This window comes from Melanotaenia boesemani, chromosome 3 (genome assembly GCF_017639745.1).
Source record: "Melanotaenia boesemani isolate fMelBoe1 chromosome 3, fMelBoe1.pri, whole genome shotgun sequence".
NCBI lineage: Eukaryota > Metazoa > Chordata > Actinopteri > Atheriniformes > Melanotaeniidae > Melanotaenia > Melanotaenia boesemani.
This window is the reverse complement of record NC_055684.1, coordinates 5,754,760-6,014,201: the sequence shown is the minus strand read 5'-3', so window position 1 is coordinate 6,014,201 and position 259,442 is coordinate 5,754,760. Positions and strand designations below refer to the sequence as shown.

Below are 259,442 nucleotides of genomic sequence, written 5' to 3'. Positions count from 1 at the left end.
TTGTCACGGATGGTGTGCGGATCCAAGGAAACGGGAACTCTTAGGAAGAGGTAACAAAGGTTTATTAAACAACACAGGAACACTGGAAGGGCGGGCTGGAGCGGGCAGACAGGAGTCCTCAGAGACACAGGTGAAGTCCGGGTCAGGTTCTTGTGGAGAGAGAGCACACATTAGTTTCAGTCAGGCTAGAGACAAAGACAAGACTTGGATCACGACTGGTTACCACAGATTGTAGTATAATCCAGCGATGACTGGAGGTTCGTCAGGGGTTTATATGTGGGATGAATGATGAGCTTGATGTCCATCAGCTGCGCTGTCCTAATAGCGGTGTCACATAGCGTTCCCAAATAAGGGCATCCGGAAGCAGGAGATGTGAGGAGACGTGGGCCATGACAGTGCCCCCCCCTCAAGGGGAGCCCCCAGGCGACCCACCAGCCTGGCGATGACAAAAATCCCGGAGGAGGAGGTCGTCCAGGATGAAGGAGCGGGGAACCCAGGAACGTTCCTCCGGGCCATACCCCTCCCAGTCCACCAGGTACTGCAGCCCGCGACCCCGGCGGCGAACATCCAGGAGACGGCGGACCGAAAAAGCCGGACCACCGTCAACGACCCGGGCGGGCGGAGGGGGCCTGGACGGAGGGACCAACGGACTGGACAAAACTGGCTTGAGTTGAGAGACGTGGAAGACAGGGTGTATGCGCATGGCCCGGGGCAGCCGCAGCTTAACCACAGCAGGATTCCGCACCTCCAGGACCTCAAAGGGGCCCAGGAATCTGGGGGACAGCTTGCGGGACTCCGTCCATAGGGGGATGTGCCACGAGGACAGCCAGACCTGCTACCCCGGGCGATACGGAGGTGCGGGAATGCGGTGCCGATCAGCGCCCCGGCGGTTCCGCTCAGCAGTCCGAACCAATGCCGCCTTTGCAGCCCTCCACAGCCGGCGGCACCGGCCCAGGTGCCGCTGCACAGAGGTGACAGCGAGTTCGGCCTCCTGCTCGGGGAAGAGAGGCGGTTGGTAACCCAGGGATGCCTCAAAGGGGGAGAGTCCCGTGGCCGAGGAGACGTGGGAGTTGTGCGCATATTCCACCCAACACAGGTGGCTGCTCCAGGCGGACGGATTGTTGGCAGCCACGCAGCGCAGGGTGGACTCCAGCTCCTGATTCAGGCGTTCCGCCTGGCCATTGGTCTGAGGATGGTAACCAGAACTGAGACTGACGGTGACCCCCAGCTAAGCGCAGAACGCCCTCCAGACACGGGACACGAACTGAGGACCACGGTCAGAAACTATGTCGGCCGGAATGCCGTGAAGGCGGAAGACCTGAGAGGACATGATGTCAGCGGTTTCCAAAGCTGAGGGCAGTTTGGGCAACGCTACCAGATGGGCGGCCTTGGAGAACTTGTCCATGATAGTTAGGATTGTGGTGTTACCTCGTGATGGAGGAAGTCCCGTGACAAAGTCCAAGGCGATGTGCGACCAGGGCCTCCCAGGGATAGGGAGCGAGCGCAGGAGCCCCGCCGGAGCCTGAGAGGAGGTCTTCCCACGCGCACAGACCGGACAAGCAGCCACGTACTCCCGGACGTCCTTGTCTAAGGTGGGCCACCAAAAGCGCCGCCTGATGAGGGTGGAGGTGCGTGCACGGCCTGAGTGGCAGGCCACCTGGGATGAATGTCCCCACTGAATCACCTGTGAATGGACATTATCAGGGACAAACAGTCTATTGGGCGGACCCGTACCTGGGTCCGGCTGGGTCTGCTGGGCATCCCTGACGTTCTGCTCGACTTCCCACGTGACAGCTGCTATCACACACGAGGCGGGCAGAATTGTGTCAGGCTCTGAGGAAGGACCCTCAGGGCTGAATTCACGAGAGAGGGCGTCAGGCTTGATGTTCTTGGTGCCGGGTCTGTAAGTCAAAGAGAAGTTGAAGCGACCAAAGAATAGAGCCCACCTGGCCTGCGGGGAACTCAGTCGTTTGGCCGACTGGATGTATTCCAGGTTTCAATGGTCGGTCCAAACGATGAAGGGCTGCGATGCTCCCTCCAGCCAGTGTTGCCACTCTTCCAAGGCCAGCTTCACCGCCAACAGCTCGCGTTCTCCGACGTCACAATTCCGTTCCGCCGGGGTGAGACGTCGGGAGAAAAAGGCACACGGATGTAGTTCACCTGATTGCGCAGACCGCTGGGACAGGACAGCTCCCACCCCTGTATTGGAGGCGTCAACCTCCACTACGAACTGTCGGGACGGATCAGGCTGAGTGAGCACTGGAGCTGAGGCGAAGCGCTCCTTCAGCCCCCGAGAAGCGGCGTCTGCCTCTTCAGACCAGAGAAAGGGCGTCTTGGGGGACGTTAACCGGGTGAGCGGGGCAGCCGTCAGGCTAAAATTCTTGATAAAGCGACGGTAGAGGTTAGCGAAGCCCAGGAAACGTTGCAGTTGTTTAACGGTTTCGGGCGTAGGCCAGTCTAATACCGCTTTTACCTTGGCTGGATCGGTCTTCATCTGCCCGCTCATAAAGACGTAGCCCAAAAAGTCCACTGTGTCCGAATGGAAATGGCATTCCTCCGCTTTGACGTACAGTTTATTTTCCAAAAGCCGCTGTAGCACCTGACGGACGTGTTTTCTATGTTCAGACAGGGACTTGGAGTAAATGAGTATGTCATCCAGATAAACAAAAACAAACTGGTTGAGGAAATCACGGAGAACGTCGTTCACTAGGGCTTGGAATACAGCTGGGGCGTTAGTGAGACCGAAGGGCATGACCAGATATTCAAAGTGACCGAGCGGAGTCTTGAAAGCTGTTTTCCATTCATCCCCCGCCCTCACTCGGATCAGGTAATAGGCATTACGGAGGTCTAGTTTGGTAAACACCGTGGAATTGAGCAGGGAGTCAAAAGCTGAGTCGATCAGGGGTAACGGGTATTTATTGCGAACGGTGATCTTGTTCAAACTCCGATAATCAATGCAGGGCCGCAAGGTTTTATCTTTTTTGGTGATGAAGAAGAAACCCGCGGCCATGGGGGAGGATGAATGTCTGATAATGCCCGTGTCCAAGGACTCCTGAATGTATTTCTCCAGCGTCTCTCTTTCTGGTCTGGAGATGTTATACAGCCTGCTGTTAGGCAAGGAGGACCCGGGCAGTAGATCGATGGCACAGTTGTAGGGTCGGTGCGGTGGCAGAGAGGAGGCTTTATGCTTACTAAAGACCGCGGCTAGGTCATGATATTCGTGGGGGACCGCGGATAAATCCGGAGCCGTTGTCCCGCTGCTGTCCGCCTTCGTGGGGGGTATGGCGGCCCGGAGGCAGGACTGATGACAGTCCTCGCTCCAACCCGAGATGGTCCTGGTTGTCCAGTTTATTTGAGGGTTATGGAGCGACAGCCAGGGATGGCCAAGGACCAGAGGGGATTCCGGAGCTGAAATAAGCTTGAGTTCGATTAGTTCTGAGTGGTTGCCAGACAGTTTCAACTTTATCGGTGCTGTGGTATGGGTTACCTGAGCGAGGGTCCGGCCGGGAGTTGGGTCTTTGCCTGGGTTGGGCCCGTCAGAACCCCGACCTTGACTGACGGGCCAGATCTTTTGGTCGAACCGGACAGGTGGCGCGGAAATGCCCCTTCTCTCCGCAGTACAGGCATTCTCCAGCCCTCAGCCGCCTCTGTCGTTCTGTCGGGGACAGATGCGCTCGGGCCCACCTGCATCGGCTCGACATCGGACACCGTGGCGAAGACAGGGGGTGGTCGGTGTGGAGGAGTCTGGACCTCCAGCGGGGGCGGAGCCAGGTTCAGATGTCCACGTTCCCGATATCTCTCCCAGAGGCGATTGTCCAGCCGAATGGTCATGTCGATCAGTTCGTCCAGAGTTGCCGGGAGCTCTCGGGTTGCCAGTTCATCCTTGAGGGGATCTGTCAAACAATTCAGGAAGTGATCGGTTAGTGCTGCGGAGTTCCATCCAGGTCATTCTCATTCAGAAGGTTGAAGCAAAGCATCTGGACTTGATGACTGAGGATCACTATCACTGCTGCTGAATGATCAGAAAAAAATTAAGCGCTTGTCAAGTTCATTGTGGAACAAAAGGGTGCAGAAGATACACTGCAGGTACGCCTTTTTCTTTTTGTTCATCACATAACGCTTAATCATTATGTGATCACTATGACCATGCCACCTCCAGCAAGCAAACAGTACGGTTAAGTTTGAGTACATTTATTTTTCAGGCCGTCGTGTCTGGTGAGAAGCAGCCCCACTTTGAATTTACACAAAAGTGGGTTCCAATATTGTTTGATGACCAACAGTTGGACAGGATAGTTAAGTACCTGACAGGCTTCCTTCATAACTGTGAAAAATTCTCAGAAGAAGTCTCCACCACGCTGTCCTATGACAAGCTTAAATACATCCTTGTTGTGATGTTGCCAGAGGTAAGTCAACAGGTGTCTTTTTAAATGTAGAGGTATGAGCATAATAACACTGACAATAATATGGATGCATAATCGGGATATGATACCTGTAACAAAGGTGACAGTAAAGGCCTTGGAAGAAATAAGGAACATGACAACAAAAGACGCAATGGCAGAGGTTGATCATGGACCACTGGATGAGAGGTTAGTGAAACATTTAAATGTCCTTTAAAAAATAGCCCAAAATCTCTGTGAACAAATATGATTTCTTTTTCTAGTGAAATGGAGGCCATGGAGATGGCAATAAGGAATGACATGGAGAGGCGTGGGATTGTGTAAAAACGATCCAATAAAGGTTTCTTAACTCAGATTCACCTGTGTTTTTCAGATTCAGTAGGCTCTGTAGAATAATCTAGGACAAGTTTGACCTGACTCAGTGTTATATTATAACATCTAGACCAGGTCTTATTAGTAAAAATGGCAAAAAAATGAGTGAAATCTGCCTTTATTGCATTTTTACAAATCTGAGAAAGGTTTCACAAATCAGAAACTATGTTTTTCAGATTCAGTAGGCTCTGTAGAATAATGTAAGACAGGTCTGACCTGACTCAGTGTGATATTATAACATCTGGACCAGGTCTTATGGGTAAAAACGGCAGAAAAATTAGTGAAATCTGACTTTACTGCATTTTCACAAATCAGAAAAAGGTTTCACAAATCAGAAACTATGTTTTTCAGATTCAGTAGGCTCTGTAGAATAATGTAAGACAGGTTTGACCTGACTCAGTGTGATATTATAACATCTGGACCAGGTCTTATGGGTAAAAACGGCAGAAAAATTAGTGAAATCTGCCTTTACTGCATTTTCACAAATCAGAGAAAGGTTTCACACATCACAAACTATGTTTTTCAGATTCAGTAGGCTCTGTAGAATAATCTAAGACAGGTTTGACCTGACTCAGTGTAATATTATAACATCTGGACCAGCTATTATGGGTAAAAACAGCAGAAAAATGAGTGAAATCTGCCTTTATTTCATTTTCACAAATCAGAAACTATGTTTTTCAGATTCAGTAGACTCTGTAGAATAATCTAAGACAGGTTTGACCTGACTCAGTGTGATATTATAACATCTGGACCAGGTATAGTGAGTAAAAACGGCAGAAAAATGAGTGAAATCTGCCTTTATTGCATTTTCACAAATCAGAGAAAGGTTTCACAAATCACAAATTATATTTTTCAGATTCTGGAGACTCTGTAGAATAATCTAAGACAGGTTTGACGGCATTGAGTATCAGTAAAACGCAGGGTTAATAGAGAAATACAGTCACTTGCGTTCTGACTTAAGGGTCCCTTAAAATTTCCCTTAACTATCGAATCGGAGGCTGCGCGAATCGGAAGCTAAGTTCAGCTTCGTCATGTCCCACTGGTGAACCTGAGGAAAGTCAGCATCTACATCCTCTCCACTCCCTGCAGCAATGCACATACAGAACACGTCTTTTCAATGATGACCTCAGCAGGGACAAATGACAGAAATCGTCTCCACGTGGAAAGTGGCAAGGCAGAGCTACAAACTTGTCAGCTTCGCGTTGGAGTGCACAGACATGTACAGGAAACAACAAACCACTGGAGGCAGCCAGGAAAGGCCAAAAATATCAAAAGTAGACCTTCACATCTTTGGAGAGTACAACAGAGTCATACTATCTCATGGGTTTCATTTTTTTGTTTTGTTTTTATCCTAGCTTTGTTGAGTCTTGAAAAAAATCCTCCTTTTTGGTGTTATGGAAATGGCTAGCTAACAGCGAATAACGCTAGCAAGCTAGCTAACAGTGGCTGTGCAGTTAGCATTACCTTAAACTCATATATAACTTTAGTTTTCCTTAAACTCATGATTTCTCAACCCGGACATAATATCATTGTACTAAAAATAATGAAGACTTCTTACTGAAGGATCGTGGAGCAGTCGATGAGTCCTCCATCTCTGCTTGCAGGAGTTTGTCCTTGTGTCGCCCCGCGAACATGGCGCCACCTACTGGCTTGAAGTAAAATCAGCATGCAGCCTATCCTGGCTGCTATCAGACCACAGAAGAGATGGAGAGAGAGATCTGGATTTTAACTCTTGCCTTTTATTTAATTTGATTAATATTGAGAATCAGCAGATATATTTCATCAGTGTCTGAAAGTAGAATTCAGGAAAAATATGCTTTTCTTGGCCTTGATTAAATAACAACATATGTGATAAAGTGTATGGTGAAGGGAATACTAAGAAAAATTCCACCATTAATGAAGTATTTTTCATTTCATTTTCATTTCATGCTTGGCATCTAATTATTCCTTTTTTTTTGTTGTTGTTCAAGAAGAATAAACATTAAATTTAATCAGGTAAAAAGTCCTGATTTCATTTAGCCCAACACCTGTGTTAAAATGTCCTGCACATCAAGTGTGTCAAACTTTTTTAACACTTTCACACATTTTCATCCTTACATGTAAAAATGCAGAGATATTCATTTCTACACTTAAGAAATTCTTAAAACTACATCAAGTAAATATTTGACAAAGAACATGACAAATTATACAAATTGACTGGATTTATTGGCTAAAGCAAAACAAGTATCTCCAACTTTTATACCGAGAGAATATCATGGAAAGAGTTTCAGTCCCGTTACAGAAGCAGAAAAAAGGATGACATTCGGGTGTTTCAAGATAAAACCGTGACAGACTGTGTCTTTATTCATTTCACGGTGTTACACTTAAACTGACGTTACGACGTGTAAGACTCGGAGCTCAGAACAGAAGGAAGCCAGTATGTTTTAAAACATATCGTGTAAAAAGTCCTTTAATGTTTGCAAACATGGCACTTGAAAATAAGGAAGTGTAAATTGGTTTATAACATAACTTGGAAGAACATAACTCACCGTTTTACACCGTGACGGTAATAAATCACAAGCATTAAAAAGCCTGTGCATCTAGCCCCCGCACCCCCCCGCAAAAAAACGGCTTTCGTTTTCGGCTCTATCCAACTTTTATATACAACCGTGGTTGTTACCCACAAAGTCTGTGTTACATTATGTAAAACTTGCGGAGAATAGAGAGTTTGAGGTAAGGCAAAAAAAAGGCTCAACTGCATTCTTAGCTTAACACAGCTTATGTCAGTGTTATCTACCGGGTATACTATCATTACCACTAGGGTATAAGGGCTCGGTACCGACTCATTTTTTCTATATCTCACACAACAAATGTTTGTTAGCGCGCACTGACGGCAGCTGGTGGCTCCCGCAGAAATAGCTTCTGCAATGCAAGTTGAGCTCTACCCAAATGTAAAACACGAGTGCAACACGAGCGCTACACGAGCGCTATTTATAGGCCACTACGGCCCTAGCGACTGCGAAACGGTGCCGAATCAAAAAATTTTACTTTCGACATATTAGACCATCTTACGCGAGTCTAACCCGGAGAAAATGTGAAAAAACAACAGGATTAATCAGAAAAATATTTTCAACACTTAACCCGCTCAGAAAAAGCCCACTTTTGTAGTACTTTAAATTCCCCATGAGGCCTTGCGGCACTTACCCGGAAGTAAGAATTGAACATGTAGGGACAAAATATCATTTTTTATTTTTATTTTGAAAAGTAGGTATTGACAAATAATTTCCATGGAGAGGTTTTGTCGGACAAGGCTTCCGTTTCCTCTGCTTTTTGTGTGTGTGTGTGTAAATTACTACTTAAATGATTAGCAAGCTAACAAAGTAACACTCGATAGTAGCTAGCAGCAATAGGTGAGTGGCACAATTTCATTGTGTAATGCAAAATACTGCTTAACATTTCACAAGCATAAGTGACTCATTTGCTTTGCTTTCAATATTATTATTTTTCCAAACAAAACATCCACGATAAATATATTAATAGTCCTATGAACGGTTGGGGACGCCAGTGGCTTAGAGGGTTGAGCAGGGAGTTAGCATTAGATTAGATCAACAAGAACGGGTTCGAAACCAGCTCCCGCCGTCGGTAGTAGCAGGCGAACAACCAGTCACTAGGGTAGGGCACATAATTGGGATATATCTCCCCGCTCCCCCAGTCAGCTGTCGTTGTGTCCTTGGGCAAGACACTTCACCCCACTTGCCTCAAGCTGGGCACCACTAGTGGATGAAAGTGGATCAAGGCTCGCTGGTTTTTTTTGGATTTCTTTTTTCCTACATAATCCCCCAAAACTCATTTCAATTACAGCTTAAAACGCCTGATTATCTTATCGAGTGTTACTTTGTTAGCTGATCAGCTAATCATTTTGCTAGCTAACAAAGTAACTTCATACGTCGTGCTGGGAGTGCATGACCTCAAGACACACTGGCAGCCAGACAGACAGCCAGACAGACAGCAACACTGTTCATACGTTTGCTAGATTTAGCTTCATTTATCATTTATGCTGACACTTTAAAGAAGGAAAGAAAATGTGACAAAACAAGTGAAGTAACCCACCAGTCATTAGCTTCCTGCGGTGGAAGTGTAAACAGATGCTGCTCCCAGCCATTCCTGAAACGTTCATCAGAACACGAGCGCTATTTATAGCCCTCTACGCCCCTAGGGACTGCGAAACGGTGCCGAATCAAAAAAATTTTACTTTCGACATATTAGACCATCTTACGCGAGTCTAACCCGGAGAAAATGTGAAAAAACAACAGGATTAATCAGAAAAATATTTTCAACACTTAACCCGCTCAGAAAAAGCCCACTTTTGTAGTACTTTAAATTCCCCATGAGGCCTTGCGGCACTTACCCGGAAGTAAGAATTGAACATGTAGGGACAAAATATCATTTTTTATTTTTATTTTGAAAAGTAGGTATTGACAAATAATTTCCATGGAGAGGTTTTGTCGGACAAGGCTTCCGTTTCCTCTGCTTTTTGTGTGTGTGTGTGTGTAAATTACTACTTAAATGATTAGCAAGCTAACAAAGTAACACTCGATAGTAGCTAGCAGCAATAGCTGAGTGGCACAATTTCATTGTGTAACGCAAAATACTGCTTAACATTTCACAAGCATAAGTGACTCATTTTCTTTACTTTCAATATTATTATTTTCCCAAACAAAACATCCACGATAAATATATTAATACTCCTATGAACGGTTGGGGGGCGCCAGTGGCTTAGAGGGTTGAGCAGGGAGTTAGCATTAGATTAGATCAACAAGACCGGGTTCGAGACCAGCTCCCGCCGTCGGTAGTAGCAGGCGAACAACCAGTCACTAGGGTAGGGCACATAATTGGGATATATCTCCCCGCTCCCCCAGTCAGCTGTCGCTGTGTCCCTGGGCAAGACACTTCACCCCACTTGCCTCCAGTTGGGCACCACTAGTGGATCAAAGTGGATCAAGGCCCGCTGGTTTTTTTTTTTTTTTTTGGATTTCTTTTTTCCTACATAATCCCCCAAAACTCATTTCAATTACAGCTTATCTTATCGAGTGTTACTTTGTTAGCTGATCAGCTAATCATTTTGCTAGCTAACAAAGTAACTTCATACGTCGTGCTGGGAGTGCATGACCTCAAGACACACTGGCAGCCAGACAGACAGCCAGACAGACAGCAACACTGTTCATACGTTTGCTAGATTTTAGCTTCATTTATCATTTATGCTGACACTTTAAAGAAGGAAAGAAAATGTGACAAAACAAGTAAAGTAACCCCCCAGTCATTAGCTTCCTGCGGTGGAAGTGCGAACAGATGCTGCTCCCAGCCATTCCTGAAATCTTCGTCAGAACACGAGCGCTATTTATAGCCCTCTACGCCCCTAGTGACTGCAAAACGGTGCCGAATCAAAAAATTTTCATTTCATAATATCAGACCATCTTACGCCAGTCTAACCCGGAGGAAACGTGAAAAAAACAGCAGGATTAATCAGAAAAATATTTTCAACCTAACCCGCTCAGAAAAAGCCCACTTTTGTAGTAATTTCAATTCCCCATGAGGCCTTGCGGCACTTACCCGGAAGTAAGAATTGAACATGTAGGGACAAAATATCATTTTTTATTTTTATTTTGAAAAGTAGGTATTGACAAATAATTTCCATGGAGAGGTTTTGTCGGACAAGGCTTCCGTTTCCTCTGCTTTTTGTGTGTGTGTGTGTGTGTGTGTAAATTACTTCCAGTTAATTTCGATCAAACTGATCAAGCGAATTAGCCGGCTGGCTAACAAGAAGACAAACTTCTCTTAATTGACAGTTAAAGGCTTATATTTTGCAGGCCAGTCGCGACAATACACCTTCAAGAGTATGAAGTCGAAAAAAAAATGATATTTGGCACAAACATGACAGCGAACATTTACGTTGCCGAGCTTTTTACAGTGGCCTTCAGCTTCATGCGTGCAAAACAAAGCTCGCTGCTGTTCTTCTGGCATATTACTAACACAAAGCAGCTTAAAACGCTTCTGTCTGCCTGCTGTCCTCAATCCTCGCTAGTAACCTCACCGTAGCACAACCACTTACTATCTTTCATCTTAGTGCTCACAAACATGCTGATGGAAACAGTTGTAGTAAAGTCCATCTGGACTTCATACTGCTGGAACTTGACAGCAGTATGCAATTGTCTTTCAAGTAAATATCAGCTTTCAAGCCACTGTAGCTCGTTTATTTTTCACTTACTATACCTGGTTAATTGCTAGCATCGGTGTGGCTATTTTACTGCAAATTTCAAATCTTAAATGGTTGTAAAAGCCTAGTGAGCAATGATCAGCTGATTTTTATTCTTTTGCTATTTGCCGACTCGCCACAGGATGGAGGCAGGGAGTCGGACTGATATGAGATTTGAGGAGGTCGATCAGAGGAGATTCCCAAACACTCTCCCATGCTTCGGATTTACTGTTGGTGAGACGGTAAAAAGACATTTCTCATACTTTCTTCAGTTTCTGCTCTTTCTCTTCACATTAATGCAGATACAGTGATGCAATACAAAGAAGAAAAGGACCATCTACATCTTCTGGAGTGTTTTAAATAGTAAAATCATTTAACTAAAGAGAAGTTCTGATGTCAAACTTTGAGTGCTGCAAAGTAGTTTTAATAGTGAGGAATGCAGAAAGAGGAAAAAGGTGGGTATGCTGCAAATCAGAGGCAGCTGGTTGTCATCCATGTTTATATTTGCTTCAGCTATTAACAAGTCTGAATAAGTGTTTGTTCTTCACAAGAAAATAACTTAATGGTTTATTTTATTCTCTTAAATGTAAATCAGTTGATGTTATTTGTCTTTAAAATAATCCTAAAATGGTGCACTTGACATTATTTATGATTACTGTGTACATTATAGACTTGCAGTTTTCTGTTGAAAAATAAGCCATCAGGTTTTCAGCAGTGTCCTTTTGGATTTGTTTTCTGTTGTTGCCACAACTACCAATCTTTCAGATCTCATGATCATGATAACAGCGCTGAGTCTTGCAAGCAGTCAGTCTTGCCATCTAGCTGGCTACCTATCATGGCCTATACTGCTTAAAACATGGCACACATCAAGCACCAAAAGGCTTGGAATCAATAGCGCATAGTCTACAGTCTACACATACTATCTCAACTCCTGAGCCTGTGGATTGTTGAATGAAACTACAGGGAAAAGATGTTTTGTGAAAATGATGTGTTCTTCCTTCTCAGATACTTGTGTGCTGTCCTGGTGTACAGACACCTTGTGACTATCATCATGCTCAGACAATGATGCTTCTCTGATGTCAGCAAAAAGACAGCGCATTGATGACATCTTTCTGATGTCCTGAAAAGTGGGCATATTGGTGACAGTTCTTCGCAGGCCAAAGAGGCGATGTTTTCTTCTATAACATTTCTCCTTATGTTGTAAGTGTTGTATATTTTTAGTATAAATCTTTTGTTTGGAGGTCTTACTGTTTAATTTTCCTGTTACCAAGCTGGTCAAAAGAGTTGTGGAACAAAAGCCTGGGGGGAGAAGATGCTTAAAGCATATGCAGTGGGAGGAGAGATGAAGGAGCGAACACGGCGTGGACTTGTCGACATTGTTGTAGCTGATCTGGTGGAAAAGTCTGGGTAAGGGAAATGCTTCATGGCACTTTTAGTGACGAGTACTTTTACATGTTCAATGAGCTGTGGCTTTGAATGATCTGGCAGCAATTACCTACTATTAGTAGTGCCCTAAAGGTTATCATACTGCAACCTCTTCATCTGGTGCCTACACTCTGACACCCCAAAGTGTGTCACTTTTGATGGCACTAAGATCTGGTCCTGCCGTAGACTATTACAGAGGGCGGGTATCGTGATTGGAGGGAGAAAGGTTCTTCATAACAGAAGGAAAGGATTGCCCCCAAGATATCAAGAAAGCAATAACACAGATGGATGCCAAACTAACTGTTGGTAATGCTACTAATGCAGTGTATGAAGCACATCTTTTTAGGATTGTAGGATTTTCTTTACCTTGGATTTTATACATGGTGTCATTAACCCCCAAAGGCGTGCTCCACCTATGGACAAAAGAACAGTGTGCATGGGGATAGTGACATTGTTCCCTTCTCTAAAAGATCCCTACTCCAAAAAAGGCTATGTGAGTATATATTTGAAAGTCAAGATATTGTTTCCCAGCACTTCAGATTACGGTAATCACAGCTTTTGTTGTTTCTTAAGAGTCACGTAGACAGGCTTGTTTTTATCAACATTGCAGGTGTGCAGGCAGCCAGCGAGTAATTAAGAGTTTTCATACTTAAAGTTAATGTCATGTTTATGCCCTGGCTGTGTGTGTTGAGTGTTGCAGGTGTTTCAGGATGGGGTGAGCATGTTTCCTGAACGATTGAGGGCAGAGTCTGGAGCAACAATTGGATCCACCTGCTGTCATCAGGCTGCTATTTAAGATCCAGCAGGAGCTCCAGTCTTTGCCGGATTATCTCTCATGACTGCGTGGTAATCAGGTCTTCTTGTGTAAGTCTACTCGTGGATCCATACAGCCCTCACCTGGCTATTTGTGTTTTCCTCAGGTTTTCAGGTGGCTTCAACAAGCTGCTGGAGAGCCTCTGAAAAGAACGGTGCATCAGGACTTCCAGCCTCGTTCACGCCTTGCCAACCTGCCTGCTCGCCCTGCCTGCCGCCAAACACAACCCCCACAGACAAAGCTGTTTTCCAGACGCACCCCTTAAGAATTTCCATCCAGCCTCCTCTAATCCTCTGTCCTCGTAATCATCACCAATCAATCAAGGAGACGTAATCATCACCCGGACCAAGTCACCAACAGATGAACCCAAGCATAAAATAAAATGTATGTAAATGTAAATGTAAAATGTAAAAACTCTCCTCTTTCTTCTTTTGGGTCCACCTTCTAGCTACAGTCTCTGATCGTGACAGTTAAAGCAAGATTGCCATCAGTTAGCAAAGTTTTCTTTGTAAATTAATAATAATAAATTTTATTTCTTGGCGCCTTTCTACACCCAAGGTACACAAAAGGAAAAATAAATAAATAAATAAAAATAAATAAGAGTTAAAAAGTTTGTCCACGTGTGTATAAATTAAGAAGGCAGTGTATAAGCAGTCTCATAAGAAAGATATTTTTCATTCATAGGCGTGGTCGTCTTTCCATCAATACCTGGTGGGCCAGTCTCGGTTCTCGGAATACAGCTTCTCCATGTCTGGTTGTGACTCTGGGGACTGATAAGAAACTGGATCCAGATGACCTGAGGGTTCTGGTAGGTTCATACTGGGTCAAGAGGTCACTGATGTATTTTGGTCCTAAACCATTCAGAGCTTTCTAGACCAGCAGCAGAACTTTAAAGTCTATTCTCTGGCCAACAGGCAGCCAGTGTAAAGACCTCAGAGCTGGACTGATGTGGTCCACTTTCTTGGTCTTAGTGAGGACTCGAGCAGCAGAGTTCTGAAGAAGCTGCAGGTGTCTAATTGATTTTTTAGGTAGACCTGTGAAGACACTGTTACAATCATCAAGCCGACTAAAGATGAATGCATGGACTAGTTTTTCCCGGTCCTGCTGAGACATCAGATCTTTTACCCTTGACATGTTCTTAAGGTGATAGTGAGCTGATTTTGTAATTTCCTTAATGTGTTTCTCAAAGTTAAGGTCTGAGTCCATCACTACACCCAGATTTCTGGCCTGGTTGGTGGTTTTTAGTTGTATAAAATTTATAGATTTGTATAAATTAGCTCCTCAGATCACAGCTTGCAAAAGAAAGTCAGGTTTGCATGTGCAGTCAGACTGCTAACATGGTCAAAATGAAATATCTGCTTTCATTTATGTTTCTGAGCAAAAATGTCCCAGTTTCCCCTCCCCATCATACAAAAAGAGACATTTGCAGGATTCTATCATTTCTTTATTTACATCACATGAACACTTTTCAACCTCAAAGACAAGGATACAGTTGCCAAAGAGGTTTAAAATTCAGGTAAAGACGTGCAAAAAGCAGAAGGGATTGTTATTCATTACTGAAGAATATTATGGACAACTTTGAACATGGCATTTTAGTGAGAAATAAAAAAACATAAACAAAAGCAAAACAAACAAATACTTCAACTTATGTTTAGTTCATTTATGTTAAATCCCCAAACAAAATGGACATTTGTAGTGAATATATGATCACTTAGCACAATTATGTTGCTACTGTGTCCATCCATGACTTTTTCAACATGGATCAGAACATGAATATTTATTTTCCAGAGAGGAGGATTCAATAAAAACTGAGTTTAGAACAAATATTACTGACATTCCTTATTCTCCTTCATGTGCAGCCAGTGCAATGGCTGCCTTTCACAGGTATAGAGAGCGGTAACCTGAACCTATTCAAAAGTGGACTCTGAGCACACTTTGTGAACTCTGGCTCTTTGTTACTCTATGCGACTCTAAACACGTCTTCTTAAAGTTTCAATTGTGGATCAAAACTAGAGTCATCCTCAAAGTAAAACATCCTGGTAACTAAACTCAGGTGTAGGGTTAACTGTGCCAAACAGATGTGGAGTTATATTCATTTTAATACAATTTGGTAAACAACAGTGTCACCGTCACCTAAAGCTGACATAAATAAAACAACAATAAACAAATTCTCACTCATTTTTTTCAGTTAGTCGATTTTTTTCAGTTCAGACGATTCATGCGTGTGTCTTTTAGCAAAACATCCAGATACAAAGAAACATGAAAAAGGCAAAAACAAAAGCTTTCTTTAAGAACTCTGGTGGCTGATACATACAGAGCAGTTATAGTAAGGCACATTATAAAGGCAGAAGGATCTTGGTCATCAGGCTGGCACAGGGCTGGAAAGTGAAACAGCTTGGCTGAAGTCACGGAGGTTGACGGTGGAAGATCTGAATGCTGCAAGGTGGGCTGGTCTGAGGACATGCGAGGCTGGTCTTGGCTCTGTGTTTGTCCCAATCTTTCCCATCAATCCCAGTGTAGATGTTCATCAGTGGTGTAGTTGGGGATTTTAAATGGAGCACAGCAATCCCTAAATGCAAGACACAACGATGAGAAATAACTCAGTCTAATTTGCCATTATATCATCTTTCATGTAATTTGCCAAACACCAAGTCACTAATTACAGACAAAAATAATCAAGTAAACACAATGTACTATTTTGGGAGTTAAAACGTTAGAATTCAGGGATTTTGTGGAGTTACAAACAGCAATAATAATGTATGAAGCCTGAAATAATTTACTACCTGACCACATACAAAAAGTGTTTTTAGTCATGAAGGGGGATATAATCTGCAAGGAAATTTAATCTAACATTGTTGAGTGAGAGCAACTATGAAACTTGTGCCTCGTGGTGTAAAATGATGGAATAATCTTCAGGAGGATTCAATGTGCAAACATGATGCAGTCGCCAATATGGAGAAAAAGAAGAATGATGAAAGGATACCGTACAGAGACAAACTTATCTGGGACGCCCGGGATGGGTATTTGGCCAAATTGTCAACAATCAATGACATAGAGCCTTACGAGCCCACAGCTAAGGAATGGAGCTACGATGCAACATTACTAGCTCCAAGTTCATCGCTGGACATAAGCTACCTCGTTTATGGTATCAGTGCTTACACGTATGAACAGCTGAAAAAGTACAAATCTCTGGAAGCTGACGAACATTTCAGGAATGGCTGGGAGCAGGATCTGTTCACACTTCCACCGCAGGACTGCAGGACACAGTGTCAGTGCAAAGGGAAGCTAAGCTGCTGTTAAGTGACCTAATGACTGGTGGGTTACTTTACTTGTTTTGTCAGATTTTCTTTCCTTCTTTAAACTGTCAGCATAAATGATAAATGAAGCAAAATCTAGCAAACGTATGAACAGTGTTGGAAAGTGTTGCTGTCTGTCTGCCAGTGTGTCTTCAGGTCCTGCACTCCCAGCACGTTCAGTGTAACTCAGTAAAACAGTTAAACATACCAGTGCGGGTGTGGACTAAACCATTTTAAGAGGGGTGATAGGGCCATAGAACATTCATCATTATTGTTAATACAAAATTAATTATCTCTGCACCTTAACTCAGACAAACTGACTTTGATTATCATATTAATTAATTAGACATTTTAAAATGGAACATAAAAAAAATCATTCCAGGATTTTCAAGGGCCCCCACCCTGCAGCGGGCCCTGGCTAAATGGTACCGTTTACCCCCCCCAGTCCGACGCCACTGTTCAGGGGTATGACTTCCCAGCGACAGGTTAGCTGGTTAGTTACAGGTTTCTCAAGTTCAGTCTTTCATTTTCACTTCTAACTTAAAACAAGTGAAATAAACTATGAACATGAGAAGCATGAACTTGCATAGCACTGCTTGACACTAGACACTAATCCACCTCTCTGACCTCTAGGCCACCACTCCTCATTAATCCCACAGGGTGAAATAACTGAACCTGGATCACTTACCCAACCAACACATTTGGCCTGTCAGCATTTTTCTACCATACCACCTCCCTGGTTCTGTTAATAGCTGCAACTTTGGCTGTTTTAGGTGGAAATATGTTTGTGTTCTTAATGCAGCTCAGTCAGCAAAGTTTGATCCTCTGATTTTGCCTTTTGTGTCGTTCATTTTATAAGGTGTTATTTAATCCATGTTGGATATCCTGGGCGTGTCCACTAGTAAGACTAGACAAGACAAGACAAGACGAGTCTGTCTTGAATCAGTCTGGATAAAACAAAGGTGTGCTGCATTCATTGGATGACTTCAGGCTTAATTAAAAGATGGCGCTAGTTTAAGTCTGAGTATTCCAGGAGAGTCTTGCTTTTTTGAGCAACTTTCATTAAATACCTTCCTGTCTTCGCCTGTTTATCCCAGTTAGTTTTGCTTCCTGCTACATCGGGTTTCTGTATCTAACTGCAGCACCTCCATGTAGTCATTGTCTCCCTCAGTTTAAAGCAACACTACATGAGTTTCGATCTTTACAACTCTGCCTCTGACTTGTTTTGGTGGCACTGTAACATTCATAACGCACATTTGTGGGGCTGTCATTGCCCTATAGCATCCTGGAGCTGAGAAACCCCACTTCCAGCCCAGGGCATCGAGTGACAGCTGTGTTTTACTTTATGGTACTGTACCATACACCAGCAACTGGATATAAACACACTGACCATTTTGGATGTGCACCATGGCTGATTTTACAAAGAAACACAAGAGGACATTATTGAAGGAAGCTTGGAAAGTGTGAAAGTGGCAAAACGAGAGAAAAGACAAAAGTCAACATCAGAGTGGCTCCTACTGATGGAGAGAGCTCAGAGAAGAGACAGGATGCAGACAGAATTAGCTGAATAAACCTTCGTTAGGGGGGCGCCAAAGTGAGAAAATCCTCCAAAGTTCTGTAGTGTTGCTTTAATTTCTCCTTGTTTTTTTTTCTCCTGGCCAGATCCTCTTCACAAATAGCCTTTAGCTGCTCCATTAGTCAGATTTTTTCTTTTATTTTTTGTTAAGTACTGTGAGGATCCCTTCTTTGCAGCATATTTTGCTGTATGTAAACGTAGTCAGATGTTAAATCATTCATACCATTTCCCACTTAGGTCCTGCATCCTTATGGCAGCGCTGCATTCATTAATCCTCATTCTGCTAACATTCCAACAGATGCTTCTTGGACTTTCTTCTATTGACGTTCGTACATGGTTGGAAGTACATGGGTGGAGGTACATGGTTGGAAGTACATGGGTGGAGGTACATGGTTGGAAGTACATGGGTGGAGGTACATGGGTGATTGTGTTGTGAAACTGTTTGCTAGATGTAATAGCACAAGTATGTGATGTGTTGGCTAGAGGCTGCCATTTCTCCTCGCGTATAGCAAGAAACTATGTGATGTCTAGTGTCCAATATGAAGTGTAATAAACTGCTGTGAAATGTCTAAACAATGCACACAATATTTCCAAGTGCTTATTGTGCATTCCAGTCGTCCTCTGAACTCATTTTCTGAAGGAAATTTTGCCAGAAAATGACTAAATGCTCTAGTTTATTCGAATGGTAAACGCCTAAGAAGCAGACATTCTAACTGACATGATATTTATAAATTTAGTTTCCCAAATGGCTCATAATTAAATACAAAAACAAAGAAACTCAGCTAAATGACAGAAAACATTTTCTCAGAACAAATATAAAAAATAACCGGAACTGAATTATCCAACAAAGGTGGATTTTTACTATCAGAGATAAAGATTTCCTACAGGTATACTCTTAATACAAACTTTTTTTAAAATAAGAACTATAATATTGAGACAACCAAAGGCAAATTTATTTGTATAGCACATTTCATTTACAAGACATTTCAAAGTGCTTTACATAAAACATTACAGCAGGGTGCAGAAAGCAATACAAGTGCATTAAAAAACAAAAAACTACTAGACTGTTTTCTTCTGCAGGTGTGAAGTAACATCTCCTGCTTTACAAACTTGTTTCCACCCAAATATAAAAACAATTCATCACTTTCAGATTTCACACCACAGAGAAAACTTTAATCATATTTAAAAACATTAAAATCCCACAAACTGATGAAAATCTAAGTTATTCAGGTTTCTCTTTCATGGTAATACTTGTGGAATGAGCACAAAATCTTTAAGAATTCAAAGTCAGGAAGTTTTATTTTATCAGAAGAGAGTTTGTTTGAGCTTCAAGTCCAGTGAAAAGGCCCATGTGAAGCAGCATTCCCAGTCGGAGCAAGGAGGACATGGTGTCGGTGCTGAGTGTGGAGGTGGAGGAACGGAGGCAGAAATAATGGGATGCACAGTTGTGGAGGAATGGCTCTTGGTCCACTGCTGCCTGATCTGGATGTCTGTGAAGTCCAGCTGGGTCTGGAGGAAAATCACAGTAAAGAATGACATGCATTCAGACACCAAAGGCTTTATTTGGGTTGAGAATGGTGGATCAGTCTATTTTCTTTACCTTTTAAAAACATCTGACTCAGCACCTTCATCATGATGGTCTCTGAGGAAGTGCTCTTCATTTGACTCTGCGTAGACTGACCATCGTTTGTCTGATCACTGATGAACTTCCTGATGTCGGCCTGAAAGGAAACAAAGATATAATCAATCAAAGAAGGACAGCAGTGTGTCGGTGGTTGAACAGATCAGTCAGTGAAAAGGTCAAAGCGTGAGAAATAATCTGTTCAAAGCAAGGCTCATTAACAGGAACATTTCCCTTACCATGAAGCTTCCTTTCATCAACACCTCCCTCATCAGCTGGAAGATGGAGGAAAGAGACTGCAGGAGGAACGTGAGGCTGGAATTTTCAGGAGGGTAGATGGTAAAAGCAGCAGGTGGAGGTTAAAGTTGGATTTTTTTCTTCTGAAGGTGAAGCTTCATGTACAAAGATCGATGGAAGATGATGGAGGCTGGAGCTGAAAAGAGGACGTTACCATGGAGACTATTCAGGAAGAGGATCAATCTGTAGATTTGTAAATAGTGTAAGTTGGAAAGTACATGAATAGATGGAGGTGTTTTATCTCAGGGTGGTGATAGAGTCTGCAGGTGGAGGATGAAGGCGAGCTTTACCTTGAGGGTGATGCCAGAAGGTGGAGGCTGAAGGTGGTTGTAGTTTCTTAATGCCAGAGGTTACCAGTACAGAAGGAAAGTAGATTTTTCTTCCTGGAGGTGGATGCTTTGCAGGTGGGTGTCAGAGACTGCAGGTGGAGCTGTGTCATTTTAGTCTGAAAGACATTTAAAATTCTGAGTGTCAAAGCAGAAGGTGGAGGACTCCATCAGCCAGGCTGCAGGTACAGAGGAACATAAAAATACCTCAAGTTAATGGAGCTAGATGGAAGATGAGATGGAGCTGAAGAGAGGGTGTTACCATGGAGACAATTCAGGTGGAGGTTTAATGTGTAGTTCTGTTTGTAACAGTGTAAGTTGGAAGATGGGCTGGATGGAGGTGTGGGGGTTAGCACTGTGGCCTCCCAGCAAGAAGGTTCCTGGATTGAAGCTCGGCTGGTGCCTTTCTGTGTGGAGTCTGCATGTTCTCCTTGTTCATGTGTGGCTTCTCTACAGGTACTCTGGCTTCTGAATGAGCGTGGGTGCTTGTTTGTCTCTGTGTTGGTCCTGCGATGGACTGGTGACTTGTCCAAGGTGGACCTTGTCTCTTGTCTGGTAGCTGCTGGGATAAGCTCCAACCCCTCCCACCATGACCCTGCAGTGGAATAAGTAAATATGGGCAATGGATCAATCAAATTTTCTGAAGGTGGATGGTAGAGGCTGCAGGTGGAGGATGAAGGTGAGTTTTACCTGGATGTTGATGCCAGAAGGTGGAGGCCGAAGGTGTTTCTGGAGATGGATCGCAGAGGTTACAGATGGAGACTCTAACGGTCCAGGTGGAGAAGGGAGGCTGGTGTTTAAGAAGCCGATGGTGGTGGCTGCAGGTGGAGAGCGAAGGCTGGTGTTTAGGAAGCCGATGGTGGTGGCTGCAGGTGGAGAGCGGAGGCTGGTGTTTAGCAAGCCGATGGTGGTGGCTGGCAGGTGGAGAGCGGAGGCTGGTGTTTAGTAAGCCGATGGTGGTAGGCTGCAGGTGGAGAATGGGAGGTGGATGGTGGACACTGCAGAGGGATAACATAAATAGAACAGAAAAAAACTCACTTATGGTGTTTCAGAACTAGTTACGTATAAGAAGAAAACAAGAAAACATTAAAGAAAAATGGTGAATTACATAAAAGTTTAACCAAATGTAAAAACTTTGTGAAATGGCTCCGATGGTGATCTCAGTCGCTGTTCCAAAGGATGGAGACTCTAACGGTCCAAGCTGGAAACTGGATGGACTCACTGAAGAGAAAAAACAACCTAAATAAATAAATGAAAGAAACTAAAGACCTTCTATCCTCTAAACTTAAGTGACACTTCTTCTGTTTACCTTCAGCCATTGGCAATGTTCTTCTCAGTCAGGACGTCTTGGGCACCGGGACACCCCCCCGGCACCCGGAAAAGAAAGAGTATTACACAGTTTACTCATGTGGCACAGAAATGAGTTGTTAAATATACAAAAGTTATCGTGAAGAACATTTGATGGTGTGTGTCCATCACAGGGATGGAAGGTGGATTCTTACCTTGGGGGACAGTACTGTGCAAAAGTCTGGAGCCACTCCAGGAAAAAAAAAGGAGAAAAAAAGCAGATTTACAGAAACACATTGGCTGCGTTTTGTTCTGTTCTCTGTCAACATGATTTCCACATTTCTTCATGATTTTCAGGTCTGGGCTCTGAGGAGGATTCATCCCTCCATCAGACGTGTTACCACTGATTTTCAGTCCAGTTCTGCCGTCACCTGGCACACCTCAGATCCACTATCAGCCCTGTGCTGGATTCACATGCTGTCAATAGCTTTCAGCCCAGCCACCAGTTGAAATATGTGAACTTCTTTATCAACTTGTCCAGTTAATTTGAGGACACCACTGTCCAACATGCTGAGACATGGTTTTGTTGCTCTAGATTCTTCGTCATCACGGACGCCACTCAGCTGGTGTTTGGCTGCTTTGTCCTTGGGGTGAAGCAGCCTCTGTCAGAGACTGATGTTTGGTCACTCCTGTCAGATATGGAACAACAATATTCTTCCTCCTGTTCTTTCTGTCTTCTACGTTTGTGCTGTTTCCAGAAATGTAGCTGATTTGATGAAATTCTGTTTTAGATAAAAACAGGTTGAAATGGATTCCTTGGTGTGGTTTTGTTACGTTTTCCCTCCGTCCTCAACATACAGATTGTGATCCAGTGGGGGTGTGAGTTAAAACTAGGACCTTCATTAAATCAGCTGAAATGTCTGGAAAAAGCATCACAAACAGAGAAGAATGTTGTCATTCCATATGTGGCAAGTGTCTGAGAAACTCAGGATCTTCTCAAACACTACATCCTGGTTCATCTCAAACCAAAACATCACTCTCATACAGAAGCAGCTTCACCCAAATGACAAAACAACTGAGTGACGTCGTGATGCAGAGCAGCAAGGAGTGTTCAGACCTTCATACAGGAGAGACCAAACAACCACTTCAGACACAGATGAACACAACACCTCCACATTCAGACGTCCGTCTGCATCTCAAGCCTTAAGAAGTTTACATATCTGAACCAGTGGCTTGGTGGATACCATGCTTGAGATATGCCAAGATTTCTGCTGATAACTCTGGGAATCACCTTGCTGGGTCAAAATACAATTTTTTATGCCTGTCAAACTACTTTATATTTGTTATTTTTCATAATTAAGAAAGAAAATCAGAATGAATAATAATATCTTTCTGGTGGACTGGTGCGGGGCGTGCCAATTATCAACATGTATACAGGTGCACGTGCTGACTGGCTTCACAGGGTTGATGCCAGAGCATGCCAATTCAGAATTCAGTCTAAAAAGAATTTGGTTGTTTTATAATGATTTGTTCGGTCTTAATAACAGGAACAAGCATGTGATGTGAAGGCAATATGGTCGACACGTTCCTGTTGGTGATGATAATATACTTTAAAATGTTTGCTTTTCCACAACTTTCTTCATCATTTTATCTTTAATGAAGCTGGTTGCTTTGTGGTCTTGGGCATGAGGCATGTGTGCATTCCCTGCAAGATAAACAATGTGGAGTTTGGGTGAACAACATGTTACGCTCATGTTAGCGATTTCTTCATGTTGATTACTGATCAACCCTCTTTGATGTCTTCTTATTTTATTTGTAATTTTTTATGTATTATTATTATTTTACTTGTTTATTATTTCTTTTTCTCATTCATTTTTTCTTCATTTCTTTTTTTGTCTTTCTGCCAAATGTCCAAGCTTGTGGCGTTGACTTGAACAGGCCATCTCTCTACAGATGCAGATGTCACTTTTCACATTGATTCCACTTATACATGGAAAATTGTTCATGAGTTTGGAGAAGTGTGATGAAGTCATTCTTTTCCTGGATTCTGATGGTTTTCCATCCTTCATGCTGATAACATTAATGATCACTTAAGATGCCTCATTTGTCCCAAGTACAGCAGTTGACTTCAGCTCTGATGTGGGGGTGTGTTAGGTGGTTCCCTTTTCTTTTCCAACTTCCAGACCTAATACTCGGAGGTAATCTAACCCTAACATGCAAAACTGATTCACAGATGAAAGTGCACTTCTCCAGCTACTGCCTGGCTGGCACTTTGAGTGCCATTCACACAGTAGTTCAGGTTGCTGAGAGCCACCAGGTGCCCCTGACCGCTAGGACACTGCGGCAAAGGTCGCGGATTCCACCTGGATCTCATCTTGCTCTCCTGGTGGCTGCTGGTGCCCTCTTTTACACTGATGCTGAATCAAAGATGTGTTGGATCATCACAATGAACATGTCAATCTTTTGAGGCAATCACTGCAATCAAAACGATTCCTGTAACTGTCAATGAGACTTCTGCACCTCTCAGCAGCTATTTTGACCCACTCCTCATAAGCAAACTGCTCCAGTTGTCTCAGGTTTGAAGGGAGCCTTTTCCAGACGGCATGTTTCAGCTCCTTCCAAAGATGCTTAATAGGATTTAGGTCAGGCCTCATAGAAGGCCACTTTAGAATAGTCCAGTGTTTTTCCTCTTAGCCATTCTTTGGTGTTTTTAGCTGTGTTTTGGGTCATTGTCCTGTTGCAAGACCCATAACCTGTGACTGAGACCAAGCTTTCTGACACTGGCCAGCACATTTCACTCTAGAATCTCTTGATAGTCTTGAGATTTCATTGTACCGGCACAGATTCAAGACACCCTGTGCCAGATGCAGCAAAGCAGCCCCAGAACATAACAGAGTCTCCTCCATGTTTCACAGTAGAGACAGTGTTCTTTTCTTCATATGCTTCATTTTTCCGTCTGTAAACATAGAGCTGATTTGCCTTGGCCAAAAGTTCCATTTTTGTCACATCTGTCCATAGGACATTCTCCCAGAAGCTTGGTGGCTTGTCAACATGTAGTTTGGCAAAGCCCAATCTGGCTTTGTTATGATTTGTTTGCAGCAATGGAGTCCCATGGATCTTAAATTTCTGAATAATATGTGCAACTGTAGTCACAGGAACATCAAACTGCTTGGAGATGGTCTTATAGCCTTTACCTTTAACACGCTTGTCTATAATTTTCTTTCTAATCTCATGAGACAACTCCTTCCCTTTGCTTCCTCTAGTCCATGTTGAGTGTGATACACACCATGTCACCAAACAGCACAGTGACTACCTGTAGCCCTATATCTAGGCCCACTAACTGATTACAAGATTGTAGACACCTGTGAGGCTAATTAGTGGCCATACCTTGGATTAACATGTCCCTTTGGTCACATTATTTTAGGTCTTTTCTAGGGGTACCAATCATTTTTCTCCAGGCCTGTTTCATGAGTTTATTTTCTTAAATAATTCTGTTGAGGCATGGTTGAAAAGCAACATCTGACTTTCATAGGTTAAATCTAATAGAATTTTTATTTAGAATTACTTTTGTCAAATTCAATTTATTTCTCTGGCCATTGTGAGTTTTTCTTTCATTAACCGAAGGGTACCAACAAATTTGTCCACGTGTGTATGTCCTGGCTACTCAGTCAGGTCCAGTTTTAAGAAAACCTTTTTACAAAAGGCCTAAGAGACACATCCAAAATTAGAAATGAAGTCTTCCTGTAGAGGAACCAACCCATGAAGACAGAGAGCAGTCAAATGAAACAGTTTATCAAACAAATCTCATTTTGAAAACATGAATCTGCTATGTTTGGAAAAACTAAAAACCTCATACACGGTTTAATATTTACATAATTATTACAAATAAAGAAAGAAAGAACCAGTTTAAAACACACACACACACACACACACACACACACACACACACACACACACACACACAAAGAATTCATATGCATCTATATGGCCCTGTAAAGACTTGGTTACACTTTCAGGTGGTTCAATACCTAAAAGATATCTCCAAAGATAGAAATAATGTCCTCCTGTTGTGCGCATGCGCAGAAAGAAGACCAAGTTCGGCCGTTATTCAAGCTTCTTCGACAAGTTTTTGACAGAGCGAGATTTGAATACACCGACAGAGATTTTCAACAACTTCTACACCGAAGGAAAGTAATCTGTGACTCAAGATATTGCAATTTTTTCATCTTCACTGAAAGGTAAGACGTGATAATGGATAAATACATTAACTTGACAAGTTTACTATTAACAGATTAATTACTGTTCGAAAACAACCAGCTTGAAAATTGCGAGTAAGTCGTGGTAAAATCATATTCCAAATGAATTTATAGCCTCGAAGTATAACAGCCTTTGTTTTATTTTAACGTTTTATAGGTAATAATGCCAGATCAGCAATATTAGGAGAGTACAGACAGACAGACAGACAGACAGACAGACAGACAGGCAAAATATGACTTGGGAAATTATGCTACGAGGCTTACGATGTATGATGTATAAATGGAGAGATTCAGAATTTATTCAGTATTCACCTGTAGGTTGTTGCCAGTGTGTAATCCCTGTTTGATCTGAATTTGGTGCTTTTGAGTCGTCTTCTAGCTCGTTGATTATGTGTCTAAACAGGATATAACTACATTAAATAATTGTCTGTGTTTTTTAAAATAATGTATTATCATTTAATCTAGAAGCTGTATCATAAAATACAACATTACACACACACACACACACACACACACCCAATGCTTTGCCCTTAAATTCACCCCTCCTCCACCTCAAGCTTTGCTCACATATTCACACCTTTACCCCTCCTCCACCTCCTGCTTTAGTACTCACACCTTAAAGTTTTTAATGGTACAGATATTCTTGATTGATGTGACAAATTTATTTTTAAATGTGCATATTTTACTTTTACTTTTCCTAAAATAAAAGCTAAAACCTCCCCTTCCCATTCCTTACTGTCTTCTTTTTATTATTATTCTTTATTTTTTTTTTAAATCACTAACACAGATAAAGATGAAGAAGAAGGTGTCTTTCTTCCCTGGAAGACGACAAGTTGTTTTCCGCAAGGGGCCTCTTGGCTTTCTCCTCCAGTCGCCATCACCTGAGGCAAAACATCTAAAAGATGAACCAATCCTCCAAGACAAGTCAGCACCCATGAAGGTATTTTTATTTGTTTTGTGGTCCGGCAGAGAGGTGGAGACGCTTCAGATGCGACCGAGGTGTTGGGAGACTACATCCTCCAGCTTGGAAAATACAAGGGAAAGTCTTTCAGGTGGCTTCTGGAGAACGATGTTGGGTACACGAACAGATCCTGCTCCCAGCCATTCCTGAAATGTTCGTCAGCTTCCAGAGATTTGTACTTTTTCAGCTGTTCATACGTGTAAGCACTGATACCATAAACGAGGTAGCTTATGTCCAGCGATGAACTTGGAGCTAGTAATGTAGCATCGTAGCTCCATTCCTTAGCTGTGGGGTCGTAAGGCTCTATGTCATTGATTGTTGACAATTTGGCCAAATACCCATCCCGGGCGTCCCAGATAAGTTTGTCTCTGTACGGTATCCTTTCATCATTCTTCTTTTTCTCCATATTGGCGACTGCATCATGTTTGCACATTGAATCCTCCTGAAGATTATTCCATCATTTTACACCACGAGGCACAAGTTTCATAGTTGCTCTCACTCAACAATGTTAGATTAAATTTCCTTGCAGATTATATCCCCCTTCATGACTAAAAACACTTTTTGTATGTGGTCAGGTAGTAAATTATTTCAGGCTTCATACATTATTATTGCTGTTTGTAACTCCACAAAAATCCCTGAATTCTAACGTTTTAACTCCCAAAATAGTACATTGTGTTTACTTGATTATTTTTGTCTGTAATTAGTGACTTGGTGTTTGGCAAATTACATGAAAGATGATATAATGGCAAATTAGACTGAGTTATTTCTCATCGTTGTGTCTTGCATTTAGGGATTGCTGTGCTCCATTTAAAATCCCCAACTACACCACTGATGAACATCTACACTGGGATTGATGGGAAAGATTGGGACAAACACAGAGCCAAGACCAGCCTCGCATGTCCTCAGACCAGCCCACCTTGCAGCATTCAGATCTTCCACCGTCAACCTCCGTGACTTCAGCCAAGCTGTTTCACTTTCCAGCCCTGTGCCAGCCTGATGACCAAGATCCTTCTGCCTTTATAATGTGCCTTACTATAACTGCTCTGTATGTATCAGCCACCAGAGTTCTTAAAGAAAGCTTTTGTTTTTGCCTTTTTCATGTTTCTTTGTATCTGGATGTTTTGCTAAAAGACACACGCATGAATCGTCTGAACTGAAAAAAATCGACTAACTGAAAAAAATGAGTGAGAATTTGTTTATTGTTGTTTTATTTATGTCAGCTTTAGGTGACGGTGACACTGTTGTTTACCAAATTGTATTAAAATGAATATAACTCCACATCTGTTTGGCACAGTTAACCCTACACCTGAGTTTAGTTACCAGGATGTTTTACTTTGAGGATGACTCTAGTTTTGATCCACAATTGAAACTTTAAGAAGACGTGTTTAGAGTCGCATAGAGTAACAAAGAGCCAGAGTTCACAAAGTGTGCTCAGAGTCCACTTTTGAATAGGTTCAGGTACGCTCTCTATACCTGTGAAAGGCAGCCATTGCACTGGCTGCACATGAAGGAGAATAAGGAATGTCAGTAATATTTGTTCTAAACTCAGTTTTTATTGAATCCTCCTCTCTGGAAATAAATATTCATGTTCTGATCCATGTTGAAAAAGTCATGGACTGGACACAGTAGCAACATAATTGTGCTAAGTGATATATATTCACTACAAATGTCCATTTTGTTTGGGGATTTAACATAAATGAACTAAACATAAGCTTGAAGTATTGTTTGTTTTGCTTTTGTTTATGTTTTTTTATTTCTCACTAAAATGCCATGTTCAAAGTTGTCCATAATATTCTTCAGTAAGAATAACAATCCCTTCTGCTTTTTGCCACGTCTTTACCTGAATTTTTAAACCTCTTTGGCAACTGTATCCTTGTCTTTGAGGTTGAAAAGTGTTCATGTGATGTAAATAAAGAAATGATAGAATCCTGCAAATGTCTCTTTTTGTATGATGGGGAGGGGAAACTGGGACATTTTTGCTCAGAAACATAAATGAAAGCAGATATTTCATTTTGACCATGTTAGCAGTCTGACTGCACATGCAAACCTGACTTTCTTTTGCAAGCTGTGATCTGAGGAGCTAAATTTATACAAATCTATAAATTTTATACAACTAAAAACCACCAACCAGGCCAGAAATCTGGGTGTAGTGATGGACTCAGACCTTAACTTTGAGAAACACATTAAGGAAATTACAAAATCAGCTCACTATCACCTTAAGAACATGTCAAGGGTAAAAGATCTGATGTCTCAGCAGGACCGGGAAAAACTAGTCCATGCATTCATCTTTAGTCGGCTTGATGATTGTAACAGTGTCTTCACAGGTCTACCTAAAAAATCAATTAGACACCTGCAGCTTCTTCAGAACTCTGGCTGCTCGAGTCCTCACTAAGACCAAGGAAAGGGGACCACATCAGTCAGCTCTGAGGTCTTTACACTGGCTGCCTGTTGGCCAGGAGAATAGACTTAAGTTCTGCTGCTGGTCTAGAAAAGCTCTGCATGGTTTTAGGAACCAAAATACATCAGTGACCTCTTGACCCAGTATGAACCTACCAGAAACCCTCAGGTCATCTGGATCCCCCAGTTTCTTATCAGTCCCCAGAGTCACAACCAGACATGGAGAAGCTGTATTCCGAGAACCGAGACTTGGCCCACCAGGTATTGATGAAAGACGACCACGCCTATGAATGAAAAATATCTTTCTTATGAGACTGCTTATACACTGCCTTCTTAATTTATACACACGTGGACAAACTTTTTAACTCTTATTTATTTTTATTTATTTATTTATTTTTTCCTTTTGTGTACCTTGGGTGTAGAAAGGCGCCAAGAAATAAAATTTATTATTATTAATTTACAAAGAAAACTTTGCTAACTGATGGCAATCTTGCTTTAACTGTCACGATCAGAGACTGTAGCTAGAAGGTGGACCCAAAAGAAGAAAGAGGAGAGTTTTTACATTTTACATTTACATTTACATACATTTTATTTTATGCTTGGGTTCATCTGTTGGTGACTTGGTCCGGGTGATGATTACGTCTCCTTGATTGATTGGTGATGATTACGAGGACAGAGGATTAGAGGAGGCTGGATGGAAATTCTTAAGGGGTGCGTCTGGAAAACAGCTTTGTCTGTGGGGGTTGTGTTTGGCGGCAGGCAGGGCGAGCAGGCAGGTTGGCAAGGCGTGAACGAGGCTGGAAGTCCTGATGCACCGTTCTTTTCAGAGGCTCTCCAGCAGCTTGTTGAAGCCACCTGAAAACCTGAGGAAAACACAAATAGCCAGGTGAGGGCTGTATGGATCCACGAGTAGACTTACACAAGAAGACCTGATTACCACGCAGTCATGAGAGATAATCCGGCAAAGACTGGAGCTCCTGCTGGATCTTAAATAGCAGCCTGATGACAGCAGGTGGATCCAATTGTTGCTCCAGACTCTGCCCTCAATCGTTCAGGAAACATGCTCACCCCATCCTGAAACACCTGCAACACTCAACACACACAGCCAGGGCATAAACATGACATTAACTTTAAGTATGAAAACTCTTAATTACTCGCTGGCTGCCTGCACACCTGCAATGTTGATAAAAACAAGCCTGTCTACGTGACTCTTAAGTAAACACAAAAGCTGTGATTACCGTAATCTCAAGTGCTGGGAAACAATATCTTGACTTTCAAATATATACTCACATAGCCTTTTTTGAGTGAGTATGGATCTTTTAGAGAAGGGAACAATGTCACTATACCTCATGCACACTGTTCTTTTTGTCCATAGGTTGAGCACGCCTTGGGGGTTAATGACACCATGTATAACAATCCAAGGTAAAGAAATTATCCTAGAATCCTAAAAAGATGTGCTTCATACACTGCAATTAGTAGTATTACCAAGATTTAGTTTGGCATCCATCTGTGTTATTGCTTGCTTGATATCTTGGGGGGCAACCTTTCCTTCTGTTACTGAAGAACCTTTCTCCATCCAATCACGATACCCGCCCTCTGTAATAGTCTAACGGCAGGACCAGATCTTAGTGCCATCAAAAGTGACAACCTTTGGGGTGTCAGAGTGTAGGCACCAGATGAAGATGGTTGCAGTATGATACCTTATAGGGCACTACTAATAGTAGGTAATTGCTGCCAAGATGATTCAAAGCCACAGCCCATTGGAACATGTAAAAGGTACTCGTCACTAAAGTGGCCATGAAGATTTCCCTTACCCAGACTTTTCCACCAGATCAGCTACAACAATGTTGACAAGTCCCATGCCGTGTTCGCTCCTTCATCTCTCCTCCTCACTGCATATGCTTTAAGCATCTTCTCCCCCCAGGCTTTTGTTTCCACAACTCTTTTGACCAGCTTGGTAACAGGAAAATTAAACAGTAAGACCTCCAAACAAAAGATTTATTCTAAAAAATATACCACCTTACAACATAAGGAGAAATGTTATAGGAAAGAAAACATCGACCTCTTTGGCCTCCGTTGAAGAAGGTCATTGTCACCAATATGCCCACTTTTCAGGAACATCAGAAAGATGTCATCAATGAGCTGTCTTTTTGCTGAACATCAGAGAAGCATCACTGTCTGAGCATGATGATAGTGAACAAGGTGTCTGTACACCAGGGGACAGCACACAACGTATCTGAGAAGGAAGAACACATCATTTTCACAAAACATCTTTTCCCCTGATAGTTTCATTTCAAACAATCCACAGGCCTCAGGAAGTGAGGATAGTATGTGTAGACTGTAGACTATTGCGCTATTGATTCCCCAAAATGCCTTTTGGTGTGCTTGATGTGTGCCATGTTTTTTTGTAAGCAGTATAGGCCATCGATAGGGTAAGCCAGCTAGATGGCAAGACTGACTGCTTGCCAAGATCTCAGCGCTGTTATCGCCATGATCACTTATGAGATCTGAAAGATGGTAGTTGTGGCAACAACAGAAAACAAAATCCAAAAGGACACTGCGAAAACCTGATGGGTTATTTTTCAACAGAAACTGCAAGTCTATAATGTACACAGTAATCATAAATAATGTCAGTGCACCATTTAGGATATATTTAAAGACCAAATAACATCAAAACCTGATTTACATTTAAGAGAATAAAATAAACCATTAAGTTATTTTCTTGTGAAGAACAAACACTATTCAGACTTGTTAATAGCTGAAGCAAATATAAACATGGATGACAACCAGCTGCCTCTGATTTGCAGCATACCACCTTTTCCTCTTTCTGCATTCCTCACTATTAAAACTACTTTGCAGCACTCAAAGTTTGACATCAGAACTTCTCTTTAGTTAAATGATTTTACTATTTAAAAACACTCCAGAAGATGTAGATGGTCCTTTTCTTCTTTGTATTGCATCACTGTATCTGCATTAATGTGAAGAGAAAGAGCAGAAACTGAAGAAAGTATGAGAAATGTCTTTTTACCGTCTCACCAACAGTAAATCCGAAGCATGGGAGAGTGTTTGGGAATCTCCTCTGATCGACCTCCTCAAATCTCATATCAGTCCGACTCCCTGCCTCCATCCTGTGGCGAGTCGGCAAATAGCAAAAGAATAAAAATCAGCTGATCATTGCTCACTAGGCTTTTACAACCATTTAAGATTTGAAATTTGCAGTAAAATAGCCACACCGATGCTAGCAATTAACCAGGTATAGTAAGTGAAAAATAAACGAGCTACAGCAGTGGCTTGAAAGCTGATATTTACTTGAAAGACAATTGCATACTGCTGTCAAGTTCCAGCAGTATGAAGTCCAGATGGACTTTACTACAACTGTTTCCATCAGCATGTTTGTGAGCACTAAGATGAAAGATAGTAAGTGGTTGTGCTACGGTGAGGTTACTAGCGAGGATTGAGGACAGCAGGCAGACAGAAGCGTTTTAAGCTGCTTTGTGTTAGTAAATGCCAGAAGAACAGCAGCGAGCTTTGTTTTGCACGCATGAAGCTGAAGGCCACTGTAAAAAGCTCGGCAACGTAAATGTTCGCTGTCATGTTTGTGCCAAATATCATTTTTTTTCGACTTCATACTCTTGAAGGTGTATTGTCGCGACTGGCCTGCAAAATATAAGCCTTTAACTGTCAATTAAGAGAAGTTTGTCTTCTTGTTAGCCAGCCGGCTAATTCGCTTGATCAGTTCGATCGAAATTAACTGGAAGTAATTTACACACACACACACACACACACACAAAAAGCAGAGGAAACGGAAGCCTTGTCCGACAAAACCTCTCCATGGAAATTATTTGTCAATACCTACTTTTCAAAATAAAAATAAAAAATGATATTTTGTCCCTACATGTTCAATTCTTACTTCCGGGTAAGTGCCGCAAGGCCTCATGGGGAATTGAAATTACTACAAAAGTGGGCTTTTTCTGAGCGGGTTAGGTTGAAAATATTTTTCTGATTAATCCTGCTGTTTTTTTTCACGTTTTCTCCGGGTTAGACTGGCGTAAGATGGTCTGATATTTTGAAATGAAAATTTTTTGATTCGGCACCGTTTCGCAGTCGCTAGGGGCGTAGAGGGCTATAAATAGCGCTCGTGTTCTGATGAACACTTCAGGAATGGCTGGGAGCAGCATCTGTTCGCACTTCCACCGCAGGAAGCTAATGACTGGGGGGTTACTTTACTTGTTTTGTCACATTTTCTTTCCTTCTTTAAAGTGTCAGCATAAATGATAAATGAAGCAAAATCTAGCAAACGTATTAACAGTGTTGCTGTCTGTCTGTCTGGCTGCCAGTGTGTCTTGAGGTCATGCACTCCCAGCACGACGTATGAAGTTACTTTGTTAGCTAGCAAAATGATTAGCAAGCTAACAAAGTAACACTCGATAAGATTTTTTTTTTATTTCTTTTTTCCTACATAGTTTTTTAATCCCCCAAAACTTCAATTACAGCTTAAAACACTTCTTTCTGCCTGCCTGCCTAAAAGTGTTTCCATCAGCATGTTTGTGAGCACTAAGATGAAAGATAGTAAGTGGCTGTGCTAGCGTGAGGTTGCTAGCGAGGACAGCAGGCAGGCAGGCAGACAGAAGCGTTTTAAGCTGTAATTGAAATGAGTTTTGGGGGATTAAAAAACTATGTAGGAAAAAAGAAATCCAAAAAAAAAAAAAAAAAACCAGCGGGCCTTGATCCACTTTGATCCACTAGTGGTGCCCAACTGGAGGCAAGTGGGGTGAAGTGTCTTGCCCAGGGACACAACGGCAGCTGACTGGGGGAGCAGAGCAGGGAGATGACTGGTTCGCCTGCTAATCTAATGCTAACTCCCTGCTCAACCCTCTAAGCCACTGGCGCCCCCAACCGTTCATAGGAGTATTAATATATTTATCGTGGATGTTTTGTTTGGAAAAATAATAATATTGAAAGTAAAGAAAATGAGTCACTTATGCTTGTGAAATGTTAAGCAGTATTTTGCGTTACACAATGAAATTGTGCCACTCAGCTATTGCTGCTAGCTACTATCGAGTGTTACTTTGTTAGCTTGCTAATCATTTAAGTAGTAATTTACACACACACACACAAAAAGCAGAGGAAACGGAAGCCTTGCCTGGCCAAACTTTACCTCACCATGGAAATTATTTGTCAATACCTACTTTTCAAAATAAAAATAAAAAATGATATTTTGTCCCTAATGTTCAATTCCTACTTCCGGGTAAGTGCCGCAAGGCCTCATGGGGAATTTAAAGTACTACAAAAGTGGGCTTTTTCTGAGCGGGTTAAGTGTTGAAAATATTTTTCTGATTAATCCTGCTGTTTTTACACATTTTCTCCGGGTTAGACTCGCGTAAGATGGTGTAATATGTCGAAATTAATTTTTTTTTGATTCTGCACCGTTTCGCAGTCGCTAGGGGCGTAGAGGCCTATAAAAACCGCGTTTTCGATTTCGTTGGAACTCAACTTGCTACATGCACAGGCTTTCTAATCCTTGTGTTTTATTACCGTCACGGTGTAAAACGGTGAGTTATGTTCTTCCAAATTATGTTATAAACCAATTTACACTTCCTTATTTTCAAGTGCCATGTTTGCAAACATTAAAGGACTTTTATTGAATTTGAATTTGAATTTCATTGAATTTCCCTTTGGGATTAATAAAGTATTTTTCATTTCATTCATTTCATTTTTACACGATATGAATCCGAGTTTTATTGCTGTTTTAAAACATACTGGCCTCCTTCTGTTCTGAGCTCCGAGTCTTACACGTCGTAAAGTCAGTTTAAGTCTAACACCGTGAAATGAATAAAGACACAGTCTGTCACGGCTTTGTCTTGAAACACCCGAATGTCATCCTTTTTTCTGCTTCTGTAACGGGACTGAAACTATTTCCATGATATTCTCTCGGTATAAAAGTTAGAGATACTTGTTTTGTTTTAGTCAATAAATCCTGACAATTTGTATAATTTGTCATGTTCTTTGTCAAATATTTACTTGATGTAGTTTTAAGAATTTAAGAAGTGTAGAAATGAATATCTCTGCATTTTTACATGTAAGGATGAAAATGTGTGAAAGTGTTCAAAAAGTTTGACACACTTGATGTGCAGGACATTTTAACACAGTTGTTGGGCTGAATGAAATCAGGACTTTTTACCTGATTAAATTTAATGTTTATTCTTCTTGAACAACAACAAAAAAAGGAATAATTAGACGGCAAGTATGAAATGAAAATGAAATGAAAAATACTTCATTAATGGTGGAATTTTTCTTAGTATTCCCTTCACCATACATTTTGTCACATATGTTGTTATTTAATCAAGGCCAAGAAAAGCATATTTTTCCTGAATTCTACTTTCAGACACTGATGAAATAAATCTGCTGATTCTCAATATTAATCAAATAAAATAAAAGGCAAGAGTTAAAATCCAGATCTCTCTCTCCATCTCTTCTGTGGTCTGATAGCAGCCAGGATAGGCTGCATGCTGATTTTACTTCAAGCCAGTAGGTGGCGCCATGTTCGCGGCGCGACACAAGGACAAACTGCGGCAAGCAGAGATGGAGGACTCATCGACTGCTCCACGATCCTTCAGTAAGAAGTCTTCATTATTTTTAGTACAGTGATATTATGTCCGGGTTGAGAAATCATGAGTTTAAGGAAAACTAAAGTTATATATGAGTTTCTGGGTTTAAGGTAATGCTAACTGTACAGCCACTGTTAGCTAGCTTGCTAGCGTTATTCGCTGTTAGCTAGCCATTTCCATAACACCAAAAAGGAGGATTATTTTCAAGACTCAACAAAGCTAGGATAAAAACAAAACAAAAAAATGAAACCCATGAGATAGTATGACTCTGTTGTACTGTCCAAAGATGTGAAGGTCTACTTTTGATATTTTTGGCCTTTCCTGGCTGCCTCCAGTGGTTTGTTGTTTGAGAGAAATTTCCTGTACATGTCTGTGCACTCCAACGCGAAGCTGACAAGTTTGCTGCTCTGCCTTGCCACTTTCCACGTGGAGACGATTTCTGTCATTTGTCCCTGCTGAGGTCATCATTGAAAAGACGTGTTCTGTATGTGCATTGCTGCAGGGAGTGGAGAGGATGTAGATGCTGACTTTCCTCAGGTTCACCAGTGGGACATGTGGTTTTGGAAGACAGCTTCAGAGAGCACTCCTCACTGTGGCAAGCTTCCATTTCTGGGCAGCTGAGAATAGCTTCCACCATGCCATATTCCTCATAGAGTCCATCCATATCAATGTTTTTTAGTTTGCAGGCCTGGACTGCATCACTGTACTCTTCATAAGACACAGCAGCTGTGAGGCAGAGCTTTGATATTTTGCTGTGAAAGCTGTTCTCGGAGAAGTCCGAACTTTGACTAGGGCTGCACGAATCCGAAAAAATGTGAGTCACGATTTTTTTTTTGCTCAGAATTGAGATCACCATTCTCTGGCACGATTATTTTCACAAAATATTTTTTTGCACTGAACTTTATAAAAAAAATACTGTAACAAGTTGAGGTCCGGACTGATTCAATGTTTATTAAAAACCTTTTTATAATAACATTGTACCTGGAACTAACAGAGCCTATTAATTCTTGCCTATAAAACAACATTAATCATTAAATAAAAAATCAACAAAGTCTGTTCTGTTCTGTTGCATTTATTTCTTATGGCTCGATATTCACTTTTTTCCAGAGTAATTTCAATTGAAAACATTTTCTACAGGCTTTCCTCATTTGAAAAATCAAATGCCCTGTTATAGCAGGAGAAATGCAAAAACTTAAAATGTACTTAATGTCACTTTTCTACAGGTATATATTACATATATAAATATAATACACACTCTCTCTCTCTCTCTCTCTCTCTCTCTCCATAAGTGTGTATATATATATATATATATATATATATATATATATATATAATGCATTGTATAAGGTTCAGTACGGTTATTGACATCGTCAGTGTTTCTTGCTTTGTATGTGATTAATGCGACTGTAGAGATTTGTGGTGTTGCCTTGCGGTTCTGCAACCAGGGCAAAACACGCTTTACTATGCAACTCACACTGTTTGTCATCATCTGGCTTAAATCCAAAATACTTCCACACCGCTGCCGAATGCAAATCTCTTTTGGGTACGAGTTCGGTTCGGGTGAGGGGGTGACTCGCCACTAGTGCTTGGGTTTTCGTTGCTAATTATTTAAACCTCCTTCCTGCAGACTTTGCTCCGCTTTAACTCACGCTCACTCTTTCCAAACACTGGCTTGCAGGTGGGCATCCTCCACTGAATCACGTGTTGTAATGGCGCTTTACCACTGGTTGAGGGAGGAGGCAACGGCAGCGCTGCGTTTGGGGACGTTTGAAAATATCCGGGAGGAAATTAGGAGCGTTTGTTTGTGATACAGCTCATGATATAAAATGCTTTAGAATCGCTGTGTGTATAAATGAGATCACATGTATGTGTGAATCGAGATCGCAATATTTTTTTGTAGGATTTATTGTGCAGCCCTACTTTTCACTCTCATATTTTTTTGCTCTTTCATAGAACTGAATGAAATCAGCCTTACATTTCTTTGCCAAATCAGAAGTTATCTGTTTAATTGTGCTGTTCACAGAAAAATGGTCCTTTAGCCTCCTCTCAAGTTTCCCTTTAAGTTCAGTCATCACTATAAACACAGAGGTTGTGCTGAATGATTTGGCCTCAAGTGCTTGAATGCAGTCTGCGAACACCTTGAGAATGTGACTGAGGAAGAGGAAGTACATCTCAGACACTTCAGTGCTGTCCTCTGCAAAGCACTTCCACAAACTCTTTGTCCATTCTTGGTCACTCAGGCTGTGAAAATTACTGGTCAGGGGCTTCCAACACTTTGGCATTGGGTGGATAGACGGCAGCAGAGACAGCCATCTTGTTATGAGGTGACGCAGCAGGTTGCACTCATCCACCTCTACAAACTCCCAAAACTCCCTCAGCTGTGCTGTTCTACTGGCTGAGATGCTAAAATGGCTATACACCTTTAACACAACAGTTTCAATGTCCGGATCCAGTCCAAGTGCACTCTCCTCAGGACATACTTGACTGAGCACACAAGACGCTGCCAGAAGCCATAACCCCAGGCAGCGCTCTCTGCTATGAATCGCCAAGAGATGGCCTTTTCTGAGAAGAACTCCTGCAGCTGAGGGGACTTAATGCTCTGCTACAGGTTCTTTAAATCTTGATCCGCTCTCTTAAATGTTTTGGCACTGTTGGAGTAGATCGCCTTGCACAATCCTCTTCTTGAGACAAATAATTTTAGTGCCAGCAGAAAGTTGTCGGTGGACTGACCAGAGACGAGTTCTAAGTGTACAGCTCTTGTTACTGCACAGGTAAACAAAGCTACATAAGATTTCCTCATGGAGCGCTGTTCCTTCACATATAGTGGTCCAGCAAAATCCACACCTGTGATTTCAGATGGTGGTGACTCGGTTATCCTGTCTCTTGGGAGAGGAGCAGTGACCTGCTGTCCAGCCCTTGCCTTGAATCTTTTGCAAAATGTGCACCGTGATATAACTTGACGTACCAGCTGTCTTGACCTAATAATCCAGTATCTCTCTCTGTGTTGCACCAAAGTGTCTCTCACACCTGCATGCATTATTTTCTCATGTTGATACAGAACCAACACTTCTGCGTACTTGTTTTTGTTAGGCAGAATCCATGGATGCTTCTCTCTGTAGGTGAAATCAGAATTCTGAAGCCTACCTCTTACACCGAGCAGCTCATCTTCATCCAGAAAAGGTTTTAGCTCTGGCATTTTAGAATCAGTGTTGAGAATCAGCCTTCAGAAGTTTGATTTCCTGGCTGAAGCTCTGACTCTGAGTCATCTTGATCTAATAGTATTCTGCTCCTTGCAACTCTTCTGCTTTCAGTTCATCACACATTTTTGTACTGCTACGTGTGTTCTGGATCTTCTTATCCAGACTGTCACCTGGAACACTGTTTTTAAGCTACTACAGTGTGTGCAGAATTATTAGGCAAATGAGTATTTTGACCTCATCATCCTCTTTATGCATGTGGTTCTACTCCAACCGGTACAGGCTTGAAAGCCTACTACCAATTAAGCATATCAGGTGATGTGCATCTCTGTAATGAGAAGGGGTGTGGTCTAATGACATCAACACCCTATATCAGGTGTGCATAATTATTAGGCAATTCCATTCCTTTGGCAAAATGGGTCAGAAGAGAGATTTGACGGACTCTGAAAAGTCAAAAATAGTGAGATGTCTTGCAGAGGGATGCGGCACTCTTAAAATTGCCAAGCTTTTGAGGCGTGATCATCGAACAATCAAGCGTTTCATTCAAAATAGTCAACAGGGTCGCAAGAAGCGTGTTGAAAAAACAAGGCGCAAAATAACTGCCCATGAACTGAGGAAAATCAAGCGTGAAGCTGCCAAGATGCCCCAGCTTTGCCATATTTCAGAGCTGCAACATTACTGGAGTGCCAAGAAGCACAAGGTGTGCAATACTCAGGGACATGGCCAAGGTAAGGAAGGCTGAAAAACGACCACCTCTGAACAAGACCCACAAGATAAAACGTCAAGACTGGGCCAAGAAATATCATAAGACTGATTTTTCTAAGGTTTTATGGACTGATGAAATGAGAGTGAGTCTTGATGGGCCAGATGGATGGGCCCGTGGCTGGATCAGTACAGGGCAAAGAGCTCCACTCCGACTCAGACGCCAGCAAGGTGGAGGTGGGATACTGGTATGGGCTGGTATCATCAAAGATGAGCTTGTGGGACCTTTTCGGGTTGAGGATGGAGTCAAGCTCAACTCCCAGTCCTACTGCCAGTTTCTGGAAGACACCTTCTTCAAGCAGTGGTACAGGAAGAAGTCAGCATCGTTCAAGAAAAACATGATTTTCATGCAGGACAATGCTCCATCACACGCATCCAAGTACTCCACTGCGTGGCTGGCCAGAAAAGGTCTAGAACAGGGCTATTCAATTCGGTCCTACGAGGGCAGCAATCCAGCAGGTTTTCCATGTATCCCTGCTTTAACACACATGACTCAAATTAAATGGATCTAACAGCCAATCAAGTTCTGAACAATGACTAATTAATTTGAGTCAGGTGTGTTGAAGCAGGGATACATGGAAAACCTGCTGGATTGCTGCCCTCGTAGGACCGAATTGAATAGCCCTGGTTTAAAAGAAGAAAAATAATGACATTGCCTCCTTGTTCACCTGATCTTAACCCCATAGAGAACCTGTGGTCCCTCATCAAATGTGAGATCTACAGGGAGGGAAAACAGTACACCTCTCTGAACAGTGTCTGGGAGGCTGTGGTTGCTGCTGCACGCAATGTTGATCGTGAACAGATCAAGACACTGACAGAATCTATGGATGGCAGGCTTTTGAGTGTCCTCGCAAAGAAAGGTGGTTATATTGGTCACTGATTTGTTTTTGTTTTGTTTTTGAATGCCAGAAATGTATATTTGTAAATTTTGAGTTGTTATATTGGTTTCCCTGGTGAAAATAAATAAGTGAAATGGGTATATATTTGGTTTTTGTTAGGTTGCCTAATAATTATGCACAGTAATTGTCACCAGCACACACAGATATCCTCCTAAGATACTAAAACTAAAAAGAGCCACACTCCAACTTCCAAAAATATCCAGCTTTGATATTTATGAGTCTTTTGTATTCATTGCGAACATAGTTGTTGTTCTATAATAAAATTAATCCTCAAAAATAAAACTTGCCTAATAATTCTGCACACCCTGTATACCTCTCCAGGCATAACACTGGTACTTGGATGCAGCTTGGCTCGTTGTCATTGCTCCATCCTTGGTTTCTCCCTGCAGATAAGCAACTGCACTGTAAGCCCTTTCACTTGAGCTACTTGTGTTTTTTGACTGTTCTGGGGCTGCACATCAGTCTTGTACCACCTTGAGATGGACAGCTGGTGTAGCTGAGGAAGCTCTGAGCACTACTGTTGCCATTTCTTTGTGAGATCAGGTGGCAGCTCTTCGTCCCATCTCAGCACTCTCTCCAACATTTCCTGGAACAGATACTTTATTCTGACAGTGAAAGGGGTCAAGAATCCAAGAGGGTCAAATATTCGAGCAGCTGATTGTAGGACTCTTCTCTTCATATTCTCCCTTTGCTTCAAGATCATGTGCAAACCTTTGGGGTCAAACACAAAGTCGTCAGTTGCTGGTCTCCACACTAAACCAATAACTTTCAGTATTGATCCATGAGCCTCATGATCAACAGTACAGTCCATCTGGCTCCCTGCCATTTCTCCTTTAGTTCTGGTGAGTTTGATCCATACCAGCAGCTCTCATAATACTCTTTGCTGTCAGTGTCAAAACCAAAACTTCCACAAACATTACCATTACAAATGCTTCACGTGCTGCTTCAACACAATCTTCATCACTCCGTTTGGAGCTTCTTGCTATATTTATATACACAGGACTGCTGTGATTGAAATAAAGAATTTTCTTGTTGATTCTGTATGAAGACTGACAGCTGTGCATGTGAGAGGTGCAGGTAAAAAAGAAGTTTTGTGAGCACACCCGAAGTGTGTGTTCCTGTGTATATAAATATAGCAAGAAGCTCCAAACGGAGTGTCGAAGATTGTGTTGAAGCAGCACGTGAAGCATTTGTAATGGTAATGTTTGTGGAAGTTTTGGTTTTGTCATTGTGAAATATGAAGCTGTTTGGAGTGATGCTGCAGCAGCGCCCTCTGCAGTTTGTAGAGAGGGGTGCAAAGGCTTACAGCACCTGGTATTCCCAGGCGGTCTCCCATCCAAGTACTGACCAGGCCCGACCCTGCTAGGTTTCCGAGATCAGACGAGATCGGGCACATTCAGGGTGGTATGGCCGTAAGCGACAACAAACACGAGAAAATATCCTTTTCTACGTCATCCAGCAGCAGCATTTACACACTCACCTTTGTCTTTGCTTATTACAGCAAAACTAGGTTTCTGCTGCTATTTAACATGATCACACGCTACAAATCTGCATGTATCTTACTGCATGTCCAGCTTCACTACAAATATACAAGCAAGGAACAAACGTCTGCTTCTTTGTTTGCAGCCACCCAGTCTGAGAGTCACACTTTCACGAGTGGAGTGAAAGCTGACGGATCAACATGGGCTGCTCAATCCCACTTGGCAAGCAACACACCTGGCTCACAACAACAGCATCTCAATCAGGTGTGTTGCCCAACTCAACTCAACTCAACTCTCAACTCAACTTTATTTATATAGCCCTTTAAAACAACCACAGCTGAAACAAAGTGCTGTACATAAATGGACAAAGCAACACAAAGTACAAAAATCAACCAGGAAATAAATAATATCATAAAATATAATAAAATAATTGTTCATTGTTTTAAAAACGGTTTTAAAACAATGAGCAATTTTAAAAGAACAAATATAAACAAATAAAACCAATAAGTAAAACAAACCACTGTACACTAAAACAGGAACAGTCTCACACTGGGCTGAAAGCCAAAGAATAAAAATGGGTTTTAAGATGAGTTTTAAAAATAGACAATGAAGAAGCTTGTCTAATGTGGAGAGGGAGCTCATTCCACAGTTTTGGACCAGTGACTGAAAAAGCTCTATCCCCCCTGAGCTTCCGTTTGGACCTCGGTACATCCAGGAGCAGCAGGTCAGCTGACCTGAGGCACCGAGCAGGAGCATAGGGGTGGAGTAGCTCAGAGAGGTAAGGAGGCGCCAGACCATTTAAGGATTTAAAAACAAATAAAAGAATCTTAAAATGAACTCTGTAGTGCACTGGCAGCCAGTGAAGTGAGGCCAGGATGGGGGTTATGTGCTCCCTCTTACGTACTCCAGCTAGGAGGCGTGCAGCTGCATTTTGCACCAACTGGAGACGTGCGAGGGAGGACTGGCTAACCCCGAAATAAAGAGCATTACAATAATCCAGCCGAGATGTAATGAAGGCATGGATTACTGTTTCAAAGTGTTGTTTATTAAGAAAAGATTTGACCTTAGCAAGCTGCCTGATGTGGAAAAAGCTGGACTTCACTACAGAGCTGATTTGACTATCCAGTTTAAAATCACTGTCCATCTTAAAACCCAAGTTTGAGACTGTTGGCTTTAAAAAACCTGCCAAAGGACCCAAAATGAATGGTGCAGGGTTCACAAAAGCTACTGGGACCGAACACCATCACTTCAGTTTTTTCCTCATTAAGGAATAAAAAGTTTAGGGCCAACCAGGCTTTTATGTCTTTGAGACATGCCAGAAGAGGGGCAAGGGAGAAAGACTGTTTCTTTTTAAGGGGCATATATATCTGACTGTCGTCAGCATAAAAGTGATAGGAGATGCCATGCCTTCTCAGGATTGAGCCTAGGGGCAGTAAATACAAAGAGAAGAGCAGAGGCCCTAAAATCGACCCCTGGGGAATCCCATAAGGAAGTGGAGCAGAGCTGGATTCAAAGTTTCCAGAGGTCACACTAATGCTTCTGTCGGAGAGATAAGACTTGAACCACTCCAATGCAGTACCACCGATGCCCACTAGGTGGCATAACCGAGTCACTAAAGTGTTGTGGTCCACAGTGTCAAAAGCTGCTGTTAAATCTAATAAAATAAGAATAATATGTTCACCAGAGTCATTTGCTAAGAGGATGTCATTGAACACTCTTAACAAAACTGACTCGGTGCTGTGCAGAGTTTTAAAACCAGACTGGAACACCTCCAGGACATCACGATCATCTAAAAACAGCTTGAGTTGAGTGTGGACAACTTTTTCTAAGATTTTAGAAATAAAAGGCAGCCTCGAAATAGGTCTAAAATTGGCCAGCACGCTGCCATCAAGGCCAGGTTTTTTAAGTAAGGGCTGGACCACAGCATGTTTAAAACTCAACGGAACAACTCCAGATGACAAACTACTGTTAATAATGGCCAGAACTGCCTGCCCTAGACTAGGAAAACATTTTTTCAAGAAACCAGGAGGGACAACATCATGGGGAGAGCCTGACGGCTTCATATGGCCAATCAGATCTTCTAGGACTGAAAGAGATACCAGCTCAAACTCCTCAAGAGCTGCAGAACATCGAACAGAGACAGAGGGGTCAGATTCAGGAGTAGAGATGAGAGTCCTTGCAGTAGCAACCTTATCAATGAAAAAGTGGAGGAAGCTACTGCAAGTCTCAGAAGATGCCTCCAGGCTAACAGGCTGTGGGGCATTAAGAACAATGTCTATGGTTTTAAACAACACATGTGGGTTATGGCGATTAGACTCAATAAGGTTTGCTAGATATTTCCTTTTAGCCTCCTTAACAGTGTGCTGGTAACAGTGCCAACAGTCCTTAAGGATGAGGAAGAAAACCTGCAGCTTCTCCTTTTTCCACCTTCGCTCAGCTTTGCGGCACTCCCGTCTAGCTGCCCGAGTCTCATCATTAAGCCAGGGCTTAGATTTAACCCTGGGCTTCACATTTTTTATTGGAGCCACAGAGTCCAGTATAGTTCGGCAGGAGGAGTCAAACCAGGAGCTGAGCTGCTCTGTGTCGGCAGAGGAAGGGAGATCACAGAGCTGGTTAAAAGCCCAAGGGAAACCTTTATAAAAAATGTTAAAAATCTGCAGGACCCTGGCCCTGGAAGACCAGGAAGGAGGACCTCTACTTTACTGCTGTTTCCAAACAGTAGAAAAAGATGGTGAGTGCACATAGAGTATAAAAACGCCGTCTAGGCCTGGCTCTCTCGCTTATGGCCATACCACCCTGAACACGCCCGATCTCGTCTGATCTCGGAAGCTAAGTATGGTCGGGCCTGGTCAGTACTTGGATGGGAGACCGCCTGGGAATACCAGGTGCTGTAAGCTTTTGCACCCGTCTCTACAAACTGCAGAGGGCGCAGCTGCTACAACAAACAATTAAACACCACACTTACCTTTAAATTGATTCACTCATCATTCATAATACACAAACAGTCAGCCTTCCTTTCATGTCAACCAACTAGGAAATCTACTTGGACTAATAGGGAGGAAAATTCCTGAGCTCAGTTAAAATGCTTACAGTTCACAATAGATCAAACAGTGACATCACACAGTAGCTGGTGCAAAGAACATACACAGATCAAAAGGTGACATCACACAGATGAATATGACATAAAGGTAGAACAAAGATCAATGAGCACACACACACAAAAAAAATTTTTAAAAAAAAATCGCAGACTAATGTGGTACCTTAGAGATGGCACAAAGATCATACGCTGATCAAACAATGACATCACAAAGATACTTTCACATCAAAAAAGGTGCCACAAAGATCATACACAGATGAGTATGACATCATAAAGGCGAAACAAAGATGCAAGTGTGAAATCACATAGATGACAATAACATCAAAAGAGTAGTAAAATGGTCATGCACAGGTCAATCACTGACATCGCACAGGCAAATGTGACATCATAAAGGTCGTAGCACAGATGGTGCTACAAAAGCATTTTGCAACCCTGTGATAATATGCAATGTTACAAAGGATATTTATTTATTTATTTATTATTTATTTCTTTTCTCTTGGTTTGAAGCAACAGTAACAGAGAAAAACGTAAAAATAAGTGGTTTTAAAGAGTGCATTAGCATTGAGCTCAGCAGTGAAACTGATTTACATCTTCTACACAAAGAGGTTGTTACGTGGCAGGTGACTGCTGTGATTGAAATAAAGAATTTTCTTGTTGATTCTGTATGAAGACTGACAGCTGTGCATGTGAGAGGTGCAGGTAAAAAAGAAGTTTTGTGAACACACCCGAAGTGTTTGTTCCTGTGTATATAAATAGAGCAAGAAGCTCCAAACGGAGTGATGAAGATTGTGTTGAAGCAGCACGTGAAGCATTTGTAATGGTAATGTTTGTGGAAGTTTTGGTTTTGTCATTGTGAAATATGAAGCTGTTTGGAGTGATGCTGCAGCAGCGCCCTCTGCAGTTTGTAGAGAGGTGTGCAAAAGCTTACAGCACCTGGTATTCCCAGGCGGTCTCCCATCCAAGTACTGACCAGGCCCGACCCTGCTAGGCTTCCGAGATCAGACGAGATCGGGCACATTCAGGGTGGTATGGCCGTAAGCGACAACAAACACGAGAAAATATCCTTTTCTACGTCATCCAGCAGCAGCATTTACACACTCACCTTTGTCTTTGCTTATTACAGCAAAACTAGGTTTCTGCTGCTATTTAACATGCTCACACGCTACAAATCTGCATGTATCTTACTGCGTGTCCAGCTTCACTACAAATATACAAGCAAGGAACAAACGTCTGCTTCTTTGTTTGCAGCCACCCAGTCTGAGAGACGCACTTTCACGAGTGGAGAGAAAGCTGACGGATCAACATGGGCTGCTCAATCCCACTTGGCAAGCAACACACCTGGCTCACAACAACAGCATCTCAATCAGGTGTGTTGCCCAAGGGAAACCTTTCTAAAAAATGTTAAAAATCTGCAGGACCCTGGCCCTGGAAGAGCAGGACGGAGGACCTCTACTTTACTGCTGTTTCCAAACAGTAGAAAAAGATGGTGAGTGCACATAGAGTATAAAAACGCAGTCTAGGCCTGCCTCTCTCGCTTATGGCCATACCACCCTGAACACGCCCGATCTCGTCTGATCTCGGAAGCTAAGCATGGTCGGGCCTGGTCAGTACTTGGATGGGAGACTGCCTGGGAATACCAGGTGCTGTAAGCTTTTGCACCCGTCTCTACAAACTGCGGAGGGCGCAGCTGCTACAACAAACAATTAAACACTACACTTACCTTTAAATTGATTCACTCATCATTCATAATACAACAATACAACAGTCAGCCTTCCTTTCATGTCAACCAACTAGGAAATCTACTTGGACTAATAGGGAGGGAAATTCCTGAGCTCAGTTAAAATGCTTACAGTTCACAATAGATCAAACAGTGACATCACACAGTAGCTGGTGCAAAGAACATACACAGATCAAAAGGTGACATCACACAGATGAATATGACATAAAGGTGGAACAAAGATCAATGAGCACACACAAAAAAATAAAAATGAAAAAAAAAAATCGCAGACTAATGTGGTACCGTAGAGATGGCACAAAGATCATACGCTGATCAAACAATGACATCACAAAGATACTTTCACATCAAAAAAGGTGCCACAAAGATCATACACAGATGAGTATGACATCATAAAGGCGAAACAAAGATGCAAGTGTGAAATCACATAGATGACAATAACATCAAAAGAGTAGTAAAATGGTCATGCACAGGTCAATCACTGACATCGCACAGGCAAATGTGACATCATAAAGGTCGTAGCACAGATGGTGCTACAAAAGCATTTTGCAACCCTGTGATAATATGCAATGTTACAAAGGATATTTATTTATTTATTTATTATTTATTTCTTTTCTCTTGGTTTGAAGCAACAGTAACAGAGAAAAACGTAAAAATAAGTGGTTTTAAAGAGTGCATTAGCATTGAGCTCAGCAGTGAAACTGATTTACATCTTCTACACAAAAAGGTTGTTACGTGGCAGGTGACTGCTGTGATTGAAATAAAGAATTTTCTTGTTGATTCTGTATGAAGACTGACAGCTGTGCATGTGAGAGGTGCAGGTAAAAAAGAAGTTTTGTGAACACACCCGAAGTGTTTGTTCCTGTGTATATAAATAGAGCAAGAAGCTCCAAACGGAGTGATGAAGATTGTGTTGAAGCAGCACGTGAAGCATTTGTAATGGTAATGTTTGTGGAAGTTTTGGTTTTGTCATTGTGAAATATGAAGCTGTTTGGAGTGATGCTGCAGCAGCGCCCTCTGCAGTTTGTAGAGAGGTGTGCAAAAGCTTACAGCACCTGGTATTCCCAGGCGGTCTCCCATCCAAGTACTGACCAGGCCCGACCCTGCTAGACTTCTGAGATCAGACGAGATCGGGCACATTCAGGGTGGTATGACCGTAAGCGACAACAAACACGAGAAAATATCCTTTTCTACGTCATCCAGCAGCAGCATTTACACACTCACCTTTGTCTTTGCTTATTACAGCAAAACTAGGTTTCTGCTGCTATTTAACATGCTCACACGCTACAAATCTGCATGTATCTTACTGCGTGTCCAGCTTCACTACAAATATACAAGCAAGGAACAAACGTCTGCTTCTTTGTTTGCAGCAACCCAGTCTGAGAGACGCGCTTTCACGAGTGGAGTGAAAGCTGACGGATCAACATGGGCTGCTCAATCCCACTTGGCAAGCAACACACCTGGCTCACAACAACAGCATCTCAATCAGGTGTGTTGCCCAAGGGAAACCTTTATAAAAAATGTTAAAAATCTGCAGGACCCTGGCCCTGGAAGACCAGGAAGGAGGACCTCTACTTTACTGCTGTTTCCAAACAGTAGAAAAAGATGGTGAGTGCACATAGAGTATAAAAACGCCGTCTAGGCTTGGCTCTCTCGCTTATGGCCATACCACCCTGAACACGCCCGATCTCATCTGATTTCGGAAGCTAAGCATGGTCGGGCCTGGTCAGTACTTGGATATGAGACCGCCTGGGAATGCCAGGTGCTGTAAGCTTTTGCATCCGCCTCTAGGCAAGGCAAAGCAAGGCAGTTTATTTGTATAGCACATTTCATGTATAGGATAATTCAAAGTGCTTTACATAAAACAAAGGCATTACAGATATTTAAAAATAGTAAAAGGCATCAACACATTATCACAATAAAATATTAAATCACATTAAAATGATTAAATGCAAGATAAATTAAAAAGTTTCCGTGTAGATTTCATGCATAGGCGCATGAGAAAAGAAATGTTTTTAACCTGGATTTAAAAATGTCTACATTTGGTGAAAGTTTAATCTCCACTGGCAGTTTGTTCCACTTGTTAGCAGCATAACAGCTAAATGCTGCTTCTCCATGTTTAGTCTGGACTCTGGTCTGGACTAGTTGACCAGAGTCTTTGGATCTAAGAGCTCTGCTAGGTTTATATTCTCTGAACATATCACAGATGTATTCTGGGCCTAAACCATTCTGGGATTTGTAAACAATCAAATGGGTTTTAAAATCTATTCTGTGACTGACAAGAAGCCAGTGTAAAGATTTCAAAACTGGTGTGATGTGTTCAGATCTCTTAGTCCTGGTTAAATCTCTAGCAGCAGCGTTTTGAATGAGCTGCAGATGTTTAATGGTCTTTTTAGGAAGTCCTGTTAAATGACCATTATAGTAATAGTTTTTCTTGGTCTTTCTGGGAGACTAAACTTTTAATTCTGTTGATGTTTCTGAGCTGGTAAAAAGCTTCTTAGTGACAGCTTTGATGTGGCTGCTGAAAGTCAGATCTGAGTCTATCAACCTACGAACTTGGTCAGTGATTTTAAGAGCCCTAGTCTCCAGGTGTTTGCCAATACTGACCCTCTTCTCTTTGCTACCAAACAGAATAATCTCAGTTTTGTCTTCATTTAATTTTAGAAAATTCTCCTTCATCCAGGTGTTTATTTGCTCCAGACACTGACACAATAAGTCTATTGGACTGCAGTCATCTGGTGACAGAGACACATAAAGTTGTATATCATCAGCATAACTTTGATAATAAATGCTATAGTTCTATAATATTTGACCCAAAGGGAGCATATCCAAGTTGAACAGAAGAGGACCAAGGACTGACCCCTGGGGGACTCCACAAGTCATGGCCACTCGCTCAGATTCATAGCTGCCGATCGTAACAAAATAACTCCGGCCTTCTAAATAGGACCTGAATCAGTTAAGGACCGCTCCAGAAAGTCCAACCCAGTTTTCCAGCCTGTGCAACAGGATTCTGTGATCTACAGTGTCAAACGCAGCACTGAGATCCAACAGAACCAGGACTGATACTTGACCAGAATCAGTATTCAACCTAATGTCATCTAACACTTTGACCAGAGCTGTTTCAGTGCTGTGATTAGGTCGGAAGCCGGACTGAAATTTATCAAGATTTCCACTTTCATTTAAAAAGTCATGAAGCTGGTGAAATACAACTTTTTCAATAATCTAGGAAATAAAAGAGAGGTTAGAGACAGGTCTATCGTTGTCCATTATAGAGGCATCTAGAGTCCTTTTCTTGAGGAGTGGCTTAATAGCAGCTATCTTTAGTGACTTGGGAAAAATGCCTGATGCCAGTGAGCTGTTAACTATCAGTAGGAGATCACTTTCTACTGAGGTAAAAACTGTTTTTAAAAAGTCGGATGGTATCATGTCCAGAGTGCATGTTGTTGATTTCAAATGCCAAACTGTTTCTTGTAGGATTTTTAAATCAATCGTTTTAAATTGCAACAAAACATCAGAATTATTTCTGGGTTTTAGACACAGACTACTTTTCTTGTGTGACTGTGTGGAATTAATATTTTGCCTAATTGTTTTAATTTTTTGGCTAAAAAAGTTGGCAAATTGGTTGCATTTCTCAGTGGAAAGGAGCTCTGGGCTTATCTGTACAGGAGGATTAGTAAGTTTTTCAATCATAGCAAACAGAGTGTGAGAATTGTTGACATCCCTGTTAATCATTTCAGATAAATGCAGCTCTCTGGCCTTGCACAGCTCATTGTTATAGTTACGCAGGCTTTGTTTGTACAGCTCATAGTAAATTTGAAGTTTATTTTTCTGCCATTTCCGCTCAGTTTTTCTGCATTCTCTTTTTAGGCTGGTGACCACAGTGGTGTTTCTCCATGGCGTTTTCTGTTTGCTCAAAATGCTCTTGATTCTTATCGGTGCAACAGCATCCATTACATTCAAGACTTTCAGATTGAAATGATCCAGGAGTCCATCAACGGACTCTGCACTGGTTGTTGGTAACATAGCTATAGCCTCCACAAACTTAGCACTTGTTCTTTCATTAATGTACCTCTTCCTAACGGAGAAGCAGGTTGGTTGGACATTCTGAGTAATCAGTAAATCAAACAAAATACAAAAATGGTCAGACAAGGCCAAGTCAGTGACCGCAACAGAAGAAATATCAACACCCTTTGAAATAACCAGGTCCAGAATGTGACCTCGAATGTGGGTCGGTTCTTTTACATGTTGACACAAACCAAACATGTCCAATATGGAAGAAAATTCCTTGACATTACCATCCGTCATGCTATCTATGTGAATGTTAAAATCTCCAGTTAAGATGAAATGGTTAAAATCAGCAGACATAACCGAGAATAATTCAGAAAATTCATCAATAAAATTTACACAGTGTCCTGGACGTCTGTAGATGATTAGAAATAGGATTTTAGGAATGCCCTTTAAAATAAAACTAAGATATTCAAAAGAAGTAAAATCAGCAAATGAAATCTCTTTACACTGGAATGAATTTTTAAATAAGGCAGCTTCTCCTCCCTCTTTCCTCCCGTTTCGACATTTATTCATAAAATTAAAATGAGAGGGTGCTGTTTCATTAAGAACTGTAGCACTTGTGTCTTCTGTTAACCATGTTTCTGTCAGAAAAAGAAAATCTAAACTGTGAGAAATGATGAACCCGACCCTGCTAGGCTTCCGAGATCAATATTCAGTAATAAAGCAAAGAGAGCACACAAAAACAAACAGGAGTGCAACAGCAAATTAAAACCAGTATTGAAGGAGAAATGGGAAGGGAGGGACACATCTGGAGAACTAACTACTGGGCAACAAGTGGTAGTGGTAAAAAACACACACACACACACACACAAACACACACACATGCAGAGTTTACATCATATTCATGATTACACACAAAGGCATGCATCAAGACACACAGTCACTGTGTGTATGAAGAGAATCCAGATGTTTGTGTCTATCCAAAAAGTCTACTGTTGAAATGTGTGTGTGCGTGTGTGTCAAGTTTCACTCTTCTGAAATTATATTTTAGAAATAGAACTCAAGTTAGAAAGAATTAAAAGTGGACATGAATAAAATTCTCTTTTCTGTGTGGAAAGCAAAGTGTTTAGTGGTGAAGTTATTGTTAACTTTGTTTTGGCCTCTTGTGTCTGAAAATACATCATTAACTGATTTTATGATTTTATTATTTAAATCTACAGGGAGAAGTAGCTCAGAGTTGTTATCCAGCTTCCTTGTCTTTATCTCCAACCAACCTTCAAGCACAAGCGTGCTGCATGTCCTGTACCTCAGAACAGGGAAACTCTCATTTCTTCTGTTTTTTGATGTTAATAGCAACTTCTCATCAGCATTCATCTAGTTGATTATTGGACGAAATCAGAAGTTGAAAATTCTTATTAGCAATAAGCGATACCAAAATGGTTCCTGTCGATGCGATACCATTAGATGATGGTGTTCCCTTTGAGGAAAATCACAAGATTGCACCATGTGCATTAATATCTTTATTGTAGGGCAATATGAAATATGAATAAAACTCAATAACATAAATTCTTGAAATAAATGTTTATAAAATTATAATAAAAATGTACTGATGAGCAAAATAAATAAAAATATTGAAATATTTTTTAAATGATTAAGTAATTAAGCTACAATTTATTATAAGCTCATGTAAAATTTCTTGAAGACTAATCAGATGTATTTTTGTATAATTTATATTTGTATAGTTGCTAGGAGGTGTAGGCTGATCCCCAGTGAGGTAACATGCACACATGCATATTTTAATAACCACCAAGATTGTGAATGTTGTCCCATTCTGGTCTGATGCAGGATTCTAGTTGCTCAGCAGTTCTGGACCTTCGTTGCTGGATTTTTGGTTTCATGATGCTCCAAGTGTTTTCTGTTGGTGAAAGGTCTGGACTGCAGGCAGGCCAGTTCAGCAGCCAGACTCTTCTCCTGTGAAGCCATGCTGCTGTGATGTTGTCTGGATGGCAGCAGATGTTGCTGGAGCTTTTGCAGATATGAAAGTACATTTTCTCATCTCAGCTGCACATTTTCATCCATCTGACCCCAGAACAGGTTTCCACTTTGCTTCAGACCATTTTAAATGAGCTTTGGTCCAGAGAAGACGGCGGTCGTGTTCAGATGTGGCTTCTTCTTTGCATGATCAAGCTGTAACACGCATTTGTGAATTTTAGAGTGAACTGTGTTCACAGACAGTGATTTCTGGAAGTCTTTCTGAATCCATGCAGTGATTTCCAGTAGAGAGTCATGTCTGTTTTTAATGCAGTGTTGCCTGCAGGCCTATATATCACCAGCATCTAGTTTAGACCTTCATCCTTGTCCCATATGCACAGATTCCTCCTGATTTTCTGAATCTTTTGTTCACATTATACACTGTTGAAGGTGGGATCGTCATAATATTGAGGAACATTTTTTAATTGTTCCACAATTGTTAGAAGTTTGTCTCAGATTGATGAAGCTCTGTCTATCTTTACATGCAAGCAGCTCTTCCTCTCTAAAATGCTCCTTTTATACCCAGTCTTGTTACTAACCTGATGCCAGTTAACCTAATTAGTTGTCAAATCCTCCTTCAGTTGTTTTTGATTTGTACTTTTTCAGCTTTTTGTTGCCCCTGTTCCAACCTATTTTAGAACTTTTGCTGCCATCAGATTCAAAATTAACTAATAGTTTCCATAAAATGGTGAAATATCTCAGTTTCAACCTCTGCTATGTTGTTTATGTTCTATTGGGAATAAAATATGGATAGATGAGATTAGCAAATTGTTGCATTCTGTTTTATTTATGTTGTAAGCAGTGTCCCAAATCTTTTGTGATTAAGGTTCGAAAATTGAGGGACAAAATGACTACTCTGGGATTGTCACTCGTGGAACTTGAACCTACCACCAATCAGTAGTGAAGATGAATTTTGGATGGTAGGTAAACATCTTAATGAATCAAACAAAGAGTTCCAGCTGCCCTTAGTTTAAGCACTTTGGGTCATCATTATCTAGATGTCTGAGAATCTGCATAGACTGACAGCCTTAATGGAAATTTACTGTAGTTTTTATATATTAAACACAGAAGGACCCAGAGTAAAAGGATAGAATTATAATATATTATGTGTACTGGTAGTTCACAAAATAGAAAAATGACCTTTATTACTCAGCACCATATTCATCAAGTTGATATGATTGGAATGACTTTAAATAAGCGGGAACTACTTCATCAGAATAATCTAAACTATGTTTGTCTGAAACCAAGAGCAAAAAATGTATTATTAATACTGCTGAAATAAGAAAGGGTTTCCTCAGAATAATTTACTAAACTTTTAAAGTTATTGCATAATTATGCAGTCACTAAACCAAACCATGCTATCAGGTAAAGTGTTGTTGAGTCATAAAAGTGACTGAGCATGTGCTCATTTTTCCAATAATGATTGACTGTAATGCTGAAACAGACAGATGCTGCCCTCTGCTGTTCAGTAAGAAAAAGTGCATTTTGATTCATAAAGCTTACGCTGCTTTTATTCAGTAAAGCCCGATGTTGAGACATTTACACTTGATGGATTTATTTAATGCAAATTATAGAAGGTATTCTTAGCAAACTGACACAACCGATGCTGTAGTTCCTAAAGGCAGTTGTAGCAATTCCAGTTACCTGCTTCACCTCAAAATGTCCCTCTAAGTCAGTTCTACAACCACAATTAGAATCCAGGCAAATTTCTAAAGGAGTGGAGACCCTACACTGACTCTGACAGCCAATAAACCAAACAGAAGGAGTGGATGCCCTGAATTAAATTGTGTTAAAACAAGAAAAGCAGTCTACAACCTCAAAACTGCAGAATTAATTAGACTGAAGTTAAATATGTCCAGCAGATGGCAGCGTTGTCTAAATATTGTCTTTTGTTAGCTTTTATTTTTCACCACCATTCAGCATCCAACTCTGCTCACCATTTACTGAGTTTAATTGGTTTGAAGCGCTCACGTTCACATTGGTTACACCACAAACGGATGTGTCACACTCGTGAGTAAGACCCGTGGAGCTTGTGGTGACTAATCCTTGTTAACATTAATTGTGATTCCCCCACATGGTGCAGTCAGTGACACCATCAAGAACACACAACTGGTAGCTGTTTCTGTCTATCTACCTGTATTGTCTGCACACAGAAAGTTTAGTTTAAACCTCGTGGCAGGTAGACTCAGTATACCTCCCGGTAGTTTCTCTGGGAATTGAAGAGTCAAGTTTAATGAATTGCAGCCTTGTTTGATTAGAAAAGTGAAAGCAAAGTTTCCTCTTCCTCTTTAACAAGTTGGAATCTTCCAGTCAATGAAATTAAAGTATGTCTGTGCCCGATGAAATAACATGACAAGCATGCACAGATGTCCCTCAGTTTCTCATTTCCATGTTTTTGAAAAGTTTGGTGTGCAGTAATGACCTTTTAGTCTGTATCTCACACCAAGGATGCGCTCAGCTGGTAAATCAGCAGAGCTTATTCCTAAAATGTTTATTTACTTCCCTACTCCAAAATCTTGTTTCTCTTCACCTCTCTAGATTAAATCTAGATAGAAAAAACAAGACAGTCGGCAGACTTTTAGTTTTATCACCTAAAAACAAACAAACAAACAAAAAATCTGTATTTAGTGGGGAGGGCTGAACCGGGCATCTGAAGTATCACATATAACATCAACTATTTAGAACATTATTTCAGGTCCATGGCCTTAATTAGTTTGGACCTGTTCGCTCCAGGCCCACACCCAGGAGGACCAGACCAGCCCATCCAGCCACCCACCATGGGTCTGCATGCTGTTCTGATGTCGGAAGAAACAAGCTTGATGTAATCATTTAGCAGCAGGAGCACTGCAGTGCACAGATTTACTGTGCGTAAGAGTTCAGATAGTTGCGGTCTCTGCAGAGCTTCCATCATTGCACTGATTCAACAGAAAGAAACTCAGCATGAAATTTCTGAGGCATTTTAACTCCACAGGATTGTTAGGTTTTACATTTGTACATATAATACAGTTTAAAGCACTATAAAAAATCTGCAAGAGTAGCTGTTATTGTGGCTGGTCTACAAAGTATCAAGAGTGAGATCAAAATTAGGGTAAATATTCTGGTAAATGATTTTTTAAAGTGATGAGTCAGTAGCATGCCAGTCAGCAGGGCGAATGAAGATTTTTTCCATTTCATTACTCATCAGGGTAAAAAATATGCATTTTAAATGACTTATTAATAAGAATAGAAAGCTTTGTCTCGTAAAACTCAGCCCCCTTGTGGTGATAATTTTCAAAGAACAAAGTCACAATGTCCACCTTTAAACTTCACTTTTGTTTGTGTTAGGTTGCCTTCAAGCGCTTAAGCCAGCTTGAAAGGTTCTGGTAATTAACTATTTAACTCTTTCAGTTTAGATGTTAAAAATTATTTTTTTTAACAGTTGGGGTTTTACTGATGGGATGCCGAGATCAACACTTTTTTTTTTATTTAAAATGCATTTTATTTAAATTATCTTTTTTAAAAGTTCCTACTGTAGTGCATGCTTGTGTGGCACTTTTCAACTTTCTGCCATGAACTGAGTCATAACAGCAGGTTTGACAGTCTAATCTGACCCCATTTGCAATAAGTGTTTGAGTTAGTGATGTTTCACACTTTTCTGTCAGGTCCCATAATCTGTAACTGGCCTTTTTCCCTGCTGTGGCAGGTTAATGCCGTATCTTTCCCTTTACAAATGTTCTTCAGTGTGCATGCTTCTTTAAAAAGAACTTATCAGATGGTAATCATTTGTTCCTGCATTCAGAGGCTTTTCTCAGGCTGGCTGCAACACTGATGTGTTTGGATACAGTGCTGCATAGGGGATTCAGTAATACAATATTTAATATGGTACACAATTCAACTTTGATTTTTCTTCACAAAATGTTGGATTAGTTTATTTGTGAGTGCTGGAGCTTGGCCTGTGACCAGCCTCCTGAGCAAACACACGATTGCAGGTGCACCATATGTTAATGGTTTGAATAGTTGCAGTGTAAACCTATCTGACTCGACTGCTTCAAACACACTAAGAGCTTAAACACATGCCCCCTGTTCTGTGATGGCCTAACTGCCTTCTTTGTCTTTTCTTTTTCTTTATCTCATTCTGTCTTTATCCAGTTTTCAAAAACAATTAATCAAAATCTACCATTTTATTTTTCTCTTTTTTCTGACTGATTCATCAGTATCAGCCCTTCTTTCTTAAAAGTTTATGTAAATGTAGGGTAGTGACGGGAATGCGCCAGTAGATGGCACCCTTGTACTGTATATTGCCCCAGAAAGAGTTAGCTTTTGTGCTGTTTGTCCTTTCAGGGACACCGTAGCTAAAAACTCTTGACGGGTAGGGTGCCATGTTTTAGGTACATTGTGTGTTACTACCCTAGAGGCAAGCAGCACTTTTAGGGGTCTGCACCATTTCATATAAATATTGTTGGAATAAGTCCACCCAAGCATGTAATCTGTTCACTGAATGTTTGTTAACAGAATAATTGTTTGTTCGGCTGATTTTAAATGGTGTGTGAATAGCAAGAAATTAACTTTAAGTTTGTGAACGGCTGTGTTAAGTTTTACTGTGTGGAAATAGCGCTGGGGGTAACAATGTTGTTTGATGCTTTAGTTTGTAATGCAAAGCTACACAGTAAAATGGAAGTTAATGGTGATGTAACATAGGCTAATGATATTTTCTTTTGTTTTAAAGGGCGTCTTTGTTTAGTTATTTTATGTTACATTATTTTATGCTTGGAATGGGATGTTTTTCCTAATGACATCATGTGTTACTACCCTAAAGCGTTGGAAAATAAACCGCCGCCAAGGTTTCAGCCACAAGCCCGAACCCTGTGTCCAGTGTCCTCCCTTTCCGCACAACACTCCTGCTACCATCCAACAAAACACAACGCAGAGTCCAAGGGGTCGCAGAGAGCCGTGCTGAGGATACATAGAGGGAGTGGGTTACATAAACATTACTTAAGCACACAAACTTTTTTTTTTTCTTATTTAAAATGACAGACTTTTTACTGTAAAATTTAGTGTCCCGTTTTGATGAAAGGTATTTTTTTCTAATTTGAAGACAATCAGATGTAACGATAGATGTTAAAAATGTCTTAAGTAAGAACTTGATGAAAGTTATGTTGACATGATATAACGTGTAGGTACTTAAAGGTAGACTGAGTAAAGTACATATTTATTTGTTGCCCATCCACTGGACATCTGTTGCCTAATGTCCAAAGGGTGCATATGCACAAACATGTGCATAATGGCTCATCAGCTGCTTTAGGTTCCCAAGGGCAATCCTTCTGGAACACAAGATCACAACAGTCTTCACAGTATCATTGCTGTTTATTTTGCTAGTTAAACTAGACCTTAAGTTCTTTCTAACAAATCCCTGATTGTCTTTATGTGCAAAGTGCTCTTGTTAATGACCCCGTGCATAAAGTGAAAATGTCTTCAGCAGCCTGACCTTGTCCCTGGTGCACTCATTCTCTTGTAATTTTCTGATCATGCAGAGAGAGGAATCTCAGGTGTGGGCTCATTTGAATATGATTTGTGTATTTATTTTTTATTTTTTTATCTTTTATTATAAAAATACAAAAGAATACAACAACACATGAATAACACACAAGAAGGCACATTACAAAATCAAACAGGACATGGCTGGAAATGGAGGTCAAGGCGTAGGCCGGACACAGACAGGAAGGTGTTGTCCCTGAGGAAAGCTGCCTGGAACTGGCCACGGTCCGCATGAAACAACGTCCGGAGGTACAAGACCACAAAGCGACGAAAGAAGCACCACGGCTCTGCTTGCCGCCCCTCAAACAGCACCAGATTACGGGAGAGGTAGCACACGTGCCGCGCCGCCGCCAGGACGAAATTAACCAGGCACGTATTACACCCAGGAAGGGCATCAGACATAAAGACAAACAGGAGGGGAGCGTCGTACGACCACTGCCACAGGCACCCCACACCGCACGACCAACAGCTGGCGGAGACGGCAGTGGAACGAAGCCAGTAGCGGACATGTCAGGAACAGATGCTCGAGAGTCTCAGGACCCAACGTACACCGAAGGCAGTCTCGCGACCACCGTGCGCCATCAATCTGATATAAAACCAACGCAGTAAACACGAGGCGATGCCGGATCTTGAAGTCCGTGTCCAGACACGCCGGGGGAACGAACGGGCTCATCACGGACCCCCACACCTCCCTAACCGAAATGGGGCCAAACCAAGTCGACCAGCTGCGAAGACACGGTAGATGCAACGTGTCGGGAGCTCCAGCAAAGACTTCGTCGCCCGACCCACCACCAACTGGAAAGAAGGTACAGGGTCCACTGCCGGCAATGGCCCTGCCCCAGCACACGCCCAGAACAACCATCCCGGTGGCAGAGCCAGTCACACAGTGACCTCACCGCACCAGGGCGGAAGCGAATCCCCCGCCGCCGCAACCGACCATCCAACAGGTCTGCCAACATGCACACACCACCCCAGAGCAGGGACACACACCAAAAAACTCGGCCGTCGTGGCGAACGTCTGGGTTCCCCAACAGGGGCTGTCGCATCACTGCAGCCCTGGAACCCACCCACGCTCGCAGGTGAGGCGAAAACCGCTGCCAGGCCACCAGGACCTCCCCCCAGAAAGCGTCAAGACCCAGGCGGCAGACGGCCGCCCGCGGGAGCTGCCCGCACAGATTAAACAGCCCATGACTGCCGCACGCGCCCACCGCCTGCTCAAGGGCCCCATGTCAGAAAAACGCTCCAGGGTCCCGGAGGAAACGGGGCAGGCGCACCCGCAGCGCATGTTTCTTCGCCTCGATGTCAACCAGACGGAGCCCACCCAAATGGTAGTCAGCCACGACCGTGGTACGTGCCACCATGATACACCGTGACCGCCAGACAAACGTCGCCAGAATCCAATGCAGGGTGGCCAGTACTGCTGCCGGCATGGCATGGACATGCAAAGCATGGATCACCTGTGAGACAACCAGCGCTTTGGCCACAACCGCATGCCCCCGAATGCCCAACGCTCGCATCCGCCACAGGCCTACAACAGCCCTGACCTTGGCGATGACTCTGGCCCACGTACGACCCGCGGCCACATGCTCCGAGCCCCCCAGCTGCACCCCCAGATAGGAAAAGGGGCCAGTCTGTACACGCATCAACGGGACCGCCGGTGCGGCTGACGCCAGACCAAAATACGACACGCTATCCTTAGACAGGTTCACCTTGGCTCCGGATGAGGCACAGAACTCCTCCACACGTCCCAGAGCCCGCCGGAGATCGGCAGCATCCGATACAAGAAGGGACGTATCGTACGCATATTGAAGGAGCCGACACGGAAACAGGCTCCCGAATGTCCACGTCGGCGCCGATCAGAGCCGCCAGCGGCTCCATGGCCAATGTGAAAAGCAGGGACGATAGCGGACAGCCCTGCCAGACAGAGCGCCGCATGGGAAAAGCCTCCGTAAGCCACCCGTTGACCTTTACGTGGCTCGTCGCTGCGCCATACAGCGACTGCACCCACCCGACGAACCACGGCCTGAGCCCCGGCTGCTACACGACCTGCCACAGGAAGCCGTGCTCCACCCGGTCAAACGCCTTTTCGAAATCCAGGCACGCAAACACTCTTCCCGACCGGGCCAAGCACACCAGGGCCTCTTTGGCCACCAGGATGGCGTCGTAAATAGGCCGACCCGGCACCCCGTACGATTGGCCGGGCAAGACAATCAAGGCAACAACCGCCTTCAGATGGTTGGCCAACACCTTGGCCAGAATCTTGTAATCCATATTTAGCAGACTAATAGGCCTGTAGCTGCCCAGAGACCGACGATCGTCTTTATCTTTGTATAGTAACTTGATGACCCCGGCACAAAAGGAGGGCGGGATGTCCACACCACCAGTGACCCCGCGGAACACCACAAGCAGCAATGGGAGGAGTCGGTCCAGAAACACCTGATAAAACTCCGCTGTCAACCCGTCCGCGCCGGGACTCTTGTTCCACTGCCGCCCCGATTTCCGATGCTGTGATCTCACCGTCCATGGCAGCACGGTCCGCTGGTGACAGCGACCGTGACAAGTGCCCCAGCACCACCTCGGTATCGCCACGGTCCTCCCGCGCCCCTGCAAACTGCCCCGCAAAGTGGTCATAAACTGCCGCCACAATGCCCCTCAGCTCCGAGACCACCCTTCCGCCCAAGTCCAAAACCGCATCAATCGCCTGCCTGGCCTGGCAGTGCCACTCGAGGCCGAGAAAATAGGCCACAGAGCGCTCGCCGGCCACCATCGCACCCGCCCTGGCCCTGATGAACGCACCCTTGCACTGCCGGCGATCAAGGAGACGCAACTGCTCAGACACCGGATGCAAACAGCCGCAGTCATGAGCCGGGTCCACTGCCAATCTGCCCTGTTCCTCCTACAGCCGGGCACACAACCGCTGCTCAACCGCGCCATCCCACCACTCCAATGGGGAGTCCGCGAACTCCACCTCCCCGGCCACGCGCTCCAGGAAGACATCATGGAGACAAACCGGGCTTCCCGCACCAGACTGCCATTAAAACACCAAAGGCGGACCGCGGCGCGCATCGCAGCTCCACAACGACGCGCACCATATTGTGGTCACTAAAACACGTGCATGTTAGGACCCAAATCTGGGGTGTGACTGGGTGCAACAAAGTTACGTCGGGACGAAGATGTAAAAGGTGGATACAGCACATTTTATTTACACAAACATGGAACATAGAATAAAACCTGGAACAAAGGAAAAACATGTGTTGGGGTTAGTGAAACTGCTGAAATAAATAAATACACAAAGGAATTAACAAAACCCTATATAAAACCCACCAAGTGAAACCAAATGAAAATACAGAACTCGGTGTGAAAACCAAACCAAACAAAAGAGCAGCAGTTCCATAAACTAATGTGACGCCTGTCACAAACAAAACACTAAACTAGCCCAACACCAAACTAAACAAAAGATAACCAAAATGGCAGTACACAAACCGAAGTGTAGCAAAGCTTGAACTAAACTGAGTGTATAACAAAGGTGCGTCCAAACTAAACGGACTGCTCTACCGTCCCCCACGGGGAACACACACTCGAACAGTCCAACACACACAAGACCACCAAATAGCACAGCAGACATCCAGTAAGCTATGCCACCAAAACATCTGCCAAACTCGGAGCTGAGGCCACCTGCGCTGACCAGCCTCACTCCTACAACACAAACACACAGTAACTAAGGTGAGGGGAAGCGGCCTGTGCCATTCTAGCTTCCCCTCCCGACTGAACTCTGCAGCAGCCTTTTCAATGTTTGCTTCTACTAAGCTGCAGCCTGATTGACTGCTCGTTCAGCCAATCAGAGGGGAGGAGACTGGGGTGTGGTGGAATCCATCCAATCCAGACTGAGCTCTGACTCAGGCTATCAGCGGCAGAATGAGCTGCAGCTGCCAGCAATCGGCAGTGGCATATATATGCAACCTGGCGCACCAGCGGCACTGCACCCCGCCCAGCCAAACAGAGGTCGAGCCTTGCCTACTTCAGGGCACCCAGCACAATGGCCCGCATGGAATACGCCGCCCGAAAGGGGTTCAACACTCTCCACACATCGACGACGTCTGCAGTGGTCATGACGTCGAAAAGCACCGTCCGGCTGACATCATTGCGCCACACATTGGCCGCCACGACGTCCCGCCGCATTAACGCCACATTGAAGTCACCCACCAGTATCGAGTCCCTGTCCAGCCACTGCCGTAAGCCAATAAAGAACGCCCGACGGGCCACCTCATCGTTAGGCGCGTAGCAGTTGAAGAGGCGCAAACAACGCTGGTCCACCAGCAAGTCTAGAATCAACAGACGGCCCCCCGGGTCTGCATGAACCACTCGCGCACCCCCTGTCATTTCAGTGGAAAGGAGAATTGCCACCCCGCAGGAGCGTGCAGAGCCATGCGCCACAAACAGACCCTGCGTCCACTGCTGCCGCACCCTCCCCTCCATCCCCACATCCCAAGTGGGATTGCCAAGTGGGATTGAGCAGCCCATGTTGATCCGTCAGCTTTCTCTCCACTCGTGAAAGTGAGTCTCTCAGACTGGGTGGCTGCAAACAAAGAAGCAGACGTTTGTTCCTTGCTTGTATATTTGTAGTGAAGCTGGACACGCAGTAAGATACATGCAGATTTGTAGAGTGTGAGCATGTTAAATAGCAGCAGAAACCTAGTTTTGCTGTAATAAGCAAAGACAAAGGTGAGTGTGTAAAAGCTGCTGCTGGATGACGTAGAATAGGATACTTTCTCGTGTTTGTTGTCACTGACGGCCATACCACCTTGAATGTGCCCGATCTCGTCTGATCTCGGAAGCCTAGCAGGGTCTGGCCTGGTCAGTACTTGGATGGGAGACCGCCTGGCAATACCAGGTGCTGTAAGCTTTTGCACCTGTCTCTACAAACTGCAGAGGGCGCTGCTGCAGCATCACTTCCAAACAGCTTCATATTTCCTAATGACAAAACCAAAACTTCCACAAACATTACCATTACAAATGCTTCACGTGCTGCTTCAACACAATCTTCGACACTCCGTTTGGAGCTTCTTGCTATATTTATGTACACAGGAACACACACTTCGGGTGTGTTCACAAAACTTCTTTTTTACCTGCACCTCTCACACGCACAGCTGTCAGTGTTCATACAGAATCAACAAGAAAATTCTTTATTTCAATCACAGCAGTCACCTGCCACGTAACAACCTCTTTGTGTAGAAGATGTAAATCAGTTTCACTGCTGAGCTCAATGCTAATGCACTCTTTAACACCACTTATTATTACGTTTTTCTCTGTTACTGTTGCTTCAAACCGAGAGAAAAGAAATAAATAATAAATAAATATCCTTTGTAACATTGCATATTATCACAGGGTTGCAAAATGCTTTTGTAGCACCATCTGTGCTACAACCTTTATGATGTCACATTTGCCTGTGCGATGTCTTCCTGGTGCTCCCACAGGATTTTCAACTTACTTTCAGGTCAAACTGTCGTGTTTGTAAATGTTTTCGTACCTTTAGGGCAATAAAGTTGCACCAAGTTATTAAAAAAAAATAATAAAAATGAATACAGCCCGTGCTGTCACCGAATTGGAACTGAAAATTCTGGCCAATCAGATTAATCAGAAGGTTACCGCCCCCGACTGACAAATAAGCCCGCTTAACAGAGAGAGCGAGCAGAGTTTTCCATATATTAACAACCGAGCACTTGGCTCTCAGACTACAGGTCTACTTGTGGTTCAATAGTCTTTAAGAGTCCAATGGGAGGCAGCGCCTTCGGCTATCAGGACCCTCTCTAATGGAACCAGCTCCCAGTTGGGTTCGGGAGGCAGACACCCTATCTACTTTTAAGATCAGGCTTAAAACCTTCATTTCTGATAGATCTGATTGCTAAGGGTGGTTAGCCATCCCTTAGTTATGCTGCTGTAGGCTTAGGCTGTGTCTGAATGTGCACCCTACTCCCTACATTGTGCCCTATATAGGTGTCATGCCATTTTGTCAGTGTCCGAATGTCCAGAAAGAAAAACAGTAGGGTACTCAAAATTACAATGCATCTTGAAAAGTAGTGAGCATCGATGGTCACTAGACGGGTTAATATAGACCACAATGCATTGCGGGCAGAAACTCAACATGGCACAAGGAGGTGAAAAAATTGAGCTGAGTGAAATTACCTATAAGCAAACAAACAAAGAATAAACTACAACATAAGGAATAAAAATAAAAATATTTACACACAACTTTGGATTGGATTTGGAATGACATCTTGAGAAGGGTTGTGGTTGCTGTGGTGATGGTGGTAGTCACGTGGTTTGCGGCGAGGAAAAAATAGGCAGCTTCGTGTCTGAATCGCCATGATGTGTCACTATGTAGTGTGCTATGTACTGCAGCCCTATGTAGTAAATGGGGGGTTAGGGAGTAGGGTGGACATTCAGACACAGCCTTAGACTGCTGAGGGACGTCCCATGATGCACTGGGTTCTTCCTCGTCATCTCTTGGCTCCTCATCTTCCATAAACGTGACAGTATCGGCATCATTAACGTATTTCTCTTCTCAGCAGGTCTTCCTGGATAAAAGCTGCAGGGTCTGTTGGTCTCTTTCCTGTCCAGGCAGACAGCCGCCCTCCCTGAGCCGGGTTCTGGTTCTGGTCGAGGTTTTTCCCTCCTATAAAAGGGAAGCTTTTCCTTTCCACTGTCGTCCCATGCAGCTCAGGATGGAGGAGTGGATTACTATCTGCTGGTTTTCCTTGTTATTGGTTGTGGAGAGGTGTGTTATTGATTGTGGATACGGGTCTTATTGATTGTGGATTGGCTATGAATACTAATTGGAAGACATGAATTGCCTCAGATTGATTTACTGTAAAGTTCCCTGAGATAACCTCATGAATTTATTTATACAAATAAAGCTGATTTAGTTTATTAAGAAAGTTTGTTTAAAAGGACCTTTGTGCTGCTTTTAATATGCCTGTACAGAATAATGTCATCCTTACAAAATTACACAAACACACACCAAACAGATCTACGTGAACGTGCAACAAGAGCCAGGAATAAATTCCAGTTCAACAGGACGTTGGATCAAAATGTAACTTGTACTGATTTTACCACAAGATGGCGCTGTTTCACAAGCTACAGCATGACAGGCAGTTACCATGGATACTACCATCTCACCATCTCTTTTATTTATGGTGGTTTATTGGAAAGTGAAAACCAGTACAACAGACAGCAGGAATGATCCACTTCTAGAATAAAAAAGAGACACATCAGGGAAAAAAACAAAAAGAAAATGAAAAAACACCCACCAAAAACTAACAAAGCAGAAATTACATATACTTTGTTGTTTTAATTAAATTAACATTCTTAACACAGGTTTATAATTTTCTTCATCAATTTAAACAACTAAAAGTAAAAACAGCTGTTTGTGAAAAATGTTCAAATGTGGTTTGGTCCTCACATTTTTATTTTTATGAATGAAAAACTTCCTGAGCATCAGTTAAACACTACAGATCTTTCCAGCTGTCATCCACATCGGCACCAAATAAGACATTCATGAGATGCAGATGTAGATGAGGACCAGAAACAAAAGTGTTCCCTGAAAATATCTTTAAATAAACATTAAAAAGCTCTTTTTAAAAACTCCTCATCCCAGGTTTAGGGATGAGGGTGATGTCGCTGTGCTTCATGGATGGAAGAGTGAAGGTATCAGAGGTTTCATTCAGTACAAGGATCAGATTTCTTTTGGAAATCTGTGCACTTTGTCATTTATTAGCTATGTATTTACAGCAGTTCACTCTCACCTTCTTTTTCCAAAGTACAGAAGTATAAACAGAACTCTTCTCCTTCCTCTATGTCTTATATTCACACCGTGGGCCTCAGTGATGTAAATCTTGTCCAGAGAAGATAGCAGGAGGATGAGTTTTAGTTTATCACTTTCACTTAGTTCAGGTTTGTGACAGATTGAGTTAATCTCTTTCCTTTTGTTTGCCATTCCTGCTCAATTGTTTATCAGTTAAACTCCCTCAAGTTAAAAAAATTCTCATTTTCTCTGAGTGGGTAATACATATCATTACTAACTTTATTGATTGCAGTAACAATTTCTTGACCACATCTTTCATTATTTAGAAGGCTAGAGTTAAACTTCCAGTGACCTTTATTCCTGGGACAAGTGATACGAGGCGGAATAGTAAGATTAGAGGTTATGTTAGTGATGCAGCAGAAATGTTAGCTTTGGAAATTAAATCTAGATTTAGCAGCATTTAAACCAAGGCTTATAAATCGGGATTATCTTGTACCGGTTTTAATTAAACTGGATTGTAGTGGTGATTTTGAGATGCTGATGGAGATCTGTCAAGCCGCTACATTAAAATCATCACCTGTTATCAGGTTCTGGGCAGGATATCTCTTAGTTCTTTAACAGTATTAGTTAATTCAGATAAGAGTCGTACCAGCATACATTCCCCAGGACAACCACCAAAATGGTCATCGATACGAAAAGACACAAAATATCCGATGACCAGATTCATCTCTCCCTGTACATCTTCTATAGCAACACCTGCTAATCTAGTGCTGCCATGACTAAAAACTGGCCTACTACTCCCTCCATACCTCTGCTTTCATCTTATCTTTTACAACTCAACGCACAATCTGGGATCCCAGGTCTGTCTTTCTGCCCAGAACTTACACCGGGTTTGGTATGAGGGCATGCATGTGCTCTGCTCCCTTGGAACAGAATTTAAACATCAATTAAGCTTCGACCCTTTTAGCCGCCCTCACTTTAAAAGTCTTGTCACAGACATGTTGATGGAAGATGTGGGGCCATGCTGCAACAGGTTGAATTCAGCTTTGTTAGAGAAGGGATACATTTAAAAGTTGCAGGATAGAAGCTCTCGAGGACCGGGCCTGGGCCACCCCTTCATTAATGATCAATCAGGTGTATTGCAGCAGGTAAACATGTAAAACCTGCAGGACAGTGGCTCAAAAGGTCCACAGTTGGTGATCCCTGCACTAGGCATCACAATCTATTTTTAAAGGCTTTAAATAACTGTGTGAGAAGAGAATAGAACATATTTATTTTAAACTTTTTAAAGTTGAATAAAATTTTTAAAAGTCAATATTTTACTAAAGGCTGAATAATTAGAATTTTTTCTGTAAAAATAATTTAAAATGTTCTCATTTGTTGCGAGGGATAAAAGGAAGCTTCCTTATAAACAATCTGTCTCCTACAACAACAATGTCTTTGTCAAGTTTTTCTCCTTTCAAAGTAAGAGTTACGTGACGGAATAACTTTGGTGTACTGTGTAGCTCTTTCCTACTTCCTGGTTCCCTAACCAATTATATGCGACTTCCCATGGTTGCCAAAAAACAACGTAGCGTTTGATATTTTATGTCGGCAAAAGAGCAGCAGCGTGCAGTAGTGATGCGCGGGCCGCCTCCTAACCCGTTCGGGTTGGGGCGGGTCAAAGAATTTACGCTTCACTGCGGGGCGGGTTGGTGTGGTTTACTATTCTGAAATATCTAGTTCTATCTATTAATTTTATTTTTTGTCAAACTGAAAATAAAGACCTTAATCAGTGTCTACATTTTGTTACTATAATATGTAAGACAAAATATTTATCAGTTATTTAAACACAGGTCACGTTTTGTAACGTAATGTCCACGTAGGTGCGTAGTAGGCTACGCAGGCTACGTGCAGAAAGCGCCAAGCAGACAAGCAACAAAAGATGGAAGAAGAAGTATTGAATAGCATTCATTCGGGAGTTTACGTCCTTGAAAAGAAGAAAGAGGGTCAAATGGCTAAATCACAGGTTTGGGACAGGTTCAACGAGGTAATCAGTGCAGACAACAGCAGCAGCATTGGCTATGTGCTTTATAACACTTAAACGCTTTAAAACACTTTATTTGCCTATTTATGTTTATAGGCTTAACGTTCAAATGAAAATACATTTTGTGTTGCCAGTTTCCAGTGCCAATTTAGGAGACCATATGCACCTTTCTCAGACTAAATAAAAGCATTCGTTAATATCATAACATGTGTTTTAATGGGGCGGGGCGGGTCGGGTCGGGTCGGGTTAAAAAAATAGAAGCGGAGGTGCGGGGCGGTTTGGTGCGGTCCAATTTTTTTAAAAGAGCGGGACCCGCGGGTAGGAAAAAAACCCTACCCGCGCATCACTAGCGTGCAGGTATGGAAGCTAGTAAAAGAAGGTAAGCACCAGAATTTTGCTTAAATTAACCGGAAAGCTTATCTTGATTTACAAAGATTTTAGTCTAATGTACTCCAGGTTTTTCTCTTTCTCTTTTGACTGCAGTTCTGAGAAACACTAGGTGTCAAGGCTACTTTTTTCACCTTTAATTTCCTTATACTACTTACTTTCCTCAACCAGCAACAGCTGAACTTTTCTACCAGACCCAGCAACACCGTATTGTTTTCAGTGGGTCTGATCCTAGTTTGGTCCCAGTTTAATGTCATCAAGGTAAACCAGCAGTTTACGCAAACTGTGTCTAGTTAACGTCTCATTCTTCCTCTGAACACATCCAGTGGAGCCAATCTAATATTACTTTAGTACAAAGTTAACGTCAAGCTAACGCCACTGTGGCGCTAAGCTCAGTACTAACATACAATACTGGACAAAAGTTTTGGGCAGGTTTTTCCCAGTAGAAAAATTAAATTCAGTAAACTAAGAATGCTTTCATAAATGGAATTGTTAAAAGGTTATTTTCATCAATCAACAACATGCAGTGAAAGAACAGAAGAGAAATCTAAATCAAATCAATATCTGGTGTGACCACCCTTTGCCTTCAAGACAGCATCAGTTCTTCTAGGTACACTTGGACACAGTTTTTGAAGGAACTCGGCTGGTAGGTTGTTCCAAACATCTTGGAGAACTAACTGTGTCGGGGGGGCAGGTAAGTAACTGACGCTGATGTTGTAGGTGACAAAGTTCCAGTGAGACGGCAGATTCAAACCAGGTAGCTCAAACATTTCATTTAATTGTGTTTTCACCAGTCTAATCAAAATAATCTTCAAAGTAGGAAAATAGCGTCTCTTTAGGTACCTTCTGGAGTAGGGCTGCAACCAATGACTATTCTGATAGTCGACTAGTCATCGACTATTAAAACAACTAGTCGGCTAATTATTAAATGGCTCTTATTTCACTTTCAGCTTTTAAATCTTCCATTAGGTTGTTTAAATGATGTACTAATTAAAAAGACGAGATGGATACTTTAGTTAAAAAATACATTTTTTATTGAACTTAATAACCTAGTACTGATAACTTTGCTGCTGTAGTTTCCCCACTGTGGGACAAATAAAATTATTATCTTAACAGAAGAAGTAAATACAAACCAAAAAATCCATTAACAAAAAGAATACGCAAATTAGCAGCAGAAAACAGCAAATAAGCTTGAATTTTTAATTTTCTTTAAAAAAGTGCATTTTGTGCAGAATATTGAGTGGTATATATGTTGTCTGTTGAAAGTAACTACAAGACAATATGTCAATCAGACAGACACTAAGGAATGTCAACATCTCCACGTGGTCTTGGGTCAGGCTAGCTCTCTTCTTAGAGCATATTTTCCCAGCTGCAGACAAATTGGCTTGTGGAAAAGCTAAACAGGACCATACAAAGGTAATTGTAGTTTTCTTAATTACTATATGTTTGTTTGGTATGAAAATATGTTTAATACTTGGCATATGCTGTGTCACGGTTTGCTGTGTGTGTGTGTGTCTGAGTTTGCAGGTAGGGCTGAGCCAGTTGCCATGGGGATGCAGGGCGGAGTCTGGAGCTTCAGTTGACACCACCTGCAGCTCATCATCCTGCTCGTTATCCTGTTCACCACCTTTATATAGGGACAAGCAGGAGCTCCAATCTTTGCCAAATTGTCTCACATTACTGCGTGGTAATCCGGCCTTCTTACGAATGTTCTTGTGGCTCTTTGCAATTATCACCTGGATGTTTTTGTTTCCCCTCAGCTCTTTCGGATTGCTTCAGAAACTTTTGAACATCCTCTAAGAACTCGGGATCTGGACTCCATACATCTACCAGCCCTGTTTCAGCTATCTTTCTCCCACATTGCTTTAACATATATTGTAGATCATTCTGGTGAATGATATGTTTATGCCATGTGTGGACTATAACAGATACCGTACTTGCTAGAAGTGCGCATGCTCAGTGTGTTACGTTTTATGCTCACGACTCATGTCTATACGCCACGTTAACCAGTTGCTGGCGGTTGTAATTAAAACGATTAAACTACAACACAGTCTCCTCGCTCATTTCGACATGGTGTCAGAAGATGTCTCGGATCTCTCGCCTGTAATTTTTTTCTACGGTGTGTTTTTCCTCGTTTTGCAAGGAGAAGATAGACGTTGCAACTAGCCAACAACCCAGCGAACATGGCGGAGGGATTTCGCAGACCCGACCCACTCGTCTTCGATGGGGACCTCGCCGAGAATTGGCGAATTTTTGAAAGAGAATACGATATCTTTATCAAGGCAGCCCACTCAAACAAACCTGCCAAAACAAAGGCATACATCCTCCTCAATCTCGCAGGAGCAGAGGCTATTGAACGGGAACGTTCATTTGTTTACGCCGCGGAGGTTAGGGCGCCAGGTGAGGACGGAGCCGTGATCCATGCAGCCGAGTCCAGAGAAGACCCCGAGTGTCTGAAGAAGAAATTTCGGGAAATGTGCAACCCACAACACAACAAAATAATGGAGAGACACAAGTTTCACTCTCGCAATCAAAAACAAGGTGAGACTATTGAATCCTTCATCAGTGACTTGAAAATCAAAGCTAAAAGTTGTCACTTTGGAGATCTGACGGATGAGCTAATCTGTGACAGGATTGTGTGTGGCATAAATAAGGACAGTATAAGAAAGGCCCTGCTACGCGATAGCGACTTAACTCTTACCAAAGCTATTTCTATCTGTCTGTTTATGAGATGACTGAGGAGAACACTAAAGCCCTCGCAAAACAGCCAGTCACCACAGTGGATGCACTGCAGCCAGGCTCCACTGGAGGGCACCACAGGACAAAATATAAACAAGCAACCAGACACAATGCAAAGCTGATCACAAACTGCAACAATTGCGGAGGCAACCACGTTGCACAAAGGGATAAATGTCCCGCATTTGGCCAGCAATGCCACAAGTGTAAAAAATGGAACCATTACAAGATATGCTGTAAATCCAAACCTTACAACCAAAGCCCGGAAAAGAAAAGCTTTGTTAAGAGGCACTACAACAGAAAACCTGTACATCAGCTAGAGTTGGAGCAGCCAGACAACAGTACGACTGATGACACCTTCTACGTGGATGGTGTCGAGCCCAATATATCGGTGGACACTATCAATACCCAAGCAGAGGACAGGGACGAAGGATTTGTCACTCTGCATGTACGGGACAAGCCCATTGAAATGAAAATCGACACAGGAGCAAAATGTAACGTCATGGCAAAAGACACCTTTCAACAGCTTTCAGTGGGACCAATTATGAAATGCAATAAAGCTACCAACCTAGTGGCTTATGGAGGAGGTAAAATTGAAACAGTCGGTTTTGCCACACTGCCTCTCTGCCTAGATGGACAAGAACAAACTCTACCTTTTTACCTGGTGGATCGCAATGTAGTACCACTACTGGGATTCCGTGCATGTGTGCGCCTAGGACTTGTCACCTTGAGCCCCCATGTCCACCAGATCGGTACAGAGACGTACGCAGACTTTATCAAAAATGTCCGCAAAGAGTACAACGATGTTTTCAGTGATGAGCTTGGGGACCTCCCCATAACATACTCCATGACTTTGGATTCAGCAATACAACCAGTTGTCCGTCCAGCACACCGCATCCCATTGGCCATGCGAGCACAAATTAAGGCAGAACTCGATAACATGACAGACAAAGGTGTCATTACCACAGTCCCTGAGCCCACGGACTGGGTTTCATCAATGGTCGTGGCACATAAAAAGGACAAGGAGGAGTTAAGGCTGTGCATTAACCCCAAGGACCTGAACACTGCTTTAAAGAGACCCCATTACCCAATGCGCAGTGTCGAAGAAGTTGCCACCCAAATGTCAGGTGCAACACTGTTCTCAGTGCTCGATGCAAAAAGTTCATTCTGGCAAATAAAACTTGATCACAAGTCGTCGATGCTGACCACATTTAGCACACCTTTCGGGCGCTAAGGTTCTTGCGCATGCCATTCGGCATCAACTCAGCAAGTGAAGTCTTCCAGCGCTCAATGGAACAGCTATTTGCCGGTTACCCGTGTGCTATCATAGTCGATGACATCATCGTGGGAGGTTGCGATGCTGCGGAACATGACGGCAATCTCAAGAAAGTGCTTGACCGCGCAAGAGAAATCAAACTCAGACTAAACCCCCACAAATGTAAGTTTCGCCTAGACCAAGTTTGCTATGTGGGACACATGTTCACAAAAGAAGGTCTCAGAGCTGACCCTACAAAGACTGAAGCTATCATAAACATGCCAATCCCTCAAGACCCCCTTGCTATACAACGGTTCCTTGGCATGGTGAACTATCTCGGGAAGTTCATTCCAAATCTTAGCAACATTGCAGCACCACTCCGACAGCTTACTCACAAGGACACCGCCTGGCACTGGTTACCACAACACCAACAAGCATTTGACCATCTCAAGTCATGTTTATCCAGCTCACCAGTCCTATCATACTTCGATGTAAAAAAGCCAGTGACATTAACCTGTGATGCATCTCGTTATGGACTGGGTGCCGCATGCTTACAAGATGAAAAGCCAGTGGCATACGCATCTCGCACGCTCACGGACACAGAGACGCGTTATGCACAGATCGAAAAGGAGCTGTTGGCAGTAGTTTTCGCGTGCACCAAGTTTAGAGACTACATCTATGGGAAGCCCACAATCGTCGAAACAGACCATCAGCCCCTTGTTACTATCCTGAAAAAGCCCATTCACACTGCCCCGGCTCGCTTACAGACGATGTTACTGCGGTTACAAGCTTACGACATCACTCTAGTCTATAAAAAGGGCAAATACATGTACCTAGCTGATACCCTATCACGAGCCCCGAGCAGCAGTGTCTCTCAAACAAAAAGTGCAAATGATGACTTTGAAGTAATGTCCGTCAGCTACATCTCCACTGCCAGGCTGGAGGAGCTTCGAGCCCACACAGCAAAGGACCAAGTTCTACAAACTCTCAGCACTGCCATTCACAACGGTTGGCCTAACAAAGAACGTCAAGTTCCCCTCTCTGTCCGTCCATTTTTCCCTTACAGAGATGAGTTAGTAGTGGAGGATGGCATCGTTATCAAAGGTCTCAGAACCGTAATCCCAGACTCCCTACGAAAAGAGTACATCAACATAATGCACAGAGGCCACCCAGGCTTAGAATCCACAAAGCGCAGAGCCAGAAGCACAGTATTTTGGCCGACAATGAACAAAGACATCACAAAAGAACTGCTCTCCTGCTCAGTATGCAACAGCACCCGACCACACCAGCAGAAGGAACCCCTACAACTACATCCAGTTCCTGCCCTGCCCTGGTCTACAGTCGCCACAGACATGTTCGAGTGGCATGGACAACAATACATGGTGCTAGTCGACTCATACTCAGGGTGGTTCGAAATCGACCTTCTCCGGGACACGTCTTCAGCCGCCGTAATCACAAAGCTCAAAAGACATTTTTCTGTCCATGGAGCACCTCACACCCTGATTTCCGACAATGCAAGGCAATACACCAGTCAGCGTTTCAAAGAGTTTGCTGAACAGTGGGACTTTGTTAGTATAACCAGCAGTCCTGAATACCCACAGTCAAATGGACTAGCTGAACGGGCAGTCCGCAGCGCGAAGCAGCTAATGGAAAAGTCTCATAGAGATGGGACAGATGTTTTCCTCAACCTACTAAACATCAGGAATGTCCCTCGTGACAAAACATTAGGCTCACCTGCTCAACGCCTTATGTCCAGACAGACACGTTCAACTTTTCCGGTCAACACCACACTGCTAGCGCCAGCCCCAAAGAACGCAAAGCAAATCTCTACACAACTCAAAAAGAAAAGACTCACTCAAAAGCAATACTATGATGCAACAAGTCGCCCACTAAAGCCACTTGCAGAAGGACAAGTCGTCAGGTTGCAGACGACCAAGGGACACGACCGCCTTGGCACAGTGAAGCAGGTATGCAGCGAGCCACGCTCCTACATTGTTGAATCCAACGGAGGCGTCTACAGGAGAAATCGTCGCCACATCCTGCCGGTTGCCGAGCCACCACCCCAACAGGTTGACCCTGCGGATCTCAGTTCCCAATCAACTGACCCTGCCACGCCGGGCACTCTTCCCCATACACCACAACCCCGGCAAATACCTCAACCACCACCAATGCCCACTCAGCATTCCAGTGAGCTGCAGATTCCTGCAGCTTGCTTTTCCAACAAGGTGTCACCCAGTAATGCCCCCTATGTAACACTTTCAGGCCGCATTTGTAAACCTAATCCAAAGTACAGCGTGTGAACTATGAACTTGAAAAAAAAAAAAAGAAAGAGGTTAGGTATTGATACAGTCGACCCTAGTCTTACAAGTCCAGTATTTTTCAGTTTGAATATTTGACAACTTTTGTGTTTATTACAAGTACATTTTGATGGTTCTTTACAGATTAATGTCGAGACAACCGCTAATTTCTATTGCTTGAAGTAATGTTGCAATATTAAGACACTGGTATTGTTATTTTCATCCATATAGCATATTTTGATTTCTTACTGGAGCACTAGCTAAAAGGAGAGGATGTAGATCATTCTGGTGAATGATATGTTTATGCCATGTGTGGACTATAACAGATACCGTACTTGCTAGAAGTGCGCATGCTCAGTGTGTTACGTTTTATGCTCACGACTCATGTCTATACGCCACGTTAACCAGTTGCTGGCGGTTGTAATTAAAACGATTAAACTACAACACAGTCTCCTCGCTCATTTCGACATATATGGTTGAGTGTGGTTTACAATTCACATTTATACAGTAAAGAAATAATTCTCTTAGATGTATTACAGTCATACGCTTTTTTAAACAGTTCTACCAGGCCTGTATTCACCACCGGCACTCTGTCAATTTTTGTATCCACATAATGTCGTAGTTGTAGATATCGATAAAAGTCTTGTTTTTCTAAATGATATTCTTTTTAAGTGTTTGAAAACTTAATAATGTATTTTGTTTAAAAAATTTGCATAAGGCTGTCAGTCCTATAGAAGCCCAGACCTTGAATTGTGAATCTAACTTGTTAGGTAGAAAGTCAGAGTCATAGGCGTACCACTTGAAAATGGCTATGTCCTTATCTAACTTGTATTCTTTGAGAACACCTTTCCAGACATTAAGGCAGGGCTACTCAATTCGGTCCTACGAGGGCCGCAATCCAGCAGGTTTTCCATGCACCAACACACCTGAGTCAAATTAATGAGTCATTGTGTAGAACCTGATTGGCTGTTAGAGCCACCTAATTTGACTCAGGTGTGTTGGTGCAGGGATACATGGAAAATCTGCTGGATTGCGGCCCTCGTAGGACCGAATTGAGTAGCCCTGCATTAAGGGTACGTTCCACCCAGGGGTTGTCAGCCATGTCTAAGTGCCTTTGAATGTTTGAGTCTGCTAAGGTGGCTTGAATTGGACAGAAAAACGTTTCCTCTTCAATATTTTTCCATTGGGCATCATATGATGTGTCACACCAGTTCATCATCACTTTTGTCTGTCCTGCATGATAGCAATCTCTGAAGGATGGCAAACCCCATCCTCCCTTCTCTTTAGTTAATTGTAGTGTTTTATAACCCACCCTGGGTCTTTTTCCCTGCCATATGTATCTCGATATCATTTTATCCCATTCATTAAATTGATTTTGATTTATCTGTATGGGCAAGTTCTGAAATAGATACAGTAGTCTAGGTAAGACATTCATTTTGATTGACTCAATTCTTGAACTTAGTGTAAAAATGGTATCAAGTTCCATCTTGTTATATATTCAACAATTTTCTTATTGATGGGTATGTAGTTATATTCAAATAGTCTGGTTTGGTTGATTGGTATATTGATACCCAGATATTTTAAATATTTAGCTTGCCACATCGCAGGGTATTTGGATGTTATGTCATTTGGCGGGTTATAATTGTATGAGAGTATTTGGGTTTTGTTCATATTGATCTTATATCCAGATAGTTGACCACATTGTTCCAATAACAGCATCAATTTAGTCAGGGAGTATGTTGGTTGCTCTAAATAAATCAAAATATCATCTGCATAGCAGGCTAGCTTATGCTTTCTTCCTTTAATAGTGATCCCCTTGATGTCACCGTTTTGTCTAATGGATTGTGCAAGCGGTTCAAGATACAATGCAAACAATAATGGGGACCATGCACATCCCTGTCTTGTGCCTCTTTCCAAGATAAAACTGTTTGAAAGATAACGGTTAACTTTTATTCTTGCAGAAGGGGTACTGTATATAGCCTTTACGGTTTTAATGAGTGTGTCATGCAGACCAAATCTGTTTAGTACTCTATAGAGGAAATCCCAATTAACTGAATCAAATGTTTTTTCAGCATCAACACTTATAAGTATTGCTTTAGTTTTGTTCTTTTGTATTTGATTTATCATGTGAAGAGTTCTATGTATAGTATCCTGTGTTTGCCGCCGTTTTATAAAACCTGTTTGGTCATTATGTATAAGTGTGGGTAAAAAATCTTCAAGACGTCTAGCCATAATGGAAGTGTATAATCTATATTGAGAACTGATATTGGTCTGAATGAACTACATTCTGTATTATCTTTGCCTTCTTTCGGAATAGCACTGATTATTGCCTCTTTCCAGCTAGGGGGTGTTTGTGATTTTTTTAAAATCCAGTTAAGTGTGGGCAGTATTACAGGGGTCAACTCTAAATTCCTTATACCATTCGGCTGTGTAGCCATCTGACCCTGGTGATTTGTTCGTTTTAAGTCTATTAATTGCCTTTTTAAGTTCTACCTCTGTTATTTCCGCAATCAATTTCCCAGATATTTCCAAGATTATTGAGAAAGTTGTATTTCACCAGCTTAATGACTTTTTAAATGAAAGTGGAAATCTTGATAAATTTCAGTCCGGCTTCCGACCCAATCACAGCACTGAAACAGCTCTGGTCATAGTGTTAAATGACATAAGGTTGAATACTGATTCTGGTCAAGTATCAGTCCTGGTTCTGTTGGATCTCAGTACTGCGTTTGATACTGTAGATCACAGAATCCTGTTGCACAGGCTGGAAAACTGGGTTGGACTTTCTGGAGCGGTCCTTAGCTGGTTCAGGTCCTATTTAGAAGGCCGGAGTTATTTTGTTACGATTGGCAGCTTTGAATCTGAGCGAGTGGCCATGACTTGTGGAGTCCCCCAGGGGTCAGTCCTTGGACCTCTTCTGTTCAACTTGTATATGCTCCCTTTGGGTAAAATATTACAGAACTATAGCATTAATTATCAAAGTTATGCTGATGATACACAACTTTATGTGTCTCTGTCACCAGATGACTGCAGTCCAATAGACTTAATGTGTCAGTGTTTGGAGCAAATAAACACCTGGATGAAGGAGAATTTTCTACAATTAAATTAAGATAAAACTGAGATTATTCTGTTTGGTAGCAAAGAGAAGAGGGTTAGCATTGGCAAACACCTGGAGACTCGGGCTCTTAAAATCACCGACCAAGTTCGTAACCTTGGAGTGTTGATAGATAGATAGATAGACTCAGACCTGACTTTCAGCAGCCACATCAAAGCTTCACTAAGAAGCTTTTTACCAGCTCAGAAACATCAACAGAATTAAAAGTTTAGTCTCCCAGAAAGACCAAGAGAAACTCATCCATGCATTCATCTCCAGTAGGCTGGATTACTGTAATGGTCTTTTAACAGGACTTCCTAAAAAGAGCATTAAAAATCTGCAGCTCATCCAAAACGCTGCTGCTAGAGTTTTAACCAGGACTAAGAGATCTGAACACATCACACCAGTTTTGAAATCTTTACACTGGCTTCCAGTCAGTCACAGAATAGATTTTAAAACCCTTCTGATTGTTTACAAATCCCAGAATGGTTTAGGCCCAGAATACATCTGTGATATGTTCAGAGAATATAAACCTAGCAGAGCTCTTAGATCCAAAGACTCTGGTCAACTAGTCCAGACCTGAGTCCAGACCAGAGTCCAGACTAAACATGGAGAAGCAGCATTTAGCTGTTATGCTGCAAACAAGTGGAACAAACTGCCAGTGGAGATTAAACTTTCACCAAATGCAGACATTTTTAAATCCAGGTTAAAACCATTTCTTTTCTCATGCGCCTATGCATGAAATTTGTATGTTAACTTTGTAACTTATCTTGCTTTTAATCATTTTAATGTAATTTATTATTTTATTGTGATTATGTGTTGATACCTTTTACTATTTCTAAATATCTGTAATGCCTTTGTTTTATGTAAAGCACTTTGAATTGTCCTTTACATGAAATGTGCTATACAAATAAACTGCCTTGCCTTTCCTTTCCTTGCCTTCCCATTCTGTTCCTCATTTAGCACTGGTAAATCTAGAGAATTAAGAAAGTTGTTGAATTTCTGTTTCATTTCCCCCCTGGACTCTGGAGTATAATGTTTTATAAAATGTTTGAAAAGCTTCATGGATTTCATGTAGTTTATTCTTGATCAGTTTATTTTTTGGATGTCTAATTTTAGTGATTGTATTTTCAGCCATTTTCTTTTTTAATTTCCATGCCAATATTTTGACAGATTTTGATCCACTTTCGTAGTATTTTTGTTTCAAGAGCATAAATTTTTTCTTAACCTCTTGTGTGGTCAAATCCTTTATCTCATTTCTGATGTTTTTCAGTTCTGTAAAATAATTTTTTGATGGGTTTGATTTATGTTTTCTTTTGCCAGTTCCTTTAAACTCTGTTGTAGATCATCTATTTTTTTATACCGAGTCTTTTTCTTGTAAGATGCTATTGCTATAATTTTCCCTCTTATAACAGCTTTCAAAGTGTCCCAGAGCATAGGAGGTGAGACCTCTCCATTATCATTAATATTGAGAAAATCATGTATTTCTTTTTTGATCTGTTCTCTGAATTTGGCATCTTTAAGCAGACTTGAATTTAGTTTCCATTTAATTGTCTTGGGGCATAATTTTAGGTTAGCTAGCAGATATAGGGGTGCATGGTCACTCACGTCCATTGTCCCAATTCCACACATCAGAATTTTATCTTTATCTTTTGCAAATGTCATAAAATAGTCTATCCTTGTGTAAAGAGAGTGGGGGGCTGAATATGGATATAATCTCTTCTATTAGGGAAGAGATCTCTCCATATATCAATCAGACCAACCTCTTCTAAAAGTGCACCAACTTTCCTATACAAAGAACTTGATTTAGGAGTTTTCCTATTGGAAAGTCAAGTTCTGGTTGTAAACGTAAATTTAGATCACTGCCACATATCAAAAAACCCTGCGTTTCAGTCGTTATTATATTAATCACTTTCTGAAAAAAAGCTAAAGTCATAAGCGTATATGTTCATGAGGGTGACTAAGTTCCCCTCTATACTTCCCCTTACCAATATGAAGCTTCCCTCTTTATCTCCCATCTCAAATGTCTTTTCAAAGTTTGGTTTATTTGAGATGAGGATGGCAACTCCTTGTCTACGACCAGCTTTGTATGATGAAAAAAATAAGTCTGTAAAACCTTTTCTTTTCAGCTTTTCATGTTCCCTGTCATTTAAATGGGTCTCTTGTAAATATACTATATGGGCTTGGTCTTGCTTTGTCTTAGTCGAGATTCTACAACGTTTACTAGGATTTGTTAGCCCATTGACATTAAATGATATAAATTTTACCTTATCACTGGCCATATCGGGTCATTTTTACAAGCAGTACTGAAAGCATCATGCAGTAAACTCAACTGGTCAACTCCCTGAACAAACAAAACACACCACAACTAAAAAAAGTAACAAAGTCAACATACATAGAAAACATACCAAAAGATGATTCCAAGGTTGGGGTCTCTTGAAAGTGACCCTGGGATGTGTTATTAACAGGGCCTAAAAGTAGGGGTGAGCCTCTCCCCAAACCAGGAAGAGGGCCCCAATGGCAATTCCCTATGCACGTCACACTACTCTAGTGTCTCCTGTTAGTTCTCTCATATACATATATAGTCTCTTTTTTTAAAAAAGGAAAGGGAAAATTGTCTATTTTACCTCTATTTGAATAACATCCTTGCTGGGGTTCTTCGCAGACCTTACAGCTCCTCTGCAGTGGGAGAAGTATGCCTTCTTGTCTCTTATGTCTTTTCCACGATTCCCTCCCGTCCTCCGCTGCCGCTGTTCTCCTACCACAGTCCACGCCGACCTGGTCAGCTGCTCCACTAGGCTCTCCCTCGGTGTTACCGACAGTCCCCTGGCATTCATATCCGTAGTCATCTCTGTCGCCGTTTGGTACAGCTGGGGTCTGTCCTCATAAAATACCCTTAATTTGGCAGGAAACGGTGTTTGAAATCTAATATTTTGATGTTTAAGTACCCGTTTCACTTCAGCAAACTCCCGGCACTTCTGTAAAATAGGCGAGGGGTAATCCTGGTCCAAGTATATTCTTCTCCCTTCCAAATATATCCCTTTCTTCATCCAGGCTTTGCGCAAAATCTCTTCTTTTGTTGTAAATCGGGAGAATCTTATTATTATTGACCTTGGTTTCTCTTCTCCATTTCCCGGAAGTTTTGGGGCAGGAGTCCGGTGAGCTCTCTCGATGCTGAGGTTCATGGTCGGGGGGATATCCAAGCTGTCTCGCAGTAGTTTTTCCACGAAGTTCAACACTGAGGATCCCTCCGTACCTTCAGGAACACTATAGAGCCTCAAATTCTCCCGTCGTGACCTGCTTTCCTGGTCCAATACTTTATTTTCTTGCTGAACTTTTATCATTTTACTCAGCACTTGCTCCATGTTCTGTACCCGGTCTTCAACCTTGTCAATTCGAGTTTCTGCTTCGGTAATTTTCTTATTTGCCGTAGTCAGTTCGATCCTGATATCATTTAGTTGTTCTTTCATCTCTTTGCGAAAGTCCCGTATTTCTTCAAGCACAGTTGCTAATCCTGCGGCGTAGTCTTGATTAGCATTAGCGTTCATGTTAGCATCAGCGCCCTGCTCCAGAGCCAAAATGTTGTCGTGAGTTGTTCGTTCTTCGGCTGAGCCCTTCTGTCTTGTATCCCTTTTCCTCAATGTGTCCCCCTTGTACTTTATTATGTTTTTACAAAATTAACAATTTGATGGTTTTAAGGGGCTAAATATTTATTTTATCGAGAGAGCGTATCGACTAAGCTGCCATCCGGAGCGGTGAAGTAACCGGAACCCTCCCAAGCCACAGTTTTAATATATTAATATTATGATAACATGGATTCAAACTGTAATTTAAAGAAGTTGGCTCAGTTATTGATGTAATTTAACCCTTTAGAGCACTGTGCAAACTTGTCAAAGAAGACCTGAACTATGGGATGAGTATCAGGACTCGGTGACTCGGTTACCCGCGGTTCGGGTTTGGGCGGGTCAAAGAATTTTCGCTTCACCGCGGGGCGGGTTGGTGTTGTTTACTATTCTGAAATATCTAGTTCTATATATTAATTTTATTTTTTGTCAAACTGAAAATAAAGACCTTAATCAGTGTCTACATTTTGTTACTATAATATGTAAGACAAAATATTTATCAGTTATTTAAACACAGGTCACGTTTTATAACGTAATGTCCACGTAGGCGCGTAATAGGCTACGCAGGCTACGTGCAGAAAGCGCCAAGCAGACAAGCAACAAAAGATGGAAGAAGTGTTGAATGAATAATCTTCGTTCGGGAGTTTACGTCCTTAAAAAGAAGGAGGAGGGTCAAATGGCTAAATCACAGATTTGGGACAGGTTCAACGAGGTAATCAGTGCAGACAACAACAGCAGCATTGGCTATGTGCTTTATAACACTTAACGCTTAAACGCTTTAAAACACTTTATTAATTTGCCTATTTATGTTTATAGGCTTAATGTTCAAATGAAAATACATTTTGTGTTGCCAGTTTCCAGTGCCAATTTAGGAGACCATATGCATCTTTCTCAGACTAAATAAAAGCATTCGTCAATGTCGTAAGATGTGTTTTAATGGGGCGGGGCGGGGCGGGGCGGGTCGGGTCGGTTGAAAAAATAGAAGCGGAGGTGCGGGGTGGGTTGGTGCGGTCCAATTTTTTTAATAGAGCGGGACCCGCGGGTCGGAAAAAACCCCGACCCGCGCATCACTACTGTATACATACACTGATCAGGCATAGCATTATGACCACCTGCCTAACACTGCGGACACGAGTCAATGCAGCAGTTTGATGGCTCTCTGCAGCTCACAGACCAGTTTGTGTTGATCTCTTTGCTTCCATATTTATACCATCTGAAAGGGCACAAATGTGTTTAGTGATAAAAATATGTAAAAGGAGTGAAAGTTGTGGTTGTGAGAAGATAGAGTTTTTTAGGCATATTCAGCAACCTCCCCACTCTAGGTGTCATATCACCACTATAGCCACTGAGTGTTTCTCTTCATAGAGACCCATGGACAGTATTTCTCATTTTCAACCATTTTAACAAATATTAAAAATAAAATAAAATGGTCATGAGTTGTGGGTAGTAATCGAAAGAACAAGATCGGGAATACAAGCGGCTAAAATGAGTTTTCTCTGCAGGGTGGCCGGGCTCTCCCTTAGAGATAGGGTGAAAAGCTCGGTCCGGGAGGGGCACAGAGTCGCTGCTCCTCCACATCAAGAGAAGCCATGAGGTGACTCGGGCATCTGGTTAGGATGCCTCCTGGCCGCCTCCCTGGTGAGGTGTTCTGGGCATGTTCCACTGGAAAGAGGCCCCGGCGAAGACACAGAACATGCTGGACGGACTACATCTCTCGGCTGGTTTGGGAATGCCTCAGGATCCCCCCGGATGAGCTGGTGAATGTGGCCGGGGAGAGGGCAGTCTGGGTTTCCCTGCTTAGGCAGCTGCCCCCGGGACCCGACTCTAATGGATAGATGGATGGATTCAAATTAACTTTGTTCTTTTCAGAAGTACAAATAGAATTTAAACATTTAATAAACAGTAGATCAGCCTCATCATCAGTGAGCCTTAGGTGTCCATGCCCCTGACCTTGTCCCTGGTTCAATGTTTTCCCGTCCTTAAACCACTGATGGTAGGTATTGACCACTGCAGACCAGGAACACCCAACCTGCAGTCTGGGAGATGCTCTGACTGTCGAGAAACAGCCATCACAATCTGGCCCTTGTCAAAGTGACTCAACCCTTACGCTTGCCTATTTTTCCTTCTTCCAACACATCAACTTTGAGGACTGATCATTCGTTTGCTGTCTAATACCTAATACACCGCCCCCCCCCCCCCCCCCCCCCCCCCCCCCCACACACACACACACACACACCCACACACACTGACAGGGTCCACTGCAACGAGATAATCAATATTATTAACTTCACTGTCAGTGGTCATGATGTTGGGCCTGATCGGTGTTAATAACACATTGAAATCCCTTAAGCATGATGAATGAGCCTGTTGATGTTTTTAAAAAGACCTTCTTTTTTAGTCTAGCTTATAGCTGAATTTTATTATGTTTTGATTTTTACTTATTTAATATATATTCTTTTAATTAGATTAGATTAATTTAAATGGCTTTCTGTTTTATTGTTTTACTGTTGTTTTATTGCTGCATTTTTACCCAATAACAGTTATTTTATTTTATTTATATTTTTCCTGAACTCTTTTATCTGTATTTTTATTCGTGTCACTCTTATCAGTTCTTATTGTTTATAAGTGTATTATATCTTGTTTTTACTGTTTAACTCCAGTGTTTTTCTCCTGGGGATACTTCACACCGGTAGCTCTGCCTGCTCTGTCTGTGGGGTTGTTGCTGCCACGCACCACAGCCACCACATCCAATTCCCTGGTCATCCACACCTGTTCCTTCCATCTCACCGTGCCACATTCACTCCAGTCCTGCCCTTTAGCCAATTAAGCCCCGGATCCCTGATCAGTCACACCTGTCTCCCATCTGCTCACCAGCCCTTTTATACCCCAGCACCACATTCAGTTCCTGTCGGACCTTGACGTTCATCCCTGCATGGATCCACCTCATCTCCTGTTCTCACCCCATGGATCTCCTCCCGCTGCCTGCCTCCATAAGATGACACTCTTTCTCCCTTGTAAATAAAGTTATGTTAACCCACCTTTGTCTCCGAGGGGTCCATCTGTAACAGTTGCCATGGTGACATGGGGGTCCTGCACTGCGGCCGTGTGGCTGTGGTCTGGGCCCCGGCCTGTCCTCACCTGGGTGGCTCCCCAAGATTTTGTTTCCTTACAGCAGAGTCAAGCCAGATGTTTTCATTTTCTTATTTTTTTTAGAGACAGTTATTATAGATGGGAGTTCATGCTTGTACAGATTGGGGTCTGGAGGGGGTGCATGCTACTTGGTTTGTATGAATGTGAGTTTGTGTATGATTGTGCCTTTTTATTCTTTGTTGACTACCGCAGTGGTATTATTTGTTTTTAATATGCCTGATTTGTTTTTATTATGTACAACACTTTGTGTCACTTTCTGTATGAAAGTGCTATATAAATAAAATTCGATTGAATAGTGTGTCTTGCCATGGCAACTCTAGAGGGGTATTGCACGAAACCAAGATAAGGGATTAAGCCGGGATATGTTGGTTATCCTGGCTGAATTTAGCCTTAAATTGGTTGCATGAAAGCAGCTCAAACTAAACCCGGCCAAGTTACTGTGGCGATTTATCCGCTGCAGCTAGCCTGCTCCAGACCAGGCTAACTGCAGGAAGATTAATCCTAGCGAGTCACCTGCATGTCCAACGTCAATTCTGTGAGGAATTAATGTGTTTTACAGCATGTCAATGATGCAAGACGATGTTCTCTGAGTTCCACATCAGAGTTCCGCATTCAGATCTGGTAGAATCCAGCTTTTACTTTAGCAGCATTTAGCAAGAAAATCAACATATGAGGAAAAATGTCAATTTTTTTTAAAACAAGGAAAATAAATAAACCATTTCTGCTGTTAAGTTATGTAAAATCACAAGGTTTCTCATGCATCATTTTTATACATCTTTTTAAGCATGTGGTTGGATAAAAGACTAATGCTGGGCTCACACCGAGCGATTTTTACAGTCGCAGACTAAAAACGGAAGTCTTTAGGAAATCTTGGGAGTTTTACTGGAGTCACAGCGCTCATCTCGGTTGTTAGGGTTCAGCTGGGAATCTGCGCTGTTTTATGTCTTTCTCTAGTCTTGGGTCTGCGACAGTATCAAACGTGTTTGATATTATCAGTTGCAGTGACAAAACACAATCAAACAGGTAAAAGATGAGCTCTGACAAAAGCACAAACAGGAATCCTGACAGAACACTGACAAAAACGGACGAAAAAAAATAATAAAATAAAAGGCGAACAACAACTGGTGATGAAACGTTGTAGGTGGATAGTCCAGAAGAGAAACAGATGGTTATTAAGAAGTAAGTGTCTGCTGTGGATCATTTATGTGTTACAGTATAATGATCCAACAAATGAGATGCTGATGGGTCGGTGTAACACCTGGTGGAGCCACACTTAATAATGATGTGTAATTCCCTGGAGGGAAACTTTCCCCTTCTTTGCTTTGGTGTGGGCAGATCAGATTCCATATCAACTGTCCAACATATCACAAAAATACTAAAAGAATCTAGTTCTAGTCTTGTAAATAGTGATTAACAATCTTTGTAAAGCTCAGTCTGAGACTAGGTCATTAGATGTGAAAAGATGTGAGCTGATAGTTTTCTAGAGTCTTTTCTAAATCTTTTTAAAGTCTTCTGATGTAAGCCCAGCATTCATTAGACATGTTTTCCAGTGCATGTAACAAAGCTCAGATCATCTACACCAGCTTTCTAGAACATGACGATGAGTTCACTGGACTCCAACGGCCCCACTGTCACCAGATCTCAGTCCAGTAGAGCAGCTTTGGGATGTGGGGGAACAGGAGATTCTCATCATGGATTTGCAAAAGGGACAGAACTGACTCTACTTCAGTAAGAGGTTATAATCCTTCAATGTCTGAACCAGGATGTTTCATGGGAGTTCTATCGGCTTTGGAGCATTTGCTGTGGCCTAACCAGAACCAGAGACTACGAGACTGAACAAACTGATTGAGACGCATACGCATCGCCAGATGTCATTTACCAGACCACGTACCCCGGTAAAAGAGGTCTGTGCCCCAGTGTGATCTCAGTGATTAACCATCCATCAGTGAAGAAAAAGATGATATAACAGTAACAAGGACAGAAGACAGTTATGTTAGACTAATATGAAAATTCAAATAATGCAGATTCATGGAAAGAAAAGCTCCAGTTTGTTCTGAATTTTTCAATAATTATGGATGAATTATGGATGGGGATACCTCTGGTTCTGTACTGGGGATAACTCTAGTTCTGGGTCTCTGGTTCTGGGTCGGTGCTAGGGATAACTGGGTCTGTGTTGGGGATAACTGGTTCTGTGCTTGGGATTACTCTGGTTCTGAGTCTCTGGTTCTGGGTCTGTGTTGGGGATTACTCTGGTTCTGGGTCTGTGCTGGGGATAACTGGTTCTGTGTAGGGCAGAACTCTGGTTCTGGGTCTGTGCTGGGGATAACTGGGTCTGTGTTGGGGATTACTCTGGTTCAGGGTCTCTGGTTCTGGGTCTGTGCTGGGGATAACTGGTTCTGTGTAGGGCAGAACTCTGGTTCTGGGTCTGTGCTGGGGATAACTGGGTATGTGTAGGGCAGAACTCTGGTTCTGGGTCTGTGCTGGGGATAACTGGGTATGTGTTGGGCATAACTCTGGTTCTGGGTCTGTGCAGGGGATACTGTAACTCTGGAGCTGATTGTGCAGGAAAGATGCTGTACCAGCTGCTGAACATCATGGCTGACTCTGACAACACAGTGAATGAAGTGTGTTCAGTGTGAGGCTTCGTTAAGTTCAGTGTAAGACAGAAAGATATCGGAGATCATTCCTGCCAGCAGCCATCGCCCTCCAGAACAAAACAATATCTTATTCTAATTAATTATTATTGTGTCTATTAAACACACACACAAAAATAAACAAGTCTGCTAAAATGTTGTAATTCCTCTGGGATTAATAAGGTTTTTTTCTTTTTCATTTTATTGTCTATATGGAAAAGAGCTTGCTTTGATGGTTAGGGTGCTCGTGGCTTTTAAAGCTGCCTCTGAACAACACATGGTAGTCAGAATTTATCGTGCAGCAGCCAATCAGCGCGCTTCTTTTAGGGCGAGCCTCCGCTGCTCTCGACCAATCACAGACGCGAAATAGGACCCGTGCCTCCGAGTTGTGCGGCGTTGTGGTCACGTGACGTTGGGAACTGGAATGCCAACATGGACCCGTGGCAAGGACGGGATGTGAGCGTGCCACGACAATAACAGGAAAAATAAGGCGAAAACACGGAGAACCGTCGACGGCTCCGCTTCCCTCCTCCTACAGACACACGGTAGGTCGAGCCGCGTGCGCGGGATCGTCACCCGCACACGCACGAGAGTATAAATAGAACATTTCTGTTTTTTTTTTTTTTGCTTTTTTTTTGACCGAGGCGAACTTGAAACTCGTGGATTCCGATGCAGCCGTGGTTGTTTCCACACCGTCCGCCTGCGCCTGCGCTCATTCCCAGATTACGGTTTTGTGGCTGTTTGTTTGTTTGTTTTTATGTTGCTTTCTCGCGGTGGTTGTTGGTGCAAGAGGAGTTGTTCGCCATATGCTCGTTGTGGGCGCGTCGTTGCGGGCCGTGTTCCCCCAGCACCGTGCTCAGGCCCTGCTGCAACATGTGCCCCACAGCAGCGCAAACATCGTCCATAAACAGCCGGGATTATCCTCCCCGCGCATGCGGGTCTGTTTGGACTTTAATACCGGGGTGTGCGGACGTGTGACGGGTCGTAGCTGAGGGGAGGAGAGAAGACACCCCCCACCCCCCACTAATTAAAGCTTAAACCAAGGATTTCAGTCGTGAAGTCTCCATTTTGAATAAACTGATTTATCTTGTCAGTTTTAGCACTTAACCTTTACTCCAACACATTTTACTAGTTTTGGTCGCCTTTTTTCATATTTATTTATTTAAATGTAAAACAGAAGCTGAACCCTTTTAACCCCAGTCAGCATCAAACAAGATGTTTCTCAGCTGTCAGATTGGGAGGTAAAATGATGTAAAATGAATGTATGAATAGATTTAGCAGCATAAAGACCGACCAGAAGAAGAAAGCAGAATTTATTACTAACAGAACTTTGTAGAAATAACACACAGATCAACAGTGACCAAGCCTTTTCTCATCTCATCGTTCTTTCAAGTCTTGGCTTTCAGGAGAAAAAATATTGGCATTGAAACAAACACACAACAAACTATTTCCATATTTCCACTTATTCCTCTTTTCCAGTTATTCCTGCTACTATTTACCTGCTATCCTCACTAAACCAACTCTCTCTCTCTCTCTCTCTCTCTCTCTCTAACTCTCTCCATGTTTATAGATATATATATATATATATATATGTGTGTGTGTGTGTGTGTAAAATTCATGTAGTTTAACTAATGCTAGGCCATTGTATGATAGTAATAACAATATCGTACATAAATACCTTTTTAAATGATAAATGTAATAGATAAAATAACTCACGTATGGGATTGGTACTACAGACAGAAAAAAATTACATGGGAACAGTTTTAATACCAACATTGGAGTTGTATTTGTTATTTTTGTTTTGTTTATTTTTGTTTTATTTTGTTTGTGCTGTTTTTGTTAGTTTGCTTTTAATTTTATTATTTGTTTTATCTTATTTCAGTTCTGTTCTATTTTATCTATAAAAAAACATCATGCTGAATCTAAGGATATAGATTAATGAGAAATTAACTTCATAATTGAGTGTGTGTGTGTGTGGTGTGTTTGCAGGGTTTTGGTCCAGCCCCCTGCCCTGCGATGGTGTCCCTCAGCAGCCGGACACTGAGCGCGGAGACGGAGCTGTTCAGGGACAGCCTGTTCTCCCTCTGCCTCGGGGATGGGGCTGACAGCCCTGAGGCCGGGCAGCAGCCCCACAGCCCCGGAGAGAACGAAGAGGAGGAGGAGGACGACGAAGATGAAGGCAACCCTCTGCATATTTTTCTAGGTGCGGTGGAGGAAGAGGGACCGGCCTGTCAGGACCCCAAACTGCCTGAATTCCCTTTCCATCCCTCTTCCCCATTTTCGCCCACTCTGGAGGATATCGAGGAGTTCCTGAAGGAGAAGATGGAGGTTGTGAAGGAGGAGCTGCTAACTCCCAAAGAGGAACCCTCCCCTCTGCCGTGCACCTTTACTGACTCTTCATCATCCTCTGCAGCACCCATGGCGGGCATTGCAGGAACCAGCACTTCCGTTTGCACTTCCAGTCCTAAAAACGAGCCTGACCCTTCCCCTTCTGCCCCCCTGAACCCCTCCCTGCCCTCCCTGACCTCGTCGATGCTCCTCAGAGCTCCGGTGGTCCTCCAGCTCCAGCCCTTACCTCTAGCCCAGCCTCAGCCCCCAACAGGTTCTCCTCCTGCAGCCCAAAGCGGTATCTGGCTCACACATCTGGTCATGGGGCTCCAGGGGGAAGGGGCACAAAATCTCACCCTGCTGGCCCCCCAGGTGTCCCCCACAACCACCACCACCTTGATATCCTTAAACAGTGGGGACAACAAGTCCGCTGAGCAGAAGTATGTGAAGATCGCCCCTCTGCCCATCACCACCAGGACTCTAGAGATCACGAGTGTGATGGGGGTCGGGGGGCAGGCCGGCGGCCTCTTAAAGGCCGTTCCCCCACGGTTGACCAGGGTGCCGCCTACAGAGAGGGTCCACAAGTGCTCCCACCCTGGCTGTGGGAAGATGTACACCAAAAGCAGCCATTTGAAAGCTCACTTCCGCCGGCACACAGGAGAGAAACCGTACACATGTAGCTGGCCCGAGTGTGGGTGGAGGTAGGTGACCATCCACTCCACATGTGGACGATGAAAAACACTCCACTGTGTGAAATGATTTAATTTTTTTAATGACGGACTGAACGGCACAAATCAGATTATTTTTTTTTCATATGTGGTCCTACATCAGATATGGATCTATCTGATGTAGGACCACACCGAGTCAGACAAATGTCACAATTCTGCACCAGTGGATCATCATTCAGGCTTAATTAGGAAGTACATCCCCATTGACACAGCCTCCAGTAAACGCTGCGCACTGTGTGACGTCGTGCTTTCCTCTGCACATGCGTGTCACTTCACCGCCGTGTTCACACGTCCGCATGATGAAGGTCGCATTGAAATGATGTAAAGGGCCACACTAAAAAAGAGAGGCTGGCATCTTAGTAAACCTGGATGTGTCTGGCTGTTTGAGCGACAAAAACATGGTGCTGAAGCTTCAGTTCAGGTATGTGCTGAATATAGCACAGACAGAATATATAATATATAGATAAATGTCATGAAAAAGATTAAACATGAATCCAGAGGAGGGGGAAACCCTCCTAACCCTAACCCAGAAGCAGCTCAGCCTCATGAGATATTTCAAAGTTTGAAATGTTGGTTTCATTTAGTTCAGCGAAGCTAAAACTTTAAGTTTATTTTTAAAATTATATTTTTTCCACTTAACGTTTTCTAAACCTCATTATTCACAATAACCTAAATATTATACAAAATACAATCGGTGTGTGTGTAATGATGAAAAGACGTCCTAACACGAGCTGCTGAGAGCAACGCTGTAAAAATCAGGCTGCACTCAAATTAAGAAGTAGCACCGTTAGCACTGTTAGCACGGGTACTGCTAACAGTGCTAACAGTGCTACCAGTGCTAACAGTTAGTCTGGAGCCCAGATAAAAGTGAGGTTGTGTTGGGAAAAAGATGCCAAACATGACTGTGATAAATATTTCTTATGTGTATAAAAGGCAAAAGTATTCAAACCAGTAAAATAGTTGATCAGTTATCAGGACTTGACTGAGTTCTGGTGGTAAACCTGCCTCCATATAATAAAATAAATAACATTTTCATCTAGAACTAACTCATGGGAAAGTCTTTTCTTCTATAATCATGTCAGTCATGAAGGTGGTCCTTGGCGAGACTGATAGTGTCTGAGGTTGTCCGTGACTTGGTTTTTCTGCATCCTTTGGGTTTCTGATCCGGCCGTTGTGCTCTTGTGTCGCCAGGTTCTCCCGATCCGATGAGCTGTCTCGCCACCGCCGCTCCCACTCTGGCATCAAGCCATACGAGTGCTCGCTGTGTGAGAAGAAGTTTGCTCGCAGCGACCATTTATCCAAACACACCAAGGTCCACCGCAGCTCCAGGCCCAGCAGGATCCTCAGAGCCACCGTGTGACGCTCCGGGCTGGCCGGAACCGAGCCCGTCCAGGCGGCTGGGCCGGCCCAGAGTCCCGGTGTTTCTCAGGACTTTTGGTGCTTTACAAGCAGAACTTTTCAGAAGATTCTGGAGATCTGGTTGTTGTTTCTCCCTTTCTCTTCTTCCCTGCTGTTCTCTGAGTGATCCGTCGCCTTATTCAGAGCCAACAGCCACCGCGGAGGAAAAAAACACGAACTTCCGGCCTTCACAAGCACATACCAGGAGACGGTCTTCTGGAACCACCGCTTGCACTACTGCTCCTGTAACCAAGCTACCTGGTGCTGTGTGGATTCAGGAACATCTGGAATAAATTCTTCTACTGATGCTGTCATCTCTCTTCCTTAAAGCCATCAGGGTTCACGTGCATGAGGCTTCCAAACGTCCCATCTGCGTCATGTGTTTGGATCACAAGGCTCGGACGGACTCGAACCACCTGACGGTAAAATTCTGAGTAAGCCTCCTCAGAACAATGGAGTTTTCAGAGCTGTTTTGCATTTTAACGACAATCTAATCATCACTGAGCTGGAGGCTTTGCTCCAGTCTGAGACGATGCTTTCTGCTTCCAGTGCTGGCCTTTACTGCAGTCATCCAATCACCATCCACCCCGTCTGGACCCTTCTGCCTTTTCTCAGCCCCCCTCCATGTCCTAATCTCTTTATCGATGCCTTTGTCCAAATCACAAAACCTCTCTTGATCCTATTGTTGTGCTCTTATCATATGATTGTTCTTATTTAACTGTGACTGGTTGCCAAACCAGAAATCCCCGTTCTGGCCCTGTGAGGGAGTGAAAGTGACGGTTTATAAGCTCATAGTTCTCTGAAAATCGTGGCGCAGCCGACTTCTGTGGCCTAGACTCGGCCTGAACGTTGTGACGTGAAACACTGCTTTTTTTATTATTTACAGTAGCACTTACTGTAAAGTTAGTAGTTTAAACAGCTGGAACGGCAGCTAACTCAGTCTGGTTTAGCAGTTACTCAGATATTAATGTGTACTGAGAACAAAGATAACATGTACAGCTTGTTGCCTTTATGTAGATGTGTTTGTTTTTATTTGAATCAAAGAGGATTTTCAAACAGTGCATTAAGCTATTCGGTGGTGTTTCTGGAGAAGTTGTAGGTCCGTTCTGTGAGCTTGATTGTAGCGTGATCAATGTGTGGAATGTCAGGTTCTAGTCTGGGTTTGGACTTCCAGTCTGCCCATGGACAAACCATTAAGCTCAGTCTGCTGGTTGCAAGTGCACTTCTGTTTGCGGAACGTGAGAAACTGTCGCTGAGTTTTAACGGCAGTTCCAAGGTGGAGGAGAAATGTATGTAATAGGCAGGTTTCAGTCATGTGACCTTTTGCAGGCTGATGTAGTTCTGGCGAACGAAGTGGTGGTCAAACAATCCAAGCTGTAGATAACAGCTTCCATCTTATCCAAGAAAGATTCAAACTGGGAACTGCTGCTTCAGACCAGCTTCTACTCGGCCAAGCAGACAGAAACATGGAAAATCTTGGAAGTCTGGAACTTCCTGGTGTGTGGACGGTGAAGTTGAGATTAAGCCCTTGATGAGTAATGCTGCAAAGTTTCTGATGCATCATAAGAAAAAGATCAATTTAGAATGAAATCTGTCACTTTTTAGCGCTTTCAAAAAATATTATAGGTCATTAATCCATATCGGTCCGACCTGGAGAAACGTGCGCAGGTAGGATGTCTCCACGCGTGAATCCATTTATTTATTTTAAAATAATGAAAAACTCAAAATATTTCAAATTTATTATATGATTTGATCAAAATACATAAAATGATATAAAATGAAACTTTTTTTGCAACACCCAGATACAGCTGTTAGAGCAGAGGTCCCCAACCCTGGTCCTCAAGACCCACTATCCTGCAGGTCTTAGATGTCTCCCTGCTGCAACACACCTGATTCAAATTAATGGCTCGTTAGCAGACTTGTGCAGAGCTTCTCAGAGATTCGTTTAATTTGACTCAGATGTGTTGCTGCAGGGAGACATCTAAGACCCGCAGGACAGTGGGCCTTGAGGACCAGGGTTGGGGACCTCTGTGTTAGAGGACGTATTCCCAGCAGGGCAGTCCGGGGGAAACATGTACCACCTCCCATTGGGTTGGTTTGTTTTCACACTGAGCTTGACTGAAGCTGACCAAACCTCCGGGGCAACATCATGTAGTTACAACAACTGCCCCCCAAACCAGCAATATTCGGCAGATGCCACTGCTAACCAGAAAGAAAGAAGAAGAAAATCCAGCTCATTGATTGGCCAGAACCGAAAACTTCTCGTTCACCACAAGTAAACAATGGATCAACGATAAATTCCTGCAGTCTGGTTTCTGGTTTTACTTTGGTGTTTAAACCTGATCCGGTTTACACCAGAATGGGTCCAGTATGAGCAGCAGTAGAGGCAGCCATGTTGATCTACATCACTTCCTGTCTCTTCTTCACTGGATGCTCCCTTTGCTTTCACACTGGAAGAGAACCAGACCACGCTGCTCCAGATGAGCCGCACTGTCCACAGACGTGGACCAGGGATCATTTAAACCGGACCTAATGGCGCCTGGAGTTTTATGCTACGTTAAGGATGGATTTGGAGCATTTTCTCCATCTTCTGCGATGTTTATGTGTGTGATCCGGTCTGTGTTTGGGGAGGCTGTGGATCCTTACCCTGACAGTGCAGTACCACCAGAAACCATGGGGGCAGTGTTGAGCAGTAGCAGTAGTGCCATCAGAGAAAGGAACAAAGAAAAAGAAGCTGGGCTGAATTTGATGTAGGGTTGGGCTGATTCACTATTTAATCGACTCATTGCAATGCAACACATGAAATGACAAGAACACAACTGCAAAAGTGTGGCCGGAACACAAAAGTCGCTCATGCCGCCCGGACATATCAAGGGGACTGACCGGTCTGTCCCCTTAAGTCTTCAGAACACAAACGGTAAACAACAGAGATACCAGAAGCCGGCAGCTAGCCTTTCAGCCACTGTTACAGGGCGTGAGATTTACTCATCGGCTTTGAAGGCTGGCAACTCTAAACATTTTGGTTTTTAACGGACAAGGCCTGGACAAGACTTACTCCATATTTAAGTTGTTTAAAGCCAATATAAAATATATTAATTCTACAAACATGCAGCAGCATCTCATGTGTGCCCAGCCCAGGTTAGAGGAGGAAATGAAGCTGCCAGTGTTCTGTCGGTTTAGCATACGTTGTCATATTAGCATACCATTGCCTTGTCTGTCGGTTTAGACTACTTTATCAAAACGGTATAGCTATATAACCTCCACCATGAGGAACCTGAAGGAACCTCCACCAGTTTAATGACTGGAACAAGCTAAACTTTCCAGTGATGGATCATTAATTTACTGCTCTAGAATAAGCTAGTTTGACCACCACTTAAGGTTTCAGCCAGTTTACTGTTTGAAACCCAGAGATTATCGCGTGTTCTTCAAACTCAACGCTTTGGTGCTCGCTAACCTACCAGTGCTTCTCAAGAAGAGCCGCATGTCTCACATAACCGGACTGTTTGTGTTGGACCAGCAGATTCTTTCTACCACAAAGTGTGGGACATCTTGACGTAAAGCCGGAGCAGCTGTGGTGCTTTCAGGACAGCTGGAACGTAGAGCACTTCTACAAGTAGCAACTTACACATCTTCTTCCCTCTGTAGGTTTATCCTGGTTTTTTATTTAAAAGCCTCCGGCTGTGTGAGCGAAGAGAGTGTCTGACAGCAGACAGACGGGCAGACATGTTTATCCGTCTGAACCAGAGCTGTCTTTGTGTCTGAGCCTCCCCAGGCTGCTTCTACTGACCTACATCCAGACCTGGACTCCCTAATCATCCTCCATGACGGGATCTGGTGGAACAGACAAGCCGTGTGTCTATACATGTTTAGCATATGTGTTCACACACTCACAAGCTCTTTTGTTTTTGAATACCAGAAATGCTATTTTCCTATCTGCAAAAATAAAAAGCAAATAAAAAATGGAGAATAATTTTGTTTCTGTTATTATTATATGAAGACAGAAGCCGACATGAGCAGCTGTAATGACATGTAACGGTTACAGCTGACACCTGATACACCAACATTAGAACGCTTCACACCAGTAGTTCAGAGTAAATCTACTCCAGGCTGCATGTAGGAGACCAGAATGAACTGGGATTATGTTTACTTGCTTATCTGCACATAGTCACTGGATTAAAAAAAAAAGACTTCCAGCTCTGGGGCTTTACAAACTCTACTCAGGAAGTTGAGGATATTTGCTGTTTTGTTTGATTTCAACATGATGTTAGTGAACTCAGCGGCTGCTTGGGGCCCCACATGTGATTGAAATGTCGACATATCTTCAATGAAAATAAGAAAACAAAAATATCAATTTATGTAAAAAATTGTAATGTACACAAAAACCTAGATTTATACTATTAATCATGGTTGCACCTGCAAACAATCCAGTGCAGCAGAGTTCGGCTGCAGTTTCAAGCTGTTTCCTGGTGGTAGATCAAACTTTTTCCACACTTTACCTGTTTTGGTTCCTACTTTTTTAAAAAAATGGTTAACGTGTTTACTAAATGTCTGCTGGTTCTCCGTTACTTTCAAATACTAACAAACCTTTTTCCTCATTAAGGTTAAAAACCAGAACCAGTATGATGTAAGATACTTTCAGTGGATGAAATGATCAACTTGTGTTGTTGAGGTGGTCTAGAGGGGCCACAAACCAGATTCTGCTCGGGCCTGGACAAGGCTCGGGCCGGCCCTGATGAGCTGATGAACATGTGAACTTTCTCTTCCAGTGTTTACCTGTTTATTCTACAATGTGCTGTTCTTTAACAAGCTGATGAACCAGCGTATAACCAAACTACGTGTCAGGACCGGGACCGGACTCTACAGGTTCTGGTTCTGCCAGCTGGTGTTTAGTCCTTGTTGTTAATTATGCTCTGTTGTGCCCTTTCAAGTCATTTTCCCCCATTTTTTGAAGCGTATTTTACGTCATACGGGAAGATTTTTATTTTATTTTTTTTCTCTTGAAGAACTTTAAAATTTCAGTTATTCTTCAGGGTCAACGGAACACCGAGGACCGAGGACAGATTTACTCATGTTTCAGGTCATTAGAAGACACAAAAGCCCCCCCCCCAAATAAAATCACTATAAAACATTAGAGATTTATTTATTTTTTCTTTTTTCCCCCCTCAAATCGCTGAACCACCTTCAGTTCTAATAAAAAATACCAAAGTGGCTGGACTTTTCTATTAAATGGAAAATGACCCATAGTTTGTGTTTTTTCTTTCATATGCAGTCATATTCATCAAACTGGCATGTAAAGAGTTAAAATGATTGGAATTATTACATATTTGGTCATTTTGATCAGAACTGAAGTTTATTTAGAGATTTAAGCAAAAACGAACAACAAAAACCCCTTCAACCCTTTCAGGACCTTCCTAATCTTTCTAATTGTCCCTTCGGCCTTCGAACTGAGACGGGAGAAGGTTTTCATGTCTTCTGCACCAAGTCTTGAAACTTCATGACCAGGTCTCGTCGTACAAAAATCCCAGCTGATGTGGGGGGAGATGCATCTGTTTGCAGGCGGTCTGCACGGTTTAAATACAAATAAAATGATAACTTGTGTTTAGCTTAATTTAAGCCATCACAGCACAAAGTAAAATCTCGCTGTCATTCATCAGAATGTTTTAACTTTTAAAAACCGACCGAGAACCAGATGATCTTTATTATATCCTGTTGCATTAAAGCTAAAAAGTGAAAAGGATTTGCTTTCTTTCTCAGGTGGCTGCAAACATTCATCTGAAAATCAGGAAGACTGCCTGCTAACAGATCCTGCTCCCAGGCTCGTGTGGACATATTCAGAAATAACACACGACGCTAGCCAGAACATAGCGAATGGATCTCAGCTGCTCTGTAAAACCAGAGGTTGTCACATAGAAATGACTGATCCTGCAGGGCTGCATGACAGCAGGGATTACAGCTCAGAGTGGGAGGCAGGAGAACCGCATCAAGGCCTCCGCGGTGGGTCTCCGGATTACAATAAAAACCTTTCAGCGGGCAGGTTAGAATCCTGTAATTACTTTGTGATCTACGAGCTGCAGCTTGGAGCAGTTATGCATCAGCTCAGAGAGGAAGCTGCAGCTCGGTCTGCATGCAGATCATTCTGCTGCTTTCCACTCACGCTTGGCTGGGGAGGCAGCAGAGAGAGGAAACCAGGACCAGCTTCAAAGCTAAACCTCCTTTTCCTGCACATTGTGAAGCTGCTTCTTATCAGATCCTTGATGAGCAGTTTCACTTCGAAACCGTCGGCCTGAAAGAGAAAACAGGCCTGAACAGCAGGACGGGGGAGGAGAAGGAGACTCCTTTCAGGAATGAAATGAGGCCACAGGCAGTAACGTGACGAGCAGTTGACAGCAGAGGTTACTGCAGGACACAGACTTGTTAAAGAGCTACGCCTTTAAAAAGCTGCAGATTTAATATGTGTGACAAGAACATCTCCCCCCTAAAGATAAAAAGCTGAGAGCAAACTGTTTCATTTCGTAGACAGCTTAAAGCTTTTGCTCTGCTTTGAGCGAGAAGCGATGGTTTCTTCTCCCTCGTTTATCTCCGTCTGATGAAACGGTTCATGCAGGAATAAAACGAAGCAGCCTGACACTTGAAGCTGTTTCATTTTTCACAAATGAATAAATCATGTTTGATTTGAGAAGAATCCCACAACCCCTAAATATGTTAAATAAAAATAAAAACGTTATTTCAGATGAAAGGAAGAGCGCCCTCTCCTGGTCATTGTGACAGGTCACCTGGCAGAAACTTCACCTGTGTCAGGGATCTAGAGCAGGTTTGAGATGTTTTCCTGCTCCAATTATATTATATTATATTATATTATATTATATTATATTATATTATATTATATTATATTATAAAAGATTTTATTATAAAAGATTTTATTATAAAAGATTTTATTATATAATATTTTATTATATTATGTTATAAGCAGATATAACCCGTCCGCCAACAAGCTACCTGCGTCCAAGTGAAAAGAAACTATAAAAACATTCTTCAGACCGGTAAGAAACTTCATTATCACTATCTTTTTTCTATTTTTTAAATTTAACCTATTTTATTTTCCCCTTTTTTGTCTGTCTGTATGTGCATCCAGCTGTGTGAGCAGGTATCCTTTACCTGTACTTCCTTCTGGCCGACCATGTCTGACACTCCTGCTTCAACAGACGCAGAAGATGTGAGACATTTCAGCCTGAAGGAGCTCAGCTTCCTCCAGATGTAGAATCTGTTTCTTGTTGTTGACCAGTGACATCCAAAGTTGGTCCTCAAGGGTCCTGCATGTTTTCAATGTGTCCTTGCTTCAACACACTCAAATTAAATGGATTCAACAGCCTATGAAGTTCTGCAGAATGACTCATTAATCAGAGTCAGGTGTGGGAGCTGAGAATCATTGAAAACCTGCTGGATTGTTGCCCTGGAGACTGGAGCTGGACACCCCTGTTGTAGACGGTCACTGTTTTGCGTGTCCAGTCCAGCCTGGAGCACCTCTACATCTTCTCCCAGGATGGAAAGAGAGTTTAAGTCATTTGTAACAGAGTTTAACTGGACTGCACTTCGGTCTGGTTGTAGTGACTTTTTTTTACAGATTAACAAAACTTTATCAGACTCTTCTTAAAGCAGCAGCGAGGTGTGTTGGAGGATTTTTCTCATCAGATGTTATTTCTGCAAATGTAGCTGTAACATTCTTCAGTGAGCATAGTGAAGTTGTGCACATCAGTGTTTAGCATTTTAGACTGCATGAATTTACCAGATAAATACCAAAAGTTTCCAGATATGAATGTCAGGACAAGCTTTGCAGGCAGCGTGAAAATATTTTTGCCTGCTGTTTGACGGCTGCTGTGCTGCCACTCGGTGGTTACTCTGCGAACATACAGCTGCCTCCGGATTTTATTTCATTTTCATGCGCAACTTCCTTTTGGTAGCACAGAAAAGGAGGTCATGATAATTGTACCAGATGTTGCTAAATGTGCTCTGTCTGGATTAAATTAAGAATTAACCCCTGAAACCCTTTCTGACTTTTTAAAAATAATTCAATTAATACATTTATTTATTTTTGTTTATTTTCTATTACTAATGTATTTAATTTCAACATATTTAGTTCTATTTATTTATTGTTATTTAATTAACTTATTATTTAATTGTAATTGAGTTATTCCATGACTTTCATTTGTTTTGTTTTTTTTTTTGTTTGTTTTGTTTTTTTAACTATTTGATTTTGTTTTTATATCATTTTCTAGATAAATTCAGGCTTTAAGGTGTTGAGAATGCTGGGAAAAGAAGCTGTTTTAAGGCTGTAATTTTTACTCTGATTGCAGGCTGCAGCAGACCAGACCAGAGGGGTATTGCACGAAACCAGAATAAAGAAATCCAGGATAATTAAGCAAGCCCAGCTTGACCTAGCTTGCGTGGCCTATCCTGGCTTAATTGGTTGCACGTTTGCTGAGCCAGGATGAGAAGGTGCGGCTAGGTTAAGCCAGGTGAAGATAGTTGGGATATGTGCGTGTGCACGGCGTACTGAAGCAGACCTCGCGATCGCTCACAGAATCACTGATCGGAAAATGGATAAAAGTCGCGTGTCCTACGTCACGGCCGCTGAACAACAGCTCCTGACGGAGTTCTCTGACGAAGTTAAGGATATTATAAGGAAAAAAGGCTGGTAAGTGACTCCAAAGTAGAAAACCGTGAACAAATGAGGTGAATAGATGAGCTGACATGTTCAATGTCTGTATGATTGTAGCAGTTAAAAAAAAGGCCTATAGAACTGGCACAGGGGGCGGCCCACCAAGCCAGGATGTGACTCCAGCAGAGGAACTGGCCTCCATTTAAATAAAGGGAGGCCAGTGATGGAGGGGATCCAGGGAGGGACAATAACTGACTCTGTCCCAGCCACAGAAACTGTCCGCTTCATACAAGGTACATCACGTACTGCAATTCTGCACATGGAACACAATCAAATATAATATAGTGTCTGACTTTGGATAACCTTGCAGTGTCTGGGAACACAATTACGCTTTTGGAGCCACCAGAAGATGATCCAGTTAGTACAGTGTCTCGAAATCACAGGCTTGGTATGTTCTGTGAAATCTTAGTCCCAGTTCTCTCGCTACATGTATACGGCAGGGGGAAGGCACATCTGCAGCTGCAGAATGCACGTCTGCAGATGAGGAGACTGTGTCAGTGGAGTCCAGAAGGCTTGAGGCATGTCAGTTTTATGGGATTGGCCTGCTTATTTATTCCATGAAGGATATGAAGTCAGTGATGTGGTACTAATAGAAAATGTATAACAGGACCCGGATGCTGCACAGTCTCCTAAGCGGCCTGGTAACATTGTGAGTATTGGCTAAAGTACATCTACGTTATGCACAAATCCTGCTGTGCTAACATTTCTTTTACAGACTTCACAAACTGTCAGAACGCTTTATTCAGGGCACCTGGAGAGAGAGATAGAACTGGCAGATGTTAAAATCAGACTCAAAAAGAGAAAGCTCCAAGAAATAGAGCTGGATCTAGAGATTAAACGCCGGACACTCAGAAAACTGGACCTGGAAATCCAGAAACTAGAAAGAGAAGTGAGTGTTTCAATGCACACAGTAACCATATCTGCAATACAGTGTTTTAATCCTTGTTACTTTTGCTGTCGTAGGATCCAAGCAACCAAGACAAATGACTGCTTAATAAAAAATAAAAAAAAAAAAATAAAAAAAAATGAACTAGAACATTGGTGTCCGTCCTCTTTTCATGAATGTAAAAGAATTTCAAAGAACCACCAGTGCTAAACAAAATGCTCACACAGGAAAAGCTCTTTTATTAAATAAAGGGGCTAAATCCCAAAATTAAGTGAAGAAACTTGACAAGTCTGCCATTAATGTTGTCCGGGAAGATGGGAGCGGGGGAGAGGGGGGGGGGGTCTCTCCTTTCTTAGGCCTGCAATGTTATGCAGTACTATGCATGCAGCAATAACATCACAGGCTCTGTCCAGGGAAATCCTCAGGTGGTGCAGGCACTGAAACCTAGATTTCAGAAGGCCGAAGGTCATCTCTTGTCTTGGTGTGTGCATGGTTGTAGGCCTGCTGTGGTGGGGTTTGGGGATCTGCAAGGGGAGTCAAGAGGAATGACTCACAGCCGTATCCTTTATCTCCCAGCAGCACACCAGAGAATTCACCTGATAATACAAAATATAATTTAGAAAACAGAGTTACACACACAATGTCCAAGGTGCTTACAGTACAAATGTGTGGGCTACCTTGTGAAAGTCTCTCATAAATTGGACTAGCCCGAAAGACTCTAGAGTCATGCACTGAGCCAGGCCACTTTGCCTCTAAATTGCTCACAAGGCAGTCAGCATCACAGATCATCTGAAATATTTAGTTGTAGCCTATTAAGGTCTTTAAATGCACAGAACAGATTCATGTAGGTCATAACCACAAATCACTCTTACCTGAACATTGATGCTGTGGAAGGATTTCCTTTTAATGTAATCTCCCTCATGTTCACCTGAGGGGCGTCTGATTTTTATGTGTGTGCAATCCACTGCCCCAATGATGTTAGGGAAAGCTGCAACAAAAAATAGTGAGTATCCAACTGTGACAGATATACTTAGAAACTAATGGGTGCACATTAAAATTGAGGTTACCTGCAATCTTGTAAAACTTCTTCTGTGGCCAGGGAAGGTGATGAATATATTGCTGAATGATTTCAGCGCCAGACAAACGCATCTGATTGTCCGGCAAATGGTTCCTTTATTGAGGTTCTCTGCATCCCCAACAGAATAAAGGAAGCTCCCACTCGCAAGCCATCTCAATGTGACACAGATCATCTGTGGTACAGTGAGGGCATGGCTTCGCGCTGTCTGGTGCTGTATTTTTGGACTCAGCAGCCTACATAAATATCTTAGTCCATCACCTGAAAATCTGTATCTCTCAATGACATAGTCATCTCCAAAGGCCAGGGGATCTGACCTGTCCCTGAAGACTCGTTCACGTCTGAATGCTCTTCTGAGGATGCGGGCTTCCTCGTCCAGCACATCCTCATCCAAAAAGGGCAAGCCATTATGAAGAGGGAACAGGTGAAGAGGAGTTGGACCTGAATTTTCTACATTGCCCTCGTCACGGATTTCTTTGAATACACCTTTGTAACCTCATCCGCTGTGTTTTGTAATCTCAATTAATGCAATAAAACACATATTTATAAAACCTCTGACAGCAATTTGACGAGCAGTCTTCATTAGCATAGCAATATAACACTTGGCCTGATGAAATCATGCACTTATGACCAAGTTGATATTGTGTGATGAAATCGTGATCCTGTATTTAAATAAAATGACTAAAAAAAAAAAAAAAAAAAAAAAATTATATGCACTGCACTAGCACTACATGACAGCACCTGGGTCTAACTGGACTCAAAAGCGGTCTGACTAACACTTAATTATGACGTCCCATCTTGTTTGAATTCATGCTTGTGTTGTTCTTACTCTCAAATGTAAGTCGCTTTGGATAAAAGCGTCTGCTAAATGACTGTAGAATAGAATAGAATAATAATACTACAACTTGAATCCATATAAAAAAGGCTGTTGCGATTACGAACAGATTTCGATTAAATGTACAGTGACTGTATATGTAATATTTTAATACTGGATGATTAAAATGACGCGCCATACTTAGGAAGACCATGGACATGCTGTAAAACACATTAATTCCTCATAGAATTGACGTTGGACATGCAGGTGACTCGCTAGGATTAATCTTAGCCTGAGCAGTTAGCCTGGTCTGGAGCAGGCTAGCTGCAGCGGATAAATCACCACAGTAACTTGGCCGGGATTAGTTTGAGCTGCTTTCATGCAACCGACTTAGGGCTAAATTCAGCCAGGATAACCAACATATCCCGGCTTAATCGCTTATCTTGGTTTCGTGCAATACCCCTCAGCGGTCCCCGACATAAAAACATAAATAGAGCAAAAAGTAAGGAACAAAAGGAAGACAAGAATAAGATAGCTAGACAGACAGACAGACAGACAGACAGACAGACAGACAGACAGATAGATAGATAGATAGATAGATAGATAGATAGATAGATAGATAGATAGATAGATAGATAGATAGATAAAAAATTTATTAATCCCCAAAGGAGAAATTCAGGTGTCTGACAGCAAACACAATCACAAGACCAAGCACACACATAAATAAATATAAAAAGTAAAATGCACAGATAAAATGTAGTTCAGTTCAGACACATCTGTTAAACAGCCTAATAGCTGAAGGGATGAACGACTTTTTAAACCGTTCTGTTCTGCAGCACAGCCAGAGGAGCCTGTTGCTACGGTTACTCCGCTGGTTTCTCATTGTGACATGCAGTGGATGTTTGGGATTGCTTAGGATGCCCTGCATTAGAGCCATCATCCTCCTCTCCAACACAGCTCCCACAGAGTCCACTTTCCACCCCATCACAGACACACGTTTATCAATCAGCTTGTCCAGCCGGTTACTGTCCCTTGTGGTCATACTGCTGCCCCAACAGACAACCCCAAAGAAAACAGTACTCACCACAACAGACTGATAGAAAATGTATAACATTTCACTGCTCACGTCAAAAGCCTTTAGCCTCCTCAGGAAAATCAGCCTGCTCTGTCCCTTCTTATACACGGCACGTGCATGTGCTGACCAAGGTGTACACCCAGATACTTATAGGTGCTGACCACCTCAATGTCCTCCCCGTTCTTGATGCATTAAGAATAAGATCATTGTCTCTGTTCCAGTTGGTGAATCCATCAATGAGTTCCCTGTACTCGTCCCCACTCTTCACACATGCCACATTAGCGGTTCGTCAGAGTACTTCTGAACGTGGCACGCTGCGGATCTTTATGCAAAGTCAGCAGTGTAGAGTGTAGACAAATGGCAAGAGAACAGTCCCCAGTGGAGCCCCAGGGTTACTCACCAAGGTTTGTGAAACACACTTTCCCAGCCAAACATACTGTGACCTCTGAGTGAGATAATTATGGATCCAGGTGACAAAAAGAGGATCCACCCCCAACCTCACAAGCTTTCTCCTGAGTAACTGAGGCTGGATGGTAGCAAAGGCGCTCGTAAAGTCAAAGAACATCAGCCTCACATAACCTCCTGCCCTGTCCAAGAAGGAAAGAGACGGGTGGAGCAAATAGAGGACTGCATCATCTATTGCCATGTTCTCCTGATAGGCAAAGTGAAGAGGGTCTAACGCCCACTCTACATGAGGTTTGAGCCGTCGGAGTAGTAGTCTCTCCAAAGTCTTCATTATAACGTATGTCTGTAGTCCTTTAGCCCTGCAGGCCTTGCCACCTTGGGCACCAGGACAAGGCACAAGTTTTTCCACCAGGCAGGGACACATCCAGTCTGTAGACTACGGTTAAAGATGGTGTGTAAAGGCACTGCCAACTGCAGAGCAGGAGTAGGTCACAGCAGCGGAGCTGGGACAGCCGCCGGGTGGAGCAGAGCAGGAGGAGGTGGGATAGCCGCCGGATGGGCGTGTGTGTGCCGATGCAGTCGAACCTCTTAGAGAAGCGGTTGAACTCATCCGCCATATCCACATTAGCAGATGCTACACATCCCTTCTCCTTGTAGCCAGTAATGGCTCTCATACCCCTCCATACTTCCTGGGTGTTACTGTTCTGCAATTTCCTCTCGAGACTTAATTTATAATCCCTCCTGGTCCGCCTCAAAGTCCTCTTATGTTGTATAATCCTAAATTAATAACAACAAATATATAAATAATGTACAAATAAATACATAGGTTAAAGGAGATAGAAACACAAGAATAGATTAAATTAATTATTTAATTAATAAGTAATTATTTTAGATAAAAGAAGGAATAAAATCAGAAATGACCCGAAGTGGTTTGTTGCAAGTTTGCGATAGGCATCAAGTTGAGCCCTTAAACTCTTAATGCTTGAATTAATTTAACAATCATATAAAAACAAAAAGAAATACAGTGAAAAAATAACAAAAAGAAAGTGACTGGAATAAAATAAAGAACAATTACATAATGAATAAATTAATAACAAATCAAATAAGATAAATAATAAATAAATAGTACAAAATATACAGAAATAATAAATAAAAAAGAATGAAAGCCAAAAAAAGTTGTTTCATTAAAAATAAATAAAATAAACTGAGGTCAGAAGCAACTGTTTGATGCATCTCTTCTCCAACACACCTGAATTACATGGCTGAATCCTCTCATTCACACGTTTTTCAGCTCTGCAGAGGCTGGTAACGAGTCATTCAGTTTATTCAAATGAATCAACATACTTCTTTTTTATATTTAAGTGGTAAATATGCAACAACAACAACAATAATATTAATAAATAACGCGAGACGAAGCGATCTCAACGTGAGTTTAATGACACATTTAATGAATTCCAAAATCGTAGGAATTTTGAAATACATAAACAGTAAACAAAAATGTTCTATTCAAAATGTTGAGATGCTTTCATAGACACTGCATAACCCTAAAGTAGCTTTAAATATTGCGAAAACTGAGGCCAAAAATATCTGTCTTAGATCAAATTTGACTTTATTTTACTTAAGTTTATCTATGTTTTTTTTCCCCACAGTAAGTATATACGATTAAAATATATTTTACCCTACAACACAAACGCACTCGCATGAAAATGAATTGTACACACAACTTTGAACGCAGCACTAGTTCCTGGTCAAAGGAGAGATCGTCAGTGGAAAACAAATGTAGTTTAATATTTTTCGTGTGCTGGTATTTGCTTGACGCTCTGCTCCAAACTCGTTTCTGAAGCCATGGCACCAAAGTAAACTTTCCGGAAATGATTTGGGAATATTTCGAAGCCGCTCGACGACTCGGAAATTCAGCGGGCTCTACGAGCGAGGTAATGTTAGCAGGCAGGCTAACTTGAAGCTAGCTAAATAGCTAACTTACAGTTAGCAAAAAAGCGCCTGTGCTTTGATTTTGTTTTGCAATTTCGATTATAAACATGCACACGCTGTACACGACCATAACACCTGAGCTTTACGTTGAGACTTTAACCACCTGGAAAACAACCAGTAAGCAGTGTTGACTGTATCAAAACTATCTTAATCTTTCCCATCAACAAGTGGTCTTTTATATTTTGCAGTGTGGGTGCTCGGCTGTCTGACAGCAGGAGCCTGTCTGCCTGTCTGAGCACAAATACTGCACGAGTAAGTCATTATTTCTTTATAGATCTCTGGTTTGATCTAGCTGACATTATCTTACATTTCCATTGATAAGGTTTTATGATAATGTCAGATGTTACATAATGCTCAGCGGTAATCTTTTCCTCTGGCAGCAGTTTTACGCTGTCTTATTTATTTATTTATTTGTTTATTTATTTATTTATCTCTGATGTAGCCGGTTTTAATGTGACAGTGTGGGACAGATTGTGTGTGTATGTGTGTGTCGGTGTGTCTCCATCCCAGCATGTCGAGATGAGTCAGGGCAGATTTATTCATTGCCATAAGAAGCTTACACACACACACGCACGCTCACATACACACTGACATATAATTGACAGAGAGCATAAATCATATCCAGACTGAAACCTTTCACATACCAGTACTGGTGATGAATAACACGCTGCAGCTCGTGTCGACTAAGTAATAATAATAACTTTTTATAGACTCTTTTGCAGAAAAATTAAACATTTTTGTGTATGTGCTGTTTAATTTCAATGTTTCTCTGCTTGTGGGGTTATGACATGGGCTAGGCTCAGTGATGAACCAGCAATAAGATTTTTTTTAATGTAATAGTGACACAGAAAGTTTGTCATTTATAAGTAATTCAACCGTTGAAGCTCCAAACCATTTTTTGTCTAACTTTTTAAAATAAATTTATGTTTATGTAAAAATGCATGAAGAAGCTGAACCAATTTATTCTGTCAACATCTGGACATTCAGGTCAGCCTCAGCTGAATTAATAAAGATCATGACTGCAGTATTAACACTCCTGCAGATGTCCTTGGGAAATTAATTAAAACTGATCAAAATACTGTGATTATTGTAAAATTTAACCCGTAATATTCTAAGCTATTGGCTATTTATATTCCAGTTTGAAAAATATTGGAATTGAAACAAGCACACAACAGAAACAATTTCCATGTTTCTACTTTTTCCTCATTTCCAGTTATTCCTGCTACTATTTACCTGCTATCCTCACCAAACCAACTCCAGCTCAGCTGCTTTGTGGCGCCACCGTGCATCAGAAACATCTTCTTGGCTTTATTCCAGCCATAGAAGAGCATTATTTTTCGTCTTTTCAGACAGCTGAACTTTTAATACCAGTATGAAACAGTCTGAAAATGATGAAATGTGATAAATAATGCTGTTATCACGGATCATTGTAGATTTACCAGATAGTCTCTGAATAAAACTACATTTAGTGGCTGGATTGTAAACCTCCTGGACGGGATAGAAATGCCTGGAAAACGTCCGTAGATCATTTAAAGAGTAAAATATCCATCACAGTTTACCCCACAGAGCTACACACTACTGCTCCTGACACACTGGTGGTGGTAGAAATGATGGATCTGCTGGGGTTTTAAGGATTAGTTTAGTTTTTCTTCTTCTTTGTGATAATAAGTGCAGAATTAGTTTTTTGTTTTCAGTTTTATTCTTTTTTCCTTTCATTGTCTTTATTTCCATGTTTTTTTCTATTGTGATAAAGTTTGCAGAGTGTGTGTTTTGATCGTCCTGCAGCAGGGCCGCTCTACACAAGACATAATCACAGTGATGTGTACTTTCATCAGTTTGAACTAGTTAGCTGTAGGACCTCTGCAGCAGTTCTAGTACTGCAGTCACAGTATTTATAAAAGCAAATGAATAGCTTTGGCAAGGCAATTTTCAGAGCCGTTGAGTTTTACAAGCTTTTAAAAACCAAATGTGAACAAGATGTTTGGTTTTGAGGAGTTCCTAGATGGAGGTGTTGCATCACATTTACTCACATAAAATCAGCTTATTATGAGAGACCATTTCTGAAAAGTGGATGTAAATGTGCACTGCATCTGAGTCATGTCTTCTGGTATTCTGGTGTCATGGTTGTAACAAGCCACCTGAACCTTCTCTGAAAGCTGTCAGATTTCATGGAGAAGACCCCCTCTTCATTAATAAAACACCTTCAGCTTACTGTGAGGAAGAATGTGAAAACGGATCTCCATGAGGAGGTTTGACTTTCATCTTGTTGTGGTCTTCCTGAAATGTGGGAGCCATATGAGGGAACAGCGCTTGTAGCCAATGGGGCAGATGGTTCTATAAAAGCACAGATTATTTCCTGGCTGTTAAAAATGATTAAACACAGAAACTGCAGCAGCGTTCTGTCCATGCCTGCATGTGTCCAGCAGAATGGAGGCTTTTCTTTCTGAAAACAAACAAGTTGAATTTAATTGTTTTTACGATGCATCGTGATGCGAACGTGGACGATTCTGCACGGATGCAGCAACAAAACAACCGATTATAAGTAATGTGTATATTCTGCCATCACTTGCGTGTGTGGCTGATCTAGCCTGAAGCAAACATACAGAAAATACATCAGTATCTCACTGGAAATACTTTCATTGTGTAAGGGAAGTCATGTAAGATTACACATGAAAATGTATAAAAACCATTAAGTTAAATGAAGGCTAACGTCTATGGAATATACCATTGGCAAGCTAGAGGTTAGCATATGTGAACGCACTAAAAGTATTTAAATAACTTTGTCCTTCAAGGACAAACCTCAACAATAGTCTCTGTGTTCAATTACAGATTGACTAGAATACTTACTGGGAAATGTTTTCTGGCCATAAAGGAGAACATGAAAAATATCCTAACTGCCCTATTCTGGCTGAACAGACTACGGAAACACTGAAGGGACAAACGCACTGCTTCACTCCAAGAAAGAAGGCTGCTTAACCATTTTGATAACAGAATGCCACAGTATAGTAAGGATGTTCATTGATTTTCTGAGAATTGAACAGTAAAGTTCAATAATGAAATTGAAAATAACATCATTGTTTACATGTGTATGATATTTGTTCATATCAGGACATTCAGATTGATTTCTGAAATACTTATAAACAGAGAGCTCAGAATGATCTGACTGCTTTTATTCATTGATGAGGTAAGTAGCAAAAAATAACACATCCTGATGAATCGTGGAATGAAATCAAATCCTTGACAAAATAATTGTAATTGAATCGTGAGACCAGTGAATATGCACAGCCCCAGTGGAGTCTTGTTGGCTGACCAGGACAGAAATCAGATTAAATCAGACGACTTTATTAACTTCTTCAGCCACGTGGCCCCCAGTTAACGTCCAGTTTCACACAGCGTAGCATCAGATCTGATATGTAATATAGATGTATGGTTTCCACTGAAAGTCCAGAATCTCAGCTAAAACTGCATGAAAACCATTTTTATGATCACCAAACAGTTCAGACAACAAACAATTAAAAGATCAGGTTCTCAGTCCCCAAAAAGATGTAAACACATCAGTGTTGTTCTCGTCAACGATGACGATGACTAACCTTTTTTTTTCACGATGATACCGAGACAGTGACGAGCTAAAAATGGCTCTCTGATGAATAAAACGAGATGCGACGAAAATGTTCACAGCTGATTGTCCAGCATTAAAAACAGGACATTTCTGCCTGAGCGCAATCTGTCAGTCATGCTGCACCTTGGCCACGCCCACCACCAGACGTGCAGCGCACACAGACAAGCAGTTTATTCATTCATAGTTGAATCATGGCGGCAGCGTCGACGAACGGGTTTGGTGGAAATGACGAAAAGATATATGGACATATTTTAACTATAATCCATCATAATTTCACTGTCAGACCAGGTCAAGTTGAGCATGTGTTCCTCATCCTTTGCACATATTTTGGGCATGTGTATGTTCAGGGTGGAGTATTACACTTCAGAAAATGCTTCAGCATAACCCAAAGTAGATCAGAAAGTATCTGCTGTTGGTTGGAAACCTTCTAAGTCTAAAAACATTCCTTTTAATTTGTAATTATTGATGAAAATAAGCAAACAACAAGCTCACAATGTGTTGCTATATGTTGAACTTATAGATCTGCTATTTTCTTGTGTGACATTTTTGTATGATGAAGTAGGGCATCAATTCATGAAAAAAGCTGAAATATAAAAATAAAAGGTTTCTGCCCTACAGCAGTTAAGTAAAACACGGCAGCATTGCTTCCTTGTTGATGGGAAAGTCTCGGCTAAAGCTATAAGTCTGGTAAAAGATCTGGTTATTATGCAGAAGCATTAAGGTTAACTTTTTTATGAATTACTTGTTATAAACTGTCAACCTTGATTCCACTTTTTAATACGTATTGTTGACCTAAATTAATTTGTTAAAAGCTAATACTTTTAGGATGCTGGACAGGACAGGGTTAAGAAGAAGAAGAAGAAAAAAAAAAAGCTAATACTTTTTATTTGACTAAAACTAGACTAAAACCTTTTTGAGTTTTTGTAGACTAAAACTGGACTAAAACTATCAAATTTAGACATGACTAAAATGTGACTAAAACTAATAACTAATAAGCATTTTCATCCTGAGGACTAAAACAAAGACTAAAACTAACATGCCTGCTAAAAAAACAACACTGCTACACATTATGGCTCCACCCGTTCACCCCACGGCATGAAGACGAGCCAACGACTTCTCTACTGAAGCAGAAAACTAAGTTTTATCATCTCCAACCAACATTCGCTGAACCAGAAGCAGCAGAAACAAAAATCTGCTTCATCATCATGAATCCTGTCAGAATTTTGTTGTCTGGCCTCAAAAACGTTTATCCCCCAGGATGAAACCACATTCACTGGAAAACTCCATTTTGATTGGATAGAGACAGATGTCACTCATTCTGCGTCTCAGATATTTCCCTCCTTACCTTCCTCCTGCTATGATCGGTGAGATGATGTAACAATGGTAACATCAGTGTAATTCTCCTGGATCACATGATTAAAATGAAGAACAATCATGGAAATCGGCTGATGGAAGCTGTATTTGGGAGAGTTACCCTCCTAGTTCAGATTAACAGGAAGTATTTACTGTGTTTCCATGTTTCTGCAGGGATCCTCCTGTTTGCAGAGTTTTCTTCTGCTTTTTATTTCATTCCGGATAAAATAACGTCCCGAAACAAACGCTCGTTTAAAGACAGTAAAACAGATCTGTGTCCCAGATGAAAACCACCTAGCTTTCTCTGTACCAAAACCGCTCTGTTTCACTTCAGGTTCATGAATCTCTGACCGGATAACGTCCACATGTTGCTTCATGCTTTATGGAGATTTTTGAAAAATGTTCCATCCTCATTTACTTTAACACTAGTGACATCTGGGATGATGCGTCCACGTTTACACAGTGCTTGGATTTACAGAGAAGAGATCAGTTCTTTTTTGGTTATGTCAGGATCCATTCTGTGGCTTATCAGCCTGATTATTTTCCTCCTCTGTCTTGTACTCAGTGAGCGACATGGACAACTCTGTCACCTTGTGGCAGTTCCTTCTCCAGCTCCTGTTGGATTCCAGTAATGAGCAGCTTATCTGCTGGACCAACGAGGAAGGGGAGTTCAAGCTGCTGAAAGCCGAGGAGGTGGCCCGGCTGTGGGGAGCCCGCAAGAACAAGCCCAACATGAACTACGACAAACTCAGCAGAGCACTCAGATACTATTACGACAAGGTGAGGTCATGTGATGTTATCTCCTGTAGGACCATGTTATTTATGTCCTGCTGTCGTCTTTTATACACTTTTGCCTGCACCACAGAGGATGCTGCTGTCACAGCTGAAGGACATCCAACCAGATTTTAGTGTCTGACTTTGTTTTAGGATGGACACACTGGTATAGAATTATGAAATCTAATAAAAATATTTATTTTCCTTTTGTTCAATGATCAAAAAGTTTTAGTATGATGTTATGTTGGTCTTAAAAACCTTAACTGTGGTTGTAGATGTCTGCTGTTGGATGATCAGAAAGTTGTGAGAGAATGAATGAGGAGAAAAAAAATGAGATTTTTTTTATAATCAAATGGGAAACAGTTTTGAGTGAAGGACTTTGGGCGTTGGTGGGTTTTAGAGGCGCTGCCTGATCCTGTGGGCGTTTGGGCCAAGCTGCTCTGGTATGTTTGGCGGCAGTGCTGGTGGCAACCAGTTTGGTTCAGACAGGAAGGACACGTCGTCCCCCACACACAAGCCTCCTCTAACATCTTCTATTTATTTTTACTAATCTTGTTTCTGCCCTCAGTGTGTTTTCGGTCTCAGTCTGGTAGCTTGTCTTTGTCTTGCAGAACATCATAAAGAAGGTGAATGGTCAGAAGTTTGTGTATCGCTTTGTGTCCTATCCCGACATCCTGAAAGGAGACGTTGGCAGCCGAACAGACGGCGGGGACGTGGGCATTGGGGGCCTCGTGCCTGCATCAAAAAGAGGAGATGGCTCCTTACAGGAGGGTGAGTCCGCTGACAGGAACAAGGTGGGAGGAAGCACAGCAGCACTGGGCGCCAGCACCAAGCAGTCCAACCGGAACGACTACATCCACTCTGGCCTGTACTCCTCCTTCCATCTCAACTCTCTGCAAAATGGACGCCAGCTCTTCAAGTCCATCAAAATAGAGAATCCAGCAGAGAAGATGGTCGACAAGCGGGGCCCTGCTGCCGCCTCGCAGAGCCAAGAGGCGCCATCTCAGCCAGCTCAGGCAACCGCTCTGCCATCAGTCATCAAGTTTGGCAACAGCCCTCCAAAGCCAGCTCCGCCTCCTCAGGTTGCCATAGAGATACCAGTGATGTCCACCCACATTGATCCTCACCAGGCTACGGTTCAGAGGGCCGAAGACATCAGCACGCACTCGGCCCTGCAGTCGCAGGTCGTCTACACATTCGAACACGCCCGCCCGCCAGAGCCGGCCTTCAGCCTACCAGACCTGAGCTCAGCCAGCCCGTCCCCCAGCCTGGAGCCCGAGTCGTCTCAGGAGCTTGTGATTGACAGCGACATGGACCTGACGTCCTCTCAGCCTGCGGACCCCGAGGCACTGGAGTCCACAGACGCTCAAATGCACGACAAGGTCAGTACGCATCCAGAAACATGTTTTCTTTTGTATCACAACAAACAAACAAACATCCTGTGTTTGCGTCCGTCAGGGGGACAGCAGCATCGTTCTGTCTGCAGATGAGACCAGTTTGGTGAGCACCGACACCAGTTCATCATCAGTGTGCAGCAGCATCACGGTCAGCACCCAGAGCTCAGGGAAGACACGCAAACCACCAAAAATCCTGCAGATCAGCCCGCCCACTCTGCTCGTCACCGCCTCCGACTTCTCCCCCATGAACATCTGCAGCCCCTCGCTGCCCACCGCCTCCCTCACGCCGGCGGTGCTGCAGGTGAGCGCACGCTCCACCTTCCGGCCATTCACTTCCGACCTGCACGTTCACAGCAAATCACTGTTCATCCGCAGAGGAGCCAAAAACTAGACTAGAAAGAGTAGCGTTACTTCACAATAACAATAACATGCTCATCCAAAAAGCAACTCAGGTTAGAGTAGTTAACTCGAATAACTTTTTCTGTAATGACTCATTTACTTTTTTACAAATGATGTTAACAGTCAGACAGAATTATAAAATAATGTCTCCAAATAATAAATTAAAAGTATAAAAGAAATAACATCTTTTAAAAAAACAAAACAAAGTGAGGCAAAAAAAAAAAAAAAATTCAAAATCTCACGTTTTCCAATCAAACATATTTTCCTAGCACATTTAAAACAAAGTTTTAAACACAGAGGTTGATTTGAACTGCTGAACTTATAGTTTTTACGTCTTTAATTTTTACCTTTTTGAGTATTTAAAATATATTTTCATCAGTTGTGTTTCTTATTGCCCATATGCAATATTAGACAATGTCTATGTGTCTTCTGAGTTGATGAATCAGAGACAATTTTCCAATTCAGTGGACAATAAATTTATTCAAAAACACGTAAAGAAGGTTTTAAAAAGAAATGCGTTCTTTTAAAATATATGGAAGCTAACATAAAGCTTTTCAAAGTGTCCTGTGACATCTGCCAAGAGCCAGGGAGGGGATCTGTGAGTTCAGAGGAGGACTTCTTCACGTTGCTGGGGTAAACCCTCTAATGACAGGAAAATATCACTCTGTGAGGCTACAGAGGATTAATCCAATAAAATACACGATCATTAAAGTCTGATTTGTGGTGACGCTAACATCATGCTAACAATGCTACATTAAATCAAACAGCTAAACATTGATATGATTTTCTAATCAGCATTTAATTTTACGTACCTGGAGTCGATTGTTTGGTAGGTGCCAAAATCACCTTTGTCCCTTATATCGGTGATAGTTGGTAGCTAACGCTAATTCATTTCTCAGCAGAAAATGTGTAATTGTCTGATTTAACCTCTTTTTGAAGAGGCCTATTTTTCTGGCTCCTATTTGAAATGACATACCCAAAATAACTAAAATACATACATACTTGAATAAAGTAAAAAATATATATCTTCACAACTACAAGGGCTGTCCTAGGAATGAGTAAATTAATCTTAGGAATGACTAAAATAGTCCTAGGAATGAGTAAAGTAGTCCTAGGAATGAGTAATGTAATCCTAGGAATGAGTAAATTAATCCTAGGAATGAGTAAAGTAATCCTAGGAATGAGTAATGTAATCCTAGGAATGAGTAAAGTATAATCCTAGGAATGAGTAAATAGTCCTAGGAATGAGTAATGTAATCCTAGGAATGAGTAATGTAATCCTAGGAATGAGTAAAGTAATCCTAGGAATGAGTAAAGTAATCCTAGGAATGAGTAAAGTAGTCCTAGGAACGAGTAAAGTAATCCTAGGAATGAGTAAAGTAGTCCTACGAACGAGTAAAGTAGTCCTAGGAATGAGTAAAGTAGTCCTAGGAACGAGTAAAGTAATCCTAGGAATGAGTTAAATATCTGGTGAGGAACTGTGCTACAGTAGAAGGTAAAAAGTGAACCTGAGCAGGTTTCCAGGTGTTTAATTGAGGTGTTATGCAGGTAAATATCTCAGGAAGCCATCGGCCGATGATGATGATGATGATGATGGACGCCTCTATCAATGGTCAGAATCAGGAGGATCCAGGGATAGCCCCACTTTCACCTTAGAACCACCATGAGGATCCAGAAAGAAGTGAAGCCCAACATAGTCTGTGATAGGAAGAGTGAACCCTTCACTATAAACCTCCTTCATCTCCATGGAAACCAGCAGGACCTTCATAGGTCATGTCATAGGAGAAACATTAGCAGAGTCTTTAGAGCTAGAATCAAACTTTTCACCACAAACGGCAAAAGTAAGACATGAGCTATGTCCCAATTCAGGGTCTGCACACTTCGAAGTGCGCAGACTACGTAGGCTACAGAGTGTCCTCTGTAGTCTACACACTTCGAAGTCTGCTTAATGTTCGTGAAATGGGACAGCCTACCTAGTCAATAAGAATTTCCCATAGCAACAACACAGGACGTTGAATCACTTAAACCTCTGAAATTACTCATAGGACACTTCAGTGGACGCTGAACACTGAGCGGCAACACCAACAGTAAAAAAAACAATAAAAAAACGGTTTGAGGCTCTGTTGTTTGCCAGCCAGTACACACTTCATTAACCCCTTAAAAGTCCTTGAATATCAAATATTACCGAATTTTAATGTCACCATTTAACAAACATGATTTAAATGTACCTGGTTTTGTGACGTATATACTGAAGTGTAGTTAAAAAAGCGTACTTTTTTTTTTTTAAATAAAACTTTATTTAAACTTAATATGACTCTTCTAAAGTTGCTGATTCGCCACCGTCTTGTGCGTAATGAATTCTGGGAGAAAAGAGGCCGCGAAGCAGCCTTGGTTTGAGGCTAAAAGTGCGGATTTGAAGGGTGGATTCGAAGGGTCCTTCAAATTCTGTGAATTGGGACAGGACTTCCCGCACCGCAATGACATATGTGGCCGACGAATCCGCACTTTGAAGTGTGCAGACCCTGAATTGGGACACACCTATTGTTTCTGGTTCTGGCTGCTAGCTCCAGAATTTTCTGTCCCACAGTGATCAGACAGACGTCTTTGTAACCAGCAGAGTCTCTGCTGTCATGTGACTCTGTGTTTGTGTGGTTTGCTTGAGGTGGAGAAATTAGCAGAAGCTCTAAAGTGGACAGAGATGTTCTCCTGGTTTTCTACTTTCCCATAGAACTGCTTGAGGTTTGAACTGTGTTTGGTTTGGATGCCGATGTTTGGTAGGGTCTTTTAGCTGAGTTTCTCCCGGTCATGTTGCTATGCTACATTAGAATTGCTGCTACTGGTGTTTGCAGACATTTTCTGTACTAAAGTATCTCATGCTGGCCATTGTATGGGGGGAGTAGCCATGAAAAAGATAACAAAATGACTCCAAACATTAAAATGGTCGATATGAAAGGGTTCTGTAGCATAACCAGACTAGCATCCATCTTACCACAGCCAAAAAGTAATTTACCTCTTTCCGCAGGTTAGTAGTGGACTTTTTGTAGCTGAAACTTTGGTTTGTCTAGGAAGTTAAACATGCTTTATATACCAGGCCAGTTTGTTCTCCTCAGATATTTTCCATCTGTTTTCATTCCACATCTGATAACTATGACGAGTTTGTGCCTGCATGTCTTCATCTGATTGGTCGGTCATGCGGGAGATCCACTAGCTACATCTCCAGCAAAAATACAGCTGATCTAATTTAATTAAAATAAAAAAGAAGAGAAACTTTGTCTAGTGTAACAAAGCACTCTTTCTTCTTCACAAAGTTTACTCAGGTGAAAGTAAAAAGTATCAAAGTTACTCAAGCAAATGAAAGGGAGTAAATGCTATTTTTTTTAGAGAAAACATGAACGCAGAGTTTTCTGGGAAGCAAAGTCATGATAGTTGCACAGTTCAGTAGCTTTAGTCGAGATAAACGTCTGAAATTATCAGAACAGAGCGAAGCGGCGTCTAACGCAGACACTGCCCATGTCATCCCAACATTGCTGCTTCCTGGTCATGTTCTGTCTGAGCTCGTCCCTCACCACGTGGGACGGACATGCTCGGAGATGGACGTCTTTCTTCCAGAAGCAGTCTTTAAACTGATGGACATGTACAGGAATAGACATAAAAAATTCATACTGAGTTTATCATGGGATGTAATTCAACCAGAAGAAGTACCTTACCAGCAGTGTGGAACTTTTTGGTTTATTCTCATGTTCATGTCAGGACCACCTTCCCAGTACTGGGTCAGACTCCCTTTATAACTCGTGGTGTGATAGGTGGAAGCAGGTGGTGCAAACCTTCCTCAGAGGTTGTCTCCATATTGACATGACAGCATCACACAGTTGCTGCAGGTTTGTTGGCTGCACATGTTCACTTGTGCAGCCCCATTTCCACCAACAGGTCTGGGCTGGTATGCATTTTTCTGTTTCCACAGGCAAAAAAAGGTACTAGAATATCAGATCCAAGCTGTCCTACTTTTTTGGGACTTCAATTTTAGATGGTCACAAAATATCTCAAGTAGGACAGGGGAGCATTTGGTGCACTAATATAATGATAAATATATCAGGAGAAATCAAAGGCGCTAATAAAACATGACATACAAACAGTACAACCACAGAAGGGACATTAACATGGAGGAATTGTTTCCCTTTTAAAACACACCTGGACTTTAGTACTTAAATCTCATTGGGCATAATCACATTGCCTCAATGTAACCTGAAGTAATCAGATCACATTTAAGTAGCAGTAATATAATTAGGCCTCAAAGCGGCTCATGCACGGTAGGGTCAAAACTCAACATTAAAACGGAAGATCAGCTGGTTTTATGGTACGATAATCAGTGTATGAAGTAAGTGCCTCAACATCTAACAGTTCACTACGTCATATCTACTGACAACAAGGCAAGTTTATGTGTAGCACAATTCTACGAGATTTCAGAGAAGAGACGGGACGAAGATGATGTTGGATTAGCCGTCTTTAGGGGAGATCTAAGAGAAGAGACGGGCCGAAGATGATGCTAGATTAGCCGACGTTAGGGGAGATCTAAGAGAAGAGACGGGACGAAGATGATGCTGGATTAGCCGTCGTTAGGGGACATCTAAGAGAAGAGACGGGCCGAAGAGGATGCTGAATTAGCCGTCGTTAGGGGAGATCTACGAGAAGAGACGAGACGAAGACGATGCTGGATTAGCCGTCGTTAGGGGAGATCTAAGAGAAGAGACGGGACGAAGATGATGCTAGATTAGCCGACGTTAGGGCAGATCTAAGAGAAGAGACGGGACGAAGATGATGCTGGATTAGCCGTCGTTAGGGCAGATCTAAGAGAAGAGATGGGACGAAGACGATGCTAGATTAGCCGTCGTTTGGGCAGATCTAAGAGAAGAGTCGGGACGAAGATGATGCTGAATTAGCCGTCGTTAGGGCAGATCTAAGAGAAGAGACGGGACAAAGACGATGCTAGATTAGCTGTCGTTAGGGCAGATCTAAGAGAAGAGACGGGACGAAGATGATGCTGGATTAGCCGTCGTTAGGACAGATCTAAGAGAAGAGACAGGACGAAGACGATGCTGGATTAACCGTTGTTGGCAGGGATGACTCACTGAGAAAATCTGACAGTAGTGAGTAGTAGTGAGTAAGTTCAGTAGTGTCCCGCTTAGTTCTCAGTACTGAGTCACACAGGAAGTGATTGCAGTGGGTTGAGCTCCATCTGGATATTCTGGCACCATTCCCAGTTTTTGCCTCTGGACACAGAAAGATGTGTACGGACCTGTCCCGTACCGACCCTAACCCATTGGTGGAAACGGGGGCCCAAAGTGTGTATTGTGTGTAAATTCCAGTAAATACGTATTCAAAAGCCACATATTCAGCACTCAGAATGAACCCGTTTGCACAAAAAAGCAGATTTAAATGGATTCCCAAAACAAATAAAATAAAATATCTTACTGAAATGTTTGGAGTGCACATAGATGCACTTAAAATTATTTGGGAAAATAAATATGACAAACAGCCACACGACAATTATAAAAGCTTAGATTTAATAGGCCTATAAATCATTAATCACTACCGTTAGAACTTAATGATAAATACAAACAGAGATCTGTGTTTGCAAACAAACTCATACCTATATTCATTCTCGGAGCATCTCATCACCCTGCTGGCAAACCCTGCCACAGAACAGCAGGTTCAACATGCACACACACGTGCACGGTGGAGGCTGCTGTGGGTTGCTGAAGGGCAGGTGGATGTGCCGGACCAGAAGGGGGATGCTGCTGTACTCTCTGTAGAAAGTCTGTTCTGTTCAGTCCTGCACACCATGCTCTCGCTAATGGAGGCTACTGATGCCCTGGCGCAGCCAGAGAAGGATGCCGGGGAACTGAGACCAGCGAGGCCTCCACTGGGGGCTCTATAGAGGAGACAGAAGCTGATCTGTCTTTTCTAACAAGTAAAATATTCTGTACTTTAAAGTTGTATAACTATTTAATCGATAATGTTTCCCATGCTGAGCACTAAAATGTGCAGTTCTTTACTGGACAGGTGGAAATGCTAGAGGCTACTAATTTTCTGTTGTGGAAACTATAGAAGTGGTTTCATATACAACCTTGAACTCAACAATGCTAAGCTAATGCAGGTAAACACAGACAATTAGCAGTTTGAAGAAGTTTTATTCACTGTTTTTAATGTTTTCATTGATCTCTTAGAGTGTGCAAAGTAAAGAATTGTGACTTTCAGTTTCCAGGCATGGGCTGTTACCTAAATTAAATGAAACATTAATCATGGGCATATATAGGCTGCTTATGGAGAATTTTATTCATACTTCAGCTGGAGTCAGATCAACAATGGCGAGGCTATTAACCACCTCGTGATCCTCGTCCATGTAGCATTTTTATTCATGCCTTTGACTCTGGTTTTTAGTCTGCCATTCTTTTCCACCTCACAAGTGAGGCTTTCCATCTCCACCTCCAAAAAGCAGAAGGTCTTCTCTCCATGGTTTGACCTCTCTGGGCGTGGCTTCTGGACCACAGATAATTAAGGGCTTAATATGCAAATGACAATCAGCCACTGCATTTATCAAGACCCGATCATTCCTACGCTGGATTGGTCTGATACGAACGGTTCATAAATCACACGTGGATCTAATTGTAAGCTCATTCCTCCAATCAGAGGTGCGCTCATTTCCACGTTGGAGTGCCAATGTGTCTAAACTCTGAAACTGCTTCATGCAAATGTCAAAAAAAAAAACCTATTTAAAAAATCTGAAAACTTCTCCAGCAGTCTCTGATGTGACCAGCAGGTGGCAGCGCAGGACACGTTCCTCCAGCCCTGTCTTGAAGTTTAAGATGTCTGGGCTGCATATACACACACACACACACACACATATATATATGTGTGTGTGTGTGTGTGTGTGTGTGTGTGCGTGCGCATGGAGAAGCTGGAGCTTTTAATCCCAGCCGTTATGCAGACATGTTTCCAGACTCAGTTGTCAGATTCTGAGGTAAAATGATGTAAAATGAATGTATGAATAGATATAGCAGCATAAAGGCCGACCAGAAGAAGAAAGCAGAATTTATTACTAACGTTGAAACAAACACACAACAGAAACTATTTCCATGTTTCCACTTTTTCCTCATTTCCAGTTATTCCTGCTACTATTTACCTGCTATCCTCACTAAACCAACTCCAGCTCAGCTGCTTTGTGGCGCCACCGTGCATCAGAAACGTCTTCTTGGCTTTATTCCAGCCACAGAGGAGCATTCTTTTTCTTCTTTTCACACACACATAGAACTTTCTGCTCACTGGTTGATCTTTGGCTGCTCCTGATTGGACGTTACCGCCAATCTAAGCTCTCTGATTGGTGGAAAGTCTGACAGGAAGTGGCTTCATCATCATGTCCAGGTCTAAATAGAGGTCTCTTAGCAACATAGTGGTGATGGTGATGTTTTTATGATGAAAATATGATAATAGAGTTTTTGAATAAAACTACATTTAGTGGCTGGATTGTAAACCTCCTGGACGGGATAGAAATGCCTGGAAAACGTCCATAGATCATATAAAGAGTAAAATATCCATCACAGTTTACCCCACAGAGCTACACACTACCGCTCCTGACACACTGGTGGTGGTAGAAATGATGGTGCTCTGGGATCTAGAGGAGGTTTAAGGGTTAAATGACAGCAGAATCTCCAGCTTCATTTTTAGATTTTTTTTAACAAAACGGTGTAATCAGTCAAATCAAAAGATTGGCATTTGCTCAGGTGTTCAGTAGTTTAATGTGACGTGTGATCAGTGTTGTTGTCGGAGTAAACGGCGCTTCAGTCCAGCCCGGAGTCAGAGAGCTGGTTCAGGTTGTGTTTTCTGGTCTATCCGTGTCGGAGTCTCAGGAAGTTGTTCAGCCTCTCCAGAGCAGGAACAAAGACCCCGTTGTCACATAATCAGTTTATTAGTCTGTGCCAAACGGATCACATGGTGTTTGTATCTTCCATCTTTTTTCTTTTTTCCCCGCTTCAGATTCTTTGCAAATAGTCCACACTTCTTTTTTAAAGAGTGTGTCAGGCCCTAAAGACCTCAGTCAGGACTAATCTAGAAATCAAACTTATCAACCACTGCAGGAAAACCTCAAACATCCTGTTTTTCTAAAACCTTTAAGAAGAAAGTGTCTGTTTTGATGCTTTCTAGTCAGATTTTGACTCCACTGCAGCTCAGAGACGACTCTCTTTTCTTTTGGAGTGATATTCATATTACTGATAGAATAATAAGTCTCAGCGCGACCAGAGAGACTGGTTACTTGGGTGGGACAGATCCACAGGACTAGACTCTGAGGGAATTTTTAAGCCACAAACAAACACAGAAACAATAAGTTTCTGTGTTTGTATGAGAGAGGGAGTCATACTTTACTAATTCCTAGGACTACTTTACTCATTTGGTGTAACAACGTTTAGTTCAGCTCAACATGAAAACAAAGTTCATGTTTTTTAGAACAACAAAAGAATTAAAGTTCAGCTCTCAGCTTCAGTCGCCACAAAGCAGCTGAGCTGGAGTTGGTTTAGTGAGGATAGCAGGTAAATAGTAGCAGGAATAACTGGAAATGAGGAAAAAGTGGAAACATGGAAATAGTTTCTGTTGTGTGTTTGTTTCAATGCCAATATTTTTTCTACTGAAAGCCAAGACTTGAGAGAACGATGAGATGAGAAAAGGCTTGGTCACTGTTGATCTGTGTGTTATTTCTACAAAGTTCTGTTAGTAATAAATTCTGCTTTCTTCTTCTAGTCGGCCTTTATGCTGCTATATCTATTCATACATTCATTTTACATCATTTTACCTCCCAATCTGACAGCTGAGAAACATCATGTCTGATGCTGACTGGGGTTAAAAGCTCCAGCTCCTACAGACTGGTTTAGATTTAAAAAAACAGAGCAAAACCAGATAAACTGGCTTGGAGATTTAAGGGTCAAGGTGAGAAAATAAGGGTTGCATGCGGGAACTCATTTCAGTGGTTGGTCTTGGTCAGACTAAAACAAACTGAATGTTTTCCTCAGTTTAAGACAAGAACTGAGTCTTTAGCACGACTCAGAGCTGCACCGATGCCTTTCATTAGAATTTAGACCGACGTCTCATAACGGAATTCTTTATTTTGTCATTAAGTTATTTCATAATGAAGTTGTTTGTTTTCTCCTCAGACTCCAACCCTCCTGCTGACTCCCAGTCCTCTGCTGTCCAACATCCACTTCTGGAGCACGCTCAGTCCGGTTGCTCCGCTCAGCCCAGCCACACGACGGCAGGGAGGCCACCTGTTCCAGGTAAGTCCACCAGTTCACCTTTAGTTTCTCATCTTCGTTGATCTGAAACTTCTAACATCCTCCTTCTGTTTCAGTTCCCCTCCGTCCTCACACCCCAGTTCCAGATCCCAGTACACAGCCTCGATGGAACCAACACACCTGGTCCCATCTCACCTGACCCCCAGAAGACATAGGGTGTCTCCGCCCCCCAGCCACCCCATCCTCCTCCCACTGCTCCATCTCCTGCTCCCACATCCAGGATAATAGGACAGGATCAGAGACCCCGTCGCCCCCACGGAGTTCACACTACATTCAGGAAGGCAGATGAATGCTGGGCGGCCATGTTGAATGGATGGGGGTCACACGATCGATTTGTCTCATGGCATTGTTGCACCCCTCATACACACCAGCGCCACTTTTCCCGCCACCCTGATGCACCTGTCTGCAGTTCAAAGGAGGGAGGGGTTTCCATGGTAACCGTGTGCATGGACATGATCAGCAGCAGGATTTCTTATGGATCTTTTGTCGTGATCAGCAGCTTTCTTGCCAAACCTGATAGATTTCCAACACTGATATTTTCCCTTCACTGTTGTTCAGGGGGAATGCTTTAATCCCATCACCTGCATGTTTATTTGCATCTTTATCCAAGCCGAACTCAAACGTCTCGCCTTGCCTCCGTGGCTCTGAAACGCTCACCATGTCCAGCTGGACTTCAAGTTTTCTGTGTCATGACTGAGCTGTGGCCATAATATAAGCTGAACCTTTCCTCACGAATCCCAGCTGAACCGGTCCTCACAAATTCCGAGCTGAGCCTTTCCTCACGAATCCCAGCCGAGCCTTTCCTCACGCCTCCATGTGTTCGCTGTAATGAAACGTATATTTATACGGTAGAAAAGCCATCAGGCGCCGCTCTGTCTCCAGTTGTGAAGCTTTCACGTGGGAATGAAAGACAGCAAAGCCATAAATCCCAACTGTTCATGACTCCTGCAAACAGCAGGAGAAACGCTGAGATGCCGGACTTCAGGTCTCGTGACGTTTATTAGATGGATTCCTGATTTTTTTTTGGTTTGCTTTCCTACCATAAGATGAGAGGATTGATGCCATTTTTATTGGATGAAATGAATGAATAAGCTCAGTTTCAAGGCCTGGAAACAGAAGGAAAAAATTGTCCCATAGTTTTGGTAAAATGGAATTAATGACCTTAGTCTAAATTTATTTACAATTACACAAAAACTAAATTAATACAGGAAAAAAACAGAAAGGAAAAGACTGGAATAAACTAAAATACAGTTAATTATTTAATTATTCAATAACAAGTAAAAATACATAATACAAAAATAAGTGCAGGAATAAAATCTGGGTTATTTAGGAGGTTAAATTACTGTAAAATAAAACCCTTAAAACTAAACATTGAGAACGTCTTAAGGACAAAGTTGTTGCTAACCATAATAATTTATTAGCACAATAAGCTAGCTTTAGTTCAGCTAATGTGCTTACCGTTCAGACCTCCTCAGGATTATTTGTCCATTTTTCTACATCTTTTTATTTAATCATCATTTCTAGTTGCACCACATTTTGCAAAAGTTCTTCTTTACAGTGATATTTTTATTTTTATACCAAAGGCCAAAAATGTCCATGAACGAAGAAAACTGCTGTAAAATCCGCTGTAAAATGTGTGTGAATATACACACACATTTATTGTCATAAATCACTTGAACAATTTCAGACCTACTAAAACCAACAAAACATTCTCATTTTAAGATTTTTAGTTCGGTTATTTGAATTATTGCATTATTTATGCACCAAAACCGGGGACGGGGGGGACGGGACGGGTCTTTGATCTTTGGTCTTTGTTATGTCAAAGATTAGCAACAAAATTGATTTGATGTCATGTTTTTTTTATGTAATTTTGACAAATAAATAATGCAATAATTCAGATACTCAAACTGGCATTTAAAGGGTTAACATCTTAAAACTGAATTTTTAGTGGATTGAGAAAGTTTTTTTTAAGTTTCATGAAAAAAAAAAAATATTTGACGCTTTTATTTTTTTTTCTTCATGGACATTTTTTGCCATGAAGGTGGAGGACATGAGGGTTAAAATGCTAGCGTTAGCTAAAAGGCTACGCCTGCGCTGACTGGTATTCCATGTGACTGCTTGCAGTGGCGCCGGCACATCGCTGCTTCCTTCTGTTTCCAGACTATGAATTGTGAGACTAGATGCGTGAAAGGTCTCGAGCCATCAGAGCAGCTGACTGTCGGAGCCGTGCGCTCGGTTTCTCCTCATCAGATCTCTGGAGATGCTGCAGCTTTTAACGTCAAAGGCTGTAAAACCGTCTGGAACAGTTAAGCCCATTTACAGCTGCTCAGGCGTGTGAACGTATGAAGCCATAAGTCTGAGACCGCCTGAGGCTTGATGCATCACACTTGTTTACATGATACTTGGAGAGAAAACAGAAATGTGTTCATTTGACCAAAGTGTCGCCTTCTAACCCAGGGATGCATGAGCAGAGCGTCTCGTACCGACGTCGGCCCCGTCAGCCTGCAACACGAACAAACGGTGCCTTACGACAGCCGAGCCCAAGTCTCCGTCCCAGACTGGACAAAGATCTCCCACCTCTCCGCTTTCTTTCGGACACATCCCCACGTAGACCAAACCCCAGAGGTTCTGAGGAAAACTTTTTTAATTTTGTTTTTGTTTTGATGCATTACTGTACATACAAACAGCGACATGGAGAGCTAAACCATGTTTCTATCCAGCCTGCCTCTAAATGTTTGCTGAAACTCAGAAAATATCTAAATATATCTGTAGAAAACCTCTTCACCTTTTCTGTGTAATCGTCTTTTATTTTCCTCGTAATGGCAATAGAATAAGATTAATTTCTATTTTTTTAACGGGCAGATAGTTAGCTGTCTGCTTTTTAATGTTCTTTGTGGATGTTTTAGTGGATTTCTGGGAGCCGACCCCCCAGCTGCTGTCAGCTGGGTTTATGTGGGAATCAAAAGCCTTACTGGGAAAAATGGAGATCCCTGTTTTGTATGTTTAAGTGTTTTGATATGATGTGGATGTTGTAAATGATCTCCGGGGTTCCTGATGTTAGATTCTGTCACTTTTTCTATGACTCGGATGACATGGTTGCTTACTGAGAAAAGTCTATTTTCCCAAAGGGAGGACACGATTATGCACTTGTATTTTATAAAGAAACAGAGAAATCTAATCTTTTATCAAATGATTTTCATGAACTTGTAATCAGGCACTACCACACAATATTTATTTATTAGTTTCTACTTCCTGTTCGAGAAGGGGCCCTCCGGAGCCTTTTCAGTCAGTATAACAGGAAAAACTAGAAAGAGCCCAAAATCCATTAAAAGTTATCTCCATGAGGTCCTCTAGGACTCGTCCTTTATGTTTCTTCTTGTTTATTCTCCGAGATGGAAGCCCATTCCCACCTCATGGAAATTAAAAATCCTTACGAAGTTCATGGTAATTATGAGAGAAAAGTAAACTGGGAGATAAAAGGTTAGTGACCTCCAGACCAACATTTGTCTCATCCCTCTGGAAGAAATGCACAAAGTCTGAATTTTATCATGTTAATCTGATTGAAATCTTTGTGGAGTTTAATTTCCTGGTGGCGGGATGGGCTTCCATATTTTCTGCTCCACTTCTCTTAAAATGTAAAGATGTTTTAAAAAACTATTCTGTTTGTGTCCAGTTCGTCGATGCTTCTTCAAATGTTTACAAGCTGCTTCGTCTTAAGTGGCATTTTCATGTGTGAGAACAGGAAGGTTAAACGAGACCAAGAATAATAAAAAGCTTATAAATAAACGTGAACGTGTCTCAGTTTGTGTGCCTCTAAAGTTTATCAAGAAATGACAGCAGGAGACCAAAGACGATTCAAGTCAGATTTCTGGGGAGAGGACGACGGGCGGTGGGAACATGACGACTGAGACGTGGCCGAGCTGCTGGAGAGGAGGCCAAACGTTCGATCCCAGCTGGAGCTTGAAGACTGAAGCTTGTCCTCCACTGACGTCCCCTCTGGCGTCTGAAGATCAGGAGACTCCCGTCTTTGACTTCTCCGTCATGTCCACACATTCAGAAGAATCTGAAAGATAAAAAATCTTCCGTAAACAGAATCGCACCCTCAACAACGTTCTGTTCCACAAACTCTCCTAACAAGAAGTAGCTTTGCTAATATGTTAGCATGAAGAAAATGAGGACCACCTTCTAGTACCGGGTCGGACCTTTTTAACCTTGGTGTGATAGATGAAGCACGTGGTGGAAACCTTCCTCAGATTTTCTTCATATTGACATGACAGCATCACACAATTGCTGCAGATTTGTCGACTGCATCCATGATGAGAATCTCCCGTTCCACCACATTCTATTCTATTCTATTCTACAGTCATGTAGCAGACAGTTTTCTCCAAAGCGACTTAGATTTGAGAGTATGAACACCACAAGCAAGAATTCACCCAGGAAGGGACGTCATAATTAAGTGATAATCAGACTGCTGGGAGTCCAGTTGGACCCACGTGCTGTCATAGTGCTAGAGGCAGAGCTTATAATTTTTTTGTTTGTTTTTTATAAGTCCTTTGTTTAAATACAAGATCACACTATATCGTCTTGGGCGTAAGTGCACGCAGCTTCTTCAATGCTGAGTTGAGCCAAATCTTTATAACTTATTCTGTTGAGTAGAAAAGTTAAGTGTGGAAATGCTCTTTAAACAACTGAGTCTTTAGTTTGCTTTTAAAAGTGGATAAGGACTCTGGATCGGACGGAGTTTGGTAGATCGTTCCACCACCAGGGAACAACAGAGAAGAAGAGTCTAGCTACTGGTTTTGCTCCACGTTGTGGTGGGAGCACTAGGCGTTTTTCGCTGGCAGACCGTAACTGTGGAGAGGGAGTGTAGCTCTGGATTAAGGAGTGAAGGTAGACCGGAGCCGTTTGGGTTATTGTTTTGTAAGCCAGAAGCAGAGCTTTGAATTCTGCTGCAACTGGAAGCCAGTGGAGAGCGATTAGCAGCAGAGTGACATGAGCTTTTTTTGGGCTGGTTGAAGACCAGACGTGCTGCTGCGTTCTGGATCATCTGCAGAGGTTTAACTGAGCATGCAGGCAGGCCAGCCAGTAAGGAGTTGCAGTAGTTAATGAGTGAAATGACCAGAGCCTGGACCAGGAGCTGGGCCGTGTGTTCAATCAGCAATTGTCCAAAATTGACTTTTTGACTCACTGGCCAAGTTGGCCGGTAGATGAAAAAAATCCACCGGCCAAACATAATTTTTACTGGTCAAATTATTAAATTATTGTACACACACATACCTCTACACACGTTATTTTCTATAATACTATGTTGTGTTGTATCCAAACTGAAAGTGGAAGTCACAGCAACATAAACGGCAAAAAAAAAAAAAAAAAAAGGTTTTATTTGATAAAGTGTTAATGTCTGAATTCATTACCTAAAACCTAATCAGACTCCTCCCTCTCTACTCTTTCACACAGTCCATGAAGTCTGGCCTCCGGCTCCTAACAGTCCTTGTGCCACAGCATTACAGCCTTGGGGGGATCATACTCCCTCATATTTGCTTTTTATTTTATCGTTTAAGAAAATAAACTTAGCAAAAATTTATAATAAATAAATTTAAAGCTTATTGATCTGATTCATGAAATCAGTAATATTAAATATAAATAGCTTACAATAATCATAAAAGCTTAGTTATAATAATAATTAACTTAACTGATCAATACAATAATAATAAGTATATTTATTATTAAACTGATAAGTTAAATCGGTAGACAGCTGTTCGTATTCTCGCGGAGTCACGTCATACCCGTTATGCAGCTGTCGTCACCCTTCAGGTTGAAAACAGCTAAGCTAAGCTAACAGGCTAACATCACGTCCAACAAAGTTCTGCTGTGCTGTGTGTTAGCGCCTACAGTCGGCACGCGCAGGTGTGTTACCGCCTACAGTCGGCACTCGCAGGTGTGTTACTGCCTACAGTCGGCACGAGCAGGTGTGTTACCGCCTACAGTCGGCACGCGCAGGTGTGTTACCGCCTACAGTCGGCACGCGCAGGTGTGTGTTACCTAGCGGAACCGAGCCGTGAAGCAGACAGAAGGCGCCGCTATATCCAAACCATCACTTTTCACTGAACTTTCTGGTTGGTGCTGTAAGCTGCTGATTTATCCTCCAGTTCACTCTGCTTTCTTTTGGAAAGCTGGTCGGCTCCTGCTAAAAATCTCCACATATTTACCCTACCGATTTAGCCTGAGCTAAACGGTAAACAGAACTGAAACAGTGCAGCACATTCTCATGTCACGTGCGAGTGTTTGTGTCAGTGCATGTTTGTGTACACGCGTGTCATTCATACATGCAGACAGCAGAGCAACATAAAGAAGAAATCCATCAAAAGGAAGATTGAATAACATGACTGACTTGGTACAAACATTTACTCGCCATTTGGCGGATAGCCCTCTCAGATTTACTCGCCAAATGAAAAATTTACTCGCATTTGGCGCCTGGCGAGTGTTAATTTCGGACCCTGTAGGGTCTGATCCTCCTGATGTTGTAGAACGCAAATCGGCAAGATCGAGCAACCGAGGCAACATGGTCCTTAAAGGTCCGCTGGTTGTCTACTATCACACCACGGTTCCTGGTAGACGACGCTGCTCTGCTGGACTGAGATCTGGTGGTTATGGAGGCCGTTGGAGTTCAGTGAACTCATCGTCATGTTCTAGAAAGCAGGTGGAGATGATCTGAGCTTTGTGACATGGTGCATTATCCTGCTGGAAGTAGCATCAGAAGATGCTCCACTGTGGTCATAAAGGGATGGACATGGTCAGCAACAATACTCAGGTAGGCTGTGCTGGTTAAACCAGGCCACGTTGGTACTAAGGGGCCCAAAGTGGGCCAAGAAAATATCCCCCACACAATTACACCAGCAGCAGCAGCCTGAAGCGTTGATCCAAGGCAGGATGGATCCATGTTTTCATGATGTTTCCAGCAGATTCTGAGCCTAGCATCTGAATGTGGAGCTGAAATGGAGACTCATCAGACCAGCAACATTTCTCCATCTTCTATTGTCCAGGTTTGTTTGTTTCCTGGTTTCCGCTGGGTAAAGATACTGATGGAAGCAACTGAAAGCAGCTGATCTGGAACCAGTTTGTTGGACCGGACCCCTGGTGGACCTGGTAATGTGGCTGGTGGGTGTTTACCTGTGTGGACATGGTGGATGTAGAGCAGCAGCAGGAAGAGGGCGAAGCTGATGAAGGATGTTATTGTGGAACACAACAGGAAGGAGTAACTGCCCTGACTGTGGATCACCTGCAGGAAGAAACACGTCACATCAGTGATCAGCTGTTCTACATCCTCCAAGTCAGGGACCACGGACTCCGGTCCTCGAGGGCCGGTGTCCTGCAGGCATCGGATGTTTCGTTACTGCAACACCCGATTCAAATAAAATGGATCTCCAACAGCTTTTTGTTGTTTCTACACAAATCTGTTAATGACCCAATCCTTTGAAGCAGGTGTTGCTGCAGGGACACATCCAATACCTGCAGGATACCGGCCCCCGAGGACCGGAGCTGGTGGTCCCTGCTCGAAGACTTTGAGCTGTTAGACGTGTCTGAACTGATGAACTTACACATTTCTGTTCAGAAAATACTCAAGTTTAAGAGCAGAATATACTGAAACAGACTGGTGAGGAGTTCTTACTGATCCAACAAGCAGCTGCAGCATCATCTCTCCTGTGCTGGCACTCGTCACCAGGACTGTTGTAGCACAACCTTTAAAACACATCAATCACAAATCACTGCTCCTCAAATTTACCACCTGGTCACCAAAAAAAAAAAAAAAACGCTTAAAAAAAAAAAAAAAAATCTTGAATCAATTTTTTTCTGCTTTTTTTCCCATAATAACTTTAACAACTTCAGAATATCTCAGTAAAAATGCCATCAAGATGCAGGTTTGATAACAGCTTCTGGAGACGTAGAAACTTCCAGATAAATGTTCGTAATTCCAGCTTACGTGACACTGTTCCACGTTAAAACCATCGAACCCCAGAGTGGTTCAGTAGGGCAGTGTCTTCTTCTCCCTCAGTAACACAGAATACAGAGGAGATGAGTACCTCTTCCTGACTATACCGACACCTTTCATGACATCTGACAGTTCGGGACTGGAGTCTGACTTCCGGTGTAGCATGCAGAACCTCCACATCACTGCTGTCAACCCTTTACGTACGCCATTAAGCCCTGTTTCCACCAAGAGGTGTGGGTCGGGTATGGCTTGTCCTACGTTTTTGGGACCCTTCATTGGGGTACCAATCTAACAGATCTGAAAGGGTGGAGCTTAACACAGCAATCCGTTGACTGGTTGGAAAAAAAAATGTTGCTTCCCGTGCGACCTGCATAAAACAAAGCAGGAACGGCTCCTTGTTTAGAGCATCCGATTTTCTTTTTCTTGGTTAGATGTCTGTTTAAAATTACATCACGAAGCACCGCCAAGAAGAAAGAACATAAAATGCTGGATGACAACATCCTCCTTTGTTTCTGAGTCGTGTTTTGGTTCTTTATTAAGGAAGGTGCTGTGCTGCGACGGCATTACGTAGATGAGGCATGTATACCAGTCTGGCAGATACTCCGCCTCTCAGGTAGAGTTACGGTTGGCTGTGGAAATGCAACGGGTTTACACTTTACAGACCATATCCACACCCCAACAGTCCCGCACAAGGTGGAAACGAGGTTTTAGTCCACTTTTTAAACCAGACACTTGGTGCTAAACATGCGGTACACATTGGTAACTCTAAATGCAGTTTAGATAATTCTTGACTTTATTCCAGCCATAGAGGAACATTATTTTTCTTCTTTTCAGACACACATAGAACTTTCTGCTCACTGGTTGATCTTTGGCTGCTCCTGACTGGACGTTACCGTCAATCTAAGCTCTCTGATTGGTGGAAAGTCTGACAGGAAGTGGCTTCATCATCATGTCCAGGTCTAAGTAGAGGTCTCTTAGCAACATAATAGTGATAGTTGTCTTTTATAATCATCTGCTCTGTTTTAATTGCCAGACATTTTTCTGTTATTAACGAACTTGATCATGAGAGATCTGCGTGGAGTCTCAGTTGCGTGGCGTACTGAATTACCTCTGTAGTTGAACATGTCCTCGGTGAAGGCCAACATGAAGGGAAACACGCTGCTGATGGAAAGTCCCAACAAACAGGTGCCGATGAAGAGAAAGACACAGCTGGTGTAGAAGAACAGCAACAGGCACTGGACCAGAATGACCCCCACCTGACAGAAAAACACCACCACATCAAGCTCTGACGTCTCCACCAAACTCATCCATCTAAAGAGATCAGATATCATCTTCTACAGCCACATGTTTCTGTTGTATGGACCAAACTGGTTCTGTTTGTTCTCCCAGTAACACAGAACCAACACAGAACAGGAAAACATGAAAAAGTGGTTCAACAACATGACCAACAGCGGTAGTTCGAAAACTTTGTTCCCTTTAGATAGTTGGATTTTAGATGCATCGCAATGTGGGCGATTCGGAGTCGATGTACAGATGTTAAAAATTTGTTTTTGTAACCGTTAAATGAATTTATCGATTATTAATTATTAATTGACACAATATTGAGGAAGGCAGAAGGCGGAGCTGTAAATGTGGAAGACATTCCCAAGCGGAAAATCTTGTACTGATTAGGCCTGTCGCAATAAGCAATAAGTCAATTAATTGCGCGGTAAGAAAAAATGAGCGCGATAATTTTTATTCCCCCCTCCCCACACACACGGTTTACCATAGACTATGTATGACAACAGGTTTCACTATGGAGTATTTCGACTGCACGCTCAGCATGTTGCAGCATCAGACCGTGGTAAAGCACCTGTGCAGGGCTGCCAACACGCGTCGGCAGTGAGACTCGCGCATTTAAGTGGCTTCTCACGCTCTCGCGCTAAACCTCTGATTCTCATGCCGAAATATGTAAATAAGTCGAATGAAGAAATAATAGCTGCGAGCACTTTCTCATTAATTGTTTTGCAGCTCCCCACATGTAAGCAGAACACACACATGTAGCCTACGACGTCAGTACAAAGCCCCCAATTCCTGGTCTACCGTAAAAACCCCTGTAATGCGCAGGCACATTACACAAATAGGGTCAGCCTATATGACAAAATAAACATCAAGAGCAATGCTGGCTAATCGAGAGGTTTGGGAGGATTCCCATTGAGCTGCTTTACTCTTGGGCCGTTGTCCCGGTGAAACAAATAAATAAGTGGGAACGGGCCTATGATGTCATCTATCTGACAAGAATAAATACTGGTGATGTGTGGCTCAACAGTGAAATATCTATATAATATATTATAATTAAGCTAATTAAACTCTACAGGGGCCCAGGCCCCCCATTACTCATATATGTTCCATCTGCTTCCCTTTGCTAATCTGACTAATACTGTTGCTTCCAAACCACTGCTGCTGAAGCTGAAATAATAATAATAATAATAATAATAATAATAATAATAATAATAATAATAATAATAATATGGTTGAAGTAGACTTTCTGAAAAAATCTTCCTTTTGTGACTTGTCAATTAAAAGTGAAACATACAAATAGAGAATTTATAATCTAATCAGTTAGAAAGAAGTTAGAAAAAACTTCCAACTGAATATCAGACTATTGTGATAAATGCAGTCAGCTGACGTTATTTTGAGCTCTTAGAGGTTTGCTTTAAAAAAATCCAGCATAATAAAAGTCATATAGTCAGACTTTACTCATATTTATTCATATGTACAGAAAGACATTATTATAAGTGATTGTTGGAAATGTGCTCCAAGAAATATGTTTAAAAAATTATGTTGAAATTTATTCTCCAGTAAATGTTGCTGAGTCGTGTTTTTTTTTATTTTTTTAAGTGTGTTATGTTTTGTTCAGTACATGCCGAGTCATGTTTTGTATTAAAGCTGCTGTCTGATTGGGCACTGCCTAACTGGGAACTGTGACTGGGAACTGCTGGACTGGGAACTGTCTTACTGGGAACTGCTGGACTGGGAACTGTCTGACTTGGACAGGGATAAAATATTAACACAAAGCTGAACTGTTTTCAGTGTCAAATGATTAGCCGTAACAGCTTTGATGACTTTCTGATTGTAATTAATCAGTGTTGTGCCTAAATGCAGTGGTGTTGGACTGGGGGGGTAAACTATACCTTTTACCAAAAATTTTGGATTGAAAAGTTATTTTGTGTTCCATTTTAAAATGTCTAATTATGATTATGAAAGTCAGTTTGCCTGAATTACGGTGCAGACAGACTGAATTTTGCATAATAATAATGATGGATGTTCTTAGAGGCCCTATCACCTCTCTAAAAGGAGATACAATACAAAACATGACTTATGTTTGTTGGTGTATTCTAGCAAATGGCTTATGGCATAACAATCATATATATTGAACCTTTAACATTGAAACATCAGTATTGGCAAAGATGAACACCATGAACCACATGGTCCTCAGTCTCAGACCCAGCAGCAGCAGGTCCATCAATTTCCACATGCTGTAATAATTTTCATACTGTCTCACCACCTCGATCATCTGTTAATAAAAAAAAGGCCTCAAAAAAGGATGGTGGCGGTAATGCACCAAATCGCTGCAAGCCCATCACCAAGGAAACAAGATGACGTCATCTATGTAATAACTGATTGTGACCCGAGCGGGAAGGAAGAATCTGAAAAAATCTGTTGGTCCTTCAGATGGGAAGTTTGAGAATAAAAAAGACAAAGATGGAACCTTCAATAAAAACACTTATTTGGAGACTGAGTACCAAAGCACCTCTATCTCAACGTCAAATACACATTTGTTGAGGCTGCAGTTTCAGCTTTAACACCTAGCTTTCAGCAAACCGCAAGCTAGCTGTTTTTTTCAAATGTGATTAATCGCAATTAATCCACAACTATTTTGTGATTAATCAGATGAAATATTTAAATCATTTGACAGCCCTAGTAAAGACCATTTATCATTTTTCCCCTTTTAATGAATTATTTTATGCTGCAGTTCATCGTGAATTAAATCTATCTGTCAGCCTCATGACCAAACCTGGTGGCCGGGGTTTATGCTGCGAGTGTTAACCACAGATATCTACAACAAGACTAGATGCTTTATGGCGGAGGTTCGAACACAGGCTTGCTCTCTCGTGGGATCTGTGGTATCTGAGGGAAGGTTAGTGACCTGCAGAAACATAAATACTCTTATTTCGCTGAAATCTTGACAGACGGTTTGGTTTCTTACAAAAGTTATCAACGTGGCTATAATTCTGGATACTTGAACATGTTGAAATTGCAGCTTTTGTTCTCCATCAGAAGGCACAGTAAGGCTCATCAGAGCAGCTCATTCGCCAGACATCAGCAAGTTCCAGCCAATCACAGCCCATCAGACAGCTGGAGGTCCTGTACATGGTATGGAAGAGGATCGGGTCGGAGTATGTGTTTTTGCTCGAAGAGCACATCGGCTGCACACAGTATGACGTAGACAGCAACCACCATATGCTGCTGACATTAGTTGTGTCCCCGTTTTTAAGCTAAGGCTGCACCACGTTGTCAAGATGACTCTACTTAGCTTCCAGAGAAACAACACAGTCTTGTTCACAGGGTTTTAGACTGGTTTTTATTATTATTTATTTTCTTTTCAATTCTATTTTACAAGAGCTTGTACTTTGATTACTGAGGTGTCGTGTGTGTTGGTTTGAACTTCTCTCTCACTGCTAGGCTCTGTGTATCTGTCTAGTGAAATCTTGGGTAATGTAATTGCAGATCAGTGTGACTCGGAGCCTTTTCAGAGTTAAATTCAATTCCACTGTTTCACTCACACATCTCTGTTTTTATGTCTGACCTCCATGTGTAAATCTCCTCTACAGTCTAGCTCTCTGTACAGAGTGGGGATTTCAACGAGCTGCATTCCTTCATGTAAACGTGTTAATCTTGTTTTGCAAATAAATGTCACTTTTATGTCCAAGATGTTACATTGAATGAGAATAATTTATAAATGTATTACAATGTTTTATGATAATATATAAAATCATGCCATCATTCTGTACACTGAGTTTTAGTAGTCTAAATATTGATTTGCCAGAAATACCTTGTACATGTGTGTATTCATTGCACTTGTTTATTTTCATATGAGTCCACGATTAAAGCTCCGCTCTTATTGGCTATAATTATTATCATTATTCATAAATATTATTCATATGCATTGTCAGAGTTACATCTCTGTTTATAACAAACCAAACTTTAAAAATCGCTATTAAAATTGAGCAAGTTATGGTTATTTATAAAAATAAAATAAGAAAAAAAAAGATATTTGCAGACACAGGTCCATAAAACACACATACAGGATAAAATAATAAACCAAACATGATTAGTGCACATTAAAACCCATACAATGCTGTCTTAACGTAGAAGTGAATGGACAGCAGCTTTTCAGAGGGCTAGTTAGGGCTTCTCTAATATGGTTTTCTGACTTATCCAGTCGACACATAAAACTAAACATGAGCTGCCTCAATAGATGGCACCCTTCTGGCCACAAACAAGTGACTGGCACTATGCCACCTAGAGACACCAAGCAGCAACCTCAGTGCACAGGCGGCCCCGAGCATCTGCAAAACATGATGCACCATTAAAACAGTGTTATAAGTGAGTAGGGTCAGGAATCGTTTGAATTTGAACAATTCCGGTTCCTAACGATTCTCGATTTCGATTCTTTTAAGAGTCAGGATAAAAAAAAGTTTACATGTCTAACTACAGCCAGAAGTTAAGGTTACTGCCATTTTTCTTATCATGGTAACTAAATAGTAACACCAAACGTATATAAAAATAAAATTATATCTTTTTGCCACCTAGTATTTCTACAGGTTCTACAAGGATAACTTATTTTTTACAATTTACTTATTTTTTTATTTTAGTTTTTACCTTATTTTTTGTCTGGATAGATGGATGATTTTTTCCCCCATTTTTTTCTTTATTTACTTAATCTCAATTAAAACAAATTATTATTAAATTATGGATTAATTTCCGATGGATTTATTATGGATTTATTTCCAATAAAAACAAATTTAGTAGTTATTGATAAATCCATTCATTGTTTAATGTGTTCATTTCAATCAAATATTAATAAATGATTTATTCACTGCTGTTATGCTATTTATGTATTTCATTGTGGCAATTTTCTTCCTCCATAGAAACCCAGACATTTCTTAGATTAATAGATAAACTCAGAAATAGGGAAAACTTGTGAACTGAAGTGTGAGTACTTATAAAATGCAGACTAAAGGTGTGACCTGGACACATGTGGTTCCTCTATCCTGACACATTTAATGAGTCAATCAGCTTTTAAGTCATGTGACCAGGAAACAGCTGTTTCTTTCCGTCTTTCAAACAGGTTGGAGCCCACTATTAGAAGAGTACTGCAGATATTAAAATGTTCCAGTTGAAGCCGGCTGCATGGAGATACAACCCAGTACGAGCCAGCTTTCTACGTGTGAATAATCTTTCTCTCTGTGGAAAGTTGGACTCCAGATGGTTTGAAAAGGACCTCCTAACCTTTCCCAGATGGATGGACACCAGTGAACTAACTTTTCATGTGACTGTTTTTAGAACTTATCTACCTCTTTGCCACCTAATCCCAACATTTGCATTCCCACCAAGTACAAATATTTGTTCAGTCGTATTGTGTTGCAGCTTGCAGCACCTTCCAGTGCGTCTGATTGCCCGTTAAATGTGCCATCATACCAGACTAAGGGTGAGTAGCAGTGGTACTGTGTATCTGTAGGAGAAGCCGATGAAAACCACTCTTCCTGCTGTGATCGAAGCCCAAAATACGCTGTCCAGACAGCCGGCTGCCTTATGGCTCATCAGCAGGGGAGGGGACACAGCGTAGGTGTAGATGAAGCCAGCGTAGGAGCCCTGCAGGACGAGAAACCCAGCATGAGATGGACCACAGCAACTAAACATTAATCAGTCAGAATGTACACAACGTTGCCATGACGTCATCAGGAAGCCATACTGTGTCAACAGCATGGGTCTTGGTTTTTTCTTAGTAATCCAGGATGTGTTGCCAACACACCCTGGATTACTCAATGAATTTTCCAGTTACCACATGTAAGGTTGTGTATGTGAAACTAGGAACAGTGCACCTAATTTTAGAACACACGTGCTCCTGAGCAAATATGTCTCCATATACGTCCACGTCTCCGTCCACATCTCTGTCCACGTCTCCATTCACGTCCCCGTCCATGTCTCCACACGAGGAAACAAGCTGACGTACTGTGATCATTTCAGGAACAAATATGAAAAGGTTCAATTTTTTTATTTGACTATATTAAGTTTGAAAAATATGCGCAGAGGCAACGTGATCACATTGCTGCTGATCCGATGTCACTCTGCTTTTATGTCCTTACAGGAATTTTAAGAAAAAATATTCAGTTGTATTTTAACTGAATATTTTCAGACGTTGTGTAAATACTCAGTTCATCCACAAATGGACATTTTTTCCCGCCCTATCAGAAGAGGATAAAGTGACATCTGATCAGTAGCAAGGCGATGACGTGTTTAGCCTATGAACGTTATTTAAAGGGACATTGTGCATCATTTTCTGTTTTCTGGCCAAACTCGATGTCAGCATGCGTGGATGCGTTATCATTGGTGTATTATGACCTCCGCTAATGATCCGACACGTTCTCGTAAGCGAAGCAGTTTAGATTTGTTCATACATATGTCGGGTAAGCCAGTGTTGTGCCTGAACGATGGTTCATGAACTGGTTCATATTTTGGGTGAAGGTGAACTGAACGTTCTGCTTTTCTGCCTGATGGACGTTATTGGGAGCCAGAGGTGAGCCGTACTATCAGAACCAGGCATTTGCAGGCAAACTATTACAAAATCAATGAAAAATGGCAAGACGGTGAACAGATCTTGGTTAGTTTACAGCCAGGATCCTCAAAGTCCGGAAGTTGCTTTAGATCCGGACCATGAGGCAAGCCAGTCCGGACCCAGCCCAACTTATGTTTTAAATTAAAAACGGTATTTTTTTTTAAAAATTAATCTTCCATAAATAAATAGTTTATAATGTGAAATAAAGTGTCCCTGGATATTATTCATGGCGATCTAGTGATAGAAGCTTTATGTTCACCAGGTTTTGCCGTCTCCACCGTCTGTGGCTAGACTGTATGGTGGCCGCCAACCTGCCTATGAGCACATGAGCAGAGCTGCTAGAAATGACGGGAACCAGTAGCCTATCACCACACAGAGACACACAAAGCCAGTCAGAAGCAGAGTAGGGCGGGCATTTCGAACAACTCCGCTAGGAAACCAGGTCCATGTCTCCCACCAGACTGGATGCGTTTGAACTGCTCTGTTTTTGACTTCAAGTCACTAGAAGTTAAGAAGTTAAATAAAAAAATAAAATAGTCAGGTTCATGTTCATGTTGACTGTTTTTCCTTTCTTACTTGTCACTCTGAATTTTCTCCAGAATGTGGTGAATTTAATTTATATTAAACAGAAAAAATGCTGCTAGCTGGCAGCAGCTCTCACATCACCAGAGACAAAAACAACAGATCATCAGTATCAGGACGTAACTGAAAACGCTGGAACGGGATTTTGTCCAGGTTAGGGGTTAGTCATCAGCTTCCTGCCAGAGAGAAACCCTCCTCTACGCGGCCACTCTGATAAACTTTATGAACCAGGCAATGGAAATTTCTTGGGTCAGGTTCAGTTAGCGGCTCAGCTTGACCCTGCGATGCTTGAACATCTCAGATGAATCCAAGCTAAGGAAGCCTCGGACGCGTTCCCAAGTAGCATCCAAAATGAAGTCATCTTACTTGTGGCCAAGTGCACAACAGATGCCAATGTTAACAGAGTCAAAAAGCCAGATGTTATTGGGTAATAATGGACTGAGGCTGATGATGGTACAGCTGGATAACATTCACTGTGACGAGTCATCATAAAACTGATCTAATGGTTTTCTATGCTATTCTCACTTTGGTGAGCACTCACAAGGTGACACAAGATTGACCACAACACCTGTTCCCTAATGCTGTTTTTCAGCATGTTTTCCATTTTTTTTTTTTTTTATGAATCTTTATTTGACCCTGGAATAATAAATGTCCAGTTTTTACTAATATTATATAACCAAGGTCATATGATTCTTCGTTGAAGAGTCAAGACGATCTTGTCAGTGAGAACATACATTAGTCAGGGGTTGAAGAAGATCCGGAAAACTAAAGTTGAAACTAATTCTCATCAATTTGCACTAGGGCTGTCAAAAATAACGCGTTAATAGTGGTAACTCATTTTTGTAAGTTCGCCACTGTTCTGAGCGTGCTCATTCTGGCGTTTGTGAGCGGCGTTCTCTCACAGTTAAACTTTGTTCAAGAGAGTCAGGTTTCCATGGAGCCTTCCGGACAAAATCCCAGCTAAAACACATGTAAACAGGCCATAATAACATATAAAAACACAAATCTGGCAACACCAGTGACCACAGAGCAGCAACGCACATGTGTTATCAAACTGTGAAACATGGAGGCCAAATCAAATGAAGGCAGCAGCAACACCTCTGCCTCCATGATCACTACAGCATCTTCGTATGATGACTTAAATAATTTTCTGAAAAGGTCAGTGATGATCCAGGAGGGAGAAATTTGGCCTTTTTGTGTAAACTTTGCTCACCGGGTGTCAAGAAGCAACTCCGGACATCAACAACGTGAGCAGCAAACCTGAAACGGCAAGTTGAAATAAACATATGGTCTACACGTCTTTCTTTGTTTTGTTCTTTACTTCTACATTTGGGCTGAATGTTTTCTTTTCTTTGGACAAACAAAAATTTGTTCAACAATAAATTGAAAAGTGACTTAATGAAAAGATAAATAATGTTTAAATGTTTTGCACTTTGAGGTCCATTCTTTGTTTCTTACCACAGTCTGGTTCCTACCTCAGATAGTTTAATAATTCCTCATTTAAAAAAACCATTTAAGCCAGTTTATCCTCATGTTTTTATCCTGTAGGAGTGAAAGCTGCAGCGTGGACTGAACGGGTGGAATAACAGGAAAATGCCGTATTCTGAGGGTAATAACTCGCAGCAACTTACTGGAGAAAAAGAACTATGAACTAGTTCATTTTTAGAACTGGGAACTGAACTAAAAGCCTGCGGAAAGATTTCATAAGTTGGTTTTACTGGGAGTAAAAGCCGGCGGGAAGGCTTTATAAGTTGGTTTTACTGGGACTAAAAGCCTGTGGAAAGGCTTCATAAGCTGGTTTTACTGGGAGTAAAAGCCGGCAGGAAGGCTTCATAAGTTGGTTTTACTGGGACTAAAAGCCTGTGGAAAGGCTTCATAAGCTGGTTTTACTGGGAGTAAAAGCCGGCAGGAAGGCTTCATAAGTTGGTTTTACTGGGACTAAAAGCCGGTGGGAAGGCTTTATAAGCTGGTTTTACTGGGACTAAAAGCCGGTGGGAAGGCTTTATAAGTTGGTTTTACTGGGACTAAAAGCCGGTGGGAAGGCTTTATAAGCTGGTTTTACTGGGAGTAAAGGCCAGTGCTATGTGGAGGCCAGTTTCCCTGTCCAGATCCTTTCCCCCTGTGAGAACCATTCTTTCTTCTAAACACAGAAGAACATATCTGACAGTGAATTTCCATCCACCAGATGTTTTCCCCCTGACCAGTTATGATCCAGAGGAAACATCTTCACCTGAGTGAACACTATTAACTATCGGATGACATGCTTTCATCAGTGTTGTTAAAGCTTTCTGAGATACGACAGCTTCCACTAAGTTAGGCGCTAAAATGCGCTATGGAATACAATACACGATTCCATCGCTGGATGGAAGTAACTCTTACACAATGTGCCTTTAAAGACGTTTAAAACATAAGAACACGTGCAGTTAGTTGGGAACGAGTTTCATCGAGTGCGGCTTGTTTCCTCGTGTGGAGACGTTGACTGGACAGACACTTGTTCAGGTGATGCTGCAGCACATCTACAGATGGTCTCAATGACGCCTAATCAGTAAATACTCACCAAATATAGTGACAGAGTCATCGCAAATAACCGGCTTTTTCCGTACTTGCACAGGTGCACGTACACTGCTCCAATTTTATGTGCACAACCATGCACGTGGTATTTCAAGCCCACAGTCATACGGCAGCTCAGTGCATTTAGTCATGTAGACGTGGTGAAGATGACAAAACCCATCTCTACACGTTCCAGCCCGTAGTCAGACTTCTTTCAGAGTACTACGTAGTCACGTAACTTCCTGTTATTGCCAAAAACATTAGCTGCTAATGTGGGAGCTAATATCTTTATTTTTAAGTTTCTGCAGCTTTGGGACGTGGTGGAACGGGAGATTCTCAACATGGATGCAGCTGACAAATTCAATTAAGTGTTTAAAAGAAATCTGACAAATTAACAAGACAATTTAACATCTAACGGACACACTGAGATGAAATTATTAATTTACATATGTAAGCAAATGAAAAATATTCTAAATAAAAACTTTGTACAATTATTAATCCAGGAATTGGCTCTCACTACCATAATTAAGGGGAGAAAATGGTGCATAGTTCACATTGATGATGAAGAAATATGACAACTGTGGTATTCACTAGACTTCTTTTTGGGCAAATTGCTTAAACACTGCAAAATAAATAAATTATTTTCTAAGAAATACAGGTCTATTTATTTATTATATTATGGGATTTACTTATTATATTTTCAAAGTGTTTTTTATGAATGCTAGGCCAGTAGCATAATAACCAGACAATAATGGAATAAGTTATTAAATGACATAGAAGTCAGACAGGAATTGGGTGTTTGCGAGAGCGGAATAAGCAGAAAAGGCTCACTATGATTCCATCAGTCATGAAGACGATGGCTCCGCCCAGCACATGGAGGATGAAGAAAGTAGCCGAGTGACCTTGGAGTTTGGAGGGATTACAGCAACTGAAGACATTTCCATGTCCTGCAGAGACAGAGAAACACAGAGTTTTGTCATCTTCTGTAAACCGAACGTCAGCACACACATGTATTACCTTGTCCACCGTCTCCTGCAGGGTTTGAACTGGACTGGGACTCTTTGTCGAGCAGGCGGGGGCTGCTGCTGGAGCAAGGCAGGAGTCTCTGGTGGTACATTAATGCTAGCACTGCTGCCGGCACAGGAAGCTGCCACAACACAAGCACAATAAAATATTTCCTTTCAGCTGGTTCAACTTATCAAAAGTAAAACTAGAATCCATCCTGTCTTATTTACCCTAAAGCAAAAATAAGCAAATCCATTGCCTAAGCCTTTTTCTTTTAACAAAGCCAACACCAGAATGATGGGATACATGCCAACATCAGAATGATGGGATAGACTGGGGTAAGTTCTGTTTTCTTACTGGCCGCTAAGTCTAGGAAAGAAATTGTCGGGCTATATTTATATTGTCAAATTAAATTATACAATTTGCCTTTCCGTGCTGCAATAAGAAGTGCTGACTGTGTGAGAGTCATCGAGCTGCTTTATCAACCAGCTAACAGTAACAGGTACAGAAACAGTAATGTAGAGAAGTTAGTTAGCTTTTTCAATCGAGACAACACCAGAATGATGGGATACACTGGGGTTAAGTGGTGTCTTGCTGGCCATCAAACCACTGTTGCCAACTCCTCAGCAAGAAAAGTAGCTATTGGCTGTTCTGGAAGTAGCTAGAAATCGTTGAAAAACATCATCTAATTTGCATAATACTACAGGCCTATTTATGATCAACGCAGGCGGAAGGACACGCAAGCGGATGGACATGCAGACGGGTGGACACGCTTGTGAATGAGCAGACGGATGGACAGGCAGGCGAATTTGCAGTTGGATGGAAAAGCAGGCGTACAGACACGCAGAGGAACACACAGATGGATGGACAAACAGACAGACACGCAGAGGAACACGCAGGCGGATGGACACGCAGGCGGACACTCAGATGGACGGACACGTAGGAACACATAGGCGGACGAACACGCAGGCGGACGGGCACGCAGGCGGACACTCAGATGGACGGACACTCAGATGGACGGACACTCAGATGGACGGACACGCAGGCGGACAGACACGCAAGCGGACACTCAGATGGACGGACACGCAGGCGGACACTCAGATGGGTGGACACGCAGGCAGACACTCAGATGGATGGACACGCAGGCGGACGGACATGCAGGTGAACTCGCAGATGGATGGACACGCAGGCAGAATGGACACGAAGGCCGACACACAGGCGAACGGACATGCAGTGATAAGCAGACGGACGGACACTCAGATGGACGGACATGCAGGTAGACACTCAGATGGATGGACACGCAGGCAGACAGACATGCAGGCGGACAAGCAGGCGGACGGACACGCAGGCGGACACTCAGATGGACGGACACGCAGGCGGACGGACACGCAGGCGGACTCGCAGATGGATGGACACGCAGGCAGAATGGACACGAAGGCAGACACACAGGCGAACGGAAATGCAGTGATACGCAGACGGACGGACACTCAGATGGACGGACACACAGAAGAAACACGCAGGCAGATGGACATTTTTTTGTCGTCTCCTGTGTCGTTTACGCAAGTAATTGGTGTTTTTTTTTTTTTTTTTTTTTTTTAAGGGGCCTCGTGGATCCATCACTTGGTGCAGCTAATGGCGCAATACCACCGGAAACCACAGGGGCAGTGTTAGCTGACATGACAGATGAAAGGAGCTGTAGAGCTTGGCGGGATCTTTTGAAGACAGGCTGGGAATAATACTAGGACTGACAGAATATGTCAAGAAATATTGATGTTCTTCAAATCCCACAAAGCTGCTACAGGAGCTGCTGTCAATGTCCTGTCCTGAACCAGCAGGTCCACCACAAGATAAGAACACGCTGAATAAGTGAGTCAACATAAAAACTCACATTGATAAGAGCCATGATCCAGAAGGCGTACGCCACCCTAGTGATGACCACACCCTCAGTGAACAGTGGATATTGGGAGGTATTCTGCAGTACGGCTCCATGCCCGGCCAGGCTTTCACGGAGGTGCTGTAGATCCAAGGAAAAGGATGAGTTGGCGGTCCAGTTGGCTCCCAGGACACAGCTGTCGTCTGCCAGGAATGGATCAGCCACCAGTGGACTGACCAGTGCTCCCAGACCTATAAAGAAATGCAAAGCCTGAGGGGAGACATAAATAGGGGTTATCATGAGACCATGTTTTAGAATGTAGATGGAAAATCTTTAAATCAATAAAACAATAAATAGACGGATCTTGATGAATGATACATTTCAGGTGAAAACATTTATTATTACATAGAATGTATTGAGAATAACATAACACTGATCCATGGAAATAAAATGTTGATGCACAGAGGTCTGGAGACAGAATCGTGCTCAGAATGAAACAAGGATCAGATCACAGCCTGACTCAGAGTCGGTGGAAATCCAGAACCCAGAACGAGGTTCGGTACATGATCAGCGGCTCATTCATAGCTGAGCTCCTCCTCTTCCTGCACAAAGGAGCAGATAGCAGTCCTGCTGCTGGTTGCTGTCCTACGGCCCCCTCCACGTCTCCTAGTATACTGGTCTACTTCCTGGTGTACTGGTCTGCCTCCTGGTGCACTGATTTCTGCTTCCATGGTGCTCCAGATGTTGTGTACTGGTGAAAGGTCTGCAGGCATGCCAGTTCAGCAGCTGGACTCTTCTCCTGTGAAGCCATGCTGCTGTGATGGATGCCGGATGTGGTTCAGCATCGTCTTGCTTAAATCTGCAAGGCCTTCCCTGAAAGAGACGTTGTCTGGATGGAAGCAGATGTTGCTCTAAAACCTCCATGTACTTTTCAGCATTGATGGAGCTTCACGGATATGGAAGCTGCTCACACCAATGGCGCTAATGCAGCCCCATCCCATCAGAGACGCAGCTTTTCACCTGTCCACTGATAACAAGCTGGATGCTCCCTCTCCTCTTTTGTCTGCAGGACATGCCGTCAATGCTTTCCAGAAACTAGTTCACATTTTTATCCATCATAAATGAGCTTTCCAGGTCCAGAGATGATGGCGCTGTTTGTGCATCCTGTTCACATTTGGCTTCTTTGTTCCATGATGGAGCTTGCATCTAGCCTTGTCCCATGCGCACAGAGATTCCTCCTGATTCTCAAAATCTTTTAAACACTGTAGATGGAGGATCTTCAAACTCTTCTCATTTTTCTGAAATTGTTCCACACTTTTAGATCCAGTTTGTCTCAGATTGGTGAACCTCTGTCTATCTTTCCATCTGAGAGACTCTGCCTCTCTGAAATGCTCCTTTTATACCCAGTCATGTTACTGACCTGTTGCCAGTTAACCTGATTAGTTGCCAAATGATCCTCCAGGTGTTTATGGTTTGTACCAGTTACCTTTCCAGCCTTTTGTTGCTCCTGTTCCAATGTTTTCCAGGATCACTATCAGCTCATATTTTCCATCACATGGTAAAATGTCTCAGTTTCATCACCTGACATGTTGGTGATTCTCTACTGGGAATAATTTGTGACTTAATAAGATTTGGAATTCATTGCATTCTGTTTGTATCGTCATTTTACAAATATTCATAACCGTCTGACCTGCAAGATGATGGCCGAGTCCTTCTGGTACAGTGTCACCAGCTGTCGGTTAGCGATGGTGTCTATGATCCCCATGGCTTGCCCAGCCAGCGCCATGGCGACGGACAGCAGCACCACATGGTGACATAATGGTATGATGGCAAACACGAGTGAGATGATGAGGGTGGATGAGAAGAGTGCAGAGAGGGAGCACATGGGCCTGGAGAGGACAGAACAAGAGGAAAGAAGCTAAAACTGCTAGATTCATGGCGCCTCTTAGTTCTACTGCTGGAAAAACAAACATGGTGGTGAGGCTGGCTACAAGAAATGAAAGGAGGATGGAGAGAAAGTTGACAGTGAAAGAGGAGATCATTTAAATATTTAGGTAATGTAAAAAATCTTGGATGTTTAAAGTTTAAATCTAATCATTAAAAATGATTCACAGAAGAAGTAATTTTGTTCATGGTCGGAAAAGACAGTTGTCAATCAAAACAAAAGAAAAATACATGAATTCAGTGGCTTTTATAATCTGGATTATTTTCCCTAAACAAAGGCTGGATTGGTGGGTGGATGGTTCCCATCCATCCATCCATCCATCCATCCATCCATCCATCCATAATAAAGACGCTGGTGACTCTTCGTGGTTACCTCTGTAGTGTTACAGGCCAAAGTTAGATTTGGTTTGTACATCTCCATTAATCTGAGCTTTGGAAAGCTAAATAATGCGATGAGTTCAGAAACTGAGGATCGAACAGACACAAGAAGCGTTTGCATGGAGCACTTCTGATCCGATCCAATGTCCAACTGGAATAAAAAAAATTTGAATGAATTTTCTATCTGATCGATGGGGATGGATTAAATCGATGGGGGCATGGGATTGGAAAAAATGTAGCAGACAAACTAATGTTTTGACAACTTGGACTCTTGGAAACATTCTGGTCCACACTCCAGACCAATACCCCAACTGCCAAAAAATATAAAGAAGAAAAAGTAGAAAAAAGAACAGAGATCAGTATATATATATATATACACACACACACACACACACAAATATTTATATAAGGTCCCTACGCTCTGTGTATATATAAGGACTGGGGGACCTGGGAATGTTTCTTTCTTCAAACGGGGGGCACGGTGGCGAACCAGTAATGTAAACTAGGAATGCACGATATATCGGCATTAATATCGGTATCGGCCGATGTTAGTCATTTTTTAACATATCGGTCCGATAAGCAAAACTGGGCCGATATTAACAGCCAATATTTATTTTCATATAATTGTTGATTGTGTTCGTGTGTCAGAATGTTTGGCCATGCAGCCATGTTTGGACATGTGACAGCGATGCAGCACTACATTGTGGGATGTAACTGAAACAAGAAGCAATTTCAGCTGTGTGGTCATTTTTACAGTGTAGAAAGAAGGTACTCGAAAAGCAGTATGCAATATCTGCAAAGTCGAAGTAATGCGAGGAGGATGCCGTGCCAACTCGTTCAGCACCACAGATTTGATATGTCATCTGAAAAACTGCCATCCAGAACTTCACAAACAATGGTGGGAAGCTAACACCCCTAATGTTTGCCTTATTTTCACTTTGTACAGAATTTGATAATCTTAAACCTTTTAAAACAAAATGTATATATCGACATCGGTAAATATCGGTTATCGGCCATAACAACAATATTAATATCGGATATCGGTATCGGCCAAAATTTTCATATCGGTGCATCCCTAATGTAAACCAATGCCACATCTCCACGGTGTTGCGTTCGCTGTATGAAGGTCATACGGTGACACCAGTATGTTACTGGGAGTGTCTGACTGTGGTGCATTGTAGCATCAAACCCTAAACTTTAACCTTCTAACAGGGAGGATGTTCTTCTCTCTAGTTCTCATTTTTATAAGCGTTTACTACCAAATAAAATGACTTCTTTTATCTGTTAATCGTCTACAAGCAGTCAGTACGTGAACGAATGAACACTTCACTTTGAACACGTTAAGACAAAAATAAACTAGAAGCACTCAGTGCTCAGACAACTGCCAAGCCACTGTAATTTTTGCAGATAATTGTGGATGTTAGCTTTGAGTTAGAAGGTAGGCAGAAACCTACATCACAACCCAGTGGTCACGTGACCATGAACAGCTGGCTGGTGAAGCCAAGCCCTGCATCACCAGCATCTGTGTTGAAGTTTGCAACGTGTTCTCATAGTTTTAAGCCTTCTCCTTAAGTGTTTGATACACAATGATCCATAACATCATCCAGGTATATGGATCTCTCAGTGTCCAGGCTAGAAAAAGCCAGCGGCCGCACACGCTGCAGGAGCTGCTAACAGGAACCATGAAGAACGTCACAAAAAACCACCACCAGACGTTTGTTGTTGCTACTGTAAGCAGACATTTGATGCTGTTTTTGGCATCTATACAAAAGCAAGAAGTTTAAACAGTAATATCATAATAAATGTCACTATTGCTCAATTTGGAGCTTTTCCTCAGGGGTGTACTCACTTTCGTTGCCAGAAGTTCACACATTATTATTCTGAGGGGTCAGTAGATTTACTGAATACTTCATTTTATCAAAGGGTTGCATCTTCAGTGTGGTCCAATGAAAAATATAATTAAATATTTGCAGAAATGTGAGGTGTGTACTCACTTTTGTGAGATGCTATATACACACACATCCATAGATATACACTACTCGTATTTGACGTTTTTTAAGATGTCAGAATGAAGCTAAAATCCATTCAAACTTTGTAGGTGAACCTAATTTGACTCAACTTTTAAATGCACATGTACAACTTTTCAATGTTAAAGTCCTTATTTCATAACAAGGTGATTAACCACAAAGAGAGAGACGTGTCTGAATCCCGAGTCAACCAATAAATGTTCTGGTTCAACGACAAACAGTCCTCTTCTTCATCCTCTTCAGATTTAGACATCAGACCAAGATGAGTCCCAAAACATGACAAGTTAATGAAGCACGGACATTTAATGCTGAGCTGGACCCACCTTAGGTTTCACTAACTTACCATCGCATGATTCTAATGAAATGTCCTACATTCCTGATAATTTCAATGTAGCGTCAACGTTTTACATTTTCTGTAAATTCTGTGTATACACACACACACACACACACACACACACACACACACACACACACACACGCTTGGACGTTGCTTCTGATGTGGACTCTGTTCCACAGCTTCACGCCACAAACTGAGACACAAGCCTTTCAAGGTCATCGGGACACAGAGAATAAATAAAAACCTACTCAGGTGCTGTCTGATGTCTGCAGTGGAGTTTAAACCAGATCCTAAAATTTAATATTTTTCTTTTACGAAAAGATCGTATTTGTACGATCTTTTGTAAATGTATTTTATTTAAAGACCACTTCACAACAATCCACTAGTGAACCAAAGTGCTTGACAAAAGATTAAAACAATTTAAAAAACACACCATAAAACAAGCACATGAGTAAGAATAAGATGAATAATAAAAGCACAAAAAATAGAATAATAAAAGAGAAAAGAGGTGTGTGATGAGCAGTGGATCCAGCCCAGACTCACTGAAATGAGGTGAAAGTAGAAAACTAAAGTCTGGATGATGATTAAAGGGTTCCGCTTCTACACGCAGCTTTTTATTTAAGAAAAATCCAGGTGGACCAACAGTTTTAAAACCGGATAGCTGATAATCATACCAGCCTGAACGGGACTGAAGTCACCTGGATGATGGATTTTTCCACTCTGTGTATCGCAGCCTGTGTTATCTTCACCATGTGAACTCAGCCATTCCTGAAACGTTCCCGATAAACTCAGGGACACGGTGGAAACTGTCACTGTGTCTAAAACTTCCATTTAGACACAGACATTCAGCTTGTAAGTTAGTGGTTTCCTGTCAGTCGCCACCAGCAGCTGAAGAATCAGCAACAGCAATCTGGATGACCCCCCCCCCCCTGATTTCTGTTTCCGCTGAGTCACATAAAATCAAACTGCAGAGGAAGGAGGCTACGAGGAGGTTGTAAAATATGTTCAAGCTTTTGGAAAACTCACTTATTCTGCTTCAGCAGTGAAACCAGCACCCAGGACGTTTAAAGAAGCTGTGAACTTTCCCAGGTATGAAAGAAGGAGCAACACAACATGATGACCCTCACCGGCCATTTTATCAGGTCCATCTGTTCCACTTCCTGTTCACACAAATATCTGATCAGCCAATGTATTGCAGCATGTAGTCATGGTGACAACGACTTGCTGAAGTTCAAACTGAGCATCAAAGTGAGGAAGAAAGGAGATTTAAGATACTGTGAACATGGCATGGTTGTTGGTCTGAGTATTTACTGAAATCTTCAACAAACAACCATCTCTAGTGTTTCCAGAGAATGGTCTGAAGAAGAGAAAATATCCAGCGAGCAGCAGTTGTCTGGACCAGGATGTCTGGTTGATGTCAGTGGTCAGAGGAGAATGAGCAGACTGGTTGGATATTTTCTTGGCCCACTTTGGGCCTCTTACTACCAACGTGGCCTGGTTTAACCAGCACAGCCTACCTGAGTATTGTTACTGACCATGTCCATCCCTTTATGACCACAGTGGAGCATCTTCTGATGCTACTTCCAGCAGGATAATGCACCATGTCACAAAGCTCAGATCATCTCCACCTGCTTTCTAGAACATGACGATGAGTTCACTGGACTCCAACGGCCTCTACAGTTACCAGATCTCAGTCCAGTAGAGCAGCTTTGGGATGTGGTGGAACGGGAGATTCTCATCATGGATGCAGCCGACAAACCTGCAGCAACTGTGTGATGCTGTCATGTCAATATGGAGAAAACCTCTGAGGAAGGTTTCCACGACCTTCTTCCATCTATCTCACCAGGATTAAAAAGAAGGTGGAAGGTGGTTTTGGTAAAATGGTTGGGGAGTGTTTGTTAGGAAATCATAAGCTATCATTTTAGTCTGTTTCAAAGATTAATCCTTAAAACTCCAGCAGATCCTCCGAGCGCCATCACGTGTATCACCAGTGTCTCGGGAGCGGTAGTGTGTAGCTCTGGGGGGTGAATTGTGATGGAAAGCTACCCTTTATGTCAGGAGTGTCCAAAAGTCAGTCCTCCAGGGTCGCTGTACCTGTAGATTTTAACTGTGTCCTTGCCAACAGGCACACCTAACTCAAATTAAACGGATCCAGCAGCCTGTGAAGTTCTGTTCTATGACTCATTGATATGACTCAGGTGTGTTGGAGCAGGAAAACATTGAAAATCTGCAGGATTATGGCCCTCATTGATCGGAGCTGGATACCCCTGCTTTAGGTGATCTACGGAAGTTCTCCGGACATTTATAATCCTCCTGTTTTACAATCCAGCGGCACACCTCTATTTTGATAATGAAGCCACTTCCTGTCAGACTTTCCACCAATCAGAGAGCTTAGAATGACGGTACTGTCCAATCAGGAGCAGCCAAAGATCAACCAGTGAGCAGAAAGTTCTATGTGTGTCTGAAAAGAGAAAAATAATGCTCCTCTATGGCTGGAATAAAGCCAAGAAGTTGTTTCTGACGCACGGTGGTGCCACAAAGCAGCTGAGCTGGAGTTGGTTTAGTGAAGATAGTAAGTAGGTAAATAACTTTAAATAAAAAAAAATAAAAAAAAAAACAGCTGGAGAAAAATATCTAATGATACATTCATTTTACATAATTTTAGCCTCATATTCTGACAACTGAGGCTGGAAACATCATGTCTGATGCTGACTGGGATTAAAAGCTCCAGCTGCTACAGACTGGTTTAAAAACAGGTAGAGCAAAACAAGCAAAAACTGGCTAATGAGATGGATCAGCTGCATGTAGCATGTAAAAAATGTAAAAAAGAAGATCCAAACAGTCCAGCTCTGTCCCGCTGCGGCTCAGGTTTTCTGCTTTTGGAAATCAGAAATGTGGCAGGCCAGCCTGGACAGTCTAAACTGTTTCCTAATGCAATGTTGGTTAAAAGACAGTTCATCCTGATCCTCATTTCACCTTCAGACAAATTGACCAACTTGTACTAAATGCACCGGCCCCCACGCATGAATTTCCATTTACACACACATTTCTATCACACACACAGTTTTATGATTTGAATGCTGCAGATTTGCCAGTCAAATTCACAGTTCAAACGGTGAGAGGTTCAAGTCCCACTGGGAATTAGTTTTAAATTATTTAAAGCTACATTTGAATTCTTCAGGACTTTCTACCCCATCCTCAGACATTTTTCAGCTAAAAGATTCCCATTTCTTTCAATTTAATTAACCACCTGTTATCACTTTCTATCATTTTTGGCTTAAATTATAATCCAAGTGTTGTTAAGGTCACTCCTAATAGAATGTCCACACGGTATTTATTGTTTGTTAACAAAAAGCCTTCAAAATATTCCAGATGCATTGATGAAAATTCCACAATATTAAGCATTGTTTATGGAAACAATCAATTCCAAACCATTCCCAAAAGAAAAACTAAGTCCTAACTTTATTTAAGTCACATGATCAGTTGGTTCCTTGTGCAAATATTTCACTAAATGTGACTGCTGACATAATAAAGTTCAGAAACAGGCATGCTCTGCTGTCTTCAGAAATTCCACTTACGTGCTCTTAAAAAAGTCCTCCCACGCTGCTGCCACACCAGCAGGAAAAACTGCTGGAGAAGAAGACCCAGGTGATCTGCTGCAGGGTGGACTGGGTCTGACACCTCAGGTCCAGGATGGTGGGTCCCAGGAAGGCGATGCACAAGCCGAAGCTGAAGAACACGCTCCAGTAGGTGAGAGTTTGCTGCAAGTGGCGCATGAACAGCGACCAGATGCTCTCGTCTAGCAGCGTCATGTTGCCCCTTCAGACACGCGCTGCTCATTCCCACCCGCGGCGACGGGACTCCACGCCAGCACAGAAAGTAAATACCAGTCAGGAAGAACTGACTTCAGATCAGCGCCAGATGTCTAATTGGCTCATATGACGCTAATTGGCTGACGTCAGCACGCACCGCCCTCTGTGTTGTGAATGAAGAGCCTATCCTCGAGTTATCCTATAGTTTGAAACATTTATTAAATTAACTGGTCTGAGAGATTATGTCGGTCCACATTTAATATATATACAAATGAATAGTAGAAAATAACTAAATAATAGAAGGGGGATAGTTATATTTGGAGATAAGGGCATAAAGTGTCTGATTTTTACATTTAATTTTAAGCTTCTGTAAAACAATTTCAGTTCCCTTTTCAAAGCATTTCATGCTGTATGTGTGTGTGCGTGTGTGTGTGTGTGTTTACTCAGTAAAAAAAAATATAATTCTATATAATTCTATTAACGAAAAATTCTACTGGTTCTTCTTCTGTTCTAATGTTATTGAATTGAATGAGAGAACCTGTAACTATGGATGGTCTTTAAAGCCAGTCCTGGACCGATTGCCCTGGTCTATTGATCCTCTCACATCCGTGTTCAGTTGACTCATTATCATCACATAAATAACAGTAATCCACTTCTAATCTAAATCCAGGGACATATTTCGTTTCTAGTTCTGAGCGGAGGACCTGCAGATTCGGACCTGCAGTTCTGGACCCGCCTAATGGTGGTTTTGCGACAGTGCCACCTACTGGCTGATTGTAAAACTGCAACTGCAGTTTCTAGACAAAACTGCAACTACTAAATCAGAACCCAGTCTAAATACCGCTTTTTTTCTTTAAAGATATGCTTTTAAAGCTTTATTAGAAGTTAAAATCTTAAACGTAAAAGTTACATTTCACCAAAATAGAAAAAAATAAAAAATAGGCTATTTAATTGCTCATGAAACTTCAAAGTTAAGAATTTTCATGTGGAGATGAATACTTCTGATTCTAAAGAAGCTAAAAGTCTCTTCTTTAAACAGCTTGGAAGGTTCGTTACAGCATCAGTTCAAGTAGTTTAAAGGTTTAGTTTCACCCCAAAACCAAACAGGTTGCCCTGTTTCACCAAACTATCAAACACCAACAGCTGATTGTTTGTTTAATCTGAAAATGTTTCCCTTAAACGTTATCACACATAAACATGTATTATTGTAATAATATTTATACAGTCAGAAAGGACAGGTCCTACATTTGTCCAGGTTGGACAGGTTTGTCCTCACTGGACTTTTATTTATTTAGTTTGTATTTGTTAGGACCCTAAGGCAGGTCCAGGGGAAGGAGGGAGTAACACAACTCCAGAAGATGCCAATGAGACGACAGTCTTACGTTTTAAATTCATTTAATGCTGGTGTGGCAGCTAAAATGCTGAAAGGCCTGCAGCGTCAGGGAAAGCCGAGGCCAACATGACAAACAAAACCCCTCTACCTGGAAATGGAAAGAACAACTTACCTCCCCACAGAAACTAATGCTAACCTCATACCTTCAGACTGTGGTGGAAAATCATTTTAAACTTATCACAATAAAACTTCATTTCTTTTTTAATTTCAAGTCGACAAAATGGTTTAATCATTAAACAGTGAGATTCCCGTTCAACCTTTTCTCCCTGATCTTCATCCATACCGGTCTGCAATGACACAGAGTCTGGTGCAGGTCTGATATCCTGGTCTGCAGATACGCTTCTCCATCAGTTAACACACTTATGCTAACTGTGGGTTAGCATAACGTATGCTAGCTGCATGTTAGCTTGAACTGAGTAAGAAAAGTTAAATAAATTGAGCAATGTTGAGTAAGAAAGGTTTTAGTGAAAAACTCTAGTAATATAAACCTTTACTCCATGTTTGTTTAAATCTTTATTAATTTCCTGATGTGTAAGACGACCTTCATCACAGTTATGTTCATTTTTTAAAATGTCAAAAATAGCTTACTGTAGCATGAAACAACAAAGAAGCCATAAAAGCAACGTACAGATGGAATATTTAAACTTTTTGTGAGTGTCATTGATGCTTTATTTATTTACTTTTTAAGTCATTATTTACTTTTATAGTGCTAGCAGTTAAGTGAATGGTTTGAAAATGGCCCGAACAAATTTCAATAGTGATGCAAACGTGTGATACTTTTCCTCTAACCACACAAAAAGGCGTTTATGTTGTTTCTGATGTCTAAGAGAATTTAAACCTAGTCAATCACCAATAGCAAAACTGGTAACTGGTTGGTATGGTGTAGCATATAATCTAAAACTGGTCACATAGTTACTCGAACATGCTGTTAGAGGTTAACTGGTGTAACTTTTTCTCTTGTTTTTCTTAATAAAAATTCAATCAAGCAACCCATAACAATATAACACGTGACAAATGTAATCTGGAGTGTTTGGAGTTATTGATTTTAGATAAATATTATTATTGCACTGTATCAGGTATTACTTGGACCCTTGGATATAAACTGAATGCACATTTGAACAATTTTAAATTATTTTTATTTGTATGACACCAGTTCATGATAAAGTCCTTTCAAGGATACAGAAGGAAGGTACAGATACAGGCAGTGTAACATATAATGGGATTATAATTGGATTATATTTGACTGCATTTATTAAACTTAGCATTTCTTCATATAAATTATATTGTGAATTGGTTGTATAAAAATAAAGTGAATCAAATTTTACTTGGAAAGCCTGTTTCTGTTCAGTCTTGAGTCTTCCTTATGTGGAATAAGACGGCTATTAGAATGATTTCCTGGTACTTGATGGCTGAAACAAGAGGCCAAATGCTTTTCATGAACAGGCATTTCCTCTGCTTTGGGTTTTCAGGTTTAATCATTTTCTGACAGGTTAGCTCTTTTTTTGTCTGAAAAATGTAATCTGTCAGGTGGGATTAGATTACAAACCTATGCATTCAGTTACAGTGTATAAGGTCTTGTACTGACTTTTTGTTCTCCAATAGCTCTCTCTTCTGTTCAGCTGTGTTACTGCACTTCTTTTTTTGCCTCATTCTACAAAAACGGCATCAAACCAGCTCACACGGTACGCTTTAATATGTAACTGCAATAATAAAAATAAAAACTCTAAAAAGGATTTCTAGATTCTTTTTTAGTTTATTGAATCATTAGTTTATTAATTTTCAATCAGTTTTTATGCCTTCAGGCAGTCACAGTACATTCAATTTCTCATTGTATAACATTGTAGACAAATCACACAAAATATCACATCTCATACAAAATCTAAACTCATCTTTTATAAAACATTTAAACATCATTGGCAGTTTCTTCTTTATTTTATCTTAAATACAGTGCTCTATTGTTTCTTTTCTCTATTTTCGACAGCATAAAACCCACTGAGACAGATGAAAACATCTGTTAAAATACATTTATATATTATTTCTTTTTCAGGACAGTATTGAAAATAGCTTAATTCAACACAACTAAACACACAATAACACTTCTGCCATTGAGGGAACTGGATGGGAAGGGTGGAAGTGTAATGCCTCATGTCAAACTGAAGTCCCTCTGCCTTGAATTTATCTCAACAGGAAACCTTCCAGCATCTGTCTAATAAAGAACCTCTTCATCTTCCCTGCAGAGCCACACGGGCTCGCTGCTTTGCTTAAAGGCTCTTAAACACACCAAGCTCTCTTCTTACGTTTTCTCTCTGTCTACCCTGAAGGATCTTGCTATTTTTAATTCTCACTTGGACCTCATTATTTATAAATCTGTGGGTGAACCCATATATGGAATTTTATATGTATACTCTTATAGGCAAGCTTGCAAAAACTAACATGGCTCACTGGAGATTAGCTGAACACCAGACTCAGCAAAGACTTTCAGATTTCAGAATGTGCTGTCGTCTTTGCAGTTTACTGATCGCAATTATTCAATGACACAATTAACTTAGAGACATTATAGAAAGCACAACCTCTTTTAGTAACAAGGTCTTACTTATCTGGACAAAATAAAATAATCGTGTCCTAAAAGGGACTTAAAATGAGATAAATACAACCTCTCATGTGCTGAACAACATCACATTTTACATGTTAGTGTCCTTATTTATGTACAGGGCTCATGGCATGGTTTTCCATATTTTCTATCTTAAATATAGCTTTAAAACATTATCTTATATTAAACATTTTAAATTCTAATTATAACCAAATTAAAACAAATCCATTAGGCTGTGTGATCCACATTAGACTAGTTTATAATAACTGTGTTCATATAAACACATTCATGGAAATAATGACCCATCCTGAGCTGGAGACAGTGGGAATGTGAAACTCCTAACAGGATGGAAAACTTCCAACAGAACTAAGAAGGAAAACCTCCATTAGAACCAGAACCAGGAAGGAAAACCTCCAACAGAAGCAGAACCAGGAAGGAAAACCTCCACCAGAACCAGGAAGAAAAACTCCAGCAGAACCAGAACCAGGAAGGAAAGCCTCCACCAGAACCAGAACTAGGAAGAAAAACTCCAACCAGGAAGGAAAACCTCCACCAGAACCAGGAAGAAAAGCCTCCACCAGAACCAGGAACAAAAACTCCAGCAGAACCAGAACCAGGAAACAAAGCCTACAGCAGAACCAGGAAGGAAAAACTCCAGCAGAACCAGAAAAACTCCAACCAGGAAGGAAAACCTCCACCAGAACCAGAACCAGGAAGGAAAGCCTCCACCAGGACCAGAACTAGGAAGAAAAACTCCAACCAGGAAGGAAAACCTCCACCAGAACCAGAACCAGGAAGGGCATTTGTATATAAGTACGCTGCAAACCTCAATGAAACTCAAAATCTCCCCATAATGATGTGAGAGACTGATAATGATTTCTTCCAGGTTTCTTCCAGTTGTTCTTCTTAGGTTGTGCTTCCCGAATTTTAAAACCTGATACCGACCAGAGGAGTTTTAATTACATCTGTGTCCTGATTATTTTCATATGACCAAAATATTATGCTTTGGTTGGAATGGCCTAAAAATAAAGGCTGAAATGAAAAAAATCAGATCCTGCTTGACTTATTGATGCTGTCATTAGCTTAAATTATGCTAACTGTAGGTTAGCTTTAATTGCATGAGTGAGCAAAAGTTTAATCATTTGAGCAATGTCAAGCAGGAAAAGTTTTAGTAAAAGAGGCTAGTATTGTAAAACCTTTATAATTAAAATGTCTCTGGACACCTAGTGGTGGAAATGTGAACTGCAGCAACATGATCTTCCTCAGCTTCTGTGTAGCGCAGTCACAGTTAGGAGGCCGTTTAGCATGTGCTGGGCGACCGTGCATTTATGGATAACTTATTAGTAAGATTAGCGACAGATTGAGTTTTCTTTATTTTATCATTATTAATTGTAGATACAATTTAAATGTGATTCAGTGCATTTTATGGTAGTTTGTAAGCAGCTAATTACGTCCTTGTCAGTGGGCTATTAGCATGTAGCTTTATGCTTATTTGAGAGCATAATGTAGAAGTTATTTGTTACTTGAGTGAATGGGATTTCATTGCTTCTAACCAATATTGAATAATCATATTATTAATTTTAGGTTTAGAGAAATTAGTTCATTTTCATGCCTATTTATATTTGATATTGATATCGTAAATTACTATCTTTAGTTTAATCCTCCAAGGAACTGTGTGAAGCCTTATTTACTTTGGTTTAAATATGTATTCTGTTTGCAGACCACACACACTCATGTTCTCATGTTCTGTTTCATCTGTGTTGATGAATAAAGTTAAAGGACATTTCTTCTCTGCAGCCCAATTCTCACAGTGAAATCACAGTATATATATATATATATATATATATGATTGCTTAACTCCAATAGTGGCATAAAACTGTGATATTTTTCCTCCAATCACATCTGAACATATTTGTGTTCAATTTAATTTAATTAGCTGTTTCTTTTTCTAAGAACATTTTTTTCACTAATGACAAAACTGGCAACTTTTTTGTATACCAGATAATCTAAATCTGGTCACATTAAATTACTTCAAATTACTTCTGTAATGTTTCTCTTTCTCAAACTATTCCTCTGAGGTTGCATTTAAAAACTTCGTTAGGATCAGAGTTTTAATTACATGTATGTCCCGATTATGTCCTTAGAATTAAAAGAGGTTTCCCTTTCTTCTCTACGTGACTGAATCCACTTCCTGCGACTCACCGCTGCAGCCTTCCACCTTCCCAGACTGCTGTTTGCAGTACTACATACAGCAAAGGGTCTATCAAGCAGCAGCATGGAGGTTTTCTTCTCTGGGAGGTTCTCTTTGGCCTTCTTTAGGTTACTTTTAGATGTGTAGCAACAATCACGATCAGCACAAAGACTTTCCATAGGAGGCTGCCTGAAAATGTGCACCATCATCTCCATATTTACAGTGTGGCTACACTTATTTGGCTTGATTTGGGAAGATAGTCTCCAACGAGTGGTCCTCCTGAGCTAAAGACTTGGGAAGCATCTTTAACAGTTACAGCAACTTAGATTAGAGGGTCTCTTCAGACATTCTGTAGATCCGTCCCATAGTTCATACTCTCAACATATGTCCAGCTCAAGAGCAAACAGATGAGTAGTTCCTGGCACGCCTTTGCTGGTCTCAGAGCCATTATTGTTTACCATCCAGAAGTTTAGTATCTCTTTTGTATTGCATCAAAATGTCAAAGTACTAACCTGCCTTCTGGGAAAGCTGTAATAAAATATTCACTACTATGTTTTCATTTGTTTCTGGTCACACACATTTCTAGAAACCTGAGACAAATCAAACCCTGACTCTAAATAAAGGTCTTTTGCTTTTATTCATGCTTGAATGGTCAGTTGGTTGCAGTTTGCCACTTTGCCACTAGATGCCCCCAAATCCCAATAAGACTGTCCTGGTCTTACCTCATGTCCTCATGTCTTTATCTGTCCCTCCAGGAATCTGCAATGTTGTCATTTAAACTATTAACGGCCTTGATGAGTTCTGCACATCCGGAACACTTCGTCCAGTCACTGTAACTTTAATACAATTTTGAGGAATTTCTCCTTCACATTACCCGATGGTGTCCTAATGTGGAGCTAACCACACCAGGATCCAGTCTACCAGCATCACCAGACAGTAGACCATAACTCATACCCTCTACTTCCACATCAAGCTCCACATACTGCGCCCAAAACAACCAGCTTACCTTCTATGAATGTTTTTGAAGTTGTTTCAGATTATTAATGTAAAGATGTTTTATTTCTCACATCTCTCTAATGTGACAGTTATCACAGACATGTTAGAGGAACACAGTCAGTTCCTTTAGTAACATATGACCCTCTGATAAAGTCTGGTCCCCCCCATGTGTAAAAGTCTGGCTCCGCCACTGCCATGTACGACGCTTTCCCAGAGTTCCACATTACAGTGAAGATAAACCATTTTGTAACACGTGCAGTGGAAGACAAACAGAAGTCATGACTTGACATTTTTCTACAGCAGATCACCGCCAGTAGTCTACAACACGCAGATCTGCTGCAAACACTGACAGAATGAGAATAACTACACTTATTTTTATTTTTCTGCTTGCTGTTTGAACAGTTAGCTGCAGCGTCACTCTGCTGAACGGTGAGATAATCTACCAGTGTGCACATTTTTCAAACAATAATGTCATATCAGAATTTACAATTTATTTAATTAATGACACTATCATAAATATAATAAATAATATCTTAAATAAATGTCAGATGATTTTGCAAGAAAGAAAAACATTAAAATAGAGTGCAATATTTTTTAAAACCTTTCAAAATCCTGGAGGGCCTGATAAGGTCTCAGCACATTTTCCTGCTTCACTGGATGCCTCAGCCATCCTTTTCTGGATGAGGAAGATTAATGTCAGGTCAAATTAAAGAAAAGGAGAATGTTTTTTTTTTCTCTCTGACTTTTATGGACCTACAGACAAAAGCTTCTCCCTGTTAGGCTGCGAAATATGTATGGGGTAACACAAATTACAGCTAAAAAACTAACTTTATTACTCTCTCCCAGTTTACAGGTGTAGGGATAAAGGCTTTCAGTAAGACACTTGGCCTTAGCTGGGAACAGTATGAGGAAAGACACAAAGGGACGGGAGCAGGCTTCAGAGGACACTTTTGGTTTGTGCAAATAGGAGACTAAGAAATACATAAACATTTAGTTATATACAGAAAAAACTAAGCAAAAGCCCCCTAACACATTGGCCACACTAGATCAAATATAGATTCTTCACAAGCCAAAATATCATGCACAGTTTACTAAGGCAACTTCAAATTACTGGATTTAAAGTCAGCTGTTAACACTGGATGAAAAAAATAAATAAACCCATTCTGACTTGCATCAGGGGGTTCAGTAGCAAGGCCATCTGTCCACAGAGCTCATTTACTACAGCTTTAGATTAGATGTGGAGTCAGCTTTCATGTTGGTTTTCTGTCAGTGGTTACTGGGAATGAACAGTGTGATGCTACCATTGTAATGTCAGCGCTCTGGGATATTCAGATTCAGGACTGTCCAGAGGCACGGCACACTCATAGCTACCACATATGGCACATGAAACACTGGATAAATAGTATTAAATTTTATTTACGTCATCTTCTAAAGATTCTAAATCATAATGTGTTGTAACACAGGCATCTTTTTAAAGAGCAAGCGAAACTCAATGAAATCCTTCGCTCTGCTCTTCTTTGTGAGAAATCCATAAATTCTTTTTTTTTGATTTCGGTTAAATATCAGTGTGTAAAGTCAGAAAAAAATGACACATCCAAAGAAAGAAAAGCACTGTGTCATTTTAGTTAAGTGAATCATTATTCATAAAGGTTTTCAGCCTCCTCTACAAGATGCTTTTTAAAGCTTCGAAGGTTTACTCCAAAATATTTTCCTGTGTTTTGCAAAGCTTAATATGCAAGCACATTACATTCACTTTAAAAAAAAAAAAAAAAATCTTGTTTAACAAGACAATTTTACGTTAAAAACAGAGCCCGGACATGTTACCGTGTTATTATTGTGTTAATTAAAGCAGATAATTATTTTATCACAAGTTAATGCAGCTTTTCAGTCCGCTGCTCAGTGACTAAAATTTTAATAGTTGCCTAGTGCCAATTAAAACATTTTCTCTTCCATTTGTCTGAATTAATTTGATCTGATTTTTAAATAAAAGGCTTTTTTCTGTGTTTTGCAGGGCAGGTTAGCATTTTTGCACAGTATAAAACATTATTTCCATCACTAATTCGTACTCCTATGAGTTAAGATTTTTAAAAATGAGAACAAGCAGCAGCTTTGGTACTGCAGAGCCTCAACTCATTACGGTGGAAATAATCATCTTGTTAGTTCAGAAAACCACTTTTTTTTTAACTGAAAAAAGTTTTTCATTTAGAAGGTATTGCAATGTAAAATATTTGTGCCTGTCCACCAATATGAAAAATATTTGTTAAAGTGTTAACAGGCCTCTGTTTTAATGGAAGCATGATGTTAGCCGTTTTAATTAAAGTCTACTGTGTTCCCTATCCACACAGCTTTCTCTGAAATATCCAGACATTTCCAGTCTTAACCTTTATTTATAAACATGAATATAAATGTCTTCAGGATTTAGAGGATTTTATCTCAGAAGTTCTGTTTGTGTCGGCTAGCAAAGGTAATCTCTGTTAGGCAGCTAGCACATGTGGGTAGCTAGCCATCATCAGCTAAATATAATTAGCTCAACATGGCGTTGGCTAACATGTAAGATGAAAATAAAGCTTTGCTTTTGAGATAACATCTTGGTTTATTTTTCTGTTTCTGAACTCATTGTTAGCACAGACAAGATGAAACGGCGCTTTGTGAAAATACACAAAGCGCTGGTTTCTAGTTTGAATTCTTCTGAACCATAATTTGCAAAACAGACTTGAGAAACGGCTACTCCTTGTTTAGTCCTTCCAGTAATCAAGCCAAACTTCACAAAACTGATGGTTCAGGATGTGATAGCAGCTTCCTTAGAGAGCCAGAACTCTGTTGTTAATTTAATTAAATTGCAGTTCATTATATTATAAATTCTAAGTTTATTTGGGTACAGGTTCTTTAGGGATGGAGATGCTTTTTGACAGGAAAAGGAATCACTAGCAAATATGCAGTGGCAGCATGTGCAGCATCACTGATGGTGCAAATGAGTGTAAAATGTAAGTGAATGCAAATATAGTGTATTTTAGACCTTTTATGTTTGTTTTTAGAAAGATAATAAGCCTTTATGGTCAGTTTTAGCAGACCTAGTGTGTTTATGTTCCTGTATGTGGGATGAGCTGTGTTGGCCTTAGAGCTGAGGAATGAGCTCCTCTTCTTCTTGTCCATGAACTCTAGAAGATGCTTTGTCTTCGATTCTTTCCTCGACCTGATGAAAGACAAACAGAAGCAGACGCTTGTTAGCATTCATTCATGTAACCAGACGCTACATCATGGTATTAAGAGGCAATGACTCACACTTCTCACAGTCTTCTCACCATCTCTAAATAACATATTTTAGTTGATGTTAGAAATGGTTTTATATGAAGGACAAGTGAAGACATATCAGAGTCTGCCCAGGAAGAAACAAACAAGTAAGACAAACTTTACTGTATAATTAGTGCTTATTGGATTGAATAGGTTTGACAGTGATGTCTGAGTTTTCTTTTCTTCCTCTCAGACTCTGTGGTAGTGTGTGGATTGTCCATAACGAACACCTTGTTCAGGCTTAAGAGTGTCCACATGTGCACATGGCACCAGGACACTCTAGGCTGCAGTTTGATGATCAAACGGGTGAAGAGAGGGGCGGAGCTGTCAACTGATCACCACCTGGTGGTGAGTTGGCTCAGATGGTGGGGGAGGATGCCAGTCAGGCATGGCAGACCCAAGCATGTTGTGAGGGTCTGCTGGGAACGTCTGGCAGAGTCCCCTGTCAGAAAGAGTTTCAACTCCCATCACCGGCAGAGCTTCAGCTGTGTCCTGGGTGAGGCAGGGGACATTGAGTCCAAGTGGGCTGTGTTCCGTGCCTCTATTGTTGAGGCGGCTAGCCGCAGCTGTGGCCACAAGGTCATCGGTGCCTGTCATGGTGGTAACCCCCAAACTCGTTGGTGGACACCAGCAGTGAAAGATGCCGTCAAGCTGAAGGAGGAGTCCTAACGGGCCTTTTTGGCTTGTAGGACTCCAGAGGCAGCTGATGGGTATCGGCGACCCAACTCTAGATAAAGAGTGAGTGAGTGAGTGAGTGATGATTGGATGGATGGATGGATAAGATAGATAAGATAGATAGATATAGATTTATATATATATATATATATATAGATTTATATATATATATATATATATATATAAATATATATATATCACTTTTCTGGTGACAACAGTGACCCTACGTGACTTACCAATGCTCGTGGAGATCTTAGCATATACATACATAATTGAAAGGTTTTCTGTGTCACTTCCATCCAAAATCAGCTTCCCTCTATGAGATGATGCCACATTCGGACTTTTTTCCATTCACCATTAGATTACATTCACCTGTAAACTATTTTACAGCTTATTAGTGCTGACATTATCACTAAGACCGTGATATCTCACATTGGCAGCTAAAGCTAAGATCGTAGGCTCTTACATTAGCTGCTAACGCTAAGACTGTGGGCTCATACATTAGCTAACGCTAAAATAGTGGGCTCATACATTAGCTAACGCTAAGATTGTGGGCTCATACATTAGCTAACGCTAAGATTGTGGGCTCATACATTAGCTGCTAACGCTAAGACTGTAGATGATGACGTTACGAATGTGGGCTCCACCATGTTCAACAAATACTGAAAGTTTTATTTATATTTAAATATGATTTGCATGTGCATTCTGCTGGGAATGGGGTTCGAGTTTAACTTACATAAAGTGGCTAGCAAAAGTATTCATACCGCTTGAACTCTGATATTTTGTCAAATTTTGAGCACAATGGTGAACATAGTTAATTGGAATTTTACAGAAAGACCACCCCAAAGTGGCACACAATTGTGAAGTACAAGAAAACTTTACATAAAAAGTTGAAAAGTGCAGTGAGCAAAAGTATTCAGTCCCCCTTCCTCTGAATACAACCATTTGGAGTCTGCAAAAGAGTTTAGACTGGAGCGGATGTTCACCTTCCAGCAGGACAACAACCCTAAACATAAAGCCAGGGCTACAATGGAGATTTAAAACAAAACATGTTCACGTTTTAGAATGGCCCAAAGTCCAGACCTAAATCCAAATTAGATTTGGAATCTGGAGATAACCCAAGAGCTCAAAACTGCCATTTTCCATCGGAGGTGATTGAGCTTGAGATGTTTCGCAAAGAAGAATGGGCAAACATTTCAATCTCTAGATGTGCAAAGCTGGTAGAAACACCCCCAAAAAGACTTGCTGCTGTAATTGCAGCAAAAGATGATTCCACAAAGTATTGACTCAGGGGGGCTAAATATACCTGTACTCCACACCTTTCAGTTTTTATTTGTGAAAAAAAAAAAAAATTTAAATCATGTATAATCATCTTTATATTTCACAATTGTGTGCCACTTTGTGTTCGTCTTTCACACAAAATTCCAATAAAATACATGTTTGTGGTCATAACATGACAAAATGTGTAAAAGGTCAAGAGGTATGAATATTTTTGCAAGCCATGACAGCCAGCCAGCCAGCCAGCCAGCCAGCCAGCCAGCCAGCCAGACAGACAGACACCCTGTTTCCTTACCTAAAGGCTGGAACACTGAGCTGCGATGGCCTGGGTCCTTCTGGAGCTGCACCTCCCTGAGAGAAAACACTGAAGCAGCTGAAATGAGGAGACAGAGGATGATGAAAGATGGCACAACCATGTGACTAACTTTAATATGGAAACACTTTGACTTGTTTCAGCCTGTGCATAACGATTCCTGCACAGCACCATGTGATACTCAGTGGGTCGCAACTCTGGAAATCTGAGGATTTTAGACAAAATATATTGCAAAAACAGGTATAATATTGTAAATAGTGTTGGAAAGTATTTTGGGTTCATGTTGAACCATCAGGGCCACACCTGCAGACTGTGGAGGAGAGTGGATAATATAATCACCTTCTTAATACAGCTGAGAAGATGAGATTTGTTGATGTAGCGCTGATATGCAGCGATTAGATTATGTTCAATGACCTCAGTAATCCCCAGTCTGCCAATATCTGCTCAACTAATTTAAAGAAATGGCAGCTCAGCTGCACATTAAACCACAAAGAACAGGCAGTGTGGGAATTTTCAGGTGTATAAAGAAATAAATAAATAAAAACACTGCAATGAAACACTGATTTCTTCCGTCTTTAATGAGTTTACAAACTATACCAAATATCAAACCCTCACCGGCCATTTTATCAGGTCCATCTGTTCAACTTCCTATTAACACAAATATCTGATCAGCCAATCATGCGGCAGCATGTAGTCATGTAGACGTGATGAAGACTTGCTGAATTCAAACTGAACATCAAAATGAGGAAGAAAGGGGGTTTAAGAGACTTTGAATGTGGCATGATTGTTGGTCTGAGTATTTACTGAAATCTTCAACAAACAACCATCTCTAGGGTTTCCAGAGAATGGTCTGAAGAAGAGAAAATATCCAGTGGGCAGCAGTTGTCTGGACCAGGATGTCTGGTGGATGCCAGAGGTCAGAGGAGAATGGGCAGACTGGTTGGAGATGATAGAAAGACAACAGGAAGTCAAATAAGCACTGGCTCCAACCAAGGTCTGTAGAACAGCATCTCTGAACACACAACACATCCAACCTTGAAGCAAATGGGCTCCAGCAGCAGAAGACGACCACAGGTGCCTCCTGTCAGCTAAGAACAGAAAACTGAGGCTACAATTCTTTTTCCCCCACATTCGGATCTGGTGGATCTGGTGGATCTGGTGGAAACATCATGAAAACATGGATCCACCCTGCCTTGGATCAACACTTCAGGCTGCTGCTGGTGTAATGGAGGGAGAACTTAGAGTGGTCAATTAACCTAAACATGCATGTCTTTGGATTGTGGGAGGAAGCAAGAGAACCTACGCATACACAGGGAGAAAATGTAAATTCCACACAGAAAGGCCACTGCCCAGGTGCAAACCTCCCCCCAGCCAAGGCTCAAACCAGTGACCACCTTGCTGTGAGGCTGTGGTCCTACCCACCACACCACCGTGCCAACCTGGGTGGTGAGTAAATACAGTAAGTACAAAACACTACAAAACAGTATTAAGCTTCCTCAGTGTCATTTGTATAGCTATGCTCTTTTGACCCAGCAGATATTTTCCACTGACAGAACGCAGCTACAGACATCTTTAATAACAGATACCACAACATAAAATGCCATTAACTAGATGTAGTTAATACAGTAGATAAGGTCTTAAACACACCAGGCCATTATTAGTTAATAGAACCATTTACATGGATTTTCACTGGAGTCAACAGTCAAAAAGTCCACCAGCTCTCTAAAGTTTTTAAGGACTGAAACAATTTTTCACAAACTTTTTGTAGGTAGAAAAATTATTAGCAGGATAAAAATATGTCTGTTGCCACAGTAGGTGTATGTTTGCACATTTCCAGTTATTTATTCTGCTTTCCACAAAGATGGGAAGAACTGTGGACCTTAAATGGACCTACATTGATCTTACAGCATTTGTATAAACTGTGTGTTGTTATAGATCTTACTGTCTGCCAAATTATGTATGTTATCCCCCAGACTCTGGAAGTACGGGTGTCGTAGAGCTGCTTCAGAGGAGATTCTGCTGCGAGTGTCGTACTGCAATAACAACAAAAAACAGCTGATTAAAACATGTCTGAAATCAGAGTTCAGTCTCAGATCTGTGGATCATCTCTGCTTCATACCAGCAGCAAAGCAGTTTGGAGATCAATCCCCTCGGTGTCCAACCGGGGAACGTGGTTGATGAGAGCTTGAGGTTTGTATTGAGGAAAGAGGTAGGACCTAAACTCCTCATTACTGCTGACACCAGGCCAAGTTTCCTCTGTTGGAGTGCCTGCAAGTCAAAGAACTGGATCATAATAACACACTGACGTTTACAGAGGAAAAAGTAAAGTAGGTGGACCTTTATCCTGGGTTTGTCCAGGTGATCGGATCTTTATTAAAGCTGTAACTATAGAGAAGCCCTGGGAATGGATGATAATTTAAAAACACAGTCATCATGTATTCATAAAGCTGGTGAAGAAACATTTGAACCTTTGAATTTAACAACTGGTGGAAACTTCTACAGTAGTTTCAGCTTCTCTAAATCAGATCCAAACAAGACACTTAAAGGAGATGTGGACCATTCCTCTCCTACCCTTAAATGTTTATGGTCTTGGCTGGCTGTGTCACTATGCCATCCCACCCAAAAGGTCTTGAAAAATTTAGAAATTTATTCTTCCCATTAAGAAGGTGAGCTGATCACAATCAAAAGCAGTAAATTTGTCCCCAATCATGATGCTGCCGCTGCTGTGCTTTAGCTCTGATGTAGACCACAATGGTTCCTTAAAAATAACATGTTAGAACCCCTTTGTTTTAACAAGTTGATGCAGTTTCCTGAGGTTTTAATGAGCTTAGTCAAATACTGTATGAACAAAGTATTACAGCACCCTTCTTAATCCTGTTTATAGAGCCCTGTTCAGAGCTGCTGGTTTCAGGGGCACCAGGCACATCCTACTCTAACAAGGCATTGTCATCTCTATAAACTAGATGTACATCTTTGAGTTACCATGCTAGAGTAAATTTGGATTACAGTAAATTAGATAAGAGTAAATTTGGATTTACAATTACATTATTCATTCCATGCTATACTGCATGAAAGCATGCTAGCTAGCCTTAGTGCTCACATTAAGCACATACAGCAACTGAGATCAAACTAAAACACACCACCATTTATAGACAAATATTTGGCAAATATTTTATAGATTTGTGGATAAAAGTATACTTTAAGCCTGGTACACACATGGATTTTTTAATCTTATGAAATGTTTTGTCGGTTCGAGACCTCACACGTGAGGATAAAAAATCAGGATTAAACAGTTTTGATCGTACTGTGTGTGGTGTGCTCCGATAATCTAATCACAGAACAACTCACATAACGATGCTGTCCTGCAACTTATCTACAATCTAGTCCTCCGAGCCGGACATCTCACGTGACCAAATGTGATCTAACACAAATGTAGAAGAAGAACCATAGCAACAATCGGCAAAAGAAGAAGGAAAAACAAAGAACAATCAGAAAAGACAACACCCAGCATGGAAGAGGAGATATAAGACGGGGGAATGGATGGTGGGTCTTGGAACTATTGTTAACAGAAAAAGCCAGAACTGAAAAAATAACAGACGGGAGTTGGCGGTGAACTAGAGTGCCTCTAGAGAGAGAGGGGCGCCACCGGAAGCTCAAAACGCTTGCCGATCACGTTGGTCCATGTAGCCTCCAAAAGTTCCAGGAAGTGCTTGGCGGCCAATACAAAATAATCAGAAAACTTACGATAATCGGTAAATAATGATCAATGAAAGTTTTGCTTTGCAATATTTTTATAGTTGTGTTCATTGATATGAATTATGTTAAGTTTACTAAACCTGTATGACATCAACAGCAATGTAAATCGTAATATTTTCTGTTACCAACAGGTGACGACAATGATTTACCAAGTGACTACACAATAAATCTAGGCTCACAGCATAATGATAACTGTTCTTACAGGAAATCTATATCCAATAAATAAAATTTAGATCCCAATTCATTTCAAATAAATGGGTTATCTATTCTTACTTATTAGTATCTACTTGTGTGAATTGCTTTTAAGTCTTAAGACTTATTTTGACTGAGGCAGACTGATAACTACACAAGTCTGGATTCACAATATAATGTGTTCTTACAGAAAAATCCATGGCAAATAAATAAAATTTTGATTTCAATTCATGGAAAATACATGGCTTTCTATCACTATTTGTTAACTATCCCAAGACTTACTCCCTACATTTACATAATAAATCAGACAAACACCCTTTGTTTTCCAAATGCATTTAATACCTAAAAGAATTCCTTTACAATAGCATAAAACTCGACTAGATCAGCATGTCTAGCCATTTCTTTCTCTGCTGTCCTTGAATACAGTCTTAACCATGGTATGCTGTGCTGCATGGGGATGCTCCAATCGCTCAGAGAAAGGCGGTGCGTATGTATGGCTTCCCCAAAGACAGGGACAGAAGGAAAATATGGATGGCCAAAGTCAGCAGGATACATTTGACCACCATCAGGGACTGTGAAACAAAAAAATATGTGAGGTAATCATATTAAAACAATGCATTTACACATTTTCAAAGACCACATCATTGGGAAGTTTAATATTTTTAAATTAAACACAGAGAACACATCACAGGGAGATTTTATATGGTTGAGGTTGCAGAATGTAGAAATAAAAGACAGGAAACAACACTTAAAAGTGGCCAAACCAGGAAGGTGAAGAAGAACAGTATCCCAGTTAACGTCAGGCAACCCCAGAACTGCCTGAAAGTTATTCAGGACAATGCTGCACGAGGAAGAGTGATATACTTCCCTTAAGCATCTCTCTGCTCTCATCCTGCACACTGGGAGAGTGCCGAGTGCTGTCTAGTGCAGGCAAATGCACTCAAGTACAAACCAGCCACTTATTTTGTATTTGTATTTTGTTAAGTTCTTAAGGTTAACATGTTTGTTACATTTAAACAGGTTAGGTTTATAGTTGCAAAGATTGTAAACATATATACTAAGAGTATTGTGCTATCTAATACTGTGTATTCATTTTCATATCTTTGTCCACAATTCCACAGCCTTATAAATACATTAAAATTAAATAAAAATGTAACTACAATCGCTCTCCCTACACATTGACCTCGCTATAAACGGCGTTGGATCAATTTATATTGACGAACAGAATTTACATTCATCAGCCTGTGGCATCTGTTGCTATCAGTGTGCTAGCATAAACTTTTATCGGTTTATAATCTCTAAATATATTAATCTAGACGGTGACAATCCATCAACATATTTAATTACTCCTGTCAAGTTGATTTTGATGCACAACTGATATGGAAATATGACTATTAAAACATCTTACCTTGAAGAAGTGTAGCTCCGACAATCTGCTCCATTGAAATACATTGACCGTCGCTTAGCTTTTGCTAACTTCCGGGAACTTTTGAGGGGCTCCATACGCCGCCATTGCTGTGAAAAAACTGAACCATTGCAGTGAATGGAGATGGCGCCACTCTCTGTCTAGAGGCACTCTAGCGTGAACACAGACTTTATATCCTCCCTTGTTCCCAAGCCAGCTCACTCTCTGATTGGCTATACATTCTGGCTCATGTCATCATCCAGACAGTCACAATTCAGGAGTCGTCAGCTTTCTCTCACACATATGAAGGTATCGGGTCATAAATATTGAACATGTTTAATATTTAATATATTATTGGGACAAATCTGCTCATAACCTCAGACCAAATGATAAGTGTACAGTAAGATTTTAAAAGATTCATGATATTCGGGCGTTTGCCGTCTTTGGTTGGGAAGAGGCAAAATGGGGACAAGAACAACCAGGTTTTAGTAGCAAAGTATAAGTTCTACCAGTGATGGACAAACAGGCTGCATGTTATAAGTTAGCATGCTAACATGCTAATTTTGCTAATGGCCAAGTGGCTAATGCTAAGAGTCTCAAACTTAAGTGTTAAATTTAAATTGTTTTTTTATGGACAAAAACAATCTTGAGTTGTTTTGACCTGGCATTGATAAATAAAACTGTCAGATGAAAAGTGGTTGACACACTGACAAATGTTAGCTAACCATAGCTGAAAAATTGCTCGAAAACAAAGTCTATCCACTGGGTTATTATATCCTCTGAGGCTGGGAGTCAGTGATGGATGCTGCTCAGTCCAGCTGAAAACAGAGCAGTTTGCATGCAAAGCTCACCTTCAGGTTCTAGTTAAAAATGACATTTTCAGACCTAGGGGTTCCAAAAATACTCTCAGGGTTGTGGTATTTTAACATTTTTAAATAGTCAAATACATGCACTCGATCACAAAATAATAATAAAAAAACTTTTTTACATGTCCCCTTTAAATCTTTGTGAGTTTGAATGGGATGCAGATCCTTCCAAAGGTTTATTTGTCATTGCACGTTTTAGTGTCACTTTTACCCATGAGCCTAAAAATTAGATGTAGCTCCTCCTTCACGGTGGCACCGGGAAACATCGGACGACCTGTTGCCATCTCATACAAGATACAGCCACCACCCCTAGAAGAAAAGAAAGGAAGACAGGAGGAGGAGTAAACAAACAGCCATAAAACATAATTTGGGGTGAATTCAGCAATGATAAATATTACAGAGGCTTCTGACTTTAAGTCCAGACCAGGATAGTGTGGGTGGAGGAGAATCGTCTTTTTGAGAGGAACCCTGTGGTCTGATGTTGGATATGAAGCCAGAGGAGCTCATAAAAGGCTGTTATGTTGCTAGAGAGCTACGTTTGATCCTCTGTGGTTTACCCAAGTCTGTGGGGTGTTCTCAGTTCAACTGCTAATGTGCAAAAATACATAAAGGAAGGTAACCACCCATGAATTATTCCTCTCTGTGTGCTCTGTGACTCATCTGTCTCCAAACAACCTGGAAGGTTTACATAGATAACAGTGATTCATGGAGATCTAGGAACTCCTTAAACTGCTGGAAAGGATTCACCAAGTCCCTGATCTGTAAGGGATGTTAGAGATCTTCTGTGTTTGAGGGCACCAGGCAAATTTCTGACATGAACCATTAAAACTTCAAGCTACTGTTTAATACTTTTGCTCCACCTGTTTTTTTTTTTTTTTTATTAAATGTAGAAATACTGTAGAACCTGAACCCATTTAAACCCAGTCAGCATCAGATATGATGTTTCCAGCCTCAGCTGTCAGATTGTGAGACTAAAATCTGAAAATGAAATGTATGAATAGATATAGCAGCATAAAGGCCGACCAGAAGTAGAAAGCAGAATTTATTACTAACAGAACTTTGTAGAAATAACACACAGATCAACAGTGACCAGTTACTCTGTAAGTTGAAAGGCTGTGTCAGCTCGACATAATTTGCAGGTAAACACCTGAAAATGTCCACAAACAAGAAAAAATGCTATCTGTATTCTATCTAGAAGTTAGCAAAGGTGGCAGGAAAGGGGAGGATTTTCCCCCCGTTCTGTTGAAGGCTGCTCAAACTAGGTGCATGGTTGGTAATTTGTTGGTAAACCATATTATGTATGCAGATAATGTTGTGGAGTGAGGTGGTCTGAGAGTGATCCAACGATCTGTAATCAGGTTAAATATCTTGGATTTTTTATTACTTAATGACTGATGAGAACATTTATAGCCAATGTCGCACAATGTATCTGGAAGTGAAGTTTAGTGCATGCACAGAGGAAGATGCTTTGCTCAGGTAATGTTGTCCACCTCTCTTTGCTGCACACTAGTGGTCAAATTACACAAAGGCTGGTCTACAGAGACTTCATTTAGTTTACAATGATGCCACGTGGTCATAGTTCAGGAAACTGAGATAGGGCCGTAGGTTGCTGGGGTCGGTACTTTTCAGATCATTTTAAGAAATATGAGTTTAAATGTATTTATTCCCTCTAATTCTCTGATAGTTGGATTATTATGGGGGCTAAATAACAAATGTTTATGAGTCATTGTTGCAAATCCAAGTCAAGTCACTTATAGCTGTAATGAGTAATCTGTTCTGCTAAGATCACCACATTGTTATTTCCAATTATTTTAAAAGCCATCCTTCCCCTGCATCTAATACTTTACTTCACTTTATAAGATCACTGATCAGCTTAAACTGGTCTTTTTCCACTGTAAAAATTTATTTCCCTTACTGAATTTAGAAAACCTGTGGTTGAAAATGTATTCAGATTCATAAATATGCTCCTAAAATTTGAAATTAAATTAAAATTCTTTATCCTGAACCCAAATAAATCTGGACCTTTTAATGTAGTTTACATACTGTAGTCTTTACATTTTTACTGAATGTAGAGCATGCTCATAAACTTATATTATAATAATTAATGCTTATGTTTTTGTAATTATAATCATATAACTCATAGACTGAAATGACTTAATGTGAGATGAAGACAGACAATATTCAGGTAAAATGTTTCAAAATTAAAACAAACTTCACAATATTTTATTGTATTTAGATCCCAAACTTCTAACAATACTAAAGCAGCAGCAGCTGGAACCAAACCCAGTAAAACCAGTTGTTTCCAGTGGGTCTGGAGTTAACAGTATTTTAGAACAAAACAAGCTAACGTTTACAGCACTGTGGTGCTAAGCTCATTGTTAACGATGCTAACATAGATGCTAACATTAGCTTCATATCACAGCGACTACCCGCTCCAGGTGTGTTTAAAGTGGATCAGGGTGGATGTGGTGGATCTTGAGTCCTGGGGTTTTTTTTCACAGATGTTGCAGTTTTCTGATAATTTTCTTTTTCCTTTTAATGAAGTTCTTATACCTAAAAGTTGAATAAAAAGTGGAGCAGCAGCAGGTGTGCTCACCGGGTTGACGTTTTACTGATGTCGCTGTTTGATGTCGCCAGTGTTGCGTCCGAGGAAATTAAATCCAGGCAACGGGGTTAGAAAGAAGACATTAAAAATAAAAGATGGTTCTCTAATCTCAAACTGGGAGTCCAGGTCGAGTCTGAAGTCACTGTTTATGTAAGTGTGACTAGAGTCCCCATCTCTGCTAATTAGCTCATAATTTAATACCTTATTGTATTGATACAGCCAGTTTATAAATAATGCCGTTTGCAAATGCTGTGGAAGTGTTACATTATCATGGACATGACAAATAAAAAGGCTCAACCATGAGTCTTCTGATGAATTAATTTATCCTCCAGAAGAACTCAAGCTGTCAGGAAATGTCCACAAGAACTGGAAGATCTTCAGGTTGTGATTTGAGCTTTATTTGTTAGCAAGTGATGTGAACTACTTGAAGCAGGTGATGGTGTGACGTGAATTAGTTGGAGGTAAAAAGATCTCTGGTCGCCAGCTTGATGTTTAGTAGAAAAAGGTTTATTACAAAAAGTGACATCTTAAACAGATCTAGGTCTCTGGCCAATTTTAGAGAAATCCCACCGACCATGCGTACCAGTGGCCTTCTATATGTTTAAAACAAAGAACATTGCTGAGTTCACCTGTGAAACCTCCCCTGAGGCTAACCTTAACTTATGAAGTGTTTCCTGTGGTTAATCATTAATTATCTTTACAGAGCTCATGTGATACTGTCTATTCTAACGGTTGTTGTGTTTGCTGGATCCACGTGATGCTTACAGAAACAGAACACTATGCCTAAATTCGCTTAGTAAATCCAAATGTGATTAATTATAAGCATTATGCAGGTATTATTGACATTACACAATCAGACTGGATGCGGGTTGAGAAGCACTAGACATATACAATACGCTACATGAAAAAAGACAAATTTCCTGCCGTGTTGAGCAAGTTTGAGGACTACTGCACACCGAGGAAAAACATACAAACAGTATGTTTTTAAGAACAGAATACAAAAAGCAAGTGAGCCAATAGAGCAGTATGTAGCAGATCTGCAGCACACTGTGTGAATCCATGATCAGAGTCCAGATAGTCGTGGGGGTGCATGACAAGAGAGTGAGGCTACTTTTTTTAAAAGAAGCTGATCTGACTCTGGAAAGGGCCATCAGCATCTGAGAGGACAAATCTGTAGTGGAAACCCTTTGATGAGCAGCTGTTGATGCAGTACAAAAACATACAAAGAGGATACTTCATGAAATTTCATCCAAAGCCCAAAGTCAGACCTAAGAAATTAAACCCAAGGGTGTTCAACAATCAGCCAATACCAACTACGGGTGTCTTTAAAGCCGTTTTATCAGAAGGATAGTCCTGTAGTGTACTTTTTGTCCTAGTGGAGGATAGACAGCCTGTACTGGGCCTGACACCAAGCGAGAAGCTGGGGTTTATAAAAAACAATACATATTTGATAGTGCACTAGTGACACCTAGTGGTGAAGCTGGTAAGCTTGTAGACAAAAATGTGGGATCCACATCTGAGATTTTAAGAGTACAAAGATGTATTCCAGGGTAGTGGACGCCTACCATCCCAGTACAGGATCCAGTTGAAAGACAACGCAGTCCTAGTGATACCATCCAGTAAGAAAAGTGCCAGTAGCACTAAAAGAAGGACTGGGGAAAGAGCTGAATTCCCACATCAGAGGGAATTAAAACCAGACTCAATAACTTACATGCTAGCACCCTGAGACACAGGCATGAGCAGCAGAGAGAATGATTTACAGATTTAAGTGGACTGTGTACAACAAGACTTGCTTGTGTCTCAGGAAACGTGTAGGCAGATTGCTGACACATCAGAAAATGACCATGAGCTGCAAGTTGTGATGGAGAGAATCCACTTGCCTGGTGACCAGAGACTGACCAAACCACATCAGAGCTTTAAATATGAACTGTCAGTCATATGAACCTGTCTCTTGACAGGTAAACATTGTTATACCCACCTCTATGCACCCAGAAATAGCTAATATGGTACATGAAGGACATTTAAGCACAGAGAAATGCAAATGACCTGCTGGAGCATTAATGTACTGGCCACACATGAACAGACTTTGAGCTGCTGGTGCAACATTTTTAAACTTGTTAACATCACAGGTATCAGCAGCCAAAAGAGCCCTTGTTGGCTCACAGCAAGCCTGGGGAACCGTGGAGGAAAGTAGGAGTGGATTTATTCCACTTAGCTGGGAAAGACTATCCAGAGGTTGCCCTGCTGTCTGACAACAATAAAAAAGAGGGCATAAACAACCCAAAGCTATCTTTGCCAGACATGGAGTACCTGGTACTGTAGTGATGTGCCAACATCCCACAGTTCATAGACTTTGCAGAGACGTAGGGACTCCAGCCTACTGCTCCCACAGTCTAATTGCTTGGCTGAAAACGCTGTGCAGATTGTGAAAAGAAAGAAAGAAAGCAGCAGAAGTGGGATGGGACCCCAGTCTGACCCTGCTACATTACAGAGCATCACCTCTGGAGTGTGAACAGAACTTATGAACAGAAAACTGAGAACACAACTGCCTGCGGCTAAACATCTGCTTCAAAAGAGAGATGCACACCCAGCAAAACACCAAAGCCAGAGCAGAAACTACCACAGGAGAGCCAACCGCTAGAAGCAGCACCAAGGTCCTATAACGTACTGAATGAGTATGGAAACACACTTCAAAGAAATCCTCGCCACCTCATGAAGTTGCCACACACTGGCCTGGAGGGACTGGGAATGGATGGGACTGGGAATGGATGGGACTGGAAGGTGTAAATGACTCATGTTTCTTTTGTTTAAGAGCAACAACTTACAATATGGTGCCTTTGTTTTTTACATTGTTTATGAATGTGGAGTCATTATTTTAAATGCTTTTATTTTGAAGACGAGGATGCAGTCCCACGGCACCTCGCAACTTCCGCTTGATCGTAAGATATACGCTAGCGGTGAAAGAATAGAAGGGGAAGTCAAAACGGGAATGCTATGATGCAGTTTGTTCATGTTAAGGAAATTTAAGGAACTTGTTCGGTTTGTTTTATAGCACCCGGCTGGAAGGTGCAGAGGTATGTTTGTTACAAATCAGAATTTTGGAGTTTATTGTATTTCATTGTATTGTGTGTGTGATTTAGCGTGTTGAGCTAGCCAAATAGCTAACGCTAGCTAATAATGTACGGGTTATTGCCAGTAAAAGTGTGGTTATATGGAATGTATGTGAGCTGTAACTGTATTTTTATTTGCTTTCAGCTCTTATGGTGTGCCTGTGACTTTGCCTTGTATGAATAATAAATGTGTAAACCGTCATCATGGGCCATCAGTCATTTCTGGAGAGTGACATTCTGGTTGGGATGCTACAGTAAGAGCTAGCCCTCTTCTTCAATCCTGCGGCCACGCTGCTTCAAAAAGGTGTCTATGATGACGGATCACAGCGTCAAGTTGCTGCCACGGACCCTTCATCCAGCAACACGGTGCCATCCTTCGTGTCATCTAGACGAGAAATACGGTTTGCAGGCAGCTTGCTGAAGGAATGGATAATGAAGGTCAGCAGACACGCTGAACAATTGCAAAGGGAACAGTGAGCATCATTCAAAGGTACAAAATAACTGATTATCATATAAAGAACAAGCCACTATCATCAAGAACTTTATTGCTTATCGTTAAACCGAAAAAAAAAAAAAGGGATAGAAAGAAGAAATAGACATCAGCAACTACATCACGGACACTTTGTAAACTGAATTTCTGGATTTGGTGTTGAATTCTTACCATGTGGCTCTGTTTCCACTGTTAATATTTTTGATCATTTATTGAATTTTGGTAACAGTCATCCTTTTTCTACATATATACATATACAAAAAAACGACACTGGTTTAATAGGAAATTTTGTTGCTGCTGTACTGATCGTTCCATATGTACAAGTCAATAGGAACAAACTATTTATTTCATCTGAGTTGTTAAACCAGAATTAAAAATGTCAGATAAGGGTAACCTTCTTTCACAAGCAAAGATAGAAAATCAGATAACTACTTTACAACATGAGATACAAAAGCTTAAGGATGCCCTTACAGAAACAAAAGAGACTTGTGAAACTGAAAAAATAGAGAAAGAAATTGAAACCAAAGAAGAAATTTTGAATAGTCTCCAAAGTCAACTACAAGAAATTCAAGACAGCTTCCAAAAACAACCTCTAGAGAACAGAGAAGAGGTTCTCCGGCGCTCAACACGGCCAAAAAACCCAACTCCCAAAATGCTTGAACTGTTAAAAGAAGATGCACAGAAACGGACCTCAGTGAAGGTGAGCTGTTATTTCTTGTTGAAACTCTGGAAAAGGAGAAAGAGACAGTAATGAACATCTACCTTGAAATGAGAGATCACATTCCAATGTCAACTGAATTAAGACGGCGTGTCGACGCATGTCAGGCAGTCACGACAGATATCAAGAAGATTGCCTATGAGCGGCTAACAGGCATAGACGGGGACTTCGACGCAGAGTATGCACAACATACTCTCAAGGAGCTACTTAAAAGGAGCTATGCTCGCTCTATTTATGGATCCACTGTTTCAAGGATAAGTCATAGATCGATCTCTAGTCGACACAACAGCACCCTGATGAACAAACGTGTAGATGCTGCAGCAGACTTGGCAGCAAAAGAGGCTGAGTACGAAGTGTTGAAAGAAAAGAAACAAAAAGAGAAAATACAGCATTTAGAAGAACAACAAAGAAAGCAGCTTGAAGCAGAGAAGCTGGAACTTGAACGCTTACAAGCAGAGAAAGATGTTAAAGCAGCTAGAGCTAGGCTGCAAGTTTACAGCTTAGAGGCAGCACATGAAGTAAGTTCCTCGTCTTCTAACAGTACAGAAGAAGGCCACCAGGCCTCCCCAGCTACAAGGAGGCAATTCCCCAATGTTTTAGTACTATCACCTGAGTCTAATGTGTCAGCCTTAGCCCAAGCTTTCCAAGATAGTATGGCTCTTAATAGACTTCCAGTGCCAGAGCTGTCGGTATTTAATGGCAATCCTATGCTGTTCCTTGAGTGGAAAGCCTCATTTAAGTCATTCATTGAAACAAGAGCCATATCCTCAGCTGATAAGCTTTATTACTTGAGAAAGTATGTAGGGGGCCCTGCTTGTAAGACGCTGGAAGGCACTTTCTATAGAAATGATGATGAGGCCTACAAAGATGCGTGGAACAAACTGGATCACAGATATGGCCAGGCCTTCGTCATACAGAGAGCATTTAGAGAGAGGCTCGCGGATTGGCCAAAAATCCAACCAAAGGATGCCATGGGACTTAGAGACTTTTCAGACTTTTTGAATGCTTGTCAAGATGCAATGTTGCATGTGAAGGGTCTCGAGATACTTATCGACTGTGAGGAAAATAGAAAGCTGGTCCAAAAGCTGCCAGATTGGGTAGCATCACATTGGAACTGAAAGGCTACGGAAGCACTGAACAAAGGTCAAGAGTTCCCCAGCTTTAAGGATTTTGCCACATTCATGGCAATGGAGGCAGAGATTGCATGCAATCCGATTACCTCATTTTATGCTCTTCATACCTCTGAACCCAGCTCATCAAAAGAAAGTAATAGGAACCCCAAAAGGAACAAGGCAAGCACATTCAGTACTCAAAGTGAAGTCAACAGTGACAAACAAAGGCCAATTAAAGGAAAAGTGAATCCCCTCTGTGCATTCTGCCAAGACAGTCTACATAAGCTGCATAACTGTCCCAAGTTTATGGCTAACACACTGGAGGAGCGACGAGATTATGTAAGAAAAAACAAGCTTTGCTATGGCTGCACTAAACCTGGTCATAGTGCAAAGGACTGCCGCCACAGACATTCCTGCGACACATGCAAAGGTAGACATCCCACGTGTCTGCATGATGACAACTATATGAATAAGGAAAGGGCCAAAGCTCAGGAATGTCCCTCGCTAGACAGAGCAAATGGAACAGATGCTGCCGCAACTGCAATGTCAGTTTCTGCTGCTGGAGATGGACCTTCTAACACTTCCATGATTGTGCGGGTGTGGGTGTCATCAAAGAGCAACCCAGGAACAGAAAAACTTGTCTACGCCCTGCTGGACACACAGAGTGACACCATGTTCATCGACCATGAAGTGAGCCACTTCCTAAAGGCAGACTCTTGTCCAGTTAAACTGAGGTTAACTACAATGGTTGGAAGTGACATGGTCATAAAAAGTGAAAGAGTCTCTGGGCTTCGCGTACGAGGTTACAGCTCCTCCCTCCACATTGATCTTCCTCCTGTCTATACTAAGGATTATATACCGGTGAACCGCACCCACATACAGACTAACGAAACAGCTAAAAAATGGGATCATCTCTCCACAGTTGTTGAGGAGATTCCACCACCGAAAGAATGCGAAGTTGGTCTTTTGATAGGGTATAACTGTTCAAGAGCAATGGCCCCAAGACAAGTAATAACAGGTGATTATGATGAACCTTATGCTGTTCGAACTGACTTGGGATGGAGCATTGTGGGATGCTCTTCAACATGCCTTAATACCTCAAGAGTGGCAAAACAGTGTTTCCGAGTCGCTGTTAGGGAGCTACCTCCAGTCACCCCAGCAGATGCCATTCGCGTTCTTGAATCCGATTTCAAGGATGCCAAGGAAGATGCAAAAACAGTGTCACAAGAGGACCTCCTGTTCCTGGACAAACTAAAAAAGGGCATCAAGAAAAACAGCCAAGGTCACTACGAAATGCCCTTACCCTTTAAGGTGAGACCCAACCTACCTGACAACAAACAGCTCGCAATTGTACGTCTCAGCCATCTCAAGAAAAAGCTGTTAAAAGATGAAAAGTACAAGGAAAGGTATGTCATGTTTATGGAAGAACTTATACAAAAGGGTGAAGCAGAAGAAGTTCATGATGATGGGAAAGATGGAGAAAAATGGGACATACCGCATCATGGCATCTACCATCCAAAGAAGCCTGACAAATTGAGTGTGGTTTTTGACTGTGCCGCCAAATACGGAGGAACCAGTCTGAACGACCATCTTCTTACGGGACCTGACTTAATGAACAATCTAAATGGTGTCCTCCTTCGTTTTCAGCTGCACTCAATTGCGCTAATGTGCGATATAGAAAGGATGTTTCATCAATTTCATGTGAGTGAGATGGACCAAGACTATCTGCGCTTTCTATGGTGGAAAAAGGGAGATCTCAGTGCGCAGCCTCAAGAGTACCACATGAGAGTACATATCTTCGGCGCCGCTTCATCGCCGGGGTGTGCCAACTACGGCTTGAAGCATCTGGCCATGGAGAACAGAGACTTATACCCGCTTGGCTCACAGTTCGTAATGGGAGACTTCTATGGCGATGACGGAGTTGCAAGCACAGACAGCACGGAACAGGCTATCCAGCTTGCTCAAAAAGCCAGAGAACTTTGTGCAAAAGGTGGCCTTCGGCTGCACAAATTTGTGTCCAATGACAGAGTTGTTTTGCAAAGCATACCATCATCTGAGCATGCAGCAGAAATTAAGGATCTCAACCTTACTCTTGATGACCTACCTTCAGAAAGAGCATTGGGTATTCAATGGCACATTAAGTCAGACTGCTTGAAGTTCAACATCAATCTTAAGGACCAACCTGCAACGCGCCGTGGCATCTTGTCGACGGTAGCATCATTATACGACCTGTTAGGGCTGATAGCCCCATTCTTGCTCATTGGAAAGGGAGTGCTGCAGGAAATGTGCAAATGTGGAGCTGGTTGGGACGAGCCCCTGACTAAGGAACTTTATCCACGGTGGGAGAGTTGGAAAAGGGATCTTGCCAACTTGGAAAGGATAAACATCCAAAGGGGGAGTTACGCACCTGCAAACTTTGGAAGAGTAACAAAACGAGAACTACATCACTTCTTGGATGCTAGCACTAGTGGCTATGGACAGTGCTCATATATGAGAATGAGGAATGAAGAGGGACAAATTCACTGCGCCCTAGTTATGGCGAAATCGCGTGTTGCTCCAACAAAGGTCACCACAATCCCAAGGTTAGAGCTAACGGCCGCAGTTGTCTCTGTGAAAACCAGCAACGTGCTAAAAGAGGAACTTGGATATGCTGACATCGAAGAGCACTTCTGGACTGACTCTAAGGTTGTTTTAGGGTACATCAGCAATGAAGCTAGGCGATTCCACACATTTGTGGCTAACCGGATCCAGAAGATACACCTCAGTACAATCAACCAGCAATGGAGATATGTTCCCACTGATCAAAACCCGGCGGATTATGCATCCAGAGGCTTGACTATTGGTGAGCTGATGTCTTCGGATTGGTTCAATGGGCCAAAATTTTTTATGGGACAGGGAACTTCTCCTTCCACAAGAGGTGTCGCCAGAGCTACCAGTGGGAGATCCTGAAATAAAGGGGTCTCAAACGTTTAACACAGAAGCAGCAGAGCAAGACTCTCTGGTAGATCGACTGTCGTTGTTCTCATCCTGCTCTCGAGCAGTTCGAGCAGTGGCACGGATCCTTCGACAGATTAACAAGGACAAATCAGATTGCCTCTCCACAGTAATGGAGCGAGAGAATGCAGAATGTGTCATCATCAAAGACTTACAGAGACAGCAATATCCAGAAGAGCTGAAGTTACTGAAAAAAGGCTCTTGTCTGCCACCTCATAACAAGCTGCACCCCCTCAATGCTTTTCTGGACAAAGATGGTGTAATTAAGGTGGGAGGAAGGCTACGAGAGTCAGATCTTCCTTATTCTGTTAAACATCCTGCAGTCGTACCAAAGAAACACCATATCACAAAGATAATTGCACACTGTCATGAAAAGGTGAAACATCAAGGCAAAGGAATGACCACAAATGAAATCAGATCAAAGGGCTACTGGATCTTAGGGATTGGTCGGGCTGTAGCATCTCATCTTCGCCAATGTGTTATTTGTAGAAAACTTAGAGGACACAAAGAAGAGCAAAAAATGGCCAATCTCCCTTCAGAGCGTGTGGATCCTTCTCCACCCTTTACATTCTGTGGTATGGACTGCTTCGGGCCCTTTATCACTAAACAGTGTGCGCAAAAGATACGGCCTTCTGTTCACATGCTTTTCATCTAGAGCCATTCATATCGAGATGCTAGAGGACATGTCCACGGATTCCTCCGTAAATGGACTGCGCTGCTTCATTGCTATACGTGGTGCAGTGCGTCAGCTCAGGTCAGATCAAGGAAGTAACTTCTTGGGAGCAAAAAATGAACTGAAGGAAGCTCTGAAGGAGATTGACAGCGACAGACTAGCTACCTTCCTCTCTGAGCATCAGTGTGACTTCATCTTTAATGCTCCTGCTTCAAGCCATGTTGGTGGAGTCTGGGAACGTCAGATCAGGACTGTTAGGAGCATACTTAGCTCCACTCTCTCACTTGTCTCTGGGAGTCTAGACAATGCTTTTCTCTGAGCTTTCTTCTATGAAGCAATGAAAATAATTAATAGTCGCCCGCTCACTATTGACAACCTGAACGATCCCAATAGTCTTGAGCCACTTACTCCTAACCACCTGCTCACTATGAAATCCACTCCAGCTCTACCTCCCCCCGGCAAGTTTGTCAGAGAAGATATGTACGCTAAGAAAAGGTGGAGATATGTACAATACTTGGCTGAGCAGTTCTGGAGAAAAGAGTATGTAACTAACATTGCCACCAGATACTGCTGGCTCAACCCAAAGAGGAACCTCCAGATAGGGGATATAGTGTTGATGAAAGATGATGATCTGCCTAGAAATGAATGGAGGTTGGGTAGAGTCTTAGAAACCACTGTGGACAGAGATGGTTTGGTTAGGAGAATTAAGATACGTCTTGGTGACAAAAAACTGGGCAAGAAAGGTGAACGTCTCACCAAACAGTCAGTGCTTGAACGACCAGTTTAGAAACTGGTCTTGTTGCTTAATAGCGACTAGAAAGTTACTGTTATGCACCCTTACATCCTTTGAGATGTGTTATTTGTTTGAGATGTTTGAACACTCCATTAAGACCATGTTTAAGGTCATTTAGGTTGAGAAATCATTTGTGTTTATGTATGCCTACCTTATTATTTTGTTGAAGCACTAATGATTTGGTGGGAGTGTAAATGACCCATGTTTCTTTTGTTTAAGAACAACAACTTACAATATGGTGCCTTTGTTTTTTACATTGTTTATGAATGTGGAGTCATTGTTTTAAATGCTTTTATTTTGGAGACGAGGATGCAGTCCCACGGCACCTCGCAACTTCCGCTTGATCGTAAGATATACGCTAGCGGTGAAAGAATAGAAGGGGAAGTCAAAACGGGAATGCTATGATGCAGTTTGTTCGTGTTAAGGAAATTTAAGGAACTTGTTCGGTTTGTTTTATAGCACTCGGCTGGAAGGTGCAGAGGTATGTTTGTTACAAATCAGAATTTTGGAGTTTATTGTATTTCATTGTATTGAAATACAATGATTTAGCGTGTTGCGCTAGCCAAATAGCTAACGCTAGCTAATAATGTACGGGTTATTGCCAGTAAAAGTGTGGTTATATGGAATGTATGTGAGCTGTAACTGTATTTTTATTTGCTTTCAGCTCTTATGGTGTGCCTGTGACTTTGCCTTGTATGAATAATAAATGTGTAAACCGTCATCATGGGCCATCAGTCATTTCTGGAGAGTGACATTCTGGTTGGGATGCTACAGACGGCACTGGGAATAGACAGGACTAGGAATGGATGTGCCTGGGAATAGACGGGATTGACAATGGATGGATAGGCCTGAGAATGGACGGGACTGGGAATGGACGGGACTGAGAATGGACAGGACTGAGAATGGAGGGACTGGGAACAGATGGGACTGGGAATGGACGGGACTGGGAATGGATGAATGGGACTGGGAATGAATGGATGGGACAGGGAATGGATGGATGGGACTGGGAATGGACGGGACTGGGAATGGATGGGACTGGGAATGGATGGATGGGACTGGGAACGAATAGATGGGACTGGGAATGAATGGATGGGACTGGTAAGGCATAATTTCTACTCTCTTGGTTTTAATTCCACTGCAGGAGTTTTACGATAGAAAACGGATTTCTCGTCATTAGGCCTGGATAATAAAACCAGTGTGTTACTCACCACATGTCGATGGGTGTGGAGTATTCTGTGGAGCCCAGCAGCACATCGGGAGGTCGATACCAAAGAGTCACCACCTCGTTGGAGTAGGTTTTGGTGGGGACGGACTTGGCCCTGGCCAGACCTGAACAGTACAGAGTTTAATTTTCTGTTATAATAAGCTTTCACCTTGTTATGTCAGTATTAACATCTCCAAACTGTCTCCTCATCAGATCCTGACAGATAACACTGTGTTTCCTTTACATATTAAAAAAATGTGACATTGTTGGATTTATAAACTTAATTCCAGCAGAGAACTGAGACATCTCAGAAGAAAGGAGCCTGGTTGCTAGGATACAGGAAGTAAGTGATCAGAGTAGAAGTCTTCAGTGCAGCAGTAAAATAAAATGAAGCTTATCAGCATGTTTTATAGCCAAGTAGCACATTTCTTATCGGGTGCGTCCTTCCTACCAAAATCAGCGAGTTTGAGCTCGCCCTTGTCGTTGATGAGCAGGTTCTGAGGCTTCAGGTCTCTATGGAGGATCTTTCTTTTGTGGCAGTAGGACAAACCACGTAGCAGCTGGAACATGAAGATCTGCAAACATTTAACGTGTTTATCAAATTTTTGTATCATGAACAGCTCAACTGAACTGGGAATAGATGCATTCACCACTTTACCAGCTCCACCTGTTTTACTGCTTAATACAAATAAATCACACAGCAGCATGTAGTCATGCAGATGTGATGAAGACGACTTACTGAAGTTCAAACTGAGCATTAGAATGAGGAAGGAGATTTAAGAGACTTTGAACGTGGCATGGCTGCTGGTCTGAGGATTTACTGGGATTTTCACACACAACCATCTCTAGGGTTTACAGAGAATGGTCTAAAGACGAGAAAATATCCAGTGAGCAGCAGTTGTTTGGACCAGGATATCTTGTTGATGTCAGAGGTCAGAGGAGAATGGGCAGACTGGTTGGAGAGGGTAGAAAGATAACAGGAAGTCAAATAAGCACTGGTTCCAACCAAGGTCTGCAGAACAGCATCTCTGAACACACAACACGTCCAGCCTTGAAGCAGATGGGCTACAGCAGCAGAAGACCACACTGGGTGCCTCCTGCCAGCTAAGAACAGGAAACTGAGGCTACAATTCACACACACTCATCATCAGTATCTTTACCCAGCGGAAACCAGGAAACAAACAAACCTGGACAATAGAAGATGGAGAAATGTTGCTGGTCTGATAAGTCTCCAATTTAGCTCCACATTCAGATGCTAGGTTCAGAATCTGCTGGAAACATCATAAAAACATGGATCCATCCTGCCTTGGATCAACGCTTCAGCTGCTGCTGGTGTAATGGTGGTGGGATATTTTCTTGGCCCACTTTGGGCCCCTTAGTACCAACGTGGCCTGGTTTAACCACCACAGCCTACCTGAGTATTGTTGCTGACCATGTCCATCCCTTTATGACCACAGTGGAGCATCTTCTGATTCTACTTCCAGCAGGATAATGCACCATGTCACAAAGCTCAGATCATCTCCAACCTCAAACCCTTCAGACTGAGAAAGTTTAGCTATTAGTTTCTAAAAGATTCTTCCTGGTGGTGCCCTGTGATTAATGTTTTACATTAATAACTTCTTATTCTTCACTTTTGTCTGCACTCCTAAGAGAAGAAGCAAAAGGACGATCTAGAAAAGTTAGAAAGACGACAGCAAGTAGAAAAGAGAACAAATTACAATAAAGTTGTTAAAAATGGTCTCGTTCCTTTGTTTAATTCTTGAACAGATTCTGGTTCATCCAACCAGAAACACAGAAACGTTGTTCATGTGTAACCGGGAGGACGGTCAGTTAATTTATATGCAAGTCATGTTTTATGTGAAGCAGCAAATGAACCAAACATTTTCCAATTTCTCCCAGTGGAAATGTCACCGCAGTGAAACTGGTTGGATGTTCCACTAATCCAGCCTCCACCGCGGATCACCACTGTGACGGGTGGATGTTCCACTAATCCAGCCTCCACCGCGGATCACCACTGTGACGGGTGGATGTTCCACTAATCCAGCCTCCACCATGGATCACCACGGTGACGGCAGTTTTCAGTGTCAATGAAAAGCTGGACATGTATTTTCCTTTGTGGTCTCCATAAACCAAACAGTCTTTAAATCATTGAATATTATTAACTGTCCTTGGACACTTATTAACAGGAGCTAATAGATAAACTAACTCCGACCATTCCCCAACAACGTAATGTCATTACAGACTGATGAAGCCATTAATGTCACAAATCTGTTGTCTGAAGAGGTTTTATTTCCAGGTTAGTCCAAAATAATTATGGCACTGGAAGCTGTTTTCTCACAGGAATGGTGAGAAATAATATATGTATTATAAAATAATGTATTTGGTTGGTTCATGGTTGAATTAAACTAATCATGTTTTCTCCCAAACGCTACTATAATAACGTTACAGATTAATATTCTGACCAAACAGATGAGGGACTCTTTAAAATCAGTCTTAAATGTAGTAAAAGTTAGTAAAAACATTTATTTTCATCAATAAAATAAATCCCCATCCCCCTTATTTGAATAATTAGAAAATTAACGCATTTTACTTGCATTTTCTTCATGTGCATAAAATGGCATTTAAAGGGTTGAAATAACTTGAATAATTTAGATTTGGTATTTTTTTATCATGACTAAAGTTGATTGAATCATTTCAGAAAAAACAGTGGAAAAGAATATTAATCTGTAATGTTCTTACAGCAGGTTTTTAGGGCAGTAAATTAGTTCTGTTGACCCTTTTAATGAAAATTGAAACAGGAATTTCAAAGTTCTTCAAGAGAAACACTTTCTTACATAAAAAATAAATAAAAAAATAAATAATAAATAAAAAAATCATCCCAAATGGGGAAACACAAACAAAATGACCAAAGACTGAAGTAGTTGAAAGGAAATAAAGAGTCCTTAATGATTTACAGGGGTTAATAATGATGAAAGTCCCAGTAAGGAGAAAAGTTAATTTCCTATAAATCTAACTCAACTCATCCAGGTTTATCATGCTAAAGATGGATTATTACTTTAGCCTTTAAAAATCTTCAGATAAACTTTGGGAAAGTGACCTTAAATTTATTGAAACGAGCCATCCGTCCTTCCCCAACCTTCATACACGAAGCTCACCTTGACGTTATGCATGCTCATGAGATTTCCACAGTTATCCAAGTAATGTTTGAGGTCACTGTCCTGTAGAAAAGAAGAGGCACAGTGATCCCAATCAAACCAATCATCTCACTTTTAGGTAATCGACCTTTAAAAAGCATTGAGTACCAATGTACTCACCAGATACTCAAAGACCAGAGTGAGGCATCGGTCCGTGTGGATGATGTCGTGCAGGGTAACAATGTTGGCGTGTTTGAGGTTCTTTAACAGAGAAACTGGTTAGAGGGAGGAAGGAGACAAGAAGTACACTGTTGATCTAAGGTTCAAGACTAGTTTAAACTGCGTTCTGGAGTAAAGGCAACTAAACTGCAACAGAGGACAAGATGACTAATAATTAATGCTTTGTAGAAAGAGGAGAGAAAAAGAATCTTAAGGTTCACAAAGGAAGCATTTGTTAGAAGTGATGAAAACAATGCATTGCAGCACGAGAACCTGTTTGTGAAACATAGTGGTGATAGCATCGTGGTTTGGGTCAGTTTGGTAGAATCTTAGCTTATCTGATATACAGTATATGTAGTCAAAAATAAAATGTAAGGACACATATGTTTACTGTGTCAGGTACAAAGAAAGACAAAACTCTTATTTTTTAAAGAGCGGTTCATTAAAACAAACCTGTTTCATCCCATTATAATATCTGAGAAATGAGCATAAGACAATAGTTAATGTGAGGAAACAACATGGAGCAGCAGCAGGTCAGGCAGCTGTATGGCTTGTTCTAATCATGACCTCTATCTGCAGCGGTGTAATGATGAACAAGGCAACAAACAGCTTATCAAAAACAAAGCAAATATGTACAACAGAGTTCAGCTTCTACTGATATCAGCTGAGTTCTACTGACTTCAGCCGAGTTCTGCTGACTCTACTAACTTCAGCCGAGTTCTGCTGACATCAGCCGAGTTCTACTGACTCTACTGACTTCAGCCGAGTTCTGCTGACTCTACTAACTTCAGCCGAGTTCTGCTGACATCAGCCAAGTTCTACTGACTCTACTGACTTTAGCGGAGTTGCACTGACTCTACTGACATCAGCCGAGTTCTACTGACTCCAGCCGAATTCTACTGACTCTACTGACTTCAGCCAAGTTCTGCTGACATCAGCCGAGTTCTACTGACTCTGACATCAGCCGAGTTCTACTGACTCCAGACGATTTCTACTGATTCTACTGACTTCACCCAAGATTTACTGACACTCAAAATTCTAATGACTCCAGACGAGTTCTACTGACTGACTTCAGCAAAGATCTGCTGACATCATTCGAGTTCTGCTGACTCTACTGAGTCAGCGAGCATTACTGTGCACTGTAGGGAGTTTGCTTTCTTACAGTGGGCAAGCCATTTTCTCTTACAACCATCTTTGGTTTGATACTCATCTGTGATGGTTGAGGCATGGATGACGGAGAGGTAGGAGCCAGACGGGTGCAGGAATAAAGGTTTTAATTACAAACTACTTACAAGGACGAGACACAGCAGGAAACACGACGGATGAACTGAAAGCAAGGAGCATAAATACACAGAGGAAGGAACAGGGAACAGGTGAAGTGCATTTGCAATTAAACAAGGTGAGCTAACGAACAGGAAACAAAACACAAAATACAAGGAGAATGAACTGCAGATGTGGGCTTGGGTCTGGAGAACCTGGGTTCAAGTCCCCGGGCTGGTAACTAAGGTAAAACCATTGTGGGTACCTGATCAAAGCCCTCAACACCCGGCTGCTCCCTGGGCGCTGGAATCTGGCAGCCCACTGCTCCTAGCAACCAGGATGAGTTAAATGCAGAGAAAGAATTTCCCTACTGTGGTACTAATAAAGGATGATTAAAGACAATGAACCCAGATGGAGGCAACCTAAACCAAAAACACACAGACCATGACACTAATCCCTTTTCCTGAAGAGGATGGTAAGAGAAAAACTGATCTAAGTCTTTAGAGGCTGGACATCCATAAAAAACAAAACTCATCTTCAATTGGCCTCATCCTGGCTCAGTTTCCTGAGCTGGACCTTCCTTTTCCTGTCATCCTGTACTGGTTTATCTGCATTAATAATAACCAAGATGAGCAATAATCATTAACATTGGAAAGGAAACAGGTTTCTAATTCAGAAACTCACTGACAGAACTGCAGGAATGGACTAGCTGCGGTTGGAACATATGACATCTTAATGTAATTTTATGCAGAAGCTTATTACCAACCCAGTCCTGCACCTGTACCTGGAACTATTTTTCTTGTGGTTCCTGTCCCTTTCGTCCATTTCCACCTTCTGCTCATCCTTTTAGATCTCCTTCTCCTGTCTCTCCTCATATATCACTTCCTCCTCCCACTCTATAACTGTCAGCTAACACTTGCTGTTGTTAACAGATATGTAATTGAGGCTAATTGTGTCGTCCCCTAGGTAAAAGACAAGCCATTGTCCCCAGCCTATGTCCCGTCCATCTTCCTGTTTGTCTGCCCTCATGAGAAAAGAAGGCAACAGGATGATCTGGAAGAGTAAGAGAGATGATAACAAGCAGAAAAGACAACAAATAACATTAAAGTTGTTAAAAATGGCCATTCACTCATTTAATTCTTGAACAGATATTATGATCCAGATGTGGGCTATGGTTAGATTGGGTGAAAGTGTTCCTTTTATTTATGCTTTGTTTCTACCTTGTCCTGTCCAGCATGGTGGCAGCAGAATGATGATCTGGGTGCTGTGTTGTGCAGAACACACTTGCTTTGCCAAGGGGAGCTTTACAGGTGTAAGGCTTCTCTTGATAATCTGATTTTTATTTTTTTTAATCATTCATTCATTTTCTGTATCGCTGTGTCCGATTTAGGGTCATGGGGAAGCTGGAGCCTATCCCAGCATTTAGCAGGTGGGAGGCAGGTACACCTGGACAGGTTGCCAGTCCATCACAGGGCCAACACACAGAGAGAAAGATCCACCCACACTCACTCCTGGGAGAATTTAGAGAGACCAATTAACATAAGTGGTTTTTGGATGGTGGGAGGACGCTGGAGTACTGGGAGAGAACCCTTGCATACACAGGGAGAAACATGCAAACTCCACACAGAAAGGCCACAGTTTGAACTTCTCGAGGCTCGAATCAGTGACCTTCTTGCTGTGAGGCCGTGGTGCTAACCACCACACCACCATATATTCAAGAAAAAAAAAAAAAAAAAATGGCGGTGCTCACTACAGCTGCTGCAAACTTCTCTCCTAGCCAGTGCCTTGATTATAGAAATAAGTTCCTCTACAGAAGTGGTCTTCAACTCCGGTACTCGTGAGGTACTCACCTGCAGGTTTTAGATGTCTCCTACTACAACACACCTCTGAACAAGCCTGTTAATGACCCAGTGATTTGAGTCAGGTGTGTTGCATCAGGGTAGAATCCAAAACCTGCAGGACAGTAGCTCACAGGGACCGGAGTTGGAGATCCCTGCTCTACAGTCAACATGAACTTCTTCGGATAGGACACGATGTCGAGTAGAAGGAAACAGCTGAGAATATTGACACACAAAACATCCCAGCGGACATGACGAGAACCCCAGGTCTTCGTGGATCACCATGCCCACGGAGAGGAGGTGAAGGCGGTGTCGAGAGAAAAAGCAGAAGCGGGGCTGCAGAGCCGGAGTGTTAACCCGACTCCGGAGAAAGCCACACAAACCACCGCTTCCTAACAGGTTCCTCAAGTCTGGAAGGGGTGTGTGTTGGGACTCTGCGGGGCTACGTAGTGCCTACGGCGGTGATGCAAACATCGCACAAGTATGAAACTGCCTTTAGCCCTAACCCACCCCAGCACCTCTAACCAATACGATTATTAACAATAAGTCCTGTTTCTTCAGACTCCAATCACCCAACACAAAAATTGAAACCAAACGTTTTTAGTTTGTTTTGCTTGCGGATGCATTCACATATGTGTGCACATGAAGTCACTGATAACAGAATATGATATTTGTTGTATCACAAATGTGCGCGTATGTGTGTGTGAAATAGTTTGTGTGTGTGTACCCTCTCTAATGGCCGTGCAAGGCGCTCCTTCCTCGTGCTCCAGCCGAATCTCCTTCAGCGCCACCAGGTTCTCCGTTAGTTTACTTCGCCCTTTGAACACTGTGGCATACGTCCCCTGAAATCAGAACAAACATACTGATTTTATCATAATATAATAATAAATGAAGAGATAATTAACTGAAGTACTGGGGAGAGGAAAGACTACAGAATCAAGAGAGAATCTTCCATCTTTGCAGATGATGTTCTTTTTCAGATAGGCAACAGTTCTCTTTCCAAAACCTTGAACTGCTCCTTCAGAGTTGAGACGGAGCTGCTGTCCCCAGTATGACTGTTAAGAGTATGTTTTGTTCAGAGTTAAGCTGAGGGAGCAGAGTGGTGAATGGGTTGGTGTGACATCAACAGTTATAGCAGAGCTGAAGGCTAATCTGTTTTTACATTTTCAACTTTGCACTGTGATTGAAAGAATATCGTAACGAGTCTTAGAAACATGATAAAAACTCTGGATATATCAAGAGGGAAGTCACATTCATTATAAACAGGCCGTCCAGAACACAGACGGGGCCTCCGTGATGTCACATGGGAGTCTATGGGGATTTGCTCTGTTTTGGAGCCAGCCCCTAGTGGATGAACTTCCTCATAGGCTTCACATTTTACTGCTGGAGGTTGCCGCTTGGTCTAGAAACAGTCTCCCGGATTTAACTAAGCTAACAAGTAAGAGCCTCCCATTGGATAATTCCTGTATAGGCAAGGCAAAGGCAAATTTATTTGTATAGCACATTTTATGTACAAAACAATTCAAAGTGCTTAACATAAAACATTAAAAGCATTACAGCTGGGTGCAGGAAGCAATAACAAGTGCATAAAAAAAAGCATTAAAAGAAATAAAATAAATTGAATAAAAAAAAAAAGAAAAAAGCTAAAATAAAATAGATGAAATGCAAGAAATATAGTTCCAGTGTGGGGGAAAACATTATTAAAACATGATCAAATGATCAAAAATTCAAGCTTAAAAGAAACAGATGCAGATCTGGACTTTAAAATAAAAACTACTGAAATGCAGCAGAGAACAGGTGGATCTTTAACCTGGATTTAAACTAACTGAGTGTTTCAGCTGATCTGAGGCTTTCTGGGAGTTTGTTCCAGACATAGATGGTGATATTTTATCTGTAACAAGTTATTTTACCCTAAATGGACCATCACCTTCTATGATAAAATGTGGTCAGAAAAACATTCTGAATACCATTTACCATACCAGCTAACCAAAGCGCTGTACAAGAAATCAAAAAGAAAAAAAAACAAAACAAAACATAAAACAGCACTAATAAAGAACATTGAGTGTTTTTATTCTTGTGTTTTTAATCATGTAAAGAACTCTGTGTTGCCTATGACATGAAAAGCGCTTTATAAATTAAATTTGATTTGATGAAGGCAGTGTCAAATTTGTATAGAAAATGAATGGCTCACAGCTGTGAATCGGTTCCCATTGTTCATTTAAAAGAGTCGTTCAAAAGAATCGATTCATTCACGAACATCACATCTCTAATGTGATGGCAAATATGGTTGAACAGCTCAGACAGACAAAAAGGGGCAAGACCATTAAGAAAATTAAAGTAATCTTCAAGTGGATTCGTAGATGAACGGGAAGCCAATTAAGAGATGCTAAAACCAGAGTTATGTGCTCTGGTTTGCTTGTACCAGTTAAAAACCCTGCAGCAGTGTTTTGTACCAGCTACAGGCGTGAGATGAAGTCTGGCTAATTCCAATAAAAACAGAGTTACAGAGATCCAGACATGAGGTGATGAAAGGTGATGAAAGGTGATGAAAGGCGAGAATGTCATGGTCTACTGTGCTGAAAGCAGCTGTTAGATCTAAAAGCCGAAGTAAAACACAGTCCCCAGAAGCTATTGCTAAAACATGTCTTTAAAAACCCTTAAAAGAGCTGATGGTACGTTTTATGCTGGGCTCACACCAAACGATTTTCACGGTCGCATACTAAAAACGGAAGTCTTTAGGAAATCTTAGGAGTCTCACTGGAGTCACAGCGCTCTCCCGTCATCTCCATCGTTAGGTTTAAGGTGGGAATCTGCGCTGTTTCATGTCAGTCTTTCTCTAGTCTTGGATCTGCGACAATATCAAACGTGTTTGATATTATCACAAGTCGCAGTGACGAAACACAATCAACAACCAATAGATGAGCTCTGACAAAAGCAGAAACAGGAATCCTGACAATACCAGCAAAAACGGACGAAAAAAAAATAAAAAAAATTAAAAATAAAATAAAAAGACAAACAAGAAGCGGTGATGAAACGTCGTCGGTGGACTGTCCAGAAAGAGGAGAGGGTGGTTATAAAGAAGTAAATGTCTGCTGTGGATCATTTATGTGTTACAGTATAATGATCTAACAAATGAGAGACTAGAAACTCATTCATCCCTCCAGATGTTGATGAGTCGGTGTAACACCTCGTGGAGATGCAAAGGCACACTTCATAAAATAATGTGTAATTCCTTATTGATCCTGGAGGGAAACTCTACCCTTGTTTGCTTTGCTGTGGGCAGATCAGCCCTGTTCAATATCAACTGTCCAACATATCACAAAAAATGAATCTAGTTGTAGTCTTGGGGTCACTTTGCCAAGGGATTCAATAGGGAAGTGACCCCAAACTTTTGAACGGTAGTGTAGTGATTCACAGTCTTGTAAAATCTCAGTCTGAGACTTGGCTAATACTGTACAAGCCTGTGGGGGCAGTCTATGATCTGGGGTTGCTGCAGTAGGTCAGGTCTAGGTTCAGGTCTAGGTTTGGCACAACACAGCAGCCAGACCATCATTCTGCTTCCACCGTGCTGGACAGAACAAGGTAAAAAAATAAATAAATAAAAAAGCTCCTTTATCTATACTTACATACTTGTTGCTCTTCATTGCTCTTATTACTTAATTGATTTTCTGTTTTTAATTTCAATGTTTTTCTCATGGGGATCTGACATGCTGGAGCTTTGCCCACTTGGTCTGCAGAGGATAGACTTTAAAGTTCTGCTGCTGGTCTATAAAGCTCTGATTGCTTTAGCACCAAAATACATCAGACATCTCTTGACCCAGTATGAACTTACCAGACCCCTCAGGTCATCTGGATCCAGTTTCTTATCAGTTCCCAGAGTCAGAACCAGACATGGAGAAGCTGCATTCAGCTTCTATGCTCCACATGTCTGAAACAAACTCCCAGAAAACCTCAAATCAGCTGAAACACTCAGTTTATTTAAATCCAGGTTAAAGACCCACCTGTTCTCTCCTGCATGGAAATAGTTTTTATTTTAAAAAGTCCAGATCTGCAGCTGGTTCTTTTAAGCTGAAATTTTCAAACTTGATCATGTTTTTATATAATGTTCTTTTTCCTTTGTTTTGTTTCCATTTTAAATTATTCTTCTTATTTTCTCTGTAAAGCACTTTGAATCATCCTCTCGTTGAATTTAGCTGTACAAATAAACTTACCTTGCAGGGTTGTTGCTATGGGGATGACGTTTGGGTGGCTGGGGGGGTCCTGCAGTGTGGACCCCAGCCTGCCCGGATCGGGGCTATTCCTGAGGTGGTGGCTCCTGTTGTTAGACAGATCCCCAACATATCGTTTCCTCACAGCAGCATCAAGCCAGATTATATTCTTATAATTACATCAAGTGAAGAGACCAGGTGGGGGGCGCTTCAGGTGTGTGTGTGTGTGTGTGATTTAATTGTTTTACATTGTTTTCAATATGCAAACGTGCTTTATAAATAAAATATGATTTGGACAATTAATGTAATTTTTAAGACACATATGACTGACTGGAGGCCTGATGGGAAAATGCAAAATAGCTAAACATTATATCCCTGTTAATCAGGAAAGAGCTCCACCATGACACAAGTCCAGATAAGCAGCAAAAACTGATCTCCTGCAGTTACTCATAAACCAGCAGGAATGTTTTTTTTTAATTTAATAATAGGAACAAAACGATGGAATCTGTTAACTTTTATTATTTACTTTACATTCCATGAAGCTCATAAATAAATCTCCATTAGTGAACAAAGTTTGAAGTTTAAACCAGTAGATCCTCATATTTCACATTAATGCATGATGGGCAAACGGGCTTTGCTTTAATCCGTTAATGAATGTGTTTGTCAGAGTTTTAATCCTCATCTATAAAAGCTTTAAACCCGCGAGTCTTCAGGTGTTTTTAGAACTGTAGAAAATGCACTGCAAGTTGAAAAGACAGCAAATCTTTTGGATATTTCGTGAAGAGCCCAAGTAGAGCGACATCTGGCAGCCATGTTGGTTATATAACTCTAGTCCGCCCTGTAAGCTGGCACATAAAAATCTAAGTGTGTAATATGGTAGATATTATTAGTGAGGCACTTTGTCCTTTATTTAGCTTCATGTTGCTGTTCATTCCTCTCTGGACTGTTTGCTGCCTTCAAAGACCATCGGTAGATTGCATACCTCACCAAGTTTGCCGAGCTTCACGTACGTCTCCAGTTTCCCAAAACCTATGTCAGACTAGAAGACAAAACAGAGAGACATTATTCTTAAAGTGATTTCATTCTGACAACACATTGCATTTAAAGTCATGTTTTTACCCTCTTTCAGTTGTAAGTGTTAACATATCAGGACATTAAAAAAAACCTCATCTGGTTCTGATAATTAGAGAAACACAATTATAGATGATGGCCCATAAGTGTCATTATTTACCAAAAACTGAGACAAAATGCAAAAATAAAATTGAAATACTCCGTTACTGCCTCCATGTAGCAGCCAAGAGCTGCCGATCAATGTGCATCATCAACCGACCATCATCAGTGTGAGTTCCTCTATAAGCAGGGAGGAAAGCCAAGGAGGAAAGACACCAGCAAAGATCTTAGACAAGCACTTTTTAATGATAGGTCTAGGAAGAGCTGTAAGGCCATTATAAGTGGAAACGCCAGAGCTACACGGAGTTGAAAGCCCTGACCAGCTGGTCCTAATTTACAGGTTAATGCCTGAAAATGAAAAGATCACAAGACTGAAGGACCGTGTGCAAACAGACACAGAGAACAGAGAAAGTAAACATGTCAAAAGACTGAATAAAACAAATAAAAATTAGAAAAGATGGTCACTGAACCCGTTTTTCTTCATTTTAAAGTGATAACCTGGTTATAAATAATTATGACATTCAGGTCATATAAAAGTAGGATGTCAGCGGTGTTGGTAACCAGCATAACCTTGATTTCTTAATTAAACTAATCATGGTAAAAAGACAGTTGTTGTAGTGAATCTTAGTTCTTAAACGCCACATCCAGCAGGTGATCCGAGAGTCTCAGGTGAGCTGGACATTTATGCACCAATGTCCGGGTGGAACGAAGGATCTGGTGGGTGTTGGATCTACTACTTTCATGGTTTTAGGAAGACCAGAAATAAAATGAAACGTCTTGACTGTAAATTCTTCTTGAATTAATGAAAATCAATATCCGGTTTTATATTGGAAAAAAAGTTTTGTTAACATGACTTTAATATTATTGTATTTTAATGAACTGAAGAGCAGAAAACAGGTGAGGCTCAGATGTTCATGAAAGTTTTCCTGGGTGTTCGTAGGATTTATTTTGACCCAAGATCAAATCCAAGGTGCTGCAATCTTTGTGAAAGGTTTGTGAGCAGGACCTAAAACCAGATTCATTGGCATGAACGGTTTGTGACTGATCTCAAACACAGATATGCAACACAATGATGGCGCAGCAACAGATGTCCCCAAATCCAACTGTCACACCTAGACCAGAAAAGTACCTCCACAACCCTGTGGGAGACTACGCGCCATCCAGAAAACACCAACTCCAGGCTGAACTGGTGAATCTGGAAGATCCTGATTTAAACTGTGTAATCAGTAATTAACAAATGACTGGTGAGGCCCAGATGGGTTCTTTAAGTCCCGATACGTTAAATCTTAGCTTTAAAACATGCTATACTTTTATATACATTAAATTCAACAAGCAGCAATCCCAGTTTCACCGTTCCAACTCAGACCAGATAACCAGTTACTGACCAGTGAAGCGCGCCGAGACATGCGGCTCAGAGGTTTGCAGATGGGCGAGTTTTCGCTTTCCAGCTGCAGCTTCTTCAGAAACTCAGGAGGCAGACGGATGTCCATGGGCAGAGACATGCGCTTGCTCACGTCCTGAAAGAGGTCACCAGACACGAAATCATCGTTACAACAAGCTTTCACTTCCCTTTATATGAGGGCTGACTCCTGAACCTGGTTGTAGTAGAATGGGGACATGCTAGCAGTGAGCGCCACACAAGCACACACGTCTTTAAAATACTGTTTTTAATTGTCCTGGGATCAAAATGAAGATCTAAACAGATTAACAGCATGAACATAAAACTGAAAGCATCACATACTGTAAATATAGAACAACCAAAGCTAAGACTACAGTATTCTACTGGGAGGATGATTAATGGTTTTTAGTCAGTGATTCGGTGTTGTGTGGCATCGGAGGCGAGGACCCAAGGACAGGCAGAACCAGGCAGGAGGCAGGATTGGTGCAGATAAAAGGGTTTATGTCCCAAAAACTCAGGAACAGGGAACCACACATTACAGGGATGAAACCACCAGGATCTGACAAGGAGTAACTGAAAACCCAGGACTTAAATACACAGACTGACAGAGTAAACACAGGTGAACCCCCCCCCCCTCTACATTTCCCTTAAATGGTTCAGTCCACCTGCTCCTTCAGCTGCAGAGGGCAGCGCATCAGAAGACGGCAGGATGCCTCAAAAATCGGGAAGTTTAAAAAGACAGGAGAGAGAACAGAGGGGTCGACAGTACATCACCCAGTTATTTCATAGGCGAGGTGGTCAGTTAGGTCGTCTGATGGAAAGTTGTGGAACATCAGCTTGTTGTCTAAACTTTGTTCATATAAGCTAGCTCACTTTGCTCCCATGATAGCTCATATTTCTGAAGAAAACTCTGAATTTTATTCATTTCACTGCTGTTTTAGTCAAATAAACCATGTGAGGTCCTAATTTTTGTTTCTGAGCCTACCTAGTTTATTTTACCATTTGTATCTGATTTAATGATGATAATGCAAAAATAATGCATTTTGTTTTTGATGGTCTTTTAGCTGAGATTTGATTTGTTTCTCCACAGATTTTAAATGCATTTCATTTTCATGGAAAAGGTTATTTTGTATTCAAGTTTTATATTTGTAATTTTTTTTTGTAATTATCATGAGATAATTAATTGTTTAAGTATTTAAAAAAAGATAGATGGGTTTTTAAATATAAAGTATCCGTCTTGCAGCAAATAATTGAATCTAAATGAACCTCAATGTATTTTTAGTGCTTTCTCTGCCAACTAGCCTCTCATGTTTTTCTTTTAATTTCTTTTAATTTAATTTCTTTTAATGCTATTTTGACCATCAAAATAGCATTAAAATTGCTAATTGGATATATTACACAATCAAAATTTTCAGGGAGGGCCTCACTTTAGTTTCTTTTCATGGGGCCCAAAATCTCTAGCAGCACCCCTGCAAAAACCAGAACTATAAACCAAAATTATCACTAAAAAAATGACATACATTAAAAACACAAACGCAGCCCATAATCATGATGTTCTGGGAGCTGCGGATCTCAAGCCCACCAGCATCCCTGAACGCTGAAAGCTTTCTTAAGCTTTCTGAGCACATTTTCCCCAAATACTGATACCCTTTTCATTTTTATTACATTTATCGGGGATTAATGTCTACACAGGTTTAAACCTGGAAGCTTGTTTTTGTTATGTACTATTTAAGGAGAAGAGGTGGGAGTTTACAAGTTATACAAGTTTACAAGTTATATAAGCGTCTCACCTTCTCCACTATGTATGTCAGGTCTTACCTGTTTTTAGACATCATCGCCCAGCTGTAACATTTAGTGCTGTGCATCCATCTATTTACTAGGGCTGGATATTGTCACTAATTTTCCAGCAACAGCGTATCTAAATCGTAATCGATTTTGATTAAATCCGATTCAATACAGATTTATTTACAGTTAATCATGCATCAGAAAACTATTTTTTTATATAAAACACTGAGTGCAGTTCTTTGACAATCAAAAGCAATTATATGGCAGTAATCAGATTACTCTAATAATCTGATCTGACATCTTCATTCATTTCTGAAGTACCAGAACCATCCAGTGTTTCCCAGATTCACAGCCTGAAACGCTGTGATGAAAAAACACTCAGGACTTTTTAAATGTCCTGATGACGCTTTTCATTCAGTGGATTTGCTTTAAATACTCTCAAAGTTCAGATCTCAGATAACGTATTGATGGTAATAAAACTTACAAAGAATACTGGATCCATTTATAACAATTTAGAAATTCCTATACACACAAAAATATACATACATATACACACACACACAAATAAAAAAGTACATATACACACACACACATACACATACACATACATACACACATACACATACATATACACATACATACACACACACACACACACATATATATATATATATATATATATATATATACATATATATATACACATATATATATACATATACATATATTTACATATACATATATATATACATATACATATATTTACATATACATATATATACATATACATATATATACATATATATATATACATATACATATATATACACATATATATATATACATATACATATATATATATATATATATATATATATATATATATATATATATATATATATATATACATACATATATACACATATATATACACATATATACACACATATATATATATACACATATATACACATATATATATACACACACATATATATACACACACACACATACATATATATATATATATATATATATATATATATATATATATATAGACATACATATATATATAGAAAACACATTTCCCATGCTCATTGAGGATAATTTAGCTCAGGAGATCTAAAGTAGCTCCCTGCTTTCCTCCGTCCACTTTAACAGCTTCAGTTGACTCTAGTACAGGCTTGGTGGAGATGGAAGAAGTCTGAGTGAATCATACTTGTTCCCTGGGGACTCTTTCTGATGAGGTGAGGCCGACAAGACTCTCACGTCACCATAATCAAAAAAGCAAAAGCAAGTCTGGAGCTGTGGGAGGGTTAAAGTTTCAGAGGTGACTCATCTCATAGTGGGCTGAGCTGGAAATGGTGGAAGTACCGCTGGAGGGGAGTTTAACCTCGGTAACACTGGATATCTCTGCACTTGTTCAAATTACATCCAACACCATTATTTAAAAAAATAAACCAGTAGATCATCTAAACTTAGGGTAAAATATACATCACAGTTTACACCACAGAGTTACACACTACAGCTCCTGACAGACTTGTGTTGGTAGAGGTGATGGTGCTCGGCGATCTAGAGGAGTTTTAAGGATTCAGGTATCTGTGAAACTGCTCAGGTTCACTTTTTTAGCTTCTGCTTTTGCAAAGTTCCTCATCAGAAATGACTTCATGAATTTGTATTACTATTTTACTCATTCCTAGATGAACTGGCCTGCCATCTTCTGGTTTTACTGAAGGTAATGTGGATTTGTTTTAGGAAGAGATAACATCTACATGTTTTACTGTGGTCCAGGTGAATTTACTCTGACACAGTAACATGTATCTTGATTCTGACACGTCTGTAGTAATCTCATGTCTCAGCTTTCTGCAAAGACTAAGATTATATTACAGCCCTTGTAGTTGTGAAGATAAACATAACTTAAGGTATGTCACTTCAGACAGGAGGGAAGAATACATTGATTTTTTGTCCTTAGAAGTGTGGAGCTGTTACTGATCAAACCTGAGGAAGTTTTTCTGGTACAAAGTAGCATAAAGAACGTAGAAGTTTAGGATGTTACCAGTACATCAAAGCGCTTGTAGATGTCTGGCTAACTTTAAATCTGCTTCTTACCTCCATGGAGAAACGTCTGTGCTGGGCCTTGCTGTAGAGGAGGTGAGATGGAGACTGAGCTCCTGGTGTTGTTGCTTCTGGGCTAACTGGGCTGGCATCATGGGACGGAGGACCAAGCCTGTCTGGAGTCAACCCTGTCAGAGAAAACGTGATCATCAGCTCCAGGTGGGCTGTGCTTTTTCTGAGCGGAACTAGCGTCATTATGCTGTGCGGTAATCCAACTTCTTCATACTCAGACCATTCAGTGACATGACCCTCCTCCCAGTGTGTCCTCCATTTGTGATTTCTGTGATTTCTTTATCTGAATTTCCCCCAGTTAGTGGCTGTACAGATGGTTCTTTAATCAGAAGTAGAACTGATGGTAGCGAGTATGAACATCTTTATTTGGTCTTTGTACATGATTAAATGCAGATTCAAAGCTACATGTCTGACCTTGACATCCATGTGGCTGCAAAATGTATAATTAGTCATGTTGATTACATAATCACCTCGTTACGCTGTGTATGGACCTCTATCATTTACACTGACCTTGATTTTACCTGCTGTGTTTCTGCTGGCACAGAACTGTCACAAGCATCTCTGGAAACATGATGTCACAGTAAACAACATGGTTTTTATTACAGGCTGAAGACATCAGTGCTCGATGAAAGCCGCTCACAGCTCCACACCGAGCCAGATTTCACCAGGTGAAATGATAATGTGTTACTTCAGGCTGACTGGTGCTTTGCAGAGAAGACAGGGAGGTAAAACAAAGCTCTGCAGTGCCGAGTGTGCAAACAGACACTGTAGTTATGTAATTAGTGCTTTAGCATGTGTGATTTTAATGACATTTTAAAGAAAAATGGATTTATACAAAGTCCCTATTTGCTCCTCTTTTAGTAAGCTGAGCTTAACTATGTATATATATATATATATATATATATATACACACACACATATATATACACACATATATATATATATATACACACACACATATATGTATACACATACATATATATATATATATATATATGTAAGATGTAAATGTATAAATCCTAAATGTGCTGGACTGTCTTGATGAAGACTGGAGATGGAACAGTTAGCTAGCTTGGTTCTGATCTGTGCTAAGAACATTGTTCAAAAAATCTGTCCTTGATTTAACAGGAAGCCGATGAGGAGAAGATAAAACTGGGGAAACAAGATTTCTGAAGACAGTTTTCATCAGAACCCTCGCTGCTGCATTTTCAGGAAACGATAGGTTTAATAGCTTCAGCAAAACCATGACAGTCTTCTTTGTTCATTGATTGGCTCACTGTTATGAAAGACAAAATGTCGTATAATTACACCATGAACACAGCAGCCTCAGTAATGCAACCAGAGTGGTGTGAAGAATGGACTTTGATCCTCCTCATACAACCCAGGACACTGTAAGAGCCGTGTGTTTGATGCGTGGCCGCCATCTTTTAAACGCTACCTGCTGCGATGTTTAGGCAGCAGTTTGATCCCCTGCTTCAAATGGCCAGCATCAGCCAGCTCGCTGGTATGTTTCCATGGGGACGACGGCTGCAGAAGGATGCAGGTCTGCGTGTTAAAGACGACGCCTCCTCAAACATGGCCATTTACTGCTCAACCTGTCTGTACCTGGATGCATGAACACTGCAGTGTTCCTGATCATAATACGGCATCCACCTGCATCATCTTGCCAGCAACCAACTTCTATATAACAGATGATGTCTGTTCAAACGGTAACCAGTTTATTAAGAAGATGTAAAAGTCATACAACCACCAGATGAGATAAAACCTGTAAGTTTTTCTCATCTATCTACGAGAAAGAAAGAGGAAATTGGCTGTCTGGCAAAATCTTACAATCTGATATTCAGCTAGAAAGTCTTTTTGATGTTATTTTGAGGTTAAATTCAACAGACTCAAATAGTCCCAGAGGGGTCATTTGAAAAGGAGAGCAGAGAGCAACAACACAACCCCAAGCAGTTGCAGTATCTGAATCCCACAACAGTTTTTGTTTTTACTCACATATGAAATCAAACCATCACATCCAGCTTTATCTGTGAAACCTGGACATTTCAGTGCCTCTTAAAGATGCATTACGTAACTTTCCAACCTTGTAACTCCACGTTTCTGACTCGTTTGACATTTTTACGCACAGTTCTGGAGCCGTCACGGCCCAGCAGCATCCCGAGGCTGAGAGCAACTTTTGTGACGTTGAAGCGGAGTTTCGCTTTACACATCACGTCACACGCTAGCAAACGTAAACACACTGGCCATTTTAAATCCATCTGGGGGCTGATTTAGCTAAGAAATGCAAGAAGACATTATTGCAGGAGAGGAAAAGAAAGAGAGAATGAGATAAGACAAGAGTCAAGATGAGTCCAAAATAAATTAAAAAAAAAAAAAATCGCACAGTACATGTAGGATGCAAAATGGATGCTGGATTAACCGTCGATAGGAGGCGCATCACTGAGAAAATCTGCAAAAATCCCTAGTAACTAAATAAGAAAACATTTCTAAGCTTTAGACAAGTAAAAAATATCTTTAAAAAATGTGTTGAAACACTTATTTTAAAGCTTTTATTTGAGTAAAAAAACAAACAAAAACTTAAAATGATCTTGTTACTGCTTCCTGTAGTGTTTCTTTCTCAGAGAAAAGGACCTAAACGAAAATTATTCTTCTGTGTTCAAGAATTGCTATTAGTGATGTTTTGCTCAGAAAACACTGATTGAAATGATTAATAACATCAGTGAGCCACTGCTGCACTAGCAATTATATATTTTTTACCCAATGAAAGGACTTAAAATGAACATTTCCCAACTTATTCACAGAGACATTCATCGTTTGTCTCAAGCCGAGCTATGTTTCTTATTTTTGGAAATCTTACTGTAATTATCTTACTGCTCTGGCAGATTATTTATCCTGATTACAGTCTGAATCCTCTCCAGTTAAAAGATTTCCCCTTCATATTAGGATAATTTTTCCTGTGCTGTGTGCAAGACTGGCCGACAGTCTGAGTGGGGGGATGAGATGACAACCTGTTGGCTGGTCATTTGAATATCACAGCTACGCTGCTCCTTTGATCTGATGCTAATTAGGTCCAGTGAAGGCAACACTAATATGAGTATATACACACTTACACACATCCCTGATTGTTGGGTGATATGGACGTTACATGATGCTTCAGCCTTTCTGTCTGAAACTCTGCTTCCACTGGGAGGATGGTTCAGGAATTAAAGAAATATTCAGCCTTTCTGTAAAAATGCTGATAACATTCTTATAACCACACTCATTTAAACCCACAAGCTAGTCAAAGTAGTCCCAATGACATGTCTTTAAGTTGTATTTTTTTGATGATTTAAAAAAAAACAACCACTTACATGCACAACAAAGTAAAGAAGTAACAAAGTAAAGAGTTATCAGATAATCAGAATAACCAGATCTAATGCATCTATGTGCACTTCTGAAATGTAACAAAAAATTCTAAAAATCCTTGTTTACATTTTATAGTCATTTTTTGCATTTCTTTTATGTACGAATGTAGTGACATAACTTCCGGTTATTTTCCAACATCTGGTCTCTGTTGAACATGATGGTGCCCATGGGTTTAGCATTAGCTGCTAATGTGGAAGCTAATAAGAAGCAAAATAGTCCTCCTGCTGCTGTACGCCACCATGTTTTTCTTTCATGCTCTGATCTATATAAAAACAGGAAATAAAGCAAATGGGTCTAAATGCACAAAGATGTCAAAGTATTGAAGAGAAATCTAGTTCTGTTAACAAGATTTTTCATAATCAGATACTTGCCATTATCCTATACAGCATGATCAGATTATGCAGTCTACATGATCATTTCCAGAAATCAGGTAATGATAAAATTTTTGCTGTGCATGTAAACAGGCTCATTAACACATTTCTCCCCAACATCTCTGTGCATGTAGACCCATGTATCTGATTTATTCCCAACCCAGAGGGTTAACAGGAGGATCATCCAGTTGATTTCACTGACATATCAGAGCAAACAACTTCACTCGGCTCATGAAGGCTTTTATAAATAAAGATCAAATAACTCACTGTCACTGAAGTTGTTCATATCAACTTTTAATTCTTTAAAAATAACTTCTAATCATGTATTAATGACTTTTGATCAAACCCTGATGTGTCAGGTTACTCCCGCCTCTGAATGTTGCATAACCATGAGGGAGTTCAGAAAATTGGCTTTAATTGGACATAATGTGAACCAGAGGATCGGAGCAGATGTGAGGAATCAGTGATTAGTCAGGCAGCAGGTACCGCTTGGCCCTCAGGAAGCTGCCTCATATTCATTAAGGTAGATTTGTTTCAGCCTAAATTAATGTGTAATGTGCTATCCATGTGTGTATCATGAGGATATGTTAATGAGTTCATGATTAACGGTGACTGACACTTTTCTACTTGTTTTACACATCAAAAATAATTATTGGTTAGAAGTAATTACGTCACATGATTTTATCACAAACGTGTGTTTCGTGGTTTACTGATGCTCAAAAAGAGTCACATATCTTCATATTCAGGACTAATTTTCTGAAGTTGTCACAGCATACAGGAGGTTATAAATAAATGAAAGACCATGGATATAATGAGCTTTGGAGTTGCATCTCACCACTACAGGCTCATTATGCTGCCATCTTGTCAGGACTTCTTGACATCTGTCAGAACAGGCATGGACATGGTTTAACAATGTATTTCCATGTTCTAGATTTATATCATGAAGCAACATTAAACAACCTGTAGAAAGATGGAAGGACTTAGTAAGAAATGACCATGCCTCGATGATAAGCCGACAGTGTAACATGGATATGATACTCACTGTCCACTTCATCAGCTCCAGCTGCTTGTTAACACCAATATCCAAGCAGCCAATCACACAGCAGCATGTAGTCACGTAGACATGGTAAAGACGACTTGCTGAAGTTCAAACTGAGCATCAGAATGATGAAAAAAGGGGATTTAAGAGACTTTGAACGTGGTCTATAGTATTTATTGGGATTTTCACACTGATCTCTTGATTTTCACCGTAAGGTTGTCGTTGCCTGTCTTGGCAGTAACCCCCGAACTCGTTGGTGGACACCGGCAGTAAGGGATGCCGTCAAGCTGAAGGAGTCCTATCGGACTATTTGGTCTGTGGGACTCCAGAGCACAGCTTCGGTGGGCGCTAAGGCAAAAACTCGGGCATGGGAGGAGTTTGGAGAGGCCATGGAGAATGACTTCTGGACGGCTTCGACGAGATTCTGGTCCACCATCCGGCGGCTCAGGTGGGGAAAGCAGTGCTATGTCAACACTGTGTACAGTGGGGGTGGGAGGCTGCTGACCTCAACTCTGGACGTTGTGAGGCTGTGGAGGGAATACTTCGAAGACCTTCTCGATCCCACCAACACGTCTTCCAATGAGAAAGCAGAGTCTGGGGTAGCTGGTGCTGGTTCTCCCATCTCTGGGGCTGAAGTCGCTAAGGTGGTTAAAAATCTCCTTGGTGGAAAGGCCCCAGGGGTGGATGAGGTCCGCCCAGAGGTCCTTAGCGCTCTAGATGCTGTAGGTCTGTCTTGGCTGACATGCCTCTGCAGCATCGCGTGGAACAGTGGACCAGCTCTACACCCTCTTCAGGGTCTTTGAGGGGGCATGGGAGTTTGCCCAACCAATCTACATGTGCTTTGTGGACTTGGAGAAGGCATTCGACCGTGTCCCCCGGGGATTCCTGTGGGGGGTACTCCGGGAGTATGGAGTGCCGGACCCGCTTGTACGAGCCCCTGGAGCTCGATCAGTGTCAGAGCTTGGTCCGCATTGCTGGCAGTAAATCCGAATTGTTTCCAGTGTGGGTTGGACTCCGCCAAGGCTGCCCTTTGTCACCGATTCTGTTCATAACTTTTATGGACAGAATTTCTAGGCGCAGCCGAGGTGTTGAGGGGATCTGGTTCGGTGGCCCGAGGGTGAAGCGGCTGGGATGAGAATCAGCACCTCCAAATCTGAGACCATGGTCCTCAGCCGGAAAAGGGTCAAGTGCTCTCTCCGGGTCTGCTATAAGGTCTTGCCCCAAGTGGTGGAGTTCACGTATCTCGTGGTCTTGTTCACGAGTGAGGGAAGAATGGAGCGGGAGATCGACAGGCGGATCAGTGTGGCATCTGCAGTGATGCGGACTCTGCATCGGTCTGTCGTGGTGAAGAAGGAGCTGAGCCAAAAGGCAAAGCTCTCGATTTACCGGTCGATCTACGTTCCTACCCTCACCTGGTCATGAGCTGGGGGTAGTGACCGAAAGAACAAGATTGCGAGTACAAGCGGCCGAAGTGAGTTTTCTCTGCAGGGTGGCCAGGCTCTCCCTTAGAGATAGGGTGAGAAGCTTGGTGATCCGGGAGGGGTTCAGAGTAGAGCCGCTTCTCCTCCACATCGAGAGGAGCCAGATGAGGTGGCTCGGGCATCTGGTTAGGATGCCTCCTGGACGCCTCCCTGGTGAGGTGTTTTCCTGGCACGTCCCACAGGAAAGAGGCCCAGGACACGCTGGGTGGACTACATCTCTCGGCTGGCCAGGGAACGCCTCGCGATCCCTCCTGATGAGCTGGTGAATGTGGTCGGGGAGAGGGAAGTCTGGGTGCACACATAACACACACTGGTTTCCAAAACTCCTGACTCCACTAACGGGTCCAGCTAGGTAGGTATTTTGTTATGTTGCTGAAGCCAAGAACTGGGAAGGGTGCCAGACTACCTGACCTGAGCCGTCCTACTTTTTTGGGACCTTCTGTTGGGGTCCCAGTCTTTTTGATATGACCCTAAAGGCTGGAGCTTGACACACTGAAATCCACTGATTGGTGGAAAGAATCATCATTTCCTGTTACTCGGCACTGAGAACAAAGCAGGAACAGTTTAAATATATGGTAGATTTTCTGTTGTTTAAAGCCTGGTGTAATGGTGGGGGGATATTTTCTTGGCCCACTTTGGGTCTCTTAGCATCAACGTGCCCTGGTTTAACCAGCACAGCCTACCTGAGTATTGTTGATGACCATGTCCATCCCTTTATGACCACAGTGGAGCATCTTCTGATGCTACTTCCAGCAGGATAATGCACCATGTCACAAAGCTCAGCATCATCTCCACCTGCTTTCTAGAACATGACAATGAGTTCACTGGACTCCAACGGCCTCCACAGCCACCAGATGTCAGTCCAGTAGAGCAGCTTTGGGATGTGGTGGAACGGAAGATTCTCATCATGGATGCAGCCGACAAACCTGCAGCAACTGTGTGATGCTGTCATGTCAATATGGAGAAAACCCTTGAGGAAGGTTTCCACCATCTGCTTCCTTCTATCACACCAAACACAGAATACTATGAAATAACATACAGGAAAAGCTGATGTGTATTATAAATACTTGAAAGGGATTCAAAATTCTTCCTGCAGTTACAGCCGCTTTGAAATTAAATCAAATAACTTCTGATGGAAATACTTTTGCACGTAGGCAGCTATTAAAGCACATTTACAGAGACCAGACATCCACTACGATCAACATCTTTTGTACTTTAAAATTTAAATGAATTTGTTTAATTGTATTTATCATGTTTTACTTAGAATCTAGCAGAAAAACAGAAGAATAATTACTCCTCCAGCATCCAGTCTGGATATAAGCCATATTCACTTGATAATTTTCTGCTAGTGGACAGAAATTCTTCAGGCCAGCCATGTGGTTCGTTTTATTTTTTTACCAACAGGATTTAATCAGTTCATCCTCGAGTGCACATGAATGTTTCTGCCTAATATAAAGAAATTTCCTGAAGGTGAGCAGGAAAAAAGGAATAAATGGACAACCAGACCGATAACCTGAGAGCATAATTACCTCTCATCATGGACGTCGCCACCTACATGTGTAACAAGATGATGGAAGAGTTAACCATGATCATTTCCTACCCAGCATTGTGATTCCATCTGTTTGACCCAGTAAAACTCCGTGAAAGGAAGCAAACCCACCCAAAGACCTAATTCTGAAGGTATTCTTTGTCTTTTCATTATCTAATCCTGCTTATCCTGGCATAAACCTCATTTCCCCTGGAAACCTGCTGATCCTCTGCGGCGCCGTGGTGGTACCAGTCATAGCAGGAAAACCCTCGGTTAATCTGCTGCAGAAACAGAAGGAAGGTATTTGCTGTTAAAAGCCATAACAGACCGAAGTTTGCACTCTGTTATTAGTCAGAAGCTGCTCATTAACTCAGACACCAAATGATAGAGGAAAGAAGATGAGCTCAAGGTCTGAAATTTCAGTCTGACCAATAAACCAAAAAAAAGAAAGAAAGAAAAAAAAAACTGTTAAAAGAAAATCTGTAATTTTACAGTTTATCTGTATTATTTCAGTTTTTTTCTGTATTTTTAAATGTGAGGAATCACCCATAAGATCACAGAAAAAGACTGGGAAAACTGCGAATGTACACATCTGATGTAAAATACCACAAAAACCTGAAACTGGGAATATACATAAAACCAGGAACCAGAAAGGATATCCTCCATCAGAACTAGGAAGAAAAACATCCATCAGAACCAGAACCAGGAAGAAAAACATCTATCAGGAACAGAACTGGGAAGAAAAACATCCATCAGGAACAGAACCAGGAAGAAAAACATCTATCAGGAACAGAACTGGGAAGAAAAACATCCATCAGGAACAGAACCAGGAAGAAAAACATCCATCAGGACCAGAACTGGGAAGGACAGCCATGAGCCTGGACCAGTTGGGGTGGGGAGAACAGGGAAAAGATCATATTTAGCATGTTGCTCTGGATCAATGCTGAAGTCAGCCAGAGTGGAACCTCAGCTAAAGTCTGCTTCCTCCAGGGGCATCACCTTCGTGGGGGATGTGGGTGTTTAAACTTTTTCCTTCCTCCTCTCTCCAGTTTCTTGAATCATGACAATGATCGCGATTCTGAAGCAGCTTTCATTGTCTCTCTATGTTTATTCTTCAGTTCCTGTAGAGCAGGAAACTAACGCCATGGTACACATATCCACCCATAAGTGGCTTATTTCAGATCAAAGTACTGTTTTTGTGGAGGTGCTAGCACAAGTTAGCAAAATGCATCAGACAGACAGTCCTGTCAGTCAGGACCATGTCTTCAGGGCTCTAAATTAACTTTATTGATCACCAGCCAATGTGGCTGGTATATTTGTTACCGGCCAGGCAGCGTTTCCACTAGCTAAATTATTTTTCTGTGGAAGATAATCCAGATTATAAGTGCAACTGAATGCATTAAATCATACATGTTTCTTTAAATGGTTTCTATTGAGTTTTTTTTTAACACAACACTCACTAACGTAAACATGTAGCCAGTAGATGGATGATAGGTCACTAAATGTAGTGATTTGCTTAATTTCTTGTCAGAGATTAGGCTCTTTCATAGATTCGGCTCCCTTAGAAGAGCCAAGTCCCGAATGATTCTTCATCTAGAAGCACTCTGTGCTTCTGTTTCTGCCAAATGTAGCAATTCTGAGCAATTGTTTCCTAGTTTTTTTATTCAACATTTTCATAAAAGGCTTATTTAAATTAATTTATTTTAGATTATTGGTTTACATTTACATTGAATTAGTCAATCAATAATTCATATATTCATACCAGTTCAGGGTCTGGGGGGCTGGAGCCTATCTCGGCACCCTGGACAGGTTTGTAGTCTATCACAGGGCCATGGTTAAATTTAAAATTTTACATTGAACAAGTGAAGACAGAACCTTTACAAGCAAATGCAATAAATGCCTGCTGCACCAACTGGGTCAGTTGGGTCCTCCTCTTCCATTCCCTCACAACAGAAACCCTTCGATATAACCAAATATGTTGCTTTGGTGCCAGAATTTCGGGAAGTATACTGTAACTTTACTGCTTTTTAGTGCATAGCAACAATCAATAAAAAGGAAATACCACAGTGTTGAAGTCACGCTGTAGCATTAAGATGCAGAGAGAAAAAACAAGAAAAGAATGAAACCTTTTTCAAATGCAGTCCTGCAAGTGAAGTTGAAAGCTGAAGGATGAACTATGTTGACAAAAAACAGCAGCCCGTTTGTGTTTTTCAATATTACTTTTCAGTATTGCAGATTTGCTGGTGTGGTGTCTGCTGGTAATAAAAAAGCCATGTACACATTTATGAAGATGGATGAGGTTCAGATATCTGGTGAGAGTGGAACAGCAAGAGGATGTCATCTCTATAAATTACTGGTGCTGTGCAGATGTTGGCTAGAGAGGGCTGAACTTTAAGGGGCCACGAATGAGGTGAGGGAAATAATGAACAGCTTCTGAAATACACATAGGAGGAATAATTATCTAACCAAGTGGTAGACAGGTTTGTATGGGGTGCAGGCAGGGCCACTGACCAGGAAAACGGTGATGCTGTACGGAAGATGTTTGCATATTAAGGATAAAGAAATTCATCGACTTGAATCGGTGGTCAGAGACAGACGTATACGATTGCACCGCTAGCTCCAGCATACATTGGATACAGCCAGCTAACCGCGCAATGCATCTCTCATAGCGTGTCCACATCGGTAAAACCCATAGTTACATGTACTATTACACAGATGATCTTTTCTGCAACCGTGTTTCGACGCGCCTTGAACACATCATCAACCTCTTGGGTGGCAGTTAGTAAACAGCAAACATGGAGTGAAGCGAGACCACAGAAGGAGATATTCAGCTATGTAAGTTTTTTAAGAGACAGACAGAAAATAATATTAGTAAAAGCACCTGAGAAAAGGGCTGTAGGCGAATGGTCCAAGTTTGTTTTTTTTCTCCCAAAAAGAAATTGCCTAAATAATTAAAAGTAGAAAATGAGATTGTAAATAAATTTAATGAAAAAGAAAAGAAGAAAAAAAAAAAAACTGTTCATGATTTAGTGTTTGTTAGAAATAAAACAAACCCTGGTACCATATTTAATTGCATCTTCTTTTTGAGTTGAATTTGGTTTGCTGTATAGAAAACAAGTATCAAATACATCCTTCAGAGAAAGAGAGGACAAAATAATGATGTTATTTAGAAACCACATGCTGAATCGCATAATGTATCATACAGAAACAAATTGCACTGTATAAAGTCAAATCTTTGTCAAATTATTAATGAACTGCCTCGTCCAGAGGGGGCGAACCATGTTGCATCATATCGGCAGGAAGCTTCACTGTTTCGCTAATGTATCGCATTACTGGCAGAATATCGAGATGCGTATCATACCTCAGTGGTGGGGATTCACATCCCTACTGCACACACAGTACCAGGATGCAGCATGACAGGGAGAAACTCAGCTGAAAGACTCTAGCATCGGCATCCAAACCAAACACAGTTCAAATCCCAAGAATCTATGGGAAGAAACCAGGAAAGCCAGCTCTGTCCACTTTAGAGCTTCTATATTTTACTTTGTAATCTTGTAGATTTTATAAAAGGTACATATTTTAATTATTTATTTTTATATATTGTGAGTTTTTGCATTACTAAAATGTCCATATGCAGAAAATGTAAGTTGCTTTGCCATGAATTTAATTGCAGCCTGGTTATTTTTTATTGTGCCACAAAGTTTGTTGGTGAGGTATAATGATCTCACTGTCAAAGCATGTGGATATCGAGCCACCTCATGGAATGATTACTATCAAAACACAAGTCAAATGAAATTATGACCAATTTTTGAGAATAATTCCCAGAACAGAGTAGATGGTGTGCATAAGTTTGAATTATTCTAATCCAGAGTTGACCTTTTAATTGTCAATTTTTGTTTTCTTGATAAGAAAAAAAAATTGTTACCACTTATTGAATTCTATTAAAAAAAAAATAAAATAAAATAAGAACGAGCCAGTCTTCTGAGTGGCGCTTTGAAAGAAAAGGCTCCTTAAGATTCGACTCACTTCAAAAATCCCATTTCCAGGACAAAAGTTCCTATGTCCATCTTTAGCGTAGAGCATAAATGGACCTTTAGAGTATGTCTTCTCCAAAGTTACATAAATAAATATAACTTGTTACTACCCACCTCTGTTAATGCCTTAATGTCTATACCACCACAGAAGCCATGGAGCCAGTGGCAGTGTGACATGAAAGAGTCGGGTTACCGAATGAGAGAAGTTTTCCTACCCTGAGTGTGCCTTATGTTCAGCTGGTTGATCTGCTCCGTGAACTCGTTCTCCTCAATGGTCTCGGTGCGAGGGACGGACAAAGAGAAACGCCTCTTAAAGTTCTTCATCTTGTTCATGTTGTAGAGGAGCAGGCCCTGGAAGATAGACGGGGGAATAAGTTTCACAAGTTTCCATCGAGTTTTATTCTTTTCCTGAGTAAAGTTTCAAAGTGCAACATTTCTTACATAAAACTACAAACTTCAAATGGAAACCAAGCTTTTTCTGGGATGCAAAGCATTCAGATAAACTTCATAGATGACTTCGTCCCTGCATGCATAAGACGAGCTACAGAGCATGTTGTGATGAATCTTTGTGAACAGCTTGACCAAAGACAGCTGTGTCCGTGTTATTGGATAATGAGGCGGAAAGCAGTAGGAAAGCAGCTGATCAATATTCTCTGTTCCTCAGTAGGTTACAGCAGCACAGCGGTCGGACGAGTCTTCTTTCTTCTACTTTATATTTTTTAATCCTACTCGTTTTCTCTGGTCTGTCTGCTGCAGGGGTTGGTGTCATCGGGGTTTCCATGGCTTTCCTTATTGATATAGAGTTGTAAATAAGTTTAAATGTGTGTGTGCTTATTATTGCCAGAGGCTCAGAGATGTGTTTGGCGGATTCAGTAATAGCTCCTCTGCTATCTTTATGCCTCAACAGCTCATCAGGACATAACTGTTGGGGGAAAAAAAAAAAAAAAAAAGGAAAAAAAAAAAAAAATCAATGCATTTCATCAGATTTCTGTTGTGGTTCAGTGCAGTTTAAATGCAGCACAACAACAAATACATACACACACACACACACACACACACATATATATATATATATATAGTGAAATACATGTGACTTTTCTCACACTCAAGTGTGATTCAATCCTATTTTAGTTTCTATTTTGCTTATTACTGATTACACAACTTCACTAGAGGAAATAGGTGAAAGAAGAAATGTAGAAACAGAAGTGAAATTTCAGAGGTTAGAAAAATTTGACTTAGTTTCATTATTGGCTCCTAAATATCTGATATTCACTTGAGATGACAACCTGTGCAACTTAGGAATGGACTATATAGGCAAAATAAGCCAAATAAGTCCTGCGGGGTGCAGGAAAGCAATAACAAGTGCTTTAAAAACAAACTTTAAAAGAAATTAAATAAAAAGCAGAAAAAAAGATCAAATGCAAGAAATCAAATATACTCAAACCAAAGTGCATGTAGTAATCCACTAAGCCGTTTGGCGTCTTCTGGAAATTTCCATAAAAACATCCCGATCAGAAGTGAGTCAAGACCTGAATTCAGTGAAACAGGTCAGAGCTCCCACTGGAAAAGCACTGAAGTGATTAATATGTTTAAGTTAATTAACGCTTGTGCGCTTTCCTAAAATTTACCATCATTTGGTGACATTGGTGGAAGAATGTACATGCACAAAAAAGAAAAAATGAATGTAAATGAATGAATAATGAATTATTTCTTTATTCATTTCAAAAATCCCCCACAAAACATGAATTATTTTCCATATAATAAATACCAAATGGATGGAGCTTTGGTGGTAATTACAGTCTTGGATATGTCAAAAATTATCTGCAAAATTTGTCATCGTTATTTTTATGTAGTATCAGATACTCCCTCTGGAGACCTTTGTGGCCAAAAATGTCCCATTGACTTCTATTAAAATGACCGATTTTTAAATCTCACAGTCATTACAGATTTAAATAATTAAGTTTGTAATATCAGCATTTAATTTTGAAGAAAACAGGGATATATGACATTTTTTATTGATTCCACCTGATTAAACCCTTTTTCTGATGTAGGGAGATGGATGAAATTCTTGTACTTTTCCTTTTAATTTTATAGTCATGGGACCACCACGGAGTGCTAAGACTGACTTTGTGTGCATATGAAATAATTTGATTATTAAAATGTTAATTAGATGTTGATTCGGAAATTTAGCATTCAAACATGCATAAAAAAAAAAAAAAAAAATCTTCATCCATTGTGGAAAACAGACTGCATTTCAGATTACAAAGATTACTGAATAATGCATAATGTTACATTGGTTTTAATAGAATATATGTAGTGCATAAAACTTGGTTTTAATCTAGTTGTAATCATTTTTAATAAATCAGATTAAATTTGAAGTGAAAATGGTTGAATACATTAATGCACTTGAGTCAAAACAACCAAACAAAACCAAACCAAAACAATGCACTTGACTTCTAACAAGTTACAGGCAATTCATTGTATTTAAGTTTGTACTTTTATTTTTACTTTGGCAGCTTAGTAATAGTTGAAATTGTGTAGTACTTTTAAAAATAACTTTTCATTTTATTTATTCCGTTGACCAATAATTCAAATCATACCAAAATGTTTGAAATGATTTCAGTAAGAGGTTAATAATGAGGAATAAACTGTCATGTCCATTTTCCAATCATAAACATTAAAATGTCTCAAAGTTTCTCATTTTTCTCAAAGAATTCCCTCATCTTACGTCTCCTTGATGAACTCTTCTGCAGACAAGCTTTCAATAAACTTTTACCTGCATGTTTTTGCAGGTTTTAATGCCAACTATAGAAATGTTAGACAATTACAATAGACGGTGGTGGAAGAACCATCAACAAATCTAACAATGACCCAATGGCTCAGAACTAGAATATATCAAGAAAAAGATATTGACATTTGCATATGAAACATTTTAATATCATTTAGATTATAGACTGCCTGCCCCCTCCACCCCACCCCTAAATACATAAATACAATAATTTGCCACCTGGTTTAACTACAAACAGGTAGGATCCTCCTATTGGATAATTCCTGCATGGAAATTCTTTTGTTTTCCACCGCTACAAGTTCTTTAACCCCAACTCATGCAGTGAGTATCTTCTCATTTCTGAACCATGTGTGAAGACACATCCTTTGTTTATGGAAAAGATGTTAGTCTGTCTCAGAAGGGTCAGATTACTGGCAGCAAGCAGAGGAAACATCTAAGGAGATGCAGAAACTACTAAAACTAAGTTAGGAACTATCCACCGCATTATTAAAACCTGGAAGGATGGTGGGAAACTATCATCTTCCAGGAAGAAATGTGGCCAGAAAAAAATGTCCTGAATGATGGTGATCAGTGATCACTTACACATTTGGTGAAATCAGAACTCAGGACGATGTTAAATAGTGAAAGTTAGAACATTTTCACATGAACGATGTGAGGGAACTCAAGGGACTGAACAGCTGTGTAGCCAGAAGAAAACCACTAACCAGTGAGGCTAACAGAGAAAAAGACTTCAGGGAGTATGAAGACTGGACTCTGGAGCCATGGAAGAGGGTCATGTGGTCTGATGAGTCCAGATTTATCCTGTTCCAGAGTGATGAAGCATCAGGATAAGAAGAGAAGAGGATGAAGTGATACAACCATCATGCCTAGAGCCTAATGTACAAGCTCGTGGGGTTTGATCTGGGGTTGCTGCAGTTTACCCAGGTCTGGGATCAGGTCTAGGTTCAGATCTAGGCTCAGCAACATTATGTGTCCAAAGAATGAGGTCAGCTGATTACTTGAATATAGCAGGTTATTCCATCTTCCTGATGGCACGGCCATATTCCAAGATTACAATGCCAGGATTCATGGGGCTCAGATTGTGAAAGAGTGGTTCAGGGAACAGGAGACATCATTTTCACACAGGGATTGGCCACCACAGAGTCCAGACCTGAAGTTAAGGCAGTTCTGTCCGACCTGGTAGTAGAGGGTGGACCTGATAAGGTGGAGGGTGCATGTTTGTGCATTTAAAAAGTCTTTGATTAAATTAAAATATAATTTAACCACATAAAAACTGCAGGATCTCAGCCTATCCCAGCTTCATTCGATGAGTATCAGGAGACAAACAGGAACCTTCCAGGTGTTAGGAGGCTAACCACCACTCCACCGTATAACCACCTTTAAGAGTACAGGTGGTTTGGATGAAAAACAAAGAATGAAAAATCAGATGACACTATATTTTTTTATTTTCAGAAGTGAAAAATATCTAAAAATACAGGTGTAGGATCAGCACAAGGTTCAGGTGTTAGGAGCAGAGGAAGAATCAAAGAGGTGTAGGCGGCAGCCATGAACAGAGACACAGTGCTGAAAGCGAATAATCCCCAGATCTGTGAGAGGAAAGGAGGATTTCTGCCTTCCAAAAAGAAAAAGCCCTTTAAAAAATCAGGTCATGTGATTGTTCTTCTTGGAGGGAAATGCCTTATTGCTAATACAAAAGAGCAAAGTCACAGCGAAAGCACCAGTAAGAGCAACATGGTCCTGCTGGTGAGACGTAATGGAGCCCAACAAGCAGCTGGAGCAACAGCAGCTTCACAGGGAAAGCTGGGAAAGATTTCCAGCTCGTATGGATCAGATGTCATCCCATAAATAAAGCAGAGGTTGCTCTGAGTATGACAGTATGTGTCAGTGATCATCATTAACCGTTCTGTGCTAAGCCCAATTTAATATCTACAGTAAGGCAACTCTAGTCTAAATTTGGAAAGCTGATATAATGAAAACCATCAGATATAAATCAGATTAATGGGCCGAGGATGGAGGAGAAAAGAGGCTTAGTGTGGAGAGAAATCAATACCAACAGGCTGAACGAAGCCTCGGTGTGTTTGTGGTTGCAGGTGATGTTTTCCCTCAGGGCGGTTTTACTTTATAAAGGTCTCAGCATGAAGAAAGGCAGTACCTCCTGTAACCTCAATGCAGGCATCTGAATGGAGTCCAGTGTAGCTGAAACTGAGGTTTAAAACATAGCAATACCCAGGCAATCTAATTAATGGTAAAAACAAAAATACAAAGATGTCTTTGTGACAGATGCACACGAGCTGCACTGAGTCACTTATTTAGCTTTTTATGCACTTTGAAGTGGTGGATGGCCTTTTCTGTCATTATGTGGATAAAATAACCTTTCCTTCTCTGCTCCTGACCACTCTTTGGAGTGGTATGTGATTTTATAGATGTGCAAGTCTTTCAAAAGCCTGCTCCCAACAAATAAAGGAACCTGGACTGAGCTCAAGAACATGTAGGTTAGTCCTGTCTTTGATAACCAGGAAAATAATTACTGATATGGGGACAGGAGTCTGTTGTTACAAGATCCAAGTAAATTGTACGTGTGATTTGATGTAAAACAGTAGTTTTCTAACTGATTCTAGTATTAAGTAGCCAAAAATGACTGAATAAGACAAATAAGAGGTTCATAAATATTCTTATCCTTTGTCAAACATGAAAGCTTAAAGCTAGCTATACGGAAACATCTGGATGCGTCTTGATTAACAGATTCTTTACCTTTAGTAAATTTTTAACCTGGTGCTATGAACGTAGCTTAAGACTTAGTTTGCTTTCATTAGTCAGCTTTAGGAAGCTCTGTTGCTTTATAGAGAAATGAGCATCCGAGGGTGACTATAGTTGTAGCAGGAAATGATATCCCTCCCAAAGTCAGCGACCATTAAAAAGCCTCCACCGCATCTGAGCAGCTGGTGGTTTGTTGCTGGTTCAAGCTTTTCAAGTTACTCATTGACTCATCTATTTTCTTGGATGTGTGTTAGCAAGAGAGGCTAGCATCGCTAGTGGTCCAGTGGATTAGATACTCCCAATACGCTTCATGAGAAAGAGATCCAGGGGTCTGAAATGCAGGACAACCAGACTCAGAAATTCTTTTTTCCCTCGGCCATCAGACGCCTTAACAACTGACAGGAGTCTGTAACAATGGCCTGTACCCGGCACACACCAGTTTTTGCACAGTTAATCATTCATTGTTGAATCGTGGTAAAACAGTTTATGTAGCACACTGCACATTTATGTACACAGATTATTTAATCAGTTTATTTAAATTTTTTATTTTCGTTTATTATTATTTTATTTTATAGATAATCTTTTTATGGCATTCAGTGTGGACGGCAAAGTAAGAATTTCAATGTTCAGGGAAACTTATTTCCTTACTGTGCAAATGACAGTAAAGACTTTGATTTTATTTGATTTGTAGGAGAGGCTAGCATCACTAGCACCTTAATGCCAGTGATCTAGTGGATTAGCAAATTAGATATCAATTCTTTTCATTAGAAAGGTGTTATCATACGATAGACCACGGGCATTTCTTGACATAGGGCTTTACAGGGGCCCAGGCCCCAAATTACACAGATCACATTTTTTATTATAACAACCTGCTAGGTTTATAAAATGAGCAGTATTATGTTCCACCTGATTCCCTTGACTAACCCCACTGTTAGTGCTGCTTCCCAGAAACTGCTGCTGAAACTGAAACATCAAATTGTATAATAATAATAATAATAATAATAATAATTTTGTTAGATTTTGTGAAAAAAAATCATTTTGTGTGTTGTCAACTAAAAGTAAAACATGCAAATAGAGAATTTATAATCTATCCAAATGTATAAATGAATATGGATTCAAGTTAGAAAATACTTCTAATTGAATATCAGATTTTTGTGTTAAATACAGTCAGGTGACATCATTTTGATCTCTCGCATGAATTTGGTGGTTTGCTTTGAAAGTCCAGAAAAAATCATATAGTTGGACATTACTCATATTTATTTGTTTATATTTATATACAATATAATATAAAATATTATTTTAGGTGATTGTTGGAAATTTGCTCCAATAAATATGTTAAAAAAATTATGTTGAAATTTATTCTCCAGTAAATGTAGCTGAGTCACGTTTTGTATTGAAACTGCTGTCTGACTGGGAACTGCCTGACTGGGAACTATCTGATTGGGAACTGTCTGACTGGAAAACTGTCTGACTGGGAACTATCTGATTGGGAACTGTCTGACTGGAAAACTGTCTGACTGGGAACTGCCTGATTGGGAACTGTCTGATTGGGAACTGTCTGACTAGGAACTACCTGACTGGGAACTACCTGACTGGGAACTGTCTGATTCAGAACTGTCTGACTAGGCATCAGTTTGGAATGGCTCAGCATTTGCAGGGGGAAGCTGGCGACCATCAAACTAAAGCGGCTACAATGGCCTCACAGAACACAGACAGTAGAGATTACAAACCCTATCCACCTTGGTACCTGGTTTCAGACATGACCGGGTTCATGGAGTCTAATCCCTGGTTTTGTGGGGATGAAGGGGTGGATTGCTAAAATACTTTACTGTAGTTCGGGTCTGGGGGATGGCCTCTGTTTTGGTGGCTAGCAAGCTAAAGCTAAGTAGATTAGCTGCTGCGTTAGCTTGTCTTTTCTATTTAGTGCCAGGTGGTGCGGTTTGGTGCTACATTTGTTTATTTGGTTGTAGCTGTCACCATAGAAATTGATTGTCACATATCTTCTATTTTAATAGACTTATTAGCCCCCATTGGTACTTTCTTAATCCTAAATTTACAAAAAAGAAGTTTATAGCAGAGTTTAAGATTAATTTAAAAGTTTTCACTAACAGCCATGTTAAGAGAATATCATTGGCTAAATCTATCTATAGATTGCCTCTTCTGTTCCATCCTGTTGAGAAGGGGGTGCAGTCTATCCCAGCTGACAGCACAGCGCTGATAGAGACTATTCTCACTGACAACTCAAATAAATGTAACATACATTTCTTTGCAGTGGAAAACCACCTCAGACACAGGAAGCACATATAAACCACAAAGAGAAAGATCTCAGCCAATCACAACACTACTCTGCCACACAAGATTAAGGATGGGTACAGAGTTTCTGTATTGGTTTGAGCAAACTGACTCAGACTCTGCAGACATGCATGCAGCCCTAAACATTTCCTCACTCTGGGTGTGCTGGGATGGACTTTCCATGCATGGGCGTGTATTTGGTCAACGATAAATTGTAGGGATGTGGATGACCACAATCTCCTGATAAATGTAATCAAACCAAGCATCTATGTTGTACTTCTGCTCTCCGTAGTACGAAACAAGCTTTTATTTTCTGAATGAAGGTGTGGGGGTTAGGGTTAGACTGTTTTATGTTTAAGAGAGGACTAAACCAGTTCTGTCCAACCTGGTAGTAGAAAGTGGACTTGATAAGGTGGAGGGTGCATGTGTATGCATTTAAAAAGTCTTTGATTAAATTAAAATATAATTTAACACAGTTTGTAAAATAAGATAAAGTAATAAAGTAATTTTATATTATTTTAAAGATTCTTTGTCACGTAGAACTGAAGCAGCCGAGTAAAAACTCCTGGCCTAAAAGACATCCCCAAAACTACAAGGGCTGTATGTTTTATCTTCCTGTTTTTATCTGGAAAGGTTGGGAAGCGATCCAGTCAGACACATTCACACTGGGATAGTCCAGGAGGCTCGGTTTGATTGGGTGGGGAATGCTGTCACACCTGGACACCATGTGGACCAAACTACCGGGACAAAGTTATGAAGTTACATTAACAGATAATTTCGGGGTGGTATCGCCTGAAATCCCCCAACAAAGAAATAAAAAAGCAGGAGAAAGAGGAAAACCCAGCTAACCGGTTCGTTAGGACCAAAAACACAAATCTTTCTCCTTCAACAAGTCAGTGGAGCAACAATAACTCCATACAGTCCAGAAGTGAACTCCACTGTGGGCCAGAGGTAGACCAGAGCTTATTTGGTCAAAGAAATCGTTTGATCCGTGGAAGCGGACTCATTTAACGTGGTACAAACAGCACCTGTGTGAATGCACTCTTTGGACGTTTTTATACCTGAAGCCCTATTTCCACCCAGATCTGGCTCGGTATGGGATGGTTTGGTACGCCCTGATCCCTGCTGCATCTCCACAGCTAACCGTACCCTTACCTGGTAGGCGGAGTTTACACCAGATAGTAATAGATGCATCATCTACACCATAGTGTGACGTCATAGCAGTGCTATGCCTTCCTTGTATTAGAATAACGAACGTGACCCAGAAACAGAGGAGGAAAATATCAGACATCTGACTGTTTGTGTTCTTTTTGGCATGTGGCTGTAAACAAACAAACAAACAAAACAAAATCCACTGTATATTTAACATGGCTCTGTTCACTTGTTCTTATTGCAGAGTTGCACGGGAAGTGATGATTCTTTCAGTGGATTGCAGTGTGTCAAGTTCCACCCTTTAGGGTTTGATCCTTAAGATTGGGACCCCAACGGAAGGGTCTCAAAAAAGGGGATGACTCAGATGGGCTATTCTGACACTCAGGAGAAAGAAAAGTGCAGAAATATCGACTCTTTGGAGCTGATGAAAACAGCTGATAGCCAGAGCTGGCATTCCACTATGAGCTGCAGGTGCTTTAGCCAGATGCCACAGCTGTCATGTTTCTGATTAGAGAAGTTAGTGAACCATTAATCTAAGATGGGAGTCAGCAGTTTACTGGAACACATTTAACAACAAAAACAAAAATCCACATAGGTACAGAGGTCACCTCAGTTACAGAAGACATCAGATGAGATCACTGGATGACTGAGTTCAGACCAGAGCAGTTAACAGATCTGTCATTTCACCAAAGTGTAATTCAAGGTTTGAATAATACATCACGCCTTTACTTTATATACCAGTCCACTAAATGCAATGTAGATAGAGTTGACTATGAGATTATTTTATTTTGCTTCCAAAAACTAGATAAAAACTCATGATTGAGAAGATTAAATTATGAATAAAACTGAACTTGTAGGAATTTAACTGTTAGCAGTCGAGACATTTCACAAAAGCCAAAAACCTGAACCCGGTGGTTTACACTGATCCTGACCCCGTGTTTGCTGCACCAACAAAAACATGCATACTTTGCTTTATATGGATCTGTGGAGGATTAGATGTTAATTATTACAATATTTGTTGGACATTCAGAGTGCATGTTGCTGTTTCTAAGAAACTGGTTTCTGATTTCCAAGCTTTGGTCTCTACACTTCACTGCTTTTGACTGACAGATCTGAGCCTTCTCTAACTTAGAGCTCTATTACTGACCCTCTTGGACGGCTTTAATTGTGAGAAATGTGAAGTTCCCGGCCATGCCGGACAGAGAGCTTGGTGGTTTGCTCCATTCATCATCCAGAAAACAGACTCCTGTGTTTGTTGAAGGATCTGGATTCTTACAGCCAGTCAGGAGTGTCTGGGATCAATCTCAGAGCGACACTATCAGAGGCAGGAAGCTTGTCTTTGTGGTTGTGTTTGTGTGCCACTCTCTCCACGCTCACACCGGTGTGCCCTCCTTTCACACAAATGCCGGTTGCTACGGCGCTCACTCTCCTCTTGTTGTATGAATCTCTTTGATCTGTGCTTGTCCTGAACCCCCACCCCTCCAGCTTTCATGCAGCTTTAAGAGGGTTTACACCGTTTCCATTTGTAGACCCAGAAATATTCATGCTTAATTCTTTTTACATTTGTTTTGATATGAATTTATTTGTCTGTAGATCATTCATACAGTCATTCGGTGTCTCGATATTTCCAGAGCAAATATGTTTTCGGTAATTTTCCTTCAAAAGGTCAAATTCTGAGAGATTTTTGGGCAGCCTTATACGCTCTGTTCTTTTAACCACCACCAGTCTCTCAGGAGCGGTGGTGTGTAGCTCTGTGGGGTAAACTGTGATGGATATTTTAACCCTTTAGGTGATCTACAGAAGTTTTCCAGGCATTTCTATCTTGTCCAGGAGGTTTACAACCCAGCCACTTGTAATGCAGTTGCTGTCGGATATCTGCCTGTGATGATAACTGGGCTTTGTTCAGGGAGGGAGCTGTGGTCCACTCATTGTTCTTTTAACGACTGTGCTTCACTGTCTTGTGATGCCTCCTTCTCCCATATGTTTTTCCATTATTGTTCAGTCTCCAGCCTTGGTGGGTTAGCGTTAGGTGTGTTATTACTCTGCTGCGGGGAAGACACTTTAGCTGGTTTAGTGGAGAACAGCCAGTTTATTCTCCTGGACTCTATCGTGCAGCCAATGCTTGGAGTCTTTGTTTGACAGTTTCAGAGCCTCAGCTAAGGACATCTAGATGTTGACTAACTTCCCTCCGAGTTGCCTGGATTTTGGATTCCAACCTCCTCCTCCATGGTGCCTCCTTCTTGCCCTTCACACTGATGATTTGTTGGCCAAGCATCTCCAGGATCACTGTTTCTGTACTGCATATCAACTCATTGGTTTCAGTGATGGTTGCAGTAGGGATTGTTCTTAGTGCTGCGTTCACATCAGCTAGAAGACTATCTGGTGGTACTTCACTCATTCTTGCTAGTTGGTGTCAGGGTTGACAGGCTCTCATCTTAGCCATGATCTTGTCCCTCAGGTCAGTTTCTCTCTCATTCATCTCATTCATCATTATTGGGGATTGGTACCCAATCTCTGGGGGGAGTTGCTCTTAACTCCCCCCTTCTGACCTACCATCCTGGCTCCACCTTGCTGTAGCATTAGCATGTTGTATCTTCTTGTATCTCTAACTGTGATCGCTGTGGGTGTTTGTGGATGCTGGAACACTGAGCTACAAGTTGTTTTGATGTCAGTGTAGAATGTGGGCATTGAGGTATCCATATATCCCCCATCTCTTCATATAGCCCCGCTCACTAGGGTTATTAGAGTAGTAGCATTCCAACAGCACCTTGTTCCCATCATGTGTGCAGTGGTGTCTCTTTTATGTTCCATTTTTCGCTATAGTTCCCTGGTTCCTCAGTACCTCATGCAGACCTTGTTTGACCAGGTGACATCTGAGCCGATATGTCTCTCTGTTTGCTTGCACTCATGATGAGGTGGTTAGGCAGTCGTGATGAGGAATATTTCTACTCAGCCACTGTCGGTGGTTACCTGCTGTGATTAAGATCTTGGTTAAATAAAGATTCTAGTTCTTCACAACATAGTGAGGTTACAGTGATACATCATTGGTCAAGTATTTGGGGTTTCAGGTGTTGGAACTTCCACCAAACACCAGGTAAACATTGATGTCTGAGACTGAAACAGGTGGAAACATTGAAACCTTCAAACATTGTTCAGCAGACTGTAACAATCATGTCCTTTTAACACAGTTCACTAGTAAGAAACCTGAAAGTGTCAATGGAAACAGCGGAGAAAGCTGCGGAGACATCGCACGTGCATTTTTCAAATCTTTTTCATGAAGGTGAGATCTCTTTTCATACCATTCATTCATTCCAGAAATTAAAATGAGGATTATTTACATTTTTGTATGTCTTAAAGAAGTAGTTTTCTGTAAATATATTTACAACTGAAAGACATGATTCCACACAGTAAGGAATAAAAAGCAATAATTCAACGATGGTGCTGTGTTACTCAACCACTGCAACTTATCTGGTTCCTCCTGGGTTATACCATTACACTTTCTTTTAAAGTCTTTAAATGACATCAAATTGGATAATTTTCCACATGATTGTCCATAAAAGCCCCAAATTCTCCTGGTTAAAGTTGATATGTGAATTCTGCCTGCAGCCAGAACCAGCTGTGTTTTATTTTGCCCTTTTACAGATGAAACTCCTGAGAATGGCCGGCTGGGTTGTGCATGGACTGTTCACTTCCCTGCTCAAATCAGTGCAGAATTATTTGACAATCCGGCAATGTTGGCTATAGCTCTGTTCAGTCAGTTTAACAAAGGAGAGGGTAGCTGTGCAGCTGCAGTCAACACATTGCGATTGCATTAGTAATATCACAGGAACAGATTTTTGGGATCCCTGCAAACCTTCTGTTACCTGTATTATTTGCCAAAGTAAAAACAGAAACCAGACTGCATACAATTGTTCTTCCTCTGTTGTTTATTTGGTTTTCTTTCTTCCTCCAGCATTCTTTCTTCTTGATCAGTGGCTGTTTTGGGGAATATCGTCCCTTAGTGAGTAGTTGCTGTAACTGCGGCACATCGTCCTGGTGATTTGGTTTACATGGGTAACGTACAGAGGGAAAGCAAAGAAAACCAAAGAATGAGGAGAAATTCCTCCAGACCGTCCTGGTGTGAATACGGCCTAAGGTCCCTGAGATTCGGTTAAATACCAGCCGATTTGCAAACATCTCAACATTTTGTTTTGGATAATGATTAAAAACAAACTTAGTCATGATGGACTGCCATAAGAGGTGCTAAAACAGCAACAGGGAAAAACAACGTGTTTTAAACATTCATCTTACCTAATATTGTTCTTGGAAGATGTTCACTCATAAAATAATGCTTTTCTAAAATCAGTTTGGATTGAATGATTGGATTGTACAACACAAGCTAACCACCTAGCCAGTCCAGTTTCCTCTGCATAAATGTAATAACTCTTTGAGATGTACAAAAGCTTTCAGACTGGCTGGTCCATTTCCCAGTATATAAAATATCACAGAGGTAGATTTGGAAAGTCTTGTGATCTGACTGGAAGCAGGCGGATGAAACTGAGCCATGCAGAGAAAAGTTCAGGAAAAAACAGAAGTGGGAAATCTGAATGACAGAAATAGAATAAACCCAAATAAAACATGACTGAGGTGGAAAAGGACGCATGCGAGGGTGCATAGAGAAACAAATATGTCCGCAGATTTTTGCTGTCAGTATTTACACTTTCAGCTTGAGGCTTTGCCACCTCTTATCTAACTGGGGACAGGCTGTTCTGGACAGTTTGACTCCTCTATACAATAAACCTTTTCTTACATAAGCTCCAACCTCTATGACATTACGCATGCAGAGAAAGACACTTTTTTCTGGGAGAAATCTCTGGAAACTAGGCTTGTTGTTAACATGGCGGTGAAGAAATCAGATTATCTCAGAAAGCTTCTGTTAACCCAGTTACTTAAATTAAAGTGATTACCCTGATTAACCTGGGTCCAACCATGAGCTGCCTGGTGCTAACAAAATATTCCTACTTTGGTCAGGTATCAAATCCACTTCAGTAGCTCAGCGTTTGCTGCTCGAGGACGGATGAAGGCCGAGTGTGTTTGATTCAGCAAAAAAGCCATATGTCATCAGTCCAATGGGCCATGTCAGCTCCAACTAAATGAAAACACACACTCTGCTTGTGTGTGCTCAGTTATGGCCAGCTGATGGAAAAGATGTGAGGCTTGTTTGAATGGTTTTATGCAGGTCAGTGGGCACAGTCATCACTGAACATGACACACACTGTAACACTTCATCTGCATGTAGGACACAGAGTCCAGACATGAACGCACCAACTCACTCCACATGATGAGTTATAGACAGATATAAACCTCAGGCATGAATGAAGGAATGAATGAATGAATGAGTGAGTGAGTGAGTGAGTGAATGAATGATTGAATGAATGAATGAACCAGTTACACAATCCACAATTGCAGAATTTTTCAAACTTTTTTAAAATAGGTCTTTTTGTGGAAAAAATGCGTAACATTTGAGTTACATAAAGCTTTTTATTTTTTTCTTCCCAAAAGTCCTTGAACCAGTGGTCATGAGCCCCCCCACCCGCGACACAACAGTGCTTTGACCACTGATCCAACTTTGATGTTGTTATTTGATTCAAGGTTCAAAATGTCCGATCTGAGTCCGGTGCTCAGAAAAGAAAAGAGAAGAAGAAAAAAGAGGCCTTAGAGATTTTCTAAACAAATCTTAAAAAACAGGTGGTGAAAGTGAAGCTGGAAGTGGTAAAGTCCATGTAACCTGACTGGCCAGCTCTAAAGTTAACGTCCATCGGCTTTTATAAAAGCCTGACACTCATTTTGACAGAAACGGTGAGTTTGGCAGCTCTGTCAGAGAGCATGACAAAGAGTGGCGGGACATCCAGCTGCAGTCAGGATGGACCAGAGACCGATCACACACTTCGTTTCAGCCATCTTGTATTATGGACACTAGAATGATGACTGATAGAATTTCATTTTGGAAAAAAAGTGAAAAATCAAGAATTCTCAGGAAATTTTTACTTCTGTCTAACTCACACAGAATAAAATCTAATGTAAATGCAACCAAGAACAGTCACAGTGAATGTTTCTACAGTGCGCCATTAGAAAGATAACAACGTACGAACCTGTTAACTGTAGACTGAATTGCTTCCTCTAAATAAAGCTAATTGACAAAAAAAAACAAAAAAACGTGGCAAATAGTCTAAACCAAGCATAAAAGAAAATATCACAGTTGTTATATCCCATTCAATTTAGATTTTTTAGATAATAATTTAGTTATGAAGCAAAATAAATAACAAAATGAAAAGGCAGAATTTAGTAATGGCTGTCGAGCTCCAGCCTTCACTACGTTATTCACTGCAACAGCAACATGTAGCAAGTCCAACCCAAGAGGGTTTAATGTTTATCTTCACACTAAATATATTTTTCTCTGGTCAGCTTATTAACTTTAACTGAAGCTTTTAATCCCAGCATAAACCAGTCTGTAGCAGCTGTCAGATTGTGAGGCTAAAATGATGTAAAATGAATGTTTGAATAGATATAGCAGCATAAAGACCGACCAGAAGAAGAAAGCAGAATTTATTACTAACAGAACTTTGTAGAAATAACACACAGATCAACAATGACCAAGCCTTTTCTCATCTGCATTCTCTCAAGTCTTGGCTTTCAGCAGAAAAAATATTGGCAATGAAACAAACACACAACAGAAACTATTTCCATGTTTCCACTTTTTCCTTATTTCCAGTTATTCCTGCTACTATTTACCTGCTTTCCTCACTAAACCAACTCCAGCTCAGTGGCTTTGTGGCGCCACTGTGCATCACAAACGTCTTCTTGGCTTTATTCCAGCCATAGAGGAGCATTATTTTTCTTTTTTTCAGACACACACATAGAACTTTCTGCTCACTGGTTGATCTTTGGCTGCTCCTGATTGGACGTTACCATCAATCTAAGCTCTCTGATTGGTGGAAAGTCTGACAGGAAGTGGCTTCATCATCATGTCCAGGTCTAAATAGAGGTCTCTTAGCAACATAGTAGTGATGGTGATCTTTTTATGATGAAATGTGATAAATAATGCTGTTATCATGGATCATTGTGGATTTACCAGATAGAGTCTCTGAATAAAACTACATTTAGTGGCTGGATTGTAAACCTTCTGGACGGGATAGAAATGCCTGGAAAACTTCTGTAGATCATCTAAAGGGTAAAACAACCATCACATTTTACCCCACAGAGCTACACACCACCGCTCCTGAGAGACTGGTGGTGGTTAAAAGAACAGAGCGTTTAAGGCTGACACACTGGTGATGGTGCTCAGTGATCTAGAGAAGTTTTAAAGGTTACTCATCCATCACATTCTGCCTTGATGCGCATTAAACTGTAGCATCCAAACTTTATTCTAGCTTCTCTCATTAACTTTTTCCTTACACTCCTAGTGGGAGTGTGCAAGATCACATGTGAGTAGGTGGGTTGGGATGACATGACCCTTTGGGGGAGGCCTGGGTGGGCCTGTGGGTGGTGCGCCATGGATCTGGGCTCTCCCACTATTCTCCTTCCGCTCCTCTCCTTCCCCCTGGGTGTGTGGTGGGTGACTGCCTTCTGGGGTCAGTGGTGGCTTGTTGGCTGAGGTCGCTGTGTGACCGGTCGTGGGGAGGGCTACTCCTGGCCTGTCTTGCCCTGGAGGGCCTCCTAGGGAATGGGGGTGCTTAGTGCTGCTAGCAGCTCAACATCCAGAGGGAAGTTCGCTTTCATCCCCAGACCCCTTTCCCGCTCTCCCTCCCTCTTTCTCACACACACACAAAGACACATAGGGACTTGGGAGGCATGCATTCCATGCGGGGTGGAGCAGAGGGGGCCATTTAGTGGCCTTCTCGGCTGCACCCCGTGGCGACTCGCTTCTCAGTTTTAATTGCACTTAGACACCAAAACACAAGAAACACAACACACAAACAACACCTGGGGGGCGTGTCATGTGGTGCATGGTGGGTGGGGCCACTTAGGTGGCCACGCTCCCGCCACAATGCGGTCACTGCCCCTCAATTTTAATTGCAAACAACACAGTCAGGAGAGGGGAGGGAAAGGATAAAGGGGACCTCTCACACGCCTGTTCCTCCTGGGTGTGACAGGTGGCGGGCGGGAGGGCGAAGTGGTTGCCCCAGGGGCCAGGACCCGGATTGGCTGCACTAGTGGGCTGCTGGCTCTGGGGGGTGCCGGGTCTGTCGCATCTTGGGGGGTTGCTGTGGGTGGTGGTGTGGTCCATGCTTGGAGCTCGCTATACTCTGATCTGCCTGGGACGTCCCCCATGGTGGGTGGGTCATGTGTGACGTGACTGTGTGATAGTGAGTGCTTATGGGTCTGCCTCTAGCCTCTGTAGAGGCGTGGTCGCATTTTTAAGATCTCACTCACCACTCCTCATCACTGATCACTCTTTATTCTTCATCCTCTGCATGCTGACACACTCACTGAGTTGTCCAGTGGGTTTTTTCTGTGAGTTAGTATCTGGTTATTGTTGTGCTACTTTTGTAACACGTCTTTTTAATTTGGTTATTATTTAAAAATTCTTAATGACTAGCAGCTCTGTTTTTCAGTAAAAGCTGTAGGAAACTTTCTGGTGTGTTCATGTACAAGTCTAACAGTTTGTTGTCTGGTGATGGTTTGGATTGAAGGGTCGTTGCTTCTGTCTGTGGTGTTTTTGTCTTTTCTTTCTTCTTTTCCTTTTGCTTCTTTTTGCTGTCTTCCTTCTTTTTCTGTCCCCTCCGGTCAGGTCCAGCAAGATTACATAGATTCCATGATTCAAAGTAAATAAATAAATTAATTAATCAGATTATCAAGAGGAGCCTTATACCCATAAGCCTCCCCTTGGCAAAGCAAATTTGTTCAGTATGATACAGCAACCAGACTATCGTTCTGCTGCTACGATGCTGGACAGGACAGGTTATGATGGACGGACGACCTGTCCATGACTCCACCATGAATAGAATAAACTTATCTGCCACATGATCCTTGTCGGTGAAAAGTAAACTCTTCTGTTTACTTGTACTCCACACAGTTTGTTCTACTATGTTTAAATCCATCTCACACACACATCTTTTTTTCTCTTTGAAATGTTTAATGTTTTCTAACCAAAGTTGAGTTACATGACATAGAGGAGTCGCCCTCCCGCAGTTTAACCTAATAATACAGATTTTTCTTATTTAAAAGAAAGAAGAAACACTCCACCAAGAAAATGAGTAGAGCATAAAGAGAAAGATTGTTTCCGTTTGCTTTTCCTCAAACCTTTTCTCCTCTGGTTTTAAACAGAAATACTATTTATTTAGTGCTTGAGATAAGGATAAGAACACATGGACACGTCTGCCTGCGTCATCTGCCTGTGTGGGAAGGGTCATATGGTAGAAAACTGACCTTGGGCCTGGGGTTACATTACTGCATGCTCCAGTGCTTCATATACACAAAAAAGCAGCTTTGCATGCAACCTGCATGCAAATACACACACAGTTTTCACTGCAACCAATTCAAGCTGTTGTTCAGGAAACAGTAGGAAGCTGTTCCCATGCTCCGGTGGATGGATGAAGTCAGCCAATCAGCTTACACCTTACTTCAGGTATATATATATATATATATATATTAATAACTTTAATAACTCAAACTATTTTTTTCTATTTAATAATTATACTTGTTTTTTATCTACAGAAACTTCTTAACTTATATTTATTGTATTTTTAATATATATATTTTATTTATTTTACATTTGCACATTCATTGCAACTTCCATATCACAGTGGACCTAATAAATCACCAAAGAGTTAATCCCAGGTATGTGGACGTGAGAGATCCAGTATTTCACTGTTTGCTTTCACAAATGTGTTATTGGCTAATTAGATCATGAAAACTTGTTTTTAAAGGTTGCCCTAATGGGAACCTGCATATGTTGCCTTCAGGCAACGCTGAACCATCAACATGGCTGCAGGAAATGCTGGTTTTGTGTGTTTAGGTTCATTTAAATTTGTAAAGCATTCATCACTATTTTGTCATTGTTTAACAAAAACAAATGTTACTTTGGTGCAGAAATGTCATGTCCTGTAGAACATAATCTACTACTACAGTGTTTCTGTCTTATTTGTTCATAATTTCCAGACATTTTCCTTCATTTACAGAAAAAATTCGTCTGTCTCTAGATACAACTGCTTCATGGATCTCCATACGCCCGGCACAGCAACGATGGCAACGCATGTCAGAAAAGATCCAGAAAACTGACAGAAACATTCATTAAAATAAGATAAGATAAGATAAGATAAGATCATTATTGTTCGCTTGCACAGAAAATTGCACTGCAGCACCGAGTTAACAATCATCAAATCTATAAATATCCATTAAAATATTAGCAAGCATTGATCAGCAAGCAAGCATTTAAAAGAAATGTACAAAATGTTACAGAGTGAGCAGTGAGATGGAGTGAATGAATGAGTGTTTATATTTATTCCTCCTGCAGAAAGACACCCTGAAGCGTCTGCCTGATGGGAGACGCTGATACTCTTCATGCACGGGTTGGGAGGGATCTGCAGCTTGCTGCTGGCTTCAAAAGACCTGAGTCTCCTCAAAAAATAGATCCTCTGCTGTACTTTGTTGCAGATTGTTTAATGGGTTTGTAATGTATCATGACAGGAGCTGGTGAATGACCTCCTCAGTCCCGTAGGGATTCAGTGTGAGGGCATGCTGGTCACACCACGCTGCTTACACGGTCAAAGAAAGTGTCTGGTTTCCCCTCCTCAGTCAACAGAGCCACCAGAGCTGTGTCATGATGAGATGGTGGTCAGGTGCACTGATAACACAGTCATTGAGGTGGGCTCACACATCCCTGCAGGACTCCACTGCTGGTTGCAACCAGACTGGAGCAACTGGACTAGCTGCTGTCTGTTGGTGAGGAAGGAGTAAATGAGATGGGGCTTAATGTCCAACTGCTGCATTTTGGAGAGAAGTAAATCTGGTTTGACTGTATTAAAGGCGGGGGAGAAGTCAATAAACAGCAGTCTGGCATAAGATTTTCTTGCTGTGTCCAACTGCTTAGAGACAAGATGGTTGAGCGTAGCAACTGCATCTTCTCTACCTCATGAGCAAACTGGTAAAGGTCGAGTTTGTACTGAACTGACTGAGACAGCAAAGACGTGATGATTTTCTTCCAATGATTTCATGCACAGAGGTCAGAGCAATAGGAAGATTGTTGTTACACCCCTTTGGACATGTTTTCTTTGGGACGATGTGAGCCAGTTTACAGTCTGATGGGACAGCATGTGTCTAATGACTGCTGGAATGTGGGCTGCCATGCTGGGGCAAGTTCCTCACTGTAGGTCTTCAAGGCAGGGATGTTATCAGGGCGGGAGGTCTAGCATCCGTTAAGATGTCAGCAGGTCTCAGCCACCTGACTCACCGTAATCCACTCTGTCCTACGGTCACTTGCTGCAGAACATCCATGCAGCCCTGTTTGACCCGGCAGTCTCAACCTGGTGAAGGTGTTCAGCTCCTCAGCAAATTCCAGCTTGTCATTAGCTATGATCAGTCGGTGCTGTTTGCTTGGCATTGCACCCATATTTTTCATGGTGTCACATTTCACATTTTCCTGGGGTTGTTCATGTTAAACTGTTCCTCCAGACGTCTCCTGTGTGTATCCTTTCCTTCCTTAATCTTGTGCTTCAACACTTTGTCCATTTTTTTACACTCCAGCATGTCCTTGTTTTTAAAAGCCCAGTTCCTCTTGTTAATTATTTATTTAATGTCTTTTGTTATATAAGTTTTATTGTTTGGATACAATTTGAGGGTTTTTTATTAGTATGATAGACTCGACACAGAAGTTGATGTAGTCTGAGGTAACAGTACATACTGAGTTCAGACTGCCCTACCTCAGCACCTCCCAGCTGGTTCAGTCAAAGCAGGCTGCTAAAGTGTCCTTATTGCCCTGAGTCCACAGCTGTATCACCTTGTTTTGAGGTTTCCTGGATTTCAGTTTAGTCCTATATCTTGGAATGAGTTGGATCACATGATGAGGCTATTGGTGGTTTGCTCCTTGATGTTTATGTAACATTAGTCCCGTGTGCTTTCTTTTCTTCTTTTGTATTTGACAACCTGCTGAAACCCCAGCAAGACTTTGTCCAAGTTGCAGGTGTTGAAACCTCCCAGAACAATTGCAGGAGCATCAGGAAATTGTTGCTGTAGGTCACACACACATTCTGCTATGGCAGCAGCAGCGTGGTGTGCATCGCCATTAGGTGGGACGAAGACAACAGATATGAAAAATTCAGTCGAATTCTCGGGACATATAAAATGGCCTCAGTCCAATGGCCAGCAGTTTCAAGTCCCTGTTGCATATTACATGTTTAATCGAGTAGTCGAGGCACCAGCGGTCATTTATGTATGCACAGACCTCTCCCCCTCGGTTCTTCCTCGATCCTTCACTCCTGTCATCTCGAATGAGTGAGAAGTTGTCCATGTCATACAGAGAGTCAGGTGCAGCAGCATGAAGCCACGTTTCCACAAAGCACAACAGGAAGGCTTCTCTGAATTCAAAGGAGTGTCTTACGTGTGTCCTTAACTCCAAGATCATTGCAGGCAGGGCTGGATGTAATTTCCTTCTTCCCCGCTTCCTCGCTGGGCCTTTACGGTGACTGCCGATCTGTGTGAAAAGTCCAGGTGGCTTTCCTCTCCATCCTGGCAGTTTCACAAACTCTGGAAGTCTGCCAGCAGCTCAGGTGTCACTTAAACCTGCTGTGGCCCGGAGAGCCATAAGAATGTACATGAAGACCAGAGTGTTCGCTCTGTTTGACCATTCCATGCTCACAATAAAAACTATAAAACCATATAGTCCAATAAAAACAAACCCAGACTGGTGGGGGTTTCAAATTTTTTTTTTTTTTGTGTTCCACATTGCAACCCGACCCACCATAACCTCAGACACAAACAGACATGACAGTCGAAGCCGGTACGCTTGTCGCCAGCAGAGCAGCTCCTAAAGAGCAAAATGAAGAAATGAGGATCAAACTCTGGAATCTGACTCCATTTTCTAGTTTAGTAGATGGCTGAGATCTTTGTTTTCATACGTACTTTGTATAAAGATAGAAAATGCCAACACTTCAATTGGATCAGACAGGAATTGGAACAATTAATTTATGAATAACAGTCAGTCTAGTCATTTCAACCAATATTTAGACTTTAGAATTAAATGACAGACCTTGAAATCTAAACAACAACATTATATGAGAGACGTTCGGATCCATGGGTCAGATTTTACACAAACATTCAGCACAACGCAGATGTTTCCATCAGGCTCAGGCCGCTCAGCAAACTTCCACATCCCAGCCTGAGGAACCGTGGAGGAACACTCAGTAAGCTACTAACCTGTACAAGTTTACCTAAGTTGGTTTCAGAGAAAGGCAACTAGAGCTCAACCACAATGTAACACATCAGGGAACATCTGCAGCAGACAGAAACCGGACACACTGAACATGTAATTGTGAGTTACACTTAGTGAGGACGAGTCCGACTGAGTTTAATCCAGCTGCAGACGATGCTCCAGCAGACAGACGAGACACTTGCACATGTGGTTGCTATGGTTACTATCCTGCTAGGTCTCGTCACATTATTGGAATCATCCAAACTGCCGGAAGTGGTTGATTCTTGCTGTGACACCTGACACATGTTCCTTTCTTCACTGTTACAGCCCAGGCCTGTTCGCTGTAGTTCTTATATGTAAATGTGAATGTGCCATTGCTTGCAGGTGATTGGCTGGGAATCCTTCAGCTTTGCTCCCTCCCTCCTTCGTCAGGATTGGTCGCCGACTTCTTCGCTCCTTCACAGGCCAGCCCAGAGCCGTAAATATACTCAGGGTTGCGTCATCCGTTGACTTCGTTGTAAGAGTGGTCACGTGGGTCATGGAGCCTCCAATAGTTCCAAACAAACCCCGCGCTGCTAGACTCTACTACTGAACAGACAGCAGCGATCGGATTACTGAGGGTGAAAACTAAATAAACATATTATTGCTGCACAGACACGTTTGTCATTGAATGCATTATTATGTTAATGTTAATTTAAGTGACGATCAAGTCATGTTTGACTATAGATTAAATAAGTGTAACCAGCAGGATAATTTCATACATTTTTAGAGGGAAGTATTCATCTCAACCAACAAGCTAGCATTTATTAAAGATCAGACATGATGGTCATCACTTGTTTTGTATACTTTTATTTATCATTGTAAATAAATCTGTTGTACTTTGAGTATCTGTCTCTGAGCTTGTTTTGCTACTACCCCTCTTCTCCTTAGACCATCGAGGGGTCGTAACTTTCATGTTATCATTGGACTGCTTCCTGATGTCCATCGTCCAGACCGCAGTCTGCTGTCTTGAAGCTGGTTCATGACTTTCCGCCAAATATCGTGAAAACTTAATTGCGGGGTTTGGTGAACTTGCAACTATCTCAAGAGATAAGTTTTCTCTAGTACATATGGGAACTGATTCTACTTTTGCTCATGTGGTTAGGAAACATTATGTTAGGAAAGAAAATATCTTGTTAGGATAGGGGGAAACAAGAAAAGGCTTGATGTTAAACAGACCTTTTGTCTGCCCCAAGGAAATTCTGTTGTATCTGTCAACTAGCTTTAGAGCACACTCCGCAGCCCTGTGTATTTGTTTTTACTTTGTATTTACTCTTGAAAAATTGCCATAAGGCTGGAACTCAGTCAGCAATCCGTTAAGTGCGTTAATGTTATGTTTTCAGAGCTGTCTGATGTTAAGGCAGAGCCATTTCATATTTTTATCAAGTACAGAGCAACATCTAAAATTAATGCTATTACATAATAGTATTATAACTGTTACTATCAGCTTCCCCCTCCCCCTCAGTAAGGTGGTATTATGACTAATGCAGTTGCAAGCTGTTTTAGGAAGTTGAAAGCAGCTGAGGAATAAGTCTGGACAGATGTGGTTTAATCACTGAAGATCAGTCGGTCACCACTCTGGTTTTAGAATACTTGTTACATAAATATTGTTCACCACATTTCGTGTGTCAGAAGTGGAAAAAAAGGCCCAGTTGATGCAAAATTGTGGTGTTCTATCATTGTCTGTCTTTGCATTTTTGCATTTAGCTGGTCTCACAAGATTTCTTTTATAACTAAAATATTACTTATTGTCTTTGTTGTCAACCTTAGTAAAATCCTTCAACTGTTTCATATTCAAAGATTTTTTTAATTTCAATTCAATTACGTTTTTGTTACAAATTTGTACTCTGTAAATATAATAACTTTTGACTTTGGTGTTAGCAGCTAACCTACAGTGCATCCGGAAAGTATTCACAGCGCTTCACTTTTTCCACATTTTATTATGTTACAGCTTTATTCCAAATTATATTAAATTAAGCTCTTACCTCAAAATTCTACACACAATACCCCATTATGACAAGGTGAAAAAAGTTTTTTCTTTAAGTTTTTAAATTTATAAAAAACGGAAAACGAAGAAATCACATTTACATAAGTATTCACAGCCTTTGCTTAATACTTTGTTGATCCACCTTTGGCAGCAATTACAGCCTCAAGTCTTTTTGGATATGATGCTACAAGCTTAGCACACCTATCTTTAGGCAGTTTGGCCCATTCTTCTTTGCAGTACTTCTCAAGCTCCTTCAGGTTGGATGGGAGACGTCTATGCACAGCCATTTTCAGATCTCTCCAGAGATGTTCAATCGGATTCAAGTCTGGACTCTGGCTGGGCCACTCCAGGACATTCCCAGAGTGGTTCTGAAGCCACTCCTTTGAGATCTTGGCTGTGTGCTTTGGGTCATTGTCCTGCTGAAAAATAAACCGTCGCCCCAGTCTGAGATCTCGAGTGCTCTGGAACAGGTTTTCATCCAGGATGTCTCTGTATATTTCTGCAGTCATCTTTCCTTCTATCTTGACTAGTCTGCCAGTTCTTGCTGCTGAAAAACATCCCCATAGCATGATGCTGCCACCACCATGCTTCACTGTAGGGATGGTATTGGCCTTGGTGATGAGCGGTGCCTGGTTTCCTCCAAACATGACGCCTGGCATTCACACCAAAGAGTTCAAGCTTTGTCTCATCAGATCAGAGAATTTTGTTTCTCATGGTCTGAGAGTCATTCAGGTGCCTTTTGGCAAACTCAAGACGGGCTGCCATGTGCCTTTTACTAAGGAGTGGCTTTCGTCTTGCCACTCTACCATACAGTCCTGATTGGTGGATTGCTGCAGAGATGGTGGTCCTTCTGGAAGGTTCTCCTCTCTCCACAGAGGAACGCTGGAGCTCTGCCAGAGTGACCATCGGGTTCTTGGTCACCTCCCTGACTAAGGCCCTTCTCCCCCGATTGCTCAGTGTAGATGGCCGGCCAGCTCTAGGAAGAGTCCTGGTGGTTCCAAACGTCTTCCATTTACGAATGATGGAGGCCACTGTGCTCATCGGGACCTTCAAAGCAGCAGAAATTTTCTGTATCCTTCCCCAGATTTGTGCCTCAAGACAATCCTGTCTCGGAGGTCTACAGACAATTCCTTCGACTTCATGCTTGGTGTTTGTGCTCTGACATGCATGGTCAACTGTGGGACCTTATATAGACAGGTGTGTGCCTTTTCAAATCATGTCCAATCAACTGAATTTACCACAGGTGGTCTCCAATTAAGCTGTAGAAACATCTCAAGGCTTATCAGTGGGAACAGGATGCACCTGAGCTCAATTTTGAGTTCCATGGCAAAGGTTGTGAATACTTATGTAAATGTGATTTCTTCGTTTTCCATTTTTAATAAATTCAAAACATCTCAAAAAAACTTTTTTCACCTTGTCATAATGAGGTATTGTGTGTAGAATTTTGAGGTAAGAGCTTAATTTAATATAATTTGGAATGAAGCTGTAACATAATAAAATGTGGAAAAAGTGAAGCGCTGTGAATACTTTCCAGATGCACTGTATATGTATTAGAAGCTAACTGTGTTTGCACCTAACAGTAATGACAAATATTAGCAGCTAACATATAGGTGTTAGCAGGCAATATTTAGTTTTAGTGTGTTAGCAGCTATCATTAATGTAAGCATCAGCTGCTTATCTGTAGGTGTTTGCAGTTAATAACTGTATTAGCTTTATTAATCCCAATAGCAAAATTAGCCTTGGCCCATCTCCAGATTAACTAGAGAACAATGAGCTGCCATGGTTCAGTTTGGGGGTTGGCGGTCTACACATATATATATATATATATATATATATATATATATATATATATATATATATATGTATATATACACTACCGTTCAAAAGTTTGGGGTCACTTTGCCATGGGAAGTGACCCCAAACTTTTGAACGGTAGTAAATATATATATATATATATATGTATTTATATATATATATATATATATATATATATATATATATATATATATATATATATATATACTCAGAGAGAGAGAGAGAGAGAGAGAGAGAGAGATGCCGTTTACGGCAATTCATACATACATACATACATCATACTCAATGAGATAAGGGTTACATCAAAATTACTTTAATGATGCATAAGGCAAAAGAAAATGAAAATGAATGAATACTGCTATGGCCAAAGAAAAGAAGTTATTTTGGTTAACAGAGGCTGAGCTTTAATCAATGTGCAGAGATGAACTTTGTCTAAATCCCAAGATTTTTCTTAAGACCTATCTTTGATGTTTGATTGGCTTAGAAGATCGAAGCAGTCCTCAAGATTTTCCCTCCAATGTCCCACAGTGATAATCAATTCTGCCAGACATGTCAATGTGCAGAGTTGTAAAGAACAAAGTGAAGTCTAAACAGAGCAACCAGTTGTGTGTTTGTGTGTGAGTCCTAACCGATTAGAGGCATGAACCAGAGTTCTCTGCTGCTTGACATCTGTATGACTTATCTTACACAATACACATAGTTAGAAATCTGATGTCACATGTTGGCCTTTTCTAGTCCTCTAGCTGTTGTTGTGTCAAGCTGTAATAAAGATGACCTTTTGTTTCCTATCAGCTCATCTTTTTTTCTTCTGCAGCCTCACTAGACAACAACACCCTTATTTTCTCTGTTGTATGCCCATAAATTACAGTGCCCGGTTCCTCTATTTGACATGGTGACTTTAATCACAACTTATCTCTCAGTGACCAGTTTTATAGACTTTGAGATAATAAATGTTTTGTTAGTAGAAAAACTGATAGAAAATTTTCTATTCTTTATACAATTTACTATACATAATCACTGGATAAACCTTTAGAGCTATGCCATCTACTTATCGAGGGGATCCAAATGAAGGATTGTATATAATATGTACATAAAACAACAAAAATCTCAAGAACACAACACAAACACATTAAAAAGGAAGCAGTCCTAAGGTATAACCTTGAGGTACACCTTTCTGCGGTGCGGTTTGATCTGATTTACACCTACTTTAAAGAACACATAATGTTAATGTAATGTTAATGTTAAGCAAACAAAGTTTAAACCACATCAGTGTGTGATAGAAAAGAATGGAAGCACAGAAAAGAAGGCAATAATCAACAAGATCATAGTGGCTTCTAGGATAATCACAACCATATGCAAACTTGACATTGGTAGTACATTTTCAGATTGTAGTAAAAAGTTAGGTCTGTAACAAACCGACTAACCAACAGATAAGATGTTTCAACAGCAATAATACATCTCTTTGTCCATTTCACTGTTTTTATCGACATGTCGCCTCTTGCACCCATGTTAACAGAAAGCCTACTGTATCCAAAAGCCATGAGTGAATAACAACAGTACTGAGGTCAGTATCAGCATGGCCTATTGTACTTTCGGCCACCATGGTTTTTGTAGGATGTCATGGAATTCATTCTGTTTTGAAATTTACATTTTAGTGTAGTAACTTTGATTCTATGCTACCTTGTTTAGAATTGTGCATGAAAGCTTAAAAACCCTGCATATATTATTTTATTTTCGGATAAAACATCACATTTCAAACAAATCTTAACGTAACAATAAAAAAAATAAAAAAAATACAAAAAAAAAAAAAAAAAAAAAAATCCATATACTGTACAAGTACACATTTTTCTTGTTGGGAATTATTTATCTAATGTCAAGATTTTAGAGAAAATTAGCTCAACATTCTCTACAAACAGAGAAAATTCACAAATTTTAAGCATCACTGCAGTCTAACTATCAATGGTTTTACTCATTTGAAGAAATAGGCGGGATAACATATCAATAAAAAGGTTAAGGGATCTTGACTGATTTAGCTAATGTTAATGTGTTAGCAGCTAATGCTAACATGTTAGCAGCTAACGTTTACATCTTAGTAGCCGGGTTAGCAATAATGTTAATGTGTTAGCAGCTAATGCTAACATATTAGCAGCTAACATTTACATGTTAGTAGCCAATGTTAATGGGTTAGCAATAATGGTAATGTGTTAGGAGCTAATGTCAAGGCTAGCTCATTGAGTTATTGCTCACTATGTTGGGTTGTTGTTTCATCTAGACATACATACATGAAAACAAGAGAAATTTTTGGAAAGTGAGCATGCTAAATTTTGATTACTGACCAATCTAACAAGAAAAAAAAAAAAATATTTTAATCTCTCTTCGTTGACTTCAACATGTACACAATGCCTGCTGATAAAGCTTCTCCAGTATGCCTCTGGGCTTTTATCTGTCACTGGTCTGTTAAACTGTTGACACATTACATCTTTTTCTGTAATCATTTCAGTATTATTTTCCTTCCAAAGCTATGTCAAACACCTTATTTGACCAAATAAAGTATTACAATCAGCAGTGCTGTTAAAATCCTAGCCAGAGTGATGTCTTGCATCAGTATTTCAGACCTTTACATCTGTCAGATCAGATTACATCAAACTGTATGTGATTATTCTGCTGTTGGAACTTTTCCAACAGGTTTTAGCTTTCGGTTGTGTTTCTGTCAGAGGCAGCTCTGTGACTCACAGCCTACCTCTAACCACTCACATAAAACAAGCATTATTTCCCAAGGTGGCTTGTGTCCATGTGAGAGTTACAGCCAGCATCTAATCAGCAACAAGAAAAGGCTGCATTGACGAAATGGTAACTTGTGAGAAAAATATTTTCAATCATGAACACCCACTAAAAACACAGCTGAGCTTAGCAGTGAACACACCAGTCATCCACAGAGGCAAGCAAATAATAGACTTGAGAGTGCTTCATTACAAACAGCTTCACTACAGGTTTTCTATCTTGTTTGTGTTTGTCCAGCGTTCCTGAGAACAACACAAATCTTTCTAAATCTCTGACTGCCTTAAATAGGGTGAATAATTTTAAATTAGTAAGGCTGCTCGGCTGTGAATGCCCACCCACCTGCAGAGAGCTTGAAGCATACTGGGCGTGAGTGAGGAAACATGCCCAGCAACACCTCTGAGGCTTTTTAAAAATATTTTTAACAATTCAAAGCAATCTTGTCCCTAGCAAAGCATGGAGGGGGGGAAGCTGTTCCTGATGCAACAAAAAGACTAAATCTTACCAGTGAATGGTTCTGCAGCTGAGGCTTGACTATAACAGGCATTTATTAGAAAAAAGATTGAGAAATTTAGTGAAAGCAGCAGAATATCAGTCCAAAACAGAACCAAAACCAAAGTGAAAACTAACTCTAAACCCTTTAAGCACCTGGTAAATCTCTCTGTCTCAGGACAACCAGAACAATGTGGGATTGTCTGATCTTATGTTGGTGGGAGGTTTTTAGCTGAGACCCATAGTTCATTCAGTGGGGGAAACTTTGAACTCTGCTCCAGACTGCACAACAGGGACCCACGTGCACTGAAAGGACAGAACACAGGGGCCTGGATTACATCTCAAACACAAAGAGCATGAATGCACTCACTGGTAAGACCCCTGCTACGCTGTGATAGCTTCATGTAAAGAAAGTTGTAGTATTAATGTTCAGAATGTCTCACATTAACATGTAAAGGTAGCACAAACACCATCCATGTACACTGTTTAAAGGTGTCTGCTGCAACGTGACAGGACGCTGTTCTCATCTACCGTCTTTAAACCGCACTAAGTTTTCTCATCAGTTATCTGTTCTTTGAAAAGAATCTATGCACATAAAAGATATGTTTGAGCTAAATGATGTCAGTACAAGTATACTGTTCTTAATTTTCTTCTTTCTTTGAGTCTGCACCTGAGTGAATGCTGCTCCCATCTATTAATGCCACTACTAGCATGTCGTTCAGATCGGTCAGGATCAGCTCCAGACTCCCTGGACTGCATACAAATGACCATCCCAACACAGGACAGACTCAGACAGACCAGCAAAAACACTCCGATGCTGCTTCCATTTCATTCTGCTCATTTACAGGCAGCTGTTTTGACATGTGAAGAAGGGCAGCAATGTCCAAAAAACAGAAGATATGCTTAAACAATGCACAGCTAACAACCAGTTATGCAAAGGTTCACTTCAATTTAATTAACTTCTATTCAATTATATGGAACCAAAACACAACAAAAGTCATTTCCAGATACTTTAAGGAGAAAATAAGTTGCTTTCAGCTCAGCTCCTTCACCACGACAGACTGATGCAGAGTCCACATCACTGCAGAAATCCTCCTGTAGATCTTCTGCTCCTTCCTTCCCTCACTCCTGAATAAAACCCTGAGATATGTGAACTCTTCCACTTGGGGCAGGACCTCATTCCCAACCCGAAGAGGATACTCCACCCTTTTCCAGCTGAGGACCATGGTCTCATATTTGGAGGTTCTGATTCTCATTCCTGTCGCTTCACACTCAGATGTGAAAAACTCCTGCGAGAGAGAGAGCTGGAGATTAGGGCCTCCTGAAGCCACCAAAACCACACCATCTGCAAAGAGCAGAGACCCAATCCTGAGACCACCGAACCGGATCCCCTCAACACTTTGGCTGCACCTAGAAATTCTGTCCATGAAGGCCAGCCCTGGAGCAGTCCAACCCTAATATGGAACTATAAAGTAGAAATATAACTGCACGAGGCCCATTTAATGAAAGTTAAACTCATCACTTTGATGCACTTCCAGAGCACAAGGAACTGGGCCGAACTGGAAAGTTTATGCCACCATTGCCTTGGCATGACATTTTAACCAGTATCTGGTAGAAACGGCTTACTAAAGCCACGTTTCCATTAGTGGGCCCGCCTGGTGCGGGATGACTGTAATCACTCATCAACAGAAAAACTTCACCACAACCAAACACGTGCATGTTATACTTCAAGTCTAGTACAATCATACAACTGGACAGTAAAATATATACACTTTCACTGTTGTATGAAATAGATTGTTTTATGTGTGTGTGTGTGTGTGTGTGAGAGAGAGAGAGAGAGAGAGAGAGACATTTTATATTTTCATTAAAATGTCCTTATTGCTTCAGTATTTAACCTTTTAATATTTCCCTAGTTCAGCTTGTTTCTCAGTGAAACACAAACTGTTGTCCATTTGTGGTGTTTGACCAAATGTTCGAGTCCGTCTCTGTAGTGTTTAGCGACGAGGCTGGGACTGTTGCTGAATACAGCGGGGTCTATCTTTCCATTATCATGACTGAGTGGTACAAGAGCTCTGTGATGAATCAGACACTTGATAATAAGCAGCTTATGTAAACACCGCTATTGTACCTCAGCTGCAGCATGCCGAGGTAAAAACACACACACGTTAATATATATATATATATATATATATATATATATATATATATACATACATATATATATATATATGTATATGTATGTATGAAATAAAAACAAGCAAACGTGTAATGTGATGTCTTAAACATGTATGAGTACAGATTACTATTAATCCCAAAGAGAGCATTATTGCAGCAAATTTCACTGTTCTGATTTAGTTTCAACCTAATTTCAGTCTAAAGTTTTTTTCTTTTTTGTCAACAAACACTCGTTATGTTTACAAGTCGAAATGCAATAAAAAAAAAACAGAATTGTTGCATTAGTCCAACTAAAACCAGAATTTTAGATACATGCATAACGTGTGAAGTTTCCTTCAATGACTGTTTTTCTGACTGTATTGTCACTTTTATGAACAAACAAAAATGAGACAAAAATATGTGGTAAAGGTGATATCAGATCAGAATTAATCTCCATGTGTAGTAAAAAGGAGGAGCAACGTAGCACATCTACCGGGAGGTGCCTCTGGTGTAGTCTCATGAAATCAACGCAGCAAAATATAACTACACATTTCACATTAATGTGTAATTAATGCGGCATCTGCAGTAATGCAGACTCTGCATTGGTCTGTCGTGGCGAAGAAGCAAAACCAGACTTTTATGATCGGTATGGAGCGACTATCGCTGGTGGAAACAACTCATTTGAAGCCTGACTTTAAATAAAATTTTACTCAGATATCATCAAGTGGTCCCAACATAGCCAGAAAATGCAGCTGGGAATTAAATAAGACCCACATGTATACATTCAATGGGGCTCAGTGCTCTCTTAAAGATCCCAGACCGTTCTAAGTGACTGTAAAAATATGCATTTGTGACTCCCTTTGATGGCACACTTATTGCCACAGAGACCAAACTGACTAAATTTACTTTTGCTTCGTTGTTTACATGCAGTGAATGCACTGTTTTGAGTCCTGGCCAATCAATGGATGGATTGGGGTTTCTGGTTTTACTTTGGTGTTCAAATTTACTGCGGTTTTCACCAGAATGTGTCCAGTATGAGCAGCAGGAGAGGCAGCCAGAAATCCACCATGGTGATCTATGGTACTTCCTCTCTTTAGTTCACTGGATGCTCCGTTTGCTTTCACACTGCAAGTGAACTGAGACCCCCAGATTTCAAGCCAACCAGAGTTTGCTTCTTTAGCGCACACTGCTCCAAATGAACCACACTATCTCCGGAAGTGGACCAGGGTTTGTTAACAGCTGACCCCCGGACAATCCTAGCTTGAATGCACCCCAAGTTAGAGCACTGATGACAACCTAAAATCTCTCAACTGCAGCAAATCTGAAGCAACACAATGAAGCTGCAGCTTTTTTTAAAGGTGACTTTTCATGAATGTATCACGCTGAGTACCTTCAGCTGCAGGAAACATGGGTCTGTCTCAGAGGTGTTGCCGTCTCAAACATTCCTGATGTATCTGATCATTACAATGAGCTCAAACTTTGCTGTGTTCAAAGTGCAATGTATCACGACAACTTGGACTATTTTTGTGACCGTCTTGGCACAGCAGCAGACTGAACTCTGCATGATTCAGCAACACACAGCGGAGACACGGAAAAGGGAAGCAGGTTCGTGCACACATACACAAACATAGACACACATTAGATACCCAAATACCCCCCAGGCCCTCATGGGTAAACAGTGCTGTGTTTGCAGTGGTTAGAGTAGGACTTCTGTGAATTAGAGTGAGCTGATAGTTTACCTGTGTCACGTTACATGTGAGTACTAACGCATGAGGCTCACCTGAGAGGACAGAGGTGGATGATTGAGTGGGTTTGTGGGGGTCTAACACCCTCCCACTGCAGAAGCAACAGTCACTAAGCAGATGGTTGAACTTTTTGAAGAAATGCTGCCTTATCTGTCCGGTTATCTGTACCTACTTCTTATATAACAGCTGCCCTTATTGTGCATAAACAGTGTTGAAGTACGACCTTGTGATTAGTAGACTCAGAGCCAGCAGTATGGCTGGAAAGATACATCATTTGTAATGAGTGCATGCTTTATTTGGCTGCATATTTCATATATTTATTAAATCTGTAGTATGATGTAAGCTCTGAATTTCATTACATAAAGACGCCGACCTCGAGATGAAGCTTTGAACTGAAAAGAGTAAAGTCTAGTGGAGAACTGAAGCCCTCCTAAGACGTTCAGGGAGCTAATGAGGAATCTTAACAGGAAAAGTCTTTAATTACAAAGCACAACACGTGCTAGCATGTCTGCCCCCCTGACACTCGTCCTGAGTTCGGTGTGTTTAAGGGAAAAATCGTGATTTGATACAACTGCAGTGAGAGCTAATTACTTACAGAAGAGCAGGGGTCATCTGCACACACAGGATGGATAGACGGATGGATGCAGGAGGAGGGGGATACGAGCAGCCTCCTGCCTCTCCGCTCAGGTTTCCCCTCGCCTTTCCAGGTGTCACAGCACAGATAAATCCACAAGCTGCAGACGACTATCTCAGTGATGGACAGACAGCTGGGCAAAGAGGGAGGGCAGGAGAGGGCAAGGCAAATATAGGCAGACCTGTGCAGGGATCCGTCTGACAGCAAACCCTTCCACCCTCCCTCCAGAAGGAGCCCCGACTGTCTCTTCGCTGGCCAGATAACAGGAATGACTAAATAAAGACAGAGAACTGCAACAGTGGAGCCATCTGAGTGGAGCACAAACTGCTGCTCAGGAGGCCTTTATAATCAGGCTGCAACTCCTCCCACAGCAGGCTCTGACTCCAGCCCCCCTCGTTGGCATGGCAACAACCAATCACCTCTCAGAATCACACAAGCGTCCGCCTCTCCATCCTCCTCCTCCTCCTCCTCCTCCTGAAGTAGGCTCTGGTGTTGACAGGATTGTCACCCATAGTGACGACATCTATGAAGCATGCCTGTATGTTTGTGTGTTACAGAGAATCTTTTCATATATGTGTGTTTCTGTGTGTTTTGCTGCATGCATAAACTAAATGTGTGCGTGTGTGCATGATTTTTGCAGCTTGCATGCAACTCTGGGTGGATAGAGGGAGAGATGTTTTTGTGATCTTGGTTTACTCAGGTAGAAGGAACATAAATCTATTCACACAAGCACACTGTTCTTTAGATTAGGTTCAGTTTTGTACCCGTTCCCAGTATAACGCTACAAGGACTGTATGTTTATGCTTGGTCACAAAAGAAAAGCCGAAACACATGAGATTATTACAGAAGCGTCAGAATAAACTCAAATCAACCTAACTGAACTTTATTTGTAAAGATCTGAAGAAAAGTACTGAAGACAAAACTTAACACAGAATCCAGATGTGTTACTATGTCAGAATAAATTTACCTGGAACACAGTAGAAAATGTAAATGGTTATCTCCTCTTTGAAGAAAACCACATTAATTTAGATGAAAACCAGGAGCGAGCAGCCCAGTTCATCCAAGGAATTAATTAAGTATTAGTATGAGTTTTCTTTATTTTTAAATTTGGTTATTGCTAAATTTACACATTAATGCTGGACCGGACAAGAGAGAAGAGAGTAAACAGAAGAAAAAGACAGTGAAGAGAAGAAAAAAGAGACCCTAGACAGAAAGGAACAGCATGAGCTGTTGAACCAGCTGCTACACCTGAAAGGAAACAGAAAATCAATTGCAACATCTGCAAGAAAACTAAGCTGACAATCATCAGGTGCACCTATAAAAAGACAGACAAGCTGGAAAGAAAAATCATGAACCACATCGACAAGAACATCAGCAAAACAAGGAAAAAAAGCATGCACATAACTGTAACTGCTGGTGATTAAACTCACAGGATGAGATACTGACTGTAGCAGCATACAGATAAATTTTATTTACACGGAAAAAAATTTTAAGAATGCGAAGGTAATTCTAGGAATGAGTGCGGTAATCCTAGGAATGAGTAAAGTAGTCTAGGAATGAGTAAAGTAGTCCGTGGAATGAGTAAAGTAATCCTAGGAATGAGTAAAGTAATCCTAGGAATGAGTAAGTAGTCCTAGGAATGAGTAAAGTAATCCTAGAAATGATTAAAGCAGTCCTGGGAATGTGTAATTAGTCCTAGGAATGAGTAAAGTAATCCTAGGAATGAGTAAAGAAGTCCTAGGAATAAGTAAAATATTCCTAGGATTGAGTAAAATAGTCCTAGGAATAAGTAAATTAATCCTAGAAATGAGTAAAGCAGTCCTAGGAATGAATAAAGTAGTCATAGGAATAAGTAAATTAATCCTAGAAATGAGTAAAGCAGTCCTGGGAATGAATAAAGTAGTCCTAGGAATAAGTGAAGTAATCCTTGGAATGAGTAAAGAAATCCTAGGAATGAGTAAAGTAATCCTAGGAATGAGTAAAGCAGTCCTAGGAATGAGTAAAGAAGTCCTATGAATGAGTGAAGTAATCATAGGGATAAGTAAAGTAATCCTAAGAATGAGTAAAGTAATCCTAGGAATGAGTAAAATAGTCCTAGGAATGAGTAAAGAAGTCCTATGAATGAGTGAAGTAATCCTAGGAATGAGTAAAGTAATCCTAGGGATGAGTAAAGCAGTCCTAGGAATGAGTAAAGAAGTCCTCTGAATGAGTGAAGTAATCCTAGGAATGAGTAAAGTAATCCTAAGAATGAGTAAAGCAGTCCTAGGAATGAGTAAAGTAGTCCTATGAATGAGTAAAGTAGTCCTAGGAATAAATAAAGTAATCCTAGGAATGAGTGAAATAGTCCTAGGAAAGGGTAAAGTAGTCCTAGGAATGAATAAAGCAATCCTAGGAATGAGTAAAGTAATCCTAGGAATGATTAAAGCAGTCCTGGGAATGTGTAATTAGTCCTAGGAATGAGTAAGGTATTTCTAGTAATGAGTGAAGAAGTCCTAGGAATGAGTAAAATATTCCTAGGAATGAGTAAAATAGTCCTAGAAATAAGTAAATTAATCCTAGGAATGAGTAAAGCAATCCTAGGAATGAATAAAGTAGTCCTAGGAATAAGTAAGGTAATCCTTGGAATGAGTAAAGAAATCCTAAGAATGAGTAAAGTAGTCATAGGAATGAGGAAAGTAGTCCTAGGAATGAGTAAAGTAGTCCTAGGAAGGAATAAAGTAATCCTTGGAATGAGTAAAGCAGTCCTAGGAATGAGGATAATAGTCCTAGGACTGAGTAAAGTAATCCTCGGAATGAGTAAAGTAATCCTAGGAATGTGTAAAGTAGTCCTTGGAAGAAGTAAAGTAATCATTGGAATGAGTAAAGCAGTCCTACGAATGAGTGAAGTAGTCCTAGGAATGAGGATAATAGTCCTAGGAATGAGTAAAGTAGTCCTAGGAATGAGGAAAGTAGTCCTAGGAATGGGGATAATAGTCCTAGGAATGAGTAAAGTAATCCTAGGAATGAGTGAAGTAGTCCTAGGAATGAGTAAATTAATTCTAGAAATGAGTAAAATATTATGTGGTGAGGAACTGTCCTACAGTAGAAGGTAAAAAGTGAAGCTGAGCAGGTTCCCAGGTGTTTAATAGAGGTGTTACGCAGGTAAATATATCAGGAAGTCATCGGCCGATGATGAGAATGATGATGATGATGATGATGATGATGGACACTTTCATCAATGGTCAGACTCAGGAGGATCCAGGGATAGCCCCACATTCACCTTAGGAACATCACGAGGGTCCAGAAGAAGTGAAGCCAAGATAGTCTAAGACAGGAAGAGTGAACCCTTCACTATAAAACCTCCTTAATCTCCATGGAAACCAGCAGGACCTTCATGGTTCATTTCAAACAAAGGCAGAGTCATAGGAGAAACATTAGCAGAGTTTTTAGAGCTGGAATCAAACTTTTCACCACAAACAGCAACAGGAAGACATGATTTCTGGTTCTGGCTGCTAGCTCCAGAGTTTCTGCCCCACAGTGACGAGACAGACGTCTTTGTAGTCTGAGTCTCTGCTGTCATGTGACTCCTTGTTTGTGTGGTTTGCTTGAAGTGGAGAAATTAGCAGAAGCTCTAAAGTGGACAGAGATGTTCTCCTGGTTTTCTTACATTCCCATAGAACTGCTTGGGGTTTGAACTGTGTTTGGTTTGGATACCGATGCTTGGTAGAGTCGTTTAGCTGAGTTTCATGTTGCTATGCTACATGTTAGCATTGCTCCTACTGGTGTCTGCAAACAGCTTCATCTCGTGCTGCCTCCTGTACATGGGGCTCTCACATAGAAGAGTTACAGTAGGCCTTGCTGACATATTGTCAGTGAGGGACCTCATTAAGTATAGAAAGTTCATTGTGTGTGGTTAGAGTTGGATGTTTTCCTTTCCTTAATTAGCTGTGGAACATTACTCCATCAGCTTTATATTTTTTCCTGGTTTGATAGGAGTGTTCCTGATCCATTAGCACAAACTGAAATCAACAGTGCAATAATTGAAAAACTATCGTAACAGCTGTTGGCAGCCTGGAGTACCGAGCAGAGGTAGATATGCAGTCTGTATATATTCTTATTAGCTTTATTTTGTGTCCTAGAGATTCAGTAGCTCTACTTGCCTTTAGAGCTTTCAGTATGCACCACAGAGCAGGGAATATACACTCACTACACTCACTTTATTAGGTGTGCCACTTTATCGGCTCTACCTGTTCACCTGTTGTTGATACAACTTGACATGTTTCAGCATTTGTAAAAACTAGAAAGGTTTAAGGCAACGGGTTTCCACGAAAATTTCTAGTAAGCTCAACTAATCCAGGATCAGAGTGCAGGTAAGTTAACTTCTTTATTTATTTTTTATTAAATCAGTGTAATCTGGTAGGCTAGATATTATTGGCAGCCTGCAGGCCGCCAGTTGCCAAACAATGCTTTATGTGCTTTGACTTCGTGAAAGTCAAAGCTTACTAGAAATTCTCGTGGAAACCTGTTGCCTTAAACCTTTCTAGTTTTTACATATTTCAAAACATGTCAAGCTGTATCAACATGGCCAACCATTAGAATTTAACACCCATTAGTTCACTTATCTAAATTTCTTTAAAGCCTCTAGTAGTTTTAACTGAATTCTCTTATATTGGATTTATAAATACTGTTTAGCTTCTTCACTGCCCTTTGACATACATAGAACAATAAATTGTAGATGCATATTCTCATTTACAGTTCCAGAACCACAATCAGCAGTACTGAGAATTTGGCAATGGCTATTGTCAATGACTACAGTTTATTTTTGTCATTACACCATGTATAAAATTAGATTGCAGGACAATACAAGCACATATTATGTTACATGCTCCCGGTGGTTCCACTTGCAAGTAGTTAAGGCATGCAAACTGTCTCTTCAGAACTCCATTTAAACGCTGGATTGCATGTCTCATTGTGTTATCAGCAGCTCTGAAGAGCGCCTGGGCTGGTGTGGCCTCGGCAAGAAAGGGCGTCATCAGCCATGGTAGGAGTGGATAGGCGCTGCCTCCTAATGTGATGCCATTCAGTCGGTTGGTTTGGAGCTCTCTGTACAAGGCACTCTCCCTCAGGATACGAGCATCATGGACAGACTCCGGCCATTTCACCAGCATAGGATTAGGAACAGTTTTTCTCAACAATAAGAAAATCTGGTGGATATCTGTAGTTCTGTGGGATTGAGGCTGACCTCCATGTTAGTGATGTGCTCAGCAAAACCTTTATGCTTTCAAGTGAACAGATTTTTTTTTTGGTGTAATAGATCTTTCATTATTTATTCATTCTCTCTGTAGCGCTTAGCCCATCAAGGGTCGCAGGTAAGCTGCAGCCTATGTCAGCATTTTAACAGGTGAGAAGCAGGGTACACCCTGGACAGGTCACCAGTCCTCTGGGGGCCAACAAAGAAAGAGATAGACAACCATTCACACACACACACACACTTCTAAGGGGAATTTAGAATGACCAATTAACCTAATATGTCTTTGGATGGTGGAAGGAAGCCAGAGAACCCGGAGAGAACCCACGCATACACGGGGAGAACATGCAAACTCCACACAGAAACCACCCCCCAGCTTCGAACCTCCCCCCAGCTGAGGCTCTAATCAGCAACCTTCTTGCTGTGAGGCTGCGGAGCTAACCACCACTCCACCAGGAACACAATCCCTACATTAAGCTGATGGGGCTTTTTATAGGCTCCCCGAGTGGATTGGGGGCCTAAGGTGCAGTGTTGTGCATGAACTTGTTGAAATAAAGACATTTATTGGATACATGAACTGAACACAACATTTGTAAATAAAGAATGGGTACCTGAACTTGTTCGGATCATGTGAGGTCCTCTAACAGTCACTGTCTACATTTTCACCTGCGCTACTCCACACTACATTATCCACCATGCATTGCGCATTCTAGCATAACAGACTGACAACGAAAAGTTGGTGCAGTCCCACTCTGAAATGGCAAGTGGAGGTGAAAGGAGAGGAGCTGCAGATGCACCGTGCGCATCACATGCTTAGTGTACTATGTACTGTCTGCAGAAGATTCCAACAGTAAAAATCTAACATTTCTATCCAACTCTGTCTGTACTTAAATAGCAAGTTAGAAAAATCAGCCTCATTGACTTATTATTTCAAGAGACATGGAGTTGAAGCATCTGTCCACCAGGTCCAGGGGATATCTGAAAGGCAAGATCACCTGCCAACAGCCCCAAATCACACTGCCTGCAGCCGTCAGGTGGATAACTTCCTAGCAACAGGTTCGTTGGTTAGTTACAGGTTTCTCTGGTTCAGGCTTTTATTCTTACTTCTAACTTAACCCGCATGGTTCTGTTGGCTTCATCGGGCCGTGATCTTTAGCTCTCACTGGAGCGATTCGCAGTTGAGTGTGAAGCAGCTGGGATGAGAATCAGAACCTCCAAATCCGAGACCATGGTCCTCAGCTGGAAAAGGGTGGAGTGCCTTCTCCGGGTCAGCAATGAGGTCCTGCCCCAAGTGGAGGAGTTCACATATCTCGGGGTCTTGTTCACGAGTGAGGGAAGGATGGAGGGGGAGATCTACAGGCGGATCGGTGCGGCGTCTGCAATGATGCGGACTCTGTCGTGGTGAAGAAGGAGCTGAGCCAAAAGGCAAAGCTCTCTATTTACCGGTTGGTCTACGTTCCCACCCTCACCTTTGGTCACGAGCTGTGGGTAGTGACCGAAAGAACAAGATACATACAAGCTCATAAAAGCAGCTGAAACGAGTTTTCTCCGCAGGGTGGCCGGGCTCTCCCTTAGAGATAGGGTGAGAAGCTCGGTGATCCGGGATGGGCTCAGAGTAGAGTCGCTGCTCCTCCACATCGAGAGGAGCCAGATAAGGTGGCTCGGGCATCTGGTAAGGATGCCTCCTGGATGCCTCCCTGGTGAGGTGTTCCAGGCACGTCCCACCAGAAGGAGGCCCCGTGGAAGACCCTGGACACGCTGGAGGGACAACATCTCTCGGCTGGCCTGGCTTCCCTCACTCCAGAAGGTGAGCTGCTGGCAGCAGTAGGCACCCCCATTTCCCGGGAGGACTGCCAGGGCAGAACAGGCTAGGAACAGCTGTCCCCCACGACCAGGACACACAGCGACCACAGCCAATGAGCTGCCACCAACCCCAGAAGGCCCCCTCCCACCCTCGCAACAAATGAGAATATTTAAATTATTTTTACAGAAAAAATGTTACTTATTTAGCTTTAAAACAGGTCTACCTAATAAAATGTAAAGGTTACAATGAGTGGGTCCTAAAAGATAAAAAAAAACTATTCATTACGACTTCAAAAGTTAAATTTAGTTGCACTGGAAACAGAAACTGGTTGTCTTTTAAATTGGTAAAGATTTTACATGATGACACATCAGTGCTGTGAAGTGTTTCAGTCTGCAGAAAACAGCAGCAAGTATTCACTCACTGAAAAATTATTTACCAGTGACATCATCTTGGTTTGATCTAATATGAGATGAGATGCATCATGTATGTCAGAGAACATGCACACGGAAGCACACAGCCTGCAGTCTGAGCTTGGAACATTCCTCAGTGTGATTAGATGGCCCTTTAGTTCAGGGCAAGTTTCCCTCCGTTCACACACACACACAGAGGGATGATGAGTACAAGCACACAGCATTACAGAAAATTAAAATCTCTCCTGGGGAGCTGCTGGCACCATGGAGGCTGTTTCATATTTGATGAGAAAACATGGAGCTCTCTCCGTCTTTCTGTCCTTTCTAAGAGAGCTTACACAGACTTGCAGACATGATTGTGCTAAACATTATCTCTGAAGTATTTCCAATGAAAAACTAAATCTTTGAAGTGCAAACACTTATTGTACGCTGCCTCGGAGGTGCTATCTGATTAAAATGTTAGAGAAACTTCAACAATATTTAGAAGAGTTTAATCATTTTTCATAACAGATCCAACTTATTAATATTTAGTGCAAAGATATATGACCTGCACAAGGATCTGCTGATAATTTAACCAGACCATGTGGAAAAATTCAGAATTGCACTAATATTTAAAAAAATACAGTTAATGTTTTCACATTTGCCAAATTCAACCAGTGGGTCAGAATGGAGCCTGTGACGGGCCGGTTCTGCCTCTCTGAGGTGCTCTTTTTATGACTAGTTGTGATACTGACCTGTTTCCATGTAAATTATAAAGCTGTTTATCCAGCTATTTCTGTTTAGTACAATTTGCCTCTCCAGCCTTTGCTCAACCCGACCTAACATGGACGAGCAGACATGTGGAGAAGTGGGGTTCTGACTCTGGGAACTGATAAGGAACTGGATTCAGATGACCTGAGGGTTCTGGTAGGTTCATACTGGGTCAAGAGGTCTCTGATGTATTTTGGTCCTAAACCATTCAGAGCTTTCTACAGTGGACCAGCAGTAGAACTTTAAAGTCTATTCTTTGACGAACAGGCAGCCAGTGGAAAGACCTCAGAGCTGGACTGATGTAGTCCACTTTCTTGGTTTTAGTGAGGACTGGAGCAGCAGAGTTCTGAATCAGCTGCAGGTGTCTAATTGATTTTATAGGTAGAACCTGTAAAGACACTGTTACAATAATCAAGCCGACTAAAGATGAAAACATGGACTAATTTTTCCAGGTCCTGCTGAGGCATCAGATCTTTTACCCTTGATATATTCTTAAGGTGATAGTAGGCTGACTTTGTAATTCCCTTAATGTGTTTTTCAAAGTTAAGGTCTGAGTCCATCAATACACCCAGATTTCTGGCCTGGTTGGTGGTTTTTAGGTGTATAGACTAAAGCTCTGTGGCGACCTTTAATCTTTTCTCTTTGGTTCCAAATACTATCACCTCAGTGTTGTTCTTGTTCAGCTGAAGAAAGTTCAGACACATCCAAATCTCTTCAATGCATTTACCAAAAGCCTGTACGGGGCCTCGGTCTCCTGGTGACATTGTAATAACAATCTGTGTGTCATCTGCATAGTTATGGTAACTAATGTTGTTTTTCTTTATGACGTGTGTCAGTGGGAGCATGTAGACATTAAACAGAAGAGGCCCCAGGATTGAACCTTGGGGAACTCCACACGTAATTCTTGTCTGCTCAGATGTAAAGTTACCTACTGACACAAAGTACTTCCTGTTCTTTAAATAAGTTTTAAATTAATGACTTTGGTCAGAGCATCTCAGTGCTGTGGTGCTGTCTAAAACCTGACTGGAAGACATCGTAGCAGTTGTTTGTGTTAAAAAGTAATTTATCTGATGAAAAAGATCTTTTTTGATGATGTTACTTAGAAATGAAAAGATCGGCCTGTAGTTGTTCATTGTGTCTTGTCTATATTGTCCCTTTTTAGCAAAGGCTTGACTACAGCTGTTTTTAGAAGCTCTAGGAAGATGCCCAAAATTAAAGACAAGTCTATAATCTGTAACAGATCTGGCTCCAGAGTCTTTGAGACCTTTATTAAAAAAAAAACCTGTGGGCAGGATTTCCAAACAGCAAGAGGAGGAGTTCAGC

At 41.4% G+C, this 259,442-nt stretch overlaps 4 protein-coding genes, 1 long non-coding RNA gene, 5 other non-coding genes and 2 pseudogenes across 12 annotated transcripts; 6 read left to right on the top strand and 6 right to left on the bottom strand.

Annotated features, from left to right (window-relative positions):
* Nucleotides 1-17,149: 17,149 nt before the first annotated feature.
* LOC121636871 lies at nt 17,150-28,433 on the bottom strand. The gene is made up of 3 exons (XR_006009780.1): nt 28,194-28,433; nt 17,837-17,840; nt 17,150-17,179 (listed from the first exon to the last, which is right to left on the bottom strand). It is a non-coding gene; the product is annotated as an uncharacterized LOC121636871 (long non-coding RNA).
* A 13,589-nt stretch (nt 28,434-42,022) lies between these two features.
* LOC121637563 lies at nt 42,023-42,141 on the bottom strand. Its single transcript, XR_006009875.1, has one exon. It is a non-coding gene; the product is annotated as a 5S ribosomal RNA (ribosomal RNA).
* Nucleotides 42,142-44,982: 2,841 nt separating this feature from the next.
* LOC121637564 lies at nt 44,983-45,101 on the top strand. Its single transcript, XR_006009876.1, has one exon. It is a non-coding gene; the product is annotated as a 5S ribosomal RNA (ribosomal RNA).
* A 1,121-nt stretch (nt 45,102-46,222) lies between these two features.
* LOC121637565 lies at nt 46,223-46,341 on the bottom strand. Its single transcript, XR_006009877.1, has one exon. It is a non-coding gene; the product is annotated as a 5S ribosomal RNA (ribosomal RNA).
* A 493-nt stretch (nt 46,342-46,834) lies between these two features.
* LOC121637578 lies at nt 46,835-46,953 on the top strand. The gene has a single exon (XR_006009889.1). It is a non-coding gene; the product is annotated as a 5S ribosomal RNA (ribosomal RNA).
* Nucleotides 46,954-48,079: 1,126 nt separating this feature from the next.
* Nucleotides 48,080-48,198, bottom strand: LOC121637581. Its single transcript, XR_006009892.1, has one exon. It is a non-coding gene; the product is annotated as a 5S ribosomal RNA (ribosomal RNA).
* Nucleotides 48,199-48,691: 493 nt separating this feature from the next.
* LOC121637585 lies at nt 48,692-48,810 on the top strand (annotated as a pseudogene).
* A 14,563-nt stretch (nt 48,811-63,373) lies between these two features.
* On the top strand, nt 63,374-63,492 carry LOC121637587 (annotated as a pseudogene).
* Nucleotides 63,493-87,998: 24,506 nt separating this feature from the next.
* si:ch211-117k10.3 (Krueppel-like factor 15) lies at nt 87,999-93,467 on the top strand. The gene is made up of 3 exons (XM_041981314.1): nt 87,999-88,133; nt 89,578-90,617; nt 91,836-93,467. The coding sequence occupies exons 2-3, from the start codon at nt 89,605-89,607 to the stop codon at nt 92,002-92,004; spliced, it is 1,182 nt and encodes a 393-aa protein (XP_041837248.1). The 5' UTR covers nt 87,999-88,133; nt 89,578-89,604; the 3' UTR covers nt 92,005-93,467.
* Nucleotides 93,468-106,753: 13,286 nt separating this feature from the next.
* elk4 (ETS transcription factor ELK4) lies at nt 106,754-125,092 on the top strand. 2 transcript variants are annotated; one of them, XM_041980270.1, is made up of 7 exons: nt 106,754-106,947; nt 107,194-107,257; nt 112,543-112,757; nt 113,363-114,133; nt 114,210-114,449; nt 123,748-123,867; nt 123,942-125,092. In XM_041980270.1, coding segments are annotated over exons 2-7 (1,446 nt in total). In that variant the 5' UTR covers nt 106,754-106,947; nt 107,194-107,256; the 3' UTR covers nt 124,041-125,092. The 2 variants fall into 2 exon arrangements, with proteins under 2 accessions (XP_041836204.1, XP_041836205.1); XM_041980271.1 differs by lacking the exon at nt 107,194-107,257.
* Nucleotides 125,093-127,217: 2,125 nt separating this feature from the next.
* Nucleotides 127,218-154,349, bottom strand: mfsd4aa (major facilitator superfamily domain containing 4Aa). The gene is made up of 10 exons (XM_041980272.1): nt 154,032-154,349; nt 147,458-147,656; nt 145,783-146,037; nt 143,907-144,036; nt 143,721-143,836; nt 138,620-138,793; nt 132,984-133,131; nt 131,555-131,625; nt 131,056-131,164; nt 127,218-127,948 (listed from the first exon to the last, which is right to left on the bottom strand). Exons 2-10 carry the CDS (start codon nt 147,650-147,652, stop codon nt 127,896-127,898), a joined length of 1,251 nt encoding a protein of 416 aa, XP_041836206.1. The 5' UTR covers nt 147,653-147,656; nt 154,032-154,349; the 3' UTR covers nt 127,218-127,895.
* Nucleotides 154,350-159,277: 4,928 nt separating this feature from the next.
* On the bottom strand, nt 159,278-250,223 carry cdk18 (cyclin dependent kinase 18). 2 transcript variants are annotated; one of them, XM_041978583.1, is made up of 15 exons: nt 249,890-250,223; nt 216,124-216,259; nt 204,033-204,166; nt 200,125-200,256; nt 198,552-198,608; nt 194,089-194,203; nt 190,225-190,319; nt 190,066-190,128; nt 187,362-187,485; nt 186,915-187,035; nt 173,423-173,520; nt 169,112-169,260; nt 168,935-169,025; nt 166,975-167,052; nt 159,278-164,628 (listed from the first exon to the last, which is right to left on the bottom strand). In XM_041978583.1, the coding sequence occupies exons 2-15, from the start codon at nt 216,239-216,241 to the stop codon at nt 164,594-164,596; spliced, it is 1,410 nt and encodes a 469-aa protein (XP_041834517.1). In that variant the 5' UTR covers nt 216,242-216,259; nt 249,890-250,223; the 3' UTR covers nt 159,278-164,593. The 2 variants fall into 2 exon arrangements, with proteins under 2 accessions (XP_041834517.1, XP_041834524.1); XM_041978590.1 differs by lacking the exon at nt 249,890-250,223 and adding an exon at nt 216,350-216,824.
* Between the last annotated feature and the right edge of the window lie 9,219 nt (nt 250,224-259,442).

Bases quoted from the DNA above. Each gene is read 5' to 3' on its own strand.
- elk4 (XM_041980270.1), top strand. The intron at 114,134-114,209 runs GTCAGTACGCAT...TGCGTCCGTCAG, and splicing joins ACGCTCAAATGCACGACAAG to GGGGACAGCAGCATCGTTCT. The intron at 114,450-123,747 runs GTGAGCGCACGC...TTTTCTCCTCAG, and splicing joins TCACGCCGGCGGTGCTGCAG to ACTCCAACCCTCCTGCTGAC.
- cdk18 (XM_041978583.1), bottom strand. From the start codon at position 216,241: ATGAACAAGATGAAGAACTTTAAGAGGCGTTTCTCTTTGTCCGTCCCT. The intron at 194,204-198,551 runs GTATGCAATCTA...TTCTGATTTCAG, and splicing joins AGCTCGGCAAACTTGGTGAG to GGGACGTATGCCACAGTGTT. The intron at 169,261-173,422 runs GTAAAAGTGACA...TTTGACTTGCAG, and splicing joins TCTAATTTTTAGGCTCATGG to GCACTCCAACAGAGGAAACT.
- si:ch211-117k10.3 (XM_041981314.1), top strand. From the start codon at position 89,605: ATGGTGTCCCTCAGCAGCCGGACACTGAGCGCGGAGACGGAGCTGTTC. The intron at 90,618-91,835 runs GTAGGTGACCAT...TTGTGTCGCCAG, and splicing joins TGGCCCGAGTGTGGGTGGAG to GTTCTCCCGATCCGATGAGC.
- mfsd4aa (XM_041980272.1), bottom strand. From the start codon at position 147,652: ATGTGCTCCCTCTCTGCACTCTTCTCATCCACCCTCATCATCTCACTC. The intron at 133,132-138,619 runs GTATGATGGCAC...TTTTTCTGTCAG, and splicing joins TGCTACTCACCCTTAGTCTG to GTGGGGGTCATTCTGGTCCA. The intron at 131,626-132,983 runs GTAATTCAGTAC...TGTGTTTTAAAG, and splicing joins GGACATGTTCAACTACAGAG to GTTGTGCTACAACAGTCCTG.